The 265,806-nt window shown below is 51.2% G+C and overlaps 7 protein-coding genes and 1 long non-coding RNA gene across 17 annotated transcripts; 3 read left to right on the top strand and 5 right to left on the bottom strand.

Moving 5' to 3' along the window:
- Positions 1 to 9,158: 9,158 nt before the first annotated feature.
- On the top strand, positions 9,159 to 20,224 carry LOC101010677 (putative speedy protein E16). Its single transcript, XM_021935649.2, has 8 exons — positions 9,159 to 9,333; positions 10,302 to 10,520; positions 12,129 to 12,347; positions 13,722 to 13,780; positions 15,038 to 15,123; positions 17,507 to 17,750; positions 17,870 to 17,973; positions 18,825 to 20,224. Exons 1-7 carry the CDS (start codon positions 9,180 to 9,182, stop codon positions 17,951 to 17,953), a joined length of 1,065 nt encoding a protein of 354 aa, XP_021791341.2. The 5' UTR covers positions 9,159 to 9,179; the 3' UTR covers positions 17,954 to 17,973; positions 18,825 to 20,224.
- A 12,062-nt stretch (positions 20,225 to 32,286) lies between these two features.
- ZNF12 (zinc finger protein 12) lies at positions 32,287 to 51,316 on the top strand. 2 transcript variants are annotated; one of them, XM_009202587.2, is made up of 5 exons: positions 33,005 to 33,567; positions 34,760 to 34,824; positions 41,819 to 41,945; positions 42,194 to 42,289; positions 47,144 to 51,316. In XM_009202587.2, the coding sequence occupies exons 2-5, from the start codon at positions 34,810 to 34,812 to the stop codon at positions 48,997 to 48,999; spliced, it is 2,094 nt and encodes a 697-aa protein (XP_009200851.1). In that variant the 5' UTR covers positions 33,005 to 33,567; positions 34,760 to 34,809; the 3' UTR covers positions 49,000 to 51,316. The 2 variants fall into 2 exon arrangements, with proteins under 2 accessions (XP_021791340.1, XP_009200851.1); XM_021935648.2 differs by lacking the exons at positions 41,819 to 41,945; positions 42,194 to 42,289 and having other exon boundaries at positions 32,287 to 33,567; positions 47,144 to 47,254.
- Positions 51,317 to 58,967: 7,651 nt separating this feature from the next.
- LOC103882734 lies at positions 58,968 to 77,827 on the bottom strand. Of its 2 annotated transcripts, XR_001900616.3 has the most exons (5): positions 77,703 to 77,826; positions 77,101 to 77,245; positions 76,598 to 76,662; positions 63,620 to 63,755; positions 58,968 to 59,147 (listed from the first exon to the last, which is right to left on the bottom strand). It is a non-coding gene; the product is annotated as an uncharacterized LOC103882734 (long non-coding RNA). The 2 variants fall into 2 exon arrangements; XR_002520897.2 differs by having other exon boundaries at positions 76,598 to 77,245; positions 77,703 to 77,827.
- Positions 77,828 to 85,749: 7,922 nt separating this feature from the next.
- On the bottom strand, positions 85,750 to 104,995 carry ZNF316 (zinc finger protein 316). 3 transcript variants are annotated; one of them, XM_009202586.4, is made up of 8 exons: positions 104,864 to 104,995; positions 104,302 to 104,455; positions 100,407 to 100,497; positions 99,614 to 99,999; positions 99,296 to 99,414; positions 98,422 to 98,548; positions 97,778 to 97,891; positions 85,750 to 89,866 (listed from the first exon to the last, which is right to left on the bottom strand). In XM_009202586.4, the coding sequence occupies exons 4-8, from the start codon at positions 99,969 to 99,971 to the stop codon at positions 87,549 to 87,551; spliced, it is 3,036 nt and encodes a 1,011-aa protein (XP_009200850.1). In that variant the 5' UTR covers positions 99,972 to 99,999; positions 100,407 to 100,497; positions 104,302 to 104,455; positions 104,864 to 104,995; the 3' UTR covers positions 85,750 to 87,548. The 3 variants fall into 3 exon arrangements, with proteins under 3 accessions (XP_009200850.1, XP_009200849.1, XP_003895760.3); XM_009202585.4 differs by having other exon boundaries at positions 100,407 to 100,544; positions 104,864 to 104,992; XM_003895711.5 differs by lacking the exons at positions 104,302 to 104,455; positions 104,864 to 104,995 and having other exon boundaries at positions 100,407 to 103,575.
- Positions 104,996 to 118,605: 13,610 nt separating this feature from the next.
- On the bottom strand, positions 118,606 to 127,196 carry ZNF853 (zinc finger protein 853). Of its 2 annotated transcripts, none has more exons than XM_031665622.1 (3): positions 126,631 to 127,196; positions 125,521 to 125,638; positions 118,606 to 121,828 (listed from the first exon to the last, which is right to left on the bottom strand). In XM_031665622.1, exons 1-3 carry the CDS (start codon positions 126,640 to 126,642, stop codon positions 119,922 to 119,924), a joined length of 2,037 nt encoding a protein of 678 aa, XP_031521482.1. In that variant the 5' UTR covers positions 126,643 to 127,196; the 3' UTR covers positions 118,606 to 119,921. The 2 variants fall into 2 exon arrangements, with proteins under 2 accessions (XP_031521482.1, XP_031521483.1); XM_031665623.1 differs by having other exon boundaries at positions 125,521 to 125,643; positions 126,631 to 127,044.
- Positions 127,197 to 134,935: 7,739 nt separating this feature from the next.
- C4H7orf26 (chromosome 4 C7orf26 homolog) lies at positions 134,936 to 156,578 on the bottom strand. 3 transcript variants are annotated; one of them, XM_003895710.5, is made up of 6 exons: positions 155,863 to 156,578; positions 154,627 to 154,848; positions 151,551 to 151,716; positions 144,974 to 145,501; positions 141,473 to 141,512; positions 134,936 to 135,694 (listed from the first exon to the last, which is right to left on the bottom strand). In XM_003895710.5, exons 1-6 carry the CDS (start codon positions 156,556 to 156,558, stop codon positions 135,493 to 135,495), a joined length of 1,854 nt encoding a protein of 617 aa, XP_003895759.2. In that variant the 5' UTR covers positions 156,559 to 156,578; the 3' UTR covers positions 134,936 to 135,492. The 3 variants fall into 3 exon arrangements, with proteins under 3 accessions (XP_003895759.2, XP_021791338.2, XP_021791337.2); XM_021935645.2 differs by lacking the exon at positions 134,936 to 135,694 and adding an exon at positions 140,625 to 140,969; XM_021935646.2 differs by lacking the exons at positions 134,936 to 135,694; positions 154,627 to 154,848 and adding an exon at positions 140,620 to 140,969.
- Positions 156,579 to 157,365: 787 nt separating this feature from the next.
- ZDHHC4 (zinc finger DHHC-type palmitoyltransferase 4) lies at positions 157,366 to 170,243 on the bottom strand. 3 transcript variants are annotated; one of them, XM_009202580.3, is made up of 8 exons: positions 170,121 to 170,243; positions 168,905 to 169,084; positions 166,299 to 166,422; positions 165,294 to 165,367; positions 164,707 to 164,885; positions 163,518 to 163,643; positions 161,369 to 161,613; positions 157,366 to 157,728 (listed from the first exon to the last, which is right to left on the bottom strand). In XM_009202580.3, exons 3-8 carry the CDS (start codon positions 166,413 to 166,415, stop codon positions 157,435 to 157,437), a joined length of 1,035 nt encoding a protein of 344 aa, XP_009200844.1. In that variant the 5' UTR covers positions 166,416 to 166,422; positions 168,905 to 169,084; positions 170,121 to 170,243; the 3' UTR covers positions 157,366 to 157,434. The 3 variants fall into 3 exon arrangements, with proteins under 3 accessions (XP_009200844.1, XP_009200845.1, XP_009200846.1); XM_009202581.2 differs by lacking the exon at positions 170,121 to 170,243 and adding an exon at positions 169,912 to 170,110; XM_009202582.3 differs by lacking the exon at positions 166,299 to 166,422.
- A 29,375-nt stretch (positions 170,244 to 199,618) lies between these two features.
- Positions 199,619 to 257,732, top strand: GRID2IP (Grid2 interacting protein). The gene is made up of 22 exons (XM_031665621.1): positions 199,619 to 200,294; positions 211,506 to 211,660; positions 225,354 to 225,602; positions 225,815 to 225,900; positions 231,149 to 231,218; positions 231,583 to 231,677; positions 232,342 to 232,525; positions 239,115 to 239,269; positions 243,166 to 243,297; positions 243,521 to 243,618; positions 243,829 to 243,946; positions 245,255 to 245,610; positions 246,169 to 246,585; positions 248,667 to 248,754; positions 249,715 to 249,792; positions 250,800 to 250,996; positions 251,322 to 251,477; positions 251,612 to 251,698; positions 252,362 to 252,491; positions 252,578 to 252,696; positions 256,265 to 256,429; positions 256,672 to 257,732. Exons 1-22 carry the CDS (start codon positions 199,866 to 199,868, stop codon positions 256,741 to 256,743), a joined length of 3,636 nt encoding a protein of 1,211 aa, XP_031521481.1. The 5' UTR covers positions 199,619 to 199,865; the 3' UTR covers positions 256,744 to 257,732.
- Positions 257,733 to 265,806: the final 8,074 nt, after the last annotated feature.

Here is a 265,806-nt window from a genome sequence, read left to right as displayed (position 1 = left end):
CGGTATTGCTGTTCAGTTCAAATTTGGGTGTTTAACCGTTTTCGCATTTATCGGCAACTTTCGCGTTTTCGTGCCGCCGCTCGCGGGTGTGGCAGCTAGCCTGTAGTCCCAGCCTCACAGCGGGAGGCTGAGGCAGGAGGATCGTGAGCCAGGAGGGTGAGGCTGCAGTGAGTTGTGATCCGTCTCTACACTCCAGCCTGGGTGACCAGGCAAGACCCTATCTCAAAAAAAAAAAAAGGAAAATAAAGTATGAATTCTTACAAACCTCTGAAAATGCATCATAAAATAAAGTAGCGGAACATATACACAAGCAGGAAAACTCACCTGCAATGTGTTCATTTTCTGCTGCTCTTGGAAACGTGCAGAGACTGTGGCTGGTAGACCTAGAGGAGGAGAAGCAGGTCATTGAAGTCATAAGTGCTCTGGCTTGCAAAGGCAGGAATCTCCTGCGTAAGAACCACGAAAGAAAGCTCAATAGGCTAACACCCTGTGAACACTCAGCCTGCAAACACTCAGAAGGGCCTAAAAGAGTGATAGAGGGTTTCGCCATGTTGGCCAGGCTGGTCTCGAATTCTGGCCTCAAGTGATCAGCCTGCCTCGGCCAACATGGCGAAATCCCCTCTCTACTTAAAAATAACAAAATAATTAGCCAGGCGTAGTGTCACATGCCAGTAGTCCCATCTACTCAGGAGGCTGAGGCACTAGAATCCTTTGAATCTGGAAGGTAGAGGTTGCAGTGAGCCGAAACCACACTGCTCCACTCCAGACTGGGTGAGAGACACTGTCTCAACACACACACACACACACACACACACACAAGAGTGATGGGGAAGCATGCACTTATAACTTTGTAACTCTAAGATAATCAGGTAGTAATTAGATGAGTTAGACTTTCATGGGTAACATGACTCCTTTTACAAACAGTCTGCCATCATCAAATACAACATGCAAAAAGAAAAAAAAAATCCCATCATACGGCTAGTGCTTTTTGTGGTTTGTTGAGACAGGGTCTCAATCTACCACCCAGGCTGGAGTGCAGTGTTGCATTCACAGCTCACTGCAGCCTCGACCTCCTGGGCTCCATCTCCTCCCACCTCAGCCTCCTGAGTAGTTAGGACCACAGGTGCATCCCAGCATGTGTGGCTACTTTTGTATTTTTTGTAGAGTCAGGGTCTCCCTATGTTGCCTAGGCTGGTCTCTAACTCCTGGTCTCAAGGGATACTCTTGCCCTAGTCCCTCAAAGTGCTGGGATTACAGGTGTGAGTCACTGCATCCGCCCACATTTCCTTATTGTCTCTTTAAACTGCTTAAAATTTTAAAAGCCATAGGAATTGAGTATGTGAGCTCTCAGAAAGGAATGTGTATAAAATATGGCTTTGTTTCTAAATTATCTAACTGAATTTGGTTATTGCTGCACCTAACAATCTTCTATTAAGAAAACTAGGGCCGGGCGCGGTGGCTCAAGCCTGTAATCCCAGCACTTTGGGAGGCCGAGACGGGCGGATCACGAGGTCAGGAGTTCGAGACCATCCTGGCTAACACGGTGGAAGACTACATAAAGAAATGGGCCATTGCAGTGGCTCATACCTGTAATCCCAGCATTTTGGGAGGGGGAGCTGGGAGGATCCCTTGAGGCCACGAGTTCAAGGACAGCCTGGGCAACAGAGCAAGACCCCCACCTCTACAAAAAAAAAATTATCCAGGTCTGGTGGTGCCTTCCTGTAGTCCCAGCTAGTCAGGAGGCTCAGATGGGAGGATGGCTTGAGCCTGGGAAGTTGAGGCTACAGTGAGCCATGATTGTGCCACTGCACTCCAGCTTGGGCAACAGAGAAGAAAAGAAAGAAAGAGAGAGAGAAAGAGAGGAAGGAAGGAAGGAAGGAAGAGAAAAGAAGGAGGAAAAGAAAAGAGAAAAGAAAAGCTTGAGTTAAGATAATGAGGATTGTGGAAACCAAGGTTCTTGTTATGTAGGTGAAGCCTCAGAACAGGCTTCAGAGAGAATAGATGATAAATATCTCTTATTGGATCTTAAAAGGTGTCAGACTCTCCAGAAGAGACCTGGAGTCTTTTCTGTAAGGGAAGGAGATTCTCTACAGAATGCAAATTTCCCCCGAAGAGATGGTTTTGCAGGACTATCTTAAAGTGTGTCAAAGAAAATATATTATAGGGTAAAATACTATGATTTCCTTCAGGGACTGCTATCTGTCATGTGGTGCTATATCAGAGTCTGTTGGAGTTGGGTATCTTACTGATACAAACAGCCTGTTTTGTCAGTCTTATGACCTGTATTCTAATGCTAATGTTGGTCAGCTGTGCCTAAACTCTGACGGGAGGAGAGTATGACAAGGTATGTCTGACCCTCTCCTTCCCGTCATGACCTGAATTAGTTTTTCATGTTTATTTTGGATCCTGTTGGCGAACAGCGGAGTCCGGTCAGTCAGTTGGGGTTAGAATTTTATTTTTGGTTTACAATTAAAATGTCAATTTTCAAAAATGGGATCATAAGGACAATGATTCATCACAATTTTTTGGTGAAATCTAACAGTGTTCTTGCCCAGTTGTTTCATAAAAACTGGTAAGGAAAAGACTAAAAATAAATTCTTCTGAGGCCAGGCACAGCGGCTTATGCCTGTAATCCCGGCACTTTGGGAGGCCGAGGCGGGCGGATCATGAGGTCAGGAGATCAAGAGCATCCTGGCCAACATGGTGAAACCCCGTCTCTACTAAAACACAAAAAATTAGCTGGGTGTGTTGGTGTGCCCCTGTAGTCCCAGCTACTTGGGAGGCTGAGGCAGGGGAATCACTTGAACCCGAGAGGCAGAGATTGCAGTGAGCCAAGATCACACCACTACACTCCAGCCTGGCGACAGAGCTAGACTCCATCAATCAATCAATCAATCAATCAATTCTTCTGTTAACCTAGAATAGTCTCTCCACAAATTCAGAAAATAAAGAAAACAATTTTATTATTGAATAAACATTAAACCAGACTGTGATGCCCATCACAGGTGATCCATTAATGAAATGCAAAGAGAAATAAAGCCTCCTTTTTTTTTTGATACAGAGTCTGACTCTGTTGCCCAGGCTGGAGTGCAGTGGTACAATCTCAGCTCACTGCAACCTCTGCCTCCCCCGTTAAAGTGATTCTCCTGCCTCAGCCTCCCAAGTAACTGGGAATACAGGCGCGTGCCACACACCTGGCTAATTTTTTGTATTTTTAGTAGAGACAGGGTCTTGTCATGCTAGCTAGGATGGCCTCGAAATCCTGACCTTGTAATTCGCCCGCCTAGGCCTCCCAAAGTGCTGAAATTATAGGCGTGAGCCATGGCGCCTGGCCAAAGCCTCCTTTTTATATAGCCCGGCAGATACAATCCATTGCATACATGCTCTCAAGATAAACAGTAACTCATCCGCATGTAAAAGGACTCGCTATGCAATTTTTTTTTTTTTTTTTTTTTTTTTGAGACAGGGTCTCATTCTGTCATCCAGGCTGGAGTGTAGTGGTGTGATCTTGGCTCACTGTAACATCCATCTCCTGGGTTCAAGTGATTATCGTGCCTACGCCTCCCGAGTAGCTAGAATTACAGACATGTGCCATCATGCCCAGTTAATACTGGTATTTTAGTAGAGACAGAGTTTCACCATATTGGCTAGGCTGGACTCAAACTCCTTCTTTCGATTTCTGTGTGGTTTCAAGTGATTCGCCCGTCTCAGCCTCTCACAACGTGCTGGGATTACAGGTGTGAGCCACTGTGCCTGGCCTGCTATGCATTTTTAAACGCTCATTCTAAATTCACCTGGAAATCAAGGTGGCCATCCATGCTAGTTAATTACCTGTATCTGATGAAAAAATAAAACTTCTCATATCTCCTTGATGAGCAGGTAGTAACAGCTCAAGGTGCCTAGGCTAAACTCCCTGGGCAACAGGAGGATAGGGACACTATCTTCCTCGAGGTTTACATTTCAAAGACAAGACTCTCAGGCTCTTAAGAAAAAAAAATTCCTGGGTTGTGGCCGGGCGCCATGGCTCAGGCCTGTAATCCCAGCACTTTGAGAGGCCAAGGCAGGTAGATCACCTGAGGTCAGGAGTTCAAGATCAGCCAGACCAACAAGGTAAAACCCTGTCTCTAATAAAAATACAAAAATTAGCCAGGCATGGTGGCAGGTGCCTGTAGTCTCAGCTACTCAGGAGGTTGAGATGGGAGAATTGCTTGAACCCGGGAAGTGGAGGTTGCAGTGAGCCAAGATCTTACCACTGCACTCCAGCCTGGGTGACAGGCGAGATTATGACTCAAAAAAAAAAAAAAAAAAAATTCCTGGGTTGTAACTGGGTTGCAATGTTGGCAAGAAGTTCATTTACCTTTTTAAAAGATTTAGATACATATCAAAGGCACAAAAATTATTTATATTACAAGGTTTATCAAGGAAATACTCTTTAAAAAGGAGAGGAGAGGCCAGGCACGGTGGCTTACGCCTGTATTCCCAGCACTTTGGGAGGCCGAGGCGGGTGGATCATGAAGTCAGGAGATGGAGACCATCCTGACTAACACAGTGAAACCCCATCTTTACTAGAAATACAAAAAAAAAGGCCAGGCTCAAGCCTGTAATCCCAGCACTTTGGGAGGCCGAAACGGGCGGATCACGAGGTCAGGTGATCGAGACCATCCTGGCTAACACGGTGAACGCCGTCTCTACTAAAAAATACAAAAAACTAGCCGGGTGAGTTGGCGGGCGCCTGTAGTCCCAGCTACTGGGGAAGCTGAGGCAGGAGAATGGTGTAAACCCAGGAGGCGGAGCTTGCAGTGAGCTGAGATCCGGCCACTGCACTCCAGCCCGGGCGACACAGCGAGACTCCGTCTAAAAAAAAAAAAAATACAAAAAAAAAAAAAAATTAGCGGGGCATGGTGGCGGGCACCTGTAGTTCCAGGTACTCAGGAGGCTGAAGCAGGATAACAGTGCGAACCCAGGAGGCAGAGGTTGCAGTGAACCAAGATCACACCACTGCACTCCAACCTGGGTGACTGAGCAAGACTCCATCTCAAAAAAAGAAAAAAAAAAAAAAGGAGAGGAGAAAAGGTTAATTTACCTTTTGGCCAAATAAGATAAATTTATTTTTTTTTTTTTAGAAAATCCATACAGTGAGGGCTGGGCACGGCGGCTCGTACCTGTAGTCCTAGCACTTTGGGAGGACAAGGCAGGCGGATTGCTTGAGACCAGGAGTTCGAGACCAGCCCGGGCAACATGGCGAAACCCCATCTGTACTACAAGTACAAAACTTAGCTGGGCATGGTGGTTTGCGCCTATTGTCCCAGCTGCTCTGGAGGCTGAGGCACGAGAACCGCTTGAACGTGGGAGGCAGAGGTTGCAGTGAGCCGAGATTGAGCCATTACAATCCACTCTGGATGACAAGAGCGAGACTCTGTCTCAATAAAATAAAAAGATAAAAAAAAAATTAAAAAAACCCAAAGAGCCTCTTTTCCATCTCCCCGACACAGAGTTGTCTTCAGTAATTTCATTCGCTTTTTTCCTCAGGGTTTCCAGGGTTTCTGGGTCCCAGAAGGTGAAGTTCTCTTCAAGGTACAGAAACCATGACTCCGCAGAGAACCGCAGAGACGGCAGCATGACCAGAGCCCCGTCAGGTGCGGGGAGGCTGCTGGGCTGGGCTGAACTTCCGCTGCAGGTGACCTCCCCATCGACACCAAAGCAGCTGGAGGGTCATCCAACAGCAAAGGCGGGGGCGGCTTGGAGGCTGTTTCAGAAGGTCCCACTGGCCGAGGACTCAAGGCCTGGCCACAGCCCTCCCAAGTGGGGCCCAAATCATATTCACCCGCGGCTCAGAAACCTTGTCTGCTCATTTTCAGTCCACAGCGACTTTGCTTTATGATCTCTCTTCCACTGTCAACCAAGAAAGTTCCAAACCTGAATGGATTCCAGTGAGGGAGTTAAATCAGGCCCCACCTCAGTTTCTGAACTACAATCAATAGGGAACAGGTCCCAGCATCCTGCATCTTAATGTTCCTTAGTGTCATCCCGAAGGCTGGTATTTGCAAATCCTTTTGGGGAGCAAAGGAGTTTTAGAGACAGGCCTCACTCCTGATGCCCAGCCTGGAATGCAGTGGTGGGATCACAGCTCACTGCAGCCTTGAACTCCCTGGCACTTGTCGTCCTCCCACCTTGGCCAACCAAAGTATTTGGGATTACAGGAGTGACCACTTGTGTCCGGCCAGGGAAGCCCTTCTGACACCTGAATGATATTTTGACAGCATACCTACAGCCATTGTTGTATGAAACTGCATCATTGCAGGAAAAAGAAAAGGTCAGAGGTGGCTGTTTTGCTTTTTTTTGAATGTATCAGACCAAATCTGGGCTAGTCTTTTTAGAGGCATGATCTGGCTCACATCACCCAGGCTGGACTGTGGTGGCCGGATCTCAGTTCACTGCAAGCTCCGCCTCCCGGGTTTCACAGCCATTCCTGCCTCAGCCTCGGAGTAGCTGGGACTACAGAAGCCGCCACCTTGCCAGCTAGTTTTTGTACTTTTTAGTAGAGGCAGGGTTTTCACCGTGTTAGCCAGGATGGTCTGAATCTCCTGACCCGTGATCCGCCCGTCTCGGCCTCCCAAAGTGCTGGGATTACAGGCTTGAGCCTGCGCCCGGCCTTTTTTTTTGAGATGGTGTCACAAGCTCCTGTCACTCCAGGCTGGAATACAATAACATAATCTCAGCTCACTGCAACTCTGCCTTCAGGTTCAGTGATTCTCTCCTCAGCCTCCCAAGTAGCTGGGATTACAGATGTGCACCCCACACCCGGCTAATTTTCTGTATTTTTTAGTAGAGGCTGGTTCAACATGTTGGCCAGGCTGGTCTCGGCTTCTGACCTCTGGTGATCTGTCTGCCACCGGCTTCTTAAAGTGGTAGGATTACAGGCATGTGCCACCGTGCCTAGGTTTGCCCATTTTTGACAATGTGTCAACATCAAGTAAGATGGGCACTGCCTCAGTGTAGTGTGTCTAGACAAGGTGGCCAGAAGAGGAATATGCAAACCAGGCTTGAGATGGAGTTAAATCAGAGCTTTTCATTCTTACAAAATTTTAATGGGGTCAGAACATTGGAATCTTCTAATCTTTGAAAGCCTTTTAACGCTAGGAGGAGAGACAGCAAACTGTTTTGTTGTAGAAAGACCCACCCAGCTCTGGCCGGTTTAAAGGGTCATGAATGCAAATTTGAACTCTAGAAAAGCAGAGCTTCCTAGCGATGGGACTTCCACAGCACTGGGATCTGCTTCCTCGTTCAGTTTATTGCCTTTCCATGACTAGAGACTCCCAGGAGAATTGCCAGCCCGTAGGAAGCCGTGTGGGACTCACTCACACAGCTTCTTTTTTTTTCAGGCCAGTTTTGCTCTTGTTGCCCAGGCTGCGAGGTGCAATGTAGTGGGTCGCGGCTGGCTGCAACCCCTCCAGCACCCTGAGTTCAAGTGATTCTCCAGCCCTGCTCCCAAGTAGCTGGGAGTACAGGCACCCGCCACCATGCCTGAAAATGAATTTTTGTGGCGCATTTTGTAGTAGAGGCGGGGTTTCACCATGTTGGCCAGGCTGGTCTCAAACTCCTGACCTCAAGTAATCCACCCACTTTGGCTTCCCAAAGTGCTTTTGGGATTGAAGTGGCTCCTGAGGCTGGCCAAGACCTGAGTTTTGGGGATGGTCTCTGAATGTCATGCAACTCTTTATTTTATCAAAAAAATTTTTTAGGCGGTGTGGCTCAAGCCTGTAATCCCAGCACTTTGGGAGGAGGCAGAGGCAGGCGGATCAAGATCAGGAGATGAGACCATCCTGGTGCTACTGAAACCCCGTCTCTACTAAAAAATACAAAAACTAGCCGGTGAGGTGGCTGAGCCATGATCCCAGCTACTCGGGAGGCTGAGGCAGGAGAATGGCGAAACCAGGGCCCGGAGCTTGCAGTGAGCTGAGATCCGGCCACTGCACTCCCAACCGGGTGGCAGAAAGCGAGACTCCGTCTCAAAAAAAAAATTTTTGACTGGCATGCTGTGTGTTGCCCAGACTGGAGTGTGGAGGGGCCAGATCATGGCTCACTGCAGCTCCTGGGCTCAAAACCATCTTCCTATCACATGGGTTTCCAAGTAGTTGGCTTTGGGTTTCCAGCCACCACCTGGCTAATTTGGTTTGGTTTGTTTTTTAGAGATAGGGTCTTGCTATGTTTTCACACTGGTCTTGAACTGCTGGCCTCAGGCAGTCTTCATCCCTTAGCCACCCAAAGTGCTGGGATTACAAGCCACCGAGCCACTGCACACAGCTGAGATTTTTTAGATTTAGTCTTTTGCAATGCATCACGATATTTTATTCATAGAATCCATAAGCGGTGGGGAAATTCCTGAGTTCAGAGCAATACATATGATACAAACTTGATATAAACTAGAATTTCTTAGCCGAACTGGAAGGGCTGGCTTTAGGCGAATCCATGGACTCCACTGAAATTGGGACACCAGTGAAAGTAATAGAGCTCATGGGCAGATTCCTGTGGTTTTCCAGACTTCAAAATGTCTCTTAGAGGCAGAGGGCGTGTGTACCCCAGTGCAGAATCTCAGGACAGTGAATGTCAGTGAACATTAGAAGCGAAACTCTGCCAAACTGAGGCGCTCTGTGTGACTTTTCATCAGTCAGTGTTCCTGGGATCTCTTGTGCAGTCATCTCACTCTCTTGTAAAGGTTTCGGCCTGACTGCTTACCCTAGTTCTTTCCCACCCTGTTCCCTCTCCCACCACACTGGACTCTGAAATGGACATGTACAGAGAAGGAACCCACCATACTCAGGCTTTGAGTGGAGAGGACACAGCCTCTGCTGGGACAGGGAACAGAGGGATCTGGGAGACACTGAAGATGCTTGTGGACAGTGGTCTGAGATGGGACAGTGGCAGAGATACCATTCACTCAGCATCTCGGGACAAGAGATCAGCCTAGTTACATGTGTTTTATTTCAAACTGGTTTGCCAGGTTGGAATGGCCAATGACATCAGAGATTCCCAGCCTTCCCTGATTGGGGACCCGGACTCCGTCGGCCTGGAAGCTGGTGAACAACAGCATCTTCTCTCAGGCTGTTAGCCTCTGACTTCTCTAGCCTAGAGAATTCATAACACACTGCTGGCTCCTAACAGAGTCCAGAAGAAGAGGTATGAACAGAACAGAGACTAGGTTCCGTGGAATGGAACAGATTTTGGGAAAGATCACAACCCTGCTCCCCGAGGATAAGGAGGAGAGCCCCCAGCCGAACACCTCGGAGTACTCCCTCCAGGAGGTGGTGGATGATGAAGTGTCGGGACCATCAGGTGAGGGGACTGGAGGAAGAAGAGGTGGGACAGGATTGACTAACTCGAAGGAAGGGAGCTGGGTGCGGTGGCTCGCGCCTGTAACCCCAACACTTTGGGAGGCCAAGGCGGGCAGATCACCTGAGGTCAGGAGTTCAAGACCAGCCTGGCCAACATGGTGAAACCCCATCTCTACTAAAAGTACAAAAATTAGCCAGGTGGTAATGGTGCGTGCCTCTAATCCCAGCTACTTGGAAGGTTGAGACAAGAGAATCGCTTGAGCCTGGGAGGAAGAGGTTGTAGTGAGCCGAGATCGCGCTACTGCACTCCGGTCTGTGTGAAAGAGTGAGACGCTGTCTCAAAAAAAAAAAAAAAAAAAAAAAGGGTCAGAGGTCAGGAAGGAGAACCTGAGGAGGGTGTGTGGGAAGAATGGAGAAACTCAGGCCAGGTGCAGTGGCTAACACCTGTAATCCCAGCACTTTGGGAGGCCAAGGCAGGAGGATCACTTGAGGCCAGGAGTTTGAGATCAGCCTGGCCAAGATGGTGAAACCCCGTCTCTACTAAAAATACAAAATTGAGCTGGGCATTATGGCAGGCACCTGTAATCCCAGCTACCAGAGAGGCTGAGGCAGGAGAATAACCGGAATCCGGGGGATGGATGTTGCAGTGAGCTGAGATTGCACCACTACACTCCAGCCTCGGCGACAAAGCAAGATTCTGTCTCGAAACAAAAAAAAGGAGGGCCTCAGAGAGCCAGGGACTAGGGAAGAACATGAGGATGTGTTCTGAGGACAGAGAAACGGAAGAATGGGGAGGAGAAGGAGCGGCACATGGGGCTTAGCAGATAAGACAGACAGAAGGAAAGATGGCTTGGAGAAGCCAGCAGTCTGCAAGGCTGGGGAGGATGGAGAGTGGTTTGGGGTTTGGGGTCGGGGTCTAAGGTGATCAATTGCAGAAGCATTACACGGCGGTCTGGTTTCTTTACTCAGCCCCTGGGGTAGATCCCAGCCCCTCATGTAGGTCCCTTTGCTGGAAAAGGAAGAGGGAGTGGTCGGACCAGTCTGAGGAGGAGCCAGAGAAGGCGCTCTCCCCGGAGCCTGAGGAGACCTGGGTGGTGGAGACGCTGTGTGGTCTCAAGATGAAGCTGAAGCAACGGCGAGTGTCGCCCGTGCTCCCTGAGCACCACAAGGCCTTCAACAGCCAGCTTGGTAGGAGGATACCCCAGACAGCACCTCCAATCCTGTTCTTCTAAAAAAGAGGAAACTTCCAATAACCACTCTTTTCCAATGGGAAAAATATGCCCCTAGTGGGTGAGCTCTCCATGCGGGAGGACTCGGAAGTGATCATTCATGAGGGACGCTTAGGAGACGATAGAGGATTAGCTAGACTTGATAAAGGTGGGCGCTTGGGATAAGAAAGCTTGGTTTCAGCTGGGCACCGTGGTTCACGCCTGTAATCCCAGCTCTTTGGGAGGCCGAGGCAGACGGATCACAAGGTCAGGAGATCAAGACCATCCTGGCTAACACAGTGAAATCCATCTCTACTAAAAATACAAAAAATTAGCCAGGCCTGGTGGCAGGCGCCTGTAGTCCCAGCTACTCGGGAGGCTGAGGCAGGAGAATGGCGTGAACCCGGGAGGCAGAGCTTGCAGTGAGCCGAGATCGTACCACTGCACTCCAGCCTGGGAGACAGAGCGAGACTCCGTCTCAAAAAAAAAAGGAAGAAAAAAAAAAAGCTTGGTTTCAGGTCAGGCGCTGTGGCTCACGCCTGAGATACCAGCACATTGGGAGGCTGAGTCAAGGGGACTCCTTGAACTCAGGACTTTGAGGCTGCAGTGAGCTATGACTGTACCACTACACTCCAGCCTGGGTAACCGAGCAAAACCCTGTGTCCAAAGAAAAACAAAGCCCAGGTGTGGTAGCTCATGCCTGTAATCCCAGTACTTTGGGAGGCCGAGATGGGTGGATCACTTGAGGTCAGTTGTTTGAGACCAACCAGACCAATATAGCGAAACCTCACTTATACTAACAATACAAAAATTAGCCAGGCGTGATGGTGCACGCCTGTAATCCCAGCTACTCGGGAGGCTGAGACAGGAGAATCACTTGAACCCGGGAGGCGGAGGTTGCTTTGAGCCAAGATAGCATCCCTGAACTCCAGTCTGGGTGATAGAGTGAGAACCTGTCTAAAAAAAAAAAAGAGAAGAAGAAGAAGGAAGGGCCCAGAAGGAGCATGTGAGGAGGGTGTGTGGGAGGAATGGAGGTACTGAGGCAGGGTGTAGTGGCTCACACCTGTAATCCCAGCACTCTGGGAGGCCAAGGCAGGTGGATCACTTGAGGCCAGGAGTTTGAGACCAGCCTGGCCAACGTGTTGAAACCTTGTCTCTTCTAGAAGTACAAAAATGAGCTGGGCATTATGGCGGGCACTTGTAATCCCAGCTACTTGGGAGGCTTAGGCAGGAGAATCACTGGAACTGGGGAGACAGAGGTTGCAGTGAGCCGAGATCGCACCACTACACTCCAGCCTAGGCCACAAAGCAAGACTGTGTCTCAAAAAAAAATAAATAAAAGAAGGGACTCAGAGAGCCAGGGACCAGGGAAGGACAAAGTCTTCTGAGGACAGAGAAATGGGAGAATGGGGAGGAGACAGAGCAGCACATGGGGCTCAGGAGAGGAGACTGACAGAAGGAAAGATGGCTTGGAGAAGCCAGCAGTCTGCAAGGCTGGGGAGGATGGAGAGTGCTTTGGGGTTTGGGGTCGGGGTCTAAGGGGATCAATTGCAGAAGCATTACATGGCGGTCTGGTTTCTTTACTCAGTCCTTGGGGTAGATCCCAGACCCTCATGTAGGTCCCTTTGCTGGAAAAGGAAGAGGGAGTGGTCGGACCAGTCTGAGGAGGAGCCAGAGAAGGAGCTCTCCCCTGAACCTGAGGAGACCTGGATGGTGGAGACGCTGTGTGGCCTCAAGATGAAGCTGAAGCGACGGCGAGTGTCGCCCGTGCTCCCCGAGCACCACGAGGCCTTCAACAGGCTGCTTGGTAGGAGGACACCCCAGAGAGCACCTCCAATCCTGTTCTTTCTAAAAAGAGGAAACTTCCAATAACCACTCTTTTCCAATGGGAAAAATATGCCCCCAGTGGGTGAGCTCTCCATGCGGGAGGACTCGGAAGTGATCATTCATGAGGGACGCTTAGGAGATGATAGAGGATTAGGCTAGACTTGATTAAAGGTCAGCGCGTGGGATAAGAAAGTTTGGTTTTGGCCGGGCGCGGTGGCTCACGCCTGTAATCCCAGCACTTTGGGAGGCCGAGGCGGGTGGATCACAAGGTCAGAAGATCGAGACCATGGTGAAACCCCGTCTCTACTAAAAATAGAAAAAATTAGCCGGGCGCAGCGGCGGGCGCCTGTAGTCCCAGCTACTCAGGAGGCTGAGGCAGGAGAATGGCGTGAACCCGGGAGGCGGAGCTTGCAGTGAGCCGAGATTGCGCCACCGCACTCCAGCCTGGGCAACAGAGCAAGACTCCGTCTCAAAAAAAAAAAAAAAAAAAAAAGAAAGTTTGGTTTCGGGCCAGGCGTGGTGGCTCACGCCTGAGATCCCAGCACGTTGGGAGGCTGAGGCAAGAGGATTGCTTGAACTCAGGACTTTGAGGATGTAATGAGCTATGACTGCACCACTGCACTCCAGCCTGGGTGACAGAGCAAAACCCTGTCTCAAAAGAAAAACCAAGGCTGGGCATGGTAGCTTATGCCTGTAATCCCAGCTACTCGGGAGGCTGAGACAGGAGAATTGCTTAAACCCGGGAGGCAGAGGTTGCAGTGAGCCGAGATCGTGCCACTGCACTGCAGCCTGGCCCACAGAGTGAGACTCTTTCTCAAATTATTTATTATTTGAGATTAAAATTATTTATTAATAAATTAATAAATAAAAAAATAAAAATCTAATAAAGAAAAACAAAATCAATAAACAAAGACAGCGGTTTCAGCTGTGCCCTCTGAAATTCAATGTCTCTTACTAACTTTTCTAAACCTAAGTGTCTCCATCCATAGTGGGGGGATACCAAGGCCATGGTCACACCCTGATGTGACTGTCTCATGAGGAAATGATGGGAATTCCTTTATGACTCTGCAGCGGTCCCTCCGGGTCTGCTGGGAGGGTGTCCTGGCTTATTCCCAGCCCTACATCCTGTAGATTCTCACACCCAGGGCCTCCTTCGGCCTCTTCCCAGGGGAGTCTCAGAGCAGGAGCCTCTCTCCCTTGCCCAGTGAAAGTCATTCTCCCCTCTCCCATCCCCCTCACCCGTGGCCACAATCCTGAGACTTCCCCCCCGGAGGCACACTTCTCCTCGCTGCCCTGCTGCTCCCACGGAAACCCTGCCCTGCTTCTCACACTGACATCTGTTCTCTAATCACAGAGGATCCTGTCATTAAAAGATTTCTGGCCTGGGACAAAGATCTGAGGGTGTCGGACAAGGTAAGGTTGTTCTCCATGTAACTGTGCTCCTGTTCTAATGCACGGCCCGGGGGAGGGCACCACTTCCAAACCCACAGTTCTCCCTCCACCACCTCCCACCAGATACTCCTACAGTCTTTATGTGTGTGTGTGTGTGTGTGTGTGTGTGTGAGAGAGAGAGAGAGAGAGAGAGAGAGAGAGACAGAGTCTTGCTCTGTTTCCCAGGCTGGAGGGCAGTGTCTTGATCTTGACTCACTGTAGCCGACGGCTCCTGAGTTCAAGCGATTCTCCTGCCTCAGCCTCCAAGCAGCTGGGATTACAGACGTGAACCACCACGCCTGGCTAATTTTTGTGTTTTTAGTAGAGACGGGGTTTTGCCATGTTGGCCAGGTTGGTCCTGAACACCTGACCTCAGGTGATCCACCCACCTTGGCCTCCCAAAGTGCTGAGATTACAGACGTCAGCCACTGTGCCCGACCAGCTCCCACAGTCTTGAGTCTTGGCACCCACACATTTTTTTTTTCTGAGAGTCCAGCTCTGCTCCCCAGGATGGAGTGCAGTGGCATGATCACAGTGCACTGAAGCCTCTAATTCCTGGGCTCAAGCAATCGTCTTTACTCAGTCTCCTGAGGAGCTGGGACTAGCACATGCCACCATGCTCAACGAATTTTTGAAATCTTTGTAGAAACAGGGTCTCTCTATGTTGCCCAGGTTGTTCTCGAACTGTTGGGCTCACATGATCCTCCTGTCTCCACCTCTCAAAGTACCGGCATCACAGGCTTGAGCCGCCACTCCCAGCTGTTCTTGGTCTTTTTATGATTTGTCAGCATCTCTCTCAGGACTCTGCTGGTCTCTTGCCAAGTGAATGAACAGCCCATCTCTCCTACGGGTCCTCTGGGATCTGAGCCCTGGGTCACAGTCTGGCCGCAGTCCTGGAGCTCCTGGCCCCTCTACTCTCAGCTCTTTGGGACACTTCTCTGCCCAGCACACAAAAGACCCTCCTGACACCAGCTCACCTAGACACACCCCCTCCAAAGATCCCATCTGGAGTCCACCATCCTGGGAGCATCACCGAAAACCCTTCCTCCGGCTTCTCAGATTTGCATCCAACCTTCGAATATCCCTCCAACCCGCCATTTCCAAATAAGTACAGCTACCCCAATACTGAGGTCCCTTCTCTGAGGTGCAGCCCTTCCCCAGACCCTCATTCCCCCTCTCCACAATCTTCCTCTTCCAAGATGTGACCTCTCCCTCTCTGTGTTCCTTTCTCTCCATCAGTATCTCCTGGCTATGGTCATAGCATATTTTAGCCGGGCCGGCCTCTTCTCCTGGCAGTACCAACGCATTCATTTCTTCCTGGCTCTGTGAGTGGTTTGCTTCCTCCTATCCATCAATATCCAATGCCCTGGGACAGCGGGGGAAGTGGGATTCCAGCCTTTCATTTATCCTTTCACCTGTTTGTCCTCTTTACTCTGTGTACAAAAAAGACAGGATTATACTATCTTGTTCTTAGAGTGTTGTTTCTAAAAACAAACTCAGGCTGGGCGAGGTGGCTCACGCCTGTAATCCCAACATTTTGGGAGGCCAAGGCAGGCGGATCACCTGAGGTCAGGAGTTTAAGACCAGCCTGGCCAACATGGCCAAACCCTGTCTCTACTAAAAATAGAAAAATTAGCCAGGCACGGTGGTGTGCACCTGTAATCCCAGCTACTCAGGAGGCTGAGGCAAGAGAACCCCTTGAACCCAGGACGGTGAGGTTGCAGTGAGCTAAGGTTGAGCCACTGCACTCCAGCCTGGGTGACAGAGCGAGACTTTTTCCCAAAAAAAAAAAAAAAAGCCAAAAAAACAAACTCCAACGCCGATGTACAAATAAAAGAATAAAACAAAAGGAACCATAAACCACTCCTAAGGGGAGAAGAAAAGGCAAAAGGAGCGGAGGAGCGGACACGACACTTCCCCCAGAAGCAGCCTTTCTGATTCTTCTTTCTCTCCTTCCCACATCAACTGCAAACGCCATCGACCTCCTCCGGGTTCCCATGATGGAGACCACAGTTCAGGTCCCCCCTGCATCACTCGAATCCACTGTCAAATGCTCCCTGACGGGGTCTCCTGGAGTCTCTCCCCAAGCCAGGGGGCTTCCTAGTGCAGCCTGAGCATCTTTCCAAAGCACAACGCCCTCACTGCCCACCTGAACAACGGCCTTAGCTGATGTCTTTCTAAATCAAGGCCAGGGTCCACAGTGCCAATTCCCCCCTCTCTACAATCTCTACAACCACACTGGCTCGCCATCTTGGTGTTTCCTGGCTTGGCTTCACTGCTCCTTCCAAATGCCCTCCACTGACTTTGTGTTTGTGTTTTCTGTCTGGGTGTCCCGCACACATGTGGTTCTGAAGGGAAGGACACAGTCCTTGAAGTCAGTTCACCCCACAGCCTCTGTCGTGCCTTCCCTCATCTTCCAACTTCGGCATGCCCGTAGCTCTCCAGTTACATCCTATGATACTGTGACATTGGGATTAGGTCATCTGCCCTGATTTCTCCCAGTCTCATTAGACTAGATGAATGTAGAAGGCAGGGTCCTGGCAAAATATCAATGTATCCAATTTCTTTTATTTTTTTGAGACAGACTTGCCCTGTCCCCCAAGCTGGAGTGCAGTGTTGAGATCATAGCTCAGTGCAGCCTCTATATCCTGGACTCAAGCGATCCTCCCACCTCAGCCTCTTAATTAACTCCGACTACAGAGCTGTGCCACCACACCTAGACAGTTTATTTATTTATTTATTTATTTATTTACTTATTGAGACAGAGTGTTGCTGTGCCCCTCAGGCTGGAATGGAGTGGCCCAATCTCGGCTCACTGCAACCTCTGCCTACTGGGTTCACACAATTCTTTTTTTTTTTTTTTTTTTTTTGAGACGGAGTCTCACGCTGTCGCCCAGGCTGGAGTGCAGTGGCCGGATCTCAGCTCACTGCAAGCTCCGCCTCCCGGGTTCACGCCATTCTCCGGCCTCAGCCTCCCGAGTAGCTGGGACTACAGGCGCTGCCACCTCGCCCGGCTATTTTTTGTATTTCTTAGTAGAGACGGGGTTTCACCGTGTTAGCCAGGATGGTCTCGATCTCCTGACCTCGTGATCCGCCCATCTCGGCCTCCCAAAGTGCTGGGATTACAGGCTTGAGCCACCGCGCCCGGCCAAGGGTTCACACAATTCTTATGCTTCAGCCTCTTGAGTAGCTAGGACTAATGGGCGTGCCATCGCACCAGGCTGATTTTTGTATTTTTAGTAGAGATGGGGTTTCTCCATGTTGACCAGGCTGGTCTCAAACTCCTGGTCTCAAGCGATCCACCTGCTTCAGCCTTCCAAAGTGCTGGGATTACAGGCATGAGCCACCATGTCCAGCATATTTTTTATATTTTTAATAGAGATGAGGGTCTTGCTATGTTGCCCAGCCCCATCTCAAACTTCTGGCCTCAAGTGATCCTCCTGCTTTGGCCTCCCAATGTGCTGGGATTCTAAGCGTAAGCCACCACTCTTGGTCACCAGTTGGGTTTTTGTCTCCATCCTGAAGGAGTGGGAGACGCCCTTCAGCAGGTCTCTGTCCAGCAGAGCCCTCTGAGGAAGGCGTGACTCTCTGCAGGGTGGGTGTCAGTCCTGAGCGGAGGACGGTCCCCTGCCCTCCTCTGGGAAGCTGACCTCAGCCGAGGTCTCTCCTGGCGGTGCCCCTAAGCAGTAACCTGATTTCTGTCCCCAGCTACCTGGCCAATGACATGGAGGAGGACAGCGAGACCCCCAAACAAAACATCATCTACTTCCTGTACAGGAAGAACCGCTCTCAGATACCCTGGTTCCGTAAGCGTCGGTTCCAGTTCTTCCGTTCCATGCGCTGGAGGGCCAGGAAGACCCGCTCTCCGAAGGCCTTGTTCCATAAGCTTCGGTTCCAATTCTTCCGTTCCATGCGCTTCAGGGCCTGGGTTTCCCTGGAGGAGTTAGAGGAGGTGGGTGGGGCATGGGGAGGTGGAGATGGGGGGGAATCGGGTGGGCTGGAGGCTGGATGAGGGGAGGGAGGGGTATCCTGGCGAGTCCCCATCTTCTCAAAGGGCGTTTGTTTTTCTAGATCCAGGCTTACGACCCAGAGCACTGGGTGTGGGCGCGAGATCGTGCCACCTTTCTTAGAGCTCCAGGGACCATGAAGGCCTGAGGTCATCGGCCTGAGAGAAGGTACATCTGCTTCCTCTGGGGCAAAGGAAGACTACTGGGGTCTATTTCAGAAATCTGAGGAACCCAATTGTTTGATCCAGCTTCAAGCCTGGGCAACGTGGCGAGATCCCCTCTCCACAAAAATAACAAAAATTAGCTAGGCGATGTGGGAGGCATATCTACTCCCAACTACTCAGGAGGCTGAGGCGGGAGGATCGCTAGAGCCTGGGAGCTCGGGGCTGCAGGGAGCCCTGATCCTGCCACAGCACTCCAGCCCGGGCGACAGAGTGAGACCCTGACTCAAAAATAATCACAAATACTGAGTTCGGGGAGCTTCATTATGATTGACGCACTTGAGTTACCGATTTGGGTTGAGGGTTCAGTGGAGCGTTGGTTTACATCTTGTGCAGCTGACCACGTTGAGCAGAGCATGAGACTTCATCATGAGGAGGTAGGATGATGGATTAGGCTTCTGGACTCGTGGTTCGTGATGTTGTCACATTAGAAACGGATCTAGCATGGTTACAAGTTTAGCTCTGAAGTGACACAAAAGCCCCAGCTGTGATGAGGTCCAAAGCCACATTCTCTGAGGGTGCCCTACTCCCTGGGCAGACCCACCCAAAGTCCTTGCTATGAAGATCACTGGGGCTAACCTTGGGTGTACTGAGTGAGTTTTGGAGTCAGGGTCACCAAAGTCTAAGTATCACAGTTGAACACAATGGTTCAGAAGCAGAGTATAGAATGAAAGTCAGGAGATAAAATTGCATTTCCCAATTGCTCTGAACTCTAGTTAGACTTGACGTGGGACGTGAATAACCTTCCTGTCTAGAGAGCTGCCTCCCTGAAGTGTGACTTCTCTCTCCCACTTCCAGAACACCAGGCCCAGGGAGATGCGGATTTTCAGCAAGAACTTTATTCCAATGCTAATGGGAGACACCACGAAGGAGGACAGCAGCCATTTGTGCAGATCATCTAGAAGAACCTGGACTGTTCTAGAAGGAGCTGAATACAGTGATCACATTGTCCTCTTAGGACCGGGGTGGGGGGTGGGGGGATGGGGGGAGCTACTTCTAGGAATCCATAGAGAACAGTGAGAAACCAGGGGTGTTTCTGGTTCCACCCCTTCCTGCTGCACCACCTCCCTTTTGATATTGCTGAATTCCAACCTCCCTGGGGCCGAACCTGGAGGTCCTGTTTCCTACGGACTTGGCTGCCGCAGTCCTGGAGCATTTGAAGGCACACGGCAGACACTCAGATTGGCACAGAATTCTTTGTGAAATATGAGTGCCATAGACCGTAACAGATAGCTTCATGCACACTATGCATTTTATTGGTTTGTTTGGAAAATGCGGGCCACTGAATTATTAATAGGTTTATTTCAAATAGTTTGGAAATTGTTGTACTTTTGAAAACATGCAGTTCCTGTATATTTTTAGATGAGCGTTATAGCTGTTATATATACATAAAGATAACTTTATTTTCATTTTAAGAGAGAATCCTTTTTATCCTAAATCATTTATTATCTTTAAATTGTTTTCTGTATTATTACATGTACCTCTGGGGCGAGTACACTTTTTATCTATGATACTTACATAATAATCTCTTCTATTTATAGCTATTGGTAGTTCCCCTAAGTTCTCATCACAGAATTTTTTATTTGCTGTTTAGACTTATGACTGAATTGTCAGAATTCAGTTGTGATTTTTAACATGTCTTAGATATATATATTAACATGTCTAATATAGACTATATATTTTATTGGTTTATTTTGATAAAGATGGGCATAGAATTATTACTACATTTGTTTAAAATATTTTGAAAATACTGGTATTTTTGAATAGGCATTGTTCCTATAAAGTTGTGAGATGGGTGTTATAGCTGATATAGATACATAAACACAATTTTGTTTTCCTTTTTAAGAGAGAATTCTTTTTATGCTAAATCTTTTATCTTTAAATCTTTGTATCTATTATTACTTGCGCTGCTGAAAGGAGCCTTCTTTTTATCTATGATACTTAATATATGTATTACACTTATAGCTACATGATAGTTCCCCTAAATTCTTGTAGAAGTAAATTTTTATTTGATATTTAGTGTATGTTTGAAATGTGAGAATTCAGATGTAATTTTTTACCTTGTATTGGCATGTTTGTATGTTACTTTAAAGAGGATGTGTGTTCTAAAGGAGGACATGGGCCGTGCGTTTTCAAGAGAACGGTGCAGTGCGTCTCTTGGGGAAACGTAATAAAGATGAACTTTTCTCACCTTCACAGCAAGTGTGATCATATTGGTCTGCATTGATTATTTGCTGTCGAGTGACATTTTTCCTTAATGGGATTGTGGTTATTTGAACATATTAATTAGCTCTGGAAGATAATCCTGCATTTGTTTTGTAGAAAAAAACAAGGCTGGGTGCAGTGCTCACACCTACATTCCCAGCACTTTTGGAGGTCATGGAGGGAGGATCACTTGAGGCCAGGAGTTTGAGGCCAGCCTTGGCAACATAGCATCAACATCTATTTTTTTTTTTTTTTTGAGGCGGAGTCTCGCTCTGGAGTGCAGTGGCGGGATCTCGGCTCACTGCAAGCTCCGCCTCCCGGGTTCACGCCATTCTCCTGCCTCAGCCTCCCCAGTAGCTGGGACTACAGGCGCCCACCACCACGCCTGGCTAATTTTTTGTATTTTTAGTAGAGACGGGGTTTCACTGTGTTAGCCAAGATGGTCTCGAACTCCTGACCTTGTGATCTGCCCGCCTTGGCCTCCCAAAGTGCTGGGATTACAGGCGTGAGCCACCGCGCCCGGACAACATCTAGTTTTTAAAAGTTATTTTAAAAAGAAAAATAATAGAAGAGAAGGCCGATCCCAAGCTAGAGGTTTTCTTTGTTTGTTTGTTTTTTTGTTTGTTTGTTTGTTTTGGAGACAGAGTCTCGCTCCGTCTGCCAGGCTGGAGTGCAGTGGCACAACCTCGGCTCCTTACAACTTTCACCTCTGGATTCAAGCGAATTCTCCTGCCTCAGCCTCCCAAGTAGCTGGGACTACAGGCACCCAACCGTACGTCCGACTAACTTTTGTAAAAATAGTAGAGATGGGGTTTCACCATGTTGGCCAGGCTGGTCTCCAACTCCTGACCTCAAGTGATTCGCCCGTCTCAGCCTTCCAAAGTGCCGGGATTACAGGCGTGAGCTACTGCGCCCAGACCCCAAGCTAGAGTTTTAAAGCAGGAAATGAGGGAAAGATATTGAGAGAAGAAAATCAGGTGGTAAGAAAACTCTAAAGGTGGCAGGATGGGGTGGCTCACGCCTGTGATCCCAGCAGGAGTTTGAGACCAGCCTGGCTAACGGGTGAAACCCTGTCTCTAGTAAAAATACAAAAATTAGCCAGGCGTGGTGGTGCACACCTGTAATCCCAGCTATTTGGGAGGCTGAGGCGGGAGAATCACTTGAACCTGGGAAGTGGAGGTTATAGCGAGCAGAGATTGTACCACTGCACTCCAGCCTGGGCAACAGAGTGAGACTCTGTCTGCCCCCCCGACACACACACACACACAAAAACTAAAAACAGTCCCTGCAACAGTTAAAGCTGTTAAAGACAGGCAGTCTGCCATGCAATTCTTTGTGATTTTTCTTTTTTCTTTTTGGAGTCTTTTTTATTTTGGGGTCTTGTCCTGTCACCCAGACTGGGGTGCAGTGGTGCGGTCATAGCTCACTGCGGCCTCAGACTGAAGCTCAAGCGATCCTCTTACCTTGCCTCCCAAAGTGCTGGGATGACAAGCATGAGCCACCGCACCTGGCCCGTGTGATGCAATTCTGATGTCAACTCCTTGATGTCACATCAAAGGCCACAGGTTAAGGCCATAAGCCCCCACTAGGCTGCCCTCACTTTAGACGCAAGCTGCAAGCTTGGGTGTCCTCAGACCACATGTACTTCTCACCAACTGGCTACTAATTTGGAGATTCCCACAGTGGCCTCAGATTTGATAATTACAACAACTCGCAGAACTCAGAAAAGCATGATACTTTCTCTTTTTCTTTTTTGTTTTTTTGGGATGAGTCTTAGTATCACCCAGGCTGGGTGCAGTGGCGCCAATCTCGGCTCCTCTGGCCTCCTCCCAGGTTCAGGCCATTCTCTCCTGCCTCAGCCTCGATAGCTGGGACTACAGGCATCCCTTGTTTCACGCCCCATTTGGTTTTGTGTTTTAGTAGAGGCGGGGTTTCACCATGTTAGCCAGGATGGTCGCCAGTCTCTGACCTGCGTGATCCGCCCGCGTCGGCCTCCCAAAGTGCTGGGATTACAGGCTTGAGCCTGGGGCAGTCTACGCTCTGCCGCCCAGGCTGGAGTGCAGTGGCAGATCTCCGGCTGCAGCTCACCTCCCGGAGTTCACGCCATTCTCAGCCTCAGCCTCCCGAATGGCTGGACCAAGCCCGCCACCTCGCCCGGCTAGTTTTTGTATTTCTTATTAGAGCGGAATTGTTGGCGTGCAGCAGTGGTAAGCCTGTAATCCCAGCACACTTTGGAGAGGGGCGGTGGATCGCGAGGTCGAAAGATCAGCCATAACAACTATGACCCGTCTCATCGCAAACAGCACAGGCGTGGCAATCAACTACTGGAGAACTGTGAAGGCGAGAATGGCGTGGTACCAGAGGCGGAGCGCGCGTGAAATCCGACCACTGCACTCCAGCTGGCGTGGCGAGACTCGTCAAAAAATAGGCGAGGTTTCACCGTGTTGGCCAGGATGGGGTCGCGATCTCCTGACCTGGTCGCCCGTCTCGGCCTCCCCAGCTGGGATTACAGGCTTGAGCCGCGGCCTCTTTTGTTTTGAGATGGGTCCGGCTCCGCCCAGGCTGGAGTGCGGTGATGGTGGGATCTTGGCTCACTGCAGCCTCCGCCTCCCAGATTCAAAGCGATTCTGGCACCTCAGCAGGCTCCCGGTAGCTGGGATTACAGGTGTGTGCCATGTCCCGCACCCGGCTAATTTTGTATTTTAGTAGAGACGGGGTTTCACCATGTTGGCCAGGTTGGTCTCGAACTCCTGACCTCAGGTGATCGGCCCACCTCGTTCTCCCAAAGTGCTGGGATTACCGGAGTGAGCCACTATTCTCAACCAAGCATGATACTTTCTTTATAGTTTCATATAAGAGGAACACTGACAAAAGTTAAGACCGGACAAAAGCAGAGACACACAGTGGAAACTCTGAGAGGATCCCAAAGATGACATTTCTGTGTCCTCGGGATGCATCACCCTCTCAGCACATTGATCTGTATCACCAACCAGGGAAGTTTGCCTGGGCCTCCACGTCCAGGGATTTGATTCCAACGGCCTGGTGACTCAATCATTGGCCAGACAGTGGAGTCATCCTCAGCCCCCCAGGTCCTTTCGGCACGTCGGCCTGATACCATGTGGCTCAAAGTCCCCACCTTCAAATCACATGATTGGTCGTTCTGGTGTGGTTGACCAGAGTCAACCACAGGTCCTCTGGTTGGCATGAACTCAGGTGTGACCCTGGTGGGGTCACCATGAGCAACAGACATGTCCATCAGCCAGGAAATTCCAAGGATTTAGGGCTGTCTCCAGGAATCAGAGACAAAGGCCAGAAACCACTGGGAAAAGAAGAGCAGGGAAGTGTCCGACCAGCAAAGAGACATATAAATTCCTTTGTATATGTCCACATAGATAATGTATGTAAAATAGATATTTAATGTATTAGTGTATTAAATATAGAGATTGCTTTATAAATATAAATATGACATATTTATATATCTTATATATATAAATATTGTAAATGTAGGGAGAAATATATAAATATTCCTCTTTATTTGTTTATTTTTGAGTTGGAGTCTCGCTCTGATGACCAGGCTGCTCTGATGCCAGTGGCTCGATCTCGGCTCACTGCAACCTCCACCTCCCAGGTTCAAGCGATTCTCCTGCCTCAGCCTCCGCAGTAGGTTGAAATACAGGCACCCACCACCACGACCGGCGAATTGTTGTATTTTTAGCAGAGATGGGGTTTTAATATCATGACCAGGCTGGTCTCGAACTGCTGACTTCATGTGATCTACCTGCCTCGGCCTCCCAAAGTGCTGGGATTACAAGCGTGAGCCACTGCTCCTGGTCAAACTCCTCTCTATATTTATATTTATAAAGGAAACACATGTGCTTGTGGTGGTGGTGGGGAGGGGGGTCTTGGGCTACCATAACAAAATATCATAACTAGGCGGCTTAAATAGCGGAAATTCATTTTCTCACAGTTCTGGAGGCTGGGGAAGTCACAAGGTGAGCACCATCAGGTGAGTATCTGTGAAACCTCTCTTCCTGGATTGCAGGTGGCTGGGCAAACAGCAATGTCTGTCTCCAGCTCTGGGAGGCTGAGAGACATCCCCAGTCTGGAGAAAAGCAGTACAGGCCGGGCACGGTGGCTCAAGCCTGTAATCCCAGCACTTTGGGAGGCTGAGGCAGGCGGATCACAAGGTCAGAAATCAGGGCCATCCTGGCTAACCCGGTGAAACCCGTCTCTACTAAAATACAAAACTGCTTGAGAGGAGGCCCCGGTGGGGCCCGAGCCTGTAGTCTAGCTACTCTGGAGGGGCTGAGGCAGGAGGGAGCTAAAGCGTGAACCGGAGGCGGGCTTGCAGTGAGCTGGGGAATCTGGCCACTGCACTCCAGCCTGAAGCTGACAAGCCCGAGACTCCGTCTCAAAAAAAAAAAAAAAAAGAAAAGCAATACAATCCTTCTCGAGTGTGGACCCAATGTCAGAACAGCAAGGGAATCTTTAGAACACAGCTGGAATATATTTGTTGAGAGAATAGGCAGCCCCTTTTAATGAGATGCAGCTAGGGGAGGTTCAACTGATAAGACCATGTCAGCATTTCTAGAATGACTGAGAAAGTGCCTCCAGGACTTGGTCGGGCACGGTGGCTCACACCTGTAATCCCAGCACTTTTGGGAGGCGAGATGGAAGTGGGATTACAAGGTCAGGAGGTCGAGACTATCCTGGCTAACACAGTGAAACCCGTCTCTACTAAAAACACAAAAAAATTAATGAGGCCCGAGGTGCTTGAGAAGCCTGTAGTCCCAGCTACTCGGGGAGGCTGAGGCAGGAGAATGGCATGAACCCGAGGCCGGGCTTCCAGTGAGAGCCAAGATCGCCACTGCACTCCAGCCCGTGGAAGTGATACAGGGGCTTTCCGTCTCAAAAAAAAAAAAAAAAGTCCTCTCCAGGACTTGATGTCCTGGGACCCCGAGGCAAAAGGTGTCGCGTGGTCCTTAGCACCAACTTCATATCTCAGAGTGTCCCCAGATAGCTCCAGAAAACTCCACAAGCGGCCGTAGGCTCTGATATTAACCCCTCCCAGTTAGTAGAGGCAGACATCCAGGTTTTCTTTTTTTTTTTTTTTTTTTTATATGAAGTTTGCTGTCGCCCAGGCTGGAGTTCAGTGGCTCAATCTCGGCTCACTGCAACCTCTGCCTTCCGGGTTCAAGCAATTCTTCTGCCTCAGCCTCCCCAGAAACTGGGATTACAAGTGTCTTACCATCACGCCTGGCTAATTTTTGTATTTTTAGTAGAGACGTGATTTTGCCATGTTGGCCAGGCTGGTCTTGAATTCCTGACCTCAGGTGATCCGCCCACCTTGGCCTCCCAAAGTGCTGGGATTGCAGGCATAGCCACCACACCTGGCTGACTTCTAGAGTTTCAATAACAGAGATGTGGTTCAAGAAGAAAAGGAAGACATGGTTTGTAGATGATAGGAGCTGCGTGAAAAGAGGCCAATGAAGGGCAGGACGTGTAGCTGTCTACCTGCTCCTGGGAAACCAGCCAGGAGCCTCCCGCAGGGACTTCAGCACAGGCGGCCGGGAAAATCTGCATTAACCTGAGCCCTGGGCCTAAGAGAGGACAAGGCCTTGACTATTTCTACAGACTCACAAGACGCAATCTCTGTGGTCCATGTCCATGGTGTGATCTGGAAAACGGGGCCTTCTAACTGCCAATGACAAGGAAATCAAATGTGCAACAAACAGAAATACTGACATTGATGTGGGCCATGGCGAGGCCTAAACATATGACTGTAGTCAGTCCATTTCCAAGGTCATCAAAGGGGTGACTCTGAAATAACAAATTTCAGACACCATGGCCCAAATAGCTGCACGGGGTGGGGAAGTCCTCCACATGCCTCTGCTTCCTTCAGTACCTCTTTATGAAATAAGCCGAGGCCGCTTCCTGGGGAATTTCCTTTTCTTCTCTTTAATTTTTTTTTTTTTTTTTTTTTTGAGACAGAGTCTTGCTCTGTCACCCAGACTAGAGTGCAGTGGCATGATCTCAGCTCACTGCAACCTCTCCCTCCCGAGTTTTAGCAATTCTCCTGCATCAGACTTCTGAGTAGCTGAGATTACACGTGCGTGCCACCATGCCTGGCTAATAGTTGTATTTTCAGTAGAGACAGGGTTTCACCATCCCTGATCCAGGCTGGGGCAGACTCCTGACCCCGATCCACCCACCTTGCGTCCCAAAATGCTGGGTGTAGCCAGAGCCACTGCTGGCCTGGACTTATTTTTTCATGTTTTGGGATGGGGAATTTGGCTCTTGTTGCCCAGGCTGGAGTGCAATGGCCTTGATCTGCGACCACTGCCACCTCCTCCTCCCGGGTTCAAGTGATTATCCCTTACTCAACCTCCTGAGTAGCTGGGATTACAGGCTGCATGAGCCCAGCTAGCACATTTTTAGTGAGAGCGGGATGTCATCATGTTGGTCAGGATGGTCTCAGACCCCTGACCTCTAATGATCCACCGAACTGGTCTCCCAAAACGCTGGGATTATAGGTGTGAGCCACTGCACCCAGCCCCTCCCATACCTGTTTTGGCCAAGGCGGTTGAATTCAGAAGAATCTTGCCAGGGAAGGCCTTTGGTAAAATGGGCACGTCCAGCGTCTGATGCCTATGGCTCTGGAGGATTTAGATACCTCCTGGTGCTCATTGATACCTTTACCAGTTACACAGGGGCTTTTCCATGCCAGACTGAAAATGCAGGAGATCACTGATCAACCTTCAACTATTTACTAGCAGAACACGGAGGGGACTGTGCAGTCACCAATACCTCCTATTGCACTTGGATAAACACCTCCCAAGAAAGAAAACAAAAGAAGAAGAGAAAAGAAATAGTCAAACAAGCAGAATGGCTGCATTCCTTTAACTAGAAGGGCCCATTAGTGTGTTTTCATACTGCTATAAAAAACTACTGGAAACTAGGTAATTTATGAAGAAAAGAGGTTTAATTGACTCATAGTTCTGCAGGCTGTACAGGAAGCATGGCTGGGGAGGCCTCAGGAAACTGACAATCATGGCAGAAGGCAAAGGGGAAGCAGGCACCTCTGGCTACGGTGGAGCGGTGGAGCGGGAGAGACAGAGAGCGTGAAGGGGGAGGAGCTACATGCTTTTCAACAACCAGATCCCACTAGGGCTCATTCACTATCACGAGAACAGCAAGGGGGAGTCGGCACCCACGAGCCAATCACCTCCCACCAGGTCCCTCCCTCAACACTGGGAATTACAATTTGACATGAGATTTGGGTGGGGACACAGAGCCAAACTATATCAAGGGTAGTTCAACCACTGAGATTTATTTGTTTATTTATTTAGAGATGGAGTCTCGCTCTGTTTCCCAGGCTGGAGTGCAGTGGCACAATCTTGGCTCACTGCAACCTCCGCCTCCCGGGTTCAAGCGATTCTCCTGCCTCAGCCTCCCGATTAGCTGGTACTACAGCACATGCCACCATGCCTGGCTAATTTTTGTATTTTTAGTAGAGATGGGACTTCACCATGTCGGCTAGGCTGGTCTCCAACTCCTGAGCTCAGGTGATTTGCCTGCCTCGGCCTCACTTTTGCTAAGATTACAGGTGTGAGCCACGGTGCCTGACCAACCACTGAGATTTAGAAAGCAGTCGAGTCCAGGCTGGGCACGGTGGCTCACGCCCGTAATCCCAGCACTTTGGGAGGCCAAGGCAGGCGGATCACAAGGTCAGGAAATCGAGACCATCCTGGCTAACACAGCAAAATCCCATCTCTACTAAAAATACAAAAAGTTAGCTGGGTGTGGTTGCGGGCGCCTGTAGTCCCAGCTACTCAGGAGGCTGAGGCAGGAGAATGGTGTGAACCCGGGAGGCGGAGCTTGCAGTGAGTCGAGATCACGCCACTGCACTCCAGCCTGGGCGATAGAGCGAGACTCCATCTCAAAAAAAAAAAAGAAAGCAGTCGCCTCCACTATACCGCACCTCACCTGGTTTCTTCCTTTGTCAGGGCTCGCGGTCACTGTTCTCCTGGTACTTTTCAGTCCCATATATTTAAATTGATGGTAAGTTGTCTGTCCTTCAGGCTCCAACACTTCCACCTTCCAACGTATTCATTAACTTAATCACGAGGGGCCTTCAAACAACTCTGGGTGACCCCAAAACTCACTTGAACTCAGCAGTCCATGAGTTTCAATTCCTCTAACTTTAGGGGACTCAGTGCCTCTGGTCAGCATGAAGTAGATACAGAAGCATGACCTCCATCCCTAATCCCTCAAGAATGAGGGGTGGAAGGTGTCAGCAGAGGTGGGGAATTGTGGATGTAAATCTGCCAACTTTGCATCCAGACTAAATCTAGTTCAACTTTTTTTTTTTTTTTTGCGGAGTTTTGCTCTTGTCACCCAGGCTGGAGTGCAATGGCGCGATCTTGGCTCACTGGAACCTCTGCCTCCCGGGTTCAAGGGATTCTCCTGCTTCAGCACACCACTACCCCTGGATATTTTTTGTATTTTTAGTAGAGACGGGGTTTCACCATATTGGCCAGGCTGGGCTGGAACTCCTGACCTCTTGATCTGCCCGCCTCAGCCTCCCAAAGTGCTGGGATTACAGGCGTGAGCCACCACACCCCACCCTCATTTCAACTTTTATGTAATGTAGTTGGCAGTTGTTTTTCAGTTGCCACGGATCCACAGGTTGAAGGTCATATACTCTGAGCATGACCAGATTAACCAAGCATGCAACCACGAAGTGGAACCTAAGTGCTCAGATTGAGGAGCTGGGACCCATTTAAGAACCGGACACCCTGTGGCAGAAGCCAGGAACTAATCAGATTGAGTTGTGGTGTCATGCCCATGGCAGGATCCAGTCAGATCACAGCTCTCAGCATTACTTCATTGCAAGATCCAATCAAATCACACCTCCTTACCCTATGCGGATAAAACCTGACACAGCCCCCAGCTGGGAAAGGGAGATTTGAGCATTTCCTCCTGTGTCCTTGCTAGTTGACTTACAAAAAAGCTTTATTTCTCAAAAGCTGGAGCCATGGTATTGGCCTCTGTACACATTGGGCAGCGAGTGCATTGACTGCTCAGTAACATATATGTGAACTATGTGTGAACTTGAATTTCCAAAACATTTGATTTGGTTTCAGTAAAAAATACTTTTCTAGCACATTAAAGCAATAGAAGTTCCATTTCTCTTTTTCCTAAGAATTTGGGTAAATTCAATTTATATAAATACATACACACCTCTACAAGCCAATCAGAACAGTGAACCTTTAAAAACTCTATATCGTGGCTCATGCCTGTAATCCCAGCACTTCGGGAGGCTGAGGTGAAAGGATTGCTTGAGCCCAGGAGTTCGAGACCATCCTGGGCAACATGGCAAAACCCCACCTCTATAAAGAATACAAAAATTAGTTGGGTATGGTGGTGCACACCTGTAGTCCCAGCTAATTGGGAGGCTGAGGTGGGAGGAACACCTGAGCCCAGGTAGGTTGAGGCTGCAGTGGTCTGTGATCGCACACACTGCACTTCAGCCTGGGTGACAGAGTGAGACCCTGTCTCAAAAACAAACAAACTAACTCTGTATCTACTTTAATACCATTTAGAGGCGGAAAAACATTAGACACTCACGCAATCAGAGGTAAAGACCTTTCGAAATTACAGACACATAGACATACAAAGAAATAGATCTTAGAGCTCCACTTCTAAAATTTCACACATGGGTCAAGAGTGTGGGGAAAAGAAAGAAAGATCAGCCTGTTACTGTGTCTATATAGAAAGAAGTAGACATAAGAGACTCCATTTTGTTCTGTATTTGAGATGCCGTTAATCTGTGACCCTACCCCCAACCTTGTCCTTGCAAGAGACATGTGCTGTGGTGACTCAAGGTTTGATGGATTTTGGGCTGCGCAGGATGTGCCTTTGTTAAACAAGTGCCTGAAGGCAGTTTGCTGGTTAAAAGTCATCACCATTCTCTTAATCTCAAGTACCCAGGGACACGTACACTGCGGAAGGTCACAGGGACCTCTGCCTAGTAAAGCTAAGTATTGTCCAAGGTTTCTCCCCATGTGATAGTCTGAAATATGGCCTCGTGGGAAGGGAAAGACCTGATCGTCTCCCAGCCTGACACCCGTGAAGGGTCTGTGCTGAGGGGACTAGCACAAGAGGAAAGAAGGCCTTTTGGCGGTTGTTGGCAGTTGAGATAGAGAAAAGCATCTGTCTCCTGCCCGTCCTTGGGCGATGGAACATCTCGATGTAAAACCCGATGGTATGCTCTGTTTACTGAGATAGGAGAAAACTGCCTTACGGCAAAAGGTGGGACTTGCTGGCGCAATGCTGCTAAAAGGTTTATGGAGATGTTTGCATATGCATATCAAGGCACAGCATTTTCTTTTGAACTTATTCATGTCACAGAGATCTTTATTCATATGTCTTACTACTAATTTCCTCCCTACCATGATCCTATTATCCTGCCACTCCCTTATCTTTAAGATGGTAAAGATAATTATCAATAAATACTGAGGGAACTCAGAGACCGGTGCGGCGTGGGTCCTCTGTATGCTAAGCGCCGGTCCCCTGGGCCCACTTTTTCTTTCTCTATACTTTGTGTCTCATTTCTTTTCTCAAGTCTCCTTTTCCACCTAATGAGAAACGCCCACAGGTGTGGAGGGGTAGGCCACTCCTTCAAAGAGTAAACACAAAAATGCAAAAAACTCACCCTTCCAGATATCAAAGAGCTCTTCTCCTCCCAGTGGGCATGAAATTCTTAATTGATTTCAGCTCAAAGTAAACAGACAAATAGAATAACAAATCAGACTCTGTGGTCTCTCATCCAATAGAGACTAAATCTCTGCAAACATTGATCTCATTACAGAGATCACCATGTGTTCAGACCATAAAACCAAATTCCTAGCCCAGCGCGGTGGTTCACGTCTGTAATCCTAGCACTTTGGGAGGCTAAGGCGGGTCTGTCACCTGAGGTCAGGAGTTCGAGACCAGTCTGGCCAATATGGAAAAACCCCGTCTCTACTAAAAATACAAAAATTAGCGGGGCATGGTGGCATACACCTATAGTCCCAGCTACTCAGGAGGTTGAGGCAGGAGAATCACTTGAACCTGGATGGCAGAGGTTGCAGTGAGCCGAGATCGTACCCCTGCACTCCAGCCTGGGTGGCAGAGAGAGACTTTGCCTCGAAACAACAAAAACAAACAAATTACCAACAGTGAAGCTAGCACTGTAAACAAACCCAAACCAAAGTAAAACACAGAATTGGTAAATGGGGAAATTACTGAAAAATGAGAAGCCAGCAAATTTCTATTGGCACTTTGGACTCATTCCTGGGAGCGAAGAAAAGATTCACCTGGGCTTCAACCGTTCATGAGGCACTCCAATCCTGAGGTTTTCCTGGCTCAGTCATGTGATTCCATCGGCGACTTCTCTGAAGACCTGGAAAACCTTAAAACATGAAAGTAAAATCATGACTCTTATACAGATATATAGAAATGAACACATGCTAAAGATTTTATTTAATTCAAGAGGAAATCGGCAGATATTACAACTGGTTCAAAAGAGAATCTGAGGACTGGACATGGTGGCTCATGCCTGTAATCCCGGCACTTTGAGAGGCTGAGGCGGGTGGATCACTTGAGGTGAGGAGTTTGAGACCAGCCTGGCCAACATGGTGAAACCCCCGTCTATACCAAAAATTCAAAAATTAGTCGGGCATGGTGGTGTGTACCTGAAATCCCAGTTACTTGGGAAGCTGAGGCAGGAGAATTGCTTGAACCAGTGAGCCAGGATCTCCCCACTGAACTCCAGCATGCACAACGGAGTGAGACCCTGTCTCAAAATTAAAAAAAAAAAAAAAGAGAGAGCAAATCTGAGAAACAGACATATTTGCAGATCAGGAATATTGAAATGATTATGTAAATGGACAAATGCAGTCAAAACTGGATTTTCTCTAGTGGGGATTGTCGGAAGTCAACCAACTTCCACTAGACAGAACATAACTTGCATCAATTACCTACAGTTTTCAAAGAGGTGTAAAGTACCTCAAAGATAATCAACAGGGTTGGAATCAAGTAACATGGCTTTCTGATGTGCTTCGTTTTCCATTACAACGCAAATTTCTTCTTCTGCTTGCCTCATCCTCTTCAGGAAGTAGAGTTCTGGGTAATTTTTTTCTTCTTTCAATTCTGTACATATTCTCTGAGTTTTCTAGCTATCACATATTCAAAGTGATTTGGAAAAGCTGGAATTCCTTTTTTCCTTGTTGGGGCGAGGATGGTATCCTGTCCCCGGCTAATCTATTATTTCATCCATGGGCTCTATTTACTAATGTTTTCGTTAAATGTGTCATTGTAATCATAAGCTAGTATGATGCACCCTCTTGTTCCACTTGTCATGGTTGCACATGGACATTGATTTTAAGCCTTGAGCTCTCGGGTAAGGCAGGACTGGCCCGGACACGGTCTACAAGACGCTACTTGAAGCAGAGACTTTCTAGACGTTCCCTTAAAGATAGTCAAGACATCGCCATGAAGACGTTCCCTTAAACTAAGGAGAAATTTGAGTCTGGGGTACCGGGTTGCCAGTTCTCTTAGCATAGAGCCTTTCAACCGCTAGACCAGACAGAGACATTTAAGACGGTTCCTAAATTTGGGGAGCGCATAGGCTCATGGGAAATAGAGTCACTGTATTTATCCTGGGACCTGCGGTGGGTCCCCGGAGGCGGACTTCCGATGCATTCCTGCGCGTGTGCACCCCGCTCTGTGTGCGTGTTCGCGCATGCGTGTCGCCGCCGCACTGCCCTAGCTTCCTGTGCGTCCCCAGGTCACCGCTCGCCCTAGTTCCCAGGCTTTGGCCTCCGGTGGGCGAGAATCGCGGAGTCTGCGAGGCTGGGCGCGGAAGACCCGGGCCGGCACCCAAGCGGGCGCGGGGTTGCGCGGGCCAGGGTTCGCGCGGGCCAGGCGGAGGCTCAAGCGTTGATCCCCGAGCACGACCCCCGGAGCCGACGGCGCTGGGGCCCGAGGGGCCGGCCGGGCGGTGTCGGCGGCGGAAGCGAAGGGGCGGCGGGACCCGGACCCGATCCGTGTGCGTCCTCGACGGCCCGGCCCCGGCTCCGCAGGACGGTGAGCCCCAGGGAGCCGGATCTGGGCTCCAGGAGGGACGCCCCGCCTGGATTTGTCCCGTAGGCCCGGCACGGGCCCCTCGGGAGCAGAACGGCCTTGCTGAGGTGGAGAGGAGGGAACCTCGCGAGCAGACGCGCGCCCGCGACAGCAGTCCCGCCCCGGCCTCTCGGGAGCCGTGGGGCAGAGGCAGCGGAGCCCCAGGAGGGTAGGTCGTGGGCTCGCGGGCCAGGGGCGAGAAGGGCCTGGGTGAAGTCACCGCGTGGCGGGGACCTTAGAGTGAGGGGCAGCGGAGGGTCTCGATCGCTTGCAGGAGAGACATGTGTTTGGGTTTGAGGGTTTGAGGGCAGGGTCCGGCGACGACGAGGCTTACAGGGACTGGGCGGGGGGGTGTTACCAGCCTCAGCTGCGGACGTTGTCTCCACTCCCCCCTCACCCCAACAGCTCTTCCTCCTCTCCCTGCTCCAGATTGCGACCGTATCTAAACGTCCGTGAGCACCTGTGTTCTCTCATTTAAGTGCCGATTCCCCCTTAAGTCTGCTCTTATGGAATCATACATTGTAGCACAGGAATAGTCTGCAGGGATTCTCTTGCTGCCTCATTTGCTAGGGGAAGAGACTGGGCCGTAGCAGGTGGGTGACTTGTCCGAGGTTTTGTGGGTGGAGCTGCTCATAGTAGAACTCAGGAGTTTTATCTCCCAGGCCAGTGTTCTGTCCCCTGTATCCTAGTTAAGTGAGAGTAAGTTCAATAAAAGATCCTTTTGAGCAGCCCACTGAAGTTCCTGCAAATAAAGACCTAATCATGCCGAATGTATTCCTTTATTTAGGGCATCCTGTGGATTTTCTGATCTTTATTTAAAAGACTAATAGATGAGTATTACAGAATTCTTTTTTTGTTGTTTGTTTTTGAGACGAGTTTCGCTCTGTTGCCCAGGTTGGAGTGCAGCGGCGCGATCCCAGCTCACTGCCATTTCCGCTCCCAGGTTCAAGCGATTCTCCTGCCTCAGCTTCCCGAGTAGCTGGAATTACAGGCACCCGCCACCATGCCCGGCTAATGTTTGTATTTTTACTAGAGATGAGGTTTCACCATGTTGGCCGGGCTGGTTACCAGAATTCCTTTTTAAATCTTACATTTAATGATGGCAGATTATTTCAGTAGGATCCAGTATTCATTCACCATGACAATCTCATCCACTCAGTCACAAGGTAGCCATGTGAGAGTTACAAATGTGCAGATGGGTCCTCCTCCTGATCATTTTCCAGTCCCTTCTGAAGGCTTAAAGGGACAGTCTCCCATAGGATGCCCTTCATGGAACTTTCTATATAGGTTTTAGGCGGGAGATGACTGCCTTGGCAGGCGAGACCTCTCGTAACTTCATGTTTTGGGTTTTCCTTCCCCAGATCTGCCTCCGCTTTCACAGTCCTCCAGATTTTTCTAAGAGCAGCAGAAAATGAGTAAATCCCTGGTGAGTGTTTCTGTTCGTGTATTTATTCTCTACTCTGATTTACAATACCCCTTAGGAGGAGATTAAGGGTTCAAATTTTAAAATGAGAAAGTAGAAATAGATACAAGATTTGGTCAGACAAAACAGTGTAGCCATCAGCACCAAGCCTTTTTATCATATTCATATGCGCAGGTAGCGTGATCCTTAAAGAGTTCTTGAAGCCAGAGTACTAGCCTCTCATGTTCTCGGCATTTATCACAAAAAATGATAAATACCATCCATTCCTTGACTTACATTGACCGTAAGCAGAATCATTTTTGTTTTTGCATGAATTTTAAAGATTCCTTTGAGATCATTATCAACAGCCTTCCTAAATAATAACCCTTGAACCACTGCAATTCTTGCCTCCTTTTTTTTTTTTTTTTTTTGAGACTGAGTCTTGCGCTCTGTCGCCAGGCTGGAGTGCAGTGGCGCTGTCAGCTCAATGCACCCTCCACCTCGCAGGTTCAAGTGATTCTCCTGCCTCAACCTCTCGAGTAGCTGGGATTACAGGCACCTGCCACCACACCCGGCCTTTTTTTTTTTTTTTTTTTTAAAGTAGAGACGGGGTTTTGCCATGTTGGCCAGGCTGCTCTCGAATTCCTGAGCTCAGGTGATCCACCTGCTTTGGCCTCCCAAAGTGCTGGGCATGAGCCACTGTGCCCAGCCCGTAATATTTCTAGTAACTAAAACAGTGTTGTCTCAAAGGTAGATTTTTTTCTTTTTTTTTTTTTGAGACAGAGTCTCGCTCTGTCGCCCAGGCTAGAGTGCAGTGGCGCGATCTTGGCTCACTGCAAGTTCTGCCTCCTGGGTTCACGCCATTCTCCTGCCTCAGCCTCCCCAGTAGCTGGGACTACAGGTGCCCGCCACCACGCCCAGCTAATTTTTTGTATTTTTAGTAGCGACAGGGTTTCACCGTGTTAGCCAGGATGGTCTCGATCTCCTGACCTCGTGATCCGCCTGCCTCGGCCTCCCAAAGTGCTGGGATTACAGGTGTGAGTCACCGCGCCTGGCCAAAGGTAGATTCTTTTTACTGCTCTATCCTTTGCAGAAATGGCCTTCTCACCCTTAAGTTAGTCTCCCTAAATAGTTCTTTCTTTCTTTTTTTTTTTTTTTTTAAAGATGGAGTCTCACTCCGTTGCCCAGGCTGGAGTGCAGGGGCACTATCAGCTCACTGCAACCGCGGCCTCCCGGGTTCAGGCAGTTCTCCTGCCTTAGCCTCCCAAGTAGCCGCGATTACAGGCACCTGCCACCACTCCCAGCTAATTTTTCTATTTTTTTTTTTTTTTTTTTTTTTACTAGAGACGGGGTTTCAGAAGTACTTGGGCCAGGCTGGTCTCGAACTCCTGACCTCAAGTGCCAAGTGATTTGCCCACCTTGGCCTCCCAAAGTGCTGGGATTACAGGTGTGAGTCACCATGCCTAGCCATCTCCCTAAATATTTATTTCCCTTAGTTTATCTGGGTTGCACAGCAGAAAGGACCATAATAAATCTCTGGCATAGATGCCCATTTTATCCCATAGCCTGTGGTCTTGGTCCTGTCCCTATCACTCCCCTAACCTTGTTAGAGTAAATGTTGCCAGTAGTCTAGCACACGCTCTTAGTGGACATTTGTGTCTTTGCCTTGGCCCACTCTGCAGTTTGCTCTGTCAGTTTCAGTGCCATTTCTCTTCTTGCCTGCTTCTTGAAATTGATGATTTCTTTGGTGTTCTTCATGTGTTAGTGTCCACTCTTGGCTCACGACTCTGTACCTATCTGATGTCACCCTCCTGTGCTTCTGACCACCAGCTCTGTGTTGGTTTTCCCACATAGAACTGGCCAGCCACCTGCTCAGCATTTCTTTGGAGTGGGTCCAAAGGACCCCTCAAGGTCATAGATGCAGCAGGTTCAGAATCATTATTTGGAGCCCCCCACCTATGCCTTCTCTTGTTCCTATTGGTTCATTGTTCCATCGTCCAGCCTGTAGCCCTATCGAGAAAGATGGGATTCTTTCTAAACTTGTCCATTTTCTGACCTTGTGATTGTTTCAGTTTGTTAATGTCACATCTAGATGGTTTTTTTTTTTTTTGAGACGGAGTCTCGCTCTGTCACCCAGGCTGGAGTGCAGTGGCACGATCTTGGCTCACTGCAAACTCCACCTCCCGGGTTCATGCCATTCTCCTGCCTCAGCCTTCCGAGTAGCTGGGACTACAGGTGCCCGTCACCTCGCCCAACTAATTTTTGTTTTTGTATTTTTAGTAGAGACGGGGTTTCACCTTGTTAGCCAGGATGGTCTCGATCTCCTGACCTCGTGATCCGCCCACCTCAGCCTCCCAGTGTGCTGGGATTACAGGTGTGAGCCACCGCGCCCAGCAGAATCTAGATGGTTTTTATCCTGTCCCCTATCCCCTCTCCGCTGTCGTTAAAATAGCTTATTTTTTGGTTTCTCTACTGTTGTAGAGATTTTTTTTCTATGCTGCTACTTTCCTCCACGAGCCCAGGCATATTGCATTTCCCATGTCAAGTATTTCTGCTAAAGTTTTCACCATATCATGCTTCTCCCATGGGAAAAGCACTTGCGAGGCTCCCAGAGTGGCTACTACGAAAATGAGGTTGCCTCAAGCTGGGATGAGGAAGACTGTGGGTAAAGCAGGCTTGAGAAAAGGCCAGAATTAGGTTTCAGATGTTTAAAATTTGGGCTGAGTGGCAGCATCAGGAAGGCAGGTGTGTGTGTGTGCGCACGTGTGTGTAGTTTGGGAGCTGTGTTAGTATGCCATGAGTGGCAGCATCAAGGCGGCAGGTGTGTGTATGTATGTGGAGTCTGGGAGACGAATCTGGTTGTGTGTGTTTGTGGAGTTTGGGAGATGAATCTGGTGCTCTCCCATGTGCAGTCTGATAGAGAAGTGGGGACTGGGAAGGTGCTACTGGTCAGGCTAGAGGGAGAACCAGGAGTGTGCAGTTTCTGAAGCCAAGGGAATGAGAAGCTTCAGGGACAGGTGATCAACTGTGTCCAATGCTGTTAAGAGTCCAGCCCAAGAAAGACTGAGAAATAGTGCTGGTGATTCTGTCGAGAATGAAAAATAGTTGTTGCCCGTGGAGTGGGAATGGACTGCAGGGCCTCGAGTCAGCTAGAGGGGACAGAGGTGCAAACAGCTGGAGGCGTCCCAGGAGGTGGTTAGAGAAGAGGGTAGACATAGCATCCCTGTTTGCTTCTTTTCTCAGGGAAATAGCTCATCAGCCAACAGTGAGGGGTGAGGGCCGGGTTTTGGGAGAGAGCAGCTCCGTCCCGACCATCGCACACATGCTCAGCCAGCCGCGAGGACCATCCTTTCCTTCTTTTTGCAATCCCATCTCATTTCCTGCCATGTAAATACAACATCCTACTCTTTTGGGAGCTTGTGTCATGATACTGGTCCTTCTCAGCTGAAAGCGATTAGAGCAGCGGCCAGTCTACCACGCAGACACCTGCTGTTCTGGGGCTTCAGGAGTCCCAGAGGAAGCGCCCTCCTTGCTTGGCTCTGTGACCTTCTCCTCAGCTAGCATTTTGTCTTTTTTTTTTTTTTTTTTTTTTTTTGAGACGGAGTCTCGCTCTGTCGCCCAGGCTGGAGTGCAGTGGCCGGATCTCAGCTCACTGCAAGCTCTGCCTCCCGGGTTCACGCCATTCTCCGGCCTCAGCCTCCCGAGTAGCTGGGACTACAGGCGCCCGCCACCTCGCCCGGCTAGTTTTTTGTATTTCTTAATAGAGACGGGGTTTCACCGTGTTAGCCTGGATGGTCTCGATCTCCTGACCTCGTGATCCGCCCGTCTCGGCCTCCCAAAGTGCTGGGATTACAGGCTTGAGCCACCGCGCCCGGCCCGTCTTTTTTTTCTTAGACACTAACAACATCATTTGTCTTGGGGTTTGGGATATGATTTTAAGAGGCACTTGTTTCTCTCAAGGTGCTTATGTTCTCCTTGGAGGAGGTAATTCGTGGATATAATTATGGGAGATGGTGGAAGTCGTTCTGGTCAATGCCTGGGAAACTGAAGTGATGATGAAGTAGAAGTCTGATTTAAAATGCATCCTCAGCCGGGCATAGTGGCTCACACCTGTAATGCCAACACTTAGGGAGGCTGAGGCAGGAGGATCACTTGAGCCCAGGAATGTGAGGCTGCAGTGAGCTATGATTGTACCACTGCACCCCAGCCTGGGCAACAGATCAAGATCCTATCTCGAATGAATGAATGAACAAATGAATGCACCATCAAAGTATTGTGATTCAGTCATTCAAGGAAGGGATTTGCCAGCCCTGGAATAATTTGGGTTAGTGGCAGAGGCTTGTAAAGACACTCAGGAGACCAGCATTAGCGGCCTGAGTAGGAGTCCTGGAGGGCCGGTGCGATTTTTGCTTCCTTAGAATTTGAACTTCCTGTTAAGGGACTGAGGGATGGGAATGCAGATAAATACCCAGATGGACCCAGGAGCCCCCAATGCTGGACTGAGTTGTGGTTTTGTCCTACAGAGAATTCCAAGCCTTCTAATTGGGAAAGCGTGTCATCTGTTGAAAGGATGAAATTAATAGAGACTGACAATGTGAAAAACAAGAAATGCAGTGGGGGGTTGAGGGGATTGAGTCAAGGATACTCAAGGGTGTCTAGCTGAAATGCCAGAAAGAGGAGGACTCTCCTAAGGGGATTCTAAAAAGAATTAAATATTAGGAAGATCGCTTAGAATCTCTTAATGGAAAGACTCAAAAACAAATACATTATATACAATCTATAGGACAGAAGTGTGACTGAAATGGTTTGCTTATTTCTAAGTATGTTTTTGGTCAAGATTGTGTCCCTGGCATATTTTTATTGTAAGAGGGATTCTGGTTTACAATAGAGATTAAAAAAAAAAAGAAAATAAAAAAATAAAATAGAGATTTTATGTGTTCACAGTTATTGTAGTCATAGATACATGTGGTCTCGTTACTCCTCTACTTTCATTTGTTTGCTTTGCTCTTGTGACTTCTCCTGAGCTGATGACTTTCATCCCATTTTTCCTCTTATGAGTCCTTCTGGAAAGTCCTTTGCCCGTTTTCAACCATTGCACAGTGACCATCCTGACAGATACCAGGTGGACACACTAAGCAGGGGTCTACCACTTGCATAAAGGAAACCAGGCTTATTTCCTAAGAAATAAACAAGTTGCTATTGCTCAGCAAGGCAGGGCAATGCCATACGTGAACTTCCAGACTCCCCTGATTTTTATCATGGCAGGCAACGTCTGAACAAAGTGTGCACAGAGTTTCTGGAAGCTCAGCTATTGCTGTCCAGGAGGTTCTCATCACCTGCTGGGACAGTCTTCCACCTGGATTCATCTGGCTGGGGCGGGACCCACTTCTTCCCCCAGTGTGTGTCCCATCAGCAGCTGGATGCTCTCAGCCCTGATCCTTCCCAGGCCAGTCAGGCCTGTCTGTGGATACCGCTGTATCTAGAGCTGGGAGAGAATGGCATGGCGTCTCAGGGAGTCAGTAAACCCCATCTTGCACTCATGGATCATTCCACATATAAAACCTAAGATGTTCAGTCAACATCAGAAGTTTGTCATCATCTTACATAGCTCTGAACATGACATAGCCTTTCCTTCCACATCTTCTATACCATTCCTGCTACCATATTTTCTTGAAATCATCTCAGCCTCTTTGTTCTTAACACACAGATACTGTTTTACGATTCTTTCTTGCCAGTTACATAAATAACCACATAACCTTCAGTTGTTTAAAATTCTGTGTTTTATGGTTAATTTTCTGTCCTAATTTGGAAAGTGGTCAGAGGCACCGTAGAAAGTCGACAATAACAGTAGATTTCATTGATAAGTATGTGTTTTATCTGAAAAACTATGCTAAGTGCTTTTTGTGGATTAGTCCATTTCATACTGGTATTATGTATAGGTAGCATTATTCTCTTTATTTTAGAGGGGTGATATTAAAGGAAACAGTTCTAATGGCTAGTGTGAGTACTTGTGAATGGGACACTTTATTCAGAAGATACACATTTCTAGATGCGGTTTTGACAGTTTCCAGGTCAGCTGTCTGTTCCTCCTCAGGAATATTCCTTTCTCCTAGAACGTGTACCATGGGAAGAAAGGAAATTTGGGGTTCCCAGCTGGGAATTAGGAAAACCTGGTGAACCAAGCTATTACTGATAATTCATGTAGCAGGCTGCATTCTGAACTGCTGTAGGCTTGGTAACTCGGCAGTAAAATACAAAACTAGAATGTGTGTTGCCCAGCCTGTTGGTTATTTTGGTAATTGTGGCAAATACTGTGGGTTGGTTCCAGTAGTAGCCATAGGAGGAGCAGGTTTGAACAGGAACAGCAATTGAATTTTAGGGATGTTGAGTTTGCCATCTTGGACGTATGTTTCTGGAATTTAGGAGAGAGGCCTGGGCTGATGATGTAAATTTGGAAAATGTTGGTGTATAGATGGTAATTAAATTAGCCAGGAAGCAGGTGGGCTCACCATGAAAGCAGCAATTATAGACAGCAAAGAGAAAAAGACTCAACACAGCCGTAGGGCCCACAGCATTCAGGATGACTTGCAGTAGAGGAGGAGCCAGCAAAGGGCTGAGAAGGAGTGACCAGGGAGGTAAGAGGAGAACCAACATTATTAATGTTCTGGAAGCAAATTGAAGAATATGCAAAGGAACAGGGTGCATCCTGGGGTTCTGTGAGTGTCCCCAGGCCTGTGCTCCTCAGGGGTGAGATTCGTGCCTGCTGGTGTTAGAGTCCCCAGCAGCCAGGATTGTTGCTGGCTCACCATGCAATCCCAGTTTTTTTTTTTTTTTTTTGATGTATACCGAATGAACCTCAGAACAGTGTATTTCTGATATGTTTGTTTTCCTTCGACAGTCTGTAACATAAAATAAAGGTATACAATGTTCATGGTTAATTTTACCAGTGAGCATGGTAAGATCTTGTCCCTATGTGCCTCTTTCACGTCACCCAATTCCAATCACGGTGCCATTTCAGGGGCCAGTGTCATTCAAGGATGTGGCTGTGGACTTCACCCAGGAGGAGTGGCAGCAGCTGGACCCTGAGCAGAAGATAACTTACAGGGATGTGATGCTGGAGAACTACAGCAATCTAGTTTCCGTGGGTGAGGATAGCTTGCTTTCTCAGTTGCTAAAATACATGGGATTTCTCACAAATTTAATGACTTTAACTTAAAATTTGATGGGACGAATGTGAGTAATCTGTTTTGGGCACCAGGCAGGGCATTTTGGTCTTGATTTTCCCCGTGAAAAGTTCTGATTTTGATAAAGCACAAATGGCCTTTTCCCCGTGTGACAGAGACCCTGAAGCCAACCGGCTGGGCTCAAGTTCTCTTTCATTTCTCATTAACAGGGTATCACATTATCAAACCGGATGTTATCAGCAAGTTGGAGCAAGGAGAAGAGCCATGGATAGTAGAAGGAGAATTCCTACTTCAGAGCTATCCAGGTGTGTTAGTGGAGGCAGTGAGGAGATCGGTAACTTGGGAGTGTTTTTCCCAGGGATTTTTTAATGGTCCCAAACCTTCAGAAGTGACTAGAGATAGTTGCTTATATGCTCTATGAATCTAAATCTCACTCCCAAAGCCTTCTTCCTTCCCTGTAAGAACTTACATTGATGGAGCTTTTCTGTGCTTGCCACTCCCCGGAATACAATTCTAGTCACTTCCGTTGTTCTCTTAAACTCTGGGTCTTTGCTTGCTCTTCTAGCATTTTCAGAAGCCATCATCATGGATTATATTTTAGGTGTTAATAAGTCTGACATTTAAAAAAACTTACGTGATTCTTGTGTTCTTTGTAACTTCTGGGTTTTTTTATCTTTACCGTGCAGTGCCTGAGACTTGTTTCTGGACCCTGTTCTACTTTGTACTTTTCTTTCTTTGAGGTTAGATTCCAAAGTCCCCATCCTGTGCCTAAGCCAGTGGAGTCTGCCACATGACATGTGCACCTGTACTTCATTGGACAGTGCTGCTCATTCCTGAGACCCAGCCCTCCTGAAATTTGGTGACTGCAGTACCTGGGTCTCCCTCTTTAACCAAGTGCTTGTTTTCATCTTGTTTCTTATTTTCTGTTCTGTTCCCAATGCCTTGAATGATACCCTGTCATGGCAGGTGCTTAGTAAGTATTATATACATAAATGAAGTCTGGTTTATGCTTCCACCACCTCTAGAAATGTCTTTAAAGGGTCTGTTTCTAACTACTGTGATTTCCTCGCATTATGAGTTTCTCAAAGGGTGCCTCCAGTGCCAAGTTGTTAGGGTTTGTTTTTTATTTGATGTTGCTCGCACCCGGGATGACGTCTCTACCACCAAAGTCTGGGCTTTTCTGTGATAGCAGTTACAGAGCTGCTCTTGTTCTCATCAGCCCTGGAAACTGATCATGACCTATTCCGAATTATAATTACTAATCACCTTTCCACTTCCCTTTATTTACTAAACTATACTAATCTCTTCTTTTTCTATAGTGGTCCCTGTGAAACCACTGAAATTCTCATCAGATATTACTAATCTCTCTGGATTACTGGATTTTGTCCAGTGTGAAATGTCTTCAGTTGTCCTCTGTATATCCTCAGTTTCCTTTGAGTTAATGTAAACAAGGACTAGATTCTCTCATGCCTGGATTACTATGAGTCCTAGTTGGATGTGCAGTATGTCTTCATCTAAAGTTTCTAGTTGCTATCACCGCTGGCCTCACAAGATAAGCCTATAGCTGGTGATATCACCGCTAGCCTCACAAGATAAGCCTATAGCTGGTGATATCACCACTAGCCTCACAAGATAAGCCTATAGCTGGTAATATCACCGCTAGCCTCCCAAGATAAGCCTATAGCTGGTGATATCACCGCTAGCCTCCCAAGATAAGCCTATAGCTGGTTACATTTTACTTCCTAAAGGGAATTTAATTTCTTGTCCTTTAAGGATCTCAACAATATTGGCCCTGTATTGCCTGGAAAAAGTAATTTTCTGTTGTTCCCCAAAACTCTCACTAAACTCCATTTGGTCCACACTCCTAATGTCTTCTCTTCATGAGACTATTGTCCCTACAGCTTTACATTTCCTTAGGGTGTGCTTTCTTTCCCCAGATAACACATTCTTTAAGTCTGATCTCAAATCTTCAACCCCTCCCTGAAGTTTTTCCTTCCTGACTTTTATCATGACTTCTGTATCTCCCTTCCCCCACCTTCAGTTTCACCCAGGGGTGATATGATAAAGAAGTGAGTCTGATTAAGTAATCTGTTATTTGATAGTGTCTATGTTTTACTTGAGCTGTTTTGCTCTTGGATCATAGTCCTGCAAGGAAAGGGGCATGTTATCCCTTGATGTAATGTGTAACATAGAGAGACATTTATTTCTTTCTTTGATTATCTGAGAAGCCAGGCAGGTGAAAGAACTTTCTTGTCCATCCATTCAGAAATAATTTGCAGGCAGTTATTTCTGAATATGCATGCCTGGGCCAAATGTAGTGGCTCACACCTATAATCCCAAACCTGGGAGGCTGAGGTGGGAGGATCGCTTGCGACCAGCCTGGGTAACATAGTGAAACCCTGTCTCTACCAAAAAAAAAAAAAGAAAGAAAAAAGAAATAATACATGCCTGGGTCACATCCCCATATATTTTGCAAGTACTGGAAAAACACCTATATGATTCAGATTAAGAACAGCTCATCTGATTTTTATTCAGAGGTTCAAAGGAAATAGGACCATCCTTCCTAGGTGAAAGGTTGTGGTTAAGAGAACAAGGGCTGGGTGCGGTGGCTCATGCCTGTAATCCCAGCACTTTGGGAGGCCGAGGGGGGCGGATCATGAAGTCAAGATCATGAAATCAAGATCATGAGATCACCCTGGCCAATATGGTGACACCCTGTCTCTACTAAAAATACAAAAATTAGCCAGGCCTGGTGGCACATGCCTGTAATCCCAGCTACTTGGGAGGCTGAGGCAGAAGAATCGCTTGAACCCGGGAGGCGGAGGTTACAGTGAGCTGAGATCGTACCACTGCCTCCAGCCTGGGTGACAGAGCAAGACTCCGTCTCAAAAAATAAATAAATAAAAAGAGAACAGGGCTGCATGAAGTAATTAAAACTCAGCATTTTACATGGAGTGCTGATGTCCCAATGCAAGGCTGTCACTTTGTACTAAAATGATTCTGTAGACAGTATTCTCAAGTTCAAGGGGAAATGGAATTAATTGAGGTGAGAAAGGATTTGAGAAGTATTTTTTTTTAAGCATGGAAATCCCCTACAAAGGTAGGTTTTGAGAAGATGAAGGCAGAAAGTCAAGCAAACTGAGTGAAACAATAAGGGTGGAGACTGGAGGTGAAATGCGCTGGGCATTGATCAGACACACAGTGATCTTAGCATAAGGCAAGGATGCCTTAGATCGTGACCTGTCTCTGCCAACTTGATGTAACATGAGAAGGTATAAAGTGAAGACCCACTTCCTCCAAAACACCTCTCTACTTGGATGTATCTTAGGACCCTCCTTGTGCAACAAATAGCTTGCTTTTCCTGCAACAGAATATTTTTGGTAGATGACTGTCATCCTAGCTTGGAATCATATAGTGATCCCAGGTGGCAAAAAGTATTGTTTCTCAGATTTTTTTCTTGTTGGGTCTCTTGATATTTTGGCATTGGGTTCAGAGAAAGCACAGGTTATAGAGGATACGGTTGATACCGTTTTACTGAATGTGCATGATAGCAAGTACGGTAGTCAGGTTCATCCAGGCACTTCTAAGATAAGTAAAAATAAAATTGCTATTTTAGGAGCATGGTAAGGGATCTGATTTGTTTTGGCTTTTTTTGTTTTGTTTTGTTTTGTTTTTTGAGAACAGATTCTCACTCTGTTGCCCAGGCTGGGGTGTAGTGGTGCCATCTCGGCTCACTGCAACCTCCGCCTCCTGGGTTCAAGCGATTCTCCTGCCTCAGCCTTCTGAGTAGTTGGGACTACAGGCGCCCACCACCACGCCTGGCTAATTTTTGTATTTTTAGTAGAGAGAGGGTTTCACGATCATGGCCAGGCTGGTCTCGAACTCCTAACCTCAAGTGATCTGCTTGTCTTGGCCTCCCAAAGTGCTGGGATTACAGGCATGAGCTACCATGCCTGGCCAGGGATCTGATTCGTAAGGTTTGTACACTGAATGCTACTCAGGAGTGGGAAAGCACTCACATTAAGAATTAAGTGATGGTAGTATGTCAGGGTGGGACTGGCTTAAGGAAATGGTCAGGAGATTGAAAGATGGGAAGAATAATTGCTAAGCTTATCAAGCATGTGTTTTGTGCCAGATGCTGCTCTGAGCACTTCATTAACTGCTGCAATCTTAGAACCACCTTCTGAGGTAGGTGCCATTATCTCCATTTGGCAGGTGAAGGATACTGACTACAGGGAATTGCTAAGTAGCTTGCTCTAGGCCACCTCACCAGAGTTCATAATATTAAATATACTGTTCAAATAGGAACAAGTAGAATGTCATGGTCAGAATGAGTTTAGCATTCAATCATAGCATCATTAGAATAGTAAAGTTTCCAGTTGATCTCATCGCTATCCTCACAAGAGAAGTCTATAGCACTGCGGACTCTTTTATATTTCCTGTAGGATATATATATATTCCTGAGATTCTTCATCCAAGTGAAACAGAATTACAGGGCGAATGCCCTGGTTATAGGGCTCTTCTGTTAAACATGAGGAGATTTAGTTTATTCTACTACGTGGAATGAGGAAAGAAGCCAAAATAGTTTGGAGGGATGTAGTCTAGTGAAAACGCTACCACAAAAATCTTAGTATACAGTGCTAACGCCTTCAGTTGTAATCTCTCTCAACTTGGTATCAAGTGATATGGTATAAAATACAGCTTTCCCGCCCCCTAAAGAAATCCCTGATTGAATACATCTTTTGACCCTCCTTGTCCAATAGCACTCCTCATCGCTCTGTCGGTATCTACCCCGTCAGCCATTCATCCAGCATTCTTCGCCTACCAGTCATTGTTCTGTGCTATATTTTATCTTCTATACCCAGTTTTGAACAAAATATAAAGTAGATCAAAAGCGCATGTGTTTTTGTCAGTTTACTTCCCTCTTTCTCCATTCCTAGAGGGGTGTGTGTGTGTGTGTGTGTGTGTGTGTGTGTGTGTGTGTGTGTAATTTTAAGCAAAAGAATAAAGGAGAAAAGTACACTTGGAATTATTTTCATCTGTTCATGAAGCTAGCATCTACTCACAATGAGATGCTTGTGCACAAGTCATATGAGTCTCATTCCATATCTCATATATAGGAAGATGTACAAAAGTTGGTTAATTTTGTCTCTCTTTAGATGAAGTCTGGCAAGCTGATGACCTAATAGAGAGAATCCAGGAAGGCGAAAATAAACCTTCAAGACAAACTGTGTTCACTGAGACCCTGATTGAAGAGAGAGGTAATGTTCCTGGTAAAACTTTTGATGTAGAAACGAATGCTGTTCCTTCAGGAAAAACAGCCTATAGAAATAGCCTCTGTGACTCCTGTGAAAAGTGTTTAGCGTCTGTTTCAGAATATATTAGTAGCGATGGAAGCTATGCAAGAATGAAAGCTGATGAATGTAGTGGATGTGGGAAATCGCTCCTCCATATTAAGCTTGAGAAAACTCATCCAGGAGATAAAGCTTATGAATTTAATCAAAATGGGAAACCTTATACTCTAAACGAAGAAAGTCTTTATCAGAAAATTCATATTTTGGAGAAGCCTTTTGAATATATTGAATGCCAGAAAGCCTTCCAAAAGGACACTGTTTTTGTTAATCACATGGAAGAAAAGCCCTATAAGTGGAATGGATCTGAAATAGCCTTTCTTCAGATGTCGGACCTCACTGTACATCAGGCATCTCATATGGAAATGAAGCCCTATGAATGCAGTGAATGTGGGAAATCCTTCTGTAAAAAGTCAAAATTTATTATACATCAGAGGACTCACACAGGAGAGAAACCTTACGAATGTAATCAGTGTGGGAAATCCTTCTGCCAGAAGGGAACCCTTACTGTGCATCAGAGAACACACACAGGGGAGAAGCCCTATGAATGTAATGAATGCGGGAAAAACTTTTACCAGAAGTTACACCTCATTCAGCATCAGAGAACTCACTCAGGAGAGAAGCCCTATGAATGTAGTTACTGTGGAAAATCCTTTTGCCAGAAGACACACCTCACACAACATCAGAGAACACATTCAGGAGAGAGACCTTATGTTTGTCATGACTGTGGGAAAACCTTCTCGCAGAAGTCAGCACTTAATGACCATCAGAAAATTCACACAGGTGTGAAACTCTACAAGTGTAGTGAATGTGGGAAATGCTTCTGCCGCAAGTCTACTCTCACGACCCACCTGAGGACCCACACAGGAGAGAAACCCTATGAATGTAATGAGTGTGGGAAATTCTTCTCTCGGTTGTCATATCTCACTGTACATTATAGAACTCATTCAGGAGAGAAACCCTATGAATGTAATGAATGTGGAAAAACCTTCTACCTGAATTCAGCCCTCATGAGACATCAGAGAGTGCACACAGGAGAGAAACCTTACGAATGTAACGAATGTGGAAAGTTATTCTCCCAGTTGTCATACCTCACTATACATCATAGAACTCATTCAGGAGTCAAACCCTATGAATGTAGTGAATGTGGGAAAACCTTCTACCAGAACTCAGCCCTTTGTAGACATCGGAGAATACACAAAGGAGAGAAGCCCTATGAATGTTATATATGTGGAAAATTCTTCTCTCAGATGTCATACCTCACTATACATCATAGAATTCATTCAGGAGAGAAGCCCTATGAATGTAGTGAATGTGGGAAAACCTTCTGCCAGAATTCAGCCCTTAATCGACATCAGAGAACACACACAGGAGAGAAAGCCTATGAATGTTATGAATGTGGGAAGTGCTTCTCTCAGATGTCCTATCTCACTATACATCATCGAATTCATTCAGGAGAGAAACCCTTTGAATGTAATGAGTGTGGAAAAGCCTTCTCTCGGATGTCATACCTCACTGTACACTACAGAACTCATTCAGGAGAGAAACCCTATGAGTGTACTGAATGTGGAAAAAAATTCTACCACAAATCAGCATTCAACAGCCATCAGAGAATTCACAGGAGAGGGAATATGAACGTAATAGATGTGGGAAGGCTTCTCTGAAGTCAGACCTCACTTTATAACAGAGAACCCTTTCAAAATAGTGAATCAGAAACTCCTGCCTGAAGTCAAACACCTTGTACAACAGAGAGCTCACACAGGTTACTGTGGGCATCCCCTTGTGTGTTGGACTCATAATCTGAAGACTCACAGAATGGAAACCATGATTATAACAAGACCACATGGTATAACAATACTAGACTACAGACAAGTGAAAATTTATAAATATTAAGAATGTATATACACGTCGCCATGGATTGGAACTGTTTTGCATATCAGGGAATTCATAGCCAAGGGGAAATCTATCAATATAAGGAATGTGGAAGACAGAAACCTTTGGAAACTGTTAATACTAAAAGATGTGTTTCTGATACAACAGCAAATTTGAAAAGAAAAAAAAAAGAAGATTCCTGCTGTGAATAAACATACTCCTTGTGTAAATAGAAGCTGTAACGTCATCAGGATAGCTAGTTATGTCGGTAACTTTGAACTCATGTAAGCAGTTCCCAAAGAACATAGGATTTATGTTTGGGGTAGAGGGTTGGTTGTTTTTATCACATTACCTTACAGGAATTGTATGTTAACTTTGAATCATGTTTGAAAAAAAAAACTGTATCCTTATTAATTTTGTAATTCATATGGTCAGAGTATTCTAAACAGCACTAGGTTAATATCATTTCGTAGGTATAAAGTATACTTTTTCTTGCACTCTTCTCTAGTATGTAATGCATTTGATCATTCTTAATGAATAATATCAGCCCTAAAGGACCAATGCTTTTATCATGTTTTCAACTGTACCTGAGTCAGCCAGAGAGATAAATATCCATGTATAAAAATAGATAGAAAACTTTGTTTAGGTAATTTAAAATTGTTAATTTTAAAAGTTCTCCAGGAGTGAGAAAATCAATCATTGCACTCTATACCGTTTTAAGACATACATAAAATATTCCCATTTGTATCTATTGTTTCTTTCCTACTCTTTTTTATTTGGACACTTACATAACAGTGCACAGCACGATGCTGTGTAACATAGGAATTAACTGTGTTTTCATTTGATATCATAGTGCTTTTAAACCTTGTGCTCTACTCCTTCCTGTTACTGAATGAAATAAGAACACATTCTAATAAGGGTTTGTGGCAGACATTGCCGAGTGACTTTCTTAGTCACTCCCTTCTCACTCCACTGGCTGAGTCTGGTTATCCATTTATCCTCAAAAGGACGTAAGATAAATCCTGATTAGTTTTCACCAATGACACTCCCCTTCTCGTTGCCAGCAGTTGGTTTACAGTGGTCACAGGGCCCAATTCTAGACATAAAACAAACGATATACCTGACAGACCATTTCCAGAAAAGGTTTTCTCAAAAGCCCAAGAATTCAAGCAAAGGGAAGTGGAATATTTTGGTGAACAGTAACTTGTCTGGATGTGGTGCCTGGTAACCATCTTTCAACAATGGATTATAGTTTCATCATGGCCTGAGCGGAAAGACCGAAAGACCCTGAGACCTGGATGATGTCTTTGAGCCACTAAACCAACCAGCCTTGTAGCCACTCCTCCTTTGGACTGTTTCTTTTGTGAGAGACTAAACTTATTTTTAAGCCAGTTGATTTAGGATGCTCTGTTACTAATAACTGAAGACATTCTAATTGGTACAGACTTAAACCTTTATAGGAGTTACACAGTTCAGAAGTGGACTTTCGGTAAGTCATTTATTTTAAGCTGTTGATATAGAGATTTATTTTCTGTAAATTTTGACGTAAATAGTTTGAGCATTAGAAATCAAGTTGAAACAATTAAATGTATGCTTCCTTGAACTGTCATATCATTGACTTGCAAAATTCACCTTTGGAACGTGACACAATGTTAGGCATACCTCCTTTTTTTCTAATACATGGGATAAATTTTGTTTGAGAGAATTTAATTTATGTGATTCATCTATCACTGCTACAGTGTTAGCTGACAACATATAGTATGAGGTAAGGATCTAATTTTGTTTTCTCTCACATGATGACTTGATAGCTGATCATCTGATTTATTTACTGCTTTACCACTGAGCTGAAATGCCATGTTTTTCATTTATTAAAATCACACATGGCTCCTGTTTTTGTTACCCAGCACTTTTTGTCCATATTCTTCAAGATGATAGTGAGTATGGTACATAACAGGAATTACATCTGGTAAGTTGTATAGTTTTGTGTAGGAACTCTATATTCATAGCATATTTGTGGAAATGATACCTACAGAGGTTTCCCACACTGGCGTGTCGTTATACCTTAATTGTACAATATGCATTTTCAGTAAAATATTTGAAAACTTTAAATGGCTTGGCATTTTCTTCTCCTATGGATTGCCTGCACATCAAAGGTTCTGGTACGTATATAAGTGGTCCTGAACTGCCTCTTCAGTAACATAGTCAGTGTTCATAGTAACATGTTTATAGTTCAAAAGATGCCAATGTTTTCATAAATTAAGAGGGATTTTTGGCCCATCTTAAAATGAAGCCCACCAGGAAATACATTCTTAAAATTATGTTGCCTTTTTCTTCCTATCACAGAGATAACTACATCAAAAATAAATTGCTTTTCCCTTCATTGACTATAAAGTGTATGTTTCCTGCCAAATTGATGCACTAGCATGGGCTGCTGGCTTGTGATAGCACAAGCCTGGAGGTGCCGTGGAAATAAGGGCAGTGTTTGGGTCCAGAGAACTAAGGACGTGAATGGGGCCCTTCTGTGGGAAAGGTCATGGCAGACAGAACAAATCTTAAAGAGCAGTTGAATTGTTATCTTTTCCCCTATACATTCACAGTCCTCTGTAGTATGCCCAGCAAATTATAGCCCACCACGGTGCCTTCATAAGCTAGGAGAGCAGCTTGGTGCTATGGGAGCACATAGGTTCCATTAGAGCATCCTCTGCTCACTTCCAAAGCCAGTCATGGCCAGGCGCGGTGACTCACGCCTGTAATCCCAGCACTTTGGGAGGCCAAGGCAGGTGGCTCACGAGGTCAGGAGATTGAGACTATCCTGGCTAACATGGTGAAACCCCATCTCTACTAAAAATACAAAAAAGAAAATTAGCCGGGCGTGGTGGTGGGCGCCTGTGGTCCCAGCTACTCGGGAGGCTGAGGCAAGAGAATGGCGTGAACCCGAGAGGCGGAGCTTGCAGTGAGCCGAGATCCACCACTGCACTCCAGCCTGGGCAACAGAGTGAGACTCGGTCTCAAAAAAAAAAAGCCAGTCATTGCTGCGACTGGAGACTTTTTTTTTTTTTTAAGACAGACTGAGCCTTGCTCTGGCATGATCTCAGCTCACTGCAAATTCTGCCTCCCGGGTTCAAGTGATTCTCCTGCCTCAGCCTCCCAAATAGCTGAGATTACAGGCTCTTAACACCACGCCCAGCTAATTTTTGTATTTTTAGTAGAGATGGGGTTTCACCTCATTGGCTGGGATGGTCTCGATCTCTTGACCTCATGATCTGCCCACCTCGCCTTCCCAAAGTGCTGGGATTACAGGCATGAGCGACCACGCCCAGCCGACTGGAGACATCTGAAGGAGGCAGTGCTTACTGTGATCATGTCAAGTGGCATCCTGAGGGTCAGTCAAGGAGGGCGGTCTCATTCCTGGCAGTGGCAATAGGGGATTTTTTTCTGTAACACACTCCTCCACTTAAACCCACCCAAGAGGAAGAAACAGGAGGATTAGGCCTTCTCCCTGCTACTCATTCTCAGCCAGGATTTGCAGTATCCAAGTAAAAATTCAGGAAAGTAGTCAGACACATGAGGAATTGGGACTAAGAGACAGTACACAATACCCTCTACATGAAAAGGCCTAACGTAATGAAATACAGGCATCCAGACAAATTTCAAAATGTTCTTAATACATATCTTTTTTTTTTTTTTTTGAGATGGAATCTCACTGTGTTACCCAGGCTGGAGTGCAGTGGTGTGATCTCAGCGGTGTGATCTCAGCTCACTACAGCCTCCACCTCCCAGGTTCCAGCGATTCTCCTGCCCCAGCCTCCTGAGTAGGATTACAGGCACGTGCCACCATGCCTGGCTAATGTTTGTATTTTCTTTTTTTTTTTTTTTTTTTTTTTTTGAGACGGAGTCTCGCTCTGTCACCCAGGCTGGAGTACAGTGGCTGGATCTCAGCTCACTGCAAGCTCTGTCTCCCAGGTTTATGCCATTCTCCTGCCTCAGCCTCCCGAGTAGCTGGGACTACAGGCGCCCGCCACCTCACCCGGCTAGTTTTTTTGTATTTTTAGTAGAGACGGGGTTTCACCGTGTTAGCCAGGATGGTCTCGATCTCCTGACCTCGTGATCCGCCCGTCTCGGCCTCCCAAAGTGCTGGGATTACAGGCTTGAGCCACCGCGCCCGGCCAAATGTTTGTATTTTCAGTAGAGATGGGGTTTCACCATATTGGCCAGGCTGGTCTTGAACTCCTGACCTCAAGTGATCCACCCATCTTGGCCTCCCAGTGTGTTGTAATTACAGGCTTGAGCCACTGCGCCCAGCCTTAATACATATCTTTGAAGAAAAATATAAAGATGAATGGGGTGTGTGTAAAAATATAGTTACCAAAAGAAAGGTATATTGTTGAGCATGCATAATCGACATGAAGGAAATAATAGATGAGACTGATAGAAGCGATACACTCAAAGAACAAGTTAGTAGGTTCTGTTTTAATGGAAAATATTTCTTCCAGGGCACCAGAAGAAATAAATAAACAAAGTGAAAAATCAAAAACTGAGATGTAGCAGATAGTAGAAATAACCATATACTAGGATTCCCATAAGAAAAAGAGACAACATGCAAGGAAAACATATGAATTAAAATTTTCTTGTAATTAAAAAAGAATGAAAGACCTCAAATTGGAAGAGATTGATGTGGTGCCAAATGGAAAAATAAAATCTTGTTCCATCCTTTTTTTCATTCATAACCTAAATGATTTTATCAAATGTTCTACCTGCAAAACCAGCACTTCTAACTGCTGCCCCGTCATTATGATGAAATTCCTTATATATACATCCTTATGTGAATGAACTTTCCTGGCACATATAAACTGATGGTATACATTGCATAAGGCATAGATACCAATTTTTTTTGTTTTGTTTTTGAGGCACAGTCTCGCTCTGTCACCAGGCTGGAGTGCAGTGGCAGGATCTCAGCTCACTGCAAGCTCTGCCTCCCGGGTTCAAGTGATTCCCCTGCCTCAGCCTCCCGAGTAGCTGGGATGACAGGCGCACACCACCACACCCAGCTAATTTCTTGTATTTTAGTAGAGATGGGGTTTCACCATGTTGGCCAGGATGGTCTCAATCTGACCTTGTGATCTGCCCGCCTCGGCCTCCGAAAGTGCTGGAATTACAGGCATGAGCCACCGCGCCAGGCCGACATTAATTTTAAAAGGTACTGCCTGGTCACTTCCTTAGAGTGGGTGTCATTTTATAGCCCAAAATCTTTTCAATTACCATTCACATCTTCACCAATATTTACTATATGTACCTGTAATTTTTGCTGTTCTGAAGGATGTGAATGGGGTATTTTGTTTCAACTTGCATTTTCTAACCACTAATTTCAGGTATAGATTATATCCTTTTTTTTTTTTTTTTTTTTTTGGTATACTACCCTTTTATTAATTATTTGCTGAATATCCTCATATATTCTACTTGTTGGTTTTACTTTAGATTAAGCAAATTTTTCTTTTTCCTTTTTCTTTCCTTCCTTTTCTGAGACAGTCTCACTCTGTCGCCCAGGCTGGAATGTAGTGGTTCGATCTCAGCTCACTGCAAGCTCTGCCTCCCGGGTTCACACCGTTCTCCTGCCTCAGCCTCCCGAGTAGCTGGGACTACAGGCACCTGCCACCACGCCCAGCTAACTTTTTGTATTTTTAGTAGAGATGGGGTTTCACCATGTTAGACAGGATGGTCTTGATTTCCCCACCTCGTGGCCTAGGCCTCCCGAAGTGCCGGGATTACAGGCATGAGCCACCGTGCCTGACTGCAAATTTTTCTTTATAGACTGGAATTTCTTCATAACAAGATTTGTGAGACATCCTAGGTGAACATCCTTAACAGAGACAAGTAAAATGTGATACAAGCAGTAGAAAGCTGTGAGCAGTCAGAAGTAAAATGCTAGACGGGCATGTAGCACATGTGATAAAAATCTCTTAGATACGAGTGGGAAAATTCATAGAAGATTTAGTGTAACTAAACAAAATGTCAGAATTTCTCTTACATACACACACATCTATTATATAGGTTTACAACACTACTTAACATCGTCAATTTCATGTATTGCCTATTGGGGGGAGGGAATGAAGTGGGGTCTGGTATGAAGAGGAAAGAAAATCAGGTAAAATAGGAGAGGGGTTGGTCTGAATCTACTATTGCTGTAACTGAATATCTAAGACTGGGTAATTTATAAAGGAAAGACATTGATTTAACCGTTCTGAAGACTGGCACGTCCGAGGTCTAGGGGCTGCGTCTGTTAGCAGCCTTCATGCTGGTGGTGACTGCGGAGTCCTGAGGGGCAAAGGGCCTCACACTGTGAGGGGGCTCATGAGAGCCCACCTGGCTTTTTCTAGTGATCACTCACTCACTCCTGATAACCCATTAATCCATTAACCCATTAATGCATTAACTTCTTCATAGGGCAGAGCCATGAGGGCTCACTGGGTCATGAGGACCTAATCTCTCTCAAAAATGCCACCTTTAGTTCTGTAGGGGACAACCATTCAAATCATAGCCAGGTCCTCGCAGAAGCCAACGTTGATCACGCCTGGAATCCCAGCACTCTGGGAGGCCGAGCTCCGTGAATCACTTGAGGTCAGGAGTTCAAGACCAGCCTGACCAACATGCTTAAATCCCGTCTCTACTAAAAACACAAAAACTAGCCAGGCATGGTGGTGCACGCCTATAGTCCCCACTACTTGGCAGCGTGAAGCAGGAGAATCGCATCGCTTGAACCCAGAGGCAGAGGTTACAGTGAGCTGAGATTGCACCACTGCACTCCAGCCTGGGTGACAGAGTGAGACTCCATCTTTTAAAAAAAAGTAACCAATGTTGATAATAAATACTCTGTTCAGTTCTAGCCAGATTTTCATGGCTCAGGTGCCTAAGTGAAGTCTGTGCCTTTTTTAGCAGCTTTGCCCTGTGCCAGCCTTCATGGAAAATGGTTGGACTGCTCAAACTGCTGGACACATCCTTGCTTTGTTGAACAAATACTCCCATCTATGAGTATCTGCATCGCATGACAGAACTCTGTAAGAGACTGCTAATTGCATGACAGTGTTCCCCCTCTTTTGTAGGATTCCCCCTTCTTCAAGTTTCAGCTGGGCACCTAATGAGATTTCTTTTATTTTTATTATTTTAGAGGCAGACTTACTCTATTTCCCAGGCTGGAGCACAGTGGTGTGATCATAGTTCACTGAAGCCTCAAATTACTGGGCTCAGGTGATCCTCCCCACTCAGCCTTCCAGATAGCTGGGACTTCAGGTGTGTGCCACCACACCCAGTTTTTGTTTTGTTTTTGGTAGAGAAAGAGTCTTACTATGTTGTTCAGGCTTTAGCTGGGGAGTTCATTTCTCCACTTTCCTCTTAGCTAGCTGTGGCCAGGTGACTCGGTTTTGGCCCTCAGGACATGAGAAGACAGCTGGACAAATGGACAGGTAAGATGGGAGAGCAAAGCCTTAGGATGTGACAGAGTTGCCTAGATGCCTGTCAGGACCAGAGCGGGGGGAAGATGACAGAGACAACTGTCCGGGCAGATATGATACCTGCCAGCCATTTGCACAAATGGGGCCCTCATGACACTGTCACCAGTGGGGTTGGGTGGAATTGTTGCATCACTTGCCACAGGTGAGGTGGCCAAAAAGCCAGTGTGCCTTCTCCATCCTCTCTCCCTTTCTGCTAATGAGGAGACTGACCTTGGAAACCTTATGAAGGAGAACTGAGAAGCCACTGACAGAAAAACTGAAGTCCCTGGAAGCCACTCTCTGAACAAGAGTGCTGATTTTGGACTTGGTGTGATTGAAAACTGAAGTTCTGTTGTGTGAGCTGTTAACGTTTGCATTTGTTAAGAGGAAATAACACTCAAACAATGGAGAAGGCATCCAGCAAATGCCTCTAACTTCAACAAAAAATTCCTCCTCCCCCATCTGGAAGCTGCAAGTCTCTGGGTAAAGCAGGTAGGTAAAAAAATCAACCTCTAGGGCATTCAAATTAGGTGCCACCTTCCCCAAAGAAAGCTAGAAGGGTGACAATTGGAAGGAAGATGAGAAGGAAGATGAGGCAGGCCTGGGGCCCCAGGAATGCTCAGTGGGGCATGGTGATGTCCCTGGGGTCGGGGAGAGCAGCTGGACCCCCCCAGTCTCTGGTCATCAAGGGATTGTTCAAGCCAGCTGGACTGAGTGGCCCCTCTCAGTGGGCAGTTCATTGAGGTTAAATGTAAATGCAAATTTAATCACAATCCCTATAGGCTTTGGAAAGAAGAGCCTGGTTAGTCTATTCTAAAGGTCATCTCTGAGAATGAATTGCAGGAAAAGCCAAAAAGTTTGAAAAACAGGATTGTCCTTCGATGTATTGAAAAGATGATAAAGCAAGAGGAATTGGAACATGATCTTCTTTCGCATAATTATAAAGTATTCATGGTTCAGTAAAACAGAATAAAACTCAGAATTAGAGTATGGTCACACACCACATAACATTTTGATCAGTGATGGACCAGATATACAACAGTGGTCTCATAAGATTATAATACGACATTTTACTGTGCCTTTTCTGTGTTTAGATACACAAATGCAACTGTGTTACCGCTGCCTAGCGTATTCAGTACAGTCACATGCTGTTGAGGTTTGTAGCCTTTTTTAGCAGCTTTGCCCTGTGCCAGCCTTCATGGAAGGCCATACCATACACCCCAGATGGTAGGCTTTACCATGTAGGTTTGTGTAAGCATGCTGACATTCACATTTCTCAGAATATAGCCCTGTTAAGCAAAGTGTAACGGGACTCCCAAGCTATATCTAAGCAGGACTAAAACTGTAAATTAGACACAAACCAATAAAACCGAGCTGCTGACAACTCCCGAGTGAAACCAAACAAAAAAAAGGCTCTACAATGACCCATTACAAACTCCCGACAACTGTCATTAGCCTTTCTTAGATTGAATGTCCTTCCCTAGTAAAATCAAGATGGGCCAAAAGGATGGCGGAATGAATGAATGGGCACCCAGAGAACTTCCAGCTCTCAGGGTTTGCAGCTTCTCCTTCTACAAAGATGTGAGAAAGAGTGCTGAGCACACAAAAAGCAAAGACACTACTGACAATGACCTACCCCATGATAAAAATACTATGTCGGATGGGAGCGGTGGCTCACGCCTGTAATTCCAGCACTTTGGGAGGCTGAGGCGAGTGCATCATCTGAGGTCAGGAGTTCGAGACCAGCCTGGCCAACATAGTGAAACCCCATCTCTACTAAAAGAAAATATATAAAAATTAGCCAGACGTGGTGGCAGGTGCCTGCAATTCCAGCTACTCGGGAGGCTGAGGCAGGAGAATCATTTGAACCCGGGAGGCGGAGGTTGCAGTGAGCCGAGATCATGCCATTGCATTCCAGCCTGCGGGACAAGAGCAAGACTTCATCTCCCCAAAAAAAAAAAAAAAAAAAAAAAAAAGGACTTCAAACCAGGGACAAAGAGATGGATTTCTTAAATGGTGTAAGAACAACTAGTAATTCATTGCAAAAGTAAAGATGACATCCATACGTGAATCCAGACCTTGTCAAGAAAAAAAGGCAATGCATAATCTGATCAATTAAAAATGACATTTGATGTGAAGAGAAAGTATCCCGGCCCGCGGGATCGTCACTGCAGGCCCTGGAAGAGGGGGTGGGAATTTGGGGAACAAGAGATACGAGAAATGGAGACAAGACAGTGCTCTGATCAAGTCTCTCCTTTAATGGCGGTAATGCAGTGCCTTATATACACTTGGAGGGGAAGGGGTTGGGCCAGAGGCGGAGATGATCTCATCACGGAGGGTGTGACCAAGTAGGTATTGGTTTCTCTGGTCGAAGGTCATGTGGCGCCTGCGCTGTCAGGTAGCAATTTTCGCCGGCGCGGGAAAAATGGGTGAAGAAGAAGCAGGAAGAGCGCCATCTTTTATGAGGTATTAATACAGGGGAAAAGGCAAAGATAGGGAGGAGGTGTAAGGTGGAAATGAATAAAGCTCAGGCGTTTTTAATCGTCAATTATTATTCGCTATGGCCGGGGCGTGCAGCTCCGGACAAGAAAGAATACTTAATATGCAACTAATTTCCAGAAGAACATTTTCTGCTCTGGATTCTTTTTTTTTTTTTTTTTTTTTGAGATGGAATCTCGCTCTGTCGCCCGGGCTGGAGTGCAGTGGCCGGATCTCAGCTCACTGCAAGCTCTGCCTCCCGAGTTCACGCCATTCTCCTGCCTCAGCCTCCTGAGTAGCTGGGACTACAGGCGCCCGCCACCTCGCCCGGCTAGTTTTTTGTATTTTTTAGTAGAGACGGGGTTTCACCGTGTTAGCCAGGATGGTCTCGATGTCCTGACCTCGTGAGCCGCCCGTCTCGGCCTCCCAAAGTGCTGGGATTACAGGTGTGAGCCACCGCGCCCGGCCCTCTGCTCTGGATTCTTACCAATAAGAAATGACATTACAGTCGTCCCTTAGTATCCATGGGGGGATTGTTTCCAGCACCCCCTGTGGATACCAAACTCTGTGCACACAAAAGTTTCGAAGTTGACTCTTTGGAACCTGTATACAAAGTTGGCCCTCTGTATCCTCAGGTTTGCATTCTGTGAATACTATAGTTTTGAGCTGTATAGGGTTGCAGATGTGGAACCTGCAGATAAGGAGGGCCACCTACTGGGGAAAAAAAAAAAAAAGAAAACTACTTACAAGTGGACCTGCTCAGTCCAGACCTGTGTTGTTCAAGGGTACCTGTATTTCCTTATTACACAGAAATTACAGAGCAGAAAGCAGCTGCTGAATCATTTTCTCAAAATCATTCTTGCCCCCAAATCACTGTGGCTAACTAACACTTCTGAATTATACAACTTCTTTTTAAAAATGTATCCTGTCATCACAGCACTTTAGGAGGCCAAGACGAGAAGATCACTTAAGCCCAGGAAATCAAGACCAGCCTGGGCAACATAGAGACCCCATCTCTACAAACAAAAACTGTCCTTCTTCAAAGTCAGGATGCCTTGTAGCTCCAAGTCACAGAAAAATCTCAACTCCAACAGGCTTACACAATCAGAAAAATTAATTACCTCAAATGCCTAATCCAGAGCCACCTCAGTGTGGGTTAAATCAGTGTTTCATACCATCACTGGCCAAGCTCTTCCGTCTCTGCTCACCAGCCTCCAACTACAGCCCTGGGCCACAAGACGCAACCAATGGATGTATTCAGAAGGGTGATGTGATTCAGCTCATGTCTCTTTATCAATGATAAATCCTTTCCCAAAAATCATACAGAACACTTCCCTATACATCCTAGAGGTCAAGGCTTGGTCGTATGCCCAACCCAAACAATCCCTGTTGCGGAGGCGAAAACAGGCCCCATCAAGGCTTTCATGTAACAAAGCAGCAGAGAGCAGTCTGTCCCCCATCTGCAAGGAAATCCAGGTAGAGGAGAGAGAACGAATGAGAGCACGACAGCTGCCACCCTGTTGGCAAATGGTTCCTGGGCTCCTACCGCTTGGGCTATGCCATGTACCTCTGGAGGCACCAGTTAGAAATGTGTCAGTAGAAAGAGAAGTGCGTTTTCTGGCCGGGCGCGGTGGCTCAAGCCTGTAATCCCAGCACTTTGGGAGGCCGAGGCGGGTGGATCACGAGGTCAGGAGATCGAGACCATCCTGGCTAACATGGTGAAACCCCGTCTCTACTAAAAATATAAAAAACTAGCCGGGCGTGGTGGCGGGCGCCTGTAGTCCCAGCTACTCGGAGGCTGAGGCGGAAGAATGGCGTGAACCTGGGAGGCGGAGCTTGCAGTGAGCCGAGATCGCGCCACTGCACTCCAGCCTGGGCGACAGAGCGAGACTCCGTCTCAAAAAAAAAAAAAAAAAAGAAAGAGAAGTGCGTTTTCTTTATACAATACTATTTTCACTGTCAGTGTAATGAGCACTACTGTTTGCACCTAGTTCTTAACACAAGCTTGAGTTGTTAATGGTATACCCTGCCTTTGCATTCTTTCTTTTTTTGTGATAGGGTCTTGCTCTGTTGCCCAGACTGGAGTGCAGTGGCACGACCACAGCTCACTGCAAACCCAAACTCCCAGGCTCAAAGATCCTCCTGCATCAGCCTCCCAAGTACCTGGGACCACAGGTGGACACCACCATGTCTGGCTAATTTTTCAACTTTTTATAGAGACAGGGTGGTCTCGCCGTGTTGCCCAGGCTGTTCTTGAACTCTTGGGCTCAAATAATCCTTCTGTCTCAATTTCCCAAAGTGCTGGGATTACAGGCATTAGCCACCATGACCAGCCTTTGGTTACGTTCTGTTTTTATTGAAGTGACTAAAACCCAAAACAGTTGAACACTTTAAAAGGTACTCTTTGGCTTCTTTATTGACAAGCAGATCAATAACCATGATCAGAGCTATTTATATATGCCAAGGAACAGTAACAGAATTGCTAAGTTGTGCAGTTCTTCTCCAAAACTTTTTATTATAAAATTTGTCAAACACAACTCTTTTAAGAAAAACAGCCATGTGCCTGCCAGATCGACACTTGCTTCAATTTTGCCATTTTCGCTTTATCTATGCATGCATCTTTTTCCTGAACCACTTCAAGGCTGCAGACATCAAGCCAGTTCATCTTTCTATATTCAGCACATTTGCCCTTGAAAAACAGTGCCTCCACCTTTTCTCTCTTTTTAAAAATGATGTCAGCGGCCGGGCGTGGTGGCTCACACCTGTAATCCCAACACTTTGGGAGGCCGAGGCAGGCGGATCACGAGGTCAGGAGATTGAGACCATCCTGGCTAACACGGTGAAACCCCATCTCTACTAAAATACAAAAAATTAGCCGGGTGCGGTGGTGGGTGCCTGTAGTTACAGCTACTCAGGAGGCGGAGTCAGGAGAATGGCATGAACCCGGGAGGCGGAGCTTGCAGTGAGCTGAGATCGTGCCACTGCACTCCAGCCTGGACGACAGAGCCAGACTCTATCTCAAAAAAAAAAAAAAAAGATTTCAGCTCTTTGAAGAGACCTAGCCAGGTGTCTTCTAAATGTCCCATATTCTGATTTGTATTCTCACCTGAAGTTGTTCCTCTATCTCCTGTATTTCCTGAAAACTGAAAGTTAGGTTGAAACACTTGATTCAATTCAGGTGAAATATTCTGGCCAAAGTACTACCAGAAAATGCAACTACTTTGTATTGTATTTCATCAAGAGGCACATAATGTCACTAACATTAATAATCTTTTGCTCAACTGGTCAAAGTGGGACAATCGTTGATTGTAAAGGCACCTTTCTTTCCACATTCAGTGACGTATCTGCAGGTGATACTCTGGCACTACACAAGCATCCTGTTTCCCTCACATCTAATGATTGTAGCATCCACTGATCAGTGCCTAAATGCACTAAGGGTTGCAAATTAGTGGCTTTTCAAAATCTGTCATGCATTTATTAGCTGACATTATTCTATAACAAGTAGCTTTCCATGACGAGATAAACGATTGATCCTACTAAAAGGACAGGGTGAAAATCTAATTCCTTCCCTCTAATTAAAAAGTAAGGAGTTTGTGTGAGATCCACCACCAATCATGGAAATGCCTTTAGTCTCTCTCTTTTTTGCATCACTACGGACTGCAAATTTTTTTTTTTTTTTTTTTTTTTTGAGGTGGAGTTTTGCTCTTGTTGCCCAGGCTGGAGTGCGATGGCACAATCTCGGCTCACCGTAACCTCTGTCTCCCAGGTTCAAGCGATCCTCCTGCCTCAGCCTCCTGAGTAGCTGGAATTACAGGAATGCGCCACTGTGCCCGGCTAATTTTGTATTTTTAGTAGAGACGGGGTTTCTCCATGTTAGTCAGGCTGGTCTCAAACTCCTGACCTCAGGTGATCCGCCCGCCTCAGCCTCCCAAAGCACTGGGATTACAGGTGTGAGCCATCCCGCCTGGCCTTTTTGTTTTTGTTTTTGTTTTTTTTGAGATGGAGTCTCGCTCTGTCACCCAGGCTGGAGTGCGGTGGTGTGATCTTGGCTCACGGCAAGCTCTGCCTCCCAGGTTCACACCATTCTCCTGCCTCAGCCTCCCGAGTAGGTGGGACTGGCCCACCACCACGCCTGGCTAATTTTTTTTGTATTTTTAGGAAAGACGGGGTTTCACCGTGTTAGCCAGGATGGTCTCGATCTCCTGACCTCGTGATCCGCCCGCCTCATCCTCCCAAAGTGCTGGGATTACAGGCGTGAGCCACCGCGCCCAGCCAGAATTTTCTTTATTCAGAATGTTATTGTCAATTACTGTCATTGTTTTTGTTCACCAAAGCGCTTCCCGTTTGACCAGGGGAGCCCCTTCTAGTTATAGCTTCTGTTCGCGTTTTCACATTACTGTGAATCTTTGAGTGCTTCCCTGGTTTCTGACCCAGGACGTTCCAGGCTTACCTTGGGCACTTCAGGACCCAGACCTAGACCAGCTGTTGCTCCAAGGAGTCCTGGTTCCTTCAATGGCCATGTTGAGGGCTGAATTTGCTCATCACTACAGGGGAACCATTGGTTCTGGGCCCTCCCGTGAACAGACCTAGGAAATAAATGTTTTTTCAAAATCATGAGTGATATTTTCAATATGTATTCATCATTATGGGGAGTTTTACATAACTACTTTGAGTTGTTATAGTCATCTCTTAAAGACATTTTGGTCCCCCCCAGTAACTTTCACAGTTTATTGTTGCTTTATCCTAGAACTATTTGAATCTATTCCCACAAAATAGGTTGGAAATAACACCAATATTACTAACGTGGAAATTAATGAGTGACACCTGTCATTTTTTTAAGTTCTTTTTGTCTCAAAACAGAAAAAAATCCCCCTAAGGAACTGCTCATAATACTGCATTTAAAAGTCTATTGAAAGAATGAGCTCTTCTGCTTAGTGAAGTTACCCATTTCCTATAAACTTCAGTTGATTTCTTCTTCGCTTTCAATTTCAAAATGTGCTTTTGAGTATGTAAATTACTCATATTTATCCAAAAGTCAAAACTTCACAAAAAGGTATACTTGAAGAAGCCTTGTCTCTATCCTCAGCCCTGCCACCCTGTTCACGCCTATCTCCATACGTATTCATTTTTTAGTGTGTAACTTACTCTTCAGGTTTGTAGTTTGTAGTTTATACTTATTTGCAAAATATATGTATTACATAAAATATATTGGCCAGGCACAGTAGCTCATGCCTGTAATCTCAGCACTTTGGGAGACTGAGGCAGGAAGACCACTTGAGCCCAGGAGTTCAAGACCAGCCTGGGCAACATAGCGAGCCCCATCTCTACAAAAAATTTAAAATTAAAAAAAAATAAACATATGTAATAGAGAAATATATATACAAAATAGCTATGTAAATACATATTATTTCTTCCCCTCAATTCTCACACAAAAGACAGCAAGCCACATAGTTTTCTGTACTCTGCATTTCTCAATAATATATTGTGTACTTCAAATTTGTCATACATGTCACGTATCAAGTATACTGTACTATTAAGATACAAAGAGGCCGGGCACAGTGGCTCATGCCTGCAATCCCAGCACTTTGGGAGGCCAAGGTGGGCAGATCACTTGAGGTTAGGAGATTGAGACCAGCCTGCCGAACATGGAGAAACCCTGTCTCTACTAAAAATACAAAAATTAGTCAGGCACGGTGCCAGGCACCTGTAATCCCAGCTACTCCTAAGGCTGAAGCAGGAAGAATCACTAGACACCGGGAGGCAGAGGTGGCAGTGAAGCGAGATTGTGCCATTGCACTCCAGCTTGGGCAACAGAGCGAGACTCTGACTCAAAAACAAACAAACAAACAAAAAGATACAAAGAAACACTGGAGGCATTTCGTGTGGTAGATCTGTTACAACAGTTCTTAAGCTATGGAGAGAGATTTCCTGCTGACCACTCTGTGGAGCTCCACTGTGTAAATCAGACACAGGCCACGTACGTATGTTGTATGTTTCTCACTAACAAATGTACCCATCTTACCTCAAGTACTCAAATGTCTAATACTGTCAGCCTGCGGCAGCAACTTGTTTTTCAAAAGCTTTCATATTCCAACAATGGTCATTAGCATTAGATGTATCACATATTACATTTTCTAAATTTGGTACCTGAAATGTGACTTCTAGTATTACAGTATTTGTAGAGAAAAAAAAAAAAAAGTATCTCAGCCAGGCGCGGTGGCTCACGCCTGTAATCCCAGCACTTTGGGAGGCCAAGGCGGGTAGATCACAAGGTCAGGAGATTGAGACCATCCTGGCTAACACGGTGAAACCCCGTCTCTACTAAAAACACAAAAAAATTAGCCAGGCGTGGTGATGGGCACCTGTAGTCCCAGCTACTTGGGAGGCTGAGGCAGGAGAATGGTGTGAACCCTGGAGGCAGAGCTAGCAGTGAGCCGAGATCACACCACTGCACTCCAGCCCGGGTGACAGAGCAAGACTCCGTCTAAAAAAAAAAAAAAATTAGCCAGGTGTGGTGATACGCACGTGTAGTCTTAGCTACTCAGGAGGTTGAGGTGGGAGGATCACTTGAGCCCAGGAGGTCGAGGCTGCAGTGAACTATGATCGTGCCACTGCCCTCTAGCCTGGGTGACAGAGTAAGACGTCTTCAAAACAAAGACCAAAAAAACCAAAGGCAGTGGGAACGTTCTGTGTTATCAATGGGGAAGTGGTCACATGAGTGTAACCATTAGTCAAAACTCATCAGATCCTGCCCTTAACCCACGTTATTTTACTGTGTATAAATCATGCCTCAAGGACAGGTGCAGTGGCTCACACCTGTAATCTCGGCACTTTGGGAGCCTGAGGCGGGCAGATCACTTGGGGTCAGGAGTTTGAGACCTGGCCAACATGGTGAAACCCCATCTCTACTAAAAATACAATAATCAGCCAGACGTGCTGGCACATACCTGTAATCCCAGCTAGTTGGGAGACTGAGGCAGTAGAATCGCTAGAACCCAGGAGGCAGAGGTTGCAATAAGCTGAGATCGCACCACTGCACTCCAGCATGGGCAAAGAAGCAAGACTCCATCTCAAAAGGAAAAAAAAAAGAAAGAAATATATGCCTCAATAAAAAAGGACAAGGACAGGCACAGTGGCTCACGCCTGTAATCCTAGCACTTTGGGAGGTTGAGGCAGGAGGATCACTTGAGCCCAAGAGTTTTAAACCAGCCTGGACAAGATGGTGAGACCCTGACTCTACAAATTTTCTTTAAAAAAGTAGCTGGGTGTGGTAGTACACACCTGTAGTCCCAGCTACTCTGGGAGGCTGAGGCAGGAGGATCTCTTGAGCCCAGGAGTTGCATACTGTGGTGAGCTATGATCATGCCACTGCACTCCAGCTTGGGCAACAGAGCGAGAGACCCTGTCTCATAAAAATAAAGAAAGAGAGGCTGGGCGCGGTGGCTCAAGCCTGTAATCCCAGCACTTTGGGAGGCCAAGACGGGTGGATCATGAGGTCAGGAGATCGAGACCATCCTGGCTAACCCGGTGAAACCCCGTCTCTACTAAAAAATACAAAAAACTAGCCGGGCGAGGTGGCGGGCGCCAGTAGTCCCAGCTACTCGGGAGGCTGAGGCAGGAGAATGGCGTGAACCCGGGGAGGCGGAGCTTGCAGTGAGCTGAGATCCGGCCACTGTACTCCAGCCTGGGCGACAGAGCGAGACTCTGTCTCAAAAAAAATAAATTAATTTAAAAAAAAAAGAAAGAAAGAGAAATAAAAATAAAAAAGGACACAGAAAAAGAAAAAGGGGGCCAGGCACGGTGGCTCATGCCTGTAATCCCAGCACTTTGGATGGCCGAGGTGGGTGGATCATGAGGCCAGGAGTTCAAGACCATCCTGGCCAACATAGTGCAACTGTCTCTACTAAAAATACAAAAACTAGCCAGGCGTGTTAGCTCCCAGCTACGAAGGAGCCCGAGGCAGGAGAATGGCGTGAACCCGGGAGGTGGAGCTTGCAGTGAGCCGAGATTGCGCCACAGCACTCCAGCCTGGGTGACAGAGCAAGACTCCTTCTCAAAAAAAAAAAAAAAAAAAGTATCTCTATCTCCTAAATTAATAGATGTCCCCTCAGTATTAATTCTCTGCTTATATCTGAATTTTTCATGAAAGCTTTCATGCACAGCAAACATAGTTTTACACCAGTATCAATCATCTGACGTGTAAATGTGCTGGAACTTTGTAAATGCTTTTATATTTCTGTTATGTTGGTCTTTCCCTGTGATTTATGTGAAACATACCATATTTGATTTATTGGTAGATACTAATATACAAGCTGTTCTCAGGGGTCTCTTCCCATTTGAGTTTTCTGTAATTTTTTTTTTTTTTTTTGAGACAGAGTTTTCGTTCTTGTCACCCAGGCTGGAGTGCAATGGCATGATCTTGGCTCACCACAACCTCTGCCTCCTGGGTTCCACTGATTCTCCTGCCCCAAACTCCGAAGTAGCTAGGATTACACACAACCACCACCATGCCTGGCTAATTTTTGTATTTTTAGTAGAGATGGGATTTCCCATGTTGGCCAGGCTAGTCTTGAACTCCCGACCTCAGGTGATCCACCTGCCTCAGCCTCCCAAAGTGCTGGGATTACAGGTGTGAGCCACCGTGCCCGGCCAGTATTTTCTAAGATAACACAAAATGTTCCCATATCCATTTCATTTGTGGAGAAGCCTCCAGCCCCTATATCTTGTGTTTTCTGATGCCAACTAATGATTTAATTTACACAGAAGGAGACCCCTACATTATTTACATTCATAAGGTTTCTACCATGAATTTTGGTTTGAAAAACAAATGGACTTTACACATGAGGATTTCCCACATTTGTTACAATTCAGGGTATCACTCTTGTGTGGGCGATGACTTCACACAGGATTTCCCGCATGTATTGCATTCATATAGCTTCTCCCCTGTGTGAGTTCTCTGATGACTGATGAGGTTTGACTTCACATAAAACATTTTCCCACATTCATTACACTCAAAAGGGTTCTTCCTGGTATGAGGTCTCTGATGCACAGGGAGGTGTGATTTCATACAGAAATACGTATCACATTTGCTACATTGATAGGGCTTCTCTTCCATGTGAGTTCTCTGCTGAATGGTTAAGGGTGACTTATAGCAGCAGGATTTCCCACGTTTATTACATTCATGGAGTTTCTCCCCTGGGTGTGTCCTCTGATGTTCAATGAAGTGTGACTTCTGGAAGGTTTTTCCACATTCCTTACATTCATGGGGTTTCTTGCGTGGTGTATGTTTGATGATATTTAGTGAAGTGTGACCTCTGGTAGGCGTTCCCACATTCTTTACATTCACAGGGTTTCTCCCATGTATTTATTCTCTGATGCTGACTGAGAGCTGACTTCATATAGAAAGATTTTCCACATTCATTGCATTTTTAAGGCTTCTCCCCATATGAGTTCTCTGATGTACCGTCAAGGTAGATTTATGGCGAAAAGTTTTCTAACATTTGGTACATTCATAGGGTTTCTCTTCTCAGTGTGTTCTCTGATGATCAGTGAGGTTTGACTTCACAGAAAAGGCCTTCCCACATTCATTACGTACATGAGGTCTCCTTCCTGTGTGAATTCTCTGATGAATATTAAGATGTGACTTCAGGCCAAGTACAGTAGCTCATGCCTATAATCCCAGCACTTTGGGAGGCTGAGGCAGGCTGATCACTTGAGGTCAGGAGTTCGAGACCAGCCTGGCCAACATGGTGAAACCCTGTCTCTACTAAAAATACAAAAATTAGCTGGGTGTGGTGGCGGGCACCTGTAATCCCAGCTAGTTGGGAGGCTAAGGCATGACAATCACTTGAACTCAGGAGGTGGAGGTTGCAGCGAGCCAAGATCACGCCACTGCACTCCAGCCTGGGTTACAGAGTGAGACTCCATTTCAAAAAATTAAAAATATATATATATGTGACTTCAGATACAAAGATTTTTCACATTCATTACATTTGTAAGGTTTCTCTCCAGTGTGAGTTCTCTGGTGTATAACTAGGGTTGTAAGGACTTCCTACATTCATTACATTTATGTAGCCTCTCCCCTGTGTGAGTTCTCTTATGTTTAGTGAGGGCATCCTTGTTGTAGAAGGACTTCTCACATTTATTGCATCCACAGGGTTTCTCCCCAGTGTGAGTTCTCTGATGCACAATGAGGGCTGAATTCATAGAGATTTTCCACATTCACTACATTCATACGGCTTCTCCCTGGTGTGAATTTTCTGATGTTTATTGAGACTTGACTTCACACAAAAGGGTTTCACAAATTCATTACACTCATAGGGTTTCTTACCTGTGTTTCCTCATGTATAATTAGCGGTGATTTATAGGAGAAGCATTTCTCACACTCAGTACATTTATAGGGTTTCTCTTCTGTGTGCTTTCCCTGATGTACATTTAGGGTTGACTTATAGTAGGATTGATTTTCCATATTCATTAAAAAAAAGGGTTTTTTTTGACATGGAGTCTCGCTCTGTTGCCTAAGCTAGAGTGCAGTGGCGTGATCCTGGCTCACTGCAAGCTCCACCTCCTGGGTTCACGCCATTCTCCTGCCTCAGCCTCCTGAGTAGCTGGGACTACAGGCGCCCACCACCATGTCTGGCTAATTTTTTCTATTTTTAGTACAGAGAGGGTTTCACCGTGTTAGCCAGGATGGTCTCGATCTCCTGACCTCGTGATTCACCCGCCTCAAACTCCCAAAGTAGTGGGATTACAGGCGTGAGCCACCACGCCTGGCCAACAAATTCATTACATTTGCAGGGTTTCTCTCCTGTGTGTTTTCTCTAATAATCAGCCAATTGTGACTTCTGGAAGGAAGTTCTCCTTCATTCAGTACATTTGAAAGGTTTCTCCCCGTATGTGTTTTCTGATGTTTAGTGAGGTTTGGTTTCACATGGAAGGAATTCCTACATTCCTTACATTCATATGGTTTCTCCCATGTGTAAGAGTTCTCTGATGGTGACTGAAGTTTCATTTTGCTTAGGATTTCCCATTACACTGATAGGGCTTCTCCCCTGTGTGAATTCTCTGATGGACTCTTAGGACTGAGCTATGAGAAAAAGGTTTCTTACAGTCACTACATACATAAAGCTTCTTTTCTGACTGAATTATCTGGTGATTAGTGAGGGCTGACTTCACTAGGGTTTTACCACATTCATGGGGTTTCTCTTCTCGATGTACTATCTGAGAGTTGATAAGTTGTAATTTCTGAAAGGTTTTCCCATATTTATTTCTTTCACATGGTTTCTCTCTTGTGCATGTCCTCTGATGCTCAGTGAGGTGGGACTCCTGGCAAAAAGATTTCTTGCAATGACTACATTCAAAAGTTTTCTCTACCGTGTGAGTTCTATGAGGCACAGTAAGATGTGACGTGTGACTGAAATTCTCATTTTCATTAGCTCCATGGGTTTTCACCCCTGTATTAACTTTCTGATGTCTAAAGAAGGTTGACTTCTCACACTCATTAACTTCAGAGTGATTCTTCCTTATGTGAGTTTCTGGATGAACTTTGGGAGTTGACGTGGCACTGACATTTCCTCCATGCTCCTTATAATCATCGGGTTTCTCTCCTGTTTGAGCTGTCTCTTGTGTGATGATGGCTACCTTCTCAAGGAAGACATTTCCATGTTTGTTATCTTCCAAAGGTGGTCTCAAAGCTTGAATTTCCTGATCCTCAATAAGGTCCTCACTATGACTTGGTGACTTCCCACTTTGGTTATAGTCAACAGATTTCTTTCCAGTATGAGTGTTTTCCTGATTACTACCAAAAGGCAACTTCTCACTTATATTAATTTCATCAGCATTATTACTGGAATAATTTTTGTCACCAATACTTGATTCTGAAACATATTCAGACTCATTCCACATGAGTCAAACTGACAGGCTATTTTTCTTGAAGAAACCTGGTTTGCACCCAGATTAAGGGTTTTCCCAAAAACGTATTCCCTTTTCTTAGTCAGTGTGTTGTTACTGAGGACTGAAGTGTACCACAAATATTTATCTCGATTTTCCTGGCTTTCCTTTATCAGGTCTCTTTAATTTCTGGACTTCTAGAAATGAGAAAAATTAAGTATACGTTAAAAATGTTGGCCGGGCACAGTGGCTGACACCTGTAATCCCAGCACTCTGGGAGGCCGAGGTGGGCAGATCACGAGGTCAGGATATCGAGACCATCCTGGCTAACACAGTAAAACTCTGTCTCTACTAAAAAATACAAAAAATTAGCTGGGCGTAGTGGCAGGCGCCTATAGTCCTAGCAAGGAGGGAGGCTGAGGCAGCAGAACGACATCAACTCGGGAGGCGGAGCTTGCAGTGAGCCGAGATCTCACCACTGCACTCCAGCTTGGGGCGACAGAGCGAAAATCCGTTCCAAAAAAAAAAAAAAAAATGTTAACACATTTCCTATGTATGTGTGATTTATATCATGGATTCTCTATTTTCAGGCCCAGGCTCCTGGGATGAAATCCCAAATATGTATTTCACCTTGGTTCCAAAAAATAAAAATGAAAACTGCCTGCAATAGTGGAAAAGGGAGGCAAAACTAGCGAGGAACACACATATATTTGCTATTTTTAAAAAGATGACCCTCAAAACTGAAAAGGTGAAATTATTAAACATAGGGAAGAATTAACTGAGGGAAAAGCATGACAGAAAAATGAGGTCAGACCAACAGAAATCATGAGCAGGAAATGGAGTGAAAAGGAGTGTTTGGAGACATGGCTGTTAAGGAGAAATACCACAGGATGGCTGAGATGTGAGAGAAAACAGATGACTAAGGCCTATACAGATAGGCCGGGCACGGTGGCTCACACCTGTAATCCCAGCACTTTGGGAGGCCGAGGTGGGCAGATCACGAGGTCAGGATATCGAGACCATCCTGGCTAACACAGTGAAACCACGTCTACTAAAAATACAAAAACAAAATTAGCCAGGCATGGTGGTGGGTGTGTGTATTCCCAGCTACTTGGGAGGCTGAGGTGGGAGAATGGCGTGAACCCGGGATGCAGAGCTTGCAGTGAGCCAAGATCACACCACTGCACTCCAGCCTGAGTGACAGAGCGAGACTCCATCTAAAAAAAAACAAAACAAAAAACAAAAAAAACCCTGTATAGATAAAGCCCACTATCTACGTGCCACTATCTATGTGCCAACAGATAAAATAAGGTTTATATTAGTTCAAAGTATCTTTACAAAAATCCACAATAAATATCTTCTAAAATATTCATTTCCAAAGACAAGTCACAAGTCTAACAGAGATTCTTACATTCAACTAGCTTGCTTTTCAGCTTTGGCTCTGCAAAAAACTCAGTTATCCTCCAGAAAATGTACCCCCCTACACACACCACTTTTTCAAATCATGCCCCTTAAACTACATTTTCTTAAAAACTTGAAAGCAGGCCGGGCATGGTGGCTCACTCCTGTTAATTCCAACACTTTGGGAGACCAAGGTGGGTGGATCACCTGAAGTCAGGAGTTCGAGACCAGCCTGGCCAACATGGCAAAACCCCATCTATACTAAAAATAGAAAAATTATCCAGGTGTGGTGGCGGGCACCTATAATCTCAGCTACTCGGGAGGCTAAGACAGGAGAATCACTTGATCCTGGGAGGTGGATGTTGCAGTGAGCCAAGATCACACCACTGCACTCCAGCCTGTGTGACAGAGTGGGACTCCACTTCAAAAAAATCATAATAATAAAATCAATGACCTCATCTTCTACCTTTTTAGAAACCTGAAAAAGAGCAAATTATACCGAAGTAGTCAGAAAAAAGTAATAAAAGAACAGAAAACAATAAAATGGAGAACAGAAAATCAAAAATCAATAATATATGTTTCTTTTAAAAATAAATCAATAGCCGGGCGCGGTGGCTCAAGCCTGTAATCCCAGCACTTTGGGAGGCCGAGACGGGCGGCTCACGAGGTCAGGAGATCGAGACCATCCTGGCTAACACAGTGAAACCCCGTCTCTACTAAAAATACAAAAACTTAGCCGGGCGAGGTGGCAGGCGCCTGTAGTCCCAGCTACTCGGGAGGCTGAGGCAGGAGAATGGCGTGAACCCGGGAGGCGGAGCTTGCAGTGAGCTGAGATCCGGCCACTGCACTCCAGCCTGGGTGACAGAGCGAGACTCCGTCTCAAAAAAAATAAAAAATAAAAAATAAAATAAAATAAAATAAATCAATAAATGTTTCAAACCTCTAGCTACACTGATGAGAGACAGAGAAGAGGAGCAGGCAGCACCCACAAATTATCACCATCAAGGATGTTATCACATCTAGTGATAACATCACTAGAAATTCCACAGATACAAGACAGGGTAAGAATATTAGAACAAGTTTGTACCAGGTGAACACTAATATTTAAAAATCAAACATAATTTATGATACTAACAAACAGATAAGGAAAACCATATAATTTTATCAATAGATGCAGAAAAGGATTTGACAAAACACTGATTCCTGATTTGAAAAAAAAGAACTTTCAACAGTTTAAGAATAAAAGGAGGCCAGGCGCGGTGGCTCACGCCTGTAATCCCAGCACTTTGGGAGGCCGAGGGGGGTGGATCACAAGGTCAGGAGATCAAGACCATCCTGGCTAACACAGTGAAACCCCATCTCTACTAAAAATACAAAAATTAGTCGGGTGTGGTGGTGGGCGCCTGTAGTCCCAGCTATTCAGGAGGCTGAGGCAGGAGAATGGCCTGAACCTGGGAGGCGGAGCTTGCAGTGAGCTGAGATCACGCCACTGCACTCCAGCCTGGGCAACAGAGCAAGCCTCCGTCTCAAAAAAAGAAAAAAAAAAAGAATAAAAGGAAATTTTCTCAACCTAATAAAAAGCACCCATGAAAAACCAACAGCTGCCATCACAGTAATGGTGAAAGACTTAGTGCTGTCCTCCTAAAATTAAAATAAGAAAGGCAAAGATGGCCGGGCGCGGTGGCTCACGCCTGTAATCCCAGCACTTTGGGAGGCCCGGTGGATCTGAGGTCAGGAGATGAGACCATCCTGGCTAACCTGGTGAAACCCGTCTCTACTAAAGAAATGCAAAAAAATTAGCAGGCCGGTGGCCAGGCGCCTAGTCCCAGCTACTCAGGAGGTGAGGCAGAAGAATGCAGCGTGAGCCAGGGAGGCAGGCTGCAGTGGCAAAGGCGAGGTCAGCGCCCTGCACACTCCAGCCTAGGCGACAAGCGAGACTCTGTCTCAAAAAAAAAAAAAAAAAAGAAAGGCAAAGATGTCCCATCTCATTTCTGTTCAACATTATATGGGCGGTTTTCGTCAATGCAATAAAACAACAAAAAGTCATACAGATTAGAGAAGTAAAACTATTTATAAATGACATGATAGAATTGTCCATGTAGAAAATCTTGCAGAACCTACAAGAAAGCTACTAGAACTAGTGAGTTTAATAAGGTTGCAGGATACAGTATAAACATACAAAATCTGGTATTTCTACATACTAGCAATGAACAATCATAAATTGAAACTCAATACCATTTACAAGAGTATCAAAAAAAATGAAACACTTAGGGATACATTTGACAGATGTGCCAGACCTGTGCCTTGTAAACTACAAAACAATCCTGCAGTAAGTTAAAGACTTCAATAGACGTAGAAATAAAGAGGTCCATTCTCCCCCAACTTATCTACAAGTTCAATTCCAACCTTAATCCTAAATGTTTCTTTGTAGATATATACAAGCTGGTTCTAATTTTTTTCTGTTTTTTTGATAGAGTTTCACTCTTGTTGCCCAGGATGGAGTACAGTGGCACAATCTCATCTCACTGCAACCTCCACCTCCTGGATTCAAGCGACTCTACCGCCTCAGCCTCCCTAGTAGCTGGGATTACAGGTGCATGTAACTATGCCTGGCTAAGTTTTGTATTTTTAGTAGAGATGGGGTTTCACCATGTTGGCCAGGCTAAAACCTCAGGTGATCCGCCCGCCTCGGCCTCCCAAAGTGGTGGGATTATAGGCGTGAGCCATCACCCCCGGCCCTAAAACTGATATGGAAATACAAAGGGCTTCTACAGACAAAACCCAGGGTTTTTATGGGCACAGGATGGGGGGGCGGGGTGGGCCATGGGTGGTCTGGGAAAAGGCAACATTCGAGCAGGAAAACAGGGATGTAAATTCCCACTTTGGACCACGGTGTCAGGCTTTTCGGCTTGAGGGTGGGGCCCTCGCCAGGGACATGCCCTCTTCTGCCCAGAATTTCCCTGCCTCCTGTCCCTACCACTACAGAGGGCATGAAATACTCGGGAAAGACTGGCGGAGTAAAAAGATGAGGGAGTCAAGGATGGACATCTAGACATAAGCCATGAGAATGAGCAGGAGGAAGACACAATGAGGGGCACCAAGAAATCTGAGCAGCAGGAATAAAGCCACAAGAAGCATGTCACAAGACACCAGGGAGAGGGGCCTTTCTAGAAGGTGAAAGCAGTTCAATGCCAATGCAGCAGAATATTCTAGGAAGGCCAGGTTGGGAAAACATGCACTGCGGTTAGGCTTTATCAGGACGTCCCGGGCAGGTGGCAGGGAAGTGGCAAGATTACACAAAGCAGACTAACATGCGAATGAATGAACAGATACCTGTACCCCAATGCTCATAGCAGCATTATTTACAACAAGGAAAAGGTGGAAACAGCCTAAATGTCCATCTGCAAATGAAGAGGTGAAGAAAATGTGGTCGATCCAGACAATGAATAAAACCTGAGTTCTACCCTCCACTTCCAACAAAGAACAATTGCAGGCAACAGGGAGGTTGATTGCAAGGTTCTTTGCTCCATAAAGATGTTCAGACATTTTTTCAGACTCCAGGAAATCTTTCTGTCCCAAGAGTAACTAGTTCATTTCTTTTGGCGGCCAGTGAAAATGAAGTGCAGATTAGGAAGAAAAAAGACAAATAAGGGCCGGGTGCAGTGGCTCATGCCTATAATCCCAGCACTCTGGGAGGCCCAGGCAGGAGGGCTGCTTGAGGTCAGGGGCTCGAGACCAGACTGGCCAACATGGCAAAACCGTCTCTATAAAAAATACAAAAATTAGCCGGGTGTGGTGGTGAGCACCTGTAGTCCCAGCTACTCGGGAGACCGAGGCATGAGATTTGGTTGAACCCCAGAGGTGAAGGTTGTAGTGAGCCAAGATCATGTCACTGCATTCCAGCCTGGGCAACAGAACAAGACTGTCTCAAAAGAAAAAGACCAATCTGCCACTCCCCTTTGACGACTGTAGGATCACATGACCACAGGGATCCGCAGCTGCCTCTGCCTGCTGCTCAGCTGCCTCACTCCCCATTTACCCTGAAGTAGCTTTCTAAATGTCCATCTGAATCAACGAATTTTATAAAAGCCAGCAAATCCCCTGGAAAACGAAAAAGAATCTACAAAAAGAAACTCACCTGGGGTTTGTTCATTCTCTGATGCTCCTCTAAGAGCATGGAAACCTGTTCTTCAAATAGTATACCTGAAAAAAGGGGGAAGAAACAGAATGAGCGATCTGGCAGCTCTGCACCCGCCTAATTCTCCTAAAAGCACCCCCGTCCGCTGGGTAACCTTGACCCTGCAGAAGGAAAGGAGGGAACCACATCCCCGCATCCCTTTTTGACTCCAATATGACTTAGTGGAGCTTAAACCTGCAATGTTTCCCATTGCTTTAACAATTTTTGTCTCACTTCACAAACACAAACATTTAAAACAGAATTGACTAGGCCAGGCAAAGTGGCTCATGCCCATAACCCCAGCACCCTCGGAGGCCAAGGCGGGAGGATCACTTGAGGCCTGGAGTTTGACACCAGCCTGGGCACTGTTCGCTCAGTCTGGCCCCTGCTATCACCCTCTGCCCAGCTCCCTTCCTCTGTTGGGTCTTTCAGGGCTTCCTTCCTAAGCCCAGGCCCCTCCGCACCACACGCTCCTCTTATGCGTCTCTCGGCCCCTTTTCTGAAGCCCTGATGGGCCTCCCTTCGGAGGAGGGGTTGTCTTCCCGCTGAGATTCCTGTCCCTGAGACCCCTCCTTGTCAACGCAGTGGAGCCGCTCTGTCCAGCAAAGCCTAGGGGACAACTCAATTTAGCAAGAACCTTGTTCGAGGCCCAAGTCCGCCTGTGGGCGCGCACGGTTCCCAGAAGCTGCGGGATGCAGCGCCCGGAGGCCCCAGGCGGGAGCCAGGCGGCCCACGAGCTGCCCAGACTCAGCGGGCCCTGGCACGGGCCTCACGCGAGGCACCGCGGAGGAGGGCCCACGGCGGCGCGCGACACCCGTGACCCTGCCCCCGCCGCACCTGCTGGGCCGACAGCGCACCGCCGCCGCAGCCAGTCGAGGAAACCGGAATGCGGCCCCGGCGGCCCCCTGCTGGGAGCGGCCCCCCCCCCCCCCCTTCCCCGCCCCCGTCCCCGTCCCCGCCCCACCTAGGCGCGGAGCCCAATCCCATGCGGGGAAGGCGGTCCCAGGGGCCAGGGCTGCGACTGTCCGGACGCGCCCTGCGCCCGCTCCGCAGTCCCCAGGCTCACCCGCGGCCCTAGCACGACCCCGCAGGCGAAGTGCACGGAAGCCCCGCGAGGGCACAAGCGCCTGCGCAAAGCCCGCCAGGCTCTGCCGCGACACAGGCCTGGCCAGGAAGCTCCGCCCATATGGGGGCGGGGACTGTGCGGGCCCCATCCCTTCACCCTCCACCTTCACACCCTCTCCCCATCCCCTTCACACCCCACCTCTACATCGTCACTCTCTCCCCCATCATCCCCACCTTCACATCCCCGCCCCCGCCCCTTCACCCCCCACCTCCACATCCCCTCCCATACAGGCAGTGGCTCACACCTGTAATCCCAGCACTTTGGGAGGCTGAGGCTGGCGGATCACCCGAGGTCAGGAGTTTGAGACCAGCCTGGCCAACACGGTGAAGCCTCGTCTCTACTAAAAATACAAAAATTAGCCTGAGTGTGGTGGTGCCCGCCTGTAATCCCAGCTACTGGGGAGGCTGAAGCAGGAGAATCCCTTGAATCCAGGAGGCAGACGTTGCAGTGAGCTGAGATCGCACCATTGCATTCCAGCCTGGGCGACAGAGCAGGACTCCATCTCAAAAAAAAGGTTGGAGCGGGTTGAGGCTCTGCAGTTCAGCAAGGAATTGTCATTAGCTGGGGACCGCCCCAAATCTGATGTCTCTAGGTCTACATGTCACCTTTCTCCAGTCAATGACCCATTCATTCAAACATGTTTATTATGCAGATAATTACTTTTTTTTACTAGGCACTGTGCTGGTCCATGGGGAGAAAGAACAACAAAAAAAGAACCTTCCTTGTTGGATCACACTGTCTCTTGGAGGAAACAGTCATTCAATCAGTAACACACATAATAATGTAATAACCGAAGCTAAGAACTATGAAAGTCAGAGCCCACAGGGGACTATGAAAGAACAGAACAGGGATTGGGAGGCCGAGGCAGGCGGATAGCTCGAGCCCAGGAGTTCGAAACCAGCCTGGGCAACATGGCGAAACCCTGTCTCTACAAAAAATACAAAAATTAGCTGGTGTGGTAGTGCACACCTGTAGTCCCAGCTACTCAGGAGACTGAGATAGGAGAATCACCTTATCCCAGGAGGTGAAGGCTGTAGTGACCTGAGTTCGCACCACTATACTCCAGCCTGGGGGACAGTGGTGGGGGACTGGGCACAGTGGCTATGCCTGTAATCCCAGTACTTTGAGAGGCAGAGACAGGTGGATCACTTGAGGTCAGGAGTTCAACACCACCCTGGCCAACATGGTGAAATCTCATTTCTACTAACTCCACTAAAAATACAAAAAATTAGCTGGGTGTGGTGGTGGGTGCCTGTAATCCCAGCTACTCCGGAGGCTGAGGCAGGAGAATCGCTTGAATCTGGGAGGTGGAGTTTGCAGTGAGCCAAAATCATGTCACTGGGCTCCAGCCTGGGCAACAGAGCAAGACACCATCTCAAAAAAAAAAAAAAAAAAATAGAACAGAGAAATCTAAATTAGATTAAGGGAACAGAGAAGACCTGAGAAACAGATACTTAGGCTACACTCTGAAGGATGCTTTGCCATCAAGGGCCTTTTCTGCTGCAAATGTAGAAACCCAACTGAAATGAGCTTACGCCAAAAAAGTAAAACTATTGTCTTTAAGTAACGTTAAAAGTCCGGGATGGCTCTTGCTAGCTTCAGACACAGCCAGATCTAGGGGCCCAAACAGCAACATCAGGATGGCATTTAGTTCTGTCTCTTGGCTGGTTTGCTTCTTTCCCTTGTGTTACCGGTTGATTGTGCCCCCCAGCAGCCCGCCCCCCACTCCCACCCCCCGACCCCCGCAAACAAAAACAAAAGATTTGTCAAAGTCCTAACTCCCATTTCAGTGTATCAGAATGTGGCCTTATTTGGGAATAGAGTCATTAGAGATGTAATTAGTTAAGAGTAGGGTGGATCTGGCCAGGCACAGTGGCTCATGCCTGTAATCCCAGCACTTTGGGAGGCTGAGGTGGGAGGATTGCTTGAGCCCAGGAGTTCGAGACCAGCCTGGGCAACATAGTGAATGAAACCCCATCTCTATAAAAGATACAAAAATTAGCCAGGCTTGGTGGTGCATTCCCATAGCCCCAGCTACTCAGGAGGCTGAGGCAGGAGGATTGCTTGAGCCCAGGAAGTCGAGGCTGCGTTGAGCTATGACTGTGCCACTGCACTCCAGCCTGTGCAACAGACGTGTTCTGTTCCTCCCTCCTTATTGAATTCCTATTACCTGAGTGTGGAGATTCTTGTGTCAATCCTCCGTATCATTATTTCTGCCTCTTCCTCTTTTTTGCTCTGTATCTTAAGAGAGAAACTTTATCTGCTGTTCTTTCTTTTTCTTTCCGGCCATTATGTTTAATTTCCAAGTTTAAGAACAAACTTGGAAAAAAAACTTTTTCTCTTCATTTCTCTTTTTCCCACCATCCCGTTCTGATTTTACACAGGCAATATCTTCATGAATCTTGGAAGATACTGTTTTTTTTGTTTTGTTTTGTTTTGTTTTGTTGTTGTGCTTTTTTGGTTGTCGTTTTTTTTGAGACGGAGTTTCGCTCTTTTTGCCCAGGCTAGAGCGCAATGGCGCGATCTCGGTTCACTGCAACCTCCGCCTCCTGGGTTCAAGCAATTCTCCTGCCTCAGCCTCCTGAGTAGCTGGGATTACAGGCATGTGCCACCATGCCTGGCTAATTTTGTATTTTTAGTAGAGACGGGGTTTCTCCATGTTGGTCAGGCTGGTCTTGAACTCCCGACTTCAGGTGATCCACCCGCCTCAGCCTCCCAAAGTGCTGGGATTACAGGCGTGAGCCACCGCACCCAGCCGATACTGTTTTTTAATTTTTAGTTTTTGTGGGTACATAGGTGGTGTATATGTTTATGGGGTACATGAGATATTTTGATATAGGTATGCAATGTGAAATAATCACAGCAGAGCCGGAAGATGCTAAATTTTTTTAGTCTACACTGGAAAGAAGGAAGATACTAATTTTCTTTTTTTTCAAGACACAGTCTCGCTCTGTCACCCAGGCTGGAGTGCAGTGGCATGATCTTGACTCATTGCAACCCCACCTCCCAGGTTCAAATGATTCTCGTGCCTCAGCCTCCCAAGTAGCTGGGATTACTGGGGTGTGCCACCACGCCTGGCTAATTTTGGTATCTTTAGTAGAGACAGAGTCTTGCTATGTTGCCCAAGGCTGGTCTCAAACCCCTGGGCTCAAACAATCCGCCCACCTTAACCTCCCAAAGGGTTGGGATTACAGGCATGAGCCACCACAACCAGCCTTGTTTGCTGATACTAAAATCTAAAATTAAAAAGTTGGCTCTGGAGTGAATTCTGAAAATGACTACAAACCTCTTGAATAAAGAAGACAGAACTGGGCTGGGCGCGGTGGCTCACACCTGTAATCCCAGCACTTTGGGAGGCCGAGGCAGGCAGATCACGAGGTCAGGAGATCAAGAACATCTTGGCTAACACGGTGAAACCCCGTCTCTACTAAAAATACAAAAAAAAAAATTAGCCGGGCGTGGTGGCGGGCGCCTGTAGTCCCAGCTAATCGGGAGGCTGAGACAGGAGAATGGCGTGAACCTAGGAGGCAGAGCTTGCAGTGAGCCAAGATCGCACCACTGCACTCCAGCCTGGACAACAGAGTGTGGGAAAAAAACAAACAAACAAACAAAAACTGTCTGCAGAAGAATTTCAAACTTCTAAGAGACTCTCCTTTCATTTTATACTTTGTTACTAATATGGATAATTCTATTACATGGGTAGGATTTCACCCAATCATAGCGGGGTTTTTTGTTCTGTTTTGAGATGGGATCCTGCTCTGTCACCCAGGCTTGAACGCAGCAGCGCGATCTCAGCTCACTACAACCTCCCTCTTCCAGGCTCAAGCGAGCCTCCCACCTCAGCCTCCCAAGTAGCTGGGACCACAGACGCATGCCACCACACCCGGCTGTTGTTTATTTTTTTGTAGAGACAGGGTCTTGCTTTATTGCTCAGGCTGGTCTTGAACTCCTGGGCTCAAGGAATCCTCTCACCTCTGCCTCCCAAAGTGCTGGGATGACAAAACCTCACACCTGGCCTCATTGCTGTGTCTTTAAAACTAGATCCTTTGGTTCATGTTTTAACTTTTCAAACATGTGATGGCTCTCCAGGGGCTGAATATAAAAGTATTTGTGCTTTAAAAAAATAATAATGACCATGAAATTTTGTGACATTCTTACCGTTGAGAATTGGGGTCTGTGTCCCACCCTTTGAATCAGCTCCAGTCAGTAGAGTATGGTGGATATGGTGGTGCACAACTTCTAAGATGAGGCCATACAGCTTCTTTTATTTTATTTTTTATTTTTTGAGAGTCTCACTCTGCAGCCCAGGCAGGAGTGCAGTGGTGTGATCTTGGCTCACTGCAAACTCCATCTCCTGGGTTCAGGCAATTCTCCTCTCTCAGCCTCCTGAGTAGCTGAGACTACAGGCATGCACCACCACTCCTGGCTAATTTTTGTATTTTTAGTAGAGACAGGGTTTCACCATTTTGGCCAGGCTGCTCTTGAACCTTAAGTGATCTGCCCATCTCAGCCTCCCAAAGTGCTGGGATGACAGGCGTGAGCCACTGCGCACGGCCCGAGGCCATACAGCTTCTGCCTCGTATGTGGGACATGCTCAGATCTCAAGGCCACCATAGAAGAAATCCAAGTACGCTGAGGAAGCCACGCCACACAGGAGGACGCCTGTGTGCATGCCAGCGGACAGTCCTAGTTGCCAAGTTACTGCAGCCCCAATTACAGGTGCATGATGCCGACTGCTAAGTCCCTTCCCTGCTGAGGTCCTAGAAGTGAAGAAACAGGGAAAGAAAGCCAGCCCTGCTGTGGCCACCTGCATTCCTGATCCCTGGAATCTTTGCACATTGTCAAACGGCTGTGATAGTAACCCACCAAGTGTGTGTGTGTGCTTTGGGGGAGGTGTCATTTGTAACAGCAGGCAGAACTGAAACAGACAATAGACAGCTTGCACCCCACTACATGCCTGCAGCAACAGAGCCTGGCTGCACAGGCTCTTGTATGCGACCATCATGCTTGCAGTAGCCTGGTCTTTGCACGGCTCCCTCTAGAGCAAATTCGGAAATGCCCTTAAGCATGCTGGGGTCACATGTCATTCAAACCTGGGGCAGATGACTGAACCTCTCTATGCCTCGGTTTCTTCATCTGCAAAACGGGAATGACAATAACATTGTGAGAACTAAATGGAATTAACTCACATAAAGCTCTCAGGACAGAGTCTGGGACACATGTATTAGCGGCCATTGTTATCTGTCCTGGAATCTCTCCCTGAGAGGGGACAGGGCAGGGAGGAGGACAAGGGGGAAAAGGAAAGAGCCCCGAGTTCCTGGGTCCCCAGAAGCAGCAGCGACCTCAATGCCCAGTCCCTGGAGAGAAAAGGAGTTCTGGGCCTGCAGGAAGGTGCACTGTCCTGGCTGCCTTACTCGTCCAGTTTACCAAGGGCTGCCCCACGTCTCTTCATGGCTAGCACCTCCTTAAATGCAGGTAGCTCAGACAGAGGTGCTTCTGCACCAAAGCGTTTCCTGATATGCGTCCCACCCTGGCCTGTCTTTGCTGAACGCTGGGCAAGCCCCCTTCCTGGAGCTGGGTGCAGGTCCTGCTCAGAAGGGGGTGTGATGAGCTACAGCTTAGAGGGATTCAAACCATGGCTTTCACACTGCAGATCCTGACTCATCATGAATTGAGATTGGCTTTAAAGAAAATGAAATAGATGGAAAGAGGTGGAATTTAAAAACGCAGTAAAGGTAAGTTTTGGTGCACTAAGTGTGTGTATCACATACGCACACTCAGGTTCAATGATGGAAAATGGGTTTCTCACTGTGGATCACGAGTCAGAAGTGTTCAAATTCACTGAGTTAGAGAATTTGCTTTTGTTTTTGAGACAGGATCTCACTCTGTTGCCCCGGCTGGAGTGTAGTGGTGGGATCTTGACTCACTGCAGCCTCGGCCTTCCATGTAGCTGGGACCACAGGTGCATGCCACCACACTCAGCTAACATTTTTTAATGTTTTGGTAGCAATTTCACCATGTTGTCCAGGCTGGTCTCGAACTCCAGGGCTCAAGGGATCCACCCGCCTCAGCCTCCCATAGTGCCGGGATTACAGGAGTGAACTACCGTGCCTGGTCCTAGTATGTATTTTTATAATCAGGAAAAAAAAAAAAAAAGAGAGCAAAGATCATAAAGCTTTATTTAATAGATATAACCCAGTAATTCAAAATACTTTATTCCATATGTAGCCAATTAGAGAAAGAAAAAAGGAGATAGAAGGAAATGTTGGATGAGTTAAGTGAAAAGATCAGGACAAAAGGAATCAGAAAAGAAGGTTGGGGAAACAGGCAAGGGAGAAAGGACGTAACAAAGGTAGGTGGACGGAAAAATGATGCTCAGGGTTGAGGGACCCCTCTAAGTGCCACCTTTCGTGACTCACATTTCACAGGTCACTAGGGTTTAACTCCTCCTTGGCAATAAAGGGTGTCTACTTCTTTTTTCTATGACCATTGGATGGGGGGGTAGTAGGTATTTTTCTCCCTATAAACTTTTTTTTTTTTGTAAGTATTTGGCTGGACAGTCAATTTTAAGTTGTATCGGGAAATCTTTTTTTTTTTTTTTTTTGGTGAGATAGGGTCTTGTTCTGTCACCCAGGCTGGAGTGCAATGGAGAGATCATAGCTCACTGCAGCCTCTGCCTCCCAGGCTCAAGCAGTCTTCCCACTTCAGTCTCCAGAGTAGCTGGGACTACAAGCATGCGCCACCACACCCAGCTAATTTTTGTATTTTTTATAGAGACAGAGTTTTGCCATGTTGTCCCAGCTGGCCTCGAACTCCTGAGCTCAAGGAATCCACCTGGGCTCAAGGGACCCACCTTGGCCTCCCATAGTGCTGGGATTACAGGCATGAGCCACTACACCCAGCCTCATTTAACTTTTCTGACTAGACTATAAGATCCTCAAGGGGTTGCATTTTTAAACTAGGTCTTTGTATTTGTCTGCCACTCAAAAGTCTGTTTCAGACATGGGGTCTCAATACATTGCCCAGGCTGGCCTTGAATTTCTGGTCTCAGGAGATCCTCCCAAGTAGATGGGAATACAGATGCATACCACCATGCCCAGCTTTATTTTTTTTCTATTGAAATGTTAGGTTGCTCTGGCCGGGCATGGGGGTTCACACCTGTAATCCCAGCACTTTGGGAGGCCAAGGAAGGCAGATCACAAGATCAGGAGCTCGAGACCAGCCTGGCCAATATGGTGAAACCCCATCTCTACTAAAAATATCAAAAAACTAGCCAGGCATGGTGGCACATGCCTGTAATCCCAGCTACTTGGCAGTCTGAGGCAGGAGAATTGCTTGAACCCGGGAGGCGGAGCCAAGATCGCGCCACTGCACTCCAGCCTGGGTGAGAAAAGAAGTATTAGGTTGCTCTGTTCTGATGCCTCCAGATCACATTTGATTACAGCAGTTCTTATTTTTCAGACCCATAGAGAAAGGACAGGAGGGTCAGATCTGATCGTGGGTTACCATGTGATAAGAATAAAGAAATCAACAAATCAGCTTTAAGGAAGGCATTTTGGGGCCCTGGAGATGTGCACCTTGCCCTGGTACTGGAGCAGGTGAGCCCTGGATGAGCCACATGGTGCGGGGGCCTCTGAGGAAAGGACTGGGAATGTGTTTGGATCACCAGGAAGGGCACCTGGCCCCTCACTCTGGCCTCCAGAAGCCTAGCCAACACCTTCACAAACAGTAATGGCCCAAGACAGGTGTTTGCACTACATCAAGTGTGAAGAGGGTGAGGGCCACCAAGGAAGACGGTGAGCATGGGCAGCACAGGGCCACACTGGCCTGGGGCTGACTCCTCATGGGCCATCCTAGGACCGATTCTAATTTCTTAAAAGAGAAAATCTTTTAAAAATATGTGCAGAAGCAAGTTGGACCTGAGGCCGCGCAAAGCCTCCCCGACAGGTTCCAAGAAGTGGCAACAGCATGGAGTCCAGTCAGAAGCTCAGTTTGTCCACTCTTTATTAAAGCCAGGCCCTCCTGCCAACGGCTGCAGGACAGCTGCTGGGGCCCAGGAGGGGCAGGGACAGCAGATCCTGGCCATATAGGGCTAGAGCTGAGATCCCAGAGCCCCCGAGCCCACCTTGCCATTGGCCCTTTCTGAGACTCCTGTCCCACAGGGAGAGGAGAAACCCAGGGCTGAGGCCATTACCCAGCACCCCGATGCCTCCCTGGGACCCCTGCTCTCCTCACCACCCCGCCCCGCAACCTCACCCAGCCAGGCTAACTGACTGCCACCACCCAGGCCCTCTTCCCACCCACCAACTACCGTGCCTCCTACCCGCCCCCAGCCCAGGCAGCCTGGCTGCTGCGCTCAGCCCCCAAGGCCATGTCTACACTAACGTGGAAGGAACTAGGTCTATAAGGAAATGCAGCTGCACCAAAAATCCGTTTCCTGGCCCCACTCACAGTGGCCCCAAAAGCATGAGGGGAGGGGGGCTTCACATGAACTACACCCCAGCTGCCTGCCCAGTGGCTTCCATGGGCCCAGTGCGGAGGGTGGGGCGCCCACCAGGCAGGGGCCTTGCATAGTTGGGTGCCTGGTTTGTCACTGAGCCACGGCTCAGGTCCACACCCCCCAGAGGTGGACAGCCACTGTGCAAGCTGCCAGGACACGGGTGCCTCCACTAACCAATTTGTGAAATGGGACTCTAAACAGAAACACTACTTGTTCTAGTGTAATGACAGAAGCAGAGTTAAAGGGACCTGCGGGTGTCCTAGGGCCCTAATTATGGGATGTGGGGGAAGATCCTTCAACCAACCTCAGTCGCTCTAAGTGAGCGCTGGGCTCCGAGGACGGAGCGTCTGCCTATTCCGGGAGACGGGCAGCCCAGGGAAGTGAAAGCTGGGGCTCAGGGCTGCGAGGGCCTCGGGTGCCCAAAGATGTCTGAGTTTGCCACCTCCGGCTGAAGGAGGTGAAAGTACCAAAGGACTGAGAGAAGCAGAGACCAAAACCGAACCGGTGCAGCGGGCGCCCGGGTGCCCTCTGTGCCCGTGTGGAGAGGACAGCAGGCGGCTCGAGAATAAGGCTTCAAACTCCCTCAGGACCCTGTCAACACCCGCGACCCGTCTGCCTGGCCGTAAGTTTGGTATCTGGCTTTTTTCTTCTAGATTCTTTAGGCCATACGAGAGGTGGAAATAAATATCTGCAGACGACAAGTTTCAAGTTTTCCCATTGGAGCTCCGCCCTTTGGAAACCTACAAGGCCTCCCCTCACCTCGCGCAATTAAACCTTCGGATGACCGGGAGGCCCTAAATCTCCCACTAAGGAATGAGAGGAAGTGGTCAGCCAAACCCACCGGCCTCCCAGGCATCTCGCTGGCCCACCTGGGTGACTGGACCCCACCCTCCCGTGGAGCAAGGGCTTTCCCCTCCCTCGCCGCCACAGCCGGTTGCAAACGCACAAGTCCCTTGCTCCCTGGGCCACCGAAGTCGGAATTCGGGTGAAATAAATAGCATCGCCCGCCAACTACCGCCCTGCTTCACAGCCCGGGCCCACCCAGGGGATATCGCAGTCTCCGTGGGGGTGGCGCCCAGGCCTCGCTGCCTCCGCGCTGCTCTTCTCTCCAGAGCTCTCCACGTCTCCGGCTGAGCTCACGGACCCGGCGGGCAAGAGACCCGGGGCCGCAGGGCGGGGGCTGAGGGAAGGCACCGCACCCAGGACTGGGACCCTCAGCCTCCCGGGGCCCGAGGAGCGAGGGGCCGGTGGCCCTGCAGGCTGCGCTGCCGTCGGCCCCGGGCCCCTCACAGGACGCCCTCCCTGTAGGCGCCAGAGGGCCCGGCAAACGCGGCCTGGTGCTCCGAGCCGAAGCTTGTGCCGCCCGCGAACTCCAGCAGGGCGCTGCCGCGCTCCCCCGGGCCGACGCTGGACGGCCCCTTGGCGGCCGCCTCGGGCTTGGGCGCGGGAGCTGGGGCCGAACCCGAGCTCGGCGCTGCGGCGGCGCCGCGGTGCGTCTTCATGTGGGTGAGCAGGTGCGAACTCTGCGAAAAGCGGCGGCCGCAGTTGGCGCAGGCATAGGGCCGCTCGCCCGTGTGTGTGCGCTGGTGCGTGACCAGCACCGAACGCTGCGAAAAGCGCTTGCCACACTCAGGGCACGGGAAGGGACGTTCGCCCGTGTGGCCGCGCCGGTGCTTGGCCAGATTGGAGCGCTGTGCGAAGCCGCGGCCGCAGTCGGCGCAGCGGAAGGGCTTCTCGCCCGTGTGCGTGCGCCGGTGCCGCTTGAAGTCCGAGCTGTGGCCGAAGCCCTTGCCGCAGTCGGGGCAGCGGTGCGGCTTCTCCTCGGCGTGAGCCCACTGATGCCGCGTCAGCGCCGCGCTCTGACCGAAGCGCCGACCGCACTCTCCGCACGCGTAGGGCCGCTCCCCGGTGTGCGCGCGCCCGTGCGCTGTCAAGTGCGCGCGACGGCTGAAGCCCGCGCCGCACACGCCGCACACGAACGGCTTCTCGCCGGTGTGCCCGCGCACGTGCGCCGCCAAGTGCGAGCCGCGGGCGAAGCGCGCGCCGCACTCGGGGCACGGGAAGGGCCGCTCGCCTGTGTGCGTGCGCCGGTGGCGCGCCAGGTGCGAGCCGTACACGAAGCTCTTGCCGCAATCGGCGCAGCGGTGTGGCCTCTCGCCCGCGTGGTAGCGCTGGTGCTTGGCCAGCGCCGCCCGGCGCCCGAACGTCTTGCCGCAGTCCGAGCAGATCCACGGGCTCTCCTCCTCCGCCAGCGCGGCCGGCGCAGGCTCCGCGAGCAGACTCCCGACGGCAGGCCCGAACGCGCGCAGGCCGCCTCCGCCGCCCCCGGCCCCGCCGCCGCCGAAAGGGTCGCAGGCCAGCCCGGTCCCCTCCACTAGGGAGAGCGGGCCCCCCAGGGGCGCCGGGAGCGGGCGCCCGTCGACCGGCAGCCGCTCTCGGAAGTCGGGTAGGCCCAGGAGCGGGAAGCTGTCCGGGTGCAGCCAGGACTTGGGGTGCACCGGGAAGTGGAAGCCCAGCGGGTGGGAGGAGGGGCCTTCGCCCTCTCCCAGGCCGTTGCCCAGCTCCAGGAAGCGCCGGTCCGGCGCGGGGTCCGCTTTGCCGCTGGGGGTGAGCGCCGCCACCGCCGCCTCTTCTCTCTCTTCGGCCGCGGCCTCCGCCTCTCCATCCGCTTCACCAGCTTCAGGTCCCCCCGGCCCCTCTGGCCCAGGGTCGGTGTCCTCCGGCCCCGCGGCGGCCGCCGTCTCGCCGGGCTCCCGCCGGGGGCCGTCACCACCCGGCTCCGCACAGCCCCCGCCGCGTCGGTGGCGCTGGAAGTCGGCGCGCAGGCGGAAGGCCTGGCCGCAGTCGGGACAGCAGTGCGGGCGGTCGGCCGTGTGCACCGCCTGGTGCCGCGCCAGCGCCGAGCTCTGGCTGAAGCTGCGGCCGCAGTGCGGGCACGGGTAGGGCCGCTCGCCCGTGTGCGTGCGCTGGTGCGTGACCAGGTAGGAGCGGCGCCCGAAGCCCGCGCCGCAGAAGGCGCAGCGGTAGGGCCGCTCGCCCGTATGGATGCGTCGGTGCGTAACCAGGTGCGACTTGTAGACGAAGCGCTTGCCGCAGTCCGGGCACGGGAAGGGCTTCTCGCCGGTGTGCGTGCGCTGGTGGATGGCCAGGTGCGAGCGGTACACGAAGCCCTTGCCGCACTCCTCACAGCCGAAGGGCTTGACGGCCGCGTGGTAGCGCTGGTGCTTGGCTAGCCGCGAGCGGTGCGGAAAGACCTTGCCGCACACGTCGCACGTGGTCTCGGGCCGCCCGGCCAGCGGAGCCACTGCAGCGGGGAACGCCCAGGGCGACAGCAGGTTCGCAGCCGGCTCCCGGCCGTGCAGGAAAGGCTTCCCTTCAGAGCCGTCGGCCAGTACCCCAAGGCCGCCTTGGTCAGGGCCCCACCCCTCTGGAGTCTGCGCCGAATCTGAGTCGTCGGGGCCCCATGTCCCAGGCACGTCCCCCACGCCGTAGGCCGCCGACCAGAGCCCTGGGGGCTCGTTCTCCTCCTCAGCCACCTCCGCCAGGAAGTCCTCGTCGTCTTCCTCATCGTGGTCCTCTATGTCGTCCGTCCAGAACCAGGCTCCTGAAGACGACAAAGGCAGGCCAGAAGAGAGAGGTAAGTGAACTTGACAGGAGCCTTTGGAAGGTTCCTGCCCCGAGAATCAGGGCTTCTGAGACACCACTAGCAGGACCTTCCTTCAGTCGGACAGGGCACTTCCTTTCGCCAAGTGAGTGGTTGCCCATGCCCCACTGCCAGTCCTGAACAGGCACAGGGCAGGAAAGCCGCCGCCCCCAGCTAGGAACCTGGGGACACGCAGCACACGAAACTGTCCCTCCCAGGAAAGCCAGGGCTCCCGTCCAACATCTCTTCCAGACCGCAGGCTCCCTCCAGGGCTTGCCACCTGCTGAGGAATGGGGCAAACTCTAGCAAGGGGTGAGAACCAAGCAGGGATCCTGTGCTGAGAAAACCAGGTGGAGACGCTGGGACCGTTTTCCCGAGAGCTCCCCCTCCCTGGCTTTCCTGGAAGACAGCGCAGCCTGCGGCCCCCTCCACAGAGAACCTGCCTTTGTCAGTGCTAAGCTTTTTTTTTTTTTTTTTTTTTAAAAAGACGGAGTCTCACTCTGTCACCCAGGCTGGAGTGCAGTGGCTCGATCTTGGCTCACTGCAACCTCCGACTCCTGGGTTCAAGCAATTCTCCCATATCAGCCTCCCAAGTAGCTGGGATTATGGGCTCATGCCACCACGCCTGGCTTTTTGTTTGTTTTTTAAAGCTCACTGCATCCTCCACCTCCCAGGTTCAAGCAGTTCTCCAGCCTCAGTCTCCCTAGTAGCTGGGATTACAGGCGCACACCACCACAGCTGGCTATTTTTTGTATTTTGCCATGTTGGCCAGGCTGGTCTCGAACTCCTTACCCCAGGTGATCTGCCCGCCTCAGCGTCCCAAAGTGCTGGGATTACAGGCGTGACCCACCACGCCTAGTCTTTTTTAAATTTTGTTTTGTTTTGTTTTTTGAGACAGAATTGCGCTCTTGTTGCCCAGGCTGGAGTGCAATGGCGGAATCTTGGCCCAACGCAACCTCCACCTCCCAGGTTCAAGCAATTCTCCTGCCTCAGTCTCCTCAGTAGCTGGGATTACAGGCGTATGCCACCACGCCCAGCTTTCTTTTTTTTTTTTTTTTTTTAAAGTAGAGACGGGGTTTCTCCATGTTGATCAGGCTGGTCTCAAACTCCTGACCTCAGGTGATCCGCCTGCCTTGGCCTCCCAAAAGTTCTGGAATTACAGGGGTGAGCCATCGTGCCCGGCTGTTTGTTTCGTTTTGAGACGGAGTCTTGCTGTGTTGCCCAGGCTGGAATGCAGTGGTGTGATCTCGGCTCACTGCAACCTCCACCTCCCAGGTTCAAGTGATTCTCCTGCCTCAGCCTCCCGAGTAGCTGGGACTACAGGCGCCTGCCACCACACCCGGCTAATTTTTATATTTTTGGTAGAGACAGGGATTTACCATATTGGCCCGGCTGGTCTCGAACTTCTAACCTTGTGATCTGTCCGCCTCGGCCTCCCAAAGTGCTGGGATTACAGGCGTGAGCCACCGCACCCGCCCACTTTTTTTTGTATTTTTAATAGAAACGGGTTTCACCATGTTGACCAGGCTGGTCTCGAACTCCTGATCTCAGGTGATCCACCTGCCTTGGCCTTCCAAAGTGCTGGGATTACGGGTGTGAGCCACCACGCCTGGCCTGTCAGCTCTAAGGTTTGCTCAGCCTCCCCCATTCAGACCCTCTCCCACCAAGCTGCACCCCTGCCCTCTCCCTTTGGCCCTCCGAGGCACCTGTGCGGGCAGCAAAGTGCATGTAGATGGAGCTGGCTTGGTGGGGCTCCTATTGATGGCTGATACACCTAAGACACCATGACACACCCAGGAGGGAACTGATGTCTATGGAGCAGGCACTAAGTCACAGGGAACACAGGGATGACACCTGGCCTGTGGCCCCATATGCACCTTCATGGACCCTGCCCGGTGTCCACCCCACAGTCTCAGCATCTGGAAGGTTCCAGCTCCCACAGCTGGTGTGGGAATCTCGTCCTCACCCCACCTGGGTCCCCTGCCAAGGCACTGGCCCATTTCAGCCATCACCTAGCTGGATAAACTTAGACCACTGAGTCCTGCCCTAGGGGGGAAGTTGGAGCCCAGGAGGTCCCAGTGCGCCTCGGGTGGCCCCTCATGTCGCACACTGGCCCCCACCAGGCTGCATGGCCTTGGCACTGCCTTGTCCCACATGCATTCCATATAGGGACCTAGAGCCTCGGGAAAACACAGACCCACACAGGCCTGGCTTCACTGTGAAAAAACAGGCATCATAGAAAAGGGTCAGAAAATGGGTTACTTCATCTTTCCCATTTCATGATACTGTCTCGGTTTACTATTATAGTAAACGTAAGCTTGAAATAAAAAGGTTTCTTGTCACTAAGTTGAGTCCACCTCGAACTGCCACCCACAGCCACTCTGTGCACAGAGCAGCAAAGAAAAGCCCAGTCCCCATCAGTGGTCACCCTTTCCCGTTTGGCAGCAACGCTCCCCAGGTCCGGGAAGGCTGCTGCACCCCAGCCCTAAGCCCCAACCCTACAGGGTAGGGAGGCTGGCAGAGAGCTGGAAAGGATCTGACCCTCAGGCTCTGATGCAGGTCTTGGGTTTAGAGATGCCTCCAAACGGGGAAGGTTCAAGCCTAGGAACAACTACGATTTTGTAGCGAGATGCATCGGCACCTCAGCAACCAGCCAAGACTCAACGAGCATTTACTGTACAATAAGCCTCAAAGAACTGGACTCCCAGGCCAAGTGCGGCCTTGCCCACAGAAGTCTCAGCTGCCCACAGCTGGGAGGCTCCTCCCAGCACCTCTCCCTTGATCCTCAGTGCAGCAAGGAAGCCTCTCACTTGGGGAGGTAGGCAGGGAGCCCTCCTCCCAGTAGGCTCTGTAGAGAGGGCACCTCCCACCAGCTCTGGAGCTGGCATGCCGCCTGTCCAACAACTGGGACAAGGGTGGGCCATACTTCAGCATATGTCATGGTGATAGGCCACCACTGACACCGAGTGTGGGACAGGAAGGGCATCCAAGTCCCTGGGAAGTCTGAGCTGGCTGCACTCTGAGGGGAGCTCCCAGGAAGTAGCAGGGCCCCTGGGAAGGGTCCCAGAGGGAGACCAGCCTGCCCCAGGCCAGGCTCTGTCGAAGTGGATGGGAACATCCTTGACTGAGGGTGTTCAGCCAACAGGACTCCAGGGACATGGCCCCAAGGGCGTTTGCTGGCTCTCAGATCCAAAGCCCTTTTTCAGATCTAAGTGAGGCCTCCTCACAGCTCAACTCATCAGACCCAAGACTGGAGGCTGACTAGGAGGGGTTGGCACATGTTTCTCAACAGCTGGAGGGCACTGGGGCACAAACCATGTGATAGCAGTCCAGGGTGCCCAACACACCTGCTTCCTCCAGAACGCAGGGGACAGCAGAGGAGAGGAAACCCTGGGGCTAGCGGTCCCTTTCCCCTGCACCTCACCTTTAGGCCTGAGGACTCTGGCCTAGCAACATTCAGCTAGGCTTCCAGGAAGATCCCGAGGGACCACAAGGCTCAGCGATCAAAAGCAGAGGCCGACCAGAGGCTCAAAGTTAACTGTCTAGGGAGGGAGAAGCTTCCAGAGTGTAGCCACAAGGACCTTCACAGCCTGTGTCCTGAACTGGGAACACTAAGACCCCCCCCCAATCCAGTGGCAGGTGACAGGAGCTGATGGAGGGGAGACCACCCCAGCAGGTTGGGTGCCAAGGGAATGAATGAAAGGCCTCAGGGCTGGGGTTGGGGCTGTCACAGGAACTATCTCCCCCACCTCCCTCCACAGGCACCAGCACTGGGCACAGCTGCTCCCTAGCATGACTGGCGTCTTTAGAGGTTTCCCTTCAAATCTTAATGCTGAGATGTTCCTCAAGGGCTCACTACTCCACTGCGCCCACCACAGTAACCCTCCTGCAGGCTGAAGCCCCACATCTGCTCAGTTCCATCAGGATGGCAGGGGCCAGGCCGGGATGCTACACCATCTCACCCTTGGCTTCACCTCAAAAGGCAGCTGGAGGGCCTGGGCTCTGCCTGGGTGTGAATTCTACTCCTACGACACACTGGCCATGGGACCCTGGGCAAGGCCTTAAATCTGAGTTTCCCCATCTGTAAAATGGGTCGATAACAGCACCAGTGGATAAATCCACTTGGTGGGACTGCTGCAAGGATGAAATGCACATCCATAAACATCTGCTACGCGGCTGCAGAAGCACCTCCCAGGGTCAGGTGGTGCTGCTGCCACCATGGGTCCCTGCAGATGCCGAGGCCCCTGCTGTCCATCCCATGCTTTCTGTTGGTCATCGCTCAAGTTGTCCCCCAAATGTCAGGTGATGCTCCTTTCCTGCCATCAGGCCCTGGTGGCCACAGATCCCCACCAAGGCCTTTCCTCTTGAGGCTGGGCCACAGTCCCTAACCCTAGACAGGCCCCTGGCCAGCCCTGTGCCCCGGGGGCAGGCTGCCTCCTGGACTGCACAGGAGGGGCGGGGCACCCTCCAGCCCACACTAGGGCCTTCCTGCTCACCAGTGGCTGGTGCAGTGCCAAGGCCCTCAGGGAGGCCCTGGATGCACAAAGATCCCTAGGGAGGGTGGTCATCGGCATCACCAAAGCCGAGCATTGACCCAGAATCCCACCAACACAACTGCAGCCTCTCCAGCTTCTATCCCCAGGCCCTGGTTTAACTGTGCAGGAGGCAGTGGTAATCCCAGGGGCCAGCCAATGTCCCGAGCAGCAGAGCCCCCGGAACACGTCCGGTAAGTGCCTTGCCCTGGGCACAGGGTGGGGGTCCTATGTAGGACACTAATCACAGGGGCTGTGGGGAAGACAGTGGCCCCACAGCCACATGCCTGACCCAGAAGACACGGTCCCAACCTGCCATGGGACGCCACACACATCTCACATCACTCAGGGATGCTGCTCAGTGCAGCCCACACACATCACCCATGGCAGCAGGCGCCACCATCTACAACTCCCACCCCTGGGCAACCTCTGCCCATCTTGGAGTCTGGAACCTGCCCTCCAGGCCCAACCTGACCTGGGCCCCACGGTGAGTCTGCAGAGTGAGCTGACTGAACAGCCCCGCTTCTCTCCCTCTGACAACCCATCCGCTAAGGCCTGGCCTGGAGTGCAGGCTGTGGAAGTCAGTTCCGAGTGAGGCCAACACCTGCTCCCTCCCCTCCCCCGGCTGGTGCAACTTTCTCTATCCAGACACAAACTCCAGATGGCCTCAGAGAGACCCTCCCTCATGGGGGGCAGCAAAGGGAGGAGGTGGACAAGGGTGACACGCCCAAGTTCATAGGCATTAGCAGCCCGCCTTTCTGCAAAATGTCAGGGAGACGAGGGTGGCACTGGCCCCACACATTGGTGCCTGGCGGAGGTAGGGCTCTCGGGCACATCTGCTGCACTGGGATCTGAACCAGCTGCATGGCCCTGGCCAGGCTGCCAGGTCTGTAAGGAGGGGGCCTCCTCTGAGGACAGGCACTGGTCCTGCCCCTCACTGGGGCAGGTGACCTCAGAAGGGTCAGTCTGCAGTGGCTGAGGGGGTCCATCTCAGAGGGTGGAGAGGCAGCCCCACAAGTACAGGGTTGGCCTACCAGGCCAAGGCCACTGGCAGCCACGTAAGGCCTGCAGGCACCCACAGCCACAATTTTCTCCAGGCACATTCTTGCTCCAGTGCAGACCAGAGCCGGCAGAAAACAGGGTTCAACCAGGGTGAGGATCTAAGCCAGGTAAGAAGAAAGGCAGGGCAGGGGAGGGGCAGGAGGGGAAGTGTGGGGCTGGAGCATGGCTGAAGGGCAGGTGGGGACTTCAGCAGCCCTCAGGAGGGGTGGGTCCTGATGAGCGCAGTGCCAGAGCCCAGATGTCATTGTGGCCCAACTCATTAAGGAGCCCAAGAGAGGGACACACTTGGCTCTTGCAAGACTCCAGTCTAGGAACAAACTCTGTCAGCCTGGGCACAGTCAGCCTCTGTCCTGCCCCAGCGATCTCAGCCAGCTCAGCCCACCAGAAATGAATGCAGGGGAGGCAGGGAGCACTGGGGGAGTGGGGAGCACCAGGGGAGGGTAGCCACTCAGTACACAGGCTATGGGTCACATTTCAGAGGCTGCCCTTACACACCCACTCAGGGCCAGGGGCATCCCAGGCCTACCAGCCCCAGCACGATGAGCAGCCACAGGGGGCGCAGGGGGCACTGGCACAGCCAGCCCCAGGGAGCTTGCAAACCCCAGCCAGGTGCACAGGCCACAAGGGTCCTGTCGCCTGGACTGAAAGGGAACCACTCAGGCTCAAGCCTGCACAAGGCTCTACCCCTAACCCTCCAAGAGGCACAGAGAACAGGAGCACAAGTAGACCACATGCTGAGGGACGGGACCCACAGGCCTGTGTCCCCTTCTCCTCCTGAGAGCGTCACCCACATCCCACACTCATCTTGGGGCAGCAGTGATCTTTCTTGCCAACCAGAACACTCCTGACTGAAGCCTAGGAAATGTTCCAAGAGGGTCCCCAAGTGTCTGGAGAATGGCAGCAGGAAAGGCCTCCTACAACGACACAGAGAGGAGGCTTCAATGATAGTTCAGCTCTGTGTCCCCACCCAAACCTTATCTCCAATTGTAATCCCCAAGTGTCATGTCAAGGGAGGGACCTGGTGGGAGGTGATCAGATCATGGGGGCCGTTTCCTTCATGCTGTTCTTGTGATGATGAGGGAGTTCTCACGAGATCTGATGGTTTGTTTTTTTTTTTTTTGAGATGGTGTCTTACTCTGTCACCAGGCTGGAGTGCAGTGGTGCAATCTTGGCCCACTGCAACCTCCACCTCCCGGGTTCAAGCGATTCTTCTGTCTCAGCCTCCCAAGTAGCTGGGACTACAGGTGCACACCACCACACCCGGCTAATTTTTACATTTTTAGTAGAGATGGGGTTTCACCATATTGCCCAGAGTGGTCTTGAACTCCTGACCTCGTGATCTGCCTGCCTCGGCCTCCCAAAGTGCTGGGATTACAGGCGTGAGCCACCACACACCAGTATTTTCATTTGAAAACACATCTATGCGGTGCTCTGAGTCTACCCATTGCCCCTCCTGACTGGCATCACCCAGCCCCAAACCAGACACCTGTGGGGCAGGGGCCTCTGCAGAGCTCTCTAACGCTAGGAGCCCCTCAGACACCACTAAGAACCTCCACGCAACTGACAGTGTGGCATCCTCCAGTGGGAACCTGAGTTGAGTTCAATTTCTTCAGATGAGTAAACGGAGCCTTAGAGTTGAAGGAGCAGAGCTAGAGCTGGGCCTGAGGCTTCCAGGAAAATTCACCACCCTGAACGCCTTCTGCACCCATCACTCCAAAACCTCCTCTCCAGAATGCCCCAAGCTGCCCACCCCGGTCAGAGTCCTTCCCACGGTGCTCCAGGGAGAGCAAGGGAGACTGTGGGGAGCTTTTTCCCAGACACGCGGCCAAGTGGGCGGAGAAGCAGGAGGACCAGCTAGCGCTGTCATCAGAAGGGCCTCCGCGATGGCGTGCTGGGCTCCTGCGCCTGCCCTGGCTCGGCCGACCACCTGACAGCTGGCCCCTCACATGCAAAGAAATTCACGGGCTCCAACGTGGGACAGGGAATCATTTTTAAAGGTTCCTAGGAGGAGCCTCTAGGTTCTCTAAGGACCTTATAGCCCTCAGACCTCTCTGGAACTTGAACCACCAGAAGCCAGGCAGCAAAGGCAGAGGTTGGCACAGGCCGGCCACCCCCATATCCACGGACCCCCTCCATACCTCACTCCTCAGCACAGATGGTCAGAGGCGCAGTCAGAGGCACTAGGTACCAGGTCTGCAGAGAGCTCGGTGAAGGCCAAAGTTTGACAACAGCTCCGAGAAGCTGTCGGCACAAACTACGAAATTCCATCCGCGCTCACCTGTGTAGACACCAGTGACGATGTCTCCTTCCTCACGTCGGGGGCTATCTGGGACCCAAGGTTCTTCCCCTTGTTCCAGTCGGAAGATCAGATCAGGCTTGGGGATTGGGTATCCTGCCAGGAGAACAGACAACGGCTACAGGCAGCTCCCGTGGGCCCTCCGCTGCCCTATGGCCCGTGCTGTGCCACCGCTCAGTGCCCCTCCACCTCCACCTTCCCAGCATCAGCCCTCCCCACCCCTCCCTGCTCCGAAGGGTCCAGGCATTCCCTTCCCTCTGAACCTTTCCCTGTCCTCCCCTGCTCTCCTCCCACCAAGCCCCCCCAACACCTTCACCTGCAAGATGCCCACACTCTTCCTCTTCCCTCTCCCTCCTCACCCCCAGAGGCTTCAGGGGCCATGCCACAGAGACCAGAGTCAGACTGCCTCCACAGACGTATCACCTGGCTCAGGGCGCTGCCTGGCCAGTGACATCCCCCGCCCCACCCAGAGGCCATGAGGTCCTAGGGCTTCCCTGGGAGGTGGACTGGGCCCAGCATCCACCTTTGCAAAGACCCTGGGATTCGGAAGCCCCCCTGTCAGACAGCTAAGCCCCTGGCAGCCATCACACAGGCTGCCTCTTGGGGACTAAAGGTCCCGTCCTTACCCAAGGACACCAGAATCCCATAGTTCTCCTGCATGACTTCCTGATAGAGGCCCCGCTGGTCTGCTTCCAGCCTTTCCCACTCCTCCAGGGAGAAGTACACAGCCACGTCTTCAAATGTCACCAGCCCCTGGGAAACAGAGCCCCAGGTGAGAAGCTGAGGGAGCCCTTTACAAAGAGCCACGGATGATTGAGGCCACTGAGGCCCTCCAGCGTGGGTGTCGGGGACATAGATGCCCAGATGGCACTGAGGGCTTTCAGGCCTTGCCACAGCCCTGGAAAGCAGGGGCCAGATCCCAGCCAGAGAATGGGGACTCAAGCTCAAAGAGGCTGAATGACCCAGCTCCTAGGGCAGAGCTGTGGCTCATGCAGAGGTCAGGAGACAATGAGCCCTGCCCCCAGTTCCCCTCTTCATGCAGTGTGGCTCAAGCCAGTGCAACGGCCACGTCAGCCATGGAGGGCCCACTCCTGTGTGGACAAGCAGGAGCAGCTAAACTGAGCGTGGGCACTGGCGCCTGACCTGTCTGGGCAGCAGGAACCCAGACCCTGGACATGTGACAGGCACTCCAGGTGCGGGAGTGGCCAGCCTTGGGGGACAGCCAGGCCTCTGAAGTCGCTGTGCACAGTGCCGCTGAGTGGGTGGCAGCCAAAGCGATCAGGACAATCCAACGCTCAGGAGAGCAGGACCACACCCCTGGGCTTGGGGCTGGACACCCAGCCGCTTCCTGTGGCCCCCTCCCAACTCAGGGCCAGGGCCCAGCCTGGGGACCCCAGTGCCGTGGCCACTGCCAACATATGTCTCCAGACAGCAGGTGCTGAGGCCCCAGGGGGAACCCTGCCTAGGTTACCCAAGCCTCAAATGGAGAGGGCAGCTCACCTGAGACCCAGCCATCAGCAAATCATCCTCGTCCTCATCCTCCTCCTCCTCCTCCTCCTCCTCGTCCTCCTCCAGGTCCTCATCCCTAGGAGTGGCTGGAGCCCGGGAAGGCTGCAGGCCTGCGGGGAGAGATCTCTTAGGGCCAGCTGCCCTGAGCCCCCAGCCTGCAGGGCCAGGAGCCCCGGAAACACCCTCACTGCAAAGCCGGGCTTCAGCTCCACCCTATCAGTCCAAGAGCCCTCCTGACTTGACCAGGTCCCTGGCCTGGTCCACCTCAGCCCCATTCACCTCCTCCGCAAGGCTGGCTGCTTTTCTTACCCTTTTCCTGAAGAACTGGGGACTTGGCATCACCACCATGGCTAAGTCGCTCCTGGGTCCCCAATGCCAGATGCTGCTCCTCTGCCAGCACCTCCTTCACGTCCTCCTCCTCCACGTCCGCCTCCACCTCCACCTCGGCCACCTCCTCCACCTGCGTGTCCTCCACTACCTCTGCCACACCCTCCTCCTCCTCTTCCACCACTATCTCCTCCTCCTCTTCTGCCACCTCCTGCGCCTCTTCCCCCTTTTTCTCCTCCTCCTCCTCCTCTTCCTCCTGGTCAGGGTCACACTCTGCCCCGTCCTCTGCCCGCTCCAGCTGGGCAGCTGGGGAGTCGGGAGTCGTGTGGAGTGCCGCCATCCTCCCTGGGAGTGAGCCTCCGCGTGGCCTGAAACGCAGATGGACGCCAGTGATGCGCTGCTCTCAGCACACCATACAGGTCCCCTCACAGGGTCGCCCACAGCCTGGCAGGGGTGCAGGGAGCAGGACTGACTCCTCCTGTTATGTAGTTGAAGGCAATGGAGATGAGGGAGGACCAGGCCTTCCCACAGTCTTCCCCCACACCACCAAGACATTCCGTACCCAGAAAGGCTGCCCCAGGAGCCCCTCCGCATGAGCCCTAGGATGCCAGTCTCAACTCCTTTTTACCAAGAACTACATGCCTGGTGTGAACTGCTGCTCTTTCCTGGAGTAAATCAGCCATTTCTCCCAGTCTTTATCCACAAGGAAGCATCACACAGCCCGAGGGTGGCCCATGTTTAGCCAGAAGGATACCGAGAACAAAGAGACGCTTACCTGGTCCTCAACACACATGAACCAGGCCAGCAGGGAACGCCAAGAGGTCTCAGCACAGACAGGCTGCAGGCACTTGCAAGGCACGACGGGGCTGGGAGGAGAGACAGGTGCCGAGAAGCCAGCAGGTCAGGCTCCCTCCTGCAGGACATGGGAGAGCGGGGGCTGCGAGCCAGCGTCACCTTCATGTGCCCTCAGCCCTCGCTCTGTGAAAAGTGCAGTGCATGGTAGACACACAGCTCATTGCCAGACCATCAGGAGGACAGGAAATGCCTGTGACATTTCAAGTTTGGGGATCAGAGACTCTTAAGGGCTGACTTATCAAAGTCCCAGAGGCTACAGGGTCCTACTCTCTTACTGACATCAGGGACAGCTCAGCCCAGAAGCTCAGGGGAGAGGCAGCCACACTGACACAGGGTCCAGGGTCCAGGGCCATGGACACGGCAGGATGGGATCTGCTGGCCCTGGGACCCCTGGCCCCTCCCCACTGCGTGTCCTTCACCAGCCCCTGTGGGGTCCCGAGGGCAGGGCAGAGTCACAGAGTTGATGAGTCCATTTCGGTGGCTCCTTTCTGGGTATAAACCTGAGACCCGGCCCGTCACCCAGGATACACACCATCAGTGTCTCCGGCCTGAACAGGGCCATTTCCACAGCGAGCCAAGCCCAGAATCCAGGGGCTGAGGCCATGAGCCCCAGAAGCATCCTGGAATGTCAGGCCACTAGGCCACACAGAGCACTGGGCCCCCCCTAGTTCATCCAGCTCGAGCAGTGGACACTGTCTGCCACAGAACTCCTAAAACAAGACTGAGTGGCCTTCATGAGAACAGTCCAGACCACCACACCTGGTGTTCTTACAGACACAGGAGAAAGCTGCTCCGTGATTACCTCTCCCTCCGTAACCCATCACTTCTCTATCAATTAGGCAGCTGCGTTAGGCCATTTCTGCATTGCTGTGAAGGAATACCTGAGGCTGAGTAAGTTATAAAGAAAAGAGGTTTCATTCACTCACAGTTCAACAGCCTGCACCAACAGGGCACCAGCATCTGTTTCTGGGGAGGGCCTCAGGAAGTTTCCACTCACGGAAGGAGGCAAAGGGGCAGCAAGAGAGAGAGAGGAAGCTCCACACTCTTTTAAAACAACCAGATCTCTCATGAACTGAGAACTCCCTTATCACCAACGGGATGGTGCTAAACCATTCATGAGGGATCCGCCCCCATGAGCCAATCCCCTCCCACCAGGCCCACCTCCAACACTGGAAATCACGCTTCAGCGTGAGACTGGAAGGGGACTGATGGTGCCTAGATGTTTGTCCCCGCCCAGATCTCATGCTGAACCGTAATCCCCAATGCTGGAGGTGGGGCCTGGTGGGAGGTTGACTGGATCATGGGGACAGGCCATCCCCTTGGAGACAGTGAGTAATGAGTGCTCGCTCTGAGTTCACAGGACATCTGGTCGTCTTTAAGTGTGTGGCGCCTCCCCACTCACTCTCTCTTGCTTGTTCCTGTTTTCGCCATGTGACATGCTTACTCCCCCTCACCATCCACCATGATTAAAGGCTTCCTGAGGCCCCCTAGATGCCAGGCAGATGCCAGCACCATGCTTCCTGTACAGGCTGCAGAACCATACGCCAATTTCACCTCTTCTTTATAAATTAGCCAGTCTCAGGTAGTTCTTCATAGCAACGCAAGAACAGCCTGACACCTGGACAAACACCCAAACCATAGCAGCGGCGCGTACTCGTTTCCTGAACTGCTTTGAGCCGCTGCTTTAAAATCCACACTGCTTTAAAAGCCAGGAAGCGCTGAGCATTCACACAGGCCCACCCAAGTCAAGGGCTGGGACACACAGGCATCCAGAAGCCACCTCTGTCCCAAAGGTCACCTGTGCCCCCTCAGTGGCTCCAGCCCCCTTTCTAGTTTCAGAATCACTGACCCCCAAAGACTCAAGTCACAGAACTATGCCTGAGAGCACCACCCCAATCTCCAGCCTCTCCCAGAAGCCGGCCTTCTCAGTGTTCACAGCTCTTTGGCGCGTGAAGACGCCTGAAGTGTGGAAACGCATGCTCTGCGTGTTATGCTAGCCACCTCCAGGAGGACACGGCCCTGCCCAGCACTCAGGGCGCTGGGTACACTCAGCAATGGTTTCCCAACCGCCACCCACTTGAGGCCCAGAGGAGGGCTTTTCTCTTTCAAGCCTCAGGCCGCAGATTCAGGCTGGGCCTAGGTGCCATGCCAAGCCCGGCAGAGCTGTCTCCTGCCTGGCCACCACCTGAAGCAGCAACTTTCAACTCCCAGAGCCAGGCCACCAATATGAGGACACAACAGAAGAACACTTCATGGCTTTAGAATAAAGTGGCTGCATGTTCATCTCATCTCAGGCCCTATGTGTGCTATTCCCCATCCCCGGAACTCTCTTCCCCTCTTCCTGAGTGATCTTCTGAGGCAGCTCCCTGGGTCCCAGTGGTGATACAGTTCCCTGTATTTCTTCCCTCGCAGCACCTACCACATCTTAAAAATACACTTATGAGACTGTCTTATCATCTCTCTCCCTGAGTATGGTCAGCTCCAGGGCGGGAGAAGCTCCCTTTGCTCATGTCTGACTCCCCCCACACCAACACTTAAGAAGCATTCACTTACTAAAAGAATGTCTAAAGTCGCCAGCCAGTGTGATGGACACAGGATTTTTAAAACTCAGCATTTTGGCCCTACTGTCCTGTTCCAGAACAGGCTGACCACTGCTGGTTGGTGGGACCCTTACAAATCCCCCCCCAGAAGCAGTGGGGAGTCTCTGCCTCCAAAGAGGACACCGAGTTCTTTCTCCCAAGAAGTCCACCCACGGATGACCAGAGAAGGTGGAGGACCAGCTCCTACAGAGGTCAGAAACACAGCCACACATCGTCCCCAACCCAAGATTCAGAACAGAATGGTTTGCAAACCAGACCACAGCGGGCCGGGCAGTTTAGATTCCAGCAACTCTCCCTGGGTTATCTCTGCCTCCCCCAGACCCGCACTCTTTCCCTCCTCTTGCCAGCCTGCCAGTCCACTGTAAACACTGCTCATCTTTCCCTCGGCATCCAACTTTGGGTCAGAGGCCACAGGGGGCCTCCTCAGCATCAATCCCAAACCAGAGGCCACAGGGGGCATCACCAACTTCATCCCAAACCCTCAATTCTGAAACTCCCGACCTCAGGTGATCCACCCGCCACGGCCTCCCAAAGTGCTGGGATCACAGGCGTAAGCCACCTCACCCGGCCCCAAACCCTCATTTCTACCAGGCTACTGCACTTTAGGATACGGTGCTACAGCCAACATTTAGAATGGGAGGTGACAAGATATCTTCCAAGAGAAAAAGGGAAGGAGACAAGGATAGGAAGAAGAGAAAAAGCTTGAAAGTGGATGGAAACTCTCCACAAAAGCTCCAAAGCCAGGGAAACTCAACTCGGAGAGTGGGAGATGTGGGGGTGTGCTTGTGTCTAGCCCCCTTCATTCCCTCTGGGTGGCCCCCACTGCCCTCAGAGCCCTTCGGGTCTTCATGCCCTCCTGGAAGACTTCCTTCCCCGACCACCACAGTCCTCACTGTCTGTCCTCGGATTCTGGATCCCCCTACTCTCCTGGGTTTGCTCCTGGTGCAGGTTATTTCCATGGGGGCCATCCCAGGTCCCCCAGGGTAGCCCCCTCACCACCCCACCTGGCTCCCCAGACCTGCCCACACTTGTTGAACCATACCAAGCACCAAGGTCTCCCCACACAAGCAGAGCTGGGGGCCTCATTCTCCTGGTATCTGCACTTCCTCTTGCCCATCAGGGTCCTCGACCAAAGCCCAGCCCCTTTCCTACCTCTGCTGCCACGCGGGACAGCCCAGACCCCATCCAATCTCAGGGATGGCTGTCCCTACCCACCTGCCGGCAGCAGAAGACAGACGAGCAGGCCACCGGGGCTCCTTCTGCAGATGAGGGAAAGCCCAGACAAGGCCCCCAAGGTCACAAAGCGGGCTCCTGGGGCGACGGGCCGGGCGCCTCCCGCCCCCAAGGGGGCGTCCGGAGCCTCCTCCTCCTGCAGAGACCCAGACGGTGACAGCCCCTCCTGGATGGGTGTGTCCTGGGGGCGGCCGCGGCCCAGCCCCTGCCGCTACGGCCGAGAAGGCGTGGGCGAGCACCCCGAGGTGTCACGCGTGGCCTCCCGGGCCTGCCCCCTCCACCTCCTGCCTGAACCGGCCCCGGGGGTCCGCAACGCGCAGGCCCGGACGGGGGTCCGGGAGGCGGGGGCGCTGCGGCTGAAGGCCCGACCCGCGCTCCGCTCCGACCCCGCAGGACCCTGCCCCGCCGCCTCCCCGCGGCCTCCCCGCGCCGGGCGTCGAGGGCCAGCCCGGCCCCGCCGCCGCCACCGCCCCCGAGCGCAAGCCCGGCCCGCCCGCACCTGCCGCCTGCGCCGCCGCCCACCGGCCCCACGAGACCCACTCACCGCGCGGGCCGGGCTGGCCGAGCCGCGGGCCGGACACCGGAGCCGGGGCCTGCGGGCCGGCGGCGGGCCCCGCGCTACACAAAGTGACGGCCCGGGAGCTGCGCGACGGCGGCGCGTGGGCACCGGAAGTGCCGCCGGCCGGCCCCGCCTCGCCCGCGCCCGCGGGGGGAGGAACTTCCGGTCACGCGGGGGCCGCGGCGCGGAGCTGGGAAGCGCGGGTCGCGGAGGTTTGCCCAGCTGGGTCTCGGACCGGGCGTGCAGGGAGGGGACGGGAGCGCCCTCGACACTTGTGGGGCGCCCACGACCTCGCCCCGCTCCTGGACACCCCGGCCAGGTCTGGGAGGTGACCCCGAGGTCCCGCCGCCTAACCCTTCCCCGAACCCCAGCCCGGCCTCGTTCATCAGGGGGCTCCCGCTGAGGACCAGGCCTCGCGCTGGGGCCCCTTCGCCCGTCCACGGGGCCTGCCCCGGACCCCAGGACGGTGGAGGGAAGCGGCGACCTCTGTGGTGGGGAGGAGGCCGGGTGTCCACGACTCCGCCAGACCCCCGGGCCCTCGCTGGGTGAACGTCTTGTCGGCGGGGAGGGAGGAGGGACAGGCGGGGTGAACGTCTTATGTGTGGGCTGTGGCGGTTGAGTGCGGGAGGAGACGGGTTGTGGAGCCCGCACTCGGAGGAACATGGGGTCACCGGCAGAGAAGCGATGTCCAGGCAGAGGGAATGGCCAGTGTAGGGGCAGAAGTGACAGGCGACCCCAGGAACCCAGGGAGGGGTCGGTGCCCTCAGCGGCCATCCCCAGGCCCTCACCCCCAAGCCTGTCTGCACCTACTCCCAAGAGGTGCAGCTGGGGTGTCAAGATGAGCTCTGGCATCGGTGGAGTCCAGGGTCTGTCTTCCACCAGGAATGGTGTGGCCCGGGCCCCTTCCCCAGCTCCCAGCCCGCTTGCTCCATTGTTCTTGGTGCTTTACTGTGGGAACCTCAGGCCTGACTGGGCAAGAGATAGAGGAGGACTCGGCCAGGCGCGGTGTCTGTAATCCTAGCACTTTGGGAGGCCTTGGCGAGGCCGGATCGAGGTCAGGATTCAGACTAGCCAGCAGCCAACATAGTGGAGTGAAACCCCACCTCTACTAAAAATACAAGTGGCGGCTGTGGTAGCGCACACCTGTAGTCCCAGCTACTCGGGAGGCTGAGACAGGAGAATCGTTTGAAGCAGGCCCGAATTGCAGTAGCCAAGGTGCCACTGCACTCCTGCCTGGGTGACAGTGAGACTCTGTCTCAAAAATAGTAATAGCTAAGATGAGGAGGACTCAAACGTTAGTCCCTACAGAGGTCACCTTAGCCCCTTGAATCAGACCCCTCACAGTGATGTTGCCTGGCTCTTGGTGTTTTAAAATGTCTTAATAGAATAACATTTTAAAATAAGGAGTCCCACTCTTGTTTAAAATAAAAATTGAGGCGGAAGCGTGTCCAAGCCTGTAATCCCAGCACTTTGGGAGGCGAGAGGCGAGGCGGATCACGAGGTCAGGAGAGATCGAGACCATCCTGGCCAGAACCTTGGTGGCTCCCGTCTCTACTAAAAATACAAAAACTAGCAGGCGGAAGGCAGTAGTAGTATATAATAGTCCCAGCTACTCGGGAGGCTGAAGGCAGGAGAATGGGCGGGAACCAGGCGGGCTTGCAGTGAGCTGAGATCAGCTTACACTGCACTCCCAGCCCGGAGTGACAGGGAAAACCGAACTCCGTCTCAAAAATAAAATAAAATAAAATTGAAAAATCAGGTTCTAATGCAGGATCTCACACCTATAAATTAAGCACTCTAGGGGCGAGGTGGGTCACACCTGTAATCCCAGCACTTTGAAAAAATGAGGTGGGAGGATCACTTGAACCCAGGAGGTGGAAGCTGCAGTGAGCACTGGTCGAAGCACCGGTGCACTCCAGCCTGGGCAACAGATTGAAACCCCATCTCTAATAATAAATAAAATTTGAAAATCAGAAGTTCTGGCAACACAAGGCCCCTGGTTTGCAGGGCACCAGCCAGTAGGACCTGAGAAGTAACCAGCTTCTGTGGGTGGGACTGAGCTTGGCCATGGTCCTCAGTGCCCATCACTCCCTGTCCCCTTCCTCCCGGCCTATATCTGAATGACACTGCCTGACTCCCCTGTGGGTATCTTTTAGAACCCTGATCCCTAGATTAGACCTTTCTCCACCCTACCTGATCTGTCAGGTTCAGTAGGAAGGCGCAATTGCCCCCAGGCGGTTCCCAGGAAGGGCTCTGACTGTAGGACAATTAACAACCAAAAGCAGTGTTGCCAGGTGATATGGTTTCGCTGTGTCCCCACTGAAATCTCATCTTGAATTGTCGTTCCCATCATCCCCACATGTTGTGGAAGGGACCCGGTGGGAGGTAATTAAATCATGGGGCAGTTCGCCTCATGCTGTTCTCATGTTAGTGAGTTCTCATGATATCTGATGGTTTTGTAAGAGGATTTTCCCTTTTGCACCACACTTCTCCTTCCTGCCGTCATGTGAAGAAGGAAGTGTTTGCTTCCCCTTCCACCATGGTGTAGGGTTCCTGAGGCCTCCCAGTCAAATTAGACTGTGAGTCTGGTTTTTGGTGGTGGTGGGCAGAATTTTTGGTTTTTGAGGCCGAGTCGGCCTCTGTCACCAGGCTGGGGTGCAGTGGCATGATCTGCTCCTGCGGCGTCCACCTCCCGGGTTCAAGTGATTCTCCTGCCTCAGCCTCCCAAGTAACTATGGGATTTTACCTGGCACCTACGCCTGGCTGTTCCCCTATATTTTTAGTTGAGATGGGGTTTCACCATGTTGGTCAGGCTGGTCTCAAACTCCTGACCTCATGATCCGCCCACCTTGGCCTCCCAAAGTGCTGGGATTACAGGCGTGAGCCACTGTGCCTGGCTCTGTGAGTTAGTTAAACCTCTTTCCTTTATAAGTTTTCCAGTCTTGGGTAGTTCTTTCTAGCTGCATGAAAATGGACTAATACACTAGGTAAAGGGAAGCAGCTGGAATGTGAAGGCACCAGGCCTTTGCCACCCTTAGCCCTGCAGGAGCAGGAAAGGGCAGGATGTTGTCAAACCTGGAGGGAGGTGGAGATATAAAAATGGGGACACTGTGGGCACTGTGATTATGGAGGGACAGTGTGGCAGGGAGAGAGTACCCCAACCCTGCCCTCCTGCACCCTGTCACTTCCCAGTGCTGCCCATTGCCGAAAACCACCTGTAATGTGGATGGCAAGGGACCCCAGGGGAGGAGGGTGTGTAAGAGAGAGTCGGCAACTCCATCCCAGCTTTAGATCCCTCCACCCTATCAGGCAGGGACCCCGAATCACCCCCGCATCTCCTCAGATCTCCTCTTGGTCTGTCCTCACCTGATACCTAATCCGAGACTCAATTTATTCCTCTCCCTCATCCACAGATAATTTTCCTTTTCCTTTCTTCTTTCTTTCCTTTCCTTCCTTTCTTCCTTTCTTTTCCTTCCTTTCCCTTTCCTTTCCCCCTTCTTCCCCTCCCCTTCTTTTCCCTTCCTTTCCCTTCCTTTCCTTCCTTTCCCTTCCCTCACTCTGTCACCCAGACTGCAGTACAGTGATGTGATCATAGCTTCATTGCAGCCTTGACCTCCTAGGCTCAGGTGATCCTCCTGAGTAGCTAGGACCATAGGCACGTGCCACCATGCCTGGCTAATTTTTTAAATTATTAGTGTTTGTAGAGATGGTGTGTCCCTATGTTGCCGAGGCTGGTCTCAAACTCCCAGGCTCAAGTGATCCTCCCACCTCAGCCTCCCAAAGTGCTGGGATTACAGGTGTGAGCCATCTCACCAGGCCCTACCAGTGATTTTTGCTTCTTGCTCCAACAGCGCTGCTGAGGGGCTGAGGAGACAGAGAGGAGAGGAAGGAAGCTGGTGGGGCTTAGGTGTCCTTGGCTTTGGGGAAATGCTAGACCAGGCCTGGGCCACCTGAGGATGCCTCTGACCTGAGGACAATTGGTTTTCATAAATTGTAGTTCAGTTGGACCTTCTTGTCACTCACTACTGAAATCAGTCTTGATAGATTTCCCCAGACTCATTTGAAGAAGGAAGTAATGAAAAAGCAGGCCAGGATTGGCTCATGCCTGTAGTCCCAGCACTTTGGAAGGCTGAGGCAGGAGGATAGGTTAAGGCCAGGAGTTTGAGAGCAGCCTGGACAACATAGCAAGACCCTGTCTCTACACAACATTTTAAAAAAGTAGCTGGGTGCAATGGCTCACACCTGGAATCCCAGCACTTTGGGAGGCCGAAGCAGGAAGATGGCTTGAACCCAGGAGTTCAAGACCAGCCTGGGCAACATAGTGAAACCCTGACTCTACTAAAAATTTAAAAATTAGTTGGGTGTGGTGGTGCACGCCTGTAGTCCCAGCTACTCGGGAGGCTGTGGTGAGAGGATTGCTTGAGCCCAAGAGGTTGAGGCTGCAATGAGCTGTGATCACACCACTGCACTCCAGCCTGGGTGACAGAGGAAGACTCCGTCTCAAAAATAAAATAGGCCAGGCGCAGTGGCTCACACTTGTAATCCCAGCACTTTGGAAGGCCAAGGCGGACAGATCACGAGGTCAGGAGATTGAGACCATTCTGGCTAACATGGCGAAACCCCGTCTCTACTAAAAATACAAAAAAATTTAGCTGGGCCCGCAGTCACAGCTGCTCGGGAGGCTGAGGCAGGTGAATGGCATGAACCTGGGAGGCGGAGCTTGCAGTGAGCTGAGATTGCGCCATTGCACTCCAGCCTGGGCAACAGAGCGAGAAGCGAGACTCTGTCTCAAAAAGTAATAATAATAAAATAAATAAAATAGCTGGCCACGGTGGCTGACACCTGTAATCCTAGCACTTTGGGAGGCTGAGGCAGGTGGATCACCTAAGGTCAGGAGTTCAAGTCTAGCCTAGCTAACATGGGGAAACTCTGTCTCTACTAAAAATACAAAAATTAGGGGCCAGGTGCAGTGGCTCACACCTGTAATCCCATCACTTTGGGAGGCTGAGGTGGGCGGATCACCTGAGGTCGGGAGTTCAAGACCAGCCTGACCAACATGGAGAAACTCCGTCTCTACTAAAAATATAAAATTAGCCAGGTGTAATCCCAGCTACTCGGGAGGCTGGGGTGGGAGAATCGCTTGAACCCGGGAGGTGGAGGTTGCAGTGAGCCGAGATCGCGCCCCTGCACTCCAGTATGGGCAACAGAGCGAGACTCCGTCTCAACAAAAAAGGTAAATCATACCCTTTTTGTACTAGTACAATTTCCATGTCAGTCATGTATCTATGAGCAGTTGGTGGGATTGGGGTTGGGGGAATACCCAAGCATACTCATGAAACAGTTCCTGGGGTATCGTCTGCCTGGCTCCTGCCCATCCTCCACGGTGGGTGCTGGCAGTGAGGAGGGTGCTGGCCCACCCAGTGATCGGCGTGAAGCTTGTTCTGGGTTTCAGCCTTCATGTGTCTCACTGGCAGGGACACAGGGTATGTGAAGAGTTACCAGGCATCAGGAGCATTTGGAATTCTGTGAGGCCGAGAGCATCTCCATTCAAGTACATGGGCTTTGGGCCTGCCCCATATCTGCACAGACCCACCTGCAGGGACTGAGCCGTGACTGGGCAGAGCTCCCCTCCACTCGGCTCTTAGGACTTCCTCAGCCGTCTCTTCCCACAGAAAGCCCTCCTGGGCTCCTCCTGAGCTCTCACGCCAGGGGCTGGCAGGGAGCCTGGTACAGAAGGGTGCTGATGGATGCTCCCACTGAGCCTCTATGTGCCTGGAGTGGGCTGAAGGCAGTAGTGCTGCTATTAAAATCACAGCTGAGGCTGGGAGCGGTGGCTCATGCTTTGTGTTAGTCAGTTATCCTATTGCTATAAAGAACTGCCATAGACTAGGTAATTTACAAAGAAAAGAGGTTTCATTGGCTCATGTCTCTGCAGGCTGTACAGGAAGCATGGCTGGGGAGGCCTCAGGAAACGTACAATCATGGCAAAAGGTGAAGGGGGAGCCAGCACTTCAAATGGCGGCAGCAGGAGGAATGAGAGAGAGGGGAGGGGTGCCACACACTTGTAAACAACTAGATCTCACAAGAACTCACATGACGACAGCTCCAAGGGGAATGGTGTCAAATCATGAGAAATTGCCCCCATGATCCAATCACCTCCCACCAGGTCCCACCTCCAACACTGGGGATTACAATTGAACTTGAGAGGCCGGGCGTGGTGGCTCAGGCCTGTAATCCCAGCACTTTGGGAGGCCAGCACTTTGGGAGGCCAAAGCGGGTGGATCACCTGAGGTCAGGAGTTTGAGTCCAGCCTGGCCAACCTGGTGAAACCCTGTCTCTACTAAAACCACAAAAATTAGCCAGGAGTGGTGGCAAGTGCCTATAATCCTAGCTACTGAGGAGGCTGAGGCAGGAGAATCTCTTGAACCCAGGAAGTGGAGGTTGCGGTGAGCTGAGATAGCGCCATTGCACTCCAGCCTGGGTGACAGACTGAGACTCCATCTCCAAAAATAAATAAATAACAACTGAACATGAGATTTGGGTGGGGACATGGATCCAAACCATATTACTCCTATAATCGCAGCACTTTGGGAAGCCAAAGTGGGAGGATCACTTGAACCCAGGAGTTGAGAACAGCCTGAGCAACATAGTGAGACCTCGTCTCTACAAAAAGTAGAAAAACTTAGCCAGGTGTGGTGGTGCGAGCCTGTAGTCCCAGCTACTCGGGAGGCTGAAGCAGGAAGATCACTTGAGCACGGGAGGCTGAGGCTGCAGTGAGCTATGATGGTGCCACTGCACTCTAGCCTGAGCGACAGAATGAGACCCTGTCTCAAAAAAAAAAAAAAAAAAAAGAAAAGAAAGAAAACAAAAAGAGAAAAAAACAGAGCTGGACAGTAGTTAAAATGGTAAAAACAGATTTTATTCAGGAACTATTGCAATAGGGAAAAGAGACCTCAGTATAGAACTGGGCTCAGTTCTGAATACAGCAGAGACAAGTGGAGACTTCCACCCTAGGAGCAGGTTGGAGGGGAGTGGGTGGGTGGAAAAATACGAAGGGGTGGGAGGTTCTGGTTGAACTGACTCCCAGGATCCTGGCTGAAGGTAGGCAAGAGTGATCAGACGGCACCCGGCAGGTGGTGGGCGAGGAGGGATTTGATCAGATATTAAGGGTGGAGATTCTGGCTAAACTGACTTGACAGGATTTTTGCTACAGCTGGGCAATGCAGAGACGGGCACAGACACTCAAAGGTCAAGGCTGAGTGGAGAAGAGGCTCCAGGGAGGCTGAAGTCCGGTCAAGGAAAGAGAAAGACTGTTTCTAGCCCTGTGTGCCTCCTCGTCGGCAGCTGAGACCCCACTGCTGCCTGCTCCTTCCCATTCCATTGCGGGGACCTGGACTTGATCTAGCCCTGGACACACTTTTGTGGGTGCCAGGAGGGAGGAATCTGCTCCTCCTTTCGGCCCCCGACAGCCCCCAGCCCCAGTGGCCACTCACTCCCAGCATGCCTTGCAGCTGCCTGGGTGGGAGATTGTGGTGGACTCGGAGCTGGGACAGGGAGGACAAGCTTCTTCTGGAAGGGCAATGGGCAGAGGGTGACCTGGTCTTTCACGGTGGTGTTAAGGACCACAGAGCCAGGCCATATTCTCCCCACATTAACTTTCCCAAAGAGATCAGTTTTCTGCTGAACAATAATTCCCATTTATTGGGAATTCCTCATGCCTGTAATCCCAGCACTTTGTGGGGGACTGAGACAAGAGGATTGATTGAGCCCAGGAGTTTGAGACCAGCCTGGGCAACATAGCAAGACAAAACATTGCCTGTACAAAAAATTTAAAAATTAGAGGCCGGGCGCAGTGGCTTACGCCTGTAATCCCAGCACTTTGGGAGGCTGAGGCAGGCGGATCACCTGAGTTTGGGAGTTCAAGACCAGCCTGACCAACGTGGAGAAACCCCATCTCTACTAAAAAAGCAAAATGAGCCGGGTGTGGTGGCGCCTGCCTGTAATCTCAGCTATTCGGGAGGCTGAGGCAGGAGAATTGCTTAAACCTGGGAGGCGGAGGTTGCAGTGAGTTGAGATCATGCCATTGCACTCCAGCCTGGGTGACAAGAGCGAAATTGTGTCTCAAAAAATAAAATAAATTTAAAAATAAAAATAAAAATAAAGTAGCTGGGCACGGTGGTGCACACCTGTAGTCCCAGCTACTCAGGAGGCAGAGACAGGAAGATCACTTGATTTTGAGCCCAAGTTCAAGGCTGCAGTGAGCTATGATTGCACCACTGCATTCCAGCCTGGGCAACAGAGAGTAAGACCCTGTCTCATATCATGTAGGGAAAGAGTATAGATCACGGTGAAAAAAAAAAAAAAATTCCAGTGACCAGAGCTTAACTCTGTCACCTTGAAGTCTTGTCATCTCTCACCTAGTTTCCTTAAACAGCCTTTGGATGGCTTCCTGCTGTCCATCGGGACCACGTGCCACACCCCCATCCACTTTGGCAAGTCACAACCTTCCCCACCGCCTGACGCCTTTCATAGCCACCACGGACTCCCCACAGGGGCAAGAAGTTCCAGCCACAGGACCACTGAGACCCCTGGATTTGCCCCCAGCTCCCACCTCAGGCTCTTGCTCAAGACAGACATCCCCTACCACCACTGCATCCCCCTCTTTGGCCACCTTTCAGGCTGGGCTGAAATACAACCTGTCCCCATGCAGGCCAGGGAACTCCTCTTTCTGTCATCCCTCAATTCCCAGTCGGTGACTCTCAGGCTGCACCTCACAGTTGGGACTTGGCAGGGGGGCCTTGCCGTACTCCAGGCCTGATGCCATGAGCTGAAGGCCCTGGCTGCCATGATAGCCAGTGGCACGGTGCAGGAGCTCAAGCTGAGGCTAAAGTGAGAGATTGCCTTCCTGGTGCTCCCGCCCACCTCTGTTAGCCACCCTCCAGTGCCCTCCAGGGAGGGAAAGCTGCCCACTACCAGGCCAGTCGCTGGCTGGGCCGAGCAGCAACGTCCATGTGGGTGTCTGTTTTCTTATTCTTGCCATTTCCTGCTCTCTCGGGGTGCACAGGCCCAGGCAGGCCATGTCCCTGGGGCAGGCTGCCAATCACCTCCCTCCTCTTTCCTCCTGCTCACATAAGCAGCAGGGTGGCAGGTGGACCAGCCGCTGACATAGGCCTGCTTGTCCTCCCTCTTTCCCTAGGCCACCTTCTGTTGGCAGGCTGGGAGCCCTTCATGGGGGAGGTGTTGGGGGCATCCTCTGTTTTCAGGGTTTTGTTTCGTTTGTTTGTTTTGAGACAGAGTCTTGCTCTGTCGCCAGGCTAGAGTGCAGTGGCGCGATCTCAGCTCACTGCAACCTCCACCTCTTGGGTTCAAGTGATTCCTCTGCCTCAGCCTCCCAAGCAGCTGGGACTACAGGCGCCCGCCACCACACCTGGCTAATTATTTTTGTATTTTAGTAGAGACGGAGTTTCACCATGTTGGCCAGGATGGTCTCGATCTCCTGACCTCGTGATCTGCCTGCCTCGGCCTCACAAAGTGCTGGGGTTACAGGCGTGAGCCACCGCACCCGGCCAGAATTGGACCCAGTTATATACTGAGGTCTCTTTTCCCTATTGTTTCTGTTTGTTTTTGAGATAGAATCTTGCTGTGTTGTCCAGGCTGGAGTGCAGTGGGGCAATCTTGGCTCACTGTAACCTCTGCCTCCTGGGTTCAAGCAATTCTCTTGCCTCAGCCTCCCAAGTAGCTGGGATTACAGGTGCCCGCCACCACACCCAGCTAATTTTTAAATTTGTAGTAGAGATGGGGTTTTGCCATGTTGGCCAGGCTGGTCTCCAACTCCTGACCTCAAGTGATCCACCCATCTCACCCTCCCAAAGTGTTGGGATTACAGGCATGAGCCACTGTACCCGGCCTGTTTTGAGTTTTTGATGAGGTGGGGTTGAGTTCCTTTGTCTGATGTTCCTTGTGTTTCCAGCCCACCGGGTGCCCCGTGGGGAGGCAGGCAATTGGCAGAACTTATTGTATCTCGAACCCCACCCATTGTGTCAAAAAGGGGCATCAGCCCAGGGGCGGTGGCTGGCACCTGTAATCCTAGCACTCTGGGAGGCTGAGGTGGGAGAATCGCTTGAGCCCAGGAGTTCGACATCAGCCTGGACAACATGACAAGACCCCATCTCTACAAAAAAATAATAAAAATAAGCCAGGCATGGTGGTGTGTGCCTGTAGTCTGAGCTACTCGGGAGGTTGAGATGGGAGGATCCCTCGAGCCCAGGAGTTGGAGGCTGCACTGAGCTATGATTGTACCTGCACTCCAACCTGGGCAAGAGAGTGAGACCCTGTCTCAAGAAAAAAAAAAGAAAGAAAAAAAAAGGCAGCCAAAGATAACCACCACTCACCCCCTACAAACAGGTCCCTGTTGCTACCTGATGGGGGAGTGGCCCCAGTCCAGACTCCACTTGCCAGAATTACACCATGGGTCTCAGGGCAGGCTGCTGGGCAGCAGACCTCGACACACGAATTTCTGAGTGAGTGATGCATTAAGGCCATCATCCCGGAGGGTGCTGGAGTAAGAGAAGCGGGTCAAGAAAGGAGAGGAAGCCAAGTAGAGATGTAGCCTCCAGCAAAATCCTGTGAGGCCGGGCATGGTGGTTCACACCTCTAATCTCAGTTCTTTGGGAGGCCGAGGCGAGTGAATCACCTGAGGTCAGGAGTTCAAGACCAGCCTGGGCAACATGGTGAAACCCCGTCTCTACTAAAAATACAAAAATTAGCTGGGCGCAGTGGCACCTGCCTGTAATCCCAGCTACTCAGGAGGCTGAGGCAGGAGAATCGCGAACCTGGGAGGCAGAGGTTGCAGTGAGCCAAGATTGCGCCATTGCACTCCAGCCTGGGCGACAGAGTGAGACTCCATCTCAAAAAAAAGAAAAGAAAAGAAAAGAAAAAAATTAGCCAGGTGTAGTGGCACACCTATAGTCCCAGCTACTCAGGAAGCTGAGGCAGGATTGCTAGAGCCTAGGAGATTGAGGCTGCAGTGAGCCGTGATCATGCCATTGTACTCTAGCCTGGGCAACAGAGCGAGATCCTGTCTTAAAAAAATATATAGGCCGGGCGCGGTGGCTCAAGCCTGTAATCCCAGCACTTTGGGAGGCCGAGGCGGGCGGATCACGAGGTCAGGAGATCGAGACCATCCTGGCTAACATGGTGAAACCCCGTCTCTACTAAAAATACAAAAAACTAGCCGGGCGTGGTGGCGGGCGCCTGTAGTCCCAGCTACTCGGAGGCTGAGGCAGGAGAATGGCCTGAACCTGGGAGGCGGAGCTTGCAGTGAGCCGAGATCGCGCCACTGCACTCCAGCCTGGGTGACACAGCGCGAGACTCCGTCTCAAAAAAAAAAAAAAAAATATATATATATATATATATATATATATAATATATACATATATATATGTGTGTGTGTGCAAGGGATGTTTTGATTGGATCCCACAGGGAAACTCGAGTGTGAGTCACAACTCAGAGCCGCCCTGAACAAAAACAGGAGAGCTCAGGCTGCATTCTCCTCCTGTGCCTGTCTTAATGGGTCCAGGGCCATCCTGGGGAAGGTAATTCTCAGGTGCATCCAGCTCTCCGCACAGGTGCATCAAGGGGCTCCATGCAGCAAGGCTGGGCAAGGTGGCTCATGCCTGTAATCCCACCACTTTCGGAGGCCGAGGTGGGTGCATTAGTTGAGGTCAGGAGTTCGACACCATCCTGGCCAACATGGCAAAAGTCCCGTCTCTACTAAAAATAATACAAAAATTAGCCGGGAGTGGTGGTGCGTGCCTGTATTCCCAGCTACTGGGGAGGCTGAGGCAGGAGAATCGCTTGAACCCGGGAGGCGGAGGTCGCAGTGAGCTGAGATCGTGCCACTGCACTCCAGCCTGGTCAACACAGAGAGATTAGAGTCTCTAAATAAAGACAGAAAAGAATCAAGGACTCTCAGGGCTGGAAGGAGACTCCAGGCCTCACGATGCTCCTTCAAGTGGCTGTGCAGCAGGGCGAGCTCAGCACCATCACTCCAGACTGCAGCTGGGCTGAATTTTGTGGGGGAGAAGGAAAGGGTCTTGCTGTTTCCCAGACCGAAGTGAAGTGGTACCATTTTTAGTAGAGATGGAGTCTTGCTATGTTGTCCAGGCTGGTCTCAACCTCCTGGCCTCTAGTGATCCCTCCACCTCAGACTCCCAAAGTGCTGGAATTACAGGTGTGAGCCACTACTAAGCTGGGATCCCAAAGCTGACCTTCTCAAGCATCCACCCTCGGGTCCTTGGCCCTCCCATAAGGGTCTCACTGAATAAGTCCATTACCCAGCCAAGGGCCTCAGGCTGGAAGTCTGGTCTAGGGTGAGCAGGATTGGGTAATGGGCCTGAATAGTAAGTTCCTTGCTGGAGAGCAACCAGGAACATTTTCCTTGAAATGAACCCCAACAGCCTGGGTGACACAGTGAGACCCCATCTCTAAAAACAAAATTAAAACTTAGCCAGACATGGCTGGGCGCAGGGGCTCACGCCTGTAATCCCAGGACTTTGGGAGGCCAAGACGGGCAGATCACAAGGTCAGGAGTTCAAGACCAGCCTGGCCAACATAGTGAAACCCCATCTGTACTAAAAATAAAAAAAATTAGCCAGACGTGGTGGTGGGTGCCTGTAATCTCAGCTACTCAGGAGGCTGAGGCAGGAGAATCACTTGAACCCGGGTGGCAGAGATTGCAGTGAGCAGAGATCGTGCCACTGCATTCTAGCCTGGGCAATGGCGCGAGACTCCATCTCAAAAAAAAAAAAAAGTAGCCAGACATTGTGGCATGTACCTGTAGTCCCAGCTACTCAGGAGGCTAAGGTAGGAGAATTGCTTGAGCCCAGGAATTTGAGGCTGCAGTGATCAAACCACTGCACTCCAGCCTGGGCAACAGAGCAAGACCCTCTCTCAGAAAAAGAAAGAAAGAAATGATCCTTTGGCCAGGCACAGTGGCTCACACCTGTACTCCCTGCAGTTTGGGAGGCTGAGGTGGAAGGACTGCTTGAGACTGGGACTTTGAGACCAGCCTGGGGAAGAGTGAGACCTTGTCCCTACAGGAAAAAAGAAAAAAAATTAAAAATTATCCAGGTGTGGTGGCTCATGCCTGTAATCCCAGTGCTTTGGGAGGCTGAGTTGGGAGGATCAGTTGAGCTTAGGAGTTTGAGAACAGCCCAAACAACATTAAAAAAAAAAAGAAGGCCGGGCGCAGTGGCTCAAGCCTGTAATCCCAGCACTTTGGGAGGCCGAGATGGGCGGATCATGAGGTCAGGAGATCGAGACCATCCTGGCTAACACGGTGAAACCCCGTCTCTACTAAAAAATACAAAAAACTAGCCAGGCGAGGTGGCGGGCGCCTGTAGTCCCAGTTACTCCAGAGGCTGAGGCGGGAGAATGGCGTAAACTCCGCAGGCGGAGCTTGCAGTGAGCTGAGATCTGGCCACTGAACTCCAGGCCGGGCGACAGAGCGAGACTCCGTCTCAAAAAAAAAAAAAAAAAAAAAAAGAAGAAGAAGAAAAGAAAGAAAAAAGGAAAGGAAGGGAAGGGGAAAGAAGAAAGAAAGGAGAAAAGGGGGACAAGGGAAAGGAACGGAAGGGAAGAGAAGGAAAAAAGAAAGAAAGAAAGAAAAGCAAGCAAGCCCTATGGAAGACACAAAACCCAGAGGTGAAAACACCAAGACAAGGACATTGTATTTCTGCATTTTAATTTATTTTTCGTTTCTGTTTCTCACTTACCAACACATGTGTAAAATGTAGCAGGTGTGTTAGTAAAGGAGAAGCAGCTGGGGAAGAGGGGGCAGGAATTAAGCAGCCACATGTGAAGAGTCAGGTCAAGCAGGAAGTGACTGGGGACAGAGGTGACGGGCAGCGTCCTCCCTGCCCCACCTTCCCACAAGGCACCAGCAACTGCTGCAGCTCACAGCCCCTGCCCCAGACGATTTGGTAAACGTAGTAAAGAGCATTGCTCCCAAACCTTGTCTCAGACATTCTTCCCCCAGCCCCAGCCATGGCGCAGGGTCTGCTCAGGCAGCCCTCCAAACCCCCATAGCCTGGTGCAGGAGAAATCTGCCCCGGACTCCCAGTGCCGGCCCCTGGGTAGTATCTGAGAAGCATGAAGCTGGTGGAGTCCAGGGGGCCACAGTGGGGCTACCCCAGAGCTCCTTCTGGAGGACCCTCCTTCCAGACCCTGGAAAACTCTAGCAGAAGGCCCTCTGCTTCAGCCACAGGCTCTTACTCCAGAGGACATTAATGCGGCCTGGGGGGACTGGGGGACCTGGCAGCAGAGGCCAAGAACTTGCCTCCGATGCCCGCCGGAGCCCCTGGTTCCCTGGAGGGAAGGTTTGACCTTCCACCCGGAGCAGGACTTCCTGGCTTGGATTTGCACATTGATCCCGTGAGCGCTCTGACCCTGTGTTGATGAACACAGGCGTTTTCATCAGAATTATACCCACCCTGATGAATTTCCATCTTGGAAAGTATTTTCAAGGCAAATGCCACTGAGGACGATTCAATGCCTTGCTCAGTTTCTATATAGTGCAAACAAGTTTGCTTCTTCCCCGAATTTTTCCTTGGGATCATTTTCGCCAGGATGGAAGCTTTTCCATGTGTGTCTCACCACGTCTTTGATCCCCTGGTGGGTATCCAGTCCTCGGCCAGTGTCATTAATCGTCTCGCCACTGGGAGTTTTTCCTCGTTCGTAGTAAGTCCAGTTTTCCCGGAGCGAAAATTTTTGGCAGGCCCCTCCAAGGGCAGACAAACGTGTCCCGCGTGCTGTTTCAGTCCCAGTCCACTTCTGTTTTGGCGGATGGTTTTTTTCTGGCGGTGAATCTGTGAACCTGGTATTTTCTCAGGGAATCTGGGAGATGATGATGACGATGGTGGAAGCTTTTTATTCCAGGGATATTCCAGGATGCCTCCAGCGCCCATGAACCCGGGTCAAGGAGCTTTTCAGGTGGAGGCGGATAGGGGGTCCCCTCCTGGCCAGGCAGCCCCGATCGCGGCTCTCACAGCGCCTTGTCTGTGGGCGCAGTGGCCGTGGCGGCCTGCTCTGCACGGGCTGGGCCACCAAGGGCTGCGGGCCGCGAGGCGCGCAACAGGCCGAGGCCCCTGGACCGGCCCGCGCCGTGCAGCTGGCGCTCGTGGCGGCGGATCTGCACCTTGTGTCGGAAGCGCTCGCCACAGTCCTCGCACACGTAGGGCCGCTCGCCCGAGTGCGTGCGCCGGTGGCGCAGCAGGTTGGAGGAGACACTGAAGCGCTTGCCGCAGTCCCCGCAGGCATAGGGTCGCTCCCCGGTGTGCGTGCGCTGGTGCTGCACGAGCGCCGAGCTCTCACTGAAGCGCTTGGCGCAGTACGAGCAGGCGTAGGGTTTCTCACCCGTGTGGATGCGCTGGTGCGTTACCAGGTTCGAGTGCTGCGAGAAGCCCTTGCCGCACTCGCCGCAGCGGTGTGGCCTCTCACCCGTGTGCGTGGCCTGGTGGCGCACCAGGTCCGTGCTGCGGCTGAAGCCCTTGCCGCATTCCCCGCAGATAGTGGGCCGGTCCCGGGCGCGCCGTCGCCGCCGCTGCCGTGCGGGAGTCAACGCCGCACTGCCTGCCGGGCCCGGGATGGCCACCACGGCCGGCGCTGCCACGGCTGGCAGCACCATGAGCTCCTGCAGCACCACGTAGCCCGGGGGAGCCACCACGACCGCGGCTGGAGCCCCGGGGACTGCCGCTCCGCCACCCCCTGCGGCTGGCACCAGTTCTAGCTGCAGCTCCGGTTGCACCGGGGTCAGCTCCAGCTGCACCTCCTGCTGTTGGGCGCCCAGCTCCACCGGGGTCAGCTCCAGCTGCACCTCCTGCTGCTCCAGCTGCTGCTGCTCTAGCTGCTGCTGCTGCTCCAGCTGTTGCTCCAGCTGCTGCAGCTGCTCCTGCAGTTTGAGCTGCAGCTGCCGCTGCTCCTGCTGCCGTTCCAGCTCCTGCTGCCGCTCCAACTCCTGCCGCTGCTGCTCCAGCTCCTGCTCCGACCCCAAGTCCACGGGCATGAGCTCCAGCTCCACCTCTTCCTCCTCCTCGGGCTCCAGGGGAGGAGGCTGCAATTGTTGCTGTTGCAATTGTTCCTGCTGCTGTTGCAACAGCTGCTGTTGCTGCTGCTGCTTTAATTGTTCCTGCTGCTGCAGCAGTAGCTGCTGCTGTAACTGTGCCTGCTGCTGTTCCAGCAGTTGCTGTTGTAACTGTGCCTGCTGCTGCTGCAACAGTTGCTGCTGTAACTGTTCCTGCTGCTGCAGCAACAGTAGCTGCTGCTGCTGCTGCTGTAGCTGTTCCTGCTGCTGTTGAAACTGTTGCTGCTGTAATTGTTCCTGCTGTTGTAGCAGCTGCTGCTGTTGTAACTGTTCCTGATGTTGCTGTAACAGCTGTTGCTCTTGCACTTGCTGCTGTAGCTGTTCCTGCTGCTGCAACAGCTGTTGCTCTTGTGCTTGCTGCGGCTGTGATGGCTCCTGCTGTGGCTGTAACGGCTCCTGCTGTGGTTGCAACTGCTCCTGCTGCTGCTGTAACAGCTGTTGCTCTTGCACTTGCTGTGGCTGCACCTGTTGCTGCTGGTGCGTTAGCTGCAGTTCAGGTTTCAGTTCCTGATGGTGCATGGATTGGTGTTTTTCCTGCTGTAGTTGAGATAGCTGTTGTTGCCCGTCTTGCTGCGGCTGTTGTTGCAGTTCTAGGTGTGGTTGCGGCTGTTGCAGTTGCTCCTGCTGTGGCTGTTGCTGCGGTTTGGGCTGCTGTTCTAACTGCTGCAGTTGCAACTCCTGTTGTCCTGGCTGGGTTTCCTCAGCGATTTCACTGGCCCTCACTGGGGCCAAGACTGCTGGCTGCTGTGGACTGCTGCTCCCCTCCTGAGGCTCTTCCTCCTCCTGACTCTCACTCCCACCACTGCCACCTGTGGAAGAAATGGCAGGAAGCCAAGAGAGAAAGATCTACAGGAAGCTCTCTGGTCCAGATCCCAGGACCTGTCCCTTACCTGCCCTCAAAGATACACTAACACACTCTTAGCAGGAGCCCAAAAGTGCTGGATCAAGTAACAATAGCAGCCCAGCAGAAACTGAAATGCTGCAGGGGCTGGGGGTGGCTTGGAAATGTGCCCAGGTGGCCGGGCATGGTGGCTCATGCCTATAATCCCAGCACTTTGAGAGGCCGAGGTGGGCAGATTGCCTGCACTCAGAAGTTCGAAACCATCCTGGGCAACATGGCGAAAGCCTGTCTCTACTAAAAATACAAAAAATTAGCCAGGTGTGGTGCCCGGTGCCTGTAATCCCAGCTACTCAGGAGGCTGAGGCAGGAGAATCACTTGAACTCAGGAGGTGGAGGTTGCAGTGAGCCGAGATCATACCACTGTGCTCCAGCCTGGGCCATGTCGAAAGAAAGACAGAGAAAGAGCGAAGGAAACAAGGAAGGAAGGAGGGGGGGAAGGAAGGAAGGAAGGAGGCCCAGGGACTGCTGGTGACCTCCCTCTGGACCCCAGCTCCCTGATCCCTCCTTGGAGCTTCCCTTTACGCAGGCCCCATGCTCTGATCTCGGCACTGACACCAGCAGGGGTGCCGGGGGCTCCCTGACCATCCTGAGAAGTCTCTTGTGCTTAATCACCCTCCAGTAGAAACCACTGAACCAGTTCAGCATGGGGTTGGTTCCAATGGCCAAGCCACCAACCCCATGCTGAACTCCGACCTCAGTTACAGCCACACCTTAAATAAATAAAACTCTCCTTCTCTGTAAATAATAAATAATTTATATAAAGCTGCCTGGAATTGTCACCGCAAATAGTTTCCCAACATCACCAAAGTGTCAAAGAGACCACTAAGTTTCAGGCGGGAAGTCCTCAGTTCAGAACCTAACTCTACCAGTCGGCAGGTGTACAACCTCCTGCAGGCTCACAGCCCTGTCTATAAAATAGATCAGTGATACCCACACCATCTGCTTAAACAGTACAACAACGAGAGCCCTGGCATAGTCCCTGGAACCTGGCAGGTGCCTGAAAATTCCCTCTCTCTGCAGGTTAGGATTGGTTTGCAAAGTAACAAAAAATACCAAGGAGACTGGGAGTGTTTGAGATTGTCATTCCTGAATACAAAGGACTAACTAAGCTGGGCGTGATGGCTCATGCCTGTAATCCCAACACTTTGGGAGGCATAAACCTGGGAGGCCCTGCGCAAACAGCACCACTCCGTTACTACGCTTCTCTTTCCACACCATGTCCACCATGAGTTTCTCATTTTGAGTATTACTATTGTGCTATTGGAAAATCCCAATTCTTCTTCCTATATGTGACCTGAGGAGGCATTCTCTATTCCCAAATCTGATTTCAATATCTCTTCTCCCTATAACATCATATGTTTTCCATTTTGTAATGGAAGGCAATGCTTTCTGGCCACTTTTCCAGGAATATGTTGATTTAATAAAATCAAAGGATGGCTGGGCGCGTTGGCTCGTGTGTGTAATCCTAGCACTTTGGGAGGTTGAGACAAGTGGATCACGAGGTCAGGAGATCGAGACCATCCTGGCCAACATGGTGAAACCCCATCTTTAATAAAATGCAAAAAATCCGGGTGTGGTGGCATGCGCTGTAGTCCCAGCTACTTGGGAGGCTGAGGCTGGGGAATCACTTGAACCTGAAAGGCGAAGGTTGCAGTGAGCTGAGATAATGCCACTGCACTCCAGCCCGGTGACAGAGCGAGACTCCGTCTCAAAAACAAATAAACAAAAAACAAAAATAAACAAAAAAAGAACCAAGGGACATGGTGAAACCCTGTCTCTACTAAAAATACAAAAATTAGCTGGGCATGGTGGCGTGCACCTATAGTCCCAGCTACTCGGGAGGCTCTAGTAGGAGAACTGGAGAACTGCTTGAACCCAGGAGGTGGAGGTTGCAGTGAGTCGAGATCCAGCCACCACACTCCAGCCTGGGCGACAGAGCAAGACTCTGTCTCAAAAAAAAAAAAAAAAAAAAAAAAATTCCACCAAGGGAGATCTACATGCATATAATTTCCTCTAGTAAAATATTCCTAATAACCTTTGGTTTGGCTAATGGATCCGTGAGTGTGCTTTTCATAGACACTCACATCAGCTGGGGGGAAGCACATGGTGGGAGAAGACAGGGTGAAAACTGTCCCCCCAGCAAGTCCACTGGTGGGAGAAGGGGCACTCCCTTCTCCCACCCCTTCTGGGAGCAACAAGACAGATTGTACCTGTGTGAATCTCCTCTTTGCTGGCACAGTCTTGACCACAGGCCACTCTGACTCCCTGGGGCAGCAATTTCAGGTTTTTTTTTGTTTTGGAGACAGGGTCTCACTCTTGTCGCCCAGGCTGGAGTGCAGTGGTGCAATCTCAGCTCACTGTAGCCTCAATCTCCCAAGCTCAAGTGATCCTCCCATCTCAGCCTCCCAAGTGGCTGGGACTACAGGCATATACCACCATGCCTAGCTAATTTTTTAAATTTTTTGTAGAGATGGGGTTTTGCCATGTTGCACAGGCTGGTCTCGAACTCCTGAGCTCAAGCAATCCACCTACCTCGGCCTCCCAAAGTGCTGGGATTACAGGCATGAGTCATTGTGCCTGACCTCAGCATTTTTAACAAAGGCATTTTAGTGACCATCTAGTTCAATGTTGTCTGACATGTTATACCTTCTCAAAGTTTCATCAGCTAAATGTACAAGTCAGAAGGGTCTTCCTTTCTTCTTCTTTTTTTTGAGACAGAGTCTTGCTCTGTCGCCCAGGCTGGAGTGCAGTGGCACGATCCTGGCTCACTGCAACCTCTGCCTCCTGGGTTCAAGTGATTCTTCTGCCTCAGCCTCCTGAGTAGCTGGGATTACAGGCGCCCACCACACTCAGCTAATTTTTGTATTTGTAGTAGAGATGGTGTTTCACCATGTTGGCCAGGCTGGTCTCAAATTCCTGGCTTCAAGTGATCTGCCCGCCTTGGCCTCCCAAAGTGCTGAGATTACAGGAATGAACCACCACGCCTGGTCAGAAGGGTCCTTTTTGACTCCACACGTCCCCATCCCATGCCTTCAATTCCTTTGGTCCTTTTCAAGCTCTGTCCCGCCCTGCCCCAGGCCTTCACTCAGCACCCTTAAAGCACAGAATGGAAACTGGCTCTCATGAGTGTGGCCACCAGAGAAGGTTTGCCGAGAGTGGGTCCCAGAGGAAGAGGTCTTGGAAGGAAGCCACAGAGCCAACATCGGGGGCAGGAGGGGCAGAGGAAGAGTGCCTATCAGTACTTGAATGGGATCTGGGAAATTGAGTGGAAATTGACTCAGGAGCTGGAGCCAGGTGTGGTGAGGATGGTGGAGGCCCCCTGGCTGCCAGGAAACACAGCAATGAGTTCCAGCCAGCACGCACCTATGAGTGTGAGTCCAGTCAGCACTCATGTGGGGACTGGGGAGCCCCTCACCAGCCTGGCCTCAGCCTGCCTGACATAGCCACCTTGGAAAATCTCAAGGCAGAGCTGCTGGTGTTACTCAATGCAGCTGAGGTTGGCTAGTGTGAGTCTGTGCAGGCTGCCCACCACTCTTGGGCCTCTTTCTGCCATGGCAGGCAGGTATGGGGCTCTGTCAAGGGATTCCCCCAGGCCCTCACCTGAGAGGGTGTCAGGCCCTGGGCCCCCATCTTCAAGACATCGAAGTTCCAGCACGAAGGTCTCGGTGGCTGGCCCCACCTCCATCCTGGCGGTCAGACCCGGATTCCCGGGAGTCGGCTGTGCTGAAAGGAAGGAAGCGGTTTAGATGGGCGGGAGTGCTTTGAGCTCCTGCCAGGTGCCACAGGCCCCCAAAGGCCCTCTACCTCTGCCTCAGGCCACCTAGAGTGGTCAGTTCCACCCCTGCTGCAACTACAGGACTTTCCAGGCTGCAGTGGGGAACCGGGAGTGCCGGCGGCCCGGAGGTTCAGGGCTGGGGAGGTGGCAGCCAGCAACGGAGGCTGTCACCTGCACAGAGGCAGAGCTGCCTCTCCTGACTTTTCACAGGGGGATAGAGTAGGGTAGCCCCACTGAGACACAACTGTGGGTGTCAGCCCTTCACAAGGGAGGAAAGCTAGAGTCACCAAAGGGACATTTAGGGTGGGGAGCTCTGGGGCCTAAGAGTGACTGTCCATCAACATCCTTCCTGCCTCCTTTTTAATACTTTGTTTTTTTGAGACGGAGTCTCATTCTGTCGCCCAGGCTGGAGTACAGCGATCTTGGCTCACTGCAGCGATCTTGGCTCACTGCAACCTCCGTCTCCCTGGTTGAAGCGATTCTCCTGCCTCAGCCTACTGAGTAGCTGGGGCTACAGGTGTGTGCCATCACACCCAGCTAATTTTTATGGTATTTTTTATATTGTGGATGATGTTGCCCAAGACTGGTCTCGAACTCCTGGCCTCAGGTGATCCTCTTGTCTTGGCCTCCCAAAGTGTTGGTTGAGTGAGCCACCGCGCCTGGCCCCTTCCATTCTATTGCCTTCCTGGCCTGCTCTGAGAAGGCCACCAGCAGGCCACGTGTGTCAGCTGCTACCCCAGCTCCCAGGCAAGGCAGGTGTCCAGAGCACTGTCACCCACGGCCTGGCCCTGTGCCCAGGCGCCCCTGAGGGTCCACCCTGGCCCGTGCAGAACGGGCCCCTCTCCCCTAAACAGGCCGACTTGCGCCATCCAGTCCAAACTCTCTCAAGGGACGCATCCCGGGTGGTCCAGCGCCAACGACCCCCTGGGCCTCACCTGGTGGAGCATTTCCTGCTCCCGGGGCAGCCTCTGCACTAGGGAGGTGTGGTCAGCAGAGGCTGCGAGGTGAAGGCCACGGCGTGCAGCCGGCTCATTCCGGAGGCACCTCCATCCAGAAAGAGCCGGGACGCGCAGGGCCACCCCGGGGACTTTCTGGGCACTCCGGAGCGTCCACGCCGTCTGGGCTGCCTAGGTCGCCCTGGGCCAAGGGAAGGGGCCGAGAGGAGCGGCCGAGCAGAAGTTGGTGGAGACTCTCCGGCAGGGGTCGGGGCGGGAGGCAGCGCTCCGAATCCCGCGCGGGGCTCAGGGCCGGCCCCCCGGGACCATCGCAGGCAGCGGGATCCAGGCCGGCGCCCGGGGTCGGCACCACGGGGTGGCTCCGCCTGGGGTCGGCGGCGGCCAGGCGACGCGGGTCCCGCAGGGGCTACAGTGCCGGAGCCTGCGGGCGGCGCTGCCAGCGGGCCGCGCGGTGGCCGGGGCGGGGGCGGGGCGGGCGCCGCGGCCGGGCCGGGTCCCCCTGGGCTCGCCCGCCCGCCCGGAGTGCGTCCGTTCGGGCCGCTGGCCGGGCCGGGGGCGGGGGCGCGGGGGTTGGCACAGGAAGTCCCCCCGGCATCCGCATCCTGTCCCCCGCCCCTGCCCGCCCGCCGCGCCCCCGCGCCCCGGCCCCCGCCGCCGCCGCCGCCGCCGCCGCCGCTCTAGGCAGCCGCAGCTCGGTGGGCTTCACCCTTCCCGGCCCGGCCACTCACCCGGCCCAGGGGACACGATGCGGCGGCCCTGGGGCGTCTAGCCGGCCGGTGCCCAGCGCAGCGCGCGCTGTGCCGCATCCCTGCTGCGCTTGTCCGCGCGCCACGGTTGGCGACTGTCACTGCTTGGGTGTCTGGGTGGGGGGTACCCAGCCTGATCCCTGCCACCCCCTAGAGGGCAGGCGTGGCCTCGGGGAGCCCCTGCCGGTGCAAATTGTGGCTAATGAGCACTCAATTCGATGGCACTCGAAGAGGGAGTAGGCGCCATCCGGGCCCGGCCCGAGCAGGCCCTGGAGAGGCCACCCGGGTCCGCACCGTGGAGCCCTCCTGCTGGACCCCTGGGCTGGGGAGGGCAGGCCAGCAGGGAGTGTGTGCCTTCCTCCCCCTGTTCGGGGACTGTGACCCGCATAGATCAAATGAGGCCACCGTGGAGAACTGGCAGAGCTGGAATCCTCCCTCCCAGCGCCCCTGCGGTCTTTCGCTGACCACAAGGCTGGTTGGTGGTCAGGCCTCCCACCTCCCCCACCCTCTCCTCTCCTCCTTCCTGACTTGGCAAGCGGATTCCTGCCTGGGTCAGGGGTCTTCTCCAAGGGAGGCCTTCCCTGACCCTGTCTTAATGTTCCACCACCTAACTTTCCTGTCCTCGGGGCACAAACCTCTCTAACCTGGAGAATTCACATTCACATTGGGATGCTCAAATTCTTTAGAAAAACCCAGAGATCTGGGGGCAGGGCATGGTAGTTCACGCCTGTAAACCCAGCACTTCGGAAGTATCACTTAGGCTGGTAGTTTGAGACCAGGCTGGTCAACACAGCAAGACCCCATCTCTACATAAAATGTTTTGTTTTTGTTTTTTTTTAAATTAGCTCGGCTACTAAAAAGTAGCCTGTAATCCCAACTACTTGGGAGGCCAAGGTGGGTGGATCACTTGAGCCCAGGAGGAGGTCGAGGCTGCAGTGAGCTATGATCGCTCCACTGCACCCTAGCCTGGGTGACAGAGCGAGACCCTGTCTCCATCTAAAAACAAGCAAACATGCTGGGCGCGCTGGCTCACGCCTGTAATCCCAGCACTTTGGGAGGCCGAGGCAGGTGGATCACCTGAGGTCGGGAGTTGGAGACCAGCCTGACCAACATGGAGAAACTCCATCTGTACTAAAGATACAAAATTAGCCGGGTGTGGTGGCACATGCCTGTAACCCCAGCTACTCGGGAGGCTGAGGCAGGAGAATTGCTTGAGTCTGGGAGGTGGAGGTTGCGGTGAGCCTAGATCACGCCATTGCACTCCAGCCTGGGCAACAAGAGTGCAACTCCATCTCAAAAACCAAAAACAAGCAAACAAAAACAAAAAAACGAAAGATCTGGTGACAAAGATTGCTCCTGGGGTGCAGCAGGAATGCCCCCTGGCGGGGGGACAAGAGCCCTCAGGGTGCACAGCCCCCTCCCTTCCTCCTGTTCCTGGGCTCACACTGCTGTGGCACAGGTGGCCACCTTGTCCTGTTTTTGGAATCTCTCTGGCCCCCGCAGGCACTGGAGTTTGAGGCTTCCCCTCTGGCCCTTGCTTGAAAAGGCTGCACTCTGGTGGCTTCCGCCCCAGGCTAGAAAAAGTGCAGCAAGAACCTGGCTTTGGAGACAGAGTCATCTAGGGTCATGGGACCTTTTTGCAGCCAGGTAACTGCAGGTAAATGACTGCCTTGCATCTGTGAAGTTGAGATGGCAGCCTGCTAGGCAGGATAAGGACGAGCAGATAGGGTGAGGAGGATATGGCCAGGAGTATAAGATCAGAGCAGGTGTGTACCTGCCTCCTCTAGCCTCCTGCAAGGCCTTATGCCCTGAGGGGCCCCTCCCCCCTCAGGTCTTTAAGCTGGCTTCTTTCTGATAGGATTTACACATCCTCAGGGCTCTCCCATCTTAAAAACATGCTACCCTGGCCAGGCGCAGTGGCTTATGCTTATGCAGTGGCACTTCGGGAAGCCAAGGCAGGAGGATCATGTGAGCCCTGGCTTTGGAGGCTGCAGTGAGGCATGATCAAGCCACTGCACTCCAGCCTGGGCGACAGAGCAAGACTCTACTGGCCAGGCACGGTGGCTCACGCCTGTAATCCCAGCATTTTGGGAGGCTAACGTGGGCGGATCATGAGGTCCAGAGATAGAGACCATCCTGGTCAACATGGTGAAACCCTGTTTCTAATAAAAATACTATATATATACATACACACACACACACACACACATATATATATACACACACAGTTGGGTGTGGTGGCGCATGCCTGTAGTCCCAGCTACTCGGGAGGCTGAGGCAGGAGAATCGCTTGAGCCCAGAAGGCGGAGGTTGCAGTGAGCCAAGATCACACCACCGCACTCCAGCCTGGTGACACTGTGAGACTCCATCTCCAAAAAAAAAAAAAAAAAGACTATGTAAAATATAAAAGAGCTACCCACTTCTCCTTCCTGCCCTTGACAGTCAACCTTCCTTTGCCGTATCCCCATCTGCCCATCCCTCCTTCTCCTCTCTGACCTGGCCTCACCGCAGCCAGGCAACTTCCCATGATATCACCAGCAACGTCCATGTCACTAAACCCTCATCATGTTTGGCCTCTGGGCAGCGTTGGACACTTCAGCCATGCTGTCCAGGGAGAAACACCTTGGTTCGCCTTCCTCTTGGCTCCTTCTCTGACACCTTGCAGGCTCTGCTCCCCTCCCTCCGGCTCATTGCTCACCTGTGCACCAGAGAGGTATCCCACCGTGTCCACAAACAGTTCCTCCCACTGAGCTTTTTGTTGCTGTTTGTTTTTGAGACAGGGTCTCACTCCCACTGCCCAGGCTGGAGTGCAGTGGCACAATCACAGCTCACTGCAGCCTCAACTTCCCAGGCTCAGGTGATCCTCCCACCTCAGCCTCCCAAGTACCTAGGACTACAGGGATGTACCACCACACCTGGCTAATTTATTCTTTTGTTGAGACGAGGTCTCCCTATGTTGCCCAGCTTCGTCTTGAACTCCTGGCCTCAAGCAATCCTCCCACCTCAGCCTCCCAAAGTGCCGGGATTCACAGACATGAGCTACTGCAACCGGCTATTTTATTGATGGATTGATTGATTTAGAGATGGAGTTTTGCTCTGTCACCCAGGCTGGAGTGCAGTGGGACAATCTCAGCTCACTGTAACCTCTGCCTCCCAGGTTCAAGTGATTCTCCTCCCTTAGCCTCCTGGGTAGCTGGGACTACAGGCGTGTGCCATCACACCTGGCTAACTTTTGTATTTTTAGTAGAGACGGGGTTTCACCATGTTGGCCAGGCTGATCTCAAACTCCTGACCTCAAGTGATCCACCCTCCTCAGCCTCCCAAAGAGCAGGAATTATAGGCATGAGCCAGCATGCCTGGCCCCAGCTAGAATCTTTTTTTTTTTTTTTTTTTTTTTTTTTGAGACGGAGTCTCGCTCTGTCGCCCAGGCTGGAGTGCAGTGGCCAGATCTCGGCTCACTGCAAGCTCCGCCTCCCAGATTTACGCCATTCTCCTGCCTCAGCCTCCCGAGTAGCTGGGACTACAGGCGCCCGCCACCTCGCCCGGCTAGTTTTTTTTTTTGTATTTTTTAGTAGAGATGGGGTTTCACCATGTTAGCCAGGATGGTCTCGATCTTCTGACCTCATGATCCGCCCGTCTCAGCCTCCCAAAGTGCTGGGATTAGCACCCGGCCTAGAGTCTTTTAGTAAGCCTTCCCACATCTTCCTTTGGAGCTATAAATACCTCCCAACTCAACTTTCCACTTAGTCAATCTGGTCAGGAAAGTATTTCCTTCACTGTTTCCTTAGGGCATTTCTTCAGGGGTTTCCTCTCCGCAGATCCACACTGGGCAGGATGCTGTCGAGGCTGCTGCTGGCTGTCAACCTGGGACCCCCCATCACCATCTTTCCGGGATTTGCCTTTGTTAGCCTCACACTAATCCCTGTTCGCACACCATGTCTGTCTCTTTCTTATATTTTATTTTTTGAGTCAGCGTCTTGCTCTGTTACCCAGGCTGGAGTGCAGTGGTGCCACCATGGCTCATTGCAGCCTTGAACTCCTGGGCTCAAGTGATCTTCCTGTCTCAGCTTTTCTTTTCTTTTTTTGAGACAGTCTTGCTCTGTTGCCCAGGCTGGAGTGCAGTGGCACAATCTCAGCTCACTGCACCCTCCACCTCCCAGGTTTAAGTGATTCTCCTGCCTCACCTTCCTGCATAGCTGGGATTACAGGTGCCTGCCACCACACCCAGCTAATTTTTGTATTTTTAGTAGAGATGGGATTTTGCCACATTGATCAGGCTGGTCTTGAACTCCTGAACCTGTGATCCGCCCGCCTTGGCCTCCCAAAGTGCTGGGATTACAGGTGTGAGCCATTGCGCCCAGCCCTGTCTCAGCTTTTCAAAGTGCTGGAATTACAGGTGTGAGCCATGGCGCTTGGCCAAAGTCTTTTTTTTTTTTTTTTTTTTTGAGACGGAGTCTCGCTCTGTCGCCCAGGCTGGAGTGCAGTGGCGCGATCTCGGCTCACTGCAAGCTCCGCCTCCCGGGCTTACGCCATTCTCCTGCCTCAGCCTCCCGAGTAGCTGGGACCACAGGCGCCCGCCACCTCGCCCGGCTAGTTTTTTTTTGTATTTTTTAGTAGAGACGGGGTTTCACCGTGTTCGCCAGGATGGTCTCGATCTCCTGACCTCGTGATCCACCCGTCTCGGCCTCCCAAAGTGCTGGGATTACAGGCTTGAGCCACCGCGCCCGGCCAGCCAAAGTCTTTATTCTCACATTAGATTGGCTATGGATTATAGATTGGCAATTGTTTCCCCTCAGAATGTTAAAGACAATTTTTCTTGCGTTTTGTTTTTTTCTGAGACAGAGTCTCACTCTATCTCCTAGGCTGGAGTGCCATGGTGCGATTAACAGTTTGTCTTTTAGCTTCCAGAGTTGCTAGTGGAGAAGTCCAGTACCATTTTGATTCTTGATCCTTTGAGCCTGAGAGGAAAAGCTGGTGGGCCAGGAGCAGGTGCCTTGAAAAGGAGTGGAGTAAGACAGACTAAGCTGCTCCCAGATGGCAGCTGTGGGGTGGCAGGAAGTTTGTCTCCTCCTGGAGATGATGGAAAAGGTTTGGATTCTGTTCTGGGGAGGAGCAGCAGACTAGGGAGACACACCGAGATTAATGCTCCAGTGAGCATCGATGACACTGCCCTTCATTTTGATGGAGCACCTTCTCAAGTGTCCTTCCCTAGAAATACTTGCATTCTCTGAATAGAACAAACAGGAAAATAAAAATAATAAAATTTAAAAAAACGGAAGCATGCATTGGCAGTGACCTAGTGTGCAAATGTCAGGTGTCACTCTTCAGGTCAAACACCTAATAAATGCCATAAAATGTTCCAGGACAGGGAAGTACATTGCACGAAAATAATCTGCCGGGCCTGGTGGCTCACGCCTGTAATCCCAGCAGTTTGGGAGGCCGAGGTGGGCGGATCACCTCAGTCCGAGGTCAAGAGATCGAGACCATCCTGGCCAACATGGTGAAACCCCCGTCTCTACTAAAAATACAAAAATTAGCTTGACGTGGTGGCAGGCACCTGTAGTCCCAGCTACTTGGTAGGCTGAGGCAGGAGAATCACTTGAACCTGGAAGGTGGAGGTTGCAGTGGGCCAAGATCACACCACTGCACTCCAGCCTGGCGATAGAGTGAGACTCTGTGTCAGAACAACAAGAAGCAATTGGGGTTCAAGCATTTCTCCTGCCTCAGCCTCCTAAGTAGCTGGGATTACAGGTGCACACCACCACACCTGGCTAATTTTTGTATTTTCAGTAGAGATAGGGTTTCACCATGTTGGCCAGGCTGGTCTTGAACTCCTGACCTCAGGTGATCTGCCCACCTTGGCCTCCCACAGTGCTGGGATTACAGGCGTGAGCCACCGCGCCCAGCCATTTTTCTGTTTTTGTTTTCTGAGACAGAATTTCACTGTCACCCAGGCTACCATGCAGTGACACAACCTTGGCTCACTGCAGCCTCCACCTCCTGGGTTCAAGCGATTCTCCTGCCCCAGTCTCCCGAGTAGCTGGGATTTTGCAGGCGCCCACCATCACGTCCAGCTAATTTTTGTATTTTTAGTAGAGACAGAACTTCATCATGTTGCTCAGGCTGGTCTTGAACGACTAGCCGCAAGTGATCTGCCCACCTTGGCCTCCCAAAGTGCCGGGATTACAAGCGTGAGCCACTGTGCCCAGCCCCAAGTTAAATTTCATCCCTGCAAGGTAAGCTCCATCTTTTAATGCTCCATGTTTGCAGTTTCCATCTCTCACTTCAGGCTAGGAGAGCCAGTGACATAGTTCCTGATCTTTGCTTCCTCCTGCAGTCCGTTAAGGGAGGACTCCAAGCAGACACCTTCCCTTTTCAGTAGGAAAAAGATCCCTGAGGGCTGTTTTGTACCTGAGGGAAGAAATATGACCCAAAGCAAATAGACTGGAAGCAGGCGGGGCGCAGTGGCTCACGCCTGTAATCCCAACACTTTGGGAGGCCGAGGCGGGTGGATCACCTGAGGTCGGGAGTTTGAGACCAGCCTGGCCAACATGGCAAAACCCTGTCTCTACTAAAAATACAAAAATTAGCCGGGCGTGATGGTGGGCGCCTGTAATCCCAGCTACTTGGGAGGCTGAGGCAGGAGAATCACTTGAACCTGGGAGGCAGAGGTTGCAGTGAACTGAGATCACACCACTGCACTCCAGCCTGTGACAGAGTGCAACCCTGTCAAAAAAAAAAAAAAAAAAGGTGCGGCACGGTGGCTCACGCCTGTAATCCCAGCACTTTGGGAAGACGAGGTGGGCGGATCACAAGGTCAGGAGATCGACACCACTGTGAAACCCCGTCTCTACTAAAAATACAAAAAAAATTAGCCAGGCGTGGTGGCGGGCGCCTGTAGTCCCAGCTACTCAGGAGGCTGAGGCAGGAGAATGGCGTGACCCCGCGAGGTAGAGCTTGCAGCGAGCTGAGATTGGGCCACTGCACTCCAGCCTGAGTGACAGAGTGAGACTCCGCCTCAAAAAAAAAAAAAATATCGGGAGTGCTCTATGCCTGCTGACCTCAGCTGCCTAGCTTAGCTGGGGACATGGGTGTCCAAGCTGTTTCCATCAAAAGAAATGACTAAAAACTACCATGACCGTAAGAGATTGGGAAGCAGGCCAGGTGCAGTGGGTTAGGCCTGTAACCCCAGCACTTTGGGAGGCCACGGTGGGCAGATAGCTTGAGGTCCAGTGTTCAAAGTCAGCCTGGGCAACCTAGCAAGACCCCATCTCTGTAAAAAAAAAAAAAACAAAAAATTAGCAGGGCGTTGTGGTGCACACTTGTAGTCCCAGCTACTCGGGAGGCTGAGGCGCCAGAATCGATTGAACCCGGGAGGCGGAGCTTGCAGTGAGCCAAAATCGCGCCACTGTACTCCAGCCTGGGCGACAGAGCGGGACTCCGTCTCAAAAAAAAAAAAAAAAAAATTGGGAAGGAAATGCCTGCAGTTGGAAGCAACATTTATGAAGCTGTTAAAAATACATTCCATAAAGTCTACATGACTGTTTAGAAAAATTTATTGGAACATATGAAAGGAAAATTTAGACACCCCCAATAAAACTGAGAAGTTCCTTTCTGAGGTGAGGGGAATTCCTGACAGCTTCCCTGAGCAGCGCTGCACACAAGTTTGTGGTCACTACGCAGCCTGGGCTCAGCTCACGGGGCTGCGGAAAGAGCCCACTTTTTCTGGCGGGGACACATCGTCTTCACAAGGAAAGAGGCCAGACACATGGGCCTGCACCTGTGGTTCCTCCCGTCACACTCCTCGCCACACAGGCTGTGTGTCTGAAATGCGCAGAGAACAGAGGCTCCCAGGTCCGGCATGTTTTAAAAACGCCCGCAGCAGGCTCTCAGCAGAGGCTGGACTCTTCCCTTCACCATCCAATCTGGATGTCGAAGAATGCGACCGACTGGACTCCGTGACACCGAGACGGTTCTGCCGGCGGGGAGGGGCCACCCGGCCACTTCCCCGAGGTTCTCTTCTGGGGGACCGGCCACCCCTTCCTTCTCGGAAGGCTTCGTCCAGCGAGGGCACAGAAGGCACACGCGGGCCGGCCTAGCGGATGGGCCTGAAGGGAAACGTCACGCCCGAGATGAAGGTGTGCCCGGGGTGCGTGGGCAGGGCGGGGTGGGCAGCGGGGTGGGCCGGGACGGCCCCGTAGCCCAGCGGGGGCGTGTGGATGTGGGGGTAGAACCCTGGGGGGAGCGCGGCGTGAGGCGACTGCTGCACGGGACCCGAGATCACCAGCTGGAGGAGGCTGCGAACACAAGGAGAAGCGTGAGGGCGGGCGGACGCCGGGGACTCCGCAGGTGCGCACGGCTGGCTGACCCCGAACCCCGCACCCCACCGGGGAGAGGCACCGACACAGGCACGGACCACCCGGAGGTTCAGGCTGTGGACGCGGAGCAGCAGTGGCAAAGCCAGGACCCCACAGGCGAGGATGCGTGGGAGCGTGGGAGCGGGCTCTGCACGGGGCCTACGGCCCACGGAGCTCCAGCCACAGCACTCCCGGGCGCACAGCCCACACAGGCGGCCTCCATGTCAGCCTCTGCAGCTCTCTGCTGCGCTGGGACACACAGGACAGCTGGCCACAGTCTCCTCAGAGCCGCGAATGACCACGCCCTACCTGAATTCCAAGTAGAAGCCCCAGGAAGCTGGCCTTGCAAATGACTCCGAAATTCGGAGTCCTGAAATCCAGAATGAGTCCGGTGCGGCCCCCTTGGGGACGGCCCAGGCCTGGATCCAGGACCTCCGGGACTCGCCCACCTCCCGCCCCGCCCCACGCAGCTTCAGATCCCCCCACCCTGCCCAGCACCCAGCACCGGGGCTCTGAGAATAGCTGCACGCACGCTTTCCCCATCCGCCACCGCGCTCCCACCAAGGCCCCTGAGCCCCAGAGGCCTGGACCTCCCATGCTGGTGGTACAGCACACCACGGCCCCCACTTCCTGGAATCCTCCTTCCCGCAAATTCAACCTGACTTTCCAACACCGGGTCGCTTCCCAGACTCCCGAGTTTCTCACACCCTTGCCTTCTAACCACACCCTCCCCAGGATTATCCCCTAACCCCCCAGAACTCCCTGGCTTGGCTCATCACCCCCAGCTCCCCCAGCTGAGGCGAGGCCTGCCCCGTCCTGTGTCAGCCGGAAAGGACCAACTCCCCATAGGTTCTCCCCAATCAGAACCTCTCTTGGCCGGGTCTGGTGGCTCACGCCTATAGTCCCAGCGCTTTTGGAGGCCGACTGCTTGAGGCCAGGAGTTCAAGACCAGACAGAATACAGTGAGACCCCATCGCTACAGAAAATAAACTAAAAATTAGCTGGGCGTGGTGGCGCACACCTTTAGTCCCAGCCACTCAGGAGGCTGGAGGCTGGAGGATTGCTTGAGTTCAGGAGTTCAAGGCTGCAGTGAGCCATAAGCCATGATTGTGCCACTGCACTCCAGCCTGGGAGACAGAGCGAGACCTGACTCAAAGGAAAAAAAAAAAAAAAAAAGGCCCTCTGGGGCCCTCCCAGCTTCAGGTCCCAGGCCTCCTCCCTACCCTTGCTTCCCCCATTGGAAGCTTCTGCTGCAGACAGATGGGCTCTGCTCACCCGTCTCCTGACCTGCCCCAGGATCTTGCTCCGGCTGGGTCCCGTGTCTGCAGCACCTGTGCTGGTCTCTCCTAACACCAAGGCCTGCCTGCCGGGTTCTACTCACATCCCGTCCCTCAGCCAAGGCTCCGTCCCTGCACGTTGTCCTAACTGGGTCCCACAGCAGCCCGTTTTCCCAGCCATTTCACCCTTCCGACAGCCCTGCCTGCTCTCCTTCTACTCCCCCGTGCTCTGTCAAGGGGCTGGTCTGTCACAGACTGAACCCCCAAGCTCCGCAGTACAAAGGCTTGGACCCAGGGCCCCCAGGAGGGGTTCAGGCAGTAAACAGAAGGTATGTGGAGGGCTGGTGCATTTAGTGCCCAAAGCGCTTCTGAGCCCCTTTTCTTTCTGTTACTACTACTAAATAACTCTGGGTAAGTAATTTAGCAAGAGATTAATGAACCCAAGGAGGAGGTACTGCAGAGGCCAAATTGTGGTCATGTGATGATTTGAATATGTACACACCCTGCCAGAGATAGAAAGCACTTCAAGAAGTTTCCAGTCTATTTGGAAAGACAATGAACACAGAGACTGTCAGAAATCTAAGAGGTAGGCCAGGCATGGTGGCTCACACCTGTAATCCCAGCACTTTGGGATGCCAAGGCAGGCAGATCACCTAAGGTCAGGAGTTCGAGAACAGCCTGGCCAACATGGCGAAAACCCGTCTCTACTAAAAATACAAAAATTAGCTGGGTGTGGTGGTGGGTGTCTGTAATCCCAGCTATCCGGGAGGCTGAGGCAGGAGAATCGCTTGAACCCGGGAGGTGGAGGTTGCAGTGAGCCGAGATCACACCACTGCACTCCAGCCTGGGTGACAGAGCGAGGCTCTGTCTCGGGAAAAAAAAAAAAAAAAAAAAGGAAAGAAATCCAAGAGGTATTCCAGGCAACCCCCTGTCCTTCCCCAACAGCCATGCCTGGCCTGCCCCTGGGAGGTCAGGGCTCCCCAGATCTGTCAGGAGAGGCAGCCACCAGCTCCTCGGAAGGAATGGAGTCAGAGGCTCCAGAACAGGACCAGCAGGGGACTGCTGAGAAGTTCCAGGGGGGCTCTAATGTTGACCCCGAGTTAAAAGACTCGGACAATACAAAGGATTTGTATCCTGCTGTCTTTTAAATTCCCTGAAGAAAACACTAAAATGTTAAATAAAAGTGGTGGACAAAGAAGGGAACTATCACAAAGGGATTCCTGCAGGAGGGAAAGGTGCCAGCTGATACCAGCAATGTCCTCCGATGCTGTGGAAACTTCTAGAACCCAGACCAAAAAAAGGAAAAAGAGGCCAGGTACAGTGGCTCACGCCTGTAATCCCAGCACTTTGGGAGGTTGAGACAGGGAGATCACTTGAGGTCAGGAGTTCCAGACCAGCCTGGCCAACATGGCGAAACCCCGTCTCTACTAAAAATACAAAAATGAGGCATGGTGACGGGCACCTGTAGTCCCAGCTACTCAGGAGGTTGAGGCAGGAGAATCACTTGAATCCAGGACACAGAGGTTGCAGTGAGCCAAGATCACACCACTGCACTCTAGCCTGGGCGACACAATGAGACTCTGTCTCAAAAAAAAAAAAAAAAAAGAAAGAAAGAAAGAAAAGGAAAAAGAGGAGAGGAAGAGTGTGGGCCCCTGGGAGAGGTGGCCCTGTGATCTCTCTGTGCTGCTGTTATGACACCTCAGGCAGGACAGTCTCACCCTGGGGACTGTTCCCTTCTGCCCCCTCAGGCTTTGTACCCACCCAGACAGCTGCCCCAGCTCCTCCCTTGCAGAACCTGGCAGAGTAAGTGTGGCACGGATGGGAGTCCCCAACCCTCACACAAAGATGCAGTTCCTCTGCAGGCTGTGGACCAGCATCCGGCTGAACCTCGGACTCGAGTTATACATGTCTGTCTCAGCCTGCGAGCGCTACCCAGCGCTCTGCCGCTGGACCTGACACAGCCAGCGGGCCAGGCCAACGCTACGTGCACCCCCAGGGCTGCCGAGCCGCGTGCTGCCCCCTCTGTCCACACTGCTCGCCAACACCTACCCCTGGAAGCCTGCTTCTCCTTGCTAAAGACCAGTGTGAGGGCTCCGAAGGAAGAACATTACTAACCCCACCAAGCTCACTTTGTCATTTCTATTAACCCTGTACATGTGCACAGGAGTTCTGCTTTCCACCATCCACATTGCCTCCCCAGCAGTCAGTTACTATTTTTAGCAGATGCATTATGTTCCATCCTCCTGATGTATCACAACTCATTTACTTAAGTATCACCACGCTGTAGAACAAGTTGTTTCCAGTTCTTTGCTAGTTAGTAACTGCATCTGTACTAAACATTTTTTGTGCATACAAAAATCAGTCTGCTGTGGTGGTACACACCTGTAGTCCCAGCTACTTGGAAGCCTGAGGTGGGAGGATGGCTTGAGCCCAGGACGCAGAGGCTTGCAGTGAGCCAAGATCATGCCACTGCACTCCAGCCTCTGCAACAAAGCAAGACTCTGTCTCAAAAAGAAAAAAAAAGCAGCTGACACTTACTAGATATTCACTACAGGCCATGTACTAGTTTAAGTGCATTCTGTGTTTTCACTTTTCTTTTAAGAGACAGGGTCTTGCTCTGTTGCCCAGGCAGTATGGTGGTGATCACAGCTCAGTGCAACCTCAAACTCCTGGGCTCAAACAATCCTTGTCTCCGCCACTCGAATAGCTGGGATTACAAATGCATGCCACCATATTTGGCCAATTTTTTTTTTTTTTTTTTTTTTTTTGAGATAGAGGTTTGCTCTTATTGCCCAGGCTGGAGTGCAATGGTGCAGTCTTGACTTACTGCAACCTCTGCTTCCTGGGTTCAAGCAATTGTCCTGCCTCAGCCTCCCAAGTAGCTGGAATTACAGGCGCCTGCCACTTGGCTAACTTTTGTGTTTTTAGTAGAGATGGGGTTTCACCATGTTGGCCAAGCTGGTCTCAAATTCCTGACCTCAGGTGATCTGCCCACCTTGGCCTCCCAAAGTGCTGTGATTACAGTTGTGAGCCACCGTGCCCAGCCTTTTTGTTTTTTTTGAGTCTGGCTCTGTCACCCAGGTTGGAGTGCAGTAGCACCATCTCAGCTTACTGCAATCTCCGCCTCCTAGGTTCAAGTGATTCTCCAGCCTCAGCCTCCCAAGTAGCTGGGATTACAGGTGTATACCACCACGCCTGGCTAATTTTGTATTTTTAGTAGAGATGGGGTTTCACCATGTTGGCCAGGCTGGTCTCAAACTCCTGACCACAAGTGATCCACCTGCCTTGATCTCCCGAAGTGCTGGGATTACAGGTATGAGCCACCACATCTGGCCTTTTTATTTTTATTTTTTAGACAGAGTTTCACTCTATTGCCCAAGCTGGAGTGCAGTGTCGCACTCTTAGCTCACTGCAACCTCTACCTCCCGGGTTCAAGCGATTCTCCCGCCTTAGCCTCCCGAGTAGCTGGGATTACAGATGTGCACCACCATGCCCGGCTAATTTTTGTATTTTAAGTAGAGACGGGGTTTCACCACATTGGCCAGGCTGGTCTCGAACTCCTGACCTCAGGTGATCCACCCTCCTCAGCTTCCCAAAGTGCTGGGATTACAGGCATGAGCCACCACGCCCAAGCCCTAGCCTGTTTTTACTCATTTACTCCTCACAAAAATCTTACAGTGAGAAGCTGGTGGAGGCAAGAGGAACATGAGACAGGTCCCATGGTTTTCTTGATGTTACAGATGAGGACTTCAGGCAGAAGGCAGGGAAGCTGCCCAAGGACATGTGGACTTTTGGAAGTGGCAAGGCCCGGATTCTCTCCACAATCTGACCACAGTTCCCACTTTTCACCTGACGACTGCATTTGCGGAGGTCTCCACGTGGCAAGGAGTGGGATGACAAATTCACAAACACCACTGCGTCTCATCCTCACTACCACCCTGTGAGTCAGGGAACAGTATCACCCCCATTTTACAAGGGGGTAAGCTGAGGCACAGAGACAGGTCAAGAGACTTCCCGAGCATCACAGCCAATCCCAGACAGGGACACGCTCAGAACCCAGGTCCGTGCCACCTGATGGCCAAGCGCTGGCAGAGTGCTCTAGGACTGTGGCTCAGCCAGACTTCCCAAACGGTTGTGCAGTTCACAGTGTCACCAACAGAGGGCCGCCCGCGCCACACCCACCACTCAACAACTCGACAGGTGCACGCTCACTAGGGACTGGCCTCTTTCAGGGACTTCCAGCATGATGACCGTTTTTCGGGTTTACTTTCTACTTGAGTTCTGTTCACGGGCGTTATCTGATCGTATCCACGCCTCACTTCTCATCATGTCCTTACCGGGCTCTCCCCAAAGAACCCAGGACAAAGGGGTTCACCCTGTCTTGCCTCCCTCCACCCTGCCCCAGCAAGCTGGCCCAGCTAGGAGTCTTGAGGATACTTACTTATTATGGGGTAGCCTGGAGCACAAGGTTCTCAGGTCATCTGCAATTAAGGACATATAAGATTAACGAACATACTGGAGATAACATGGGGAAATACACACTGGTATTCTTTGTAAGGATGCTAGCAAGACAGCAAGAGTGCCTCATACTACATTTCCCTAGCGTCATTTAGAAACTGAGTCCGGCCGGGCGCGGTGGCTCAAGCCTGTAATCCCAGCACTTTGGGAGGCCGAGACAGGCGGATCACGAGGTCAGGAGATCGAGACCATCCTGGCTAACACGGTGAAACCCCGTCTCTACTAAAAAAATACAAAAAACTAGCCGGGCGAGGTGGCGGGCGCCTGTAGTCCCAGCCACTCGGGAGGCTGAGGCAGGAGAATGGCGTGAACCCGGGAGGCGGAGCTTGCAGTGAGCTGAGATCCGGCCACTGCACTCCAGCCTGGGTGACAGAGTGAGACCCCGTCTCAAGAAAAAAAAAAAAAAGAAAAAAAAGAAGAATCTGAGTTCTCCTTGTATTCAATTTTTGCTTTAAAAAATCCATCCCCTGGCCGGTCACAGTGGCTCATGTCTGTAATCCCAGCACTTTGGGAGGCCGAGGCGGGCGGATCACCTGAGGTCGGAAGTTTGAGACCAGCCTGACCAACATGGAGGAACCCCGTCTCTACTAAAAATACAAAATTAGCCGGGTGTGGTGGTGCATGCCTGTAATCCCAGCAACCTGGGAGGCTGAGGCAGGAGAATTGCTGGAACTCGGGAGGGGGAAGTTGCAGTGAGGCGAGATCGTGGCACCGCACTATAGCCTGGGTGACAGAGTGAGACCCCATCTCAGAAAAAAAAAAAAAAAAAAAAAAATCTGAGTTCTCCTTGTCTTCAATTTTTGCTTTAAAAAACCCATCCCCAAACAAAAGATGGCACTTAGGAAAGGAGGCAGCCCTGCTGGCAATTTGTCAGATGGCTGGAAAAAGCCCAGAGGCTGGGCTCTCCCTGGGCAATCAGGCACCCAAGGCAATCTAAGAGCAGCAGTAAGACGGGAAACCCACGGCCAACCCCTGGCACCATAGGCAACCTTTTGAGTGAGGCAGTTGCTAAAACGCAAACCCAAGCATGTCATTAGCACCATATCATTCTCCAGGGAGAGTCCAAGGACTGAAATGCAGGAGAATGAAGGAACCTCAGAACAGGCCATGAGGCTGGCACAGTGGCTCCTGCCTGTAATGTCAGCCCTTTGGGAGGCCTAGGCAGGAGGATCGCTTGAGCCCAGGTGTTTGAGACCAGCCTGAGCAACATAGCGAGACTTCATTTTTACAAAAAATTTAAAAATTAGCCGGTGTGGTGATACGCACCTGTAGTCTTAGCTACTCAGGAGGCTGAGGTGGGAGGATCACTTGAGCCCAGGAGGTCGAGGCTGCAGTGAGCTATGATCGTGCCACTGCCCTCTAGCCTGGGTGACAGAGTAAGAGCTCGTCTTCAAAACAAACAAAGACCAAAAAACCCACAGGCAGTGGGAATGTTGTCTGTTATCAACGGGGAAGTGGTCACATGACTGTAACCATTAGTCAAAACTCATCAGATCCTGCCCTTAACCCACATCATTGTATTGTGTATAAATTATGCCTCAAGGCCAGATGCGGTGGCTCACGCCTGTAATCCCAGCACTTTGGGAGGCTGAGGTGGAAGGATACTTGAGGTCAGGAGTTTGAGACCATCCTGGCCAACATGGTAAAACCCCGTCTCTACTAAAAATACAAAAATTAGCCAGACGTGCTGGCACATACCTCTAATCCCAGCTACTTGGGAGGCTGAGGCAGTAGAATCGCTAGAACCCGGGAGGCAGAGGTTGTAGTGAGCCGAGATCGGGCCACTGCACTCCAGCCTGGGCAAAGCAGCGAGACTCCATCTCAAAAAAAAAAAAAAAAAAATGCCTCAATAAAAAAGGACAAAGAAAGGTGCAGAGGCTCATGCCTGTAATCCTAGCACTTTGGGAGGCCGAGGCGGGAGGATCACTTGAGCCCGAGTTTGAAACCAGCCTGGACAAGAAAGATGGTGAGACCTTGACTCTACACATTTTTTTTTTTTTTTTTTAGATGCAGTCTCGCTCTGTAGCCCAGGCTGGAGTGCAGTGGCGCGATCTCGGCTCACTGCAAGCTCCACCTCCTGGGTTCATGCCATTCTCCTGCCTCAGCCTCCCAAGTAGGTGGGACTACAGGCACCCGCCACCACGCCTAATTTTTTTTTTTTGTATTTTCAGTAGAGATGGGGTTTCACTGTGTTAGCCAGGATGGTCTTGATCTCCTGACCTCGTGATCCGCCCACCTCGGCCTCCCAAAGTGTTGGGATTATAGGTGTGACCCACCGCACCCAGCCCAAAAATTTTTTAAAAAAATTAGCTAGGTGTGGTGGTACACACTTGTAGTCCCAGCTACTCTGTGGCTGAGGCAGGAGGATCACTTGAGCCCAGGAGTTGCAGACTGTGGTGAGCTATGATCGTGCCACTGTACTCCAGCTTGGGCAACAGAGCGAGTGTCCCCATCTCATAAAAATAAAGAAAGAGAAATGGAAATAAAAAAGGACACAGAAAAAGAAAAAGGGGGCCGGGCACAGTGGCTCACGCCTGTAATCCCAGCACTTTGGATGGCCAAGGTGGGTAGATCACAAGGCCAAGAGTTCAAGACCATCCTGGCCAACATAGTGCAACTGTCTGTACTAAAAATACAAACATTAGCCAGCTGTGGTGGCGCATGCCTGTAGTCCCAGCTATTCAGGAGGCTGAGGCAGGATAATTGCTTAAACCCAGGAGATGGAGGTTGCAATGAGCCGAGATGGCACCACTGCACTCCAGCCTGGACAATAGTGGGGGACTCCATCGCAATAAATAAATAAATAAAAATAAGATAAAATAGGCCGGGTGCAGTGGCTTAAGCCTGTAATCCCAGCACTTTGGGAGGCCGAGATGGGTGGATTACAAGGTCAGGAGATCGAGACCATCCTGGCTAACACGGTGAAACCCCGTCTCTACTAAAAAAAAAAAAATACAAAAAATTAGCCGGGCGTGGTGGTAGGCGCCTGTAGTCCCAGCTACTCGGGAGGCTGAGGCAGGAGAATGGCATAAACCCGGGAGGCAGAACTTGTAGTGAGCCGAGATCCGGCCACTGCACTCCAGCCTGGGCGACAGAGCGAGACTCTGTCTCAAAAAAAAAAAAAAAAAAAAAAAGATAAAAAAGAAAACGGGTTCCTCGAAAGGAAAGCTATCTAGGCTCTCGAGGAGTCCCCAGTCCTGGGCGACACTAAGACCTCCCATCTGTGGGATGTTAGGACCCTGACGGGGTAAGCAGGGAGGGTGGAGTGCAGGGGGCGCCGCGGGGGTACCTTCCTCCCCTGTGTTCACTAGGAGGAAAAGAAGTCCTAAATGAAGCAAAAACAGTGTCTGTCCAGGATCCCCTCTTCCTTCTGCAGGGCGGTGGTGTCCCCGCACCAGGAGGCCTGGGCCAGGGAGGCACCCACCTCTCGTGCACAGCAGAGCTCCTGAGGCCATGGCCACCTGCAGAGCCTGCGCCAGCCGGTCCAGCGAGAGCTCGATCTCCTGGGAGGCGTTGAGGGGGTTCAGTTCATCCGCCAACCTGTTGATCTCCTCCACCAGCGGGACCATGTGGTCGAAGAGGACCAGCCCCAGGCGCCCGTACAGATTCTTCTCGGTCAGGTGCAGCTGCAGCGTCATGAGGACCTGCAGGACGCTGAGGTGGAGTTTCGAGTACAACAGGTGGGAGTCTCTGTCCATCCCCACGCCCGGGTCCTTCGTGACCTTGTTGCTGACGTGGCCATTGGATAAGGGGGGCTTCTTTCTCCTTTTGTAAGCCAGGGGGGCCTTCACGCACCAGCGGATCAATCCAACGAGTGGGGTGAGCTCTAAGAAACCTATTGGCAGATTGGCCGCAATCGGAGTATTTAAAAAAGTGATGAGAATCAACCTTGGGTCCTCAAAAATCCAGGTGACAATCATTTCAAGCAAGTCCATAGGTGGGATGAGGTCATCTGCGAATAAAGACCATTAGGTCAGGAGCGCTCTTGGCCTCGAGGACAGGGAGAGAGGGAGCATGACCCCAGGGCCCACGGAACTGCCCGCCTGATGGTCCGGATCACGCCTCCTGGCTTAGCTACCTTCTGTCTCCTTTCCTAGGACGTCCACTCCAGGGGGACTGGGACTCTCATCTCAGTCACTGTCACATCCCAGTGCCCAGTCACATCAGTGGAGCAAGGGAGAGGCTGCAGAAATACCTAAGTCTACAATTCCCTGGAACTCCACCATGCTTTGGAGAAATGTCCTCCTGCATGTTAATTTAGATAAAATTCCACGCTTTTTCTATCCCACACTGCCACACGTCACCCCTTCCCTCCTGAGTATGTGTCCTCCCTGTGCTCAGTGTCTCCTGTATGGGGCAGTGACAGCAATGGTGGCCTTCAGGGACCAGCTCAGAATCCCATCAGTCATCTGGCAGCTGCCAAGGGCTGCCCCAACCCCAAACCTGGAACCCTCATCTAAGCAACCCTAGGAGATATGATCCCTGAGATCTGGCAGGCTCTGTGGCCTAGACAGAGAAGAACAGATGGTGACACTTAGTCTGGGCTTCCTATGAGCCCAGCACAGGTCTCAACGCTCTACACAGACGAACGCATCTAACCCGGCACAGGTCTCAACGCTCTACACAGACGAACGCATCTAACCCGGCACAGATCTCAACGGTCTACACAGACAAACATGTCTAACCCAGCACAGGTCTCAACGCTCTACACAGACGAACGCGTCTAACCAGCACAGACGAACACATCTAACCCAGCACAGGTCTCAACACTCTACACACATGAACGCGCCTCACTCGGCACAGGTCTCAATGCTTTACACAGACGAATGCATTTAATCCTCCCTCTACCCCAGCGGTTAGTCTCATGCAAAGGACAAGGAAACTGAGGCACAGTCATGTCAAGTGATTTCCACAGGATTCATTGAAAGTATGTGGCCCAGGCTCACACCTGCAATCCCAGCACTTTGGGAGGCCAAAGTGGGACGATCACTTGAGTTCAAGAGTTCAAAACCAGCCCTGGAAACACAATGAGACCCAATCTCTACAAAAATTCTTAAAAATTAGCCAGGAGTGGCCGGGTACAGTGGCTCAGGCCTGTAATCCCAGCACTTTGGGAGGAAGGGGCGGGTGGATCACGAGGTCAGGAGGTCGAGGCCATCGTGGCTAACACGGTGAAACCCTGTCTCTACTAAAAATACAAAAAAATTAGCCGGGCGTGGTGGCAGGTGCCTGTAGTCCCAGCTACTCAGGAGGCTGAGGCAGGAGAATGGCCTGAACTCGGGAGGTGGAGCTTGCAGTGAGCCGAGATCACGCCACTGCACTCCAGCCTGGGCGATAAAGCTAGACTCCGTCTTAAAAAAAAAATATATATATATATATATAGCAGGAAGTGGTGGTGCACACCTATATTCCCAGCTATTCAGGAGGCTGAGGTAGGAGGATCATTGAGCCTGGGAGGTCAAGGTTGCAGTCAGCTGTTGTTGTCCCACTGTACAACAGCCTGAGCAACAGAGTGAGATCCTGTCTCAGGAAAACAAACACACACACACACACAAAAGCGTATGGCCCAGATCTGACCTCAGCAGCCTGGCTTTTAATCGGGAGGCTATACTGCACATGTGGGGCTTGGTGTGCAATGCCCTTAGGCTGGCTGTGTTCATAGGAGTGGGTCCTCAGCCCCCTCTCTCTGGGGCTGTGCCCACCATCTGAGATGATTCTTGCCAACTGTTGGAGTATGAACAGCCCTGCCCGCCTACTGTGGTGAGACAATGGCTACAGCGGGGAGCAGCTGCTGTCCTGTGCGCCACCTTTTTTTTTTTTTGAGACAGAGTCTCACTCTTGTCACCCAGGCTGCAGTGATCTTGGCTCACTGTAACCTCCGCCTCCCGGGTTCAAGCAATTCTCCTGCCTCAGCATCCTGAGTAGCTGGGACTATAGGCACCTGCCACCACACCCGGCTAATTGTGTATTTTTAGTAGAGTTGGGGTTTCGCCATGTTGGCCAGGCTGGTCTCGAACTCCTGACTGCAGTGATCCACCCACCTAGGCCTCCCAAAGTGCTGGGATTACAGGAGGGAGCCACTGCGACTGGCCATGTGTGCAGCCTCTTGATTCCACAGAGATGTTTCTGTCTGGGCAACGCCAGGGTCATATCCACCTCTTCACTGTATCCCTGCCCCCTGAGATCTGAGCTGAGGCATCTCCAACAGCCTGTAGCTAATGCGTGTGTGTGCACACACTTGTGCAGGTGTGCCCTCAGCATACACGTTGGCGTGTGCACTTCGTGAGTCCTCAGTCTTTAGGATCCCAGTTAGGGTCTCTAGAGTCCCGCGTTTTCAGCACCATTCCCGAAAGGGGGGATATTATTATGTGGGTATCTTCCTTTTTGTGCTTTGAAGACACAGCCTCCCCCAAGAATGCTCTCCTGTTACCAGAAGTGCCCAAGATCAGCTTCAATCACCATTCAGATGGTGACTTCCAGGGCCACCGCTGTGTGGCAGTGACTTGAGAAATCATCAACTCCTCAATGGACTTGCTGGCTTAAGAGAAAAACACTGTGTTTCAGATCTGCTCTGCTGTGTCAGTGGCATTCCTTGAATATTCTTTCCTGTTCCATATGCTAACTCATCCCTTCCCAATGGCAAGGCCAATTTCTGTACTCATTGGCCTGGAATAACCAATGACATAAAAGGTAGGTCGGGTGCGGTGGCTAATGCCTGTAATCCCAGCACTTTGGGAGGCTGAGGCAGGGAGATCACTTGAAGTCAGGAGTTCGAGACCAGCCTGGCCAACAGGGTGAAACCCTGACTCCACTAAAAATACAAAAATTAGCCAGGCATGGTGGTGCACACCTATAGCCCAAGCTACTCAGGAGGCTGAGGCAGGAGACTCGCTTAAACCTGGGAAGTGGAGGTTGCAGTGAGGGGAGATCACACCACTGTACTCCAGCCTAGGTGACACAGTGAGACTCCATCTCAAAAAAAAACAAAAAAAACAAAAAGGCAACTATGATACCATAGCTGGGTTCAGTGAAATCTTTCTTACTGGAAGATGAAAGGCCTGAATACCGCTCCCAGATGTTAACAGCTCTTAGGAAGCCTTTGGAGGAGAGAGCTAGGGGAAATCCCACTGCAGCGGCATGGCCCTGCTCCCCACGACCTGCCTCCCATTCCACAGGCAAACTGCTAGGAAAAGGAGAGTATGAAATTAGCATCTGCGGCTGTGCACGGTGGCTCACGTCTGTAATCCCAGCACTTTGCGAGGCCGAGGCGGGCGGATCACGAGGTCGGGAGATTGAGACCATCCTGGCTAACACTGAAACCCTGTCTCCACCAAAAATACAAAAAAGTAGCTGGGTGAGAGGCTGAGGCAGGAGAATCGCTTGAACCCGGGAGGTGGAGCTTGCAGTGTGTCAAGAGGGCACCACTGCACTCCAGCCTGGGCGACAGAGCAAGACTCCATCTCAAAAAACAAAAACAAAAAAACAAACAACAAAAAAAGAAATTAGCATATAAATATGGCATGCACTTACATGTTCACAATATTGCCACACAAACTTTCTCAAGAGAGCTAAAAAGTCTAACAACAAGAAAAAGGTGGCCGGGCACAGTGGCTCACACCTGTAATCTCATTACTTTGGGAGGCCGAGCTGGGTGAATCACCTGAGGTCAGGAGTTCAAGACCAACCTCGCCAACATGGTGAAACACCATCTCTACTAAAAATACAAAAGGTAGGCAAGTGTAGTGGCACACACCTATAATCCCAGCTACTCAGGAGGCTGAGGCAAGAGAATCACTAGAACCCAGGAGGCAGAGGTTGCGGTGAGCCAAGATCATGCCACTACACTCCAGCCTGAGCAACAGAGTGAGATTCTGTCTCACCAAAAAAAAAAAAAAAAAAAAAAAAAAAGGACAGATAAAAGAAAGCTCGGCTGGGCGTGGTGGCTCACACTTGTAATCCCAGCACTTTGGGAGGCTGAGGCAGGTGGATCACGAGGTCAGGAGTTCGAGACCAGCCTGGCCAATATGGTGAAACTTTATCTCTACTAAAATTACAAAAATTAGCTGGGCGTGGTGGCGTACGCCTATAGTCCCAGCTACTCAGGAGGCCGAGGCAGGAGAATCGCTTGAACCCAGGTGGCGGAGGTTGCAGTGAGCTGAGATCATACCACTGCACTCTAGCCTGAAGCGACAGAGGGAGACTCCATCTCAAAAAAAAAAAAAAAAAAAAAAAGAAGTCTCAAAAATAGTCAGGAAGGTCGGGTGCTGTGGCTCCCACGCCTGTAATCCCAGCACTCTGGGGCTGGTGGTGGATCCGCGAGGTCAGGAGTTCAACACCAGCCTGACCCAACAGGTGAAACCCTGCTCTGCAAAGCAAAAAGTGGCTGGTGGTGGCGCATGCCTGTCATCCCAGCTACTCAGGAGGCTGAGGCAGGAGAACTGCTTGAATCAGGACCGGGGAGGTGGAGGTCGTGTGAGCCGAGATCACCCCATTGCACTCCAGCCTGGGCAACAAGAGTGAAACTCTGTCTCCAAAAAAAAAAACAAAAAAGAAAAAAAAAAGTCAGCAGGCTGGTGGGAGACCAATACTGGACTGAATAAAAATGACAGATGCCGTTGAAGGCTTTCAAACTGCTGGTTTGGCTATCAACCCAGGAAGAGAGAGAGACTATTTGTCAGCCTTGTGAGCAGCAACAGCCAAGGGCAGAGAAGGATGAACCGAAAACAGCAGCAGAAAAGCAGGTTTTGTCAGCCAGGCCTGGTGGTGTGTGTCTACAGTCCCAGCGACCCGGGAGACTGTGGTGGGAGGATCACTTGAGCCCAGGAGTTTTGAGGCTACAATGAGCTATGACTGCACCACCGTATTACAGCAGCCTGCGCAACAGAGCAAGATTCTCTACCCAAAAAAGTAAAATAAAGAAAGTAGGGGGAAGATAAAAAGTCAAGTCATATGTCCGGGCAGTGGGTCACATCTCACCAGACAGCAGACCCTCGCTTTCTGGGCTGCCTGCCACTTGGACCACTGCACCTCAGGCAAATGGGGGATCACTAAGAATAGCTCCACCTTAGCAAATTGCACACATCCTGGTGGCCCACACCTTTAGCTTTTAGCCTAAATTAAAAACACACATTTCAGGCCGGGTGCAATGGCTCACACCTGTAATGCCAACACTTTAGGAGGCCGAGGTGGGAGGATTGCTTGAGTCCAGGAGTTCGAAACCACCCTGGGCAGCACGGTGAAACTCCATCTCTACAAAAAAATATAAAAAATTAGCCAGAAATGGTGGTGCAAACCTATGGTCCCGACTACTCAGGAGGCTGAGGGAGAAGAATTGCTTGAGCTCGGGGTTCAAGACCAGCCTGGACAATATGGCGAAACTCCGTCTCTACAAAAAATACAAAAATTGGCGGGGCGCGGTGGCATACACCTGTAGTCCCAACTACTCGGGAGGCTGAGTGCGGGGGGAGAACACTTGAGGCTTGGGGGCAGAGACTGCAGTGAGCTGGGATCACACCTCTGCACTCCAACCAGAGTGACAGAGTGAAACCGTCTCAAAAAATAAAAAAATAAAAACTCAGCTGGGCATGGTGGCACATGCCTGTAATTCCAGCAGTTTGGGAGGCCAAGGTGGGTAGATCACTTGAGGTCAGGGGTTTGAGATCAGCCTGGAACACAGTAAAACCCCATCTCTACTAAAAACACACAAAAAAATTAGCTGTGAGTGGTGGCGCATGCTGGCTGTAGTCCCAGCTACTCGGGAGGCTGAGACAGGAGAACTGCTTGAACCCGGGAGGGGGAGGGTGCATTGAGCACAGATCATGCCACTGCATTCCAGCCTGGGCAACTGGCTCCATCTCAAAAAATAATAAAAATAAAAATATACATTTAAGAGACAAAATGGCCAAAGCATTCACTGGACACTTCACCTGGGTATTCAGCAGAAAATAAAACTAGCCATTGATGGAAGCTTCTTTCATAGAAATAACCTGTTTCAAGTTTACCTGATGACAGGTCATAGAGCGCGGTAACGGAGGTGATGAACTGGCAGCAGAATCTCGGGCTGGCACTGAATATCTGCTTCAGCGTCTGAATGGATCCCGGCACCAAACAGCAGTAGTCATCCACGAGGGCCTTGGCTAACCTCACACAGTAGACCACGGGCGTCCGCTGGAAAGAAGCCACACAGTCCACGTAACTACAGATGTCGTGAGTAGACCAGCAACTATGCACACACGGTGAATACCATCAGAACTGGCAGAACCACTTCCAAGATGAAAAAAAGATGTTGATGGGGCAGGGTGCGGTGGCTCGCGTCTGTAATCCCAGCACTTTGAGAGGCCGAGGCAGGTGGATCATCTGAGGTCAGGAGTTCGAGACCAGCCCGACCAACATGGTGAAACCCCGTCTCTACTAAGAATACGAAAATTAGCCAGGCGTGGTGGGGCACGCCTGTAATCCCAGCTACTCGGGAGGCTGAGGCAGGAGAATCACTTGAACCTGGGAGGCAGAGGTTGCAGTGAGCCAAGATCGCGCCACTGCACTCCAGCTTGGGCAACAACAGCAAAACTTCGTCTCAAAAAAAAAAAAAAGTTAAAGGCTTACACTGAAGCAGTGGTGGGCAATCTAAAGCCCCCTGACCAGGCTGGGCATGGTGGCTCATGCCTGTCATCCCAACACTTTGGGAGGCCGAGGTGGGAGGATCACTTGAGTTCCAGACGAGCCTGGGTAACAGCAAGAACCCATCTCTATAAAAAAATAGAAAAAATGGGCCAGGTGCGGTGGCTCACGCCTGTAATCCCAGCACTTTGGGAAGCCAAGGTGGGCAGATCATGAGGTCAGGAGATCGAGACCATCCTGGTGAACACGGTGAAATCCCGTCTCTACTAAAAATAACACACACACACAAAAATTAGCCAGGCGTGGTGGCAGACGCCTGTAGTCCCAGCTACTCGGGAGGCTGGGGCAGGAGAATGGCGTGAACCCGGGAACAGAGCTTGCAGTGAGCAGAGATCGCGCCACTGCACTCCAGCCTGGGTGACAGAGTGAGACTCCAACTAAAAAAAAAAAATTGAAAAAATTAGGCGGGTGTGGTGGTACACACCTGTAGTCCCAGCTACTCGGGAGGCCAAGGCAGGAGGATGGCTTGAGCCTGGTAAGGTTGAGGCTGCAGTGAGCCCTGTGGTCACACCACTGCACTCCAGCATAAGCAACAGAGCAAGATCGTCTCAAAAAAAAAACAAAAAAAACCCAACACCTGACTGGGTATGGTGGCTCACACCTGTAATCCCAGCATTTTGGGAGGACGAGGCAGGCGGATCATGAGGTCAGGAGATCGAGACCATCCTGGCTAACACGGTGAAACTCCATCTCTACTAAAAATGCAAAAAAATTAGCCAGGCACCACTGATGGTGGGCGCCTGTAGTCCCAGCTACTTGGGAGGCTGAGGCAGAATAGCGTGAACCTGGGAGGCGGAGCCTGCGGTGAGCCGAGATCATGCCACTGCACTCCAGTCTGGGCGACAGAGCAACACTCTCTCAAAAAACAAAACAAAACAAAAAAACCATCCCACAGACCAAATTTGTCCCACCACCCGTTTCTGTAAACAATATTTCACTGAGACGTGACCATGCTTATTTGTTTGCCTACTGTCTAAAGCTGTTCTTGCACTAGAAGGACAGAGTAGCTGTGAAAGAGACTACAGGACCTGCAAAGCCTAAGACAGTTCACTATCTCGCCCTTTACATACAACATCTGCCGGCTCTTGTTTTACAGTTTACTTAGGAAACATCATTTCTGCCTTCAGGTGAGGAAATGACAACTTTTGTAATCCTACAGGATCCCAGGTGAGACGCCACAGGTAAAAATTAACAGCTGCTATCATATTGAAGAGATTCAGGAAAGTCTGTGAACTGTCACATGATGAAAAGGTTTGTTTACAGCAGTACTTGCTGAATTTCTCTCAAAATCCTGTTCTTAGGCCAGGCACAGTGGCTCATGCCTATAATCCCGGCACTTTGGGAGGCTGAGGCAGGAGGATCGCTTGACCTCAGGAGTTCATGACCAGTCTGGGCAACACGGTGAAACCGTCTCTACAAAAAATACAAAAACTAGCCAGGCATAGTGATGTGTACCTGTGGTCCCAGCTACTTGGTGGGCTGAGGTAGGAGGATCACTTGAGCCCAGGAGGCAGAGGTTGTAGTGAGCTAAGATTGCACCACTGCACTCCACCCTGGGGGACAGACTGAAACCTTCTCGCAAAAAAAAAAAAAAGAAAAGGGAAAAAAAAAAAAAAAAAAAAAAGAAAAAAAAAGAAAAAAAAACACGCCCTAATTTAAAAAAAATTTTTTTTTTGAGACTGAGTCTCACTCTGTCACCCAGGCTGGAGTGCAGTGACGTGATCTCAGCTCACGGCAACCTCCGCCTCCCATGTTCATGATTCTCCTGCCTCAGCCTCCCAAGTAGCTGGGACCACAGGCGGGAGCCACCACGCCTGGCTAATTTCTGTTTTTTCAGTAGAGACAGGGTTTCACCATGGTGGCCAGGCTAGTCTCAAACTCCTGACCTCAAGTGATCTGCCCCCTCCTCGGCCTCCCAAAGTGCTGGGATTACAGGTGTGAACCACTAAGCATGGCCTAAAAGAATAATTTAAACAAACAAACAAACAAACAAAAATTCCAGAAATCCAATTCAATGAGAATTCCAAACAGCAAACTCCTCAATTCCTCTTCAGAGACTCTCAGGGTCAGACTCTTTTTTTTTTTTTTTTTTTTTTTGAGACAGAGTCTTGCTCTGTCACCCAGGCTGGAGTGCAATGGCACCATCTCAGCTCACTGCAACCTCTGCCTCCTGAGTTCATGCGATTCTCATGCCTCAGCCTCCTGAGTAGCTGGGGTTACAGGAATGTACCATCATGCCAGGCTAATTTTTCATTTTTAGTAGAGACACGATTTCACCATGTTGGTCAGGCTGGTCTCGAACCCCTGACCTCAAGTGATTCGCCCACCTCAGCTTCCCAAAGTGCTGGCATTACAGGCATGAGCCACTGCACCCGGCCGAGGGTCTCTCTTGAGCAGTACCTGAAGCCAGGAGGCGGCACACTCCAACACCGGGATTCGACACACAGCCACCGCCATGGAGACCAGTTTTCCCAACAAGCTCATCCGGCTGTCATCGGCTTTGTTCCCTTGAGGGCTGAAAAGGGATGAAAAAATAATCTGCCGAACAGAGTCCTTGGTTTGCTCCTGGAAATAATTGCACATGATTTCAAGAAGTTGAAGCTCCTGAAGTGAATTCAGTCTCTGCAAAAGAAATCCAGGAAAAGCGTTAAGAAATGTGGCTGTAACGTACTTATTAACTCGTACGTTAAAAAAACAGGAAACAGACTGGGCGCGGTGGCTCACGCCTGTAATCCCAGCACTTTGGGAGGCCGAGGCGGACGAATCACAACGTCAAGAGTTCGACACCAGCCTGGCCAACGTGGTGAAACCCCGTCTCTACTAAAAATGCAAAACTTGGTCGGGCATGGTGGGTGTGCGCCTATAATCCCAGCTACTCAGGAGGCTTAGGGAGGAGACTCGCTTGAACCCGGGAGGTGGAGGTTGCAGTGAGCCGAGATCGTACCACTGCACTCCAGCCGGGTGACAGAATGAAATTCCGTCTCCAAAAAAAAAAAAGGAAAACAGGAAAAAAGTTTTTTTCCCCGTAGAACTTTTTGCCCTTCGTAAAGCTCAGGTGTCAGGGAGATCTTTGCTGTTACTCTTAGAAAACAGTCATATAGGCCAGGCGTTGTGGCTCACACCTGTCCAAGGAGAGATCTTGAGCCCAGGAGTTTGAGATCAGCCTGGGTAACACGGGGAGGCCCCAGCTCTACAAAACATCCAAAAATTAGCTGGGCATGGTGGTGTTGCATGCCTGTAGTCCCAGCTACTGAGAAGGATAAGGCGGGAGGATTACTTGAGCCCAGGAGTTCAAGGTTGTAGTGAGCTGTGATTGCACCACTGCACATCCTCCTGGAGGGCTCAGGACGAGCCTCTCGGTAACAGCCCAACAGACTTCTAGAGAGCGGGCAGTCCCCAGTTTGTCCCTTTAACACCAAGACTCGGCTGTCACACGCCCCGCAGACTGGACAGGCAGCTGAGCAACACTGCAGGACCCGGAGAGGGGTTTGCCGGCTGCTGCAGGAGCGAGGCCAAGCGCGAGCGCGGGGCTCCTGGACGTGGGGCGCCCGCGGCTTGACACAGCCCTGCATCGCCGGGGAAAAGGCCCGCCCGCCTGCCTGCGGCGCCCGGGCACCCGACCGTCTCGGGCCGCACCTTGGGCTGCGCGCTGCGCTCCTTGGGCACTTGGAACACGAACTCCTCCAGCAGCTCCACGGGGCCCTTATCCACGATGGGCAGCGGCGCGCTCTGCAGCTGGCTGCTGAAGTAGATGTCCAGGTGGTACAACACCTCCTTGGCGGCGCTCAGCGCGTCGCGGCGCAGCAGCGAGTGGCGGATGTCGCTCATGGTGCGGCCGCCGCGGCCCCCGCGCCGAGCGCGTCTCACTTCCGCCCGGGGCCCGGGGCTGAGCCGCTGCCCGTGGAGACAAAGAGGCGCGACACGGGCCTGGGCTGCGGCACCCGCCCGCTTGCCCGCCTGCCGCTGCCTGCTCCCTGCCTGCTCAGGGTGCCATCGCCGCTGCCGCCGGCCAGCGGGCGCCCAAAGGTCCGACTGCGGCGCCGCCAGGAGCCGCGGGAGCCGCCGCCGCGCAGCCGAACGGCGGCCGAATGCCGGGCACGGAGACGGCGGCCCGCAGGGGCCAAGCGCAGGCCTCGGCCCAGGGGCGCTCTCGGGAGGGCGCCCCCTGGCGGCGCGCGCGGTGAGGGGAGTGCAGCGGTCCCAGGTGGACCCCGCCCCAGGCCCCGCCCCCAGAGCCCGCCCAACCGCCAGTGCGGGCCCGCTCTGTCCTTGCCCAGGCTCCCGCGCGGACACTGCGTTGCGTTCAGAGCCGCCGCTGGTTGATTTCACCATGCTTTCCACCAGCAAGGATGCGGGGTGGTGCCGGGCTTTGGCTTGGGCCAGCGGACTTGGGTTCCCTGGCCGCCCCAGCTACCCGTCTTCACGTTTCCATCTGTTCTCAGCTGGGGAGCTACGGGGGTAGATGGCTGGAAGGACCCCTGCCCCTGATTCCCATTTCCCCGCCTCTCTGGCTGCGGGCTCCTTGGCCTAGCTGGGTGCAGAACACCTGCCACCTGCACTTGAGAGCCCTCCCACTCCAAAGACCTTCCGCACCAAGACCTCATTTCTGGCAGTCATCTCTCCTCTGAAATAGGTGGCAGTTCACTTTCACAATATTTAAACTAGTCAGAAAGGGCTTGAATGTGGACAGAGGAGGGCAGGCCGGAGGCCTCGCATGCAGGAATGTGCCTGGTGTACAAGCCCATACTGGCCAGAAGGCAGGCCTGGGTGAGGACACTGTTGTTGAGATGAAAATCCCCTGGGGGAGAGAGGAGAATAGAGGGGGGCATAAAAGAAAGCACAGCCAGACACAACGTGCAGGCGCCGAGTCGAGACCCTCCTGCATATCCGGCAGGTCAGAGACACGGCTGCAAGCCCCTCCTGTCCACATGCTCAGAGTTTAGAGACACCAAGGTCTCAGCATCACCTGGAATCTCTGAGAAGTCCTCTCTTGATTGCCTTGACACCAAGACTTCAGAGGTGCCCGGTTTCAAAAGAAGATAAGCAAGGGGATTCCTCAGTCAACACCCATTTTCCCCTCTCTCCCTTGCCCACTGGTAGTGATTTATAAGCACAGTAGAAATCAAAACAAACAAGCCATGCTTGGAAAACGAGGATCCACATGTGTAAATAAACGGGAAGTACAGCTCAAAGGCAGTCACACACTTGTCATTCTTGTTTCTTCCTCCCATGACATGGAAAGGCAGGTAGAAAGATCTCTTGAAGGTTGCTCCAAAGCCCGTGGGAGTGAATGTTCCGGTGGACTTGGGGCTCTGCTGATGGAGGCCGGGCCACAAGGGGACAACGCAGGCACCAGGCCCAGTCACCTCTGTACCACTCGTTAGTAGTCTGGTTGGTGGCCGCCAGGTACAGGGCAAAGCACAGGTAGCCACCCAGGAGGAAGCTCAGGACCACGACAAAGCCCAGCATGAAGACAATCCGTGGAAAAGTCAGGAACAGGTACTGGGGGCAGAGAAAAGGCAGTGATTTAGGCAGCTGGACTGTGACATCCGAGAGAGTGAAAACCGGCCAACCCTGGGCCTGCCACAGCCACCAGTGCTGCTTCCTCAGCCCACCTATCTGTGTCCAAATGTGACAAACTGAACATAAACAGCACTGAGAAGCAGCCCAGGAATAATCCCAGTACATACAAGTTTCCTGTGGGATGAAGGAAGTGTTCACACTGAAGGAAAAGGGAAAGTTTACTCAGGAAAATGTGCTATTCCAGTTAGCTATTTATAAAATAAATGCAGACTTCATTCATCAAAATAAAATCTGGATGGACAAAAGAGATCAATGTCTTTCTTAAAACAATACAACCCCAAAAATAGATGTGCAAGGATATTCATTGTATCATTGATTTTATCAACCCCTCTTCCGAAGATTTTTTCTTTTCCTTAATAAATAGAAACAGGGGCCGGGCACAGTGGCTCACACCTACAATCCCAGCATTTTGTGAGGCCGAGGTGAGCAGATCACTTGAGGTCAGGAGTTCGACACCAGTCTGGCCAACATTGTGAAACCCTTCTCTACTAAAAATACAAAAATTAGCTGGGTGTAGTGGCACATGCCTGTAATCCCAGCTACTCAGGAGGCTGAGGCAGAAGAATTGCTTGAACCCAGGCGGTGAAGGTTGCAATGAGCTGAGATTTTGCTACTGCACTGCAGCCTAGGCAACAGAGCAAGACTCCGTCTCAAAAAATAAAAATAAAAAGGCCGGGTGTGGTGGCTCACGTCTGTAATCCCAGCACTCTGGGAGGCCGAGGCAGGTGGATCACAAGGTCAAGAGATGGAGACCATCCTGGCCAACATGGTGAAACCCCGTCTCTACTAAAAATACAAAAAAATAGCCGGGGGTGGTGGTGGGCACCCATAGTCCCAGCTACTCGGGAGGCTGAGGCAGGAGAATGGCATGAACCCGGGAAGTGGAGCTTGCAGTGAGCCAAGATAGTGCCACTGTACTCCAGCCTGGGCAACAGAGTGAGACTCCGTCTCAAAAAAAATAAAAATAAAAATAATTTAAAAATCAATAGAAAAAGGGTCTTGCTATGTTGCCCAGGCTGCTTTCAAACCCCTGGCCTTGAGTGATCCTCCTGCCTTGGCCTTCCAAACTGTTGGGACTACAGGTGTGAGCCACTGCACCCAGCCAAGAAACAAGTTAACTGTCCATCCATCAGGAAGGGTAAACTCTGGGATGGTCACACAATGGGAAAACAAGGAGCCATTAAAAATGATGTCAATTTCTATGTACTGATTGTGAAAAGATTTAACATATTGACTAATGAGAAAGACAAGATGCAAGGATTACACTGTGATCTTGTTTGGGTAAAAACAAAACTGACTCCGTAAATGGTGTATGACCATAGGAACTGCGCTGCTTCAAGTTTTGTTTTTGTAATAAGCAAAATGAAGAATTTAGAAAGTTTAATATTTTTGAAAGTCACAAGCAAAGAGAACATTTAACAAAACTCCTGATGGAGGAGACTTTCTAGTTGAAGTTACAAAGAAAAGAGATTTGATGAGAAAGAATGTCTGAACTTTTCTATACCAAAAAACCCAAAAAAACCCAAAACCCCATTCCCAAGATCCAAAAGATCCACAAACAAAAAACCAGTATAACAAAAGATTAACTGTCATTATCATATAAAGGCCTCAAATCAAGAGTTATTCTGGGCCAGTCACAGTGGCTCACACCTGTAATCCCAGCACTTTGGGAGGCCAAGGTGGCAGCACTTGAGCCCAGGAGTTCCAGGTCATAGTGAGCTGTGCTGGTACCACTGCACTCCAGCCTAGGTGACAGAGTGAGACTCTGTCTCAAAAAAAAAAAAAAAAAAAGTTACTATACGACCCAGCAGTTCCACTTCTAGGTGGAATTTACCCAAGAGAAATATAAACATAAAACATATGTTTTTAAACATAAAACATAAAAACATAAACATAAAACATGTTTTATAAACAAAAACATGTCCACACAAAAAACTTGTACATGAATGTTCACAGCAGTATTATTCAAAAATAGCCAAAAAGTGAAAACACCGAAATGTCCATCAACTGATAATTAAAATTCAGTCTATCCATACAATGGAATACTATTCAGCCATAAAAAAGAATGAAATATGGCCGGGCGTGGAGGCTCACGCCTATAATCCCAGCATTTTGGGAGGCTGAGGTTGGTGGATCACTTAAGGTCAGGAGTTCAAGACCAGCCTGGCCAACATGGTAAAACCTCTTCTCTGCTAAAAATACAAAAATTAGGCAGGTCTGGTGGCTTGTGCCTGTAATTCCAGCTATTCAGGAGACTGAGGCAGGAGAATTGCTTGAACCCGAGAGGCAGAGGTTGCAGTGAGCCGAGATCGCACCATTGCACTCTAGTCTGGGCAATAAGAGTGAGACTCCATCCCAAACAAACAAAAGGAATAAAGTAGATTCGTGCTACATGAATTAACCCTGAAAACCTTGTGCCACAAGAAAGAAGCCAGGGGAAAAGACCATATATTGCACAATTCCATTCACATGAAGTGTCCAGAAAAGGCCTATCCCAAAAGACAGAAAGTAGATTAGTGATTACCTGGGTCTAGGGCAGGAGGGAATGGAGATGATGAAATGTTCTGAAATTAGACAGTGGTGAGGGTTGCACAAGTCTGTGAATACACTCATACCACTGTGGTATACTTTAAAGGGTGAATTTTATGATATGTGAATTTTTTTTTTTTTTGAGATGGTGTTTCGCTTTTTCACTCTTGTTGGCCAGGCTGGAGTACAGTGGTGCAATCTCGGCTCACTGCAACCTCCGCCTCCCAGGTTCAAGTGATTCTCCTGCCTCAGCCTCCCGAGTAGCTGGGATTACAGGTACTGGCCACCACGCCCAGCTAACTTTTTTGCATTTTTAGTGGGGACGAGGTTTCCCCACGCTGGCCAGGCTGGTCTTGAACTCCTGACCTCAGGTGATCCGCCCACTTTGGCCTCTCAAAGTGCTGGGATTACAGCTGTGAGCCACCATGCCTGGCCCAATATGTGAATTTTGTATCAGTTTAGAAAAAGGAAAAACTTCACATTTGTTAGTTTCTGAGACAGGGTCTTGCTCTGTCACCCAGGCTGGGGTGCAATGGTGCAATCGGCTCACTGCAACCTCTCCCTCCCGGATGCAAGTGATTCTTGTGCCTTAGCCTCCCGAGTAGCTGGAACTATGGGCATGTGCCACCACACCCAGCTAATTGTATTTTAGTAGAGATGGGGTTTCATCATGTTATCCAGGCTGGTCTCAAACTCCTGAGCTCAGGCAATCTGCTTGCCTTGGCCTCTCAAAGTGCTAGGATTACAGGCATGAACCACTGCACCACCCCGGCTCATTTTTGTATTTTTTGTACAGACAAGGTCTCTACAGGAGACCAGTTATTCAATCATCTGCTGATGGACATTTGGATGTTGCCCAGGCTGGTCCTGAACTCCTGGCCTCATGAGATCCTCCCACCTCGGCCTCCAAAAGTGCTGGGATTACAGGCGTGAGCCACCGCGCCCCACCTAACTTCATGCTTTTACTGGGAAAATAAATGTCCTTTTTGCAATTCTGAAACTTGAAGTCAGAAACCTACAGCATAATTACCTGAATAAGGAAGACCGTGTCCATAACATGGAGGTGTCCAAGGTCATCGACATAAGTCTCCTGGTATAGATCCGACATCACCACCAAGTGGATCAGAAAAGTGGTGCTCACAATGGCGACGGTGGCAGCCGAGGCCGTCAAGGTCAAGAGGTAGATGAGGAAGTACCTGATGTTCCAGGCCCCGATGCAGTTGTTCACCCAAACACAGTGATGGTCGAAACGGTGCACACACCAGTTACACACACCTGCACAGAAACGAGGGGGCATGTGCTGGGATGGTGCTTGATAAGACAAGGACGCCGCACACCTGCTGAGATTTTCACAGTCTGACCACTGGATGTATAATCAGAGGGAAATGGCACTGCTTAGTTCCAAACTAAGCTTTTGGAAGTGCGGTGTCCAGTACAGGAGCTGCCAGCCAAATGTGGGTATTGAGCACTTGCAATCTGGCTACTAGAAAAATCTGAGGTGGTGGCATGGACCCGGGGTCCCGGCTACTCAGAGGCTAGGCGGGAGGATCATTTGAGCACAGGAGGTCAAGGCTACAGTGAGCTATGATCGCACTACAGCACTCCAGCCTGGGTTAACAGAGTGAGACGCTATCTCAAAAACCAAACCAAAAAATGGAAAGGACATTTTGTCAATATTGACAAATTTACATTTGTTTTTTACTACAATACTCCTTTGAATTCAGTGTAAATATGGAGGCAACGGAAGAGTTAGTTAATTTACTTGACTTGGATAGACATGTTTTAAAACTGATGTTCCTGCTTTAAAGTCAAGTCAATTCTTCTGATTAAGATGAATCATTATGTCAACGTAGACATGGATGGTAAAGGAAAATGATTTTTTTGGTACCAAATTCAGATATTGGAAAACTTTTAAGAATGTATGGATATAACTTGCACCTGTGAGTCTACTTTTTCAACTGTACATTTTATTAAATCTAAATACACAAGTATTTCCACATGAAAATTTAGTGTCCAAATCAAGACGTGCTGTAAATGTAAAATACACACCAGATTTCAAAGGCTTAGTATGAAAAAGAGAATATAAACTACCTCATGAAGAATTTTTTTTTTTTTTTTTTTTTTTTGAGACGGAGTCTTGCTCTGTCGCCCAGGCTGGAGTGCAGTGGCGCGATCTCGGCTCACTGCAAGCTCCGCCTCCCGGGTTCCCGCCATTCTCCTGCCTCAGCCTCCCGAGTAGCTGGGACTACAGGCGCCGCCACTTCGCCCGGCTAGTTTTTTTTTCTATTTTTTAATAGAGACGGGGTTTCACCGTGTTAGCCAGGATGGTCTCGATCTCCTGACCTCGTGATCCGCCCGTCTCGGCCTCCCAAAGTGCTGGGATTACAGGCTTGAGCCACCGCGCCCGGCATGAAGAATTTTTTACATTGATTACATGTTAAAATGATATTTTACATATATTAGGTTAAATAACATAGTGATTAAAACTGTCTCCAAGCACAGTTACATTTTGAAAAACATTTTTAAAAACTGTTTCTATTTATGGCTTTTTTTTTTTTTTTTGAGACAGGGTCTTGCTGTGTTGCTGAGGCTGGAGTGTGGTGGTTTAACCATAGCTTACTGCAGCCTCGATCTCCTGGGCTCAAGTGATCCTCCCGCCTCAGCCTCCTGAGTTAAGCCAGGACTACAACTTTTGTATTTTTTGTAGAGGTGGGGTTTCCCCATGGTACCCAGGCTGGTCTTGAACTCCTAGGTTCAAGAGATCTGCCTGCCTCCCAAAGTACTGGAATTCCTGGCATGAGCCGCTGCGCCCAGCCACATTCTATTTTTGTTAGACAGCACTGGTCTAGAATCTTAGGCCCTCCCCAGAAGACTAGGCTTTGTAGGACTGAAATCCGCAAATACAACATCCACAGAAACACCTTGTGGGGAGCATGTCCTCCCATGTGGCGAGGGAAGGGCTGTTATGCCCGGGGATGAGGACTGTCTACTACATAGGAACACAAGACCTGACCCTCACTCATCTGAAAGAAACCATTATCTCAACTCTACAAGTAATGGCCACACCACGTCTGGGGGTGAACTGGCTCTTCTTTTAGATTCAGGAAACAGTCCCTCACAGACAAAGCCCGCACATGTGCTGTTGGGGGTGCCGCTGGAGTCACGAGAACCACACTCACTGCAGTGCTTGGATCGAGCTGGTTTCCTTAAAGCACAAGTAGAGCACCTCACGTTCTTTGGAAACATCACTTCATCAAATTCATAAACATGAAGAAATAATAATTCATTTGCTTTTGTTATAATGCCTGGGAAAAGTAAGGACATATGTCAGTTTCGTGCAATATGGTGGACTGGATGGTCACAAAACCCATCCTGATAAAACACAACTGAAACTGCTATCTTTAATATCTTAAGCAATTCTTTTTTTTTTTTTTGAGACAGTCTTAGTTTGTCGTCCAGGATGGAGTGCAGTGGCGGGATCTTGGCTCACTGCAACCTCTGACTCCCGGGTTCAGGTGATTCTCCCACATAAGCCTCCCAAGTAGTAGCTGGGATTACAGATGTGCTAACGCACGCCTGGCTAATTTTTTGTTTTTTTCTTTGTTAATACAGATGGGGTTTCACCATTTTCACCAGGCTGGTCTGGAACTCCCGACCTCAGGTGATCCTCCCGCCTAGGCCTCCCAAAGAGGCTGGGATTACAGGCATGAGCCACCACGCCCAGCCGCGCAATTCATTTTTAATAACAGCTTTATTCAGATATAACTCACAAACCTAATTCACCCATTTAAAGTGTACAATTCCGCCAGTGCGGTGGCTTAGGCCTATAATCCCAGCACTTTGGGAGGCTGAAGTGGGTGGATCACGAGGTCAGGAGTTTGAGACCAGCCTGGACAACATGGTGAAACCCCATCTGTACTAAAAATACAAAAATTGGCCAGGCGAGGTGGCGCACACCTGTAGTCCTAGCTACTTGGGAGTCTGAGGCAGGAGAATTGCTTGAACCTGGGAGGCGGAGGTTGCAGCAAGCCGAGATCGCACCACTGCACTCCAGCCTGGGCGACAAAGCATGACTCCATCTTAAAAAACAAAAAAAGGAACAGCACCATACCAATCACGTGCTCTATATATGACAAAATGAAGTGAAAGTATTAAAAAGATAAACTAAAAATTTTAAGCGGTTCTAAATAACCCGTGGGTCGAAGAAGAAAAAAAATTAGAAAACACTCCAAACTGAAAGATAAGGAAAATGCTACACATCAAATCTTTTACAAAGTCCTCGGGGTGGGGGAGCCTCTCCTTGTTTGCAGCACTATTAGTAAGACAGTGGAGCTGTCACCATGCTGTATGCTAAGAGCCTCAACTTACCAGGATTGGTTACACAAGTCAGGGTGAAAGAAAACAGGTTTACAACTAGCAGCAGATAGGGCAGAAGAAGGTAATACAAGGAGAACTCCAGCTCCTGACAGTAGCCAAATACTTCCCAGGTGTACTCAGTATAAACCATCCCTTGCAAGACCAGGTGCAGGACAATGAAGGTGTGGTTTCTGAAAGAAAACAGGCACACGGCTTGTTCGCGGGGGCTTCTCCTTGAAGAAATTGTATGATACTAAAGAAAGTAACCAAGGGTCAACCACTTCCTTTGGGCTTGAGATAGTAGTAAGAATTACATAGAAAACTCTGTGAAACATTCTGCATGTATTTAACAGAAATACATGTCAGTATTTTCCCAATCTTTAAATATCACTATTTAAAAGTAGACAAGTTAAAACCTCCGTCTCAAAAGGTAGATTAACTATGAGTAGAGGCTCCCAACTCAGGACTCTTGATTCTTTCTGGCCTTCTTTCCCTCACCATGCTGGAAACCACGAGGAGCTTCCTGAAGCTGGAGGATCTCAACAATTAATAATCAAAGCAGAAAAGAAGAGAATATTTAAACTCTGAAATAGAAATACCTCGTATGGAAAAGGTAGTGAAGCGATCTGTGCATGGCTCTCTGAAGACATTCTGGAATTACACAGGAAAATATCTGAAACAAAAGGAAAGGGAAAGATTCCATTTCACTTCTCACTTCTCCACTCCCAAACAAATCAGACACTCCACACACAGCTGGCAATCTGCGTGAGAGGAAGTTTGGTTTCTGTATACAGGTAAAGAAGTGATTTAGCAGAGAATAAAGAGGGGAATTCTTTCTACTGGTCTTCCTTTCACGCCAGTTCCATTTCTAGTCTGACTCTGAAGAAGGCACCTGTCAGGGTCTTCAGGGAAAGTGAGGTGAGCAGAGGGAATGGGTCGTGGAATGTTAATGTGAAGGCCGCTACTTCCCCGGTCTGGGTTCAATCCCAGGTTCCAGCGTCCACACCCAGATCACTGGGCTTGGCCCAGGTCCCTCCCAAGTCAATGCCTTCCCATAAGCTGCTTGTCCCGTTTTGCTCACTTTGATCCCTGAAGGAGGGGGGCCAGTCAATGCTGAGCTTTCTACTCATACATCCCCCAGAGTCACCCATCAAGTACCCCAGGCGGACCCTGCTCACATCCATGCCCAATCACAGGCATCTAATCCAGAGGAAAACAGCAACCTCTTCTCTCAAAGCACCACCGCAAGAGGACTTTCAGCAGGAACAAAAAACACACACAGACAGAGGCTATGGAATGTCCCACAACTGCCATCAGTGAAATAAATCCATCAATGACGTTGAGTGGCATCTTTTTTGTGGTTGTTGAGACAGGGTTTCACTCTGTAGTCCAGGCTGGAGTGCAGTGGTGTGATCATAGCTCACTGCAACTTCAAACTCCTGGCTCAAGGGATCCTCCTGCCTCAGCCTCCTGAGTAGCTGGGATTACAGGTGTGAGCCACTGCACCCAGCCTGGCATCTCCTTTTTGTCCTGTAGCAAAACTGGTGAGTCTCTTAGACTAGCACAGTATTCAAATTCCAGTGCTATCCAAGGATCATCCTTACCTGTGCTCCTCCCCTGGCCAGGCCTTTCAAGCTATGGGTTTTCGAGCAGACGCAGATAAGAACAAGACCCATCACCACCAAAGCCAGGTAGAACAAGAAGAGGATCAGGAAGTCCATCCTGGGGCTACAAAGGAATAGGAAGAGTGTGACTATCTGCTACTGAGATTTCTTCCATGACACACCTTCTCAGAAATCAACTCCCAAATGGCCACCAAAACAGAATTCACCTAGACTTTAATGATGTCTCAAAGCAAAAACCAGAAAAACCAACAAACAAAACAGAATTCCTCAGGCACACACAACAGAGGCCTGCTGCCTCTCACTGGGGCCTCCCAAATGGTCCTGAGCTCCCTCCATCAGGATAAAAATTCTGGGCCAGGTGTGGGGGCCCATGCCTGTAATCCCAGCACTTTGGGAGGCAGAGGTGGGCGGATCGCTTGAGCTCAAGAGTTTGAGACCAGCCTGGGCAACACAGTGAGACCCTGTCTCAATTTAAAAAAAAAATTTTTTTTTTTTCTCGAGACGGAGTTTGGCTCTTGTTACCCAGGTTGGAGTGCAGTGGCGCAATCTTGGCTCGCTGCAACCTCCGCCTCCCGGGTTCAAGCAATTCTCCTGCCTCAGCCTCCCTAGAGGGTGGGATTACAGGCATGTGCCCCATACCTGGCTAATTTTTGTATTTTCAGTAGAGACGAGGTTTCACCAAGTTGGCCAGGCTGGTCTCGAACTCCTGACCTCAGGTGATCCGCCTGCCTCAGACTCCCACAGCGCTGGGAGTATAGGCGTGAGCCACTGCACCGGCCCAAGATAAAAATTTTGAATCTAACACTCTAACACTGTGGCCTGCCTTTGAAGCATCTCCAACCTGCAAATGCAAAATAAACTAAGAAAGAAAATGCATCCACCTTCCTTGCCCCCAGGCACGAATCATTCTTTTACTTCCTTAAATATTCACAAAGATACAAGATTTCCCCCCAAAGAATCTGCTGACAATGCCTGGAGAACAAGCATCTCCTAGAGACAGTCAGGAGCCCTGCACCCAGAATCAGGCATCCTGTCCTAAGAAGCATCCCTCCAAGACACTGGCCACAACTATCAGGAATCACCCTCTGGAACCAGAGTCAACACACAGGCCTGTGTTAAAATACTGGATACTGTCGCCGAGCATGGTGGCTCACACCTATAATCCCAACACTTTGGGAGGCCAAGGCAGGTGGATCATGAGGTCAGGAGTTTGAGACCAGCCTGGTGGTTTCGGCCACCAACATGGTGAAACCCCCATCTATACTAAAAACACAAAAATTAACCGGGCATGTGGCACGTGTCTGTAATCCCAGCTACTCAGGGGCCTGAGGCAGGAGAATCGCTTGAACGCTTGAACCGGGAGGCAGAGGTTGCAGTGAGCTGAGATCATGCCACTGCACTCTAACCTGGGTGACAGAGTGAGACTCCGTCTCAAAAAAAAAAAAAAAAAGAAAAAAGAAAGAAAGACACTAAGACACTGGACACTAGAATTCTTTTTTTTTTTTTTTTTGAGATGGGGTCTCGTTCTGTCACCAGGCTGGGGTGCAGTGGTGATCCTGGCTCACTGCAACCTCCGACTCCAGGGTTCAAGCGATTCTCCTGGCTCAGCCTCCCGAGTAGCTGGGATTACAGGTGCATGCCACCACACCCGGCTAATTTTTGTATTTTTAGTAGAGACAGGGTTTCACCGATTTGGCCAGGATGGTCTCAATCTCCTGACCTTATGACCCTCCTGCCTCAGCCTCCCAAAGTGCTGGGATTACAGGCGTGAGCCACTGCGCCCAGGGATACTGGAATTCTTTTCCATAGTGTAGTGGTTTAAAAACAAAAAATAGAAAAGAAAAAAAAAGGTACTGGAATTGGCCGGCCATAGTGGCTCATGCCTGTAATCCTAGCACTTTGGAAGGCTGAGGCGGGAGGATCACTTGAACCCAGGAGTTCAAGACCAGCCTGGGCAACAAAGCGAGACCCCCATCTCTACAAAAAATACAAAAATTAGCCAGGTGTGGTTGCGCATGCCTGTGGTCCCCAATACTCAGGAGACTGAGGTGGGAGGATTGCTTGAGGACAGGAGTTCAAGCTTGGGCGACAGCATGAGGCCCTGTCTCAAAAACACTCACCAGCCGGGCGCGGTGGCTCAAGCCTGTAATCCCAGCACTTTGGGAGGCCGAGACGGGCGGATCACGAGGTCAGGAGATCGACACCATCCTGGCTAACATGGTGAAACCCCGTCTCTACTAAAAAATACAAAAAACTAGCTGGGCAAGGTGGCGGCACCTGTAGTCCCAGCTACTCAGGAGGCTGAGGCAGGAGAATGGCGTAAACCCGGGAGGCGGAGCTTGCAGTGGGCTGAGATCCGGCCACTGCCCCCTAGTCTGGGCGACAGAGTGAGACTCCATCTCAAAAACAAAACAAAACAAAACAAAAACAAAACAAAACAAAAAAAAACCACTCACAAAAAGATACCGGAACTGGTTACTTTTGACCTTAGCAGATATGATTCTGGGCTGGAATTCCAAGTGAGATAAACAAGAAACTATTCATGACATGATAGGCGAGAGCAAACAAACAGCAACAGTTCTCACCGGGTGATTCAGGGTGCCCAGCCTACATTTCTTTTGGTTGGATAATTTTCAGTTGGCAGCTCTGGCATTCCTCCTACCAACATTCACAGATAATTCAAACAGCAGCTCCTCTTGGGCGCAGTGTGTGCCTGGCACGACTGGTAGCTACCAGACATTGTCCTTCCAGGAGCCTGGATCTGACTGCAGAGACAGATCAATTCGACACCCACATAATAAAACAAGAGTAGCAGTCAAAGGCAGAATACGTTGTGGAAAAGGATTTGGAAGCAGGGGATTTTCAGCACCCCCAGCACAAATGGGTAAGACTTTGGGAGAAATGGTCCAGACTAAGTTGCTCAGGCCGGCTCCCAAATCTTTGGCAGGCCAAGGCAGGAGGATCGCTTGAGGCTAAGAGTTCGAGACCAGCCTGGGCAACATAGTGAGACCACTGTCTCTACATAAAAATTTAAAAATCAGCAGGACGTGGTGGCACGCACCTGTGGTCCCAGCTACTTGGGAGGCTGAGGTGGAAGGATCGCTTGAGCCCAGGAGGTCAAGGCTGCAGTGAGCTGTTATCGTACCACTACCCTCCAGCCTAGGCCACCACAAAGCTGGACCCCATCTCTAAAAATAATAAAACAGGCTAGGCGCTGTAGCTCACGCCTGTAATCCCAGCACTTCGGGAGGCCAAGGCGGGTGGAACACCTGAGGTCAGGAGTTTGAGACCAGTCTGACCAACATGGTGAAATCCATCTCTACTAAATACCAAAATAATTAGCCAGGCATGATGGCGCATGCCTATAATCCCAGCTACCCGGGAGGCTGAGGCAGAATTGCTTGAATCCGGGAGGCGGAGATTGCAGTGTCCAGCCTGGGAAACAAGAGCGAAAAGCTGTCTCAAAATATAACAATAATAAAGACTTTGAGAGAAACAGCTAGTTGAGGAGAAATAAGCCAAGTCGGTAGCCTCAGGTCTCTCCCTGCCCCTCCCCATTAGGGCCTCCCGAAGCTACCCGCATCCAGGACACCTGGCCGGAGCTTTCCCTGGGGGCTGGAGCCCTGGTAGGGGGACGTGGAGTGCAGCAGGCTCTGAGGGGACACCGGGGCGGCCCCGGACTTGGGCGAGGTGGCGGTGGGACGGCGGCCCCACACACAAGGGGTAAGGGAGGGTCAGAGGAGGAGACTGACGGTCCTGGGACAGCCCAAGCTTCCCACAGCCCCGCGGAGGCGGCCTTACCGCCCGCCGCTGGGCTCCGGCGCCTCCCGGGCGCGACACAAGACTTCCTGCGGGCTAGTGACATCAGCGCGACGCCCCTGCGGGGCTGACTTCCGGCGGAAGTGTGCGAGGGCCTCTGCCGGTTGCAGGGCTGGACTAACAGTGACCTCCCCGGCGCCCTCGCAGGCAGCCTGGGGACCTCTGTGGCCAGGTGTAACCGCTGGGAAGTGCGATTGTATTGTATTGTATTGTATTGTATTGTATTGTATTTTTTCTTATTTGCTTATGTATTCATTCAGAAATTGTATTGTATTGTATTGTATTTTTTCTTATTTGCTTATGTATTCATTCATTCAGAAACAGCCTCACCCTGTCGCCCAAGCTGGAGTGCAATGGCCTTATCATAGCTCACTACAGCCTCCAACTCCTGGGCTCAAGCAATGTCTCCTGCCTCAGCTTCCCAAGTCGCTGGAACCACAGGTGCATGTCACCATACCCGTCTAATTTTTTTTTTTTTTTTTTAATAGAGACAGGTGTTTCACTATGTTGCCCAAGCTGATCTCGAACTCCTGGGCTCAAGTGATCCTCCCACCTCGGCCTCCCAAAGTGTTGAGATTACAGGTGTGAGTCCCTGAACTGGGCTGGAAGTGGGATTTTAGAGCAATATTGCCAGCAGACTTACAGGAGGACCGACCTGGGACTGGTGGGGGCGATAACACTGGGGCTGTGACAGGGACTATGCTGCCCTGCGGCCTGAACAGAGCCCGGTCATGTCCCTGCTCAGAGCCCAGCAGGGGGATCCGGGTGGCCCAGGGCAGTCACACTTAGGGTGCTCTCAGACTGTGTCTGCGTGGTAGACAGAGTTTGCTTTCAGCCACCCACACTGTTGGGATCTAGCTGAACAATTTCAGCATCTTCCGTTGCAGAAGCAGGCAGAAAGTGCAATGTGTACCCATCAGTCAGATTCCGCTCCACGTGTGTCCTTGCTCCTGATGACAAGGACATCTTGCTCTGTACAGCCCTAAATATCTTCCCCTTGGGGCAGTGACAAGAACTTGACCACAGACCTTGAGGATAAAAGGGAACGCTGTTTGATGCTAGGCAGCCTTGGGGTAACAAGAGCTGCTTCCAAACATAGCCCTGAGAAGGCCCTGTGGGGTGTCCTTTGCTCTGACTATCTCTGAATCAGCTGAGGCCAGGGTCTATTCTTGATGCCTCTGAAGACCTGAGCCAGGCCTGTCCTCCTTTGAGGGGAAATGTCTGATCTCCAAACACTGGCCTTAAAGCTCTTCTCTTTTCCTGTCTCGTTGCTACCTATGTCAGCTTCTTGACGCTTTTTCTTTTCCTTTTTATGAAACTCCTTACCAACAGGATGCCTTCTCCTGTGTACATTGTATCCAAGGTCTTCATAAATTTATGGACCCAGAATTGAAAAACCAAGGCTCATGCCTATAATTCCAGCACTTTAGGAGGCCTTGTGGGAGGATCGCTTGAGCCCAGGAGTTAGGGAACAGTCTAGGCAACATATGGAGAACTTGTCTCTACAAAACATTTAAAAATTAGCCGGGTGTGCCGGCATGCACATGCTATTGAGAGGCTGAGGTGGGAGGATTGTTTAAGCCCAGGAGGTCAAGGCTGCAGTGAGTTAGGATCACACCACTGCACTTCAGCCTGTTTCAAAAAAGGAAAAAAAAGATTAACCTCCCAGTACTTGGTCAGTTCCTGAAACCTAGGCGTGTTTGATTTTTTTGCCTTTTCTTTAAAACCTCCAAGCACAAACCTTGGCACCTGCGTTTTATAAATAGCATAGGAGAAAACAGACTAAGCTTAAAACCAAAAATTTAATTCAAGTGTGATCAAAAAGATTGCATTGCTTGTGATGCATGGAGCAAAGAATTCCTCTTTGAAGTGTTGCTAAACCCTCCTGTCAGCCGCTGAAACTGGACCTGCAGTATCAGTTTTTTACCTGCTGCGAGATCAGTTGACAGGATCAACCAGCTTTACACCATGATCTCTTGCTCCCAAGGGAATGATGGATGCTATACCTTGGAAATGGGATATAGGACTTCGTAGCTACGCTTGCAAAAGGCACATCACACGTGATGCTTGTTTACAATCAGTGATTTATTGGCCATGAGGAATTTTGCCATGGAGACATTAAGAAGAAAGAAAGGAATGGCCGGGCGTGGTGGCTCACGCCTGTAATCCCAGCACTTTGGGAGCCCGAGGCGGGCGGATCACGAGGTCAGGAGATCGAGACCATCCTGGCTAACATGGTGAAACCCCAACTCTACTAAAAAAAAAAAAAAAAAAAAAAATCAGCCGGGCGGGGTGGCGGGCGCCTGTAGTCCTAGCTAATCGTGAGGCTGAGGCAGGAGAAAGGTGTGAACCCAGGAGGCGGAGCTTGCAGTGAGCCGGAGATCGCGCCACTGCACTCCAGCCTGGGAGACAGAGCGAGACTCCATCTCAAAAAAAAAAAAAAAAAAAAGAAGAAGAAGGAAAGGAACATAAAAGTATTTTTGAGCTGTGCATGGTGGCTCATACCAGTAATCCCAACACTTTGGGAGGCTGAGGAGGGCGGATCCTTTGAGGCCAGGAGTTTAACACAAGGCTGAGCAACCTAATGAGACCTCACCACTACAAAAAAAGTATTAAATTAGTTAGGTGTCGTGTACACCTGTAGTCTCAGCTACTTGGGGAGGCAGAGGCAGGAGGATTGCTTGAGCCCAGGAATTTGAGACTGCAGTGAACCATGATTGTGCCACTGCATTTCAGCCTGGGCAACAGAGCAAGACCCTGTCTCAAAAAAAAAAAAAAAAAAGGACTGGGTCTGTGTTGGCTTACTGTTATATCAGTAGCAACTATTTTAGCACCTAGCTCATGTAGATGCCCAATAAAAATGTATCAACTGAATGAATGAAAAGAAAACGATAACTTATAGCAGAAGGAAATCTACATCCTTGATATCACCTCCAAAAAAATTCCTGTGGCCAGTAGGTGGGGACACAGTTGTCATTATTAGCTGGCTTGGAGCATAATGTATGGGTGCACAATTTACACCCAAATTTCCACTTTGCCTTCGCTACTGTAATTGCTGCCCCGTGCCGCCTTCTTTTTTTTTTTTTTTTCTTTTCTTTTTTTTGAGACAGAGTCTTGCTCTGTTGCCCAGGCTGGAGTGCTGTGGTGGGATCTCGGCTCACTGCAACCTCTGCCTCCGGGGTTCAAGTGATTCTCCTGCCTCAACCTCCCAAGTACCTGAGACTGCAGGCACTTGCCACCACACTCAGCTAAGTTTTGTATTTTTAGTAAAGTCAGGGTTTCGGCACATTGGCCAGGCTAGTCTTGAACCCCTGACCTCAGGTGATCCACCTGCCTCAGCCTCCCAAAGTGCTGGTATTACAGGTGTGAGCCACTACGCCCAGCCTTCAAAGTAGATTAAACAACCAAAGAGACATTTTGGTCCCTGCCATTGGAATGTCCAGAAATGATGCTGCTTCAGGAACGACTTGAACCAGCAGCCCAATGGCATCATCAAGAACCAATGTTCTTTTTGTCCCTCATTCTGCCTGGAAGATCGGCTTCATCTGAAGACCAGCTTTCCTCCTGATGATGGGATGGGCACCACCCATAGCTGGGGCTTTGTGCTTCCACACCCACATCCAATGAAGGGACAGTGGGGAGGTCTCCCTCCAGGTCCAAGTAGGAGTACTGACATTCAGTGTGATTAAGCTGGCTTGGGTCATAGACTCACCCGTGAACCATGATGTCACCAGGAAAATGGAATGTGCCCTTTGTCTTGGGTAAAACAAGGCTTCCTGCTGAAGCTGCAGAGGATCAGTTTCCCCCAAAGCACATGAGTTGCTCAGGGGAGGGGCTGGATTCTGGAAGGATGTGTGGGCACTACTAGGAAGGTACATGGATGCTGGCCAGGTGAGCAATCAATCAGTGGACACACTAATAAGTGATATCTGGAATGATGCAAGGAATGTGTCAAAAATACCTCTTCAAATTAAGATTCAACCCAGGGCTGGGCACGGTGGCTCATGCCTGTAATCCCAGCACTTTGGGAGGCCAAGGCGGGTGGATCACCTGAGGTCCGGAGTTCGAGACCACCCTGGCCAACATGGAGAAACCTGTCTCTACTAAAAACATAAAACATTATCCGGGTGTGGTGGTGGGTGCTTGTGGTCCCAGCTACTCGAGAGGGTGAGGCAGGAGCATCACTTGAACCCGGGAGGCAGAGGTTGCAGTGAGCAGAGATCACGCCACTGCACTCCAGCCTGGGCGACAGAGTGAGACTCCATCTCAAAAAAAAAAAAGAAAAAGAAAAATTCAACCCAGGATGAATGAAGGTGCAAGAGTGAGAACATGAGATGCTTGGGGCATGGTAGGAACTTTTGATGCGTGTCCTTCATTTCCCAGACTCAAAGACAAATCTATTAATAGAATTCCTCCCTGGCAGCCATCTCCGGGTGCAGATTCAAGGGAACGTGTATGCAAAGGAAGGAGAAGGAAATTTTAGTCACAAAGCTGCAGTTACAGTTGTGCAAGGTCACTCAGAATGGATGCAATTCCTTAGGAAGAGCAATAGTATATGACGAGAGAAGAGGCTGAGGCTCTCCAACTTCCTGGGACCAGCAGAAGAAGAGGAGATGACAAAGAAAGCCAAGGGAGGATGTCCACAGTAGTAGGAGCGAGGCTGGGCACTTCGGGTCATGCCTGTAATCCCAGCACTTTAGGAGGCTGAGGCTGGAGGATCACTTGGGGCCAGAAGTTTGAGACCAGCCTGAACAGCATAGCAAGACCCTATCTCTTTTTTTTTTTTTTTTTTTTTTGAGACGGAGTCTCGCTCTATCGCCCAGGCTGGAGTGCAGTGGCGCCATCTCGGCTCACTGCAAGCTCCGCCTCCCGGATTCACGCCATTCTCCTGTCTCAGCCTCCCGAGTAGCCGGGACTACAGGCACCCACCACCACGCCCAGCTAATTTTTTGCATTTTTAGTAGAGACGGGGTTTCACCGTGTTAGCCAGGATGGTCTCAATCTCCTGACCTCATCATCTGCCCACCTCGGCCTCCCAAAGTGCTGGGATTACAGGCGTGAGCCACTGGGCCCAGCGCGAGACCCTATCTCTAAAAAAAATTTAAAAATTACCCTGGCATGGTGGTGCATAGCTGTAGTCCCAGCTACTCAGGAGACCGAGGTGGGAGGATGACTTGAGCCTGGGAGGTCAAGCCTGCGGTGAACTATTATTGCACCTCTGCACTGTAGCCTGGGCAACAGGACAAGACTTTGCATCTTTAAAAAAAAACATTTTTTAAATAAAAAAAGCAAAAGAAGTGGGAGGAGAGCCAGGGAAGAGAGGGTATCATGGAAACCAAAGAAGACGTGCACCGCAATCCCCCAGGGAGGCTCTAAGGGTGAGGCCGATGGAAGGAACCTGGAATGAGCCTCCCACAGACTGTGAAATGTCCCCAGGGAATGGCTGTAGTAATCACTGTAGCCCCCACACCAGGTTCTGATAACTCCTCTGGCCCAGCAAGCCACCAGGGCAGCTCCTCTGCAGAGCTGGCTAGAGATGCTATGTCATTGGATGGAGGCCTCCAGAATGAGGTAGGAAGGCCTTGGAAGCCGTGCTGCCTGGAGAAGGGGGTTCCCTCTGAGACTGCAGTGTCAGAAGGGTTTCTGAACACAAGCTGGAAGCAAGAGGACCAGAGGGAGAGGCATCTGGAATACACAGTGTTGGGCGGTTGTTGCACACACAGACACAGTGAGCTTGCTCATTGCAGTAGCTGGCATGCCTCACCCTGACTGTCACTCTCTGATGATACTCCCAAGAGTGGGTGGAGACTGAAACTGCCTTTGCAAATACAACAGTGAGCGAAATCTGACCTAACTGACTCCCTCCTACTTCTAACCTCCATGCTGCCCTTGTTCATTCCTGGATATTGGCCAAGTTAACTACGGAAGGAATTTCATTTAATTTTTTTTTTTTTTTTTTTGAGACTGGGTCTCACTTCGTTACCCAAGCTGGATTGCAGTGGCCAGATCATGGCTTACTGCAGCCTCCAACTCTTGGCCTCAAGCAATCCTCCAGCCTCAGGCTCCTGAGTAGCTGGGACTATAGGAAGTGCCCTCATGCATGGGTATTTTTAAATTTTTGTAGAGATGGGGTACCTCTACGTTGCTCAGGCTGGTCTCGAACTCCTGGGCTCTAGCGATCCTCCTGCCTCGGCCTCTCAAAGCGCTGGGATTATAGGTGTGAGCCACTGCACCCAGCATTAGTTTAACTTTTTTTTTTTTTTGAAATGGAGTCTCACTTTGTCACCCAGGCTGGAGTCAGTGGCGCAATCTCAGCTCACTGCAATCTCTGCCTCCCGGGTTCAAGTGATTCTCCGGCCTCAGCCTCCCAAGTAGCTGGGACTACAGGTGTGCACCATCCACCCGGCTAAATTTTTTTTTGGATTTTTAGTAAAGATGGGGTTTCACCATATTGGCCAGGCTGGCCTTGAATTCCTGACCTCATGATCTGCCCGCCTCAGCCTCCCAAAGTGCTGGGATCACAGGTGTGAGCCACCTCGCCCGACCCTAAGTTTAACTTTAAAAAAATGATAAAAGCCCCTTCCCAACAACTAACCCTTCCTTGTTCATGGACTAAACCACCTTTGTAAAACTAATAAACAACCAAAGATTAGGCTTATGTGAGGAATATGAACTCTGCTAAAACGTAGGCTTACTTCAATGATAACCAGCCATTGTTCCAGAGGTCATAAGATTTATAACCTCCCCAATTTCTCCTATAGATAACATCACTATTGGAAACCCTAAGATTGGTGTTCAAGGTATCTTTCAGATCCTGTATTGTAATGGACCAGCTGGTGCCACTGTGACTGGTAAAAGGGCTCAGCTGGTCACATGATCCCACCCAGGGACTGACGAGGTGCAAGAAGAGAGCTCCAGCCCCCTAGGATTTCATCCCCAGTGCAAACAATGAGGATTCCCCATTCCCTAGCCCCCTGCTCGCCAAATTATCCATACAAAACCCTAGTCTCTGAATTTTCAAGGAGACTGCTTTGAGTGATAAACTCCAGTCCTTCCACGTGGCTAGCCTTGCCGAAATTAGCTTTTTTTTTACTGCAATACCGTTGTCTCAGTAAATTGGCTGTATCTGTGTAGCTGAAAGAAGAGCCTGTCAGGCGATTATACCATCAAGGGGGAGCACTTACAGCTGACCCCAAAGTTATGTTGTCAAATGCATCCTCCTTTGTGTCTCTGAAACCATCATTGCAAAATTATAACTGAGAAAATTATGACAGTGAAAGAAATCAGACCTAACTGACTTCACGCTGTCCTTGTTCATCCTGGGCATAGACCGAACTAACTTTGGGAAATAATTCAGTTCATGGTTTGACTCTGAAACAAAACTGATAAAACAGCCCTAAACAAAACAGCCCTTTCCCGAAAAGACCCCTTTGTTTCCTGGGGACCAGTCTGACTTTGCAGGACTAACAAATTAGCTACAAGATTAGAAATGACAGTTTAGGGGCTGTGCAGCCTCTGGCTCCAACAGTCCGAACTTCCCCAGATTGCTCCTGGGGCTAACATCACTTTTATAAAACCCAAGTCCAGTGCCTGAGATATTTTGCAGGCCCTGCACTGGATGGATCAGCTGACACCACCCAGACGAGTAATCCGGCTCCACCAGTTCTGCCATCCCACCCAGGAACAGAAGACAGCAAGAAAACCTCACTTCGACCCCCTATGATTCCATCTCCAACCTAACTAATCAGCGCTGCCCACAAGCCCCTACCCGCCAAATTATCTGTAAAACCTCTGTGGCTCACACCTGGAATCCCAGCACTTTGGGAGGCCAAGGCGGGCGAATCACAAGGTCAGGAGATGGAGACCATCCTGGCTAACACGGTGAAACCCTGTCTCTACTAAAAATACAAAAAATTAGCTGGGCGTGGTGGCGGGCGCCTGTAATCCCAGCTACTCGGGAGGCTGAAACAGGAGAATGGCGTGAACCCGGGAAGCGGAGCTTCCAGTGAGCTGAGATTCAACCGTTGCTCTCCAGCCTGGGCGACAAAGTGAGACTCTGTCTCAGACAAAAACAAACAAACAAACAAAAACAAAAACAAAAAAAACACTGTAATCTCAGCACTTTGGGAGGCTGAGGCAGGTGGATCATGAGGTCAGGAGTTCGAGACCAGCCTGACCAACATGGTGAAGCCCTGTGTCTACTAAAAATACAAAAATTAGCTGGGCATGGTGGTGCGTGCATGTAATCTCAGCTACTTGGGAGGCTGAGGCAGGAGAATCACTTGAACCCAGGAGGCGGAGGTTGCAGTAGCCGAATTTGTGCCATTGCACTCCAGCCTGGGCAAGATTCCATCTCAAAAAAAAAAAAGAAAAAAGAAAAGAAAAGAAAGAAAAAACTAACTCTGATCCCCGAATGCTCGGGGAGACTGATTTGAGTAATAATAAAACTCTGGTCTTCCGCATAGCCGGCTCTGCATAAATTACCCTTTCTCCATTGCCATTCCCATCTTGATAAGTCGGCTCTGTCTAGGCAGCGGGCGAGGTGAACCCCTTGGGTGGTTACATATCCATAACTAGCCTTAGTGTGGCTGCTGTGACCGACGTTCCAGTGGGACAGCAAACCTGTCTCTCCTACCCACTTTTTTTTTTTTTTTTTTGAGACACAGTCTCACTCTGTCGCCCAGACTGGAGTGCAATGGCGGGATCTCTGCTTCCTGGGTTCAAACGATTCTCATGCCTCAGCCTCCCAAGTAGCTGAGACTACAGGCACACACCACTACGCCCAGCTAATTTTTTTGTTTTTACTAGAGACAGGGTCTCACCATGTTGGCCAGGCTGGTCTCAAACCCCAGACCTCAGGTGATCCACCTGCCTTGGCCTCCCAAAGTGCTGGGATTCCAGGCAGGAGCCACTGTGCCTGGCCTACCCTCCTTCTTGAGTCTCCCCTCTTTGCCCATGGCTCAGACTTTTACTGCTCTTCTGTATGAAAAAATTAGTTCTGGTGCAAGCAGTTCCACTCTATGGTTTATGGTGTAAAACAGAAGCTTTTGCAACATTTTTTTCCCTTCCAAAATCCCCAACTTTGACACTGAAAATAATTTTTTTTAAGTTTGTGTAGGAGGCAAAAGGACAAAAAGGTAGCTCTTTTTAAGCTGAATCTCCGGCCACCTTACCCCCACACACTCACGTACCCAGCTAATGCTAGCACGACTGTTGAGGGGAAGAGCAGCAGGTAGAAGGAACAGGAAGGGTAACTTCAAAGCGTGGTCCACTGCGTTTTTTAAAATTTATTTATTTATTTTTATATTCTTTTTTTTTTTTAGATGGAGTCTTGCTTCTTCTCCCAGGCTGGAGTGCAATGGCCCGATTTCAGCTCACTGTAACCTCTGCCTCTTGAGTTCAAGCAATTCTCCTGCCTCAGCCTCTCCAGGAGCTGGGATTCCAGGCACATGCCACCACGCCTGGCTAATTTTTGTTTTTGTTTTTGTTTTTTTGAGACAGAGTCTCGCTCTGTCGCCCAGGCTGGAGTGCAGTGGTGCAATCCTGGCTCACTGCAAGCTCCGCCTCCTAGGTTCACGCCATTCTCCTGCCTCAGCCTCCTGAGTAGCTGGGACTACAGGCGCCCGCCATCATGCCTGGCTAATTTTTTGTATTTTCAGTAGAGATGGGGTTTCACCGTGTTAGCCAGGATGGTCTCGATCTCCTGACCTCGTGATCCGCCTGCCTCGGCTTCCCAAAGTGCTGGGATTACAGGCGTGAGCCACCGCGCCCAGCTGAATTTTTGTATTTTAAGTAGAGATGGGGTTTCACCATGTTGGCCAGGCTGGTCTTGAACTCCTGACCTCAAGAGATCCACCCACCTCAGCCTCCCAAAGTGCTGGGATTACAGGTGTGAGTCACCACGCCCGCTATTTTTTTTATATTTATTTTATTTCTATTTTTATTTTTTGAGACAGAGTCTTTCTCTGTCACCCTGGCTGGAGTAAAGAGGCGCGATCTTGGCTCACTGCAACCTCCGTCTCCTGGGTTCAATCAATTCTCCTGCCTCAGCCTCTGGAGTAGTTGGGACTACAGGAGCAGGCAACCACGCCTGACTCATTTTTGTACTTTTAGTAGAGACAGGGTTTCACCATGTTGGCCAGGCTGGTCTCAAACTCCTGACCTCAAGTGATTCACCCACCTCAGCTCCCCAAAGTGCTGGGATTAGAAGTGTGAGCCACCATACCTGACCATGCCTGGCCAATTTATCAATTTACATTTAAATCTTAAATTTAAATATAAATTTAAATTTTAAATTTTAGAGACAGGATCTTGCTCTGTTGCCCAGACGGGTCTCCAACTCATGGCCTCAAGTGATCCTCCCGCCTCAGCATCCCAAAATGCTGGGATTACAGGCGCCACTATGCCTGGCCCACTACATTGATTTCTATCAGCCTGCCTTATTCTAGGCAGGACTGGAGATGGCTTACATAGGCTCACAAAAAGAAGGTAAAATAACTTTAAAGAGGCAAAGCATAGTGGCTCATGGCTATAATCCCAGCACTTTGGGAGGCCAAGGTGGGAGGATCACTTGAGGCCAGAAGTTCGAGTCCACCCTGGGTAACAAGAAAATACGAAAACTAGCCAGCCTTGATGGTGCACTCCTGAGTCCCAGCTACTCAGGAGGCTAAGGTGGGAGGATCACTTGAGCCCAGGAATTTGAAGCTGCAGTGAGCCATGATCATGTCACTGCATTCCAGCCTGGGCAACAGAGCAAGACCCTGACTCAAATAAATACATACATACATAACTTTAAAGAGATTAGAAGGGGGGCCAGGCGCAGTGGCTCACACCTGTAATCCCAGTACTTTGGGAGGCCGAGGCGGGTGGATCACTTGAGGTCGAGAGTTCGAGACCAGCCTGACCAACATGGTGAAACCCATCTCTACTAAAAATACAAAAATTAGCTGGGCATGGTGGTGCATGCCTGTAATCTCACCTACCTGGGAGGCTGAGGCAGGAGAATTCTGGAACCCGGGAGGCGGAGGTTGCAGTGATCCAGGATCGTGCCACTGCACTCCAGCCTGGGCAACACAGCGAGACTCTGAAAAAAAAAAAAAGAGATTAGAAGGGGAAACAAGAAGAGGATGTAAACATAAGACAAGGTGAAGCCAGGCATACCCATGGGCTGTTCTTACTTCGAAGTGGAAGTGACGGGGCTCAGAGAGGCTCCCCCAGACACCAGGGCTCATGGACCAGCACACTGGACTTCGATGTGGTCATTGATGAAACTTCATTATGTAAAGCCACTGAGACTGGAGGTTGTTTGTTACAGTAGCTGGTATTAACGGCACTAATACACTATGCTGGTTGTTGGTGAAAGCTACAGCATAGCCCAGTGCTAACCATCAAGCCGGCCTTCGAAATGCTGTTACATTGGCTGGGCTCAGTGGCTCATGCCTGTAATCCCAGCACTTTGGGAGGCCGATGCGGATGGATCACCTGAGGTCAGGAGTTTGAGACCAGCCTGGCCAATGTGGCAAAACCTCATCTCTACTAAAAATATGAAAATTAGCTGAGCATGGTGGCAGGCACCTGTAATCCCAGAACTTTGGGAGGCTGAGGTGGGAGGATTGCTTGATCCCAGGAGTTTGAGACCAGCCTGAGCAACATAGCAAAACCTTCTCTACAAGTAATAAAAAAAATCCGTCGGGAACAGGTGCGGTGGCTCACGTCTGTAATCCCAGTACTTTGAGAGGCTGAGGTGGGAGGATCATTTGAGCCCAGGAGTTTGAGACCAACCTGAGCAACATACCAACACCCCTTCTTTAGAAGTAATAAAAAATCAGGCAGGCATGGTGGCACGTGCCTGTGGTCCCAGCTGCTCGGGAGGCTGAGGCAGGAGGATGGCTTGAGCCCGGGTGGTCGAGGTTGAAGTGAGCCATGATCATCACACCACTGCACTCCAGCCTGGGTGACAGAGCAAGATTGTGACTCAAAAAAAAAAAAAAAAAAATCCTTTGTTTGGACCCTGTCTCCTCAGTCCAGAGAGGCTGGATGCATCAGGGTAGACTTGGCAGGAAGAGACCGAGATTGCCAGCCAATTTTAAACGGGTGTCTGGGTTTTCCCAATCATTCCCTGTCTGACCTCCTTTGCTGTCCTTGGCCAAAGCCTACCCAGGCTCTCAACACATCCAGAATGAAGAGCCCTTTAGCCATATTCTGATAAAATTTCACTGTGGCCATGCATTCATTTGCAGGGGCTACCTTAACAAAATACTACAGCCTGGGTGGCTTTAACAATAGGCATTTATTTTCTTGCAGTTCTGGAGACCGGAAGTCTGAAATCAAGGCGTTGGCAGGGCTGGTTCCTCCTGAGGCCTCACTCCTTGGCTTGTGGATGACTGCCTTCGTGCTGAGTCTTCACATGGTCTACCTTCTGTGCGTGTTCATGTCCAAATGTCCTCTTCTTATTTTTATGTATTTATTTTTTTAGAGACAGAGCCTCTCTCTGTCGCCCAGGCTGGAGTGCAGTGGCATGATCATGGCTCACTGCAGCCTCCACTTCCTGGGTTCAAGCAATTCTCCCACCTCAGCTTCCTGAGTAGCTGGGACTACAGGCATGCACCAATACGTCTGGCTAATTTTAAAATTTTTTGTAGAGATGGGGTCTCGCTATGTTGACCAGTCTGGGCTCAAGCAATCCTCCTGCTTTGGCCCCCCTCAAAATTTCCTCTTCTTATAAGGACACCAGTGAGTTTGGATTAGGATCCACACTAATGACCCTATTTTAACTTGATTACCTGTTTAAAAGTCCTATTTCTAGGCCGGGCGCACTCCAGCATGGGCAACAGAGTGAGACTCTGTATCTAAAAACAAACAGAAAAGAATTTGAAGCTGTTTCCAAAATGCACACACAGAAACTCTTTAAGCTCAACAATTAAAACTTTTTTTTTTGTTTTTTTGAGACGGAGTCTTGCTCTGTAGCCCAGGCTGGCGTGCAGTGGCTGGATCTCAGCTTACTGCAAGCTCCGCCTCCCAGGTTTACGCCATTCTCCTGCCTCAGCCTCTGGAGTAGCTGGGACTACAGGCGCGCGCCACCTCGCCCGGCTAGTTTTTTGTATTTTTTAGTAGAGACAGGGTTTCACCGTGTAAGCCAGGATGGTCTTGATCTCCTGACCTCGTGATCCGCCTGTCTCAGCCTCCCAAAGTGCTGGGATTATAGGCTTGAGCCACCGCGCCCGGCCTAAAACATTTTTTTAAATTATTTTATTTTTTTTTATTTTATTTTAATTTTTTGAGACAGGGTTTTACTCTTCACCTAGGTTGGAATATAGTGGCAAGATCGCGGCTCACTGCAGTCTCGACCTCCTGGGTGCAAGTGATTCTCCCATCTCAGCCTCCTGAGCAGCAGGGATTACAGGTGTGCACCACCATACCCGCTTAATTTATTGTAGAGATGGAGTTTCACCATGCTAGCCAGACAGGTTTCGAATTCCTGGGCTCAAGCAATCTGCTAGCCTCGGCCTCCCAAAATGCTGGGATTACAGGTGTTAGCCACTGTGTCTGGCCAAAACAATTTTTTCTAAAGGACAAAATATGTGACTTGGTACATTATCAAAGGAGAAATACAGGTAGCAAATAAGGATATGAAAAGACGCTAAACATCATTTGACATTAGGAAAAGGCAAATTAAAACTTCCCACTTGTAATCCCAGCACTTTTTTTTTTTTTGAGACGGAGTCTTGCTCTGTCCCCCAGGCTGGAGTGCAGTGACTCAATCTCCACTCACTGCAAGCTCCGCCTCCCGGGTTCACGCCATTCTCCTGCCTCAGCCTCCCGAGCAGCTGGGACTATAGGCACTCGCCACTACGCCCGGCTAATTTTTTGTATTCTTTAGTAGAGACGGGGTTTCACTGTGTTAGCCAGGATGGTCTCGATCTCCTGACCTCGTGATCCACCCGCCTCGGCCTCCCAAAGTGCTGGGATTACAGGCGTGAGCCACTGTGCCCGGCTTTTTTTTTTTTCTTGAGACGGGGTCTCGCTCTGTCGCCCAGACCGGAGTGCAGTGGTGCGATCTCGGCTCACTGCAAGCTCTGCCTCCCAGGTTCACGCCATTCTCCTGCCTCAGCCTCCCCAGTAGCTGGGACTACATGCACCTGCCACCACGCCTGGCTAATTTTTTTGTATTTTTAGTAGAGATGGAGTTTCACCGTGTTAACCAGGATGGTCTCGATCTCCTGACCTCGTGATCCGCCCACCTCGGCTTCCCAAAGTGCTGGGATTACAGGCATGAGCCACTGCTCCTGGCCAATCCTAGCACTTTGGGAAGCCAAAGCAGGAGGATTACTTGAACTCGGGAGTTCAAAACCAGCCTGGGCAACATAGAGGGACCCTGCCTGTATAAAGAGAGGAAAAAACGGCCAGGCATGATGGCTCACACCTGTAATCCCAGCACTGTGGGAGGCTTAGTGGGGTGGATCACCTGAGGTCAGAAATTTGAGACCAGCCTGGCCAACAGGGCGACACCCCATCTCTGCTAAAACTACAAACATTAGCCGGGCGTGGTAGCATGTGCCTGTAGTCCCAGCTACTCGGGAGGCAGAGGCTGGAGAATTGCTTGAACCTGGGAGGTGGAGGTTGCGGTGAGCCCAAGACAGAGCCACTGCACCCCAGCCTGGACAATGCAGCGAGACGCCAAAAGAAAGAAAGAAAGAAAGAGAGAAAGAGAGAAAGAAAGAAAGGAGGGAGGGAGGGAGGGAGGGAGGGAAGGAAGGAAGGAAGGAAGGAAGGAAGGAAGGAAGGAAGGAAGGAAGGAAGGAAGGAAGGAAGGGGAAAAGAAAAAAAAGAAGTAAAAACCAAAATCAATGAGCATCAAGGAGATACCACAACATACCTGTTAGAATGGCTAAAATCCTAAAATCCCTCCCACCCAACCCCCCCGAAAGCCTAACAATACCCGTTGCCTGTAGACACGTGGAGTGGCTTGTGGGGATGCAAAGTGATCCAGCCCCTTTGGAGACAGTTTGTCAGCTCCTCACAGAGCTAAACATAGACTTACCATATGATCTGGCAGTCAGGATCCTAGGTGTTTACCCAACTGATTTGCAAACTTATGTCTAAGCAAAAGTCTGTATGTAAATATTTATAGCAGAGTCATTCCTAATTGCTAAAAGCTGGAAGCAACCAAGATGTTCCTTAGTAAGTGAACATACACCTAAAACCACTATAACACAAAAAGCTTATTTTGAAAAACTGCAACATTGGGAAACATAATTGAGTTGTCAGAAGAGCATAATACTAGTGATTATAATAATAATCACAAAATAATGCTTACCTTGCGCCACATGGGGGCCTGTCTTGGAGATTTCTTTCTTTTTGTTTGTTTGTTTGTTTGTTTGAGACGGAGTTTCACTCTTGTTGCCCAGGTTGCAGTGTAATGGCGCAATCTCGGCTCACCGCAACCTCTGCTTCCCGGGTTCAAGAGATTTTCCTGTCTCAGCCTCCTGAGTAGCTGGGATTACAGGCATGTGCCAGCACTCCTGGCTAATTTTGTATTTTTTAGTAGAGACGGGGGTTTCTCCATGTTGGTCAGGCCAGTCTCGAACTCCCGACCTCAGGTGATCCGCCTGCCTCGGCCTCCCAAAGTGTTGGAATTACAGGCATAAGCCACTGTGCCTGGCCGGAGATTTAAGACTCTTATCGAGACCATCCTGGCTAACACGGTGAAACCCCGTCTCTACTAAAAAAATACAAAAAACTAGCCGGGCGTGGTGGTGGACGCCTGTAGTCCTAGCTACTCCGGAGGCTGAGACAGGAGAATGGCGTGAACCCGGGAGGCGGAGCTTGCAGGGAGCTGAGATCCGGCCACTGCACTCCAGCCTGGGTGACAGAGCAAGACTCCGTCTCAAAATAAATAAATAAATAAATAAAAGACTCCTAGGTTGGCCGGGCGTGGTGGCTCATGCCTGTAATCCCAGCACTTTGAGAGGCTGAGGCAGGCGGATCACAAGGTCAAGTTCGAGACCAGCTTGGTCAATATGGTGAAACCCTCTCTCTACTAAAAATACAAAAATTAGCTGGGCGTGGTAGTGGGCACCTGCAATCCCAGCTACTCGGGAGGCTGAGGCTTGATCCCTCCCAAAGTGCTGGGATCACAGGCGTGAGCCACCGCACCTGGCCAGAGACCCTGCCTCTTAAAACAAAAAACAAAAAACAAAAAAAGTCAGGCTTCATGGCTCACGCCTATAATCCCAGCACTTTGGGAAGCTGAGGTAGGAGGATTGCTTCAGCCCAGGAGTTCAAGACCAGCCTAGGCAACATAGGGACACCCCGTCTTTACAAAAAAAAAATTACTTAGGGCAGCCTGGGGAGGGGAATGTACTTCTTCTGTTAAAGGAGTGGGGCTGCAGTGTAGATTTTATTAATGTCTTCATTCATGTCACAAATATTTATTAAGCATCTGTGACTTGACAAACATTATTCTGGGTGCCACAGATACAGAATAAACAAAACGAAGAGAAATACCCGCCCTCCTAGTGTTTGCATTCTCATGGGTGGAGAGGACAATAAACAGGATGAATCCATAGGACACCTGGGGACATGTCAGATGGTGATGCACCTCCTCCACTCTCCTCCCTGAAATTAGGGGAGGCTCATGGAACAGGAGACATCTGCACGGAGACTGGGAGCGGGGAAGTGGAGGCACGCAGACATGGGAGGAAAGAGCTTGTGCAAAGGTCCTGAGGGGGAGCTCAATGTTTGGCTTGGGCCAGGAGTGACTGGGCAAGGGGTCCTGTAGCAGGGGGAAAAAACAGAGAGGTGCAAGGACCTGATTGGGGTCCTGCAGGCCGTGTGAGGACTTAAGTGATGGGGAGCAATTTCAGCATACAAGCCAGGTGCAGTAGCTAACTTCTGTAATCCCAACACTTAGGGAGGCAGAGGTGGGAGGACCGCTTGAGTCCAGGAGTTCGAAACCAACCTGGGCAACAGAGTAAGATCTTTTCCTCCACAAAAACAAACAAGTAAATAAACAACAACAAACAAACGAAAACAAGTTTGAGGCCGGGCGCAGTGGCTCAAGCCTGTAATCCCAGCACTTTGGGAGGCCAAGTCGAGCAGATCACTACAGGTCTGGATTTCAAGACCAGCCTGGCCAACATGGTGAAACCCCATCTCTACTGAAAATACAAAAATTAATAGGGATTGATGGTGGGCACCTGTAATCCCAGCTACTCCAGAGACTGAGGCAGGAGAATTGCTTGAACCCAGGAGGTGGAGGTGAACCAAGACTGCACCCCAGCCTGGGCGACAGAGCAAGACTGCCTCAAAACAAAACGAAACAAAACAAAAATAAAAACAAAAAACAACAAGAAGTTTGAGCAGAGGAACTACAGGGTCTGACTTTCCTTTTTATAGGATGGCCTGAGGATACAACTTGTTCAGGCTGGTCTCAAACCCTGGACACAAATGATCCTCCACCTCCGCCTCCCAAAGTACTGGGATAACAGACATGAGCCACCGCGCCCAGCCTGACTTTCCTAACAGCTCCTTCTGGGTGCTATGTTGACAATAGACTGCAGGGGGCAAGGGAAGATCAAGGAGGAAGTGGTGGAACCATTCCAGGACATGGATGATGGCAGGTTGGACCAGGGTGGTGGCCTGGAAAGTGGAGAGAAGAGGGTGAGTTCTGGTTCTAATTTTATTTTATTTTTTTACTTTTTATTTTATTTTAGAGAAAAGGCCACGCTCTAGTAGGCCACAAGGAGCTACTCTTTTCTCTCTCTCTCTCTCTCTCTTTTTTTTTTTTTTTTTTTTAATTTGAGACTGGGTCTAACTCCATCACCCAGGCTGGAGTGCAGTGGCGTGATCTCGGCTCACTGCAACCTTAACCTCCTGGACTCAAGCTGAGGCTACAGGCCCCACCACACTCAGCTGATTTTTTTTTTTTTTTTTTGGTAGTAATGGGTCTCATTGTGTTACCCAGGTCACCATAACTGAGCTCGAGTTGGGATGTTTTCCAGAAATGCTTTACCCAAAGAGGCTCTCCAGGTTAGGGTGTGTGTCTGTATGTGTCTGTGTCTGTGTGTGTGTGTGTGTGTGTGTAATAGATTTGTCTATATGTGGTTTTTTTTGTTTTGTTTTGTTTTGTCTTTTGAGACGGAATCTCGCTCTGTCGCCAGGCTGGAGTGCAATGGCGCGATCTCAGCTCACTGCAACCTCCGCCTCCCAGGTTCGAGGGATTCTCTTGCTTCAGCCTCTCAAGTAGCTGGGGCTATGGGACTACTGCGCCATCACGCCCAGCTAATTTTCGTGGTTTTAGTAGAGACGGGGTTTCACCTTGTTGGCCAGGATGATCTCGATCTCTTGACCTTGTGGTCCATCTGCCTTGGCCTTCCAAAGTGCTGAGATTACAGGCATGAGCCTCCATGCCCAGCCATGCTTTCTTATCTCATTTACATGATAAGCTGTCTGCTGGGGAGTTCACAGTATATTCTCACTGAAAAAAAAAAAAAAGTCTGATGTTGTAATAGAATACATGTGAGATCACAGTTCCACATGCTTAACAGGCTGCTTAATTTGTGCTGGATGGTAATTGACATAAACAGCGGCGGGCACATGGGTGACTTGGCATACTCTTCGTCTTCTTGCATTCACACACTGATGTCTCTCCAGGATGCTAAAAACTGGAGTTACCTGATACTGCTGATGGGAATATAAGATGGTACAACCATTATGGAAAATGATTTGGCAGCTTCTTCAAGTTCAGTATACAACCCACTTGTCTTAGCCCATTTGAGCTGCTGTAACAAAAATACCATAAACTGGGTAATTTATAAGCAATCAAAATTTGGCTGGGTGCAGTGGTTCATGCTGGTAATCCCAGCACTTTTGGAGGTCGAGGTAGGCAGATCACCTGAAGTCAGGAGTTCAAGACTGGTCAACAGGGTGAAACCCCATCTCTACTAAAAATACAAAAACTAGCCGGGCATAGTGGCACATGCCTGTAATTCCAGCTGTTGGGGAGGCTGAGGCAGGAGAACTGCTTGAACCTGGGAGGCGGAGGTTGTAGTGAGCCAAGATCGCACCACTGCACTCCAGCCTGGGAGACACAGCAACTCTGTTTCAGAGAAAAATAAAATAAAATAAAATAAAATAAAATGAAATAAAATAAAATAAAATAGAAATTTATGGTTCACAATTCTGGAGGCTGGGAAGTTTAGGATCAAGGTGCAACCAGATTTGGTGTCTGGTGAGGACCAGTTCCTCATATGTGGTATCTCTTTTTTTTTTTTTTTTTGAGACGGAATCTTGCTCTGTCACCCAGGCTGGAGTGCAGTGACTCAATCTCAGCTCACTGCAAGCTCTGCCTCCAGGGTTCACGCCATTCTCCTGCCTCAGCCTCCCAAGTAGCTGGGACTACAGGTGCCCGCCACCACACCCAGCTAATTTTTTTTTTTTTTTGTATTTTTAGTAGAAACGAGGTTTCACTGTGTTAGCCAGGATGTTCTCGATCTCCTGACCTCATGATCTGCCTGCCTCGGCTTCCCAAAGTGTTGGGATTACAGGCGTGAGCCACCACGCCCAGCCCATAGCTGTTATCTTTTATGGTGTCCTCACATAGTGAAAGGACAAATAACCTCCCTGAAGCCTCTTTTATAAGGACACTAATCCTTCTAATTTATATCTCCCAAAGGTCCCACCTTTTAATATTGTCAGACTGGGGATTAAGTTTCAACCTATGAATTGTAGGGGATGTAAACATTCAGACCATAGCACTACTCACTCAACATGTTTTAGTTCAGGCTGCCCTAACAAATACCATAGACTGAGTGGCTTAAACAGCAGAAATTTATTTGCTGACAGTTCTGGAGACAGGAGAGACATGAGCAAGGTGCTCGCCAAATGGGCTCCTGGTGAGGGCTCTTTTTCTGGTTTGTAGACTGCCGCCTTCTTACTGTGTCCTCAATGATCTCTTGTTGGCACACTCTAAGAGATAGTAAGTGAGCTCTTTGGTGTCTCTTCTTCTTCTTATTTTAATACAGGATCTGGCTCTGTTGCCCAGGCTGGAGTCCAGTGGCTAACCACAGCTCACTGCAGCCTCAGTCTCCTGGGCTCAAGTGATCCTCCCACCTGAGCCTCCTACCTGCACCTCCCAAGTAGTTGAGACTACAGGCACTTGCCATCATGCCCAGTTAATTTTTGTGTTTTTCATAGAGACGGGGTTTTGCCATGTTGCCCAGACTGGTGTTGAACTCCTGAGCTCAAGCGATCTTCCTCCCAAAGTGCTGGGATTGCAGGCATGAGCCACCATGCCAGGCCTGGTGTCTCTTCTTCTTCTTCTTCTTCTTTTTTTTGAGACGGAGTTTCATTCTCGTTGCCCAGGTTGGAGTGCAATGGCACGATCTCGGCTCACGGCAACCTCCACCTCCCAGGTTCAAGCGATTCTCCTGCCTCAGCCTCCAGAGGAGTAGCTGGGATTACAGGCATGCACCACCACACCCGGCTAATTTTGTATTTTTAGTAGAGACGGGGTTTCTCCATGTTGGCCAGGCTGATCTCAAACTCCCGACCTCAGGTGACCCACCAGCCTCGTCCTCTCAAAGTGGTGAGCCACTGTGCCCGGCCTGTCTCTTCTTATAAGGACACTAATCCTATCAGATCAGGGTCTCAGCCTTCTGACCACATTACTTCCTTAGAGGCTCCAACTCCAAATGCAGAATTATAGGACATTCAACTGGTGTCCACTGGAGACTTGCTTGGTGTGTATGAGAGCCCCCCCAATCTGATATCATAAATGTTTGTGTTGTTGGCCGGGCACTGTGGCTCACACCTGTAATCCCAGCACTTTGGGAGGTTGAGGCAGGTGGATCACTTGAGGCCAGGAGTTTGAGACCAGCCTGGCCAACATGGTGAAACCTTGTCTCTACTAAAAATACAAATACTAACTGGGCGTGGTGGCACGCACCTGTAATCCCAGCTACTTGGGAGGCTGAGACACCAGAATTGCTTGAACTTGGGAGGTGGAGGTTGCAGCGAGGTGAGATGGCGCCAGTGCACTCCAGCCTGGGTGACAGAGTGAGACCCTGTCTCAGAAAGGAAAAAAAAAAAAAAAGAAAGAAAAAGGCTGAGTGCTGTGGCTCATGCCTGCAATCCCAGCACTTTGGGAGGCCGAGGCAGATGGATCACAATGTCAGGAGTTCAAGACCAGCCTGGCCAAGATGGTGAAACCCTGTCTCTACTAAAAATGCAAAAACTAGCCAGACCTGGTGGTGGGTACCTATAATCCCAGCTACTCGGGAGGCTGAGACAGGAGAATCGCTTGAACTCGGGAGACAGAGGTTGCAGTGAGCCAAGATCGTGCCACTGCACTCTAGCTTGGGTGACAGAGCAAGACTCCATCCCAGAAAAACAAAAAAGACAAAGAAGTGTTTGTGTTGTTCCATTGAGTGTGAGAGGAGTAGAAAAAAGCTTTTGGGTTATCCAATCTTTTACATCCACCTTTCAACCCTCAGGAGGACTCTGAGTCCAGTACTCTTTCTACCGGAGAAAGGGCATTGCTGCAATCCCAGCCTGACATTCTACTCCATAATCCATGTTCCATCTTCTTGCCAGCAGGAGGAGGAAGGGAAGCCAGCCCCAGGCCAGCAGGGTTTCCCGGGGGTGTCAGCAGATATGGAAAAGTCCCTGGAGACTCTTGGGTGGGTGCTGTTGAGAGGGGCTGGCGTCATTGACTTCTCTCTTCATTTTACACCCCAGGTTCAAACATCAGCAAATCCTAGAGACTTTGCTGGAGTTCCTTAGTTTTTCATTTCAAATTCAGAGTGCCTTAGTTTTTCCCTAAAGCTCTTTGATTTTTTGTTTGCTTTTGTGTGTTTGCTTGCTTTTGTTTGTTGTTTTGTTTTGTTGGGAGACAGGGTTTTGCTCTTGTTGCCCAGGCTGGAGTACAATGGCGTGATCTTGGCTCACCACAACATCCACCTCCTGGGTTCAAGCGATTCTTCTGCCTCAGCCTCCCAAGTAGCTGGAATTACAGGCGCCTGCCACCATGCCCGGCTAATTTTGTATTTTTAGTAGCGACGGGGTTTCACCATGTTGGCCAGGCTGGTCTCAAATGCCTGGCCTCGAGCAATCCACCTGCCTCGGCCTTCCAAAGCGCTGGGATTATAGGTGTGAGCCACTGCGCCTGGCCCCCAAAGCATTTTTGCTATCCTGGGTCTCCCCTTCTGCCGATATTCTCAGCCTGTCAGGCTCCCATTGCGGCATTCTCTGCGGAACTGGATTCTCACGCCCTTTTGGGTCTCACCATCCCCTCCAGCATCACTGTTCCCTCTGAACCAAGTGATATACCCCACCCCAAAGCAACACCCCTGAATCCTCTCGATCCACCTGCCATGCTCTGGGACCTCATGGATGGGCCGGGCCCCAGCCGTGGCTCACCCCCCACCAGGAGTAAGCAGAAGGGGCCGGTAGGCTTGGGCCCTGGCCAAGCCATCCAGCCATCCTGCTGGTCCACCTGGTAACTGGGGCCTTCTCGGGTTACCCAGAGGATCACTTTGCCTTAGAAACTCCAGCTGTCACTGCGGGCGCATCAGTAACTGATGCCAAGGCCCTGAGCAGCAGAGGGCCGGCCACAAGCGAGTGTCCTTGGGCGTCCCGGGAGTGTGCTCTGAACTCCGTGGCCATTGCAGTCATCAGCGAGAAAGGTGAGTGGACCTGGGCTGGGGGCACAGCACCCACTCATCTGAAATCGGGGGCCCGGAGATGCCTCTTCCTCATGCTCTGAGCTAGCCCAGGGATCCCCATTAAGAGCCTGCACTCCTGCTTCCAGGGAAGGTGAAGGAAAAGACAGTGGGCCAGGCTGGGAGCTCTGATGGGTGGAAGAGAGGGCTTGGGTCAGTCTGCAGGGCTGGGGATATATCCTAGGACTTGCCAGGGTTCAGGAACCCTGGGGGTCAGTACTGCGGGCTAACCCAACCAGACTGGGTATAGAGGTGTCAGAAGTTCCCTGCTTTGGCTCCTGATGGGCGGCTAACCCAACCAGACTGGGTATAGAGGTGTCAGAAGTTCCCTGCTTTGGCTCCTGATGGGCGGCCCTGCCACCCACTCACAGGTGTGGGGGCCAGAATAGGTGTGCATGGGGATGCGGGAATTGTGTCTCAGCCCCCAATTCGGTTTCCAACCAGCCCTTCCTTTTTTTTTTTTTTGAGACAGAGTCTCGCTCTGTCACCCAGGCTGGAGTGCAGTGTCACAATCTCTGCTCACTGCAACCTCCGCCTCCCAGGTTCAAGCGATTCTCCCACCTCAGCCTTCTGAGTAGCTGGCATTACAGGCATGCACCATCACGCCTGGCTAATTTTTGTATTTTCAGCAGGAACGGGGTTTCACCACATTGGCTAGGCTCGTCTCGAACGCCCGAACTCTAGTGATCCACCTGCCTTGGCCTCTGAAAGTGCCGGGATTACAGGCATGAGCCACCATGCCTGGCCAGCCCTTCCTTGATGATGGGGAGTGGAGTCTCCTCTCATGGTTGACTTCAGGCCCCTCTAGGACGGGGTGATGCCCAAACCCTACCTGGGCACAGGGGACCACGGGAGCCCATTGCTTTGCCACCAAGCGACAGACGAAGTGTCCCTGAAGCTCCATGCCTAGGGGCCAGCACCACAGCCTGGCAGCTCAGGATGAGGATCCCTGGGATGTGTTTGGATCTGATCCTGCCAGCCTCAGGGTGTGACAGCCTATTTCCCACCTAGTGCGAGGAGTTCTCTCATTGGGCCCTCTGGTGGCCAGGTGAGAACAGTTCTCACTGGGTGTCACTCAAGGAAATGTCCTTCTAGTCCATCAGAGGTCTCTTCCTTGTTCCCAGTCCCCAACTCCACAGTTTCCCGGAAGTGTTCCCCAGACCTCCTAGGAGAGGCTGGTTCTGCGAGGAAGACGGCCATGGGCAGATCTCCACACATCTGCAGGGGGCTGAGCGGCACCCAAGCCCAGGGCCTTGCAAAACCAGCCCTTGGAGGTTCTTCCAAGCCAGCTCAGGAAGCCTTCACACACCGACCAGAACGATACTGACTACACCACCTACTGCCTACGGTTTCAGAGGCTGCCATGGGCTCCTGCAAGAAACCCTTACTATAAACAGAAACACACACCAGGCTGAGGCGGGAGAATAACTTAAGGCCAGGAATTCAAGACCAGTCTGGGAAACATAGCGACGCCAGGTCTCTATTTTAAAAAATGGGCCAGGTGCAGTGGCTCACACCTGTAATCCCAGCACTTTGGGAGGCCGAGGCAGGTGGATCATTTGAGGTCAGGAGTTCAAGACCAGCCTGAACAACATGGTGAAACCTGTCTCTACTGCAAATACAAAAATTAGCTGGGCGGTAGTGGCACACACCTGTAATCTCAGCTACTTGGGAGGCTGAGGCAGGAGAATCACTTGAGTCTGGGAGGCAGAGGTTGCGATGAGCCAGTCTGGGTGACAGAGTGAGACCGTCTCAAAAAAAATTTTTTTCTTGTTTTTGTTTTTTGTTTTTTTGTGACGGAGTCTCACTCTGTCACCCAGGCTGGAGTGCAGTGGTACGATCTTGGCTCACTGCAACCTCTACCTCACAGGTTCAAGAGATTCTCCTGCCCTAGCCTCCCAAGTAGCTGGAATTACAGGCGCCCGCTACCATGTCCGGCTTATTTTTGTATTTCTAGTAGAGACAGGGTTTCACTACGTTGGCCAGGCTGGTCTCAAACTCCTGACCTCAGGTGATCCACCCACCTCGGCCTCCCAAAGTGCTGGGATTACAGGCCTGAGCCACCACTCCCGTCCTTAAAAAAATGTTTTAAAAAATAAAACAGGTTTTTTAAAAAAAAGACACACACAGATTGTTCCATCCAGCATAGTCCATCCTCACCTTTCCACTGGAGACAGATCTCGCTAGCTCAACTGGCCTCTTCTGGAGGACAGAGCCACTTCCTCCCTGAGCCCACGCAAGAGCTAGGAGCCCAGAGACCTGAAATCAGCTGTACCATCCTTCCCCCAGGAGGCCAAGAAGGAGAGTCTTGCCCCCTCTTACCAAAAGTCAACAGGAAATGAAATGAAAGTTTCTTTTTTTTTGAGATGGAGTCTCGCTCTGTCGCCCAGGCTGGAGTGCAGTGGCGTGATCTCGGCTCACTGCAAGCTCCGCTTACCGGGTTCACGCCATTCTCCTGCCTCAGCCTCCCGAGTAGCTGGGACTACAGGCACCCGCCACCACGCCCAGCTAATTTTTTGTAATTTTTTTTTTTTAGTAGAGACAAGGTTTCACTGTGTTAGCCAGGATGGTCTCGATCTCCTGACCTCGTGATCCACCTGCCTTGGCCTTCCAAAGTGCTGGGATTACAGGTGTGAGCCACGGTGCCCGGCCGATTTTTTTGTATTTTTAGTAGAGACAGGGTTTCACTGTGTTAGCCAGGATGGTCTTGATCTCCCGACCTCGTGATCCTCCCGCCTCGGCCTCCCAATGTGCTGGGATACAGGCGTGAGCTACTGCGCCCGGCCGAGATGCAACTTTCATATGAGACCTCTTCTTGTTTCCTCTTTACTTAGAGATTTCTAGCACTGAGTATCCCGCTAGTTGCAAGTGATTGGAACTGAACTCTAAACAGCCTTAAATTTTAAAAAAATTATTTATTTACTTATCCATTTGTTTGTTTATTTTTTTTTTTTTTATTTTTTTTTTTTTTGAGACGGAGTCTGGCTCTGTCACCCGGGCTGGAGTGCAGTGGCCAGATCTCAGCTCACTGCAAGCTCCGCCTCCCGGGTTCCCGCCATTCTCCTGCCTCAGCCTCCCGAGTAGCTGGGACTACAGGCGCCCGCCGCCTCGCCCGGCTAGTTTTTTGTATTTTTTTAGTAGAGACGGGGTTTCACCGTGTTCGCCAGGATGGTCTCGATCTCCTGACCTCGTGATCCGCCCGTCTCGGCCTCCCAAAGTGCTGGGATTACAGGCTTGAGCCACCGCGCCCGGCCTTGTTTGTTTATTTTTGAGACAGGGTCTCACTCTACTGCCCAGGCTGGAGTGAGGTGGCACCATCATGGCTCACTGCAGCCTCCACCCCCATGGGCTCAACTGATCCTCACACCTCAGCCTCCCAAGTAGCTGAAACTACAGGCACGTGCCACATGCCTGGCTACATTTTTGTGTTTTTTGGAAAGAGATGGTGTCTTGTTATGTGGCCCCAGGCTGATCTCCAACTCCTGAGGTCAAGCAATCTACCCACCTCAGCCTCCCAAAGTGCTGGATTACAGGCATAAGCCACCGTGCCTGGTCAATTTTTTTTTTTTTTTTTTTGAGATGGAGTCTCGCTGTGTGGCCCGGGCTGGAGTGCAGTGGCCAGATCTCAGCTCACTGCAAGCTCCACCTCCCGGGTTCACGCCATTCTCCTGCCTCAGCCTCCCGAGTAGCTGGGACTACAGGCGCCGCCACCTCGCCCGGCTAGTTTTTTGTTTTTAGTAGAGACGGGGTTTCACCGTGTCAGCCAGGATGGTCTCGATCTCCTGACCTCGTGATCCGCCCGTCTCAGCCTCCCAAAGTGCTGGGATTACAGGCTTGAGCCACCGCGCCCGGCCGCCTGGTCAATTTTTATTTCTTTTTAGAGGCAGGGTCTTGCTCTGTCATCCAGGCTGCAGTACAGTGATGTGATCGTAGCTCACTGCAGCCTCAGACTCCTGGGTTCAGGTAATTCTCCCACCTCAGCCTCTGGAGTAGCTAGGACTGCAGGTGTGTACCACCATGCTCTGCTAATTTTTTTTTAAAGACGGGCTCTGGTTTATGCCTCTAATCCCAGCACTTTCAGAGGCTGAGGTGGGTGAATCACCTGAGGCCAGGAGTTTGAGAACAGCCTGGCCAACATGGTGAAACCCCATCTCTACAAAAAAAAAAAAAAAAAACATACAAAAATTAACCATGTGTGGTGGTGTGCACCTGCAGTTCCAGGTACTCGGGAGGCTGAGGCAGGAGAATCACTTGAACCCAGGAAGCAGAGGTTGCAGTGAGCTAAGATCGAGCCATTGCACTCCAGTGTGGTGACAGAGTGAAACTCCGTCTCGGAAAAAAAAAGAAAAAAAAAAAAAAGACAGGGTCTTGCGCTGTTGTCCAGGCTGCCTTGAACTCCTGGGCTCAAGTGATCCTCCTGTCTCGGTCTTCCAAAGCACTGAGATTACAGGCATGAGCCACCTCATCCAGCCAAACAGGCTTTAAAAAACAACAACCAAAAAGAGGAATGTAGGAGCCTGTGTTACTGAGAAGTCCTTTTGTCAAATGTAAGTTGGGTGCATTTCAGGCACAGCTGGATCCAGGAGTTCGGATGATGTCGTAAGAACTGATCCGCCACATGGTGGCAACATGGCTGCCAGCAGCCCTAAACCTTCGATGTCCATACAGCTAACAGACCCACAGAAAGATGGTTCTCTCTCAGGATCAACGTATCAACTCTGCAGGGGCTCTGAAAAGCCCTCTGTGGGACACAGAGGACAACAGCTGAGATACAGTGATTGGCCAGCCTGGTCAATGCCCACCCCTGCCACCAGGGCCAGTACATAAATGTTTCTTCCCCAAATCCCAGGGTATAGGAAAGAGGACATCAACCCACTCCACCTCCTACAATACGAGTGAGGGGAAGCCAGGGAGGGCATTCTCAAGTCAGGCAGGAGACGTCTGGACAGAGGTTTGAAGGTTTGCCTGAGGTGTGTGGGGAGCCTCTGTGGAGAGAGCCTTGGATGGGGGCCTGAGGGCAACCTGGCTCTGCCATTCCCCAGCTGTGTGACCTTGAGTTACGGCCCTCTCCTGTCTCAAGGTGCAGACACAGCACATGCTGGGTCTGAGGAGGTTTCTAAATTCTCCCGCAGGCTGGGTGCAGTGGCTCACGCGTGTAATCCCAGCACTTTGGGAAGCTGAAGAAGGAGGATCGCTTGAGCCCAGAAGTTTGAGACCTGTCTGGGCAACAGAGTGAGACCCTATTTCTATAAAACTTTTTAAAAAAATTAGGTGGGCATGGGGGTATGTGCCTGCGGTACCAGCCACTCGGGAGGCTGAGGCAGGAGGATGACTTCAGCTTGGAAGGTCGAGTCTGCAGTGAGATATAATGACGTTTCTGCATTCCAGACTGGGCGACAGAGTGAGACTCTGCCTCTAAAAAATAAAGCAAAATAAAATAAAGCCCCAGAGGCTGGGCGCTGTGGCTCACACCTGTAATCACAGCAATTTGGGAGGCCGAGGCAGGTGGATCACCTGAGGTCAGGAGTTGGAGACCAGCCTGGCCAATCTGGTGAAACCCTGTCTCTACTAAAAATACAAAAAGTAGCTGGGCGTGGTGGTGGGCACCTGTAATCCCAGCTACTCCAGAGGCTGAGGCAGGAGAATCGTTTGAACCCGGGAGTCAGAGGTTGCAGTGAGCCGAGATCACACCACTACACTCCAGCCTGGGCGACAGAACAAGACTCCATCTCAAAAATAAAATAAAATAAAATAAAGTCCCAGAGATATGAATGGTCTCTGGGAGACCATTCTGCTCCAACATTCTGGGCTTCAGGAAGTGTGTGATTCATGCCAGATACTGAAAGGGAATTTTGGTAGATGGAGAGGGGTAGGAAGAGGGATTAAGGTGTAGGAAATGAGGAGGGCCCATGGAAGCCAAGTATATTCTGTAAGATAGTAAAACAGATCTGTGGAAGCAGGCGGGGCCCATGGAAAAGGGTGTGGCCACATTAGTTAAAATCCAAGGCCCCAGGCCGGGTGCGGTGGCTCACGCCTGTAATCCCAGCACTTTGGGAGGCCGAGAGGGGCGGATCACGAGGTCAGGAGATGGAGACCATCCTGGCTAACACAGTGAAACCCCGTCTCTACTAAAAAAAAAAAAATACAAAAAATTAGCTGGGCATGGTGACAGGGGCCTGTAGTCCCAGCTATCAGGAGGCTGAGGCAGAAGAATGGCGTGAACCCAGGAGGCGGAGCTTGCAGTGAGCAGAGACGGTGTGCCACTGCACTCCAGCCTCCGCGACAGAGGGAGACTCCATCTCAAAAAAAAAAAAAAAAAATTCCCAGGCACTCAAAAGAAAACTTTAAGGAAGGGTCACTTTTCTTTTACACCTCCTCCCCAATTTTGTTTTTAGTTTAAAAAAAAAAAAAAATAGGCCAGGCATGATGGCTCATGTCTATAATCCTAGCATTTTGAGAGGCCAAGGCAGACGAATCACCTGAGGCCGGGAGTTCAAGACCAGCCTGGGTAACATGGTGAAACACTGTCTCTACAAAAAATACAAAATTTAGGCAAGCCTGGCATGGTGGCTCACGCCTGTAATCCCAACACTTTGGGAAGCCAAGGCAGGCAGATCACCTAAGGTCAGGAGTTCGAGACTAGCCTGACCAATATGGAAAGACACTATCTCTACTAAAAATACAAAATTAGCCAGGCATGGTGGTGCATGCCTGTAATCCCAGCTACTTGGAAGGCTGAGGCAGGAGAAATGCTTGAACCCAGGAGGCAGAGGTTGTGGTGAGCAAGATCACGCCATTGCACTCCAGCCTGGGCAACAAGAGCGAAACTCCATCTCAGAAAAAAAGAACAGACAGATGGAAGGGAACTGAGACAAAGACAGAGTCAGAGGGAGGAGGCAGAGATAAGTAGAGGCCTTCAGTGGCCCACGCCCTGGGCCTTTGAGTGGCTTTGGAGCCACGGACAGGGCTGCAAGGAAATCCATGTTCTGTCTCCAGTTGCAGGTGCATGGCCACCGCTGCCATGCCGGCCACCAACCAGGGCTGGCCGGAGGACTTTGGCTTCCGGCTAGGTGGCTCCGGCCCCTGCTTCGTCCTGGAGGTGGCCGAGGGAAGCAGCGCGCATGCCGGAGGACTGCGGCCAGGGGACCAGATCCTGGAGGTGGAGGGGCTGGCGGTGGGTGGTCTGAGCCGCGAGCGCCTCGTGCGCCTGGCACGGCGCTGCCCACGTGTGCCGCCCAGCCTGGGTGTGCTCCCAGGTCCCGACGGTGGCCCCGGCCCGGGATCCGGCCCCGCGGCCCCAACCACAGTCTTGCGGGCCCCGCGGTGCGGCCGCGGCCTAGCTCTGGGCCGTGAGCTGCTTCGCTTGGCTGGCCGCAAGCGCCCGGAAGCGGTGCACCGAGAGCGCAGGCGCAAGGCCCAGGAGTTCAGCCGCAAGGTAGGGCGCTGGGGGAAGGAGGAGCTGGAGAGACCTGGAGCGAGACGGACGTGGGAGCGGGGAAAAGGGGCGCTGGGGGGAGGGGCTCATAATGTGGGCGGGGAGTGGGCGGGTGCCGCTCCCCTAGGGCCAAAGGTAAGGAAACTTAAGGGGTCAGATTTAAGAGAAATGTGGAAGTGCTCAACTTCAAAACCTTGCATCTAATTTTGCTTTTTTTTTTGAGACAAGAGTCTCACTGTCGCCCAGGCTGGAGTGCAGTGGAGAGATCTTGGCTCACTACAACCTCTGCCTCCCCAGTTCAAGTGATTCTCCTGCTTCATTCTTCAAGTAGCTGAGATTACAGGCGTTTGCCACCACACCCAGCTAATTTTTTGTTGTTGTTGTTGTTTCACCATGTTGGTCAGTCTGGTCTCAAACTCCTGACCTCAAGTGATCTGCCTGCCTCGGCCTCCCAAAGTGCTGGGATTACAGGCATGAGCCATTGCGCCCGGCCTAATTTTGCAATTTTTATTCACTTGTTTTTTTTTTTTTTTTTTTATTAACGTACTATAGGTGTAAAGTGCATTAAGTGTACAGCTCAATAAATTTTCCATATGCATACACCCTTGAATAACCACCCTCGTAATCAATATATAAAATAATAGGATATAGATAAAAATATAATGTGGACTATAGAATAATTGACACCAGAAGGTTCCCACGTGCCCCTTTCCCTGTCTATCCACTCCATTAAAACTTAACTGCAGGCCAGGTGCTAGGTGTAATCCTAGCATTTTAGGAGGCCAAGGTGGGAGGATCACTTGAGACCCTGAGTTCAAGGCCAGCCTGGGCAACATAATGAGACACCATCTCTACAAAAAAAAATCAAAACCTAGCTGGGCATGGTGGTGCGTGCCTTATAGTCCCAGCTACTCAGGAGGCTGAGGCAGGAAGATCACTTGAGCCTGGGAGTTTGAGGCTGCAGTGAGCTATGATTGCACCACTGCATTCCAGCCTGGGTGACAGAGTGAGACCCCGTCTCTAAAATGAAAAAATAAAATAAAAAGAGCCACAGATATCGCTTCTTGGCCCTTCATCTAAGATCAAATGTAAAAGAGCCAGTGGGGTGAGGTGGCTCACGCTTGTAATCCCAGCACTTTGGGAGGCCGAGGAGGGCTGATGACTTGAGCTCAGGAGTTTGAGACCAGCCTGGGCAGTGTAGTGAAATCCCATCTCTATAAAAATATATATATATATGTATATATGTATAAAAGCAGTCAAGTGTGGTGGCTCACGCCTGTAGTCCCAGCTACTCAAGGGGGTTGAGGTGGGAGGATTAATTGAGCTTGGGAGGCAGAGGTTGCAGTGAGCTGAGATCAAGCTACTGCACTGCAGCCAGGGTGACAGAGTGAGACTCCGTTCCCCCCAACCAAAAAAAAGTGTAAAAGAGTCACACCTGTTCTAAGCCCCCACAAAACCAGGATTAGGCCTGCCCTTGCACAGCGGCCTCTCTGGCTTGTTGGCTGCAGGAGGCCCTAGTTTGGGTTCACTTCCAAAGGCATTTCCTCTTGACTTTGGCAGAAACCAGGCTGTGATAGGTTGCAGGTGGAATATTAGAGTGGCCCTGAAGATTAAGAATCAGGAGCTTGGAATGGATCAGACCTCCAGCCACAAGAAGAACCCAAGACCTGGCCGGGCGCGGTGGCTCAAGCCTGTAATCCCAGCACTTTGGGAGGCCGAGACGGGCGGATCACGAGGTCAGGAGATCGAGACCATCCTGGCTAACACGGTGAAACCCCGTCTCTACTAAAAAATACAAAAACTAGCCGGGTGAGGTGGCGGGCGCCTGTAGTCCCAGCTACTCGGGAGGCTGAGGCCGGAGAATGGCGGGAACCCGGGGGGCGGAGCTTGTAATGAGCCGAGATTGGGCCACTGCACTCCAGCCTGGGCGACAGAGCGAGACTCCGTCTCAAAAAATGGAAAGAGGGAGGATGGAGTTGGTCTCAGGCCTGAATTTCAAGCAACCCCTGATTTGCAGGAACCTGCCATTTGCTGGACAGATCCAGGCAATTCCAAGAAACCTGGGATGTGACACGGTTATAAAAGAAGAAACTGAGTAGTATGGTCACATCTACCCCAGGCCACCGACAAGGTCCCCGTACAGCAACCTCCCACACCACTCGCCTTCACTCCTGTCCTCCAGGGCTTTCAGATGGGATCCCAAGGCCTTTATTTCACTAATACTTGAATGGAACCAAAAGTGAGCCTGTGTGCGACTAGGAAATAGTCCGGAGCCACAACACTCGGTCCCTACCCCTGCCTGGGTTTCGGGCCCCTGTGGACGTGAAGCCTGGAAACTCAGTATTTGCTTGGCGGCTGGGACACTTGAGCTCATAGACTTTTTTTTTTTCTTTTTTGAAACAGAGTCTCGTTCTGTCACCCAGGCTGGAGTGCAGTGGCGCAATCTCGGCTCACTGCAACCTCCACCTCCCGAGTTCAAGTGATTCTCCTGCCTCAGCCTCCCGAGTAGCTGGGATTACACGTGTGGGCAACCAGGCCCAGCTAATTTTTTTTTTTTTTTTTTTTGTATTCTTAGTAGAGATGGGGTTTCACCATATTGGCCAGGCTGGTCTTCAACTCCTGACCTCGTGATCCACCTGCTGCGGCCTCCCAAAGTGCTGGGATTACAAGTGTGAGCCACCACTCCGGCTGACTTTTTTTACATTATTTTCATTTTTAATTTTTGTAGGTACCTAGTAGGTGTATATATTTATGGGGTATCTGAGATATTTTGATACAGGCATGCAATGTGAAATAAGCATGTCATGAACAATGGGGTACCCATCCCCTCAAGCATTTATCCTTTGAGTTATAAGCAATCCATCTACACTCTTTAAGTTTGTATTTATTTTTTTTGGAGACGGATTCTCACTCTGTTACCCAGACTGGAGTACAGTGGTGCAATCTCAGCTCACTGCAACCTCTGCCTCCCGGGTTTAAGCAATTCTCCTGCCTCAACCTCCCAAGGAGCTGGGATTACAGGAGCCCACCACCATGCCTGGCTAATTTTTGTATTTACAGTAGAGACGCGGTTTCACTATGTATGTTGTCCAGGCTGGTCTCGAACTCCTGACCTCAGGAGATCTGCCTACCTCGGCCTCCCAAAAGTGCTGGAATTATAGGCATGAACTACTGTGCCTGGCCTAAGTTATTTTAAAATGTACAATTAAGTTATTATTGACTATAGTCACCCTGTTGTGTTATCAAGCTCACAGACTTTTCCTCCACAGAAGGGAATCTGCTCAGTTCTGCCCCAGCAACACTTGGCCGTCAGGTTTGGGAGGTCAGGGAGCCTGGAAACTCTGTTGGAGTTTGACTATTGCAGAAATGCCTCCCAGCCCACTGCCCAGGCATCAGGTCCCCACCCACTCTGGCCTCCTCCAGTGCCCAAGCTTGGTCCAGTCCTAACCCTTCCAAATTAACCCCCTCAGGAGTGTCTCCTCTATCATGTATCCTAGCCTGATCCCTCGAATGGGCTTTTCTGACCCTGAGCAGACCAGCCTCTGTGGCCAGGTACACACACTTATATACACACAGGACTCAACTCCAGCTTCCCTCCATCACCAATGTCCAGATCTTCCAAAGCTGTGACTTTCTTCCTGTACCCACAACAGGCTCTGCTGCTATAACAAACAAACTCAATATTTTTTGTTGTTGTTGTTGTTGAGACAGGGTCTAGCTCTGTTGCCCAGGTTGGAGTGCAGTGGTGCAATCATAGCTCACTACAGCCTCCAACTCCTGGGCTCAAGTGATCCTCCTGCCTCAGCCTCTCTAGTAGCTGGGACCACAGGTATGCACCACCACACCTGGCTGATTTAAAAAAAAAAAAGATTGGAGAGATGAGGTCTTGCTATGTTGCCCAGGCTAGTCTCAAACTCCTGGCCTCAAGCAGTTCTCCTGCCTCAGCCTCCCAAAGTGCTGGAATTATAGGTATGAGCCACTATGCCTGATCCAAAATCAACATCTCAGTGCCTTTGCACTACAGAAGTTTACTTTTCAACCACAGAGTCCACTAGGGGGTCAGGAGACCTTCTAGGGTGGCTTGATGTCCAAATGAGGTTTCAGTATTTCAGACTCCTCCATCTCGATGTGAAGCTTCAGGGTTCCCTATGGAAGAGGAAGAGAGCATGGAAAATTGTGCATCTGCTGTTAGGACAGCACCTGTCCTCAGTGCTCATTGGTCAGAACTGGTCACACTGCTGTTCCCTAAGGATGCTGGGAAATGTAGTCTAATGTGTGTCCAGAAAAGAGGAAAGACCTAGAAATATTGGTGAGTGTAAGTAATGCCTGCTACAATCCCGGATCACCTGCCATGGAACCAAAGGTCTATCCCAGACCCCATCTAATCCCTGCAGCATTGGAAGGGGGCACGTTCAGAGCCCCAAACAGGGCAGGATGCGAAAAAAGACCTGCCTAAGAGCAGGGCTGGGCAGCACCCCGCTGAGGGTAGAATGTGACAGGCTGTCCAGGCCACTTGCAGTGTGTTTTCAGGCAAGGAGGAACAAGGGAGTGGAGGATTTCGGTTAGGGCTTGCTTGGCACCCACAAAAGCTGAGAGTGAATCTCCAAAAATGACTGCCTCGGGAAGATGAAGGGCCTCTGTGGAGCCCAGTTGGTTTTCTTTCTATCTTTTTTTTTTTTTTCGAGACAGAGTTTCACTCTTGTTGCCCAGGCTGGAGTGCAATGGCGTGATCTCGGCTCACTGCAACCTCCACCTCCTGGGTTCAAGCAATTCTCCTGCCTCAGCCTCCCAAGTAGCAGGGATCACTCTTGTTGCCCAGGCTGGAGTGCAATGGCGTGATCTCGGCTCACTGCAACCTCCACGCTCCTGGCTAATTTTCTATTTTTTTAAGTAGAGACCGGCCAGGCTTGGTGGCTTGGCTGGGCACAGTGGCTCACACCTATAATCCCAGCATTTTGGGAGGCCGAGGCAGATGGGTCACCTGAGGTCAGGAGTTCAAGTAGAGATGGGGTTTCACCATGTTGGTCAAGCTGGTCTCAAGCTCCTGACCTCAAGTGATCCGCCTGCCTCTGCCTTCCAAAGTGCTGGGATTACAGGCATGAGACACGGCGCCGGACTGGTTGGTTTTCAATCACCAGCCCTCCAGTTGTCGCCTGCGCTCTCTGCCTGCCCCAGTTTTTCCTCCTTGAAGTGGCTGATATTTAATAGAAAATCCATTAGTGTCCCGTGATGATACCTCATGCTTAGATGTAGGCTGAGAACATCTGGGTAATAACTGACACCGAAACCATACTGTGGCACAGGCCCCAGGAGGGAGGAACTATTTTCTCCTCTTTCTTACATAAAACATCTCTGCAGCCAGCCATGTTCTCCTTTGAATCGAGGTTGCTGCTGACTTTGATTTCCAAACCGGCAACCTTTCTCAGCACGGCGCGTGCACGGGGAGGGGGTGGCTGGTGCTGCCAGCCTGGCCCGCTCACAGGGAGGGAAACAGAGGTGAGCTGGGGGCCTGCAGGAAGTGCAATGCAAGGCTGCTTTTTGGTTCAGTCCCATCCACATTCACCGAGTGCCTAATATGTGCCAGGCCCTGTGCTTGGGGCTGGACAGGCATCACACCTGGGTGGGGGAGACAGGCGGTTCCACAGACTCATGGTGTGTCTGTGCTAGGATTCAGACGTGCACAGAACGCGGCCTCTGACTGGAAACCTTCGAAGCCTCTTGCTACTTCTCCTCCCTTTTGGAATCATCTAGAAAGCAGGTGGATATACAGTTCTGGAGTTCAACAACGAGCTCTGGCCTGAAGATCGAGGTCTGGGAGTCACCGTCTGGGGTTCTGGCCGGAGCAGGGTCGTGCAGAGCCACAAGTGCAAGAGTGAACTGCAGTGGCAAAGGGCAGTGGTACAGCAACAGCACGTATAGACGGCTCTGGACTAGAAAAGGGAGGAGAATGAGCAGCTTTCAGGATCGAAGGAGGATTGTCTTAAATTTATTTGTTTGTTTGTTTATTTATTTAAAGAGACAGGTCTTGCTCTGTCGCCCAGGCTGGAGCACAGTGGTGTGATCATGGCTCACTGTAGCTTTGATTTCCCAGACCCAAGAGATCCTCCCACCTCAGCCTCCCGAGTAGCTGGGACTACAGGTGTGCACCACCACATCTGGCTAACTTTTTCATTTTTTAGAGACAGGGTCTGGTTATGTTGCCCAGGCTGGTCTCCAACTCCTGGCCTCAAGCGATCCTCTCACCTTGTCCTCCCAAAGCTCTGGGATTATAGGCATGAGCCGCTGTGCCCAGCTTGTTATTTATTTATTTATAGCTTGAGAGAGACTTGAACATTTATATAAGCTGCAGGGAATGGAGAAGTAGAGATACTGAAAACCATGCAGGCCGGTCGCAGTGACTCACGCCTGTAAACCCAGCACATTGGGAGGCTGAGGAGGGTGGATCACCTGAGGTCGGGAGTTCAAGACCAGCCTGGCCAACATGGAGAAACTCTGTCTCTACTAAAAACACAAAACATTAGCTGGGTGTGGTGGCGGGTGCCTGTAATCCAAGCTACTCAGGAGGGTGAGGCAGGAGCATCGCTTGAACCTGGGAAGCAGAGGCTGCAGTGAGCCGAGATCATGCCATTGTGCTCCAGCCTGGGCAACAACAGTGACACTCCATCTCAGAAAAAAAAAGAAAAAGAAAGAAAGAAAGAAAAAGAATACCATGCATTTACCAGTCACTGATCATGGGCCTATGATGTGCAGGACAGGGGAAACAGCCATGAGCAACACAGACAAGGAGCCTGACTTCTCACACCTAACATTACTGCAGGGGAAGAGACAGTAAGCAAGTAGATTAATCAATACACAAGCTATTAAAGATCATGATAGGCCAGGCGCAATGGCTTACACCTGTAATTCCAGTACTTTGGGAGGCTGAGGTGGGCGGATCACCTGAGGTCAGGAGTTCAAGACCAGCCTGGCCAACATGGTGAAACCCCATCTCTACAAAAATTACAAAAATAAGCCAGATGTGGTGGCATTTGCCTGTAATCCCAGCTACCTGGGAGGCTGAGTCAGGAGAACTGCTTGAACTCAGGAGGTGGAGGTTGCAGTGAGCTGAGATCCCGACGCTGCACAGAGCAACAAAGTGAGCAACAGACTGAGACTTTGTCTCAAAAAATAGTAAGCACTGTGGTGTGCACCTGTGATCCTGGCTACTCAGAAGGCGGAGATGGGAGGATCACTTGAACACAGGAGTTCAAGGCCACAGGGAGCTATGATCACACCACTGCACTCCAGCCTGGGCAACAGAGCAAGACCCTGCCTCCAAAAAAGAAAAAATAAAAGATGATGATGAATAAAGTGGAGGCATAAACAGGGTGAAGTGAGAGTGATGGAACCCCCTTTGACAGGGTGGCCAGGAAAGGGTGGCCTGATGAGATGATCTTTGAGCTGAAAGCTGAATGACAAGTAGGTGGCAGGAAGAAAGGGTGAAGACTGGGAATGGTGAGGTGTCTGTGGCCTGGTGGTTTGGCCTCGACTAGGAAAGAGGATTTTTTTTTTTTTTTTTTTTTTTACACAGAGTCTTGCTCTGTCACCCAGGCTGGAGTGCAGTAGCACGATCTTGGCCCACTGCAACTTCCATCTCCCAGGCTCAAGCAATTCTCCTGCCTCAGCCTCCCGAGTAACTGGGATTACAGGCTTTTGCCATCACGCCCAGCTAATTTTTGTATTTGTAGTAGAGATGGGGGTATCACCATGTTGGCCAGGTTGGCCTCGAACTCCTAACCTCAGATGATCTGCCCACCTCTGCCTCCAAAAGTGCTGGGATGACAGCTGTGACCCACCGCACCCGGCCGGAAGGGGGCCTCTTCAGCCTCTGAGAGCAGAAGATGGAAGGGAAGGTTGTAGAGTCTGTTGAGAAGTTTGTAGGTGGATGAGGGTGAGAAAGGTGGGGCCTGACAGCCCCAGTTCAGGCTGAAGTTGCACCCACAAGTCCTCAAGAGAGGGAGATGTGAACGACTCATGGACTCACTCAGTCGCCCAGCCTTGCTTCAGCGTCAGCTCCAGCTGTCAGTGCTCAGAGACAACCAGACCCTCAGCCAACAAGGGAGGGGTCTCATGGAGTATGTGCTTTCAGTTGCTAAATTGTATGACGTGTGGGCAATCCGACGATTTTTTTTTTTTTTGAGACGGAGTCTCGCTCTGTCACCCAGGCTGGAGTGCAGTGGCCGGATCTCAGCTCACTGCAAGCTCCGCCTCCCGGGTTTACGCCATTCTCCTGCCTCAGCCTCAGTAACTGGGACTACAGAAGCCACGCCATGCCCGGCTAATTTTTGTATTTTTAGTAGAGACAGGGTCTCCCGTGTTAGTCAGGATTGGTCTCTATCGACCTTGTGATCCGCCCGCCTCGGCCTCCCAAAGTGCTGGGATTACAGGCATGAGCCACCACGCCCGGCGATTCGACGATTTTTAATACGTTCACAGAATTGTAACACCCATCACTACCATTCATTTTCAAACAATTTGATCACTCTAACAAGAAATTTGCACTCCTTAGCCATCACTCCCTGTTTCATGGTTTTATTTTCGTATTTATTTATTGAAATGGGGTCTTGATCTGTTGCCCAGACTGTAGAGTGCAGTGGCACAATCTTGGCTCACTGCAGCCTCAACTTCCTGAGGTCAAGCGATCTTCTCACTTCAGCCTCCCAAGTAGCTGAGACTACAGGCGTGCATCACCATGCCTGGCTAATTAAAACAAACAAACAAACAAAAAATGTTTGTAGAAATGGAGTCATGCTATGTTGCCCAGGATGGTCTTGAATTCCTGGCCTCAAACAATCCTCCTGCCTCGGTCTCCCTAAGCACTGGGATTACAGGTGTAAGCCACTGCCCCTGGCCCTGCCAGGATCTTGCCTTCCACCTACTTTGGGATTTTCTTTCTTTCTTTTTTTTTTTTTTTTTGAGACGGAGTCTTTGCTCTTGTTGCCCAGGCTGGAGTGCAATGGCAAGATCTCGGCTTACTGCAACCTCCGACTCCTGGGTTCAAGCAATTCTCTTGCCTCAGCCTCCCGAGTAGCTGGGATGAATAAAAGCACCCACCACCACGCCTGGCTAATTTTTGTATTTTTAGTAGTGATGAGGTTTCACCACGTTGGCCAGGCTGGTCTCGAACACCTCACCTCAAGTGATCTGCCCGCCTCCCAAAGTGCTGGGATTACAGTTGTGAACCACCACGCCCGGCTGAGATTTTCCTCTTTGGTTTTGGCCTGGATAGCCAAGAAACTACAAATATCTCCCACATGGATGTACTGCAATTATTTAGCTCCTACTGTCAGATGTTTATATTGCTGCCAACGTCTCAGTGTTAGAAATAATACACAGGTGAACCACTCACTCATACATCATCGTGCATGTGTCTTGCCAGGATGTATCTAAGATAAATTCCTAGATGTGTGATCACTGGGTAAAAGGATGGGCTTTGGACACACTTAACAACCTGCCTTCCAGAAACATGACCCTTTGCACGCTTGTTTCCAACATGACCACTTGCACCCTTGTTTCCAACGTGCCCATTTGCACGCTCATTTCCAGTGTGTCCATTTGCACACTCATTTCCAATGGCCACACAGATATGCCTTGATTAGTATCAACTGGTTTGGGACAAAGACAAAGAAATAAAAGTTTGGAGAGAGAACTGGGGGAGTCAAAATTCAGGGCTAAGCTAATGTGCCAGGACTTTTTTTGTGGAGCCAGAATGTTCTCTGTGGGATCTCTCAGCTCACAGTATGGAAGGGAGTGTAGTATTATAATAATAGTAACTAGCAATTACTGAGTGCCTGGCATGGTTTTAAGCTTTTATATTCATTCCTTTGATCTTTACAATATTTATTAGAACAGCTCTCCTTGGGTTTGAATCCCGACCTTTCACTTTCGTCCCATGACGCCGTCACCTCTACCAGCCTCAGTTTCCTTACATGGAAAATGAAGATGCTGGCCAAGAGAGGTGGCTCACGCCTGTAATCCCAGCACCTTGGGAGGCCATGGTGGAAGGATCACTTGAACCCAGAATTTGAGATCAGCCTGGGCAATATAGTAAGACTCCATCTCTACAGAAAAAAAATTTTTTTTTTAATTAGCCAGGTCTCTTTAAGTAGATGAGGGATTATAAAAAAACAAAGTAGCCAAGCATGTAGGCACACACTTGTGGTCCCAGCTATTCGGGAGGCTAAGGAGGGAGGATCACTTGAGCCCAGGAGGTCGAAGCTGCAGTAAGTTATAATCACACCACTGCACTCCAGCCTAGACAACAGAGTGAGATGATGCCTACAAAAAATTAAACTAAAATAGATTGGCTGGGTGCGGTGGTTGACACGTGTAATCCCAGCACTTTGGGAGTCCAAGGTGGGTAGGTCACCTGAGGTCAGGAGTTTGAGACCAGCCTGGCCAACATGGTAAAACCCCGTCTCTACTAAATACAAAAAATTAGCCAGGTGTGGTTGCAGGCACCTGTAATCCCAGCTACTTTAGAGGCTAAGGCAGGAGAATCTCTTGAATTTGGGAGGCAGAGGTTGCAGTGGGCGGAGATTGAGCCATTGCACCCCAGCCTGGGTGACAGGGTGAGACTCTGTCACAAAAATGAATGAATGAATAAATAAATATACATAAAAAATTAAATAAATAAAATGAAGATACTAACCATGTGACCAGGCCCACTTCGCAGGGCAGATATGAGTATATGAGGTTAGAAATGGCATGATATTGCTGGCTGTGGTGGCTCACATCTGTAATCCCAGCACTTTGGGAGGCCAAGGCTGGTGTAACCCCATGAGTTCAGGAGTTTGAGACCAGCATGACCAACATGGAGAAATCCTGTCTCTACTAAAATTACAAAATTAGCTGGGCATGGTGGTGCATGCCTATTATCCCAGCTACTCAGGAGGCTGAGGCAGGAGAATCACTTGAACCCAGGAGGCGGAGGTTGCAGTGAGCCAAGATTGCACCACTGCACTCCAGCCTGGACAGAGTGAGACTCTGTCTCAAAAAAAGAAAAAAAAAGAAAAAAAAAGAAGTGGCATGATGTGGGCATAGCACTCAGGTGGTATGCCCATGTCAGCCATCCCGTGGAGGTAAACTGAGGGAGGAAAGGAAAGAGGAGAGCAGTTCTCCAGGGTTCCACTCTGGATCCCTTTTGGTCATTCACAGGACCCCTCCTTGCAGGTGGATGAAATCTTGGAGGACCAGCCGACTGCCAAGGAGCAGGTGTTTGCCGCGCTGAAGCAGTTTGCAGCTGAGCAGCGGGTGGATGACCTGGTGTGGGCTCTTACCCTGGCGCTGCCCCGAGAGGCCTGCGGGCCACTCCTGGACAACCTCAGGTACTGCAGGCAGGGGGCAGGATAGACAGGCAGGGTGGGTCTCAATTAGGGCCGTCATTCCCCCACAGCCAACCCAAGCACCCCTTCCAGCCCAGGTGGGAGATGGTAGATGGTAGCCTGTTCTCGAACTGCATGGCAACATACCTGCAACCCCCAAACAAGGGTAGGCCAATGACCCTGAGAAGGCAGCTGTTGGCTCTGCCAGATGCCAGGGTACCACTTTGAGTGATGAGAGAAGGGCTGGGACAGACCTCAGAAAGGATCCACCTTCTGATCTAAAGTCACCATCTTGGCCAGGCACGGTGACTCCTGCCTGTAATCCATGTGCTTTGGGAGGCTGAGCTGGGAGAACCACTTGAGGCCAGGGGTTGGAGACCAGCCCGCCCAACATAGAAAGACCCCATGTCTATAAGAAATAAAAATTAACTGGGCGTGGTGGCACATGCTTGTAGTCCCAGCTACTTGGGAGGCTAAGGCTGGAGGATTTCTTGAATCCAGGAGGGTGGGGCTGCAGTGAGCTATGATTGCGCCTCTGCACTCCAGCCTGGGTGACAGAGCAAGACACTGTCTCAAAAAAAAAAAAAAAAAAGATCACAGTCTGTCCTGCTCCACCCTAAAACCTAGATTGTAAAACTCTCCAACAGGATACCAGACACTTCCAATTATTTCTTGAGACAGGATAATGGCACAATGTGAGGGCAGGGAACCCCAGGACTGTGCCATGTGGGGCTCCAGTACCCCCCACCAAAGCCACTCTACAAACCGTGTCTGCTCTTGGCCCTTTGATTTCCTTTCTTTCCTTTCTTCTCTCTGTTGCTTTCTTTCTTCGTTTCCTTCTTTTTATTTTTTTTGAGACAGAGTCTCACTCTGTCGTCCAGTCTGGAGTGCAGTGGCGAGATCTCGCCTCACTGCAAGCTCCGCCTCCCGGGTTCACACGATTCTCCTGCCTCAGCCTCCCGAGTAGCTGGGACACAGGCGCCTGCCACCACGCCCCGCTAATTTTTTTTGTATTTTTAGTAGAGACGGAGTTTCACCGTGTTAGCCAGGATGGTCTCGATCTCCTGACCTGGTGATCGACCTGCCTCGGCCTCCCAGAGTGCTGGGATTACAGGCGTGAGTCACCGCACCTGGCTTTCTTTCTTTCCCTTTCTTTCCCTTCCTTTCCCTTCCTTTCCCTTCCCTTTCCCTTCCCTTTCCCTTCCCTTTCCCTTCCCTTCCCTCCTTCCCTCTTTCATCTTCCTTTCTTTTGAGACAGAGTCTCACTCTGTCGCCCAGGCTGGAGTGCAGTGGCGTGATCTCGGCTCACTGCAACCTCCGTCTCCTGGGTTCAAGTAATTCTCCTGCCTCAACCTCGTGAGTAGCTGAGATTACAGGCGCCACCACACCCAGCTAATTTTTGTATTTTTAGTAAAGATGGGGTGTCACCATGTTGGCCAGGCTGGTCTCGAACTCCTGACCTCAAGTGATCCACCCACCTCGGCCTCCCAAAGTGTGTGGATTACAGGCGTGAGCCACCGTACCCAGCCTGATTACTCTTCTTGTTTTGTTTTGTTTTGTTTTGAGACAGGATCTCGCTATGTTGCCCAGGCAGAAGGGCAGTGCCATGATCTTGGCTCACGGTAGCCTCCAACTCCTGGGCTCAAGTGATCCTCCTGCCACAGCCTCCTGAGTAGTTGGGACTTCAGGTGTGCACCACCATGCCCAGTTAATTTTTGTATTTTTTTAGAGATGAGGTTTCACCATGTTGTCCAGGCTGGCCTCAAACTCCTGAGCTCAGTCAATCGCCCACCACGGCCTCCCAAAGTGCTGGCGTTACAGGCATGAGTCAGGTGCCCGGCCCTTTGATGCCTTTTGATGATGATGATGAATGTGTGCCAAGGACCTCAGCAGACCCTAAAGGAACACTCTTTCACTAAGTCACCCAAGAGCTGTTATTAACCCCATTTCCCAGAGACAGCCACACAGCAAATTGGGAGCAGTCACAGGACCGGGGGCAGGGTCAGCGGTGCACTTTCTGCTCTTCCGCTCTGTTTTACTCTAAGCTTTTTTGAATCGGAGTCTCGCTCTGTCACCCAGGCTGGTGTGCAGTGGCATTATCTCAGCTCACTGCAAAGTCTGCCTCCTGGGTTCAAGCGATTCTCCTGCCTCAGCCTCCCAAGTAGCTGGGCACCACCACGCCACCACGCTTGGCTAATTTTTGTATTTTTAGTAAAGATGGGGTCTCCGCCGGGCATGATGGCTCACGCCTGTAATCCTAGCACTTTGGGAGTCTGAGGAGGGCAGAGCATGAGATCAAGAGTTCGAGACTAGCCTGGCCAACATAGTGAAACCCCGTCTCTACTAAAAATACAAAAAATTAGCAGGGTGTGGTGGCAGGCGCCTGTAATCCTAGCTACTCGGGAGGCTGAGGCAGAGGAATCGCTCGAACCTGGGAGGCAGAGGTTGCAGCGAGCTGAGATTGCACCACTGCACTCCAGCCCGGTCGACAGAGTGAGACTCCATCTCAAAAAAAAAAAAAAAGAAAGAAAGATGGGGTCTCACCATGTTTGCCAAGCTGGTCTCGAACTCCTGACCTCAAATGATCCGCCCGCCTCAGCCACCAAAAGTGCTGGGATTGCAGACCTGAACCACTGCGCCTGGCCTGCTCTAAGTTTATTTGTCAGAAGAAAAAAAATCCTGGTAGGTCCTCACCTGGAGGGACCCAGGAATCTCCTGACTCCACCTCCATCCTTGGAGGCCCTCGCTGCCTGCCCAGCTTGGACCAAGCCCCCTCTAGGCTGGACTGCTGTTCTCCCTCCCTGGATCCCGCCGGGGTTCCCTCCTCACCCAGCCTCCCGGGCCTGCGACTGCTCCCCCATCCCTCCCCTCCCCCTTCCCGGACTCAGCCCGCCCCCTCCCCTTGCTGCCATTCACCCCGCAGCCTGCCCCTCCCTCTGGGCCTGGCCAATGTCAGGGACTGGGCTGGCCACCCTCCCCGCCCCCCACCCCACCCCAGCCCCGACGCAGCTCTCTGTTCTGCAGCGGAGCATAGGCGACCACCACCGAAAGAGGCCACCATGAGCTGCCTGGGGTGAGTAAGGGGTGAGCCCCTTGCTAGGAGAATCATAAGAGGGGAAAAAAAGAAAAAAGTTATTTCTAGAGCCGAATTTGCCGCGGAGATGATGCGCTGGCTCTGAGCGCTTCCTGGGGAGCTGATTGACAGGCAGCCCCCCGTCCCGCCCCTCCCCACCAGGGATGGGCCAGCGGGGCGCAGGCGGCCCAGCTGTCCCCCAGGAAGTTGGCTCGCTTGTCTCCAGGCTGCTGGCAGCCGGGCTCGGCTGGAGGGCCTCTCGGTTCTCCTCCTCTCCCCAGAGCGCTGCCGGCGTCTGTTCCTGCCCCTCTCCCGGGCCAGCCCGCCTGCCCCCCGGGACATCCCCAAGCCCGCCTTTCCCAGCCGCTGCTGGTCCCCAAGCCGCCGGCAGCCGCGGCAGCAGGTCGGGCAGGGCGCGGGAGGGGGAACACCCTTGGGTGCGCTCGATTTAGAGCCCGGACAGCGGGAGCCCTGGACACCTGGGGATGCCCGGTCCCCGCAGCCTGAAACGGCAGCCTCTGCTGTAAGCGCCAGGAGAAGTGGGGAGGCTGCTGGAGGAAGGGGCGGCGCCCAGCTGGGCTTTGCAAGGAGAATATTACCCTGGCAGTAGGGCTTCAGCCACCCTCCACCTCTTCAAACCCCCACTTCCCAACAACCCCCTCCCCAGGGCTGGCCTGTCACCCATGGCCCCACAGTGTGCTGGCCTCTAGGGTGGCAGCAATCTCTGGGCAGCCCCATCTGGAGAGAGGTCAGAGGGGGCATGAAGGAGCCACAGACGCAGCTGTGATTCCCACGGTTGGGTGCCAGTTGATGGCTAACTCAGCACAGAGCAACCAGGGCAGGCTTCTTGGAGGAGGCAGCAGGAGGTGGCGGTGCTGTGGCTTAGTGACTGGTGGAGTCTGGTGGTGCCTCCTGTGGATGTGGGAGGACGGTCCCCAAGGAGAGTTCAGATAGGCCAGGTGCTAGCCACAGAGCAGAGGGCAGTGCCACCCTGGCCTATGGCATCCAACAGTCCCCAGCTGTGAACCAACCAACAGGGAGTAGAGGGGACCACAGAGAGCCACCACTTGGGCCCTAGGACCCCACACTGAGGAGAGACAAGGTTTAATTTTTTTAAGAATTTATAAATAGAGACAGGGTCTCACTATCTTGCCCAGGCTGGCCTGGCCTCAAGAGATCCTCCCATCTCAGCCTCCCAAAGTTCTGGGATTACAGGTGTGAGCCACTGTGCCCCACCAAGAGGTAAGATTTAAGTGAGAGGTTGAATAGCCAAAGGGTGGTAGGCAAAAAAATATACACATGTGTATGTGTCAAAGCTCTGCAAGGAGGCCAGGACCCACCCAAATCAGAGAGGTGTGGCCTCACTAAAGGGTGATCCCAGTGGCCAACATGGAAGGCTTAGGGAGAAGTAGAAGGGACCAGTGACACCATGAAGCTGGGCCATCTGGCACACTAGCCACTAGCCACATATGGTTATTTAAAGTTAAATGTGGCTGGGCATGGTGGCTTATGCCTGTAATTCCAGCACTTTAGGAGGCCGAGGCGGGTGGATCACCTGAGGTCAGGAATTTGAGACCAGCCTGGCCAACATAGTGAAACCCCGTCTCTACTAAAAATACAACAATTAGCTGGGCAGGGCCCGGCGCGGTGGCTCACACCTGTAATCCCAGCAATTTGGGAGGCTGAGGCGGGCAGATCACCTAAGGTTGGGAGTTTGAGACCAGCCTGACCAACATGGAGAAATCCCGTCTCTACTGAAAATACAAAATTAGCTGGGTGTGGTGGCACATGCCTGTAATCCCAGCTACTCGGGAGGCTGAGGCAGGAGAATTGCTTGAACATGGGAGGCGGAGATTGCAGTGAGCCAAGATCACACCATTGCACTCCAGCCTGGGCAACAGGAGTGAAACTCTGTCTCAAATAACAAATAACCTAAAAAAGGGCCGGGCGCGGTGGCTCAAGCCTGTAATCCCAGCACTTTGGGAGGCCGAGATGGGCAGATCACAAGCTCAAGAGATCGAGACCATCCTGGCTAACATGGTGAAACCCCGTCTCTGCTAAAAAATACAAAAAAAAACTATCCGGGCGAGGTGGCGGGCGCCTGTAGTCCCAGCTACTGGGGAGGCTGGGGCAGGAGAATGGCCTAAACCCGGGAGGCGGAGCTTGCAGTGAGCTGAGATCTGGCCACTGCACTCCAGCCTGGGCGACAGAAAAAAAAAAAATTTGCTGGGCATGATGGCAGGTGCCTGTAATCCCAGCTACTTGGGAGGCTGAAGCAGGAGAATCGCTTGAACCCGGGAGGTGGAGGTTGCAGTGAGCTGAGATCAAGCCACTGCACTCCAGCCTCCAGCCTGGGTGATAGAGCCAGACTCTGTTCCAAAAAAAAAAAAAACACGTTAAATGTAATTAATATTTGATAAAATATAAAGTTCAGCTTCTCAGTCTCACTAGCCACATTCCAAGCACACAACAGTGACAGTGACATATGGCTAGCGGCTACTGTACAGGACCAGGCGGATGTAGACCTTGTCCATCATCACAAGACATTCCCTTGGACAGCACTGCTGCTGTAAAGGGTGAGATGGGTCTGTGGTCACCATGTAAGCAGGAGGTTTCCTCTTCCTTCACCACAACAGTTAATCCTGCGACTGGGAGGCTAATTTGGGTCTGTCCCCAAAGGGATCCCGATCTGATGAAGTGAGAAAATGGCTTTCTAATTAGGACAGGCCAGGCAGTTTGGAAATCGTGACGTGGCCAGGAGGGAACAGGAAAGCAGAGTCAGCTTTGCAGTCCACTAGTGTTTCAGGAAATATGGGTGGTGGGGTGGGGGGAACAGGGGTGTCAGGTCGGGGGCAGGTCATGGTAGAAGCTGGGATTCGGAATCCGGACAGACCCGGCTTGAATACAGGTTCACTCACTGGCAGTGCAACCTCAAGCAGGTTCACTGACATCCACAGTTTGTCTGTAAAATGGGGTTGGTAGTTTCTGGGTGTTCCCAGCAGGGTTCTTGGTAGGAAACCATGTAAATGAACTCAGCCAACTGAAAGCAGGAAAGAGGTGAGTTGAAAATCTAAGGGTGGCATGTGAGGGACCATCTGCACCCCGTCACCCTCTTCTGCTTCACTGCCAAGTGTCATAAACACCATAATATAGAGTTATTGGGGCTGGGCGCAGTGGTTCATGCCTGTAAGCCCAGCATTTTGGGAGGCTGAGGCAGGAAGGTTGCTTAAGGCCAGAGTTCAAGACCAGTCTGGGCAGCATAGTGAAACCCTATCTCTACAAAAAATACAAATAAAAAATTTAGCTGGGTTTGGTGGTTCACACCTGTAATCCCAGCATTTTGGGAGGCTGAGGTAGGAGGATCACCGGAGCCCAGGAGCTTAAGGCCAGTCTAGACAACATAGCAAGACCCCATCTCTTAAAAAAAAAAAGTTTAAAAATGAGCTGGGAGCAGTGGTGCCTGCCTGTAATCCCCGCAATTTTGGAGGCTGAAGCGGAAGGATTGCTTAAGGCCAGCAGTTGAAGACCAGGCTGCGCAACAGAGCGAGACCCTATCTCTACAAAAAAAAATTTAAAAATTAGCCAGGCATGGTGGTACGTGCCTGTAGTCCTAACTACTTGGGAGGCTGAGGTGGGAGGATCACTTGAGCCCAGGAATTTGAGGCTGCAGTCATTCATGATCATGCCACTGCACTCCAGCCTGGGTGACAGAGCAAGACTCTGTCTCTAAAAATAAATAAGAGAGGCCGGGCGCGGTGGCTCAAGCCTGTAATCCCAGCCCTTTGGGAGGCCGAGACGGGCAGATCACGAGGTCAGGAGATCGAGACCATCCTGGCTAACCCAGTGAAACCCCGTCTCTACTAAAAAATACAAAAAAAAAAAAAAACAACTAGCCGGGCAAGGTGGCGGGCGCCTGTAGTCCCAGGAGGCTGAGTCAGGAGAATGGCGTAAACCCGGGAGGCGGAGCTTGCAGTGAGCTGAGATCCGGCCACTGCACTCCAGCCTGGGCGACAGAGCAAGACTCCGTCTCAAAAAAATAAATACATAAATAAATAAATAAATAAGAGAGATATTGGGGGAATTCTATAAGACGTGTAGATGGAAGCACCAGGCATAAAATATGTGCTCAATTAGTATTGGCTTCTCTTAGGGAAGCTCTTTTTTCCCCAACAGCAGGTGTCTCAAGTAGGGCACTGCTGACATTTGGGAGCTGATATTTCTCTGTTGTCAGGGGCTGTCCTGCACATTATAGGATGTTTACCAGCATCCCAGGCCTCTACCCTCTAGAAGCCAGTAGCACAACCCCCTGTCAGTTGTCATTTTGTAACAAACAAAATGCCAAGTGACTGCCAAATACCCCCTGGGTGGACAAAATCACGACTGGTTGAGAAGTACAGCTCTGGAGGAATCTTAGGCAGTGCCTTCTGCTGGAGTAGACACTTCAGGGAAGTCCGGCTGTTGCCTGTCCCCTGGTGATCACTTGGTGACTGGGTGACCACCTCATGCTGCCCTGGGTCACCTGGCCACAGGCATGAGCAGCTGGCCCCATGGTGCCCACGGAGACCTGGCCCTGAGGTAGTGTGCCTGGATTCGACCCTGGGCATCTGCTCCCGGGTTGCATCTCCTGTGCCCACAGCACGGTGGACGGTTTTCAGAGCCTTTGGCCATGCCTGGTTCTGGATTCTGGGCCACTGCAGCTGGCACAATACAACCAGGAATGGCTCCAATCATAATGGGATGGCTGGAGCCCCACAGACGTCAGGGAGCTGTGCTGGCTTGGAGGCTTGTCAGCTGCTTCTCTCCCTCGCAGAACTGAGGACAGGGCTTGGAAAGGGCACGGCATGAGTGGGCACTGGCTCTTGTTTCTGGCTGCTTCCAGGAAGAAGTACAGCCACGGGAGGTTACTTCAAGGTGTTGGTCCTGCTGGGGCCAAGAATGGGGGGCTGTGGTGGGTTGGAGAAAAGTGTGGGGGCAGTACTAAAGACCGATGATCGGACCCACAGGTACCCACGGGCTGCCCCATGGAAGCTGTCCCTCTGAGACAGAGGGAAAGGCCCGGGGCATCCCACCTCTGCTGTTCCAGCCTGTCTTTGGCGAGGGCCTCATGCTGATGTTCCTGGTTGGGGGTGCCCCTGAAGAGCCCCTCCCCAGGATGTGCCTTGAACTGGTTACCCCAACTCTATCATTTGTTCATCAGGCCTGATTCTGCGCCTCTCCAGTGGCAGTGGGGACTCCTTGAGACATGACAACACAAGCAGGCATGCTGGGGTCCCCTCCTGCTGCCGTTCAGGGGATGGCAGGCCCAGAGCCCCCAGGGAAGAGTCCAGACCTCCTTTCCTGTCGCCTTCCTCTCCTCCCCTTTAACGTTCCTCCCCTCCTCTCTTGGCAGGGCAGGATGCGCAGCTCAGGGAGGCCCTCTACTCGATCCCTCCCCACTCACCTGGGGATTGTCACAGCCTGGGCGCCCTGTCCTCACTCGCACTCCTCGGGCCTCAGACACTCCACCTCCTCTGTGTTTTGGAATCCAGCTTCTTGTCCCACCCCAACACCCCGCTCTGGGTCACCTCCCAGCATCACCCCTCTCCTGGTGTGCCAAAACATTTGGATTCCTTCCACCTCTCCTTGAACCCTGAAACCCGCCCACGGCTCCCTCCTGTTCCCAGAGTGGGGTCTCAGCTGCTGACCACGGCGTTCAAAGTCTCCCTATCCAGCCTCTTCTCGGTCACAGCCGAGAATTAGCCAGACATGGTGGTACATGCCTGTAGTCCTAGCTACTCCGGAGGCTGAGGTGGGTCCCTCCCCGGCCCCGGAGAAGATAGAGAGGGCTTCTTCTAGCTGGGCGACTGCTGCTGAGCCCTGGAGTCCAGCGCAAAGGCCATTCCCTCCGGAAAACACTGCATGCTCTACCAAATGCCGTCGGGGCTTCCTCTAAACTGCAGGGACTCGCCACTGTGGGGGTTTCGGGGCGCAGTGGCTGGAGAGAACGCAGGCGAGGATCCTGGGGAGGGAATAATGGAGAGAGCCAAGGGGAGTGAGCGTGGCGGCTTCAAACCGCCCCCAGTTTCCGCTGCACCCCAGAACGACCAAAGGGTCCCAGCAGGGGAGAGGCGGGGCCACCGGGAGGGGGCGGGGCCACCAAGATGGGGCGGGGCGGGGCTGCGGGCCGGTACCGCTCGGGAGGGGCCGTGAGCGCTCGCCGGGCAGAGGTGCGTGGAGTCGCGGCGCGCTCGCTCCACTCCCGGGCTCGGCTACCCCCTGCCCTTCGGCACCTGCCGCGCCGCGATCCCCGGCTCCAGATGGGGAAGGACCAGGGCTTCTCTCGGCACTTTCGGTAGATTGCCCCATCGCGTCCGGCGCCTCCGGGAACCGTGCGCCCAGTGCGCCACGGATCCGCTTCGGGCTGGTTTGAAAGGGGGTGGGGCTGGAGTGTGGAGGGGCTTCCCTGCCCTGGGTGGGCACCCTCCGAGCCTGGGCGGAGCCCGAGGCCCAGGGAGTTTGGAAATAAACTGGGTGGGTACAGGGGCGGCGAGGTCTAAGCGTTGGGCGCTCAGAACCCGTGCGCAGCCCTAAAGAGTCGGTGTTGGGACAAAAGGCTGGGATTGAAAGACCACTTTCCTTCCTACAACTGGGCTGGTCGAGGGGACAGGACAGAGGGCCGAGACTGAGGTTGGGTGCTCTTGTGAAAATCGGGGTCATCTCATCCTGAGTTTGGGGGGCACGACCTCCCCACTGCCGTGCTCCCTATAGGTAACCAGGGCACCCTTGTCCCCTTGCCATCATTTCGCTGGCTAATAATCAAAGGTGAGATAGAGAAAGCTGGGTGAGACGGCCAGGCGCGGTGGCTCACGCCTGTAATCCCAGCACTTTGGGAGACCGAGGGTGGGGGGGGCGGATCTTTTGAGGTCAGGAGTTCGAGACCAGCCTGACCAACATGGTGAAACCCCTTCTCTACTAAAAATACAAAAAACAGCCGGGTGTGGTGGTGCATGCCTGTAGCCCCAGATACTCAAGAGGCTGAGGCAGAAGAATCACTTGAACCTGGGAGGCGGAGGTTGCAGTGAGCCAAGATTGTACCACTGTACTCCATCCTGGGTGACAGAGAGTCTCTCTCAAACAACAACAACAAAAAGGCCAGGCGCAGTGGCTCACGCCTGTAATCCCAGCACTTTGAGAGGCTGAGGCGGGTGGATCACGAGGTCAGGAGATCGAGACCATCCTGGCTAAAACAGTGAAACCCCGTCTCTTCTAAAAATACAAAAAATTAGCCGGGTGTGGAGGCACGCGCCTGTAGTCCCAGCTACTTGGGAGGCTGAGGCAGGAGAATGGCGTGAATCTGGGAGGTGGAGCTTGCAGTGAGCGGAGATCACACCACTGCACTCCAGCCTGGGCAACAGAGTGAGACTCCGAGACTCCATCTCAAAAAAAAAAAAAAAAAAGAGAGAGAGAGAAAGCTGGGTGGGAAGGGGACAGGAAATGGAGAGAGAGGACCCTACAAGGGGGCGGAGTAGGAACTTGGAGTTGGATTTAGACCTGACTCTGGCAGAGAGAACAGAACTGACCTGGGGTGCAAGGTCATTGTGTGACCCCCAGGAAGAGTCCTGTGGCCTGAGAGAGGCCTGTTGGCATAGCAGGGACAGTGATTGCTGGACTGCCAGTCAGAGGGGTAGTGACTGGTGGCAATATTCGCCGTGGCCCCCCTGCTCCTGGCTCTGCTGGGTCAGTTGATTTAGGGCAGACCCAGGGCTGGGGACTCTGGGCCAGACTGAGCTGCATGGAGGACCAGCAGGAGCCAGGTTGGATGTCTGGCTCACCAGGCAGCCTTGGCCTCTGTCTCAGCCCCAAAAACACCAAGTAAGGAAAGGGCCGCCCGGCCTTCTTCCATCTGTGCAGTTCGTGAAAGCCAGGTTCCCACCTGGGGGACAGGGCCTTTTCCTTTTTTTTTTGAGATGGAGTCTCACTCTGTTGCCCAGGCTGGAGTGCAGTGGTGCAATCTGGGCTCACTGCAACCTCTGTCCCCCGGGTTCAAGCAATTCTTGTGCCTCAGCCTCCTGAGTAGCTGGGATTACAGGAGTGCGCCACCATGCCCGGCTAAGTTTTGTATTTTTAGTAGAGACAGGATTTCATGACATTGGCCAGGCTGGTCTCGAACTCCTGACCTCAGGTAATCTGCCCGCCTCGGCCTCCCAAAGTGCTAGGATTACAGGCTTGAGCCACCGCGCCCGGACAGCAGGGCCTTTTCTAGTTGCTGCTGGAAGGTAGAGCTGTGATGTCCTCTTGACTCCTGCCCAGGTTGGACTCAGGAGTCGGGTGCATGGGGTGATGTTTTCAGAGTCTGTGGCTGGAGCCGTAATGTGATGGACAGTCTCAGGTGTGTTTCTTTTCTCCTTTGCCTGGACGTGAGACTTGAGGTCTGGGAGGCGCTAGGGAATGTCCAGGCCAGGCAGATGGAGGGGTCAGGTTCCGGAGACCTTAAGTGACCATCTGGGGGGTGAGGCTGAGTTTCCGGATTTGCAGGAAACATTGCAGGTGGATGGGAACGGGCACCGGGCAGAAGTGATCAGGACATTCATCCTGGCTCCTGATTATCCCCGGGACTATCCAGACCTGGAGCAGAGCTCACTGCAGGGACAGAGCCTCCTCCCTGAGAATCCACACCCACTTCCTCCCACCAGACAACTTCTTTTGCCTGGCTGGCCTAATTACTCCTACCCACAGAGGTGGAGGGAAGTGTGAGGGCCGCTGGACACCGCAGATGGGGTTTGTATTTCAGCAGCAAGGCCATTGATCCCTTCTCCCTTCTCCCCCTCATCTTGCCCTTGGCCCTGGCACCTGGTACAAGGAAGAGGGAATGGAGCCTTGGGATGCAGCCAGGGAGGCCTCACAGGTCACCAGACCTTCAGGGGCTCTCATTAGAGGTCCTGCCACAGTGCTGTGTGCTGAAGTCTGGGCTCTGATGCCAGCTATGCAACCATGGAGAGCTACGAGTCCTCTCTGTGCCTCAGAATCCTCTGCCACAGACCGCAGAGTCCATCAGGATGTTAACTGCTGCCATTACTCAGAGATGGGGTTAGGCTGCTGGTGGACCTTCTGTTGACTGAGTCTCTCCTGTGTGCTGAGCCCTGGTCAGTCACTGTGGCTCAGGATTGAACTATAGGCCTAACCCTCAGAAAGCTTCCAAGGCTGGGTGTTGTAGCTCAGCCCTGTAATCCCAGCACTTTGAGAAGCGGAGGTGGGAGTATCACTTGATCCCAGGAGTTTGAGACCAGCCTGGGCAACACAGAGCCTCAACTCTACAAAAAAATTAAAAAGAAAAAAATGCCAGGCATGGTGGCTCACGTCTGTAATCCCAGGACTTTGGGAGGCCGAGGCGGGCAGATCACCTGAGGTCAGGAGTTCAAGACCAGCCTGGCCAACATGGTGAAACCCCCATCTTTACTGAAAACACAAAAATTAGCCGGGCATGGTGGTGTGCACCCATAATCCCAGCTACTCGGGAGACTGAGGTGGAAGAATTGCTTGAACCAGGGAGGTGGAGGTTCCAGTGAGCCGAGATCTCACCATTGCACTCCAGCCTGGGTGACAGAGCAAGACTCTGTCTGAAAAAAAAAAAAAAAATTAGCCTGGTGGCATGTGCCTGTAGTCCTAGCTACAACGGAGGCTGAGGCAGGAGGATCCCTTGAGACCAGGAGTTCCAGGTTACAGTGAGCTATGATCGAGCTATGATCGTGCCACTGTACTATAGCCTGGGAGACAGAGCAAGACCCTGCCTCAAAAGAGAAAAAAACAGAGAGAGACAGAGAAAGAAAGGGAGTTTCTAGCCCCACAGCAGAGACCCCAGGGCCTTCCCCCTGCCTCTTACTTCCAAGGTAACTACTTTGAGAGTGGGAGCCACAGTCCCTTCAGCTTTGAACCCCAGTTCCTGGCTGGCACAGAGAGCAGGGGCTCCCTGCATACATGTAGGATTAAGTTGGAAGGAGGCCAGTGTTGAGTATGGAGCCTCATTCAGCTAAGGAAGCAAAGGAGTGGACCAGGCTGGGGCAAGAGCCTGGGCAAGAGCTTAGAGATGGGACTGAAGGCGGCAGAAGCGGTTCTTGGCAGGTATCTGAGTGGGCAGCTGCAGATAGGACTGGCCAGAGAAGCAAGCAGGAAGACTGGAGGCGTGGTGAGCGGCTCGTAGGTTCCAGTTTCCTCCCGCAGAGCCACCTAGAGACCAGGTGGGAGACAGTGGGTGGTGGGGATCCCTGACTTGGGGCTTGGCCTGGTGGGTGCAGAGGGAGTCAGGGAAGAGGCCAGAGAAGGAGGACAGAGGCAGGAGGAGGAACGGGTGCGTGGACTAGCTTGGAGGGGCTCAGGCCCTGCAGTGGCCAGAGTCATGGAGGACGGTCCGAACGCGCCATTCCCGAGGTGGAGCGAGCAGGACGCCACGTCCTAGCTGGGGGCGCAAATCCGAGCACCTAGGGGAGACTGGGTTGCCACCGGCTGCTGATCCCCCCAACCCTCCGCCGCTCCTGGGAAGAGGCGGGAGAGCCCAGGGCGGCGCCCGCGAGGACGCGCCTTCGGACCGCGGTTTGCAGAGATCCAGGGTCCGGGAACGCGCCCCGACTCCGCCGTTCTTGCCGGCAGGATCTTCATCCCCAAGAAGCACCGGGCGCGCTTCGACGAAGTGGTGTCACAGGGCCTCCTGGGCAAGCTGTGCCGCGCCCGCCGGGCCCAGGGCGCGCAACGACTGCGCCGGAGCCGCAGCGAGGAGCGGCCCGAGCGCCTCCTGGTATCCACGCGCGCCAGCGCCGCGCCGCGCCGCCCGGATGAGCCGCCCCCGCGCAGAGCCTCTTTGCTGGTGGGCGGCCTCGCCGGCCCCGGGGGCGCGCGCAGGTACGCGGGGTTCACAGGCACTGGCCGCTGGCGCTTCCCTGCGGGTGGGCTCGGGACCGAGACCCGGGGAGAGGGCGCAGGGGCGGGGCTCGTCAGCTGGGTTGCAGAGCGGGCCGGAGAGGTTAAGGGGAGAGGGACACGGGACATCTCCAACCTCTGCGCCCTAGGACCCCCTCTCCATCACGCTGCTCGCCCCTTCTTTTTCTTCCCAGGACTGTCCGAGTCTACAAAGGCAACAAGAGCTTCGGCTTCACACTTCGCGGCCACGGGCCTGTCTGGATCGAGTCTGTCCTGCCTGGTGAGGGGTGGGCCGGTTGCCCTAAGAGTCCCTAAGGCCCAGGATGGGGTGAAGGACCCCGTGGTGGCTCTCCCGGGTCATTGTACCCCATGCAGGCTCCTGCTCAGCAATCCCTCCCCGCCAGGTACCATCCTTGTGTAGACGGTGTCCCCAGAGTGTCCCAGAGCCAGCAGATCTGAATTCCACTCCTACCTAAGATGCTTGAGGCCAGAGCCTTCTGCCTGAGTTGGGGCACCCCACCCCTGCCCCTCTAAATTCAGCATTACCCCCAGCCAAGAGAACCAGGTTCTGCATCCAGACCTTTCCTGTGGCCACAGGGAGAGCTGGGGGACACTGTCCAGGACTTCGGGGCAGCCAGGACTGAGCTGGTGCCTACCCAGGCTGTGCCCCCAGCAACACCAGCTGCTTGGAGTGCCCGCGCTGAACTGGGTTCTTGCCTGGCGGGCCAGACTCAGAGAGCCAAAAGGGCCTCAGGGCCTCTACCACCACCCCCTGCAATCTGGACTTTGCTCTCCTCCCACCCCGCCTACCCCTTCTTGTTCCTGAATCATGGCATCTTTTTATTTTATTTTACTTATTTTATTTTATTTTAATGAGATAGGGTGTCGCTCTGTCACCCAGGCTGGAGTGCAGTGGTGCAATCTTGGCTCACTGCAGCCTCCATCTCCCAGGCTCAAGTGATCCTCCCACCTCAGCCTCCAGAGTAGCTGGGACCACAGGTGCATGCCACCATGCCTAGCTAATTTTTTGTATTTCTGATAGAGATGGGGTTTTGCCATATTGCCCAGGTTGGTCTTGAACTCATAAACTCAAGTAATCCTCCCGCCTTGGCCTCCCAAAGTGCTGGGAGTATAGGCGTGAGCCATCATACCTAGCCTATTTCTTAAATTAAATTAAATTAAAATTTTTGAGCAGAGTTTTGCTCTCGTTGCCCAGGCTAGAGTGCAATGGCACGATAGCCCACTGCAGCCTCTGCCTCCCAGGTTCAAGGGATTCTCCTGCCTCAGCCTCCTGAGTAGCTGGGATTACAGGTGCCTGCCACCACACCCGGCTAATTTTTTGATATTTTTAGTAGAGATGGGGCTTCGCCATGTTGGCCAGGCTGATCTTGAACTCCTGGCCTCAGGTGATCCGCTCGTCTTGGCCTCCTAAAGTTTTGGAATTACAGGCCTGAGCCACCACACTCGGCCTATTTTATTTTATTTTATTTTAAAGAGATGAGGTCGGCCAGGCATGGTGGCTCACGCCTGTAATCCCAGCATTTTGGAAGGCCAAGGAGGGCGGATCACAAGGTCGGATATCAAGACCATCCTCGCTAACAAGGGGAAACCCCATCTCTACCAAAAATACAGAAAAAATATTAGCCGGGTGTGGTGGCGGGCACCTGTAGTTCCAGCTACTCAGGGAGGCTGAGGCAGGAGAATGGCGTGAACTCAGGAGGCGGAACTTGCAGTGAGTGGAGATCGCGCCACTGCACTGCAGCCTGGGCGACAGTGTAAGACTCCATCTCAAAAAAAAAAAAAAAAAAAAGAAAAAAGAAAAAAAAAGAGATGAGGTCTTTCTCTGTTACCCAGGCTGGAGTGCAGTGGCATGATCATGGCCCACTGCAGCCTCGAACTCCTGGGCTCAAGGGATCCTCCTGCCTCAGCCTCCTAAATGTTGGGATTACAGGCGTGAGCCACCATGCCCAACCATGGCATCTTGAAGAAGGCAGAACGTCCCCAGTGCAAGAATCCCTTTCTTCCTGCCCCTCCAGTGGGGCAGGGGTGCGTGTGCTCATATTTATTGTGGAAGGTGTTTGTAGGGCAGAGGTGTCTCCTAGAACTAAATTGAATTCTCCCTCCCTGAACCATCTGCTCAGAACTGGGTCACCTGCTCGGTCCTGCATCCGTCCCCTCCCGGCACCTAAGTGTAATGCTCCTGGTTACACATCCCCATTGGTGGCCATGCCAGTGCGTTCTTTCCACACTCTGCGTGTCAGCATATCTCCAGTGTATGGATCTGTGAGCTGAGCATTGTCTGATCCTGTAGTCCCAGTCCGGAACTGATCCCATGCCTTTCCTGTCATAGGAAGCCAAATGGATGCTTAGATGGAAGCTTTGACAGATGGGCAAACTGAGGTCTGTAGTCCCAGCCCTGGAAGAGCACTTCAGTGTCAGTGCATCATGCTCACAGGCTTCAGGCTGTTCTGAGACTTAATCCTGATAAGTGGCATGTTCGGGTTCTTCCCCGATTTGGGCATCACTAAATTGTTGACACTGTATTGTAAGCAAAAGGTCCAAAGCTACTCTCTAGAGAATTTCCTCTAGAAGTGATTCATCTCTCCTCTGTGGATGTGGCTGCTCCAAGCATGCCACCACCACCATCCCCATCTCTCAGTCTCTCCCACATGGGTAGCCAGAGATACCTGGCCCAGGGCCTTGTTAGAATCCAGGTGTGGCCAGGTGCAGCGGCTCACACTTGTAGTCCCAGCACTTTGGGAGGCCGAGGCAGGAAGATCACTTGAGCCCAGGAGTTTGAGACCAGTCTGGGCAATAGTGAGGCACATGCCTGTAGTCCCAGCCCAGAAGTTCGAGGCTGCAGTGAGCTGTGATCGTGCCACTGCATTCCAGCCTGGGTGACAGAGCAAGACCCTGTCTCAAGAAAAGAAAAGAAAAGAAAAGAAAAAAAAAAAAAAAAATCCAGGTCTGCTGTTCTTCCCAACCAAACCTTCAAGCTAGTGGTCCCATGCTTTTCCTGTCATAGGAAGCCAAATGGATGTTTAGATGGATGCTTTTACAGATGGAGAAACTGAGGCCTGGAGAGGCTCTGGTAAATTAAGGACCAGAAACTGGGATCTCCTGACTCCTGGGCCCAGTGCTCTTTGATCCCCTGCGGCAACTTCTCTAGCTATCCCGCCATTCCAGGCAGGCCAGATTGGATTCGCCACCACCATCACTCTCTCCTCCTCTTGAGTCCAGGGAAAGGACTTCTCCCATCTCGCCTCTCCCAGGAAGTCTTCTCTAATTGTTCCCCCTCTTCTCTGGACAGTTTCCACCTCCCCCAGGTAGAACTTCTCGCAATGTGAGAGTATATTTTATTTAGCCATTGATATTTTCCCTACCTTCCAAATTACATTTAGAATGATGACTCATAAAAGAGGCAGAAAGAGGCGTGGTGGCTCACGCTTGTAATCCCAGCGCTTTGGGAGACTGAGGCAGGAGGATCATTTGAGGCCAGGAGTTTGAGACGAGCCTGGGCAACATGGTAAAACTTTGTCTCTACAAAATATACAAAAATTAGGTGGCCGGGCACGGTAGCTTATACCTGTAATCCCAGCACTTTGGGAGGCCAAGGTGGCGAATCACTTGAGCTCAGTAGTTTAAGACCAGCCTAGGCAATATGGTGAAACCTCGTCTCTACTAAACACACACACACACACTAGCCAGGCGTGGTGGCTATAGTCTCACTTATTCAGGAGGCTGAGGTGGGAGAATAGCTTGAACCCAGGAGGCAGAGGTTGCAGTGAGCCGAGAGATCATGCCATTGCACTCCAGCCTGGGTGATAGAGCCAGACTCCATCAAAAAAAAAAAAAAAAAAAAAATTAGCCTGGAGTGGTGGTGGGTGCCTATGGTCCCAGCTACTCAGAGGCTGAGGTGGGAAGATTGCTTGAGCCTAGGAGGTTGAGGCTGCAGTGGCTCTGTGATCACACCTCTGCACTGCAGCAAGACCCTGTCTCTAAAATTTTAAAAATATATACAGAAGGCTGGATGCGGTGGCTCATGCCTGTAATCCCAGCACTTCGGGAGGCCGAGGTGGGCAGATCACGAGGTCAGGAGATCAAGACCATCTTGGCTAACACGGTGAAACCTCGTCTCTACTAAAAATACAAAAAATTAGTCGGGCGTGGTGGCGGGCGCCTGTAGTCCCAGCTACTCAGGGAGGCTGAAGCAGGAGAATGGCTTGACCCCCGGGAGGCGGAGCTTGCAGTAAGCGGAGATCGCGCCACTGCAGTCCAGCCTGGGCAACAGAGTGAGACTCCATCTCAAAAAAAAAAAAAAAAAAAAGTATATATGTACAGAAAATAATTCTCCTGAAGCAAAGAGGAATCCCAGACCCTGACAGGAGCTTTCTTTTTTTTTTTTTTTTGAGACGGAGCCTTGCTCTGTTGCCCAGGCTGGAGTGCAGTGGCTGGATCTCAGCTCACTGCAAGCTCTGCCTCCCGGGTTCACGCTATTCTCCTGCCTCAGCCTCCCAAGTAGCTGGGACTACAGGTGCCCGCCACCTCGCCCGGCTAGTTTTTTGTATTTTTTTAGTAAAGACGGGGTTTCACTGTGTTATTAGCCAGGATGGTCTCGATCTCCTGACCTCGTGATCCGCCCGTCTCGGCCTCCCAAAGTGCTGGGATTACAGGCTTGAGCCACGGCGCCCGGCCCTGACAGGAGCTTTCTATGCGGGGCGAAGAACAGTGTATGGAGCAGCAACTCGAGAAGTACTGGTGTTGCCTAAGTCCTGCTCTCCAGACCTCGCTCTTCTCCAGCACTGGGGGTTCATGCTGTGCCCCCGCTAGGGGATCACTCCCGTGGTCCTTAGATCCTTAGAGCAGCTGAGATCGGAGATGTGCAGTCTGTTACAGGGATCTGCTGACCTGATTTGACTCTCCTCTGCCACCCATGCCTATGGGGCTCTGTACTTTTCTACCTTTTTTTTTTTTTTTTGGTAGAGACGGGGGTCTTACTATGTTGCCCAAGCTGGTCTCGAACTCCTGACCTTAAGTGATCCTCCTGCCTTGGCCTCCCAAAGTGCTGGGATTACAGGTGTGAGCCACCATTCCCGGCCAGTTATGGGTCTCTGAGTCTCCATTTCTCGCCTGTAAAACAGGATAGCATTCTTTTTTTTTTTTTTTTTTTTTTTGAGACGGAGTCTCGCTCTGTCGCCCAGGCTGGAGTACAGTGGCGTGATCTCGGCTCACTGCAAGCTCCTCTCCAGGGTTCACGCCATTCTCCTGCCTCAGCCTCCCAAGTAGCTGGGACTACAGGCGCCTGCCGCCATGCCCGGCTAATTTTTTGCATTTTTAGTAGAGACAGGGTTTCACCGTGTTAGCCAGGATGGTCTCGATCTCCTGACCTTGTGATCCACCCACCTCGGCCTCCCAAAGTGCTGGGATTACAGGCGTGAGCCACCGCGCCCGGCCGAAAACAGGATAGCATTCTGCTCTCAAAGTGGTAACCTGCCGCTGACCGGCACACCCTCTCTTCTTGCTTCCAGGGAGCCCAGCTGACAATGCTGCCCTCAAGTCAGGTGACCGGATCCTCTTCCTCAATGGACTGGACATGAGGTCAGAGGCTATTGGGGACACCAGAGGTTGGTGATGAACTGCCCCCACCCCCTGCAAGACTCCTGCCTTTTGGGGCACGCAGGCCATGGTCACAATCTCCTCTCACCAGCTGGTCCCCAAGGTCTGTCCCTTTTCCAGTGGGAACTCTTGAATCTAACCCTCCTCCTCGCCAGTCTCCAACTCTAGCCAGGACCTCAGTTCATCCTTCCAACCAGAAAATATTCCAGCTCCATGCTGGGGACACAGAGTCACACAGAGGTGGTCTTGCTGTGTGGCCTCTGTGGGCAGGACAGGGAGGTCTGGCTGGTGGCCGTGGAGAGGGCTCACCCCAGTCAGGCCCTCCTGGGCCATCTCTACTTGGCAGGAACTGCTCCCACGACAAGGTGGTGTCCATGCTGCAGGGCAGTGGTGCCATGCCTACGCTGGTGGTGGAGGAAGGGCTCGTCCCATTTGCCAGTGGTGAGACCCCCATGGACACTTGGCTTCCTTGGCCCACAGAGACACTGCCTGGGCTGCTATGTGTGAGATTCACAGTGCAGAGGACTCAGCTCTTCCCCTAAACCTTCAGCTTGCCTCCCCAGGGCTGCCCCCTAAGTGGTGCTGTAGAACCCCGGTGAGGCTGGGCACGGTGGCTCATGCCTATAATCCCAGCACTTTGGGAGGCCAAGGTGGGAGGATAGCTTGAGGCCAGGAGTTTGAGACCAGCCTGGGCAACATGGCGCAACTCTGTCTCTACTAAAAATACAAAATTAGCTGGGCATGATGGCACGCGCCTGTAGTCCCAGCTACTTGAGGGGCTGAGGCAAGAGAATCACCTGAACCCAGGAGGCGGAGGTTGCAGTGAGCCAAGATCGCGCCACTGTACTCCCACCTGGACAACAGAGCGAGACACTGTCTAAACAAACAAACAAAAAACCCTAGCGTATAGTTTTAGGGACCCTTCCCAGGACTGACTCCCTCTATCCTTGGCCCCAGTGTCGCACAGCAGGCATGCCTTCCCATGCATGGCACTGGACAGCCACACCCCAGCTCAGGAGGTCTACTGACCTCAAAAGCCAGGGAGACTGCACCTGGCCTGGGGACTCTGGGTCACTCGTGCCTCTCCCGCTTGTGGTCCCAACAGACTCGGATTCTCTGGACTCGCCCAACCCATCGTCGGCGCTCACCTCCCTGCAGTGGGTGGCGGAGATCCTGCCGTCCAGCATCCGGGTCCAAGGGAGGACCTTCAGCCAGCAGCTGGAGCACCTGCTTACGCCTCCTGAGCGCTATGGGGTCTGCCGGGCCCTCGAGAGCTTCTTCCAGCACAGGTGGCCGGACCTGCCCTGGGTGGGCCCTAAGTCCTACCTAGACTCACATCCTAGTCTCCCTGCCTGAGCCTCCTCAGTCCCATTCTCCTGGGGGATGCTCAGGAAGGTGGCAGCTGGTATCGGGGTCCCAGGGTGGTGGGCAACTGAGCTGCCCTGGAACAATCTCTGACTTGACACCTCCTAGCCACGTGACCTTGGGTGAGTCTCAGCCTTCTCTGTGAAGTGAGGCGACAGGGACCACCCGCAACATTCTTTTTTATTTTTTGAGATGGAGTCTGGCTCTATCACCCAGCTGGAATGCAGTGGTATAATGTCGGCTCACTGCAACCTCCACCTCCTGGGTTCAAGCGATTCTCCTGCCTCAGCCTCCTGAGTAGCTGGGATTACAGGCATGCGCCACCACGCCTGGCTAATTTTTTTGTGTTTTTACTAGAGATGGGGTTTCACCATGTTGTCCAGGCTGGTCTCAAACTCCTGACCTCGTGATCTGCCCACCTCGGCCTCCCAAAGTGCTGGGATTACAGGCGTGAGCCACTGCGCCCGGCCTCACCTGCAGCATTCTTGATGGGACCTTCACCAGAGCCCCACCTGTGGGCATTTGTCATGGGTCAGGCCCTTCGGGGTAGGGTTGCTGTCTTTCTTTTTGGACCTCAGCTGCAGCCAGCTGCATTTATCACACTCTTCAGTCCATGGGTCATTATTATGGTCTCTGCAAAGCCTGTCACTTGTCCATACCTTTTTGTTTTGTTTGAAGGGTTTTTTGGGGTTTTTTTGGTTTGTTTTTTGAGATGGATTTGAGATGGATTTTACGCTCTTTTTGCCAGGCTGGAGTGCAGTGGCATGATCTCGGCTCACGCCTCCACCTCCAGGTTCAAGTGATTCTCCTGCCTCAGCCTCCCAAGTAGCTGGGATTACAGGCATGCGCCACCATGCCTGGCTAATTTTGTTTTTTTTTTTTTGAGACGGGAGTCTCACTCTGTCGCCCGGGCTGGAGTGCAGTGGCGCAATCTCGGCTCACTGCAAGCTCAGCCTCCCAGGTTCCGCCATTCTCCTGCCTCAGCCCCTCCTGAGTAGCTGGGACTACAGAAGCCCTGCCTTGCCCGGCACCAGTTGCCCAGGAGGAGGCTGGCGGGAGGTTCGCTTGAGCCCGGGGGTTCAAGGCTGTAGTGAGCAGTGATTGTGCCACTGCATTCCATCTTGGGTGACAGAGTGAGTCCTTGTCTCAAAAAAGAAAAAAGAGAAAAACAGGCCGAGTGCAGTGGGTCACACCTGTTATCCTAACACTTTGGGAGGCTGAGTTGGGCAGATTGCCTGAGCTCAGGAGTTTGAGACCATCCTGGGCAACATGGTGAAACTCCGTCTCTACTGAAATACAAAAAATTAGCTGGGCATGGTGGTGGGCACCTGTAGTCCCAGCTACTTGGGAGGCTGAGGCAGGAGAATCACTTGAACCCAGGAGGCAGAGGTTGCAGTGAGCCAAGATCACGCCACTGCTCTCCAGCCTGGGTGATAGAACGAGACTTTGTCTCCAAAAAAGAAAAAAAAAATCATTGTGCTTTATATCATGTTTTGTGTCTGACTTATTCACCAATTACTATGTGTTTAGCTCTGTCCACATTACTCTGTGTATATTTCATACATTGATTATAACTGTAGCCAAATTCCTTTAGATCACAGTGGTGTCCAACTTTTTATTTTTGCTAGTTTCTTTTTTTAATTTTTATTTTTTATTTGAGATGGAGTCTCACTCTGTCATCTGGCTGGAGTACAGTGATGTGATCTTGGCTCACTGCAACCTCCACCTCCCAGGTTCAAGCAATTCTCCTGCCTCAGCCTCCCGAGTAGCTGGGAATACAGGCACTCTCCACCACGCCCAGCTAATTTTTGTATTTTTAGTAGAGACGGGGTTTCACCATATTGGCCAGGGTGGTCTTGATCTCTTGACCTCATGATCTGCCCGCTTTGGCCTCCCAAAGTGCTGGGATTACAGGCGTGAACCGCTGTGCCTGGCCTATTTGTGCTAGTTTCTTAGCCATAAAAGTGACATCCTGTTATTTTTATTTGGTTTTCTTCTATTACTATCTATTTTATTTATTTATTTATTTATTTATTTATTTATTTTGAGACAGAGTCTCGCTCTGTCACCCAGGCTGGAGTGCAGTGGCGTGATCTTGGCTCACTGCAAGCTCCGCCTCCCGGGTTCACGCCATTCTCCTGCCTTAGCCTCCCGAGTAGCTGGGACTACAGGCTCCCGCCACCACGCCCAGCTAATTTTTTGTATTTTTAGTAGAGACGGGGTTTCACCGTGTTAGCCAGGATGGTCTCAATCTCCTGACCTCGTGATCTGCCCGCCTCGGCCTCTCAAAGTGCTGGGATTACAGGTGTGAGCCACCACACCCGGCCTTCTATTACTAATTATTTTAAGAGTCTTTTAATATGCTTGTGAACTTTTTCTGGAATTTTCTCTATAAATTACCTATTCATACCCTTTGTCCATTTTTGTTTTCTTGGATTTTTGTCCTTGTTGACTGGCATGAAGTTTCTTGTATATTTTATTTTATTTCATTTTGTTTATTTTCTGAGACAGGGTCTCACTCTGTCACCCAAGCTGGAGTGCAGTGGTACAAACACAGCTCACTGCAGCCTCGAACTCCCAGGCTAAAGTGATCCTTGTGCCTCTGCCCCCCAGGTAGCTGGGACTACAGGCGCTCACCTACCATGCCCAGCTAATTTTTGTTTGTTTGTTTGTTTGTTTTGTTTTGTTTAGTAGAGTCAGGGTTTTGCCATGTTGCCCAGACTGGTCTTGAACTCCTGGGCTCAAGTGATTTGCCCATTTTAGCCTCCTAAAGTGCTGAAATTACAGGCATGAGCCACTGCCCCCAGCCCCTTGTATATTTTGTTTTATTTATTTATTTATTTTGAGGCAGAGTCTTGCTCTGTTGCCCAGGCAGGAGCCCAGTGGCGCAATCTCAGCTCACTGCAACCTCTGCCTCCGCAGTTCAAGTGTTTCTCCTGCCTCAGCCTCCCAAGTAGCTGGGATTACAGGCGCCCACCACCATGCCTGGCTAATTTTTGTACTTTTAGTAGACATGGGGTTTCACCATGTTGGCCAGGCTGGTCTCGGACTCCTGACCTTAGGTGATTCCCCTGCCTTAACCTCCCAAAGTGCTGGGATGACTGGTGTGAGCCACGACAGCTGGACACCTTTGTATATTTTAGATACTGATTTCTCCTTGATTTTGCATGTTGTAAATTTCTCTCCCATTTGTTACTTCTGTTATTAGGTCTGTTGTGTCTAATATTAATGTGTCTATGTTGGGCTTCCTTGAATAGATAACCTTGCTTTTGCATAATCAAACTCGCCACATTTTTGGTCCTATAGTTTTGTGTAGGGTCCAGCCCTACAGGGCCTGTGTGTTTTTCTCTTCGTGTGCGGAGACGAGAGATCGTAGAAATAAAGACACAAGACAAAGAGATAGAAGAAAAGACAGCTGGGCCCGGGGGACTACTACCACCAAAACGCAGAGACCAGTAGTGGTCCCGAATGCCTGGCCGTGCTGTTATTTATTGTGTACAACGCAAAGGGGCAGGGCATGGAGTGAGAGCCATCTCCAATGATAGGTAAGGTCATATGAGTCACGTGTCCACCAGACAGGGGGCCCTTCCCTATTTGGTAGCCGAGGTGGAGAGAAAGAGGGGACAACTTACGTCATTATTTCTTCTTCTTTTTTTTTTTTTTTGAGACAGAGTCTCGCTCTGTCGCCCAGGCTGGAGTGCAGTGGCACGATCTGGGCTCACTGCAAGCTCCGCCTCCCGGGTTCACGTCATTCTCCTGCCTCAGCCTCCCGAGTAGCTGGGACTACAGGCACCCGCCACCTCGCCCGGCTAGTTTTTTGTATTTTTTTTAGTAGAGACGAGGTTTCACTGTGTTAGCCAGGATGGTCTCGATCTCCTGACCTCGTGATCCGCCCGTCTTGGCCTCCCAAAGTGCTGGGATTACAGGCTTGAGCCACCACGCCCGGCCGTCATTATTTCTTCTATGCATTTTAAAGACTTTAGTACTTTCACTAATTCTGCTACTGCTATCTAGAGGTGGAGCTGGGTGTACAGGGCAGAACATGAAAGCGGACCAGGAGCGTGACCACTGAAGCACAGCATCACAGGGAGACTATTAGGCCTCTGGATGGCTGGGGGCGGGCCTGACTGATGGCAGGCCTTCCACAAGAAGTGGTGGAGCAGAGTCTTCTCTAACTCTCCCGGGAAAGATAGACTCCCTTTCCTGGTCTGCTAAGTAACGGGTGCCTTCCCAGGCACTGGTGTTACCGCTAGACCAAGGAGCCCTCTAGTGGCCCTGTCCAGGCGCAACAAAGGGCTCACACTAGTCCTTCTTTTTTTTTTTTCTTTTTTTTGAGATGGAGTCTCGCTCTGTCGCCCAGGCTGGAGTGCAGTGGCCAGATCTCAGCTCACTGCAAGCTCCGCCTCCCGGGTTTACGCCATTCTCCTGCCTCAGCCTCCCGAGTAGCTGGGAATCCAGGCGCCCGCCACCGCGCCGGGTTAGTTTTTTGTATTTTTTAGTAGAGACGGGGTTTCACCATGTTAGCCAAGATGGTCTTGATCTCCTGACCTCGTGATCCGCCTGTCTTGGCCTCCCAAAGTGCTGGGATTACAGGCTTGAGCCACCGCGCCCGGCCCACACTAGTCTTTTGATCACTTCTCACCGTGTTCCTTCAGCTCCTATCTCTGTATGGCCTGGTTTTTCCTAGGTTATAATTGTAGAACAAAGATTATTATAATATTGGAATAAACAGTAATGCTATAAACTAATGATTAATAATATTCACATATAATCATATCTATAATCTATTTGTAGTATAATTATTCTTATTCTATATATTTTCTTTATTATACTGGAAGAGCTTGTGCCCTCAGTCTCTAGCCTTGGCACCTGGGTGACTTGCTGCCCACAGTTTTGGCTTTTGAATTTTTTTTTTTTTTTTTTTGAAACGGAGCCTCGCTCTGTTCCCCAGGCTGGAGTGCAGTGGCACGATCTCGGCTCACTGCAAGCTCCGCCTCCCAGGTTTACGCCATTCTCCTGCCTCAGCCTCCCGAGTAGCTGGGACTACAGACGCCCGCCACCATGCCCGGCTAATTTTTTGTATTTTTAGTAGAGACGGGGTTTCACCGTGTTCACCAGGATGGTCTCGATCTCCTGACCTCGTGATCTGCCTGCCTCGGCTGCCCAAAGTGCTGGGATTACAGGCGTGAGCCACCGCACCCGGCCTGGCTTTTGAAATTTTAAATTCTTCCCTGCTTCTGGGTCAAAAGATGTTCTCCTACTTATTTATTTATTTATTTATTTATTATTTTGAGACGAGGTCTTGCTCTGTTGCCCAGGCTGGAGTGCAATGGCATGATCTCAGCTCATTGCAACCTCTGCCTCTCGGGTTCAAGCGATTCGCCTGCCTCAGCCTCCCCAGTGGCTGGGACTACAGGCATGTGCCACCACGCCTGGCTAATTTTTTTATTGTTAGTAGAGAGGGGTTTTCACCACATTGGCCAGGCTGGTCTCGAACTCCTGAGCTCATGATCCACCCACCTCAGCCTCCCAAAGTGCTGGGATTATAGGCATGAGCCACCGTGCGTGGCCTGCTCTATATGTTTTTTGTGTTTTTGAGACAGAGTCTTGCTCTGTCACCCAGGCTGGAGTGCGGTGGCGCAATCTCAGCTCACTGCAACCTCCACCTCCCAGTTTAAGTGATTCTCCTACCTCAGCCTCCTGAGTAGCTGGGACTACAGGTACATGCCACCACACCCAGCTAATTTTTGTATTTTTAGTAGAGAGGGGGGTTTCACTATGTTGGCCAGACTAGTCTCAAACTCACGATCTGAGGTGATCCAGCCACCTCAGCCTCCCAAAGTGCTGGGATTACAGTCATGAGCCACCATGCCTGGCCTCTTCTATACGTTTTAATCTTCACGACAGCTCTATGAGGTAGATGCTATTTTTATCCCCATTTTACAGATGAGGAAACTGAGTCACAGAGAAGGTAAGTCACTTGAGAAAGGTCACTTAGCTGGTAAGTGGCAGAGCCGAGATTGGAGTCTGGCTACCCTATCCCTGGAGCCTGCCTTCCTGCCCACTTCTCTCTCTCTTTTTTTTTTTTTTTGAGTCAGAGTCTCACTCTGTCTCGCAGGCTGGAGTGCAGTGACACGATCTCAGCTCACTGCAACCTCCACTTCCCAGGCCTAAGCAATTCTCCTGCCTCAGCCTCCCGAGTAGCTGGGCTTACAGGTGTGCACCACCACGCATGGCTAATTTTTGTATTTTCAGTAGTGACGGGGTTTCACCATGTTGGCCGGACTGGTCTCGAACTCCTGACCTCAAATGATCCACCTGCCTCGGCCTCTCAAAGTTTTGGGATTACAGGCGTGAGCCATCGTGGCCGGCCCCCCCTTCTGTCTTTCAAGGGCAGGGATAGAGCATGAGGGCAGACACTGTGGCTTGGAAGTCCCGTCTTGTCTACCCCCACTCTGTGCATCCTAGTAAGCCCGTGAGTACTGAGCCTCTCATTCCTGCACCTTCCCCCAGGAACATTGACACCCTCATTGTTGACGTCTACCCTGTACTGGACACCCCTGCCAAGCAGGTCCTGTGGCAGTTCATCTACCAGCTGCTGACCTATGAGGAGCAGGAGCTCTGCCAGGAGAAAATCGCATGCTTCCTGGGCTACACGGCCATGACAGGTAAGCGTCCTCTCCCCTGCCACTTCCCTGCCTGTAGCTGCTGACTGTCCAGCTCACCAGGTGAACATCCAGACACCTGTTCTCACCTGTGAAGTTTTTTTTGGTTGTTGTTTGTTTGAGACGGAGTATCACTCCTGTGCCCCAGGCTGGAGTGCAATGGCGCGATCTCGACTCGCTGCAGCCTCCACCTCCCCGGTTCAAGCGATTCTCCTGCCTGAGCCTCCTGAGTAGCTGGGACTAAAGGCGCATGCTACCACACCCAGCTAATTTTTTGTATTTTTAGTAGAGAAGAGGTTTCACTGTGTTAACCAAGATGATCTCTATCTCCTGACCTCATGATCCGCCCTCCTTGGCCTCCCAAAGTGCTGGGATTATAGGTGTGAGCCACCACACCCGGCCTTTTTTTTTTTTTTTTTTTGGAGATGGGGTCTTGCTCTGTTGCCCAGGCTGGAGTGTCATGGTGCCATCACGGCTCACCGCAGCCTCAACCTCCTGGGCTCAAGCAATCTTCCTGCCCTGGCATCCCAAAGCACAGGGATTACAGGTGTGAGCCACTGCATGTGGCCTCACCTACGGGGTCTTACAGCCGATTTGGGCCCCTCACACATAGATGTGTCCACAGCCATGCTCATACACACCCACAATACACCAGGGCTAGGCCCACATGTGGCCCCACGGATGTGCCTTCCCAGCGTGACCTTTATGTGGCGTACACAGCATAACCTGAGACTTTAGACACTGCACCTAACCACCTATGGTTTCAGTTTTTGCACCCACAAAATGGAAGTGATCTCAGCGGCTGTGCTCGGTACTCTGAGAAGCGTGGCACAGATCAAGGAACTTGTGTAAGGCTGGACGCGCTGGCTCACGCCTATAATCCCAGCGTTTTAGAAGGCTGAGGTGGGAGGATCACTTGAGCTCAGGAGTTCAAGATTAGCCTGGGCAACATAGCAAGAGCCTGTCTCTACCAAAAAAATAAATAAACAAATAATACGTTTTAATTTAGCCAGGTGTAATGCACAACTGTAGTCCCGGCTAGTTGGGGGGCTGAGGTGGGAAGATGGCTTGAGTCCAGGAGATCGAGGCTGCGGTGAGCTATGATCGAGCTACTGCCCTCAAAAAAAAGAAGAAGAAGAAGAAAGAAAAGAAAAAAAAAGAAATTCATGTGGTTGCCGTTTACAGACATGCCAACACCATCACCAGGATCGTGAGCCCACAACCGCATCCCACCTGGCCAGTGGCTCCCAGTGTACTCTTTCTTGCACATACACAGGCCTGCGGTGCCACGTGTGGCTGCCACCAGTGGGTTCAGCGTGCCCTTCGAATGCCCACAAACCCCTGCACTCAGCATGCAGGCCATGTGGATGGAAGGTGTGCGGAAGCTTGTGTTCTACCCTGGTCTAGGCACCCTGCCCCTGCTATGAAAGCCGCTGCAGGCCAGGCTCGGTAGCTCACGCCAGTAATCCCAGCACTTTGGGAGGCTGAGGTGGGCAGATTGCTTGAGGTCAGGAGTTCAAGACCAGCTTGGGCAACACAACGAGACCCCCATATCTACAAAATACTTAAAAATCAGCCAGGGGTGGTTGGGCATGGTGGCTCACGTCTGTAATCCTAGCAGTTCGGGAGGCCGAGGCAGGTGGATCACTTGAGGTCAGAAGTTCGAGACCAGCTTTGCCAACTGGGGCAACCTCGTCTCTACTAAAAATACAAAAATAAGCCAAGCGTGGTGGCACGCACCTGTAATCCCAGCTACTTGAGAGGCTGAGGCAGGAGAATCGCTTGAACCCAGGAGATGGAGATTATAGTGAGCTGAGATCGCACCACTGCACTCCAGTCTGGGTGACATAGCGAGACTCCATCTCAAAAAAAAAAAAAAAAATCAAAAATTAGCCAGGTGTGGTGGCGTGCACCTGTAGTCCCAGCTACTTGGGAGGATGAGGTGGGAGGAGCACTTGAGTTCAGTAGTTGGAGACTAGCCTGGGCAACATAGCAAGATCCCTTCTCTAAAAAAAAAAAAAAAAATTTAATTAGCTGGGTATGGTGGCATGCACCTGTAATCCCAGCTACTGGGGAGGCAGGAGGGTCTCTTGAGCCTGGAATTCAAGGCTGCACTTAGCCTTGATCGCACTCCAACCTGGGGGACAGAGTGAGACCTGTCTTAAAATGGCAGGCGTGGTGGCTCACATCTGTAATCCCCCAGCACTTTGGGAGGCTGAGGCGGGTGGATCACCTGAGATCAGGAGTCTCAAGACCAGCTCACGAACATGAAGTGAAACACCATCTCTTTTTTTTTTTTTTACATGGAGTCTCTGTCACCCAGGCTGGAGTGTAGTGAGCACCACTGCAAGCTCCGCCTGGTTCACGCATTCTCCTGCCTCAGCCTCCCGCTGGGACTACAGGCGTCCGGCCAGCCCGCCCGCTAGTTTTTTTTTTTGTATTTTTAGTAGAGATGAGCTTCACCATGTTAACCAGGATGGTCTCTGATCTCCTGACCTCGGTGATCCCACTCGCCTCCCCGCCTCCCAAAGTGCTGGGATTACAGGCTTGAGCCACCGTGCCCGCCGAAACACCATCTCTACTGAAAGTACAAAATATTGGGGCCAGGGTGTGGTGGTGCATGCTCTTCCACAGGTCTCGGCTACTTGGGGCTGAGGCTCAAACGGCCGGAACCCGGGTAGGCGTGGAGGTTGCAGAGCTGAATTATGCACTCCAGCCTGGGAGAAGAAAGCCAGACAGAAGGTAGAAAGGGAAGGGAGGGAGGGAGGAAGGGAAGCCAGACTCAGTTGAAAAGGAAGGGGTGAGGTCGGGCGCGGGGTGGCTCACGCCTTGTAATCCCAGCACTTTGGGAGGCCAAGGCGGGCGGATCACGAGGTCAGGAGATCGAGACCATCCTGGCTAACACGGTGAAACCCCGCCTCTACTGCAATGCAAAAATTAGTCAAGGAAGGGCGGGCTGCTCGTAGTCCCAGCTACCGGGAGGCTGGAGGCAGAATGGCGTGAACCCGGGAGGCTGGAGCTCAGTGAGCCGAGATCAGCCACTGCACTCCAGCCTGGCTTAATTAAGCCGGTGACTCTGTCTCAAAAAGAAAGAAAGAAAAGAAAAGGAAGGGGAGGGGAGGGGAGAGGAGGGGAGGGGAGGAGCTGCTGCAGAGTTGCTGTGCCCATGAGCTGCAGTCCCAGGGACTCACAACTTGCTAGGGTTTTAGCAAGAAGCTCGGGCTCCGTGCTGGACAGCACATGTCTTACATATCTGCCTAAGCTCAAAAAACTTCTATTTTGGCCGGGAGCAGTGGCTCATGCCTGTAATCCCAGCACTTTGGGAGGCTGAGGTGGGTGCATCACCTGAGGTCAGGAGCTTGAGACCAGCCTGGCCAACATGGTGAAATCCTGTCTCTACTAAAAATACAAAAATTAGCCATGCGTGGTGGTGGACGCCTGTAATCCCAGCTACTCGGGAGGCAGAGGCAGGAGAATCGCTTAAACCTGGGAGGTGGCGGTTGCAGAGAGCTGAGATTGCGCCACTGCACTCCAGCCTGGGCAATAAAAGCAAAACTAAGTCTAAAAAAAAAAAAACCTATTTTGCCCATAATCCTCTCTGGGCAGCAGTGACTTGGCCTGGGGCAAGCACAGGGAGTTGAGACTCTGGAAGCTGTTGTCATGAGATCTCTGCTAGGCCCCCGAGCTCAGGCTCACTGCATTTTGGTGCCACTCCTGGCACCTGGTTTCTTGCCCGGGGGCTTCCCCTCAAGAGCTGTTCTGGAGGCAAGCAGGGCAGACCCCATAGCCTGGGGTCCGCATATTGGTGCAGATGACATCTGCCCTCCCCTCTCTGTTTTGGAGGTCCCTTGTCTGGCTGAGAGGACAAGAGGGCCCCATATTCCCTGCATGTCCCACAGCAGAGCCGGAGCCTGAGCTGGACCTGGAGCCGGAGCCCACACCCGAGCCCCAGCCGCGGAGCTCCATGCGGGCTTCCTCCATGTGCCGCCGCAGCCTCCGGTCCCAGGGCCTGGAGGCTGGCCTCAGCTGCGGTAAGGCCGGTGTCGGGGGGAGGGTATGAAAGGAGCTCAGTTTTTCCACCTGCAAAATGGGCTTGGTGAGGTGGGGAATCCCAGGGAATGGGGCTAAGCAGGGCTCAGGATTGGCCCTCCTGGGTCTGTGGGGCCTGTTGGTTCTGGGCCGGGGCCTGAGCCTTAGAGCTCAGATACATTACCGTACAGACATCATTACCGTAATGACATTGTTCCTCGATAGGTCCTGGCGAGTGCCCTGAGATGCCTCTTCCCCTGATCCCAGGCGAGCGCCAAGCGGGCGATGGCACTTCCCTCCCTGAGACCCCCAACCCCAAGATGGTGAGACCTTCTCACTGCCCTCCAGGTGGGGTCAATAGGGGGCGGGGAATGGACGGTCCGTAGGACTGGGCCCAGGAGACCCAGGCCAAGGGGCTGCTTCAGGCTGGGGCAGATCCCTGCCTCCCAGCCCACCTAGGCCTGGCCTCTGAGGCCACATTAGGGCCATGAGGAGAAGTAGGGTGGGCTGGACTCACCCCCGCCTCCCTCCAGATGTCAGCCGTCTATGCAGAGCTCGAGTCTCGACTGAACAGCAGCTTCAAAGGGAAGATGGGGACCGTGTCCAAATCCCGGGCCTCCCCTCCGGGCCCCAGCCCGGCAGTCACCGCAGGTAGGGCTCCAGCCTCTGTCCTCTTGACTGTCCAGGTGTTTCCCTCCACCCCAGGCTCAGCCCTGGAGCTGCTTCTCTGCTCCATCAGGGTCAGGGTTGTCCCAGTCCCTCCCATGGCCCTGTGACCCTCACCTCAGCTGTGGATCAAGGCAAGTAGCCTGGGTACCATGGGTTGTGCCTGTAATCCCAGCACTTTGGGAGGCCAAGGCAGGAGGATCAATTGAGCCCAGGAGTTTGAGACCACTCTGGCAACGTAGTGAGACCCCATCTCTACAAAAAAAAAAAAAAATACAAAATTAGCTGGGCATGGTTGCGTATGCCTGTAGTCCTAACTCCTCAAGAGGCTGAGCTGGGAGGATCACTTGAGCCCAGGAGTTCAAGGCTGCAGTGAGCTGTGATCGAGCCCCTGCACTCTAGCCTGTAAGCAACAGAGCAAGACCCTATCTTAAAAAAGAAAAAGAGGCCGGACGCGGTGGCTCACGCCTGTAATCCCAACACTTTGGGAGGCTGAGGCGGGTGGATCACGAGGTCAGGAGATTGAGACCATCCTGGCTAACACGGTGAAACCCTGTCTGTACAAAAAATACAAAAAAATTAGCCGGGCGTGGTGGCACGTGCCTATAGTCCCAGCTACTCAGGAGGCTGAGGCAGGAGAATCGCTTGAACCCGAGAGGCGGAGGCTGCAGTGAGCTGAGATTGCACCACTGCACTCCAGCCTGGGCAACAGCGAGAATCTGTCTCAAAAAAAAAAAAAAAAAAGAAAGAAAGAAAGAAAGAAAGAAAGAAGGCAGATGTTGGCAGATGACTGTTTCTGAAGAAGTCCCCGAGTTAGCAAGGGGTTATTGGATAAACTATCGAGTGCACGTGTTGTCTTGTGAATGGCACAGCTGGGAAGACAGTTGCTCTGCAGCTCAGAAGGCAGGACCCCTGGGAGATCCTCCTGTCATCTCAGGGCTTCCTGGGCATGCGAAATGCCCTGTGACTCTGGGTCTGGGCCCTAGAGAAGCCCCTCCACCCTTTGAGTTAGTGGTGTTCAGTGGCTCCCAGCTGGGACCCCTGGTGACCATTCCAAGGTGAGCTGGCATCCAGCCTGTCCTGAGGCTGAACAATGCTCCTGCTCACTGGGTCTGGCCTTTGGTCATGCTTGGAAGGCAGGGCCGCCCAGGGTCTTCCTGCACTGTGCCCAGAGAGGGAAAGGGGAGTGGCCCGGGACACAGAGCCAGCCTGCCCTAGGGCCCTCTCTTCAGCTTGCACCTGGAACCCCAGTGCTGGCTGAAGAGGAATCCTCATACTCCATCCCCCCTCCAGGGCCCAGGACCCTGTCCGGCGTCTCGTGGCCCGGCGATCGACTCTTGCCCTCCCCCTGCTACCACCCGCTGTGTTCAGGGGGTCTGGCCTCCCCCAGCAGCTCTGAGTCCCACCCCTACGCCAGCCTGGACAGCAGCAGGGCGCCCTCCCCACAGCCAGGCCCTGGGCCCATCTGCCCTGACAGCCCCCCAAGCCCAGACCCCGCCCGCCCGCCCAGCCGCAGGAAGCTCTTCACCTTCTCCCACCCTGTGCGAAGCCGTGATACTGACCGCTTCCTGGACGTGCTGAGCGAGCAGCTGGGCCCCCGGGTCACCATCGTGGATGATTTCCTGACCCCCGAGAATGACTACGAGGAGGTGGGCACGCAAGCAGGTGTGGAGGGAGGCGGGTGAGGCAAGGTGTGGCGGTCCGCAAAGCAATAGTGTTCCTGGGCTCCTGAAGGGGCCTGCTGCCCTTGGGATCTTCCCCAGGCTATCCCACTCCCTGGCTCAAGCTATCCCACTCCTTGCCCCAGGTTACCCTATCTCCTGTTTGAGGTTATCATGCTCCTTGTCTGAGGTTAGCCTGTATTCGCTGTCCCAGGTTAGCCCATTCCTTAGCTCAGGCTATCCCACCCCCAGCCTGAGGCTAACCTGTAAGAGGGTCCTATCCTTATTCCAGGCTATCCCCCTCACACCCTGAGGCTAACCCATGAGTGGGTCCTATCCTTAGCCCATGCTATGCCCCTCACAGCTTGAGGCTAACCCATGAGACAGTCCTATCCTTATCCTAGGCTGTCCCCCTCACAGGCTGAGGCTAACCCGTGAGACGGCCCTATCCTTGTCCCAGGCTATCCCATGATCCTTCACTTTGCACCTGCTCTAGTCTCTCTGGACCCAGCCTCACCCTCCCCTTGCCTCTCTCCCCACCACCAGATGAGCTTCCATGATGACCAGGGCAGCTTCGTAACCAATGAGCGGAGCAGCGCCAGCGACTGTGTCAGCAGCAGTGAAGAAGGCAGCTCCCTGACCTACTCCTCCATCTCTGACCACATCCCCCCACCCCCACTCAGCCCCCCTCCACCACCACCCCTGCCTTTCCATGACCCCAAGCCCAGCTCCCGCGGCTCTGATGGTTCCCGGGGCCCTGCTCAGGCGCTGACCAAGCCCCTCACCCAACTCAGCCACCCAGTCCCTCCACCACCCCCACCGCCCCTGCCTCCACCCGTGCCCTGTGCACCCCCCATGCTGTCCCGGGGCCTGGGCCACCGGCGCAGTGAGACCAGCCACATGAGTGTCAAGCGGTTGCGGTGGGAACAGGTGGAGAACTCAGAAGGCACCATCTGGGGTCAGGTGGGTGACCTGGGACCCACCAGTGCTCTGTACTGGGGGAGGATGGCTTGGGCAGCATCACTGAAGGAAAACCCATCTACCAGGCATCTTCCAACATCATACTCCCTACCCCAAGCAGAGGATGAGTAGACGCCCAGCCCAAGGACATCCCCATGCTTGGGGGCCATTGCAGGCATTGAAGCCAATCTATGTCCCTAAGCCAACGACACACACTGGGGACACCTGGAAATGCCACCGTACCCATCCTTGAAACCTATCGCTCTTGAGGCCACATGAGTTCTCTTAAACCCTTAAAAGAGCAGCTGGTTCAAACTCCTGCACACCAGCCTTCACCCTTTCACTTTGATGCTTGAATTTCCTCCCGCACAACACTGCCAGGGTATGCTTGAACACCTTCAGTGATGGGGAACTCACTACCTGTCAAGGTCTTCCTTTCCTCACTGGACGATTTTAACCATCCTTTGTCTTGCTCTGAAATCTTGTCTCCCCAGGATTCCCATGCCCTGTTTTCTTTCTGGCCCTTGAAATCAGGCAGAGCAATCTTATCCACAGACCAAACAATCTGCAAGATGAACAAGGTTCACCCCACCTCTTTTTTTTCAGGTCATTCTCTTAGAATGTGGTTTCCAGCCCCCACTCCAGTGTCCATGTCCCTGTCAAAGAGACATTCCCAGATGGAACCCCCAATGGGGGTTCCAGCTCAGAGGAGAGAACAGGGTTCTCACTTCCTTTGACCCAGACATCATACTCCTTTTAATATGGCAGGGACTCCTTCCAGCTCCTGAGGCTGCCCCAACCCAGTGCTCATGCTCACCATCATCCTCAACTGCATCTTCTTGGGATCCATAACACGCTCTCACGTGTAGTCACACTGGGCAGAAGCATGCTTGTGATTTTTTCCCCACTGCCATGTCCTGGGTCCCAGTTCTGTCTCCTGCCTTCTCAGCCAAGATATCATCAGCCCACATCTCCAGGGACCCTTTCCAAGTTGCTAATAAAGATGCCCAGTGAGGCCAGTCTTGGTGGTTCATGCCTGTAATCCCGGCACTTTGGGAGGCTGAGGTGGGAGGACTGCTTGAGCCCAGGAGTTCAAGGCAAGCCTGGGCAACATAGTGAGATCTCGTCTCTACAAAGAATTCAAAAAATTAGCCGGACATGGTGGTGCATGCCTGTGGTCCCAGCTACTCGGGAGGCTGAAGAGGGAGGATCACTTGATTCCCAGAGGTGGAGGTTGCAGTAAGCCAAGATGGCACCACTGCAGTTCAGCCTGGGGTACAGAGTGAGACCCTATCTCAAAAAAAAAACAAAACAAAACTCAGACAAGGGCACAAATAGGGACCTCCTGAGTCCCCTGGAGACCTCACTCCTGCCAACCTTAAACCAATCTCCAAGTCTTGCTCCACAGCGTGGTTCTTCCTTTGGTTACCAAAGGCGGAGACAGGGACACAGGTCACACATCTGGCCAAGCCCAAATCCATCCTCAGTGTCCTTGCCCTGCAGCTGTGTTCTAAGACTTCATTCCCCTGCCTGCCCTCCCTTTGGGTCGTCTCCCTTTGGCAGGCACCCCATCCTCACTCCCTGTCCCAGCCCCAGGCTGTCACCTCTCATCTATGCCATTCATCACAGCCACGTGTCCAGCGTCTGGCCCTTAGGCTGTCACAGCTGCAGTTCTCCCTGCAGCAGCTCACTCTGCCCAGGGCAGCCCTGGTGAACTCACCGCCCTCCAAGGAGACCTAATGACAGAGCCAGACCCCTGAGCCACCTCTGGTAGCCCCTTAGTTGGCTCTAGCCTCTTCACAGCTCCTTCATGCCCCTGCTTCAGTCCCACCTTGCTGGCTTCTGCACGAGTAGAGTTCCAAGTCTTGAGTCTCGATTAACCCAAAGAGGCGCTGGCTCAGCACCCAGTGACTCGGATGATCTGGCTTTTCCTGCAGTCTCCTCCGGCTCTGGGCTTGATCCCAGCACCTGATGGGTGCTTTTGCTCGGGAAGTCCTCAGGGCGGCCCTCAGAGGGTGGGAAGTGGGAGTCCAGTCCAGCTGCTGCTGCTCTTCCTCCTCTGAACTTCCCATCTTCCCTGGCAGCTCGGGGAAGACTCCGACTACGACAAGCTGAGTGACATGGTGAAATACCTTGACCTGGAGCTCCACTTCGGCACCCAGAAACCTGCTAGTGAGTGGCCTGATGGCCTTAGGGGAACCCCAGATACCACACCATCTGTGACAGCCCCAGGCTTAGTATCTCCCAGGGCTGCACTGACTGCTATTTAACCTGATGTATCCTCAAGCCTTCCGTCCCTGAGTTATTTAATAGCTGGCATTTAGGCCGGGCACAGTGGCTCATGCCTGTCATCCCAGCACTTTGGGAGGCTGAGATGGGTGGATCGCCTGAGCTCAGGAGTTCGAGACCAGCCTGGGCAACGTGGGAAAACCCCTGTCTCTACCAAAAATACAAAAAATTAGCCAGGCATGGTGGAGGATGCCTGTGGTTCCCAGCTACTTGGGAGGCTGAGTTGGGAGGATCAATTGAGCCTGGGAGGTGGAGGTTGCAGTGAGCCGTGATCACACCACTGCACTCCAACCTGGTAACCTGGGTGACCCAGTGAGACCCTGACTCAAAAAAAAAAAAAAAAAGCTGGCATTTATTGTGCAGTGATCAAATACCAGGGACTCTAATTTCTAAATCCCATGGCAACTCTATGATGTACATACTGTGATCACCACCCACTTCCTCATGAGGAAGCACAGAGAGGTGAGGTAGTTTGTTCACAGTCACACTGTAGACAGGGGGCATCCACAAATATATCTTCCAGGCTCCCTTGCCCTCACCCTTTCCTGGGTATCTCCCTGTCGTTGCCGGGTGGAACAGGCGGTCCCAGGATGGAACAGAAAGACCTGGCCTCCTGCAGCATGGAGGATGCACAGGGCACGGGGTGGGGGAGGTTACACACAGGACCTGAGGCCTGAGGGTCCCTGACCTGAGGAATGAGGGGACTATGGACATGCGTAGCTGATTAAGTCGAGGTCGTCCTTAGGGGGAATCGTGGCTGTTGGCTGTGGCCACACCACTCCTGGGCCTTCCCACTGCAGCCTCAGCCTAGCTCCCTTCGTAAACTGTCAGTTTCTTTTCCAGAACCGGTGCCGGGGCCGGAGCCCTTCCGGAAGAAGGAGGTGGTGGAGATCCTGTCCCATAAGAAGGCCTACAACACCTGTGAGGGTCCGGGGAACCCCAGGGGGTGTAGGGGGCAGGTGGCGGGCCTTTCTCTGGGCCTCAGACCTGCCTAGGTGGATGACAGAGATTAGGCGGTGGGGACCCGGACTCCAGTCGCTCAGCGCGGTGAAGGCCCCCTCCCAGGCCCCATAGCCAGCCAGATCCCACCTGGGCGCAGGTGCCGGCCCCGCCCTCACTGTGTAATCAACTCCCCGGTTCTGGCCCCGCCTCCAGCCTCATTCCCTCTCTCCTTCGCAGGCCCCGCCCTTGTCCCTGGCCCGACCCCCATAGGCTCCACCCAGCTTCTTAATCTAGCGCCTCGAGAACCCCGTCCTCACCCTTAAATCGGTCGCGGAAAGACCGTCTCTATTTCAGGGCCCGCCCCTGCCCCGCCCCCTACGGCACCCCTCGCAGGCCCCGCCCCTGTTCCTTGTCTTCTCCATTCAGTCTCCTCCCTGTAGCCGAAGCCCATCTGGAAGGTCCGCCCTCTCCCTGCTGGGCCCCGCCCTCTACCCCAGCTCGATCTCAACCAGCAGCCCCGCTCCTTTTCCTTGCTCCTGCCCCGCCCCCCCTTCCTCCAGTAGCCCAGGCCCCGCCCCAGCTCTCCCTCTCAGGTCTACCCGCTTTCCTTGTCCTCTGCCCCTTCAGATTCCCCCCTGTAGCCTGGGCCAACCTGGAAGCCCCGCCCTCTTCCTGCCGAGCCCCAACCTCTCCTTGCCCCTGCTCACCGATCGGCCCCGCCCCTTTTCCTTTTTTCTTCCCCTCCCAGGCTCCTCCCCTTAGCCCAGGCCAATCTTGAAGCGCCGTCCTCTCCCCACCCGGTACCCGCCTCAGCGCATCCTCTGGTCCCTGTCCGCGTTTCTGGTCCCTCCAGCCTCAAGGCCCCGCCCTCTCCCGTAGGCCCCGCCCCGTCCCCGCTTCTCTCCGCCTCTGCCCTCCCTCTCCGTCTTGGATCCCATCCGGCCCCGCCCCCGCCCCGCCCACTCACCGCGCCGCCCCGCCCGCAGCCATCCTCCTGGCGCACCTGAAGCTGAGCCCCGCGGAGCTGCGCCAGGTGCTGATGAGCATGGAGTCCCGGCGCCTGGAGCCCGCGCATCTGGCGCAGCTGCTGCTCTTCGCGCCCGACGCCGACGAGGAGCAGCGCTACCAGGCCTTCCGCGAGGCGCCCGGCCGCCTCAGCGAGCCGGACCAGTTCGTCCTGCAGGTGCCGCGACCACAATCCCGCCCCGAGGCCTCGGCCGGCTCCATAGGGGCTGTCACTGTGGCCAGTGCTGCTGGAGTCCCGCGCCCCTTCGAGGGCCGCCATTGCGCCCAGGCCTCTGTGTCCCAGTTTAACATTAACCTTTAATGGCCAGGTCCCATCAGGGGTCCAAGATACATGGGAGGTAGGCTCCCCCAGGGGTCGTGCTTATTCTTCCTACCGGAATATCGGGCCCAAGCATTTAGCAGACCCCCCACCCCAAAGCCTGCAGTGGGGCAGAGGGTCCCAGGAAGGGGATGGGTGAATCCTGGCTCTGCCTTCGAGGCAGATGCTGTCAGTTCCCGAATACAAGACGCGCCTGCGCAGCCTCCACTTCCAGGCCACGCTTCAGGAGAAGACAGAGGAGATCCGTGGCAGCCTTGAATGCTTGCGCCAGGCCTCCCTGGAGCTCAAAAACAGTCGGAAGCTCGCCAAGATCCTGGAGGTCAGGGGGCATACCCTCCCTGGCACCCTATCTGCTTCTCTGCCTCCTGGGGCTTCCAGCATGGAGGCCCATCCAGAGAGCAGGGTGGGTGGGTGGTGGTGGAGGACAGGACCTGCCCACCTTCTCGTCCACAGTTTGTGTTGGCCATGGGCAACTATCTCAATGATGGACAGCCCAAAACCAACAAGACCACCGGCTTCAAGATCAACTTTCTGACAGAGGTGAGGGGGCCTGCCGGCAGCAATTAACTGGTTTGCTCTAGCAGCAAGGCGCTGACGCCAAGCCTAGCTCAGTTGTGGCAGAGGGCAGGAGAGGACATTGTGACCAAGGAGGGCTCTTCTCCTAGCAGGAAAAGGGCTACATTGAAGCCAGGATGTGACTGCAGCAAAGGGTGGGGTGTGGTGGTGTAGGGGAACACACTCCCAGGATTTGGAAAAATGGAGTGAGGGGAAAGAGTTGGAAAGAGAGTGTCAAAGGCTGGGGATTGAGCTGGGTTTGGTGGCTCATGCCTGTAATCCCAGCACTTTTGGAGGCCAAGGTGGGAGGATCACTTGAGGCCAGGAGTTGGAGACTAGCCTGGACAACATAGCAAGACCCCAGTTCTACAAAAATAATTAGCCAGGCATGACACATGCCTGTAGTCCAAGCTACTTGGGAGACTGAGGTGGAAGGATTGCTGGAGCCTAGGGGTTTGAGGCAGTAGTGAGCTATGATGGAGCCACTGCACTCTGGTCTGGGCAATAGAGCAAGACCCTGCTATTTTAAAAAAAGGGGGAGGGGCAAGAATTGATCACTGATGCCACAGTAGTCCAGGAGAAGCTGGGCCCATGTGACCCCATCTGATGGGGTCCTTGATGGGGATGTATGTTGGGGGTCACTTGCAGCTGAACTCCACCAAGACAGTAGATGGGAAGTCCACTTTCCTGCACATCCTTGCCAAATCGCTGAGCCAGCACTTCCCTGAACTCCTGGGCTTTGCTCAGGACCTGCCCACTGTGCCCCTGGCTGCCAAAGGTATGCTGGGTGGGTGGATGAGGCAGAGGCATGCTGTCCTGGGCTGGGAGAGTGGCCCCATGTGGACTCTGTCCTCTTCCCTACAGTGAACCAACGGGCTCTGACCAGCGACCTGGCCGACCTCCATGGCACTATCAGCGAGATACAGGATGCCTGCGAGAGCATTTCCCCCTCCAGCGAGGACAAGTTTGCAGTGGTCATGTCAGCATCCTCTAAGCAGCCTGTTCCTGCACCAGGCTGGATCGTGGGATGGTTGGGTGGAGCTGGCTATGGCTCCAGTGGCCACTGGAGACCTCGACTACCTGCAGAGATTCTGGGCACAGGCTGCTGTGCACCCAGGGTTCCTGGAAGAGGCTCCATGCTGGGTTGTTTATTGATTGATTGATTGATTGATTGATTGGGACAGGGCCTCACTCTGTCACCCAGGCTATGCCTGGCTAATTTTTGTATTTTTAGTAGAGACAGGGTTTTGCCATGTTGCCCAGGCTGATCTCAAACTCTTGGGGTCAAGTGATCTGCCTGCCTCAACCTCCCAGAGTGCTGGGATTACAGGCGTGAGCCATAACACCGTGTCCCATCCTGGATTATAAATTTATTTTATTTTATTTTATGTATTTATGTATGTATGTATTTATTTATTTTATTTTATTTATTTTTTGAGATAGAGCCTTGCTCTGTTGCCCAGGCTAGAGTGCAGTTGGGCGATCTTGGCTCACTGCAGCCTCCGCCTCCCAGGTTCAAGCTATTCTCTTGCCTCAGCCTCCCAAGTAGCTGGGATTACAGGCACCCACCACCACATCTGGCTTATTTTTGTATTTTTGGTAGAGACATGGGTTCACTGTGTTTTCCAGGTTGGTGTTGAACTCCTGACCTCAGGTGATCCACCTGCCTCAGCCTCTCAGAGTGCTGGGATTACAGGCCTGAGCCACTGCACTTAGCCCTGGGTCATTTACAATCCCAAGGCATTTATAATGCCAAGTCTGTGCGTAACTGAAGCCAGGGCTCTTTTGAGTGCCCCAAAGCCACTGTCCCATCTGTCCTCTGGGGCACTGTAGCCCAGAGCTAAGTCTCAAAATTACAAGGAGCAGCCTGTCAGGCCCTGCCAGCCAAAGGCAGTCAGGAGGATGGGACATTCCCACTGAGCCCCCCAGCAGGGCCTGGCCAGTGGGTGACAGAGGCCCAGATAGGAAGACAGGCAAGAAGGGCATGTGGCACTTCTCCCTGCTCCCCATCTCTGGCTCCAACACCCCTTGGCAGGGAACACAGGGTTTTCCCTAAGGCTGAAGCTAGGTAAGGAGGAGAGGTCTGGGGGCTGTGCCTGTGGCCAAGGCAGTAGGTGATGAAAGCGCCTGTCACATATCTCTAACTGCAGCACATGGGGCCTGGTGCGGGTGAGTGTCTGAGTAGGAATTTGATGTCAGATCCACCCCTGCCCCTTCCTCTCGGGCAGAAGATCTGCAGAGAATCATTAAGCAAACTCTACAGCTTGGGCAAGGTGCTTTTCACCATCTCCTTTCACCCACTTCACACCCAGATTTTTGTTTTGTTTTGAGATGGAGTCTCGCACTGTCGCCCAGGCTGGAGTGCAATGGCGCGATCTCGGCTCACTGCAACTTCCATCTCCCAGGTTAAAGCACTTCCTCTGCCTCAGCCTCCCAAGTAGCTGGGTTTACAGGTGCCCACCACCACACCCGGCTAATTTTTTGTATTTTTTAGTAGACACGGGGTTTCACTATGTTGGTCAGGCTGGTCTCAAACTCCTGACATCGTGAGCCACCCGCCTCGGCCTCCCAAAGTGCTGGGATTACAGCCATGAGCCACCATGCCCAGCCCATCCAGATGTTTTGCAGATGTGAAAACAGGCTGTTTAGGTGAGGGTTAGTCCACTCTAGCATCCCTCAGTCTAGGGGTATTGGCCTGCTTCCTTGGGCTTGGAGGTCCCCAGAGACAAGACAGATGGTCACATTCAAGGGTAGCCTCTGGGCCAGGTACAGTGGCTCATGCCTGTAATCCCAGCACTTTGGGAGGTCAAAGCTGAGAGATCGCTTGAGGCCAGGAGTTTGAGAACAGCCTGGGCAACATAGCGGGACCCCTTCTTTACAAAAGAATTTGAAAATGAGCCTGGCATGGTGGTGCATGCCTGTAGTCCCAGCTACTCAGGAGGCTGAGGCTGGAGGATCACTTGAGCCCAGGAGTTCAAGGTTGCAGTGAGGTATGATCACATCACTGCACTCTAGCCAGGTGACAGAGTGAGACCCTGTCTCAAAAATAAAATGAAGGCAGTCCAGGCACGGTGGCTCATATCTGTAATCCCAACACTTTGGGAGGCCAAGGAGGGCAGTTCACCTGAGGTCAGGAGTTCGAGACCAGCCTGGCCAACATGGTGAAACCCTGTCTCTACTAAAAATACAAAAATTAGCCAGATGTGGTGCCATGTGCCTATAATCCCAGCTACTTAGAAGACTGAGGCAGGAGAATCACTTGGACCCAGGAGGCGGAGGTTGCAGAAAGCCAAGATCGTGCCATTGCACTCCAGTCTGGGCAACAGAGCAAGACTCTGTCTCAAAATTAATTAATTAATTAATTAATCAATTAAAGGCAGCCTCTACAAAGGAAATTGACCTGGCATATCAGACAGGCATAGGCCCAAATCCTGACTCATTTGCTTACCTGCTGTGGGACTATGGGCAAGTCACTTACCGTCTCTGAGCCCAGTTTTCTCATCAGGAAAAAGAGGGGTCATGAGAACCGCCACCACAGTGGTCATTAATTGATATGACCCTGGTGGGTTCAACCATGGCTCAGGTACCACAGTGCTTGCTGTGTGATCTTGGACTAGTTGCTAAAGTCTTCTGTGCTTTAATTTGTTCGCATGTGTAATGGAGATTATCTACCTCATAGAGGTGTTAAATGGTGATTCAACAAGCTTGGAACAAAGCTTGGCACCGTTTTAAGTGCTGAAAACATGATAGCAATTCAACCACCGAATCTTTTTGCATGTATCAGATGCTATTCTAAGCCCTGGAGGTGCAAGGAGGGAGCGAGCTTTGACTTAGGCGGTAGGAAATAAACTTATGAACAATTTCAGATCATGACAAATGCTCTAGAAAACAGAGTAAGGCCTAAGGCCTGGTGCAGTGGCACACACCTGTAATCCCAGCACTTTGGGAGGCCAAGGTGGGAGGATCACTTGAGCCCAGGAGTTTGAGACCACCCAAGACAATATAGACCCTATCTCTATTTTAAAAATCAAAAAATTATCTACGTGTGATAGTGTGAGCCTCTGGTCCCAGCTACTTGGGAGGCTAAGGTGGGAGGATCACTTGAGCCTGGGAGGTAGACGCTGGAATGACCTGTGAGCTGTGATCACACCACTGCACTCCAGCCTGAGCAACAGAATAAGACCCTGTCTCAAAAAAAGAAAAAGTAAGGCCTAGAGAGTGACAGAGGGGCCTACTGTAAATGGCTGGTTGGGGAAGAAGGTGGCAGTGGAAGCCTCTGATCAGAGACCCAGGGCCTGGCCCTGCAGAGAGAACAGGGGTGAATGGCCTGAGGCCGCACTGGCTGTGGCCAGTTCCCGGATGAGCTTAGTGGCCAGTGAGACTGGAGTCCCTTAACAGAACCCGGTTCCCTGTTGGACACAGGACCTGGCCCTTGGAAGGACTCAGGCCAACTGGGAATAGGGCTGCTAGGGGACCTGTCAGTCTGGGGCCACCACTCGAGACCCTGGGGGCATCAGCGGACTGGCTGTTTCCTTAACTGAAGCCTGTCAGTCCTTCCTGGAGACGGCCCAGCCGGCGCTTCGGGCGCTGGACGGGCTGCAGCGCGAGGCCATGGAGGAGCTGGGCAAGGCGCTGGCCTTCTTCGGGGAGGATTCCAAGGCCACCACGTCTGAGGCTTTCTTCGGCATCTTTGCAGAGTTCATGAGCAAATTCGAGGTGAGCCCCGGTGGAGACCTGAGGGGCCCTTTTGGAGAGGTGGGGACCAGAGGCCAAATGAAGGGATCCTCCGTGAAGCCAGGGCTGGGAAAGGGGCCCCCGTGAGAGACACATCCCCCTAATCCCCTGGTGGGGTGGGTTGCAGCCTCAGTGCTGGCTGTCTAGTGTGGGAAGAGACAGGGAAGGCGTCACAGGTTCCTGGGACTACTGACCACTCCTACCTCTGTGTTCCCCCTCCCCAGCGAGCGCTGAGTGACCTGCAGGCCGGGGAGGGCCCGCGCAGCTCCGGGATGGTTTCACCCCTGGCCTGGTGACAGTGGCCACACCGCGTCCTCTGCGGCCTGAGCAGGGAGATGGAGGCCGAGAGGGCAGCCCAGACACTGCTGAGGTCCAGGGCCACTACGCCCTAGGTTCCGAGCACACCGCCAGCCTCTCCTGCAGCTACCTCAGCCGCCGAGCTGTGGCCGGGCCTTCCTCTGCCAACCCTTGTTCCTACCCCCAGCCCTGGAGCCAGATGCCCTAGGAGCGGGTGCTGAGTGTACCTGCGCCTGGAGGACCATACTCCGTTGGCTTCCTGGGCCCACTTCCTGCCTCGCTCCTGGGCTGTCAGGGACACCCAGAGAGTGGATTACAAAGTGGCCACATTCCTGGGACATGTGGACCTTTTTTCTGATCCTGCTCCTAGTGGGTCCCTGCGAGGAGGCCGACACCCTTGAGCATGAGGCTGGTGGGCGCGAGACGGGAGAGGGCGGAAAGCAACGTAGAGGGGCCCTGGCGATGGGCACGCCCAGCCTGGGCCTTGGAAGCTGGCTTCAGAGACACAGGAGAGAGAGGCCTGGGAGAGATGCAGGGAAGGAAGGACTGTAGGAGGAAGACCTCCTATGTCAGGCTGCAGAATTGAGGTTTCATGCAGTGGACAAACCCGAACCTGTGTAGAAGTGGCCCAGTTGGAAGTGGGGAGCCTGGGAGTGGAATAGGCGTAGTCAAGGTAGAGCATACAGAATGGGGAGGTGTTGAGGCAGGAGGTGAGCAGGATCTGGTGGCCGACTGCCAGACTTCTCATCTGGACGGATGGTGATGTTCCCTGGAGCAAGTCACGAGACCAGGGCAGGTTTCAGGGCAGATGACACAATCTGGGATGTGTTTGGGACCCAAATGGTTATTTTCCATGTGCCTAGGCATACAGCAGGAGGTACCTGGGTACCAGGAGCAGGAGCAGGTGGCGTGGTGGGCAGGGAGGGAGGGTGTGTAAACTGTTTCATCTTTTTTTAATTATCCGATTGGCAGATCCTTGCATCAGACAGCTTCCCTCATTGCACCTTTCTTTTTTTTTTTTTTTGGAAAAGTCTGAAATGGGCTTTAATCCTGTCTCTTGGATTCTTTTTCTCCCACTGCAATCAAATGGCTTGCATTGCACCTGGGCAGTACTGGCGACCTGTTCCATTCTTCCCAGTCTCCCCTAGGCCCCTCTTGGAAGCCATCTTTGCTTTTTTGTTCCTTGCACACAACTACCATACAAAAAAGTCAAAACCAAAATATATACTGCAAGGGGGATGTGGCTAGTGGGATACATTTCTCCCTAGCAGCTCAAGCGGAATCGTTTCCGAAAGTTCCCAGTGCCTGTGTCTCTGGGAAACATGTCAGGAGGTCAGTTAAAACCTCTGCAGTCTGGGCGCGGTGGCTCATGCCTGTAATTCCACCACTTTGGGAGGCCAAGGCAGGCGGATCACCTGAGGTCAGGAGTTCAAGACCAGCCTGGCCGACATAGTGAAGCCCCGTCTCTGCTAAAAATACCAAAAATTAGCCAGGTGTGGTGGCACGCACCTGTATTCCCAGTTACTTGGGAGGCTGAGGCAGAAGAATTGCTTGAATCCAGGGGGCGGGGGTTGCAGTGAGCCAAGATCCTGCCACTGCACTCCAGCCTGAGCGACAGAGTGAGACTCCATCTGAAAAAACAAAACAAAACAAAACAGAACAAAACAAAACACCTTACATGAGATCTGTAGAAATTATAGACTGCAACAGGCGTGATCTCCAGGCCTGGTTAGCCCACATGGCATTTTCCTGCAAGTTAGAAACACGTGTCCATTCCAGGAGTCCTAACCTCTTGGTTGCACAGTGTGGCAGGCCAAGCACCAGCTGGGTTTCCTCCCTAACATGCCTTGTATTGGTTTTCTGTTTGCTACAACAATAGTGCATAACAAACTGTCCCAAAACTCATTGGCTTCAAACAGCAATCACTTCCTACTCGGAATCCGTCTCTGGGTCCCAGTTCTGATCTGAGCTACGCTCTGCATCCTTAGTCAGCTATGAGTCAGTGAAGCAGCTTTGGGAATCAGGCCAGGCAATCTTATGTCTAGGGCCTTTGGCTGGAAAAGCTGGTAGAGCCCTGTGGGGTCTCTCATTTTGCACCCAAATCGCCAGGATTCTTTTTATGAGGGAACCGGGAGTCAAAGAGCATGAACAAGCAAAGGCACAGAAGATGGCTTGAGGCTGAGGCTCAGAGCTGGTACACTGTGCCTTCTGCCACAATCTGCTGTCCATCCAAATGACAAGGCCAGCTGATTCTAGGGGAAGGGAAACAGGCTCTGCTGAGAGATGTCGCAAAGCCACTCCACACAGGGTGTGGATTCAGGGATAGATGGAGGATCAGGACCATTTTTGCAATTAATCTACTACATACCCTCTTGGCCAGGGATGCAGATCCCAGCCTCCTTAAAATTCTCAATGGCCTTGGTGCTGCCTGGACCCAGCACAGATCTCGTTCCCCATCCCCATGTACTCACCAGGTGGCATATTTCTGTCTGTCTTACCTGGTCATCCATGAATTACCTGACCTCTATCCAGACACTTAATCCAGGCCGGTCGCAGTGGCTCATGCCTGTAATCCCAGCACTTTGGGAGGCCGAGGTAGGTGGATCACTTGAGGTCAGGAGTTTGAGACCAGCCTGGCCAATGTGGTGAAACCTTGTCTCTACTGAAAATACAAAAATTAGCCAAGTGTGGTGGCACGTGCCTGTAATCCCAGCTACTCGGGAGGCTGAGGCACAAGAATCACTTGAACTTAGGAGGCAGAGGTTGCAGTGTGCCAAGATTGTGCCACTGAACTCCAGCTTTGTTGACAGAGGGAGACTCTGTCTCAAAAAATAATAATAGTAATCATGCCACTGCACTCCAGCCTGGGCGACAAAGCGAGACTCCGTCTCAAAAATAATAGTAATAATAGTAATACATAAATAAATGAAATAGATACTTAGTCCAGTAGGCAGTGTGGTCTGTGCCTGCCTGGCAACCAGTCTCACCCTTCTGCTGGGAAAAACTTCTTGTTTCTCCTTTCAGAAATTCTCTCTCCCCTACTCCCAGGGCCTGGAGCTTGGGTAACTGGATAAGGATGATCCTTTGACTCTGGCTGTGTGGCTCAGAGTCAGTCCAGGCCTCCAGCTGGCACTGTTTGAAAAAGAGACTCCCTTTGCTCTGGAATTTCTGGGTGTATAGAAGGTAGGAGTCAGGAGGGGCTTCCAAGACCACCACATGAAGGTCACCTGCCTGGATATAAAGCTAGTACAGAAGAGAAAAAGAGGGGAGAAGATCACCATATACATCCCACTGTCCCTGGATCTAGCCATACCTGAAGCACACACTGGACCTGTCGGTCTTCAAGCCAACAGATTCTTCCTCCGTTTAAAAGAATTTTAAATGTATTTAAATTCCCTGGCTTAGGCTGGTTTGAATGGTTGCTATTACTTACAACCCTGAAAGGGTTAACTAACAGACCCATTAACAGATGCTGATGGATGTTCAGTACTCAGTGAGAGCTCTTCCTCCATACACACATTGGCCAATGCTTTTTATATTTTATATATTTAGTAGTAGTATTTTGAGACAGGGTCTTGTTCTGTTGCCCAGGCTGGAGTACAGTGGCACGATCTTGGCTTACCGCAACCTCTGCCTCAGGTTCAAGTGATTCTCCTGCCTCAGCCTCTGGAGTAGCTGGGATTACAGGCACGTGCCACCACGCCTGGCTAATTTTTGTATTTTTAGTAGAGCTGGAGTTTCAACATGTTGGTCAGGCTGGTCTCAAACTGCTGACCTCGTGATCCACCTGCCTCAGCCTCCCAAAGTGCTGGGATTACAGACATGAGCCACCGTGCCAGGCCGGCCAATGCTTTTTAATTGCCTACTACGTGCCGGGTGTATTGCTGGGTACGAACATCTTAGAAGGCAGCCTCTCTGAGTTTGGTTACCTGGGGTTATGTTTTATGGTGGTTCTACCCCAGAGTCCGTGCAAAGCCCTGTATGCGACTCAATATCTGTACCACATCCACCCGGACCCCCTAGTTCCTCACCAGGTGACAAGGTGTGAATGCAGGCACTTATGCCTCAGGAATGCATTTATCTCCAATAATACTAACAAAATAACGTAGCCTAATGATACACCACCTTTCCAGAGAGTGATATCCGTTAATGTTTGTTTGTTAGTGTGCTCAGTGTTTTTACGGATTTCATTTCATTTTACTTTCACAAAAAACCCTCCAAGGTAGATTTCATTATCTCCTTTTTGCAGGTAAAACTCTGAAACTTAGGAAGGTTATGTGACTTGCTGGATCTAAAACCGAATTCTGTCTAAATCCAAAAGCCCCATCCTCTGAGTGAAAATAGCTGATACATACACACACATATATATATATATATGCACTCTAAGAGCCACAGATGCTGGGGGTTTCAACATAAAGCCCTTACTTCTTTTCTCTCTTCCTGTTCCCTCTATTCGTTTGCTAGGGCTGCTATGATAAAATACCATAGACTGGGCAGCTTAAACGGAAAAAAAAATGTGTTTTCCCACAGTTTTGGGGGTTGGAAGTCCAAGATCAAAGTGTCAGCAGGTTGGGTCTCCCCCAAGGCTGTTCTTGGCTTGCAGACAGGATTTCTCCCTGTGTCTTCACTTGGTCTTTTCTCCCCAGCACTCCCTGGCATTTCTTTCTCCTTCTCCGTCTCCATCTCCTTCTCCTTTTTCTTCTCCTTCTCCTCCTTCTCCTCCTCCTCCCTCTCCTCCTCCTCCCTGCCACCCTCCCTCCTCCTCCATCCTCCTCCCTCCTCCCTCTCTTCCTCCTCCTCCCTGCCACCCTCCCTCCTCCTCCATCCTCCTCCTTCCTTCTTTCTTCTTCTTTTTTTTTTTTTTTGAGATGGAGTTTCGCTCTGTCGCCCAGGCTGGAGTGCGGTGTCACGATCTCGGCTCACTGCAACCTCCCCCTCCCAGGTTCAAGCGATTCTCCTGCCTCAGCCTCCGGAGTAACTGAGATTACAGGTGCATGCTGCCACGCCTGGCTAATTTTTGTATTTTTAGTAGAGATGGGGTTTCACTATGTTGGCCAGGCTGGTCTCAAACTCCTGACCTCAGGTGATCCGCCTGCCTCAGCCTCCCAAAGTGCTGAGATTACAGGCGTGAGCCACCGCACCCTGCCTCTTTTTTTTTTTTTTTTCCATGAAGACAGGATCTTGCTCTATCACTCAGGCTGGAGTGCAGTGGTACAATCATGGCTCACTGCATGATTGCAGTAAACACCAAGTGATGCAGAGGTATGGAGGATTGCTTGTGGATTCAAGCAATCCTCTCGCCTCAGCCTCCCGAGCAGCTGGAACCACAGGCATGTAACACCATGCTCGACTAATGTTTTTTTGTAGATACGGGGTCTTGCTATATTGTCCAGGCTTCTGCCTCTTTGATTAAGGAAGCCAGTCCTATTGGATTAAGCCCCCTCCCGTGTGGCCTCATTTACCCTTAATTACCTTTCTCCAGATACACTCACATTCTGAGATACTGTGCATTAGGACTTCCACATAATGAATTTGGTGGTGGGGGGAGAGCGATACAATTCAGTCCAGAACACCATCTTTGCAGGTGCCAGAGATATAATAGTCCCAGTCTCAAGGAGGCCTCAAAGATTTCTGTATGAGTTGACGATGCTTCACAGGGAAAAGATTCTATCAGGCACAGGCTGCACCGTGGCTCATGCCTATAATCCCAGCACTTTGGGAGGCCAAGGTGGGTGGGTCTCTTGAGGTCAGGAGTTTGAGACCAGCCTGGCCAACACAAAGAAATTCCATCTCTACTAAAAATACAAACAATTAGCCAGGCGTGGTGGCGGGGGACTGTAAATCCCAGCTACTCAGGAGACTGAGGCAAGAGAATTGCTTGAACCTAGAGGCAGAGGTTGCAGTGAGCTGAGATCGCGGCGCTGCACTCCAGCCTGGGCGACAGAGCAAGATTCCATCTCAAAAAAGAAAAAAAGAAAAAGGAAAAAAAAAGGTTTTATCAGACAGGATTCTCCCACCCCATGCCTCTTCTACAAACTTGTATGCATCTGCTCCCGTCCTCATCACAGGGCATCCAGGCCTCCCTCCCCACTCCTCCAATTCAGAGTGAATTCCCTGTCTCTGCTGGGCACCTGCCTTCCCAAGCTCTCAGTCCGTCGGTGACCACAAATCACTCTCAACTAGCTCTTTCCCCTTCACTTGTAAATATCCTCTTCCCACTGCTGTCCACACAGCATGCTGGACGGTTCTAGACCTCGGCAGCTGCTGCCCTCTCCTTCCCCTTTTCTTTACTTTTTTTTTTTTTTTTAATTGAGATGGAGTCTCACTCTGTCGCCCAGACTGGAGTGCAATGGTGTGATCTCGGCTCACTGCCTCGGCCTCCCGAAGTGCTGGGATTACAGGTATGAGCCACTGCACCCGGCCTACCCAGGTTCTTAACAGATAGTTTTACTGGGTGCTATGGTTTGGATGTTTGTACCCTCCAAACTTCATGTTGAAGTTTGATTCCACTTTTTCCAACTGGGGCTTGGCAGAATGGCTGCTGCAAAGAAGGGTGGCGAGAAGAAGGGTCATTCTGCCATTAGTGAGGCGGTGACCCCAGAATACACCAGAGCATCGGTGGAGTGGGCTTCAAGAAGTGCTCCTCGGGCACACAGACAGATCCAGAAATTCGCCATGAAGGAGATGGGAACTCCAAAGGTGCACATTGATGTGAGGCTCAACAAAGCTCTCTGGGCCAAAGGAATAAGGAATGTCCTACACCACATCTGTGTGAGGTTGCCCAGAAAACGTAATAAGGACGAAGATTCACCAAACAAGCTCTATGCTTTTGTTACCTACGTACCTGTTACCACTTTCACAAATCTATAGACAGGCAATGTGGATGAGAACTAACCACTGATGGCTCAATACATTAAGTAAAATTATTTTTAAAAAAGAAATTTGGGCTGGGCGCGGTGGCTCACGCCTATAATCCCAGCACTTTGGGAGGCCAAGGTGGACAGATCATTTGAGGTCAGGCGTTCAAGACTAGCCTGACCAACATGGTGAAACCCCGTCTCTACTGAAAACACACACACACACACACAAAAATTAGCTGGGTGTGGTGGTGTGTGCCTGTAATCCCAGCAAAAGTGAAAATAAAATAAGAAATAAAAACAAGACAAAAAAATATATGAGAAGTTTTCTTTTTTCTTTTGGGTAAAGACTATTAATTGGTATGTAATGGACTGTATCTACCTTCCTATATAAAAGGGTGTTCTGTATTTTTTTGTTTTTTAGACAGTCTCACTCTGTTGCCCAGACTGGAGTGCAGTGGTGTGATCCTGACTTACTGCAACCTCTGCCTCCTGAGTTCAAATGATTCTCCTGCCTCAGTCTCCTGAGTAGCTGGGATTACAGGTGTGCGCCACCATGCCCAGTTAATTTTTGTATTTTCAGTGGAGACTTAGGTTTCACCACGTTGGCAAGGCTGGTCTTGAACTCCTGACCTCAAGTGATCCACCCACCTTGGCCTCCCAAAGTGCTGGGATTATAGGCATGAGCCACCGCGCCCGGCCTGGTGTTTTGTCTTTGAAATCACTTTGATGGACTGCCTGTGATGCTCATCATAGTGTAGTCTGATGCTGATTCATTAATAAAACTATTTCATTCTTTTTTTTTTTTTTTTGAGATGGAGTCTGGCTCTGTCTCCCAGGCTGGAGTGCAGTGGCCGGATCTCAGCTCACTGCAAGCTCCGCCTCCCGGGTTCACGCCATTCTCCGGCCTCAGCCTCCCGAGTAGCTGGGACTACAGGCGCTGCCACCTCGCCCGGCTATTTTTTGTATTTCTTAGTAGAGACGGGGTTTCACCGTGTTAGCCAGGATGGTCTCGATCTCCTGACCTCGTGATCCGCCCATCTCGGCCTCCCAAAGTGCTGGGATTACAGGCTTGAGCCACCGCGCCCGGCCGAGACAGGGTTTTAATGTGTTAGCTAGGATGGTCTCGATCTCCTGACCTCGTGATCCACCCGTCTCGGCCTCCCAAAGTGCTGGGATTACAGGCTTGAGCCACTGCACCCGGCCCTAAAACTATTTCATTCTTTTCTACATTTGGAGCAGAAGTTTTACTGGGTTAGCAGGAGATATTATTTTCATTATTTTTCCGCAACAGTTACAGTGAAGACATCAGCCAAGGTTGCATTCATCTGAAGGCTTGACTGGGGCTGGAGTCTTCTTCCAGGATGGTTTAGTCATTTGGCTATTGGCAGAAGGCCTCCTTCTGGCTGCTAATAAGAAGACTGTTTCTTACCACGTGGATTTTTCCAGATGGTTGCTTTGGTGTCCTCATGACCAGACAGTTAGCTTCCCCCAGAGGGAGTGTTTTGACAGAAACGGGAGGAAGCTGCAACACCTTTTAGACCTAGTCTCAGAAGTGACAAGCTGGCATCTCTATCATATTCTTTTCATTAGAAGTGAGTCAGCCAGGTGCAGTGGCTCATGCCTGTAATCCCAGCACTTTGGGAGGCTGAGGTGGGCAGATCACAAGGCCAGGAGTTTGAGACCAGCCCGGTCAACATGGTGAAACCCCATCTCTACCAAAAATTAAAAAAAATTGGCTGTGGTGGCACACGCCTGTAATCCCAGCTACTCAGGAGGTTGAGGCAGGAGAATCACTTGAACCTGGGAGGCGGAAGTTGCAGTGAGCCAAGATTATGCCACTGCACTCCAGCCTGGGTGACAGAGTGAGACTCCATCTCAAAAAAATAAAAAAATAAAAAAGAAGTGAGTCACCGGCCATGCGTAGTTGGCCAACTGGACAGCACATGCCTATTGTCCTGGCTTCTCAGGAGGCTGAAGTGGGAGGATCACTTAAGCCCAAGAGGCTGAGGCTGCAGTGAGCTATAATCAAGCCACTGTACTCTAGCCTGGGTGATGGACCAAGACCCTCTCTCAAAAAAATAAAAGAGTCACTAAGTCCATCCCATATTAAAGGGAAGGAGAATTCAGCTGCCTCTCAATTGAAGTGTCATATCCAAAAGCACTGAACTATTACATATAAGGAGTGCCAATAATCCGGTTAAC

This window comes from Papio anubis, chromosome 4, assembly GCF_008728515.1.
Source record: "Papio anubis isolate 15944 chromosome 4, Panubis1.0, whole genome shotgun sequence".
NCBI classification, from domain to species: Eukaryota; Metazoa; Chordata; class Mammalia; order Primates; family Cercopithecidae; genus Papio; species Papio anubis.
The sequence above is the reverse complement of the archived record's forward strand: the minus strand, read 5'-3'. Positions and strand labels throughout refer to the sequence as shown.

What these genes read in the sequence shown, in the direction of transcription:
- LOC101010677 (XM_021935649.2), top strand. Translation starts at nt 9,180, where the DNA reads ATGAACAGAACAGAGACTAGGTTCCGTGGAATGGAACAGATTTTGGGA. An exon ending in TGAAGTGTCGGGACCATCAG is followed by an intron (nt 9,334 to 10,301) that starts GTGAGGGGACTG and finishes TTCTTTACTCAG; the next exon opens with CCCCTGGGGTAGATCCCAGC. An exon ending in CCCTGGAGGAGTTAGAGGAG is followed by an intron (nt 17,751 to 17,869) that starts GTGGGTGGGGCA and finishes TTGTTTTTCTAG; the next exon opens with ATCCAGGCTTACGACCCAGA.
- ZNF12 (XM_009202587.2), top strand. An exon ending in CAGCAATCTAGTTTCCGTGG is followed by an intron (nt 41,946 to 42,193) that starts GTGAGGATAGCT and finishes TCTCATTAACAG; the next exon opens with GGTATCACATTATCAAACCG. An exon ending in CCTACTTCAGAGCTATCCAG is followed by an intron (nt 42,290 to 47,143) that starts GTGTGTTAGTGG and finishes GTCTCTCTTTAG; the next exon opens with ATGAAGTCTGGCAAGCTGAT.
- ZNF316 (XM_003895711.5), bottom strand. Translation starts at nt 100,591, where the DNA reads ATGAAGGTGACGCTGGCTCGCAGCCCCCGCTCTCCCATGTCCTGCAGG. An exon ending in CCCAGTTCTTCAGGAAAAGG is followed by an intron (nt 99,415 to 99,613) that starts GTAAGAAAAGCA and finishes CTCTCCCCGCAG; the next exon opens with GCCTGCAGCCTTCCCGGGCT. An exon ending in TGGGATTCTGGTGTCCTTGG is followed by an intron (nt 97,892 to 98,421) that starts GTAAGGACGGGA and finishes TTCTCCTGGCAG; the next exon opens with GATACCCAATCCCCAAGCCT.
- ZNF853 (XM_031665622.1), bottom strand. An exon ending in AGGGCCTGACACCCTCTCAG is followed by an intron (nt 121,829 to 125,520) that starts GTGAGGGCCTGG and finishes TTTCTTCCACAG; the next exon opens with GTGGCAGTGGTGGGAGTGAG.
- C4H7orf26 (XM_021935645.2), bottom strand. Translation starts at nt 156,558, where the DNA reads ATGGTGAAATCAACCAGCGGCGGCTCTGAACGCAACGCAGTGTCCGCG. An exon ending in AGCGCAGCGCGCAGCCCAAG is followed by an intron (nt 154,849 to 155,862) that starts GTGCGGCCCGAG and finishes TTTCTTTTGCAG; the next exon opens with AGACTGAATTCACTTCAGGA. An exon ending in GCTCTATGACCTGTCATCAG is followed by an intron (nt 145,502 to 151,550) that starts GTAAACTTGAAA and finishes CTTTATTCGCAG; the next exon opens with ATGACCTCATCCCACCTATG.
- ZDHHC4 (XM_009202580.3), bottom strand. Translation starts at nt 166,415, where the DNA reads ATGGACTTCCTGATCCTCTTCTTGTTCTACCTGGCTTTGGTGGTGATG. An exon ending in CACTACCTTTTCCATACGAG is followed by an intron (nt 164,886 to 165,293) that starts GTATTTCTATTT and finishes GTTTTCTTTCAG; the next exon opens with AAACCACACCTTCATTGTCC. An exon ending in GACTTGTGTAACCAATCCTG is followed by an intron (nt 163,644 to 164,706) that starts GTAAGTTGAGGC and finishes TACTTTTCCCAG; the next exon opens with GCATTATAACAAAAGCAAAT.
- GRID2IP (XM_031665621.1), top strand. Translation starts at nt 199,866, where the DNA reads ATGGCCACCGCTGCCATGCCGGCCACCAACCAGGGCTGGCCGGAGGAC. An exon ending in AGTTTGCAGTGGTCATGTCA is followed by an intron (nt 252,697 to 256,264) that starts GCATCCTCTAAG and finishes GAAGCCTGTCAG; the next exon opens with TCCTTCCTGGAGACGGCCCA. An exon ending in AGTTCATGAGCAAATTCGAG is followed by an intron (nt 256,430 to 256,671) that starts GTGAGCCCCGGT and finishes CCCCCTCCCCAG; the next exon opens with CGAGCGCTGAGTGACCTGCA.